The following is a 288,358-nucleotide window of genomic DNA, read 5'->3' on the forward strand; positions in this document are numbered from 1 at the left end:
TCTTGATTCTAGAAGTCCAAGATCAAGATTCTGGCTGATCTGGTTTCTGATGAAGGCTTTCTTTCTGGCTTGCAGGAAAGGCCATGTGAGGAGGTCTTAGTGAGAAGGCCTTAGTGCATGCACATGGGAAGAGACAGCAAGCTGTCCAGTGTCTCTTCTCATAAGGGCACTAATACTATCAGATCAGGGCCCCACCGTTATGGTCTCAGATAACCTTATGCTTGACCCTTGAATAACACAGGGCCTAGGGATGTCAACCCCTCACACAGTTGAAAACTCACATATAACTTTTGATTCCTCAAAAACTTAACTACTTCAAGGAATTAGGACATGGAAAAATAAAACTAACTACTAATAGGCCATTGTTTGTTGACCAGAAGCCTTAAAGGTGGCCTTACAGATAACATAAACAGTTGGTGTGTGTTATATATATTATATACTGTATTCTTACAATAAAGTAAGCTAGATAAAGAAAACCATAAAGAAGAGAAAGTATACTTACTATTCATTAAGTGGAAGCAGATCATCATAAAGGTCTTCATTCTTGTTGTCTCAGTGTTGAGTAGGCTGAGGAGGTGGAGGAGGAAGAGGAGGGGTTGGTCTTGCTGTCTCAGGGGTTGCGGAGGTGAAGGAGGTAGAAGGGGAAGCAGGAGAGGCCCAGAAGTGTTCATTTTTATTGGAAAAATTCCACATATAACGAGACCCAAGTAATTCAAACCAGTGTTGTTCAAGGGCCAACTGTAATTACAAAAGGTCCAATCTCTAAATATTAATACATCCTCACTGGGGTTTAGGGTCTTAATATACACATTTAGTCGGGGGATACATAGACATTCAGTTTATAACTGCATGTAAATAGCACAGCTTTCCAGTCTTTTGGTGTGATGTTTCTGAGGCTTCTTCTACCCATTCTCTCAGAGGGGCCCCATTGAGCTAGGGCTGTCCTAAGTGGGGACTTATTTATTAATCTACCCTTTTGTGAGTCTCCTCCCTTCCCTCTCACTGGGCTTCCTGGGATCTCCTTCCAAATAAATGACCTGTACCCAAGTCCTTGTCTAAGGGTCTTTTTTTGGGAGAATGGGACAATGTTTCAAATCACCAATGATTTGAATCTGAAGTTATTTCTACAAGAGCTGCTATGTCTGAATGTTGGTGTTGCTCCCTGCTCTCCCAGTTCCTGTGTTGAAATTGAATCACCAATGTGATGCTATTAGGAAGCAGAGCCTTTGGGAGGGGAGTAGATTATGAGAGTGGAACCTTCATGAATAGGATTAGATCTTTTATTTTTATTTTTATTTTTATTTTCAGACAGGGTCTCACACTGCCACCCAGCAGGCTGGAGCACATTGGCGTGATCTCAGCTCACCGCAACTTCCGCCTCCTGGGCTCAAGCAATCCTCCTGCTTCAGCCTCCTGAGTAGCTGGGACTACAGGTACACACATCACACCCAGCTAATTTTTGTATTTTTCGTCAAGACAGGGTTTTGCCGTGTTGCCCAGGCTGGTATGAAACTCCTGAGCTCAAGCAAATCTGCCTGCCTCAGCCTCCCAAAGTGCTGAGATTGCAGGCGTGAGCCACCGCACCCAGCCTGGATCTCTTATAAAAGAGATCTCGGAGAGTTAGCACATCTGTTCCACCAATGTGAGGACACAGCTATAAGGTGCCGTCTATGAATCAGGGAGCAGGCCCTCACCAGACACTGAATCTGCCAGCACCTTGATCTTGGACTTCACAGCCTCTGGAGCTCTGAAAAATAAATGTCTGTAGTTTATAAGCTACCCAGATTATTATATGTTGTTATAGCAGCCTAAGCAGACTAAGAAGGTATTCAGTCCTGCAGGTTGTCGCATATTCCTGGTACTGTGGTTGAAATTGTTATATATTGGTTCCTGTCAAGCACCAGCTCATACTGCAGCATGGGAGAGACTGGAATTGAAGAGACTGGAAATGGGTCTGCCCTGAACAGGGGATGAGGCAGGAAACAGGAAGTCAGACCCTGTGGCAAGTACCAAGAGCCCAGTCTAGAGGAAAGAAGACCATATCCACCAGGCACCTCAGGGCAAAAGCAGGGCTCCCGTCTCCCATCAAACCTAGAAGGTCCTCATAGATGAGTGGAACATGCATCTACTCTTGAAGAAACGAGGCAGAATTTGAAACTTTGAAACACATTCTAACAAATTGTGATTGAAAAGTTAGATTTAGAGAATTACAACCATATCTGTTCTGATTTTTTTTTTTTTTTTTTTTTTTGAGACGGAGTCTCGCTCTGTCGTCCAGGCTGGAGTGCAGTGGCGCGATCTCGGCTCACTGCAAGCTCCGCCTCCCGGGTTCATGCCATTCTCCTGGCTCAGCCTCCTGAGTAGCTGGGACTACAGGTGCCCGCCACCACGCCCGGCTAATTTTTTGTATTTTTAGTAGAGACGGGGTTTCACCGTGTTAGCTAGGATGGTCTCGATCTCCTGACCTTGTGATCCGCCCACCTAGGCCTCCCAAAGTGCTGGGATTACAAGTGTGAGCCACCACACCTGGCCTAACATTTTAGTTTTCTTATTCTTTTTTTTTTGAGACAGAGTCTTGTTCTGTTGTCCAGGCTGGAGTTCAGTGGCAAGATCTCTGGTCACTGCAAACTCTGCCTCCTGGGTTCTCGTGCCTCAGCCTCCTGAGTAGCTGGGACTACAGGCATGCACCACCATGTCCGGATAATTTTTTGTATTTTTAGTAGGAATGGGGTTTCACAATATTGCCCAGACTGGTCTCCAACCTCTGAGCTCAGGCAATCTGACCACCTTGGCCTCCCAAAATGCTAGGAGTGCGGGCGTGAGCCACCATGCCCCACCAGTGTATCATTTTGTGCCTATCTTTTTTCACTCACCATGCTAGTGAGGTTCATCTGTGTTGTGTGTATACTGACCATATGCTAAGTAGCCTACTTACAGGGAATACAAAGTTGGTAATAAAGGCAAACATTGAAAATTGTGTTTTTCATCTTCTCACATATGAAAGAAAAAAGATATAAGTAATCCAAATAGGATATATCTCGCCCTATCTCCCAGGCTGAAGTGCAGGGCACAATCTCAGCTCACTGCAGCCTCAACCTCCTGGACTCAAGCTGTCCTCCCACCTCAGCGCCCCCTCCCTAGAGAAGGTGTGACTATATGCACACACCACCATGCCCAGCTAATTTTTGTAGAGACAGGGTTTTGCCATGTTGCCCAGGCTGTTCTGAACTCCTGGGCTCAAGTGATCCCCCATCTTCGCCTCCCGAAGTGCTGGGATTACAGGCATGAGCCATCGCACCTGGCCTGTGTTTTTTGTTGTTGTTGAGACAGGGTCTTGTCCTTTTGGCCAGGCTGGGGTGCAGTGATGCAATCATAGCTCACTGTAATCTCAAACTCCTGAGCTTGAATCCTCCTGTCTCAGCCTCCCAAGTAGTTAGGACTACAGATACAAGGCAGCACACCAGGTACCTTTCTTTTTTTGTAGACATAGGGTCTTGCCAGATTACCCAGGCTTGTCTCAAACCAGAGGATCTGAGTGATCCTCTGCCTCAGCTCCCTGAATTGTTGGGATTATAAGCGTAGCCATTGTGCCTGGCCAAAATTTGCTTATTTGTATGTTACCCCTGGGTTTCAGTTTCTCAGATTCTTTTAACGCCCTGTGATCGTGGATAACTGTCTATATTTACAGCACAACCTTTGAAAAATCCTCATAGCATGTATGTGTCTGACCCTCTGCCATAACATCCTATAAGAAGCAGCTCAGGGTCGGGGGTGGTGGCTCACGCCTGTAATCCCAGCACTTTGGGAGACTGAGGCTGGCGGATCATGAGATCAGGAGTTTGAGACCAGCCTGACCAACATACTGAAACCCTGCCTCTACTAAAAAAAAAAAAAAAAAAAAAAAAATTAGCCGGGCGCCACGCACACACCTGTGATCCCAGCTACTCAGGGGGCTGAGGCAGGAGAATCACTTGAACCCGGGAGGCGGAGGTTGAAGTGAGCAAGGATCATGCCACTGCACTCCAGCCTGGGCAACAGAGGGAGACTCCGTCTGAAAAAAAAAAAAAAAAAAAAAGCAGCAGCTCAGTATTTCTTGTTGGTTGAATCTAGTACTGGCTTCCACCCTGTCAATGGGCCTTGCCATTTAGCATTTAGGTATTTCTGTCCTTCAGTCATAAAGAAGCTTCAGGAATTTCCAGATATTAGCCAAAAACCTTGATTCTCCATCATATATGTTTCCTATAGCTTGTAATCCTATATCAGTGTCAGAGTTAAGAATCATTTCATGAATAACTTTTGGGGGCTGACTTGATTATAAAGAGGCAAAGCCAAGCTTCAGCTCAAGCCAGTAAACTCCTAGTCACAGGAAAGTTATTAATATATAGTGTCCTAGTCATTAGGGCTGTACAGCAGATTACTCTGAAACTTAATGGTGTAAAAAGACCATTTATTTTTATTTACTTATTATTATTATTATTATTTTTTGAGACAGAGTCTCGCTCTGTCACCAGGCTGGAGTGCAGTGGCACGATCTTGGCTCACTGCAACCTCCCGGGTTCAAGCGATTCTCCTGCCTCAGCCTGCCAAGTAGCTGGGATTACAGGCGCCCGCCACCATGCCTGGCTAATTTTTTGTATTTTTAGTAGGAGAAGGGGTTTCACTGTGTTAGCCAGAATGGTCTTGATCTCCCAACCTCATGATCCGCCCTCCTTGGCCTCCAAAAGTGCTGGGATTACAGGCATGAGCCACTGCGCCCAGTATACTTATTTATTTTTTTAAATCACAAAGTATTGAAACAAAAATATACTCCATAGAGTGGCAGCAGGCTCGAGCAAGCGGCTCAAGAGTCAAAACAACCATTTATTAGGTTCACAGATTATTATGCCTGAGAACCCAGTCAGAAATCGTGATGGTAAATCTCTCTGTTCCACAGTGTCTGCAGCCTCAGCTGGAAGGGTCAAAGACTGAAGTTGGAATCATCTGAAGCTTCATTCACTCACATCTCTAAAGGTTCAATGTGGCTGTTGGCTGACGGATCTCAGTTTCTTCCATGTAGGCTTCTCCATGCGGTCCCTCTGCGTGGGCTGGTTTGGACTCCCTCACAACATGGCGGCTGGTTTCCCCAAAATAAGCATCCCAAAGAGGGAGAGCCAGAAAGTGGGCTTTTACGACCTCACCTTGGATGTCACATAGGCTCACTTTCACTGTATCCTATTGGTTGGAGAAGCCACAGCCCAATCAGGTTCAAAGGAAGGGAAAATGGAATCTACATTGTGTTGGAGGAGGTGCGAGTTCTAGAAAAGCAGGTGGGACTGGCATTATCATTTCAGCTATTTTTGGAAATATAATATCCTGCATGAAAATCTTTTAATATAATAACTGAAGGGGAGAAAGGGTTATACGTGATTTCAAGATTATATAAGTATTTTTGCTTTGCAGAAAAATCCTAATTTAACACACATTTTCATACATAATGTATATAATTCTCATATATTAACGGGGCTTTAGAATTCAATGAACAGCATCAGCTCCAGTCTTGGCCACTTTCTGTTTGGGCAAGTTGCTTATCCTCACCTTGCTTCCTTGTCTGTAAGATAGGAGAACCACCACTTACCTCCTAGGGTTGTTGAGATTAAAAGAGACAATTACTTTTCAAGTTCTTTGGGCAGATTGCATTTTCCAAAGATGGCTGAACAACATCTGTCCCACCTATTTCTCTGCAATATGAACTGACCAGTGCCCCATCAAGAGGTGGAGTCTAAGTGGGGGCATGAGTTTGGGTGGGCTTGCGACAGTTCCAGCCAAAAGCATACAACAGAAGTGATGATGTGTGGCCTCTGAGGTTGGCTCATAAAAGGCCATGCAGCTACTGCCTTGTTCACTGGAACACTCACTCTTGGAGCCCTGGGCTGCCATGTAAGAGGTCTGACAATGCTGAGGCTGCCGGGCTGTCAGTGCCAATCCCAGTCTTTGAGCCATCCCAGTCCAAGAGTCAGAGAGGTGAGTGAATGGAACGTCAGACCATTCCAGTTCCAGCTGTTAAGCCACCACTGGCCCTCAAGTCTTCTCAGCAAAGGCTCTAGACATCATGGAGCAGAGACAAATTACGTCTGGTCTACCCTGTCTGAAATCTTAACTCGTGGTATATGTAAGCAGAATAAAATGGTTGTTTTAAGCTGCTATATTTGGGGGTAGGTTTTTGTTTATTTGTTTTGTTTGTTTGTTATGTTTTGTTTTGTTTTGAGACAAAGTCTCGCTCTTGTCCCCCAGGCTGGAGTGCAATGGCACGGTCTCGGCTCACTGCAACATCCAGCTCCAGGGTTCAAGCAATTCTCCTGCCTCAGCCTCCCGAGTAGCTGGGATTATAGGTGCACACCACCACACCTGGCTAATTTTTGTATTTTTAGTAGAAACAGGGTTTCACCATGTTGGCCAGGCTGGTCTCAAACTCCAGACCTCAGGTGATCTGCCCGCTTCGGCTTCCCAAAGTGCTGTGATTACAGGAATGAGCCACCATGTCCAGCCATTTGGGGGTAGTTTTTAATGCAGCAATAGTAATTGGAATAGGTCAGGTGCAGTGGCTCATGCCTGTAACCCCAACACTTTGGGAGGTTGAAGTGGAAAGATCTCTTGAAACCAGGAGTTTGAGGCTACAGTGAGCTGTGATGGCACCACGGGTGATAGAGCAAAACTTCATCTCTAAACAAATAAAGAAATGAAGTAATTAGAACACGTGTTTTTTGTTTATTTTTTTGATTTGTTTTGTTTTGTTTTGTTTTGTTGAGACAGGATCTTGCCCTGTCCCCCAGACTGGAGTGCAGCGGTGCGATCATAGTTCACTGCAGCCTCAAACTTCTGAGCTCAATGATCTTCATCATCTCAGTCTCCTAAAGCACTGGGATTACAGGCATGAGCCACTGTGCCTTGCCTGGAACACTCTCAAAGCAAGATTTGACACATAGGGCCGGGCGCAGTGGCTCACGCCTATAATTCCAATACTTTGGGAGGCCGAGGCAGGCGGATCACCTGAGGTCAGGAGTTCAAGACCAGCCTGACCAACATGGCGAAACCCCATCTCTACTAAAAATACAAAAATTAGCTGGGTGTAGTGGCACGTGCGTGTAATCCCAGCTACTCAGGAGGCTGAGACAAGAGAATCACTTGAACCCGGGAGGTGGAGGTTGCAGTGAACTGAGATCATGCCGTTGCACTCCAGCCTGGGCAGCAAGAGCGAAAATCTGTCTCAAAAAAAAAAAAAAAAAAAAAAAATTGACACAAAGATATTGAATTTAGTTCTGCTTTTTGTTTTTCTTTGAATGCTCTGAACATCTTGCCAAAAGGACAGAGAAAGCATCTGATAATGTCTGGAACCTATATGAGCACACATTTGAAAGTGACTGTAATAACATTACATCAAATATATACTGCAAAGAGAGGCTAAGAGAGCAGGAGCCAGGCACATAGCCACCCTTGGCAAAGCTGCAGCAGATTTTGTGCCAGTGGGCAGGTGCCCAGAGCTCAGAGCTGGGCAGAAGGTCAGGAAAGGATGGGTCATTCAAGTCCAACATGTCACAACTCAGCAGGCAATGGATCCTGGGGTTTACTGCCTAGGTAGCATGAAGCACTTGGGAAGAGTGCTTGTTTAATCCTGGGGCTCAGACTGGTGAGATATGGTAGTGGGTGTTATGGGAGGGAAGGGATATGGACTGTATGGTCCACTTCAAAATGGACTAACACCATAGACTATCCATCGTCCAAAAGACCATGGTGCACTCAGCTTGCTCCAAGTTGCTGTTGGTATCTAAGATGAGCAAATACAATGGATGAGACAAGGCAGCAGGTATTTACAGATTGCAGGTCTTCGCAGATTTCAGGTCTTCCTTGAAGTAAAGCAGATGGCAGTCTTGTGAGTTGCAGTGTTTTTCCCAGCAGGAAACTGATGTCACATGCAAATAGGGTAATTAGGAGAATTTCATAGACTGTTTACAAAGGTGAGGGCCAGGCAAGGGAAACCAAAATGAATGGTTCAGTGAAAGGAGGCTACCAAGAGCGGGAAGCCCTTTATATCCCTAGACCTGAAGGGACAAGGGGCAGTAGTAGTTACAGTTAAAGAGACCAGCAACCTTCTGCTAGAAGTTCAGGCCATCAGCAGGAGGATAAAGACAACCTACACAGCAATCTACAGGGAGGAATCCAGGAACATCAATTCTCCAGCCTTATTTACCTCCCGTCGGTACCCTCCTTGGCCGAATCCAAAGAGAAGGCAGAGGGAAGGAGCCCACTGAAGCCATTCACAAAGGTCAGCCTTCCAGGACGCAGAACAGAACGGAGAAAGGTCGAGATTGGATCTGGAGGGGCAATTGCAAGATACCCAATACACCATATCATCTGCACATCCAATTCAGGACAACAGTCTGAGGCTGGTGCGGGAGGAGGACAATGGGGACCCCTGAAGGAGGTGGCTGGTAAAGATAAGTCATGGGCATCCAGTTCTGGCTGTCATCCCACTGTAGAACTAACAGCATCTGCTGGAAACCAGAAGCAACCAATAGATAAAGCAGCAAGGCTAGGGCAAGTTATGACTCAGTGGACAACACAGTCAATTTCACGTCGGATTCATTCATTCATTTAGTCCTTCATTCCGGGCTTCTCAAACTCAGCACTATTGACATTTTGAGCCAGGTAATTCTTTGTTTTGTCTGGCACTTGGTTTGATATCAGCTGGGGTGACAGAGTGACTTAGTCACATGCCACTCATCATCCAGCAGGCCAGCCTGGGCTTGTTCACATGATGGCAGAAGAGCTTCCAGCAACAAGAGGCTAAGTCTCAATGCACAAGTGTTTTTCAAGCCTCTGTTTGCATCTCATTTGCTAATGTCCTGTTGGACAAAGCAAGTTACTTAGCCAAGCCGAGATTCAAAACACCAAAACTCTATTTCTGGATGGAAGAAGCTGCAATGTATTGTGGCCTTCCTCCCTAACTAACACATTGTGTGGTGAGGGTGGTGGTAAAGCAATGGTGGAGATGTTCAAGAGAAGTGCCACAGACAAGCCATCTAATGTTGACAATATAAAAGAATTGAATCTACCCTATAATTATCTTAGACTTCCCACTTGGCGTTAGCAATAAACGCATAACCACCAAAGACGGTGGTATATAAAGTTATAAATAGAGATATCATGGAACGGTAGAATGCATTTAAGTGACCAGTTAAGCCCGTCCAGCTTACCAGTTTGCAGTTCATGAGAAGATTATCCACCCTTTACATATTTCTGGTATGAGCATTATCTCAGGTTTTGTCTCAGAAGCTTGGCAGCTTCTGAAAACCGACTGTTTCACTGGAAAATGTTGTACAAACTAGATCCAGCAGGGTCTGCATGCCAACAGTGAACATATCCTTTCCAAGAAGGGGCTCTCCAAAACAATATGTCTTAATGTTCTGTAGGTCAAAATTAAGTACAAAAGGCTACAAATCATTGCTTCTAACTAGCAATTAGTAGGTAGGTGAGCCTAGGACAAGGACCAAATGCACCATCAATATGGCCTGTTAGAATTTTGTTTGGAATGATATTTTTAAGAAACAGAAATATAAACTTAAAAAAAAACTTTTTAGGCTGGGCGTGGTGGCTCACACCTGTAATCCCAGCACTTTGGGAGGTTGAGGAAGGCGGATCATGAGGTCAAGAGATGGAGACCATCCTGGCCAACATGGTGAAACCCCATCTCTACTAAAAATACAAAAATTAGCTGGGCGTGGTGGCACACACCTGTAGTCCCAGCTACTTGGGAGGCTTAGGCAGGAGAATCGCTTGAACCCGGGAGGTGGAGGTTGCGAGTGAGCCATGATCATGCTGTTGTACTCTAGCCTGGTGACAGAGCGAGACTCTGTCTAAAAAAAAACAACAACAACAAAAAAACTTTTTTTGAGACAGGGTCTTGCTCTGTTGCCCAGGCTGTAGTACAGTGGCACAGTCACCACTCGCTGTAGCCTCAACCTCCTGGGCTCAGGTGATCCTCCCACCTCAGCCTCCCAGGTAGCTAGGACTAGAGGTGCCGGCTAATTAAAATAATTTTTTTTTTTTTTTTGTAGAGACAGAGTTGGGGGTTCGGCAGCAGGGGAGCTCACTATGTTGTCCAGGCTACTTTCAAACTTATAAGGTTGGCCCGACAGGGTGGCTCACGCCCGTAATCCCAGTTTTTTGGGAGGCCAAGGCGGGCAGATCACCTGAGGTCAGGAGTTCAAGACCAGCCTGGCCAACATGGTGAAACCCCATCTCTACTAAAAATACAAAAAATTAGGCATGGTAGTGCATGCATGTAATCCCAACTCCCAACTCGGGAGGCTGAGGCAGGAGAATCACTTGAATCCAGGAGGAGGAAGTTACAGTGAGCTGAGAATGCACCACTGCACTCCAGCCTGGGCAACAGAGCGAGACTGTCAAAAACAAAAACAAAAACGAAAAAACAAAAAACAACCCAAAAAACAAAAAGACAAAAACAACTCATAGGGTCAAGTGATCCTTTCTCCTTGGCTTTCCCAAGGTGCTGCAATCACATTCCCAAGATGTGAGCCACTGCGCCAGCTAATTCTCAATAGTGACATGGTGTTAATTGCTAAGAGCATGGACTCTGAAGCCAGAGTTCAGGGTTCAAATCCCAATTTTCCCACTCACTGTGACCTTGGACAAGTCACCTAATCTATCTGTGCCTGAGTTTCCTTGTCTTTAAAATCAGGATGTAATAATAGTATCTACTCCTAATGATTGTTACAAGGACTAAATGAGTTAATATTTCTAAAGTTCTGACCAGGCGCGGTGGCTCATGCCTGTAATCCCAACACTTTGGGAGGCCAAAGCAGGAGGATTGCTTGAGCTCAGGAGTTCAAGACCAGCCTGGGCAACATGGCGAAACTCTGTCTTTACCAAAAATACAAAAAAATTATCTGGGCATCTGCAGTCCCAGCTACTTTGGGAGGCTGAGGTGGGAGGATGGCTTGAGGCTGTGAGGCGGAGGTTACAGTGAGCTGAGTTGGCACTACTGCACTCCAACCTGGGTGGCAGAGTGAGACTGTCTCAAAAAACTAACTAACTACATAAATATTTCTAAAGTTCTGATCTCTACTTAGGATAGAATCAATTAGACAAAATTTGAAGCATTCTTTTTTTTTTTTTTTTTTGAGATGGAGTCTCGATCTGTCGTCCAGACGAGTGCTGTGTTGCGACCTCGGCTCACTGCAACCTCTGTCTCCTGGGTTCAAGCAATTCTCCTACCTCAGCCTCCCGAGTAGCTGGGATTACAGGCACCTGCCACCACACCCAACTAATTTTTCCATTTTTAGTAGAGACAGGGTTTCACCACGTTGGCCAGGCAGGTCTTGAACTCCTGACCTCAGGCGTTCGGCCTGCCTTGGCCTCCCAGAGTGCTGGGCTTACAGGCATGAGCCACTGCACCTGGCCTTGAAGCATTTAGTAGTATCAGTGCATCAGGAGGGTGATTATGTATGCCACTAGTCTTCAAAGGCCATCACCTTTTCTTGATTAACAGCAGCACCTCAGGCAGAGGCAGTTGCAAAACCGTATTCAGCCTGTTTGCAGCAAACCCCTGCATCCTGTAGAAGGCTAGTGGGGAGGAGGTGGGCAGTATAATACCGCAGCTTAGAGAATGTCAGAGAATTTCAATTACACATGCTTTCTCAATCTGCTATTTCCACAGGTTGGTTTTTTAAGTGAAGTCAAGTGTTAATAAAATGTGAAAATCACAGTGTGTAGCCATCAGCACACTTGTAAGCTAGTCTTGGCATTCTTGAACTACCTATCAGAAAAAGCAGTAACATTCAAAAGAATAAGTAGCTGCCATTTCAAAGAATAAGTACTTGTCAGGAGAGCAAAAGGCTTTTTGGAAAAAAATAAAGATAATAGTTTTAAATTTTAAAAAAGAGGCCAGGCGAGGTTTCACGACTGTAATCCCAGCATTTTGGGAGGCCGAGGCAGGTGGATCACGAGGTCAGGAGTTCAAGACCAGCCTGGTCAAGATGGTGAAACTCCATCTCTACTAAAAATACAAAAATTAGCTGGGCAAGATGGTGGGCGCCTGTAATCCCAGCTACTCAGGAGGCTGAGGCAGAGAATTGCTTGAACCCAGGAGGCAGAGATTGCAGTGAGCTAAGATCACGCCACTGCACTCCAGCCTGGGTGACAGAGCAAGACTCTGTCTCAAAAAAAAAAAAAAAAAGAAAAGAAAAGAAAAATTTAAAAAAAACTAAATTAAATTTTAAAAAGAAAGAATAAGGTACTTGATATACACAAATATTCAAGGGTCATTATTCACCTATTTAAGGTGAATTCAGGCAGGTACATTGGCTCATGCCAGTAATCCTAGCACTTTGGGAGGCCAAGGCAGGAGGATTGCTTGAGCCTCGGAGTTTGAGACCAGCCTGGGCAACATAGTGAGACCTTGTCTCTACTAAAACTCAAAATAATTAGCCAGATGTAGGGGTGTGCCCCTGTAGTCCCAGCTACTCGAGAGGCTGAGGCAGGAGAATCCCTTGAGCTTGGGAGGTCAAGGCTTCAGTGAGCCATGATCATACCACTGCACTCCAGCCTGGGCAAGAGAGCAAGACACTGTCTCAAAAAAAAAAAAAAAAAAAAGCTAATTCTCTATTTTGTATTCTTTAAAAGAATTTCAAAGAACACAGGGTAACATTAAATGTCTAGGCAGAAAATGAGCAAATTTCTTTTTTTTTTTTTTTTTTTTGAGACAGAGTCTTGCTCTGTCACCCAGGCTGGAGTGCTATGGTGCAATCTCAGCTCACTACAAACTCCACTTTCCGAATTCAAGCAATTCTCCTGCCTCAGCCTCCTAAGTAGCTAGGATCACAGGCATGCACCACCATGCCCAGATAATTTTTGTATTTTTAGTAAAGATGGGGTTTCACCATGTTGGTCAGGCTGGTCTCAAACTCCCGACCTCGTGATCTGCCCACCTCGGCCTCCCAAAGTGCTGGGATTACAGGCGTGGGCCGCGGCACCTGGCCAGAAATGAGCAAATTTCTTAGTGTCAGTATCAGGCCACTTAATTAAGTCACACAACACTTTGTTTAGATTGATTAAATCAATTGTCTACCACACCCAAAATTCTCATCTTATCCATCATCTCTTCTTATTGTCCCTCCTGTCCACAGAGCCAATACAAATAGTTGTTGAATGAAAGAGTGGTTTCCTTCTTGTAACGTATTTCACAAAGCACTCTATCAGGAAATAATTACTTCCTGAAGTCTGAGTCAACAGATAATTTTGAAGACTGGGCAGAGAGTTGTAGGATTTAAACTGGCAAAATAGATCAGAAAATTATCTCAGAAAATAACTCCAGTCCAACAAATGTATAATCATTAATATTCTAAGGATGGAGAAACCTCAGAAAAGTAAAGGACTATTTTTCTACCAATTGGGCATCATTTGAAACTTCATTCTCAAGCTTTGGCATCTGATTCTGTCCCATCCTACTGTCACTTCCTGTCTCCACCAAAAGGGTTTCCTTCTTGATTTGTTGCCTCACTGACCACATTTTTAAAAATTTAAGAAAAATACTAAGCTTATTATTTTAAATGGGATTTGTTTCCAGGTTCTATTTGGTTTCATTAAATCTCTAGTGCACTGAACTCTGGCCACATCAATTGCTGGGAAAAGATGAAGTAGGCTGGGCGCAGTGGCTCATGCCTGTAATCCCAGCACTTTGGGAGGCTGAGGCAGGTGGATCACCTGAGGTCAAGAGTTCGAGACTAGTCTGGCCAACATGGTGAAACCCCATTTCTACTAAAAATACAAAAATTAGCTGGGCATGGTGGTGGACACCTGTAATCTCAGCTACTCCAGAGGCTGAGGCTGGAGAATCGCTTGAACCCGGGAGGTGGAGGTTGCAGTGAGCCGAGATCGTACCACTTTACTCTAGCCTGGGTGAAAAAGTGAGATTCTGTCTCAAAAAAAAAAAAAAAAAAGATGAATTGTCTTGGAGGAAGAAGGAAAGAAGGCCAGCTCTGAATTTCTGAATTAGATTAATGGGGTTGAGACTTTTTTTTTTTTTTAATTTTAACAGACAAGCTTGAGCCGGGTGTGATGGCTCATGCCTGTAATCCCAGCATTTTGGGAGGCCAAGGCAGGAGATCGCTTAAGTCCAGGAGTTCAAGACCAGCCTAGGCAACATGGCGAAAGCCCGTCTCTACAAAAAACATAAAAATTAGCTGGGCATGGTCGTGTGTACCTGTAGTCCCAGCTACTCGGAGGCTGAAGTGAGAGGATCACTTGAGCCCAGGAGGTCAAGGCTGGAGTGAGCCAAGATCATGCCACTGCATACCACTGTCTGGGTGACAGAGTGAGACTTTGTCGCAATAAAAAAAAAATTTTTAATAAAATAAAGATAAGAAACAAGTTGGAAGCTGGGCATGGCGGTATGCACCTATCGTCCCAGCTACTTGGGAGGCTGAATGGGGAGGATCGTTTAAGACCAGGAGTTCTTAGCCAGCCTGGGCAATCTGAGATCCCGTCTCTAAAAAACATAAAGATTTTTTCCTTTTTTTTTTTTTTTTTTAGACAGAGTTTTGCTCTTGTTGCCCAGGCTGGAGTGCAATGGCAGGATCTTGGCTCGCTGCAACCTCCACCTCCTGGGTTCAAGCTATTCTCCTGCCTCAGCCTGCCGAGTAGCTGGGATTACAGGCACCCACCACCACACCTGGCTAATTTTTGTATTTTTAGTAGAGACGGGGTTTCACCATGTTGGCCAGGCTGGTCTTGAACTCCTGACCTCAGGTGAGATCCACTCACCTTGGCCTTCCAAAGTGCTGAGTTTACAGGCATGAGCCACCGTGCCCAGCTGATTTTTTCCTTTTTTTAAAGGAAAGAAAAGAAACAAGTTGGGGGAAAAATGTAGTAAGTTGCAGACATCTTGCTATGGTTATTGTGTTTGCAGATAAGAATACCCACTATCAGCTGGGTGCAATGGCTCATGCCTGTAATCCCAGCACTTTGGGAGGCCAAGGTGGGTGGATCACGAGGTCAGGAGATCGAGACCATCCTGGCCAACATGGTGAAACCCCATCTCTACTAAAAATACAAAAATTAGCTGGGCATGGTGGTGTGCGCCTGTAGTCCCAGCTACTTGGGACGCTGAGGCAGGAGCATTGCTTGAACCTGGGAGGCAGAGGTTGCAGTGAGCCGAGATCATGCCATTGCACTTCACACTCCAGCCTGGCGACAGAGCAAGATTCCATCTCCAAAAAAAAAAGAATGCCCACTATCTTTCAACATTTGTATGTACCTGAGTATTCTCATTACTATCCCTGCAGCACAAATGACTCCAAGCTTAATAATATAAAACAGCAACCATTTTATCATGACTATGTATCTTATGGGTCAGGTCAGGATTTCAGAAAGAGCAAATCCAGGACAACTTGTCTTGACTCCACAATGCCTGGGGCCTCATTGGAAAGACTCGATCAGCAGGGAGTGACTTTGCAGGTTCTGGCTAAAATCATCTGAATGGCTTGCTCACTCGCATGTATGGCAGGGCATGGCTGAGAACTCAGCTGAGCTGTTGGCTGGGACACCAACACATGGCCTCCAGAGTGCTGTTTGGGCTTCCTCACAGCAATGCGGCCGTGTTCTAACAGTGAGTATCCCATGAGAACCTGGGGGAAGCTATACTCTTATCATCTAGCCTTGGAAGTCACATGATATCATTTCCACCACAATCACAAACCCACCCAGATTCAAGGGGAGGGAACATAGGTCATACCTCAATGGGAGGAGTGTCAGTTGAATTATAAGAAGAGGGGAAAGGCAGATATTATTGTGGCCATCTCTGGAAAATACAAGGTGCCACACTGGGCATAAAAGACTTTCTAATGTTTCTCAGGTAGTAGAGAGGATAAAAATGACCCTAGGCTTTGAATCTGTTTGCATAGTTTGAAGAAAATTAATTACTATTCTTCTCTCTTTAGACGGGTAAAGGGGAAAGATAATCCTTTGTTGGTTAACATAGAGCCAAGATAGAGAAAGTGAGAAGTATTGGTAAACATACATACTTTGATAATAATGGATCCTCCTTGAAACTCAATAATATATTCATTCTAAGCAAAGCAGCCTAGAGAAGAAGCTTAAGAAAAGCAAATTTGGCAAAGCCAAGTGTCAATGAAGCAGGAAGTCTCTCTGCAGAATCAGCCCCAAATGAATAAGAGAATTATTGGGTTTAATGTAGCACTAATGCCTAACATCCTTTTTTCTCTCCCAGAATCAAATTTTCTGTTTGGAAGTCTTAGTACAACCACACTTTGTAACTAGCCCAAGCAGATATCTCTGCCCCAGTTTCTCCTCCTCTCTCTTCTCCTGCTTTCTCCAGCACCCAACTCTATCCAGACCCAAGGTCAATCTCAACTCCAAAAGGGTGAGTACCTCTGATGAATGGCTAAAACAGAGTGCTTTTCCACCCCACTGCATTTCCTAGAAATTTCTGCTATAAGAGGTTCCTACCATCACCTGAAAATGTGTAGTATGATATAGCCCTTCCTTCTCAATTAGTTTTGGGTGTTCATAAATTATGATACCAAAGGAATGCTCCTAATTACAATGTGATATTTAGAATTATGGTCTTCCAAAGATATCCACATCCTAATCCCTGGGACCTATGAATATGTTACTTTACATGGCAAAAGAGACTTTGCAGAGGTGTTAAGTGAGTGAGAGATGGGGAGATTCTCCTAGATTTGCTGAGTGGGATCAATGTAATCACAAAAGTCCTTATAAGAGGGAGATAGGAGGGCCAGGGTCTCAGAAGAAGATGTAATAAATAAAGCAGAAGTTGGGGGGTTCAGGTGCAGAGTGAGAGAGGGAGAGAGGAACTGAGACAGATGGAAAGAAGAGAAAAGAAGGAGAGAGACTTGAAAACACACTGCTGTCTTTGATACTAAAGGAAAGAACACAAGCCAAGGAGTGCAGACAGCCTCCTTTTTTAATTAATTAATTAATTAATTAACTTTTTTTTTTGGGGAAGGAGTTTCGCTCTTTTTGCCCAGGTTGGAGTGCAATGGCGTGATCTTGGCTCACCGCAACCTCTGCCTCCCAGGTTCAAGCAATTCTCCTGCCTCAGCCTCCCGAGTAGCTTGGACTACAGGCATGTGCCACCATGCCCGGCTAATTTTGTATTTATAGTAGAGACGGGGTTTCTCCATGTTGGTCAGGCAGGTCTTGAACTCCCAACCTCAGGTGACCCACCTGCCTCGGCCTCCCAAAGTGCTGGGACTATAGGCGTGAGGCACCGTGCCCAGCTTTTTTTTTTTTTTTTTTTTGGACAGAGTCTCACTTGTCGCCCAGACTGAAGTTCAGTGGTGCAATCTCAGCTCACTGCAGCCTCTATCTCCTGGACTCAAGGGATCCTTCCACCTCAGCCTCTTGAGTAGCTGGGACCTGGTGCACCCCACCACACTCAACTAATTTTTTTTATTTGTAAGGATGAGGTCTCACTATGCTGTCCAGGATGGTCTCAAACTCCTGGGCTTAAGCAATCCTCCCACCTCGGCCTCCCAAAGTGCTGGGATTACAGGAGTGAACCACGGCACCCAGCTGCAGGTAGCCTCTTGAAGCTGGAATAGGCAAGGAAACATTCTTCTCTAGAGCCTCCAGAAGGAATTCAGCCCTGCTGACCCAACAAACTGTGTTGTTTTAAGCCACTAAGTTTCTGGTAATTTTTTTATAGCAGTAATAGGAAACTAATGCAAATAACTTTTTTTGGTGGTTGTTTGTTTTAGATATTGCATGAGGCTTATTCTGAAAGCTGGGAAGAATTAATTTCTACAAGTCTTTATGAACTGAGGCTGGATCAATGTGATGGGGGTTTAAATGAAGTCCTGGGCAGTGCCTTCTGGAAGCAATACATGAAGAGATGAAGAACAAAATCCAAGATCACTGTCCTAAAATAAACTTTCCTTCTGCTTAGGGTATAATGACTCACATGGGGTATAACATAAACATCGCATCTGACACTTGAACTGCTTAAGTTTGTTATTGCAGGCCTGGATCATATTTATATAAATCTGAATATGCTTATAATTTGGCCAGGAATTTGTTAACACTTTTTTTTTCTTTTTTTTTTTTTGAGATGAGGTCTTGCTCTGCTACCCAGGCTGGAATGCAGTGGCGCCATCTTGGCTCACTGCAACCTCCGCCTCCTGGGTTCAAGTGCTCCTCTCACCACAGCCTCCCAAGTAGCTGGAACTACAGGTGTGCACCACCACACCTGGCTAATTTTTTTGTATTTTTTTGTAGAGACGGGTTTTCATCATGTTGTCCAGGCTGGTCTCAAACTCCTGAGCTCAAGCAATCCTCCTGCCTCGCCCTCCCAAAGTTCTGGGATTACAGGTGTGAGCTACGATGCCCAGCACTGCACCCCCCCTTTTTTTTTTTTTTTTTCAGACAGTGTTGCTGTGTTGCCCAGGCTGGAGTGCAGTGATGCAATCTCAGCTCACTCGCTTGAGTCAGCTCACTCGATCAATCTCATCCTCGACCTTCCAGGCTTAAGTGATCCTCCCACCCCAGCCTCCTAAGCAGCTGAGACCACAGATGGGCACCACCATTCCTAGCTAATTTTAAAACTTTTTTGTAGAGATAGGTTTCACAGAGTTGCCCAGGCTGGCCTTGAACTTCTGGACTCAAGCGATCCTCCCACCTCGGCCTCCCAAAGTGCTGGGATTACAGGCATGAACAGCTGCGCCAGGCTTGTTGACACTTCTGACCCCAGGTTGTATGAAACAGTGATACATGCCATGTCGATAGACTATTCAAAACTCAAATATGATAACTGTGAAGTGGGAAGTTAGGCATGCCTAAATGCTACATTTAGCTACAACTAAACAAATGGAATATTTTATTTTTTCAAATCTTTGTTAGGATATGTAAAAAATACAATTCTCTTAAGAAAGGCCCAACTCACTTTTTCTGTGTGCCCATTTAGACTCACTTGTGTCCTTCTCCATTGTGCTGTGTCCCTGGGCTTCACTGCCTTCTAGCTTAAGAATTTGGCAAAGGGAGAACCCTTGTAGGCAATCAAATGGAATGAAGAGGGTGAGTTTCCTCACAAATAACCTGCTACTCAAATCCTGATTCAAGGTCTTCTTCCGGGAGAACCCAGTCTAAGACAGCATGTATCCAGGAGCTGCCCCCTCTTTTTTTTTTTTGCAAGGTCCTTGCAGCCTTGCTTGTACCATCCGTAGCCGGCTGGACCCAAGTTGGGCACCTGGCCCATGCTATACCCATCAGATTCTCTCTCTCTCTTTCTCTCTCTTTTTTTTTTTTTTTTTTTTTTTTTTTGAGATAGTCTCACACTGTCACTCAGGCTGGAGTGCAGTGGTGCGATCTTGGCTCACAGCAACCTCCGCCTCCCAAGCTCAAGCTATTCTCGTGTCTCAGCCTTCCAAGTAGCTGAGATTACAGGCGCACCACCATGCCTGGCTAATTTTTGTATTTTTAGTAGAGGCAGGGTTTCTACTAAAACAGTTAGCCATGTTGGCCAGGCTGGTCTCAAACTCCTGACCTCAAGTGATCCACCTGCCTCGGCCTCTCAAAGTGCTGGGATTACAGGCGTGAGACACCGTGCATGGCCCTATCAGATTCTCTTTCCCTGAGTTTTTGGATGGAAACAGAGAGCACGTTGATTAGTGTCTGCAGAAGGCTGGAGTTTCACATGTGAACTTGGAAACTTTGCAGGGACATAGTTTACCATGTGGGTAGGGAAAGCAAAGAAAGCCTTTCTGCAGAAAGGGAGAAAGAAAGAGAGAGAGAGAGAGAGACAAACAGACAGACAGACTAGGAGAGAGACAGGAGAATGGGCAAGAGAATAAGAGATGAGAGATTGCTTTTTGTTCTAGGGTCCCTCCCTTTCTGAAACCCTCCTACATCCAGCTCCTGGTCTGTGAATGCTGCCAATACACGTACAATAAATTCCCTATTATCTCTCAAGCTAGCTCAAATAACTTCTATTACATATCACCAAAGAGTCCGTTAGTCCAGAAAAGCATCATAAAATTACACTCAGATTCTCAGTGAGCCAGAAAGTTCTGCCCTCACTATGTCCCTTGTAAGAATTTCCTTCTCACAGCCCTGAAAGGTCAATGATTGTTAATCTCCCCACAGGTGAATGAACAAGTCTTCCACTACCCTCCAGCATTCATAAAACCTGACTTGAAGACCTGGCTGGCACATAGAGTAAGGCCTTTGTGGTTCAAAACAATCTGGGGTAGAACAATGTATTTCCTAATTGCCTTAGCTAGAACTGCACAAGCTCATGAAACAGCCCCAAATTTAGAGATATGTGGCAGGAGGAGGGAAGGCAGGATATGCACAGGCAAGAACAGACTGTGATGCCAGTTCTGCAAGCTTCCTGACTCCTGCTTGCTGTCTACCAGGGTTGCCAGATCCTCAGCCTCTCTGTCTTTGTGATTGGGCTGCTCGAAGCTGTGGCTATAACAGGCAGCTCTAAATGTCATGCTGACACTGGGGAGCAGCAGCACCTTGACACAAAATCTCTTCTTTCTCCCAGCCTGCCACAGTTCATGAGATCCTCATTATTGCATTGTTCTTTTGCTTAAAGTATGATTGACAGAATGTCACTTTCAGAAGCACAGTGTATATTACAAAAGAACAGAAAGAAGACTGGAAACATAGTCACTACCTATATGTTCTGTTGCTCTGGGCCATGGAGCTGCTCAATGACCCCAGGTTTGGTCACCAGAACCCTCACTGCTACTTTATCCTCCATAGACATCCATCCACACAGATCTCTCCCACTGAAGTCCTGCCGCCTCCCAGGAGCTCTTTCAGAGGCAGGGGCTGGACCCATCTCTTCTCTTAGTGTGGGGGGTGAGTGTGTTCAGGGTGGGGAATCCATCATTGCACCCCTGATCTTATCCTAGAAAAAGAAAACTGCTTTCTCTTCCCTCTCTGAGACAATTGATATAATTCCTCTAGACAGACCAGCCCTCTTAAACAAAGGCCTGAGACTGGAGAATGTGTTCAGCCCCTATGTTCCTGGCCAAAGAAGCCCAGAAGTTTATCCTTTCATTCCAGAATAGAGTGGCAGCAGGGAGATTTCTTTCTTGCTTTTTGGTGATGAGAGAAAGGATAGAAGCAAGGGATTACAGCAGGAACAATGAAAGGGCTGTAAACTCTGCTGGGCTTAGATTCATTCATGTATTGAACAAATATCTGTTGAGTGTCTATACCAAGTACTGGGAATACAAAAACAAGGTCCTGCTCTTGTGAAACTTAGAGACTGAACAAGGAGATGGTTAGAAATCAGATAGTCACTCCAAGACAGCGGTTTTCAACCAGGGGGCAATTTTGCCCTCCAGGGGACATTTGGGAGTATCTGGAGACATTTTTGTCACAACTGCAGGGGCTGCTACTGACATCTAATAGGTAGAGGCCAAGGATGGTGCTGAACAGCCTACAATGCACAGAACAACCCCTGTACAGTAAAGAATGATCTGGTCCAAAATGCCAATAGTGACAAGGCTGAGAAACCCTGCACTAAGGCAGCGGTTATCAAAGTGTGCTCCACAGACAGGTGGCACCAGCATCGCCCGGGAACTTGTTGGAAATGCAGATTCTTTGGTCTTATTCTAAACCTACTGAATCAGAAATTCTGGAGGTGGAAGCCAGTGACCTATGTTTTAATGAGCCCCCCAGGGGATTCTGGTGCACACTAATGTTTGAGAACCACTTAATTAAGGAATGGAAGGGATCTATCATTACAAATGGAGACAAATGTTCTGAAGGAAAAGGACTGTACCAATGCTACTCACAAAGTGGATCGGCAGCATCAGCATCATCAGACAGCTCATTAGAAATACAAATTATTGGCCAGGCACGGTGGCTCACGTCTGTAATCCCAGCACTTTGGCGGATCATGAGGTCAGGAGATCAAGACCATCCTGGCTAACACGGTGAAACCCTGTCTCTACTAAAAATACAAAAAATTAGCCGGGCATGGTGGCAGGCGTCTGTAGTCCCAGCTACGCGGGAGGCTGAGGCAGGAGAATGGCGTGAACCCGGGAGGCGGAGTTCACAGTGAGCTGAGATCGTGCCACTGCACTCCAGCCTGGGTGACAGAGCGAGGCTCCGTCTCAGAAAAAAAAGAAAAAGAAAAAAACAAATACAAATTATTGTGCCCCATCCTAGACCTACTCAATCAAGGGGTGGTGGGTAGGGACCAGATCAAGAAAACCACGGAGGGGGGTGTCATTCTAAGTAATTAAGACTTTACAGGCTGGGCGCAGTGGCTCACACCTATAATCCCATCAGTTTGGGAGGCTGAGGTGGGAGGATCATCTGAGGTCAGAAGTTCGAGACCAGTCTGGCCAGCATGGTAAAACCCCATCTCTACTATAAATACAAAAATTAGTCAGGCATGGTGGTGGACACCTGTAATCCCAGCTACTCTGAAGGCTAAGGCAGAAAAATTGCTTGAACCCAGGAGGCGGAGGTTGCAGTGAGCCAAAATTGTGCCACTGTACTCCAGCCTGGTGGACAGAGCAAGACTGTCTCAAAAAACAAAAAACAAAAACAAAACCCTAGAAGACAGGTGTTGTAGGGGAGAATGATGGAGATAAGGTTGTAGATAGGAAGATGGGAGGCTGAGGTACCTCATGCCTGAAAGCATCCATTTCTCCGGGTTGGCAGAGGTCAGAGAAGGAGGAAGACAATGGCTTTAGAAGATAGTGAAGGTTTAAAGCAGGCTTCATGGGACTGGAAGAGGGAGCTGACCAGGTACCAGTGCACAGTTAACCAAGGTACCAGGGTCTGCTTGAGGGTCAGTGGTCACGTACTTGGCCACTAACTGTGCAGCTGTGTAGTACTCAGCAGTCTGGATGGGGAGACTGGAAATATGATGGGCTCAATCTATCAATTTTCTCCAGATTTCATTCCCTGCAACACAGCTCCTCTTTTAATTCTTCTGATTGTATGCTGGGGCAGAGACTGTTACTTGAACCCTATTATTCATTCTAACTTAACTGGGCACGTGGCTTCCTTGAGTAAAGATCACATTTCCAAGCCTGTCTTCCAAGTTTGATGTGGTCACATGACGAAGTTCTGACTAAAAGGATATAACTGGAATTTTTGTACATGATTTGATTACCAGTCCTTAAAGGGGCAGGCATGACCATCATTCTTTCTTCCTGTTTCCCCCTGGCTGGAATGCAGACACAATGGCTTGAACTCAAGCAACTGCTTTGGGTCATGAAGGAGAAACCACGTGTTTAAATGGCAAAGCAACAAGATAGAAGAAATCTTAGTCTGGTATGATAATGAAGCCTGTAATCAGCACTGGACCAGCTGCCCCTGGTCCAGTGCTGATTTTTTTACACGAAGAAAAAATCTTCTACATGCACAAGTTTTCTGTTATATGTAACCGAAGCTAATCCGAAATTGTCTGTTCTCCCTGCTCTCATGGACAGCCTCACCTGAATTTATATTCTGTCAATTCCTGATGCCTATATCTTCCTCAACTCCCTGTTTCAGCTTCCTCTGGGTCTTTTTGAATACCTACCTCATGGTTTGAGCTGGCATCAGCTCTGCTTGTTCAAATCTCTGACCAAAGGCATACCAAATTTGCCTCTGGGGCATCTCTGTTTATATTTTACTTCTGATTAAATTGCAGTGGAAATCCCACAAATTATTTCTCACTGATTTTTGGTACTGCATCATTTTCATAGTGCTATATCAATAACTATGCCATCATGTTTTATAGAAGAAAATGTGTGAATTCCTTTATGTCTTGTGGATGGAAAAAGGTATTTCTAACTCAAAATTGAGATTAATCAATGCGATTATTTAAAAAGAAGAGGCCAGGCGTGGTGGCTCACACCTGTAATCCTAGCACTTTGGGAGGCCAAGGCAGACAGCTCACCTGAGGTCAGGAGTTTGAGACTAGGCTGGCCAACATGGTGAAACCCCATCTCTACTAAAAATACAAAAATTAGCTAGGCATGGTGGCAAGCACCTGTAATCCTAGCTACTCGGGAGGCTGAGGCAGAAGAATTGCTTCAACCTGGGAGGCCGAGGTTGTAGTCAGCCGAGATCGTGCCACTGCACTCCAGCCTGGGCGAGAAAGCAAGACTTCGTCTTAAAAAAAAAAAAAATCACACACACACACACACACATACACACAAAAAATAAAATGAAGAAACTTTTGCATGACAAAAAGTACAATAAGCAAACTAAAAAATAACCCCACCATAAACAAAGTCAAAAGACAGGTAAATGACTTGGAGGAAATAATTTGCAACATGTATTACATGTGTTATGGATAAAGGGATTAATCCCCTTATCTGTCTATTGAACAAGTTGAGAGGGAGAAATTGGCTGGAGAACAGAAAGGAAGAGAAGGGGAGGGAAAGAAAGAAAAGAGAAGAGAAGGAAGGGGAGAGGAGGGGAGGAGAGGAGAGGAGACGGAAGGGAAGAAAATGAACAGCGTGAGTATCTTGTGAACATGCTGGGACAGAGGATAGGGCATAGGAAGACAAAAAGGGACTGTCATCAACTTTGGTGCTAAACGAAGGGAAGGAGGAGCAAGTGGCCCAGATCTGGATGGGTTTGGATGTTTAATTGCATGAAGAAGCAAGTCAACAGCTGCGAAGGAGAAGAGGGAAATTTAAAATAATCCTGGTGGAGGAGAGGGGCCTGTATTTGGCTAAAAGACCAGACTCTGTTGAGTGAGTGCAGCTGTTGAGGATGAATTTACAAAGGAGTTGTTGTCCCTATGAGTGACTTTTCCCTGGCAGTTCTTGAGAATAGAGTTATTTGACTTTTTATTGTCTTCTCACGCAAAGGAGTCCCTTCTAATTTGACTTTGTCATTATGGGAACTTTTTCCTTACAGATCCATAAGGAGGAAAGAAATGAAGGGATGGTCAGCAAAAAGCAGTTTAATTACTATTAAAAATAGCATAGGCTGGGTGCGGTAGCTCACAACTATAATCCTAGCACTTTGGGAGGCTGAGGTGGGTGGATCACTTGAGGTCAGGAGTTCGTGACCATCCTGGCCAACATGGCAAAACCCTGTCTCTACTAAAAATGTAAAAATTATCTGGGCTTAGTGGCGTGCACCTGTAATCCCAGCTATTAGAGAGGCTGAGGCAGGAGAATAGCTTGAACCTGGGAGGCAGAGGTGGCAGTAAGCCGAGATCATGCCACTGCACTTCAGCCTGGGCAACAGAGCGAGACTCCATCTTAAAAAAAAAAAAAAAAGCATAGACAAGGCATGGTGGTTTATGCCTGTAATCCCAGCACTGTGGGAGCTTGGGGTGGGAGGGCTGCTTGAGCCCAGGAGTTCAAGACCAGTCTGGACAACACAGTGAAACTCCTTCTCTAGCTAGGCATGGTGGTACATGCCTTGTAGTCCCAGCTACTTGGTGGGGAGTGGGGAGGGAGAGTAGGGTGGACTGCTAAGGCAGGAAGATCACTTGATCCTGGGAGGTCAAGGCTGCAGTGAGCCATGATCGTGCCACTGCACTCCAGCCTGGGTGACAGAGTGAAATCCTGTCTCAAAATAAATAAATAAATAAGTACAAATTTTAAAAGTATGTTCAATTTATTAAGTTTGTCAAGTAAAACAAGTAAGCAACATCAGACACAGAGAGAGATATAAAAACTGAGAAGTTTCTGAAAGGGACATTAGGGACAACTGTTAGGGGAAGGTTGGTGGTAGGTTTTTCTTATCACCTTAATTCAGAGGACACTCTCACTACTTTTTGTAACATGGTTGGGTGACTAAGCCCTTGCTCAGAGTTCAAAGTCCTAATGCTATTAATGTCTGAAATGATTCTCTGAAGAGGGTGGGACGCAGATTGTCTACGTCTGAAGTGGCTGTGGATGCAGAAGATATCTAAACATTTGCAATTTGTTTGTTCCTTCTTTGCCACAACCCCACCCCCACTCCATGCAATCTGCAGATTAAATACACATGAATCATTTCCTGTTATGAAAATCTCCTCGGCTGGGTGCAGTGGCTCACGCCTGTAATCCCAGCACTTTGGGAGGCCAAGGCAGGCAGATCATGAGGTCAGGAGTTCGAGACCAGCTTAGCCAACATGGTGAAACCCCGTCTCTACTAAAGATACAAAAAGATTAGCCGGGCATGGTGGTGCTTGCCTGTAATCCCAGCTAATCGGGAGGCTGAGGCAGGAGAATCACTTGAACGCAGGAGGAGAAGGTTGCCGTGACTGAGATCACGCCATTGCACTTCAGCCTGGGCGACAGGGCAAGACTCCATCCACCACCCCCCCCCACACACACACACACAAAAAGAAAATCTCCTCATGCCCAGGCCTCATAAGAATGGCCTTGGGACTTAGGAGATGGTAGATTACATGCTAAGAGAATGTGAACATGGCTAAGTTATTTTGTAAAGGGGAAAAGGCATTAGGACCTTGGCATCCTTAATGAGAGCAGAATGCTGACTCATGCTCCATAGAAAAGATTAGCAAATCTGTAATGACAATATTATTTAAAAAAAAAAAAAAAAAAAAAAAGCCAGTCCTCTGGGGTTCAGAGGAAGGAAAAGTCTCAGATGTCCTGCCTGGAAAGCTGTCCGCATCTAAGTACTGCCAGAGCCCCAGCTCTGTGGGTCTGCAGGGCTGTGCACCAGAAGAGCGAAAAGCTGCCATGGAGTCACTGGTCTGCTTTGATGGGTAGCTGCTGTTTGCTGGGAAACTGCTGTTTTCAGGTAGGGAAGGATGTGATGTCAGGGGGAACCCAGCCAGAGTTGAGATTTCCTTGCTGTTGGAAGGTAGATTGTCAGCCTGGGCTTGTTTTCTGTGGGTTATGTTGACCTGGAAGTCTTCCAGCCCTTAGATCCATAGGGCTGGTTCTAGGCAAGAAGGTCTGTGTCTCCCTCCTGAGAAGCCTCCGATACCCCCTGACTCTGGGAGGGACTTCTAGGCATCATTCTAATAACCCAGCTTTAAACTTCTGCCCATGCAGAGGGCTGATGTGAAAGTATTTGCATTTTGAAGGGGGACTCCACAGGACTCTAAGAAATGCATTTTCTTTGGTTTGTTTTGAGATAGTCTTGCTCTGTTATCCAGGCTGGAGTGCAGTGGCACAATCTAGGCTCACTGCAACCTCCGCCTCCCAGGTTGAAGCAATTCTCCTGCCTCAACCTCCTGAGTAGCTGGGACTACAGGCGTGTGCCACCATGCCTGGCTAATTTTTTGTATTTTTTGGTAGAGATGGGGTTTCACCATGTTGGCCAGGCTGGTCTCCAACTACCGGCCTCAAGTGATCCACCTGCCTCGGCCTCCCAAAGTGCTGGGATTGCAGGTGTGAGCCACCGCATCTGGCCGGGAATGCATTTCTAATGGTGGAACTGCAAGTACATAGAGTGAAAAAGATACTTTCGGCAGGATGTTCTACCCTGCGCTGTTCAAATTACCTGTTAAATAGGAATCAGGTAATTTGTGGGTATTAGTGGGTAGCCACCCACTTCATCCTTTTGAGAGGCTGGCTCTGCCCTTTGGAACTTTAGAAACATCTGGCTCACCGTTTTTTTGAAAAGTATGCTGACTTAAGTCAGTTGCAAGGACTTACTGATAATGAGTATTTACAACCAGACACTATTAGTAGACAGCAGGTTAAGTGCTTTTCTCTTTCAGAGAAAAGGTCTTATTACCTCCTTTTTTTTTTTTTTTTTTTTTTTTTGAGACAGGGTCTCACTCTATTACCCAGGCTAGAGTGTTGTGGCATGGTGTCGGCTCACTGCAACCTCTACCTCTCAGGTTCAAGCAATTCTCCTGCCTCAGCCTCTCGAGTAGCTGAGCTTACAGGCACCCACCATCACACCCAGCTAATTTTTGTATTTTTAGTAGAGACCAGGTTTCCATGTTGGCCAGGCTGGCCTCGAACTCCTGACCTCAGGTGATCCACCCGCCTTGGCCTCCCAAAGTGCTGGGATTACAGGCGTGAGCCACCATGCCCGGCTACCTCCTTTTTATAGAACAAGAACAACAGGAGCTCCAGGAGCTGGTGCTGCGGCCTGCAGGAGACGTGAAGTTAGCACTTTGCCTCTCTCCTGAGTCTACATGGCCATCCACAACAAAGGAGGAAGCCAATTAAAGATAATAAGCCTAAGGAAAGCGATGTCTTCAGATTTTTATTTTCTACTTCAATTGAGTTGGGGCATCTGAGTTTCTTAATTACACATTTTTCTTTCATTTATGCTTTTATTAGTGATTTTCCATGGCTTGGCCTTTAAGAAAGCCACTTCAGCAACGAGGCACTCTGACACTGGGGTTGTTATAACACACATGAGGGATGCTTCTGAAACACACAGAGGATTTGGGTCACAGCTATCCAGTACAGGGTTGTCTGCTGTATCTATTTTAATGATTTAATAATTCATGAGTTCAACAGGCTCTGGTTCAATTTTTTTCTTCAATTAATACTAACTTTCAAATTATTTTCTGAGATTGGGAATAGTAATTGTTATTCCTTTTCAGATAATAGCACTCTTTGCAGTTTTTTTTTTTTTTGAGACAGAGTCTTGCTCTGTCACCCAGACTGGAGTGCAGTGGCATTATCTCGGCTCATGGCAACCTCCACCTCCCGGGTTCAAGCGATTCTCCTGCCTCAGCCTCCTGAGTAGCTGGGACTACAGGCACGTGCCACCATGCCAGGCTAATTTTTTGTATTTTTAGTAGAGACAGGGTTTCACCGTGTTAGCCAGGATGGTCTCGATCTCCTGACCTCGTGATCCGCCTGCCTCGGCCTCCCAAAGTGCTGGGAATACAGGTGTGAGCCACCACGCCCGACTCTTTGCGGTTTTAGTATTTTAGTATCTTTTTAGCCAGCTCTGCCACATATGAGCTCTGTCACGGCTTATCTATTAATACATCCTGTGCCTCAGTTTCTTCATCTGTAAAAGGGACATAATAATAGTATCTTTTTTTTTAAGAGGTGCTGGGGAATGAACCCAGGGAATAACAACATCTTAATCACAGCATTGTAGTGAAGAGTAAATAAAGAAATTCATGTAAATCATGCTCTTATTACAGTTCTGGAACACTCTACCAAGTTTAGCTATTATTAACATTATTATAATTGTTTTGAATCACAAAATTAGTATGTGCTTGTTATTAAAAAAAAAAAAAAGAAAAGTTCAGGCCGAGTGTAGTGGCTCATGCCTATAATCCCAGCACTTTGGGATACTCAGTTGGATTGCTGAGCTCAGGAGTTTGAGACCAGCCTGGACAACATGGTGAAACCCCATCTCAATAAAAAATACAAAAATTAGCTGTGCATAGTGGTGTGTGCCTGTAGTCCCAGCTTCTCAGAAGGCTGAGGTGAGATGATCACTTGAGCCTGGGAGGCGGAGGTTGCAGTGAGCCAAGATCGTGCCACTGCACTCTGACCTGGGTGACAGAGTAAGACTCTGTCCCCCACAAAAAAAAAAAAAAAAAAAAATGCGAGGCACTGTGGCTCATGCTTGTAATCCTAGCAATTTGGGAGGCTGAGGCAAGAGGATCATTTGAGGTCAGGAGTTCAAGACCAGCCTGGCTTGGCCAACATGGTGAAACCCTGTCCTACTAAGAAGTACAAAAAAATGAGCCGGGCATGGTGGTGCGCACCTGTAATCCCAGCTACTCAAGAGGCTGAGGCAAGAAAATAGGTTGAATCCAAGAGGCAGAGGTTGCAATGAGCCAAGATCAAGCCACTGCACTCCAGCCTGGGTGACAGAATGAGACCCTGTCTCAAAAAAATAAAAAAATTCAAAACAATCCAAAACATAGAGGTTTATAAAGTAAGAAATGATAGCGTCCTCTCTTGACCCAGCCCCACCCAATCCTGCTTTCTGGAGATAACCACTGTATTTGGACCACAGTCTTTCCAGGCATATTCATGCAATGTCTTGGAACTTTGCCTGTCCCATCTAACAAATTGACCATGACATCTCTCCACAGCAGCTCTGCGGGAAGCACCTCTTTACATAATATGGGTATGATCTGACCTTGCCTGATTTGTATGTGGCTCCAGTATGTGTTTACAGCGTCTTTCACATTACTATGTAGTTAAACCCTCCTTCTTTTCCTTAGACCTACTGGGTTTTGTCTAATGCTTTTAAAGACCTTTGCAGTCAGGAGCATTGAGAAATACACTTGCCAGGATTGGAAAATGAAGAGGTCCGGTGTGGTGGCCGGTAATCCCATCATTTTGGGAGGCTGAGGCAGGAGGATTGCTTGAGCCCAGGAGTTTGAAACTAGCCTAGGCAACATAGTGAGACCTCGCCTCTACAAAAAATGAAAAAAAAAGAAAATCAGCTGGGCATGGTGACGTACTCCTGTAATCCTAGCTGCTCAGGTGTGTTAGGTGATAGATCACTTGAGCCCAGGAGGTTGAGGCTGCAGTGAGCTCTAATCATGCCACTGCATTCCAGCCTGGGCAACAGAGTGAGACCCTATCTGGAAAAAAAAAAATCCACTCAAAGGTATTTGTCAAAAAAACAAGTGGATATTCAAAAAGAGAAAAAAAACTGAGTGATTGTTATATGTTTGACAGTGAGATGTTTCTATTAATATGCTTTTTAAGTTGAAAGATAAAGTTGTATGTATTTACCATGTACAACATGATGTTTTAAAATACACATACATTATGGAATGACTAAATCTAGCTAATTAACATAGTTTTCACTTTTGTGGTAAGAACACTTCACATCTACCCTCTTAGCATTTTCCAAGAATACAGTGTATTATTGACTATCACCACCACAATGTATAACAGATCTCTTGAAGTTATTCCTCCTATTTAACTGGAATTTTGGCCATCATTTCTCCAGACTGTCCTCCTCACAACTACCTCATCTCCTGGTAACCACCATTTTACTTTCTCTCTCTCTTTTTTTTTTTATTTTTATTTTTTGAGACAGAGTGTAGCTTTGTCACTCAGGCTGGAGTGCAGTGGCACAGTCTTGGCTCACTGCAGCCTCCGCCTCCCAGGTTCAAGTGATTCTCCTGCCTCAGCCTCCCAAGTAGCTGGGATTACAGGTGCGTGCCACCATGCCCAGCTAATTTTTGTATTTTTAGTAGAGACAGGGTTTCACCATGTTGGCCAGGCTGGTCTCCAACTCCAGACTTCGGGCGATCCGCCCGCTTCAGCCTCCCAAAGTACTGGGATTACAGGCATGAGCCCCCACGCCCAGCCCACCATTTTACTCTCTACCTCCACAAGATCAACATTTTTGGTTTCTACATTTAAGTGAGATCATACAGTATTTGTCTTTCTGTGACCAGCTTATTTCACTTAACATAATGTCCTCTAGGTTCACTGCATGTTGTTGCAAATGACAGGAGTTTTCTTTTATGGCTAAATAGTATTCCATTGTTTGTATATACCACATTTTCTTTATCAGTTTATCCATTGATGAACACTTAGACTGATTTCTTTCTTCCTTTCTTTCTTTCTTTTTTTTTTTTTTTTTTGAGACAGAGTCTCACTCTGTTGCCCAGGCTGGAGTGCAGAGGCATGATCTTGGCTCACGACAACCTCCACCTCCCGGGTTCAAGTGATTCTCCTGCCTCAGCCTCTTGAGTAGCTGGGATTACAGGCATGCACCAACACACTCGGCTAATTTTTGTATTTTTAGTACAGAAGGGGTTTCACCATGTTGGCCAGGCTGGTCTCAAACTCCTTACCACAAGTGTTCCATCCACCGTGGCCTCCCAGAGTGCTGGGATTACAGGTGTGAGCCACCGTGCCCAGCCTGGTCAATTTCATGTCTTGGCTATTGTGACTAGTGATGCAAAGAACATGGGAGTGCAGATATCTTTATGAGGTAGTGATTTCTTTTCCTTTGGATATATACCTGGTAGTGGGATTGCTGGATCTTATGATAGTTCTCTTTTTAATTTTTTGAGGATTTTCTATAATGTTTTCCAAAATGACTGTACTACTTTACATTCTCACCTACAGGTACAAGGGTTCCCTTTTCCATCCTCACCAGCACTTGTTACCTCTTGTCTTTTTTTGTCTTTCTTTTTCTTTTTTTTTTGAGATGGAGTCTTGCTGTTGTTGCCTGGGCTAGAGTGCAATGGCATAATCTTGGCTCACTTCAACCTCGGCCTCCTGGGTTCAAGCAATTCTCCTGCCTCAGCCTCCCGAGTAGATGAGATTACAGGTGCCCGTCACCACTCCTGGCTAATTTTTGTATTTTTAGTAGAGATAGGGTTTCACCATGTTGGCCAGGCTGGTCTCAAACTCCAGACCTCATGTGATCCACCTGCCTATGCCTCCCAAAGTGCTGGGATTACAGGCATGAGCCACTGCACCAGCCCGGACTACAGTTTGTCTTTTTGATAACAACTATTCTAACCGGTGTGAGGTAATATCTCACTGTGGTTTTAATTTGCTTTTCCTTGATTATTAATGATGTTGAACTTTTTTCATACATCTATTGGCCATTTGTATGTCTTCTTTGGAGAAATGTCTATTCTGATCCTTTGCCCATTTTAAAATCAGGTCATTTGTTTCCTTGCCATTAAGTTGTTTGAATTCCTTATGTGTTTTGGATATTAGCTCCTTATTAGATGCATAGTTTGCAAATATTTTCTCCCATTCTGTAGGTTGTCTCTTCACTTTGTGGTTTGCTGTGCAGAAGCTTTTAGGTTGATGTAATCCCATTTGTCTATTTTTGCTTTTGTTGCCCATGCTTTTGGATTCACTTCAAAGAGTCATTGCCCAGGCCAGGCGTGGTGGCTCGTGCCTGTAATCCAAGCACTTTGAGAGGCTGAAGGAGGTGGATCACTTGAGGTCAGGAGTTTGAGACCAGCCTGGCCAACATGGTGAAACACCCTCTCTACAATATACAAAAAATACCAGGGCATGGTGGCACACACCTGTAGTTCCAGCTATTAGGGAGGCAGAGACAGGAGAAACGCTTGAAACTCAGGAGGGGGAGGTGGCAGTGAGCCAAGATTGTACACTGCACTTCAGCCTGGATGACAGAATGAGACTCTAGCTCAAAAAAAAAAAAAAAAAAAAAAAAAACACACAAAAAAAACTTGAAGATAGGCCACATGATAAGCACATAAAAATCTTTATCACTGGCCGTGCACAGTGGCTCACATCTGTAATCTTAGCACTTTGGGAGGCTGAGGCAGGTGGATCACAAGGTCAGGAGTTCGAGACTAGCCTGGCCAACATGGTGAAACCCCGTCTCTACTAAAAATACAAAAATTAGCTGGGCATGGTGGTAGACGCCTGTAATCCCAGCTACTCGGGAGGCTGAGGCACAGAATTGCTTGAACCCAGGAGGCAGAGGTTGCAGTGAGCTGAGAGTGTGCCACTGTACTCCAGCCTGGGTGACAAAGCAAGATTCCATCTCAAAAAAAAAAAAAAAATTAGCCGGGCGTGGTGGCACATGCCTGTAATCCCAGCTGCTAGGGAGGCTGAGGCAGGAGAATCACTTGAACCCGAAAGGTGGAGGTTGCAGTGAGCCGAGATTGCGCCATTGCACTCCAGCCTGGGCAACAAGAGCAAAATTTCATCTTTAAAAAAAAAAAAGTCTTTATCACCATATTGTACATACTGATTTCTAAGCATTGCAGTGGTTCCCCTAAGATGAGATAGCACATTTCAATAAATACATAAGAATCAAAAAGAATCAAATTATTCTTTTGTTTTGAGTGGAGTCTCGCTCTGTCACCCAGGCTGGAGTGCAATGGCGCTATCTTGGCTCACTGCAACCTCTGCCTCCCGGGTTCAAGCTATTCTTCTGCCTCAGCTTCCCAAGTAGCTGGGATTACAGGCACATGCCACCAAGCCCGGCTAATTTTTGTATTTTTAGTAGAGATAGGGTTTCACCATGTTGGCCAGGCTGTTCTCGAACTCCTGACCTCATGATCCACCTGCCTTGGCCTCCAAAAGTGCTGGGATTACAGGTGTGAGACACCGTGCCCAGTCCAAATTGTTATTTAGTATTCAGAAGCATCATCAGTTTCTTTGACAAAAAATTATCCTCAGATTGCATCTGTTTTCTGCTAACATACCATACTTTTCATTATTTCTAGCATGGTTCAAATAATTAATTTGGGAGCAAAATAAATTTAGAATTGCTGGCCAATAGTCTGTCACTTACTCCATCGAGCAATATTATTTTCATAGTCTTGAAAAGCATTTATTGTTCCCTTTTTACAGATGAGAAAATTAAGGCTCAGAGAGGTTAAATGGCTACGGTCATACAATTGGTTAGTAAGAAAGTCAGGATTCAAGCTCGGCCTCCTAACTCCACATTTGGGGCATTTGCTGCTTCACTCTTGAATGTCCATAGTTGAGGATGGCTCTGGGCCATGAGTCAGTCATGTCTGTCCCTAGCGTAATGAAATGTCATGCTTTCTATTAAGCCCTCACATACTTGAGGTGCCACGAAATGGATTCTTTTTCCTAGCATCACGGAATATCCACCAAGTAGTGTTTATAAAGTCTTTACGACTTGCCTAGCATTGTGTTAATACTGATTTTAGTTCTTACAGTCCACACTTACATAACTGTAATGGGTTCATTACCAGATGCACATGGCAAGTCAGTACACCAAGACGCCAGGTTGTAGCAAAGAGAAAAGTTTACAGGGTGCCGAATGAGGAGATGGAAGGGGAACTTCAACTCTGTCTCCCTGAGGAGTTTGGGGATGAGACTAATAAGGGTTTTGAAGTGGGCCAAAGTGTGGAAGTCATTGACTGGTGGAAGAGTGTAGGAAGAAGTCAGAGACAGGGAGATTTAGAAACTGTATTCTCCGCCGGGCGTGGTAGCTCATGCCTGTGATTTCAGCACTTTGGGAGGCCAAGGTGGGCAGATCACCTGAGGTCAGGAGCTCCAGAGCAGCCTGGCCAACATAGTGAAACCCCGTCTCTACCAAAACTAGAAAAATTAGTGGGGTGTGGTAGTACCCACCTGTAATCCCAGCTACTCAGGAGACTGAGGCAGGAGAATCGCCTAAACCCAGGAGGTGGAGGTTGCAGTGAGCTGAGATTGCGCCACTGCACTCCAACCTGGGCGACAGAGCGAGATACTGTCTCAAAAAAATAAAAGAAAAGAAAAAGTAAAAGAAACTGTATTCTCATGCTTATTTGGTTCCTCTGTTGGGGGATCTTAAAATTGGAAGGCATAAGTGGTTTCATTGGAATTTGGGATCTGAAAAACATCTTAAACAAAAGCCTTATGATTCTAATGTCAGAGATCCCATCCATCTTAAAGAAAAGTCTTATGCTTCTAACCTCAGAACTCCTATCCGTAGGAACAATGGGGGTTGCAGATGGTCAGTATCTAGTGATTAATGCATAATTATTGTAACTATATGTCTGCCCAGATTTTTTTTTTTTTTTTTTTTTGAGACAAGGTCTTGCTCTGTCATCCAGGCTGGATGCAGTGGTGTACTCATTGCTCACTGTAGCCTTGACCTCCTGGGCTCAAGTGATCCTCCTGCCTCAGCCTGCCGATTAGCTGGGACTACAGGCACAAACCACTGTGCCTGGCTAATTTTTTTCAGTTTTTGTAGAGATGATGTCTCTACAAAAATGCCGAGGCTGGTCTTGAACTCCTGGCTTCAAATACTTGGCCTCCCAAAGTGTTAGTGTTACAGGCATAAGCCACCAAGCCCAGCCCAGAATTCTTAACCTTGTGAGGATGGCTTCATTTATGTTCATTATAAAAGTACAAGAAGTTACTGAGCAAGACACTCTGCAAGTGCTGGACAGGGCATGATGGCTCACGCCTGTAATCCCAGCACTTTGGAAGGCCAAGGCGGGCAAATCACTTGAAGTCAGGAGTTTGAGACTAGCCTGGCCAACGTGGTGAAACCCTGTCTCTACTAAAAATATAAAAATTAGCAGAGCATGGTGGCACGCGCCTGTAATCCCAGCTACTCGGGAGGCTGAGGCAGGAGAATAGGTTGAACTCAGGAGGTGGAGGTTACAGTGAGCCAAGATTGCCCCACTGCATTCCAGCCTGGGCGACAGAGCAAGGCTCCGTCTCAAAAAAAAAATAGGAAGTTTACAGTCCATCTGATATTTTTTCTTCTTGGCTGTCAACTTACTGTTTAATTATGCCTTTAGACTATTGCATGATTGAAAAAGCACTAAGATGTCTTTTTCTTTTCTTTTTTTTTTTTTTGAGGAGTTTTGCTCTGTTGCCAGGCTGGAGTGCAGTGGTGCAATCTTAGCTCACTGCAACCTCTGCCTCCTGGATTCAAGTGATTCTCCTGCCTCAGCCTCCCAAGTAGCTAGGACTACAGGTGTGCACCAACACGCCCAGCTAATTTTTGTATTTTTAGTAGAGACGGGGTTTCACCATGTTGGCCAGGATGGTCTCGATCTCTTGACCTTGTGATCCGCCCGCCTTGGCCTCCCAAAGTGTTGAGATTACAGGCGTGAGCCACTGTGCCCAGCCTTTTTCTTTTTCTTTTCTTTTTTTTTTTTTTTTGAGACACAGTCTCGCTCTGCCACCCAGGCTGGAGTGCAGTGGCACGATCTCAGCTTACTGCAATCTCCACCTCCCAGGTTGAAGTGATTCTCCTGCCTCGGCCTCCCAAGTAGCTGGGACTACAGGTGCCCACCACCATGCCCAACCAATTTTTGTATTTTTAGTAGAGATGGTGTTTCACCATGTTGGCTAGGCTGGTCTCGAACTCCTGATCTCAAGTGATCCACCTGCCTCAGCCTCTCAAAGTGCTGGGATTATAGGCATGAGCCACCGCGCCCGGTATAACCCCATCTCTACATAAAATACAAAAGTTAGCTGAATGTGGTGGCGTGTACCTGTAGTCCTAGCTACTCGGAAGGCTGAAGTGGAAGGATGGCTTAAGCACAGGAGATGGAGGTTGCAATGAGCCAAGATTGTGCCACTGCACTCCAACATCGGCAACAGAGCCAGACCCTGTCCCAAAAAAAAAAAAAAAAAAAAAAAGATGCCTTGAGACTCATTATTATACTTAACCCTTGAACTTTTGTGACATTTCCTTATCCCTTTCTTAAAGCCAAGTCCCTAGATGAGAAAGTAATTAGATCAAGGTTCAGAATGGCAAAGAGAGATAAGATAATTGCAAATAACATCATCCTACTTTGAAAGAGCTATTTTGGTCTTTCAATTAAAATGACTTTTTTCTGTTGAAAGAGATTTGGCTGAAGTAGCTGGCTCAGCTGATGGCAGAGAATCAACAAAATATGAAGAGCTTCATAAAATTGTGGCATAACCCAATTTATGCAGTCATTATATAATCAATGGCAAAACAGATGGGAATCTAAAACAATTTATAATTTACTTTGGGAAAGCAATAAACTATTTTGTTGTCTCTGGCAAGATTTTGTTGTGATGCTTATTTCAATTAGTTTTCATTTCTTACTCATGGACTAACTAGAAGTGGCAAGACAGTATGGTCGGAGGCATGCTTATGAAACTGCCTTTGCAAAAATTACAACCGAGAAAATTATGACAGTGAAAGAGATCTGACCTAACTGACTCCATCTTGCTTCTAACCTCCAAGCTGTCCTTGTTCATTCCTGGGTGTAGGCTGCACTAACTTTGGGAGTTTATGGCTTAACTTTGAAACAAAGATGATAACAACCCTTCCCCAAAACAAATCCCTTTCCTGGGGACTAGACTGCCTTTGCAAGACTAGTAAATAAGCCTCAAGGTTAGAAATCATGGTTTAGGATTCATGCAGCTGGCTGGCGGTGGGGAGGGGGGAATCACTTGAGGTCAGGAGTTCAAGACCAGCCTAGCAAACCTGGTGAAACTCCATCTCTACTAAAAATACAAAAATTAGGTGGGTGTGGTGGCATGCACCTGTAGTCCCAGCTACTTGAGAGACTGAGGCAGGAGTATCGCTTGAACCCCTGAGGCAGAGGTTGCAGTGAGCCAAGATAGCACCAGTGCACTCCAGCCCGGGTGACAAAGCAAGACTCCATAACAACAACAACAACAACAACAAACTAAGACCAGTGCCTGAGATATTTTCCAGACCTTGCACTTGACGGATTAGCTGGCATCGCTCAGATCAATAAACAGGCTCATCTGGTCTTGTGGCCCCCACCCAGGAATTGACTGAGTGCAACAGGACAGATTCGACTCCCTATGATTTCATCTCTGACTTGATCAATCAGCACTCCCCACTTTCTGATCCCCTACCCACCAAATTATCCTTAAAAAACTCGATACCTGAGTTTCAGGGTGACTGATTTGAGTAATAATAAACTCTGGTTTCCTGTGCAGCTGGCTCTGCATTTATTATCTATTGCAATTCCCATGCCTTGATAAATCGGCTCTGTCTAGGCAACCGGCAAGAAGAACCCATTGGTGGTTACACTTATATGGCAAAAAAAGTCACTATCGACTTCAGAAATTTGCACCAGAAGCCCACAGAAAGATAAGCCTCATCATGGAAAAGCCACAACAGAATAAATAAGAGTTAATTTATACCCAGACTTTTTTTTCAACCAAAGGTAGACACTAGCAAAGGCTTTAAGGTTTGTTTCACTGATAACAAGCCATGAAGAAGTCATGTTTCTGAGATTTCTTGGAGGGTATAAGGTTGAGTGGGGTGTGAATGAGGAGTGGGGAACAGGGGAGACCTGGGAAGAGACTTATTTATTCGTGCATATAACAATGATTTCTGTGGCTGGGCGCGGTGGCTCACGTCTGTAATCCTAGCACTTTCGGAGGCCGAGGCGGGCAGATCATGAGGTCAGGAGATCGAGACCATCCTGGCTAACACCGTGAAACCCTGACTCTACTAAAAATACCAAAAATTAGCCGGGCGTGGTGGCGGGCGCCTGTAGTCCCAGCTACTAGGGAGGCTGAGGCAGGAGAATGGCGTGAACCCGGGAGGCAGAGCTTGCAGTGAGCAGAGATCGCGCCACTGCACTCCAGCCTGGGGGACAGAGCGAGACTCCGTCTCAAAATAAACAAAAACAAAACAAACAAAAAACAATGATTTCTGAGTACTTATATGTGAGTCACTGAGCTGGGCTCTGAAATACAAGCAGAAAAAAGATAAACACGGTCTTTGCCTTTGAGATACTTACAGTTTGGTGGGAAAAGCAGAAAGGACAAAGGAGTTTAGAGCAATCTAAGTAAACAGAGGAAAGTGAGCTATTCCTGCAAGGGACAACTAACTCTTTTCAGATAAATCAGAGAAGGTTCCTGGAGGAAAAATTGGCTAAAGCTGAGATCGTAAGGATGATAAACATCAAAGAAGAGAGAAGAGTGTTCGTAAGGGAAGAAATTGCATGGGGGAAAAGCTCAGAATTGAGAGAGAGCAAGCATGGAGTATTTAAGGAAAAGGAAGTCCGGGCATGGTGGCTCACACCTGTAATCCCAGCACTTTGGGAGTCTAAGGTGGTGGATCACCTGAGGTCTGGAGTTTGAGACCAGCCTGACCAACATGGTGAAAACCCATCTCAACTAAAAATAAAAAAAATTAGCTGAGCATGGTGGAACGTGCCTGTAATCCCAGCTGCTCAGGAGGCTGAGGCAGGAGAATTGCTTCAACCCGGGAGGCAGAGGTTGCAGTGAGCCAAGATCGCGCCACTGTACTCCAGCCTGGGCGACAGAGCGAGACTCCATCTCCAAAAAAAAAGGAAAAGAAAATAGTGTATAGGTAAAATATCTTAAGTCCAGGACTCCTAATTCATGGGTTATTATTCCAATATAGGCATCGATAGGAGGCTATGAGTATACACTACTCTTTCAAGAAAATGGTGAAAGGGGAAAATAGCCCTCAGTTTTGTTAAATTTTATAGGAGGCCATTGATTTGGTCTGACCTCCTCCATTAGGCCACAGCAGGCTAGGCCAAATCAGAACTGAGTTACTTGTGCTAAGTGCCACGTAATCAAACTGAACTTTGAAACAATGCCATCTTCCAGAAAACGGGAGATTCCAGTCAATCTGATTAAATAAGAAAGTCTCCTCTGTTTTAACCCTACAAGGAAAGTAACTTCGAAATGATCAATTTGCAGGGCTGGGTGTGGTGACTCACGGCTGTAATCACAGCACTTTGGGAGGCCCAGGCGGGAAAATCACTTGAGGTCAGGAGTTCAAGACTAGTCTGGCCAACATGGCAAAACACTGTCTCTACTAGAAATACAAAAATTAGTCGGGCATGGTGGTGCATGCCTGTGATCCAGGTACTAGGGAGGCTGACACACAAGAATCGCTTTAACTCGGGAGGCGGAAGTCGAGATCACACTAGGGCACTCCAGCCTGGACAACAGAGTAATACTGTCTCAAAAAAAAAAAAAAAAAAAAAGAACCATCAATTTGCTTTTTGTTCTCTCTGCATTCGTTAGCCCCTTTTCTGCCTATGAAGCCAACCTTGTCTGCTCAGCTCATTGGAACATTCAATTTTATAGAATGAGATGCTGCCTGATTCTAGAATTGTAAACAAAAGCCAATCAGATCTTTAAGCTAAATCTTAATTTTATAATTCTGTCTTTAGACAGTCTCTTTTTCGTGGTCCTGCAGTTGTGCCAGTTACGTAGTTATCTGCATGCATCAGAATATTAAAATATTTTCATCCTCATCTCTAATTTCTACTTTTCATATTTTTAAAATGCAGACATTTAAGTTTATTTATTTATTTATTAAAACCATTTTGTAGAGACAAGGTCTCCACTGTGTTGCCCAGGTGGGTCTTGAACTGCTTGCCTCAAGTAATCCTCCCATCTTGGCCTCCCAAAGCAGTGGGATTACAGGGGCATGCCTCCCCACCCTCTTCAAGGCATTGAATTTTTTTTTTTTTTTTTTTTGAGACTGAGTTTCGCTCTTGTTGCCCAGGCTGGAGTGCAATGGCACGATCTCGGCTCACCGCAACCTCTGCCTTCTGGGTTCAAGCGATTCTCCTGCCTCAGTCTCCTGAGTAGCTGAGATTACAGGCTGCACTACCATGCCCAGCTAATTTTGTATTTTTAGTAGAGACAGGGTTTCTCTATGTTGGCCAGGCTGGTCTTGAACTCCCGACCTCAGGTGATCCTCCTACCTCGGCCTACCAAAGTGCTGGGATTACAGGTGTGAGCCACCGAGCCCAGCCGAATTTTTTTTTTTTTTTTTTTTAAAGACAGGGTCTAGCTCTGTTGCCCAGGCTGGACTGCCGTGGCGAGAACATGACTAACTGTAGCCTTGACCTCTCAGGCTCAAGCAATTCTCCCACCTCAGACCCCCAACTACCTGGGGACAGGTAGTAGAGTCAGGCTCTCCCTATGTTGCCCAGGCTGGTCTCAAACTCCTGGCCTCAAGTGATCCCTCTCAGCCTCCCAAAGTTCTGGGACTACAGGCGTTAGCCACCGCGCCCGGCCAACATTTAAATTTTTGTATATTTTTTCTGTTCTCTTAGTGTTTACCAAGCACATTTATCGACAAGCCTCCTCAGGAAATTGCCCAAAATAGCCACCTGTGGCAAGCCTTATTAACAGGCCAAAAGCCTCAGTCAACATGGCCGCCACTGACTTCCATTGCCCTTCACTGCCCGCAGTAAGGATGGCTCCGGTGACTTCCTTCGAACCTCACATTTCCCATAACAAAGATGGCGCCATTGCTTCCGCGTTCCGGTTGCGGATGGTGAGTGTATTCGGGGGTTTGGCGGCTTTTCTCGTCAGTTTTCTGGAGTGCTTTGGAGAGAGGTAAGCGCGGGGTGGGGGGGCGGGGTTGGAGTGGTGGGGGCGGGGGTCACAGCAATGCATCTGATCGTTCTCTCTCAATTAGGAAGTTACGGAGGCTTTCCTTGGCATGTCAGGATTTCCTGCTAGCTCCCCGCCCCTTCCGCCCCAACACACGGTCTCTGCAGCCTCTGCTTAGGGGAATTTTGGGAATTTGTGGGTAGTGAGTATGGATAAGCTTAGGGTTTTTGTTGTTGTTGTTTTTTGTTGTTAAATTTTTTCAGCGACCTGCCACTTCAGGAGGTTCTGCTAAAAAACAAACAAACAAGCAAAAAACCAGCGTTCTTGGGAAATTTCTATTCACCTACCACGTAAAATTTGCCCATTTAAAGCGTAAAAAAAAATCAAGCCGAGCATAGTGGCATTCGCCTGTAGTCCCAGCTGCTCAGGAGACTGAAGTGAGAGAATCGCTCGTGCCCGGGTGTTACAGGCCGCAGTGAGCCGAGATCACGCCACTGCACTCCAGCCTGGGAGACAGAGCAAGACAACGTACCTAAAAATAAATAATAAAGTGTAACATTAAGGGTTTTTGTTGTTGTTGTTGACAGAATTGTGCATCTCTTACTGTGGTCTCATTTTAGAATACTTTCATCCCTTCAAAGAAAAATCCTGCCTCCAGTAGCAGTCATTCTACATTCACCACATCCACTCCGCCCCAAGTCCTAGACAATTGCTAGTATACTTTCTGTCTGTACAGCCTTGCCAATTCGCACGTTTGATAGAAATGAAATCATACAGTGTGACTGGCTTCTTTCATTAAGTATAATGTCAATGTTTTTGTGACTAGCTTCTTTCATGACTTTTTTTTTTCTTTGAAACAAAGTCTCATGAGTCTCACTCTGTTGTCCAGGCTGGAGTGCAGTGCTGAGAACATGGCTAACTGCAGCCTTGACCTCTCAGGCTCAAGCAATTCTCCCACCTCAGCCTCCCAACTACCTGGGCCTACAGGCATGTGCTACCATGCCTGGCTAATTAAAAAAATTTTTTTTAATTGAGCCTGAGGGGTCAAGGCTGCAGTTAGCCATGTTCTCGCCACTGCACTCCAGCCTGGGCAACAGAGCTAGACCTTGTCTTTAAAAAAGACACAGCACAGTCTTTGCTCACTGCAACCTTTGCCGCCCAGGTTCACGCTAGTCTCCTGCCTCAGCCTCCCGAGTAGCTGGGACTACAGGCGCCTGCCACCACGTTTGGCTAATTTTTGTATTTTTAGTAGAGATGGGGTTTCACCATCTTGGCCAGGCTGGTCTGGAACTCCTCAGCTCTTGATCAACCTGCCTCAGCCTCCCAAAGTGCTGAGATTACGGGTGTGAGCCACCACACCCGGCCGACTATCTTCTTATACTATGTATAATATTTTCAAAGCTTGTCTTTGTAGCATGTGTCAGACTGTTAGCAGATAAATAAAACTCTGTAAACTATTTTAAAGTGGTTTATTCTGAGCCAGTATGACTGACCATGGCCCAGAGAGAAAACACAAACCCAAAAAGCCTTGAGTAAGTGATCCCGAGGCAGTTGGGTTATAGTTTGGTTTTTTACATTTTAGGGAGACAGAAGTTAACAGGGAAAGATATAAATCAATACATGGAAGGTATACATTGGTTAGACCCAAAAAGGCAGATATCTCAAAGGGTGGTCTTAGAAGTCTTAGGTGGATTTTAGGGATTCTTTAGCTGACAATTGCTTGAGAGAGTTAAGCTTTGTCTAAAGACTTGAAGTCAGTAGAAAAGAATGCTTGAACTAAGATAAGGGAGTTGTGTGGTTCAAGGTCCTTGTTACGTAGATGAAGCATGAGTAGCAGCCTCAGAGAATAGATGGGCCAGGCGTCATGAATAGAGATGGGCTGGGCTCCATGGCTCACACCTGTAATCTCAACACTTTGTGAGGCCGTGGCAGGCAGATCACTTGAGGTCAGGGGTTCAGGACCAGCCTGGCCAACATGATGAAACACCATCTCTACTAAAAATAAAAAAATTAGCCAGGCACGGTGGCATGTGCCTGTAATCCCAGCTACTTGGGAGGCTGAGGCACAAGAATTGCTTGAATCCAGGAGACAAAGGTTGCAGTGAGCCGAGATCGTGCTACTGCACTCTAGCCTGGATGACAGAGTGAGACTCCATCTCAAAAAATAAAAAAAATAAAATAAAAAATAAAAAAGAGAGAATAGATGGTAAATGTCTCTTTTTGGAAATTTAGGTGTCAGAATTAATCTTTCCTGGATCTGGGAAAGGCCTAGAAAAGGAAACCTTGGCTGCGTTAATGGAGATTCTCTACAGATGCAAATTTCTGTTACAAAAGACAGCTTTGTAGCTTTGTAGAGCCATTTTAAAATATGTCAAAGAAATAATTTTGGGGTTTTTTTTTTTGTTTGAGACAGTCTTTGTTCTGTCACCCAAACTGGAGTGCAGTAGTGTGATCTCGGCTCACTGCAACCTTTGCTTCCCAGGTTCAAGCAGTTCTCCGCCTCAGCTTCTGGAGCAGCTGGGATTACAGGTGTGCACCATCATGCCTGACTAATTTTTGTATTTTGTTTGTTTGTTTGTTTTTGAGATGGAGTGTTGCCCTGTCACCTAGGCTGTAGTGCAGTGGCACAGTCTCAGCTCACTGCAACCTCCACCTCCTGGGTTCAAGAGATTCTCCTGCCTCAGCCTACGGAGTAGCTGAGATTACAGGCACGCATTGCCATGCCTGGCTAATTTTTTGTATTTTCAGTAGAGACGGGGGTTTCACCATGTTGGCCAGGCTGGTCTCAAACTCCTGACCTCAAGTGATCCACCCGCCTCTGCCTCCCAAAGTGCTGGGATTATAGGCATGAGCCACCGCACCTGGCCGACATAAAATATTTTTATTTCCTTCAGGGTTTGCTATCTGTCATGTGATGCTATACCAGTGTCAGGTTGGAAGATAAGTCACATTATACCAGGTTAATAAAAAAAGAAAATCCCATTTAACAAGATTTTATGGTCTGTAGGGTGTATCCTAACCTATGTCTTGCATGGCCTAGGTCTTGTTTATAATTTGGTATCTTTTTTAACAATATATATAAATATAAAACACAGAGACAGGGTCTTGCCATGTGGCCCAGGCTGGTGTCGAACTCCTGGTCTCAAATGATCCTCCCACCTCGGCCTTCCAAAGTGATAGAGAAGCTAAAAAGAAATTAATTAGGCAGTTATAGAGGGTTAGGGAGTCCTTGGTAAAGTTTTCCTTTTAATAAAAAGAATGATTTCTAACAAAAAGCAGCCTGAAAAATCAAGCTGCAAGCGTAGATAAAAATGCCGGCAGCTGTGCCAGTAGAAAAGGGATTTCTGGAAGCCAGGTATATTCAACATAGAGGTTTCCTCTTCCCTTTTCTTTGTCGTCACGTGTACAAGCAACATGGCACTGGCCAGGTTAAAACTCTATTAGTATAATAAAAGATTAGGGTGGGATGGCCAGCCTCTTCGCATGCTTTGTTAAAGGCACACCTGGTCCAACCAACCCTCTGTGCCCTATGTAAATCAGACACTGGCTCCTCAAGCTCATCTATAAAACCAACCTCATCTTGCCCCAAATTGGGGAGATCCGTTCGGAACCCCCCTTTCTCTGCATGGGAGAGCTTTTCTCTTTTGCCTATTAAACTTTCCTCTCTTAAACACACTCCTTGTGTGTTAGCGTCTTTGATTTCCCAGGTTCAAGCGATTCTCTTGCCTAAGCCTCCCAAGTAGCTGGGATTGCAAGTGCACGCCACCGCGCCTGGCTAATTTTTGTATTTTTAGTAGAGATAGGGTTTTACCATGTTGGCCAGGCTGGTCTCGAACTACTGACCTCAAGTCATCCGCCTCCCAGGTTCAAGCAATTCTCCTGCCTCAGCCCCCCGAGTAGCTGGGATTACAGGCGCCCACCACCACACCTGGCTAATTTTTGTATTTTTAGTACAGATGGGGTTTCACCATGTTGGCCAGGCTGGTCTTGAACTCCTGACCTCAAGTGATCCACCCACCTCAATCTCTCAAAGTGCTGGGATTACAGGCATGAGCCATTGCACCCGGCCAGTTTCCTTGTCTATAAAATGGCTTGATGATGTAAACCAAAAAGTATATGAGACAGGTCTCAATCAGTTTAGAAGTTTATTTTGCTGACTTTAAGGACATGCCCAGAAGAAATAAACACAGAATCACAGAAACTGCCTGTGGTCTGTGCCTTTTTCCAAAGATGAATTTGAGAGCTTCAATATTTAAAAGGGAAAAGTGGGCTTAGGGGAAAGAGGAAGAGTATGGTCATCCATGTGTCACAAGAGAAAAGGAGCAGGCAGGAGAATCGATCTCAGCTCACTGCAACCTCCACCTCCTGGGTTCAAGTGATTCTTCTGCCTCAGCCTACCGAGCAGCTGGGACTACAGGTGCATGTCACCACACCTGGCTAATTTTTTTTGTATTTTTAGTAGAGACGGGGTTTCACCATATTGGCCAGGGTGGTCTCAAACTTCTGACCTTGTGATCCACCCACCTCAGCCTCCCAAAGTGCTGGAATTACAGCTGTGAGCCACTACGCCAGGCCACATAATTAAATCACTCTTAAGAGAGGAAAATAGGCACTTCTAGAGAAGGAAGTTGAACCACATTATCAAAAGGTTTGGGACAAAGGATAATCATTACATTCTACTTGCCGGCCCAAGGTTGTTCACACCACAAGAAGGGTTTAATCTGCCTCCACTGCTTGTTTTTTACTTCCGTACAAATTCAGAGTCCCAAATAATGTGTTTTATATGCATGAATCCTTTTTTTTTTTTTTTTTTTTAAGTAGAGGACAGGGTTTCACTATGTTGGCCAGGTTGGTCTCAAACTCCTGACCTCACGTAATCTGCCCATCTCGGGGTCCCAAAGTGCTGGGATTACAGACATCAGCTACTGCGCCCAGCTGACATGTCTTCTTTTTGTGGTCCAGTTCCCAGTTTGTGATGTATTTGGCATTTAAGTGATTCTGAAAACACAGAAAATATAGGTATCACATCAATGTGCTATTTGTTTTCAAAAAGGATTCCATTCATTTCATATTGCTGATGACACTCTCAGTTGATGGTTGATTTCAAGGCACCTTTGCAGGCAGGCAGGATATGCCAGCATCATTCATTGACCCGTTTGTTCCCTTCCAGAAGCCTCCAGAGCAGAGTGTTAGGTAACATGAAGGGAGAAGCGGAAGGACAGAGTTGCCTGGTGCAGAGATGTTTGCTGAAGCTTCAGGCTTGGTTGGCTAATATAGAACCTGTGAAAAGACAGGATGTTCTTCCTTCTTTAGGAACCTTGATCACTCCATTCCTTTCAAGAGCAATCAGCTGATAGTTTGGCTCACTCTCAGCCTGAGCGAATGTGTACAACAGCATGTGACTGGGTGTCCTCAAACAAAAAGATCTTGCCAGGTCTCACTGTTGATTTGTTTTAATATGCCTCCTATCTTTGCCTAATCGTGTGGTAGTTTAGGCTGCAATACTGGGGCTATGCAGACACAGGATGCTGGGAGGACTTTTGGCTGCGTTCATCCTAGCTTGGCTGCTTTCAAGATGTGTTTCCCTGGGCAAGTGACTTTACTTCTCTCTGTGTCTGGGTCTGACTGTTAAAGAGGGTACTGATAGGATTACGTGCCTCATAGGGTTGTGACAGATGAAGCTCTTAGCACAATGCCTGGCCTCTAACAAGCATTCAATAAATGGGAACTACTCTTATGATTACACTGCTCATGTTATTCTGAAATTACTTCTTTTTTAAATTAATTATATTTTTTCTCTTCTTATAGTGTCGGGGTCTGGCTATGTTGACCAGATTGGTCTTGAACTCTTGGCCTCAAGCAGTCCTCCCACTTCTGCCTCCCAAAGTGCTAGGATTACGGGCTTGAGCCACCATGCCCAGCCTGAAATTACTTCTTTCATTCAAACATATGTTTTTGAGATCTTTGAAGTTCTGATTGTCATTTTAACAGCTGCATAGGATGCCATAATTTGGATATTGCCTCCTCTGAAAACTGTTTCTTTTCCTGTCACCTCTAACCCAGTTAATAAAAAAGCCCAGTCACTGAAACTGTCTCTCCTTGTTGACTCTCAGCTCCTCTTTAACACATTTCTTCATTCACTTTTTCTTTTTTCTTTTTTTTTTTGAGAGAGAGTCTCGCTCTGTCACGCAAGCTGGAGTGCAGTGGCACAATCTCGCATCACTGTATCCCCGTCCGCCTGGCTCAAGCAATCTTCCTATCTCAGCCTCCTGAGTAGCTGGGACTACAGGCATGCACCACTCTGCCTGGCTAACATGTATTTTTTAAATTTTTAGTAGATACAAGGTCTTGCTGTGTTGCCCAGGCTGGTCTCAAATTCTTGAGCAGCAGTCCTCCTGCCTCAGCCTCCCAAAGTGGTGGGATTACAGGTATCAGCCACCGCGCCTGGCCTCTTTATTCACTTATTAAGTTCTACTCTCATTTCAGTTAGTAAATGTATTCTTAATCTCTCTTAATCTATTCTTGACCCATGGGGCCCTGACCTCATTCATGTGCTCTTCCTCTCCCACCTGGACCACCACAGGTGAATAAATTCTTGTTCATGAGATTGCCTGCCACCAGGCTTAAGTGCGACAAGTCCACCTGCTACCCAGCTGTCAAATCTGCAAATCTGACCTGATAACTGCTCTGCATGTGCATGGTGGCCCATAGTACTCATGACACCTGGTGCCAGCTATCATAAGAGTTATTGATGACAGCAACTTATGAGTCAGAGACTAATGGAGGGGTAGGGAACACCTAGTGAAATGTCCAAATGCTGAATCCACTAAGCCACCTTGGAGGTTTCCAGAGCTCAACTAGAGTCTTTGTATCCAAGTTGCTGATAGCTGCCAGGCCTTCCCAGAGCTGGCTACAGGAGGAGCAGGGCTCTGTAGCCATCCAGCTGAGACCACAGAGTTTGTCTTTTCCCATTTACTCACTGAGTGACAAATTCTTTTTTTTTTTTTTTTTTTTGAGACAGAGTCTTGCTCTTTCACCCAGGCTGGAGTGCAGTGGTGTGATCTCGGCTCACTGCAACCTCTGCCTCCCGGGTTCAAGCAATTCTTGGGCCTCAGCCTCCCAAGTAGCTGGGATTACAGGTGCGTGCCACCATGCCCAGCTAATTTTATAGTTTTAGTAGAGAAGAGGTTTCACCATGTTGGCCAGACTGGTCTGAAACTGCTGACCTCAGGTGATCCACCCGCCTTGGCTTCCCAAAGTGCTGGGATTACAGCACTTGAGCCACAATGCCCAGCGAATTCTTGACACTTACTTTAAACCCCTGATACCCTGTGGCACTGTGCTTGTCGGAGCTGGTTCTTCCTGAGTTCACACTTTCCTCTGGCCTTGGCTGGCCTGCCCCACGCTTGGGGAGAACCTCTTCCAGAAAGCCTCCTGCCCCTTCTGGGCTCTTCTGTCTTGACTCACTGTGTTAACAAGATATGTGTCTGTGTTCGGGTCACTCCAGACTAGGAGGGAAGGGTCTGTGACATTCACCTTTGTGGTCCCAGTGCCTGGCACCAGGCCTGTCACATTAAATAAATGACTGACTACATGTTTGGTCCATAGAGGAAAATGCAAATCACCTGTAATCATATTACCCAGATAACTAGTGAAATTAATTCACTGGATATACCCTTCTAGACATTTTTCCTCCTAGCTTTATCTATCTGTATTTCTTACACATACATCTTACACATGGCATTTTATTTTATATAATCTGGATCAAACCCTACTTAATGTTTTAGAACCTTTTTACATTGAATATATCATGTGTGTGTATGCACGTGGGCACATTGGCTGGGAATCAAGCCCAGGTCAACTGCTTGGAAGGCGGCTATGCTCACCACATTTAACATATCATGGACAGTTCTTCTCATCTAATCGTTTTGTTTTTTTTTTTTTGGTAAGACACAGGTCTCATTCTCATTCAGGCTGGAGTGCATTGGCACAATCACAGCTTACTGCAGCCTTGACCTCCCAGGCTCAAGTGATCCTCCCAACTCTGCCTCCTGAGTAGCTGGGACTACAGGCACATGCCACCATACTTGGCTAATTTTAAGATTTTTTGTAAAAATGGGGTCTTGCTATGTTGCCCAGGCTGGTCTTCAACTCCTGGGCTCAAGAGATGCTTCTGCCTCATTCCCACAAAGTGCTGGAATTACAGGCATGAGCCACTGTGCCCAGCCTTATCAAATATTCTTGTAGGCCTTGAATTATGGTGCTGTGTAGTATTTCATTGACAGAGTGCTCTCTGATTGAACCCTTCCCTTTTCTGACATGCAGTTTATTTTCCAGCTGAAATTATTAATGTTTCTTTTCTGCTGAGAGCATTTCTTTCTCATGATGAAGAAAACAGGGTAAACAAATACTGAGTTAAAGACCATCAATAGCAGGGAAAAGTACAGCAGTCCTGCCTTACCCTTGAGGTGGACTACGGACCCCCCAGGGGATGCCTGAAATGGCAGATGGTACTGAACCCAATATGTACTACGTTTTTTCCTATGCATATATACATACCCATGATAAAGGTTAATTTATAAATTAGGCACAGTAGGAGATGAACAACAAAACTAATAATAAAATAGAACAGTTATTAAAATATACTGTAATATAAGTTATGTGAATGTGGTCACTCTGTCAAAATATCTTATTGTGCTATATTCACCCTTCTTTTTGTGGTGATGTGAGGTGATGAAATGCCTACGTGGCTGGGCACTGTGGCTCACACCTGTAATCCCAGCACTTTGGGAGGCTGAGACGGGTGGATCATCTGAGGTCAGGAGTTCAAGACCAGCCTGGCCAGCATGGCAAAACTCCATCTCTACTAAAAATACAAAAATTAGCCAGGTGTGGTGGCACATGCCTGTAATCCCAGCTACTTGGGAGGCTGAGGCAGGAGAATCGCTTGAACCTGGGAGGCGGAGGTTGCAGCGAGCCGAGATCGTGCCATTGCACTCCAGCTTGGGCAACAAGAGTGAAACTCCTTCTCAAAAAAAAAAAAAAAAAAAAAGAAATACCTATGTGATGAGATGAAGAGAGGTGACTGGCACAGGCACTGTTAGTGTTTGGCTACTATTGGCTTTCTGAGGTTACATCAGAAGGAGGATCCTCTGCTTCAGGCAATCCTGGATCATTGAGCCATGAAGATCTCAATGCTTGGGGATCCTTGATAGTGTTTTTTGCGGAAAACTTTTGGAAGAACATTGTAATCAGAGGTTGTTGCCTTTCTCTGTAAGTCATGAAAGTGTTGCTGCGAATTTGTAGGCGATTTTAATGCTGCATTCCATCTGAGGATCATATGCCACAATTTTGTGCTTTAATGTCTGTGCAATTTGAAACACTTCAGCAAATTTTAGTAATGTCCACATGGCTGGTTCTGCTTTAGTTTTTTCTTCATCTTCCTCTTCCTCTGTAGAGGACATGACAAGTTCTTCCAGTTCCTCATTTGTTAACACTTCTCAATGGCCTTCAGTATGTCCGTCTACTTCATCAAGCATATCAGCAAATCCTTCTCCATCAACTTGTCTTGTTGCATGGATGATTTTCCTAATTCCTCTATCAATTTCAGGCAAGCCTTTAAAATCATTCACAACTTCCACTCCATCAGTCCTTCCAGCAGGCATTTAGTTTGTGGTTTAATTCATCCATTGCAACTTGATGAGTGCTATTGCATCAGCAATAGTGAATGATTTCCAGCACTACATTATTTCCAGTTTAGGGTCTGCATCAATTGCTGATTGAATGTGATCAAATACCAGCAGATGTATGTGGCCTTGGGAAAATGAATGACGTCCTAGTCAAGTGGCTGAAGCAAAAGGTTGTATTTGCAGGTAAAAATACAACCTCAGCATTTTCATTTTCATGGCAAACAGATTCAGGATGGTTAGGTACGTCATCTATTATTAATAGGTCCTTAAGTTCCAACCCTTCCTCTTTCAAATATTTTTTCACTTCTGGGAACCATTGATGCATTGGTGGAACCATTCTATAAACAAGACAGCTATCACCCATACTTTCTGATTATATGGCCAGAACACAAGCATAAATAATTTTTGGTTTTGCTTGAGGGCACATGGGTTCTTTGCTCTGTACACTATGGTTAGCTTTATCATATGCCCTGCAGCGTTGCCACAGAGTACCAGAGTTAATCTGTCTTTCCATGCTTTATGCCCTGGTGCTTCCTTTGCGCTTTTATGAATGTAGGTTCTATTGGTCATCTTCTTCCAGAAGAGGCCAGTTTTATTGCAGTTGAAGACTTGCTGTGTATGGTATCTTTTCTCCTTAATCTACTTCTTCAAGTCTGCTAAAAATGTTGCAGCAGCTTCTTCACTGGCAAATGCAACCTCTTTAGTAATTTTTATGCTTTTCAGCCCAAACCTATTCTTGAATCTGTGTAACTGTCTCTTACTTGCAGTAAATGGCTTGGTGTCACTTGTTTCAGGGGATCCTTGCTGATGTCTTTGTGTAAGTTCTGTGCTTTCTGGTACAACACATTGCTGTCAGAACACCTTTCTGTTCATATCTTCCATCCACAAATGTATTGCCTTTTCCATCTTAACTAAGCACTTATGTGCTGTGGCCATAACTCCATAACTTTTTTTTTTTTTTGAAACACAGTCTTGCTCTGTAGCCCAGGCTGGAGTGCAGTGGTGCAATCTCAGCTCACTACAACGGCTGTGTGGCTATAACTTTTGCAGTTTGAGGTGTGTCAGCAAGACTAGCATGAATTTCTTTTTCCTTCTTCACAATTTCACGGATAGAAGATTCATTGTTACGGTAGATCTTAGTAACCTAGGCATATGAATTTTTTCTTTGCTTATTGAGTTGAGAACTTTTACCTTTTTTTTTTTTTGAGATGGAGTTTTGCTCTTGTTGCCCAGGCTGGAGTGCAATGGCACGGTCTCGGCTCACTGCAACCTCCGCTTCGCTGGTTCAAGAGGTTCTCTTGCCACTGACTCCCAAGTAGCTGGAATTACAGGCACCCACCACCACGCCTGGCTAAATTTTTGTATTTTTAGTAGAGACAGGGTTTCACCGTGTTGGCCAGGCTGGTCTTGAACTCCTGACCTCAGGTGATCCACCCGCCTCAGCCTCCCAAAGTGCTGGGATTAGAGATGTGAGCCAGTGTGCCTGGCCAACTTTTACCTTTTTGCCTAAAGAAAGTATTTTGTGGCCTATCTTTGGCATATCTGACTTGCTGGCATCACTAATCTTGTGTTTTGGGGCCATTAGTAAGTAAAATAAGGGTTACTTGAACACAAGCACTGTGATACCACAGCAGTCCATCTGATAACTGAAAAGGCTACTGAATGACTAAGGGGCAGGTAACACGTACAGTTCAGATACGCTGGACAGAGGGGTAATTAATGTCCCAGGTGGGATGGAGTGGGACAGCATGAGATTTCATCACAATACTCAGAATGGTGCGCAATTTGAAATTTATCAATTGTTTATTTCTGGAATTTTCCATGTAATATTTTTGAACCATGGTTGGGTGAGATTAACTGAAACTGCAGAGAGCAAAATCGCACATAAGGGGGGACTACTGTAAATCATTCTGATCTCACTGTTGTTTGACCTTTAAAATTTTTTGGGTGGGTATGGTGGCTCACACCCATAATCCCATCACTTTGGGAGGCTGAGGTGGGAGGATTGCTCGAGCCCAGGAGTTCAAGACCAGCCTGGGCAACTTAGACCTGATCTCTACAAAAATAAAAATAAAAAACAAATAAAATTCTTCAAGCTCTGTCTCCAATGAAGGATCCTGCTATGTGGTGCCTTTTGTATTGAATTGTTTTCTGTTTTCCATGGTAGGACTATGGCAGCCAGGGACGCCACTTCAGGCAGCCTGTCAGAGGAGAGCAGTGCTTTAGACCTGCCATCAGCGTGTGACATAAGAGATTACGTCCTGCAGAGACCCAGCCAAGAAGCCAACAGCGAGGCTTTCAGTTCTTTGGAATTCCATTCTTTTCCTTATTCTTCTGATGTGGATCCAGGTAATAAGCAGAGTTTAAAACAAACTAACTTAAAAACAACTAGCAGCTATACGGGTGTGTGATAGTTTGTTTCTCTCTCTTCCAATAGCATATCTCTGAGAATGCTTCATTGTCTTAGGCAGAAAAACATCTTACCTAAGCAAAGCTATCAGGAGGAACTTCAAAGGACAGCTTCCCTGGCACAGCAATGAGAAGGAGCTGTTTCCTGGATGTCTTTTCATTATTGTCGCTGTTAATCTCAGGTCTCTTTCTAATCTCCTCAAAATTAATTCAGAAGCAGGGGAATATTTGGTTCAACAAAGAGAGAGTGGAATTGTTTTTTTGTTTTGTTCTTTTAAAACTTCAGAAAATAGCAATGTGGGCCTGTTATGTGTGATGAGTAATAAAAATAGAGACTTTAGCATTCCTTGTATGAAGTATGCTCTGGATTTAAGTAACAACCTGTCTACAAGGTTTCCTGATTCCTGACTAGATTGCCGAAACATCTATTATTTAAACTAATGATAATTCCCTGATGTAGGTAGTGACTGTCTTTAGTGGTAAAGCCCTCTCTTTCATATTAATTACCTGATCTGAGTTTGGAGGCCCGCAGACCTGGATTTATTTATTTATTCATTTATTTCTTGTTAGTTTTGGTTAATCCTCTGGGTTTATCACACAGACCTGGATTTAAAGTTCATGTCTGCCACTTACTGGCTATGTGACTTGGGGCGTGTTCCTTAACCTCTCTGAGCTCCAGAGTTGTCTACAAAATGGCGATCAGAATGCTTGCTCCACCCAGTCAGGTTTAGCTTAAGGGAAACCTGTAAGGTACTTAGCATGGTTTTTCTACCATCGATGGGTGCTCAGTCAATGTTGTTGTTGTTAATATTAAGAAATCCAAATGGCCAGGTGTGGTAGCTCACACCTGTAATCTTAACACTTTGGGAGGCCAGGGCAGGTGGATCATCTAAGGTCAGGAGTTCAAGACCAGCCTGGCCAACATGGCGAAACCCTGTCTCTACTAAAAATACAAAAATTAGCCAGGTGTGGTGGCGGGAGCCTATAATACCAGCTACTCGGGAGGCTGAAGCAGGAGAATCGCTTGAACCCGGAAGGTGGAGGTTGCAGTGAGCCGAGATTGTGCCACTTGACTCCAGTCTGAGCGAAAGAGCAAAACTCTGTCTCAAAACAAAAACCAAAAAACAAACAACAACAAAAAACAAATCCAAGTATATATTTTTAGAAAGAACTCATTGTGGGTACTAAGAAAATGTAGGCTTTAATGATGATGAATTCAGTGATGACTACAGGTAGGATGTGTAACTGTCATTGCCTTCAAGAATTCTATGGAGAAATATGTTTGGGATTCTCTTCTGATTTTCAGGACATAGAGTAATCAGGATCAGTAAGTCTCCTGTTTAATTTAGTACCTGACTGTGTTAGTTCATTCTCACACTGCTATAAAGAGATACCTGAGACTGGGTAATTTATAGAGAAAAGAGGTTTAATTGGCTCACAGTTCTGCAGGCTGTACAGGAAGCATAGCAGCACCTGCTAGGCATCAATCAGGGTGGAAGGCGAAGGGGAAGCTGGCACTTCACATGGCTGAAGCAGGAGGAAGAAAGAGAGGGGGAAGGTGCTACACACTTTTAAACAACCAGATCTCATGAGAACTCAGCACCAAGGGGATGGTGCTGTAAACCAATTAGGAGGAACTGCCCCATGAACCAATCACCTCCCACCAGTCCCCACTTCCAACACTGGGGATGACAATTCCACATGACATTTGGGCAGGGACACAAACCCAAACCATATCACTGACCAAGAATTAGATAATTCTTTATCCTTTTCCTTTCTAGACTTAACATCTTAGTTCCTTTAACCTTCCCTTTTTTCCCTGCCATCCTGCTGCCTCTACATGACTTTCCATCCCTAAAACTGATTTTGTTCATCATCCCTGGGTAGCAACAGCATTTCTTAGAATGAGTGAATGGAGGCAGTTGAACAGAACTTTGTTTGTGTATGTATTTATTTATTTAGAGACAGGGTTTTGCTCTGTGCCTAGGCTGGAATACTGTGGTACCATCATAGCTCACTGCAGCCTTGAACTCCTGAGCTGAAGCTATCCTCCTGCCTCAGCCTCCCAAGTAGCTGGGATTACAGGCTCACATCACCATACATGGCTTTTTTTTTTTTTTTTTTAATTTTTTGTAGAGACAGGGTCTTGCTTTGTTGCCCAGGCAAGTCTTGAACTCTTGGCCTCAAGTGATCCTCCCACCATGGCCTCCCAAAGTGCTGGGATAATGGGAGTGAGCAACCATATCCAGTCTGAATAGAACTTTAGAAGTATTAGCATGTTGAAATACTTCAAGGGCAGTGGCTCTATTCCCTTAGGGAATTCAGTGTGGACTCAGTTTTTACTTTTTATTGCCTGTTAGTTGACTAATCTGTAGAAAAGTAACTGTTATTAATTGGAACTGGTTGACAGCTCTAAAAATAAGGAGCACGTTGAAATATTTATGTAGGGGTATTTGTTAAAAATATGGATATTCTATGCCAAAAAGATTGTTTGGGGGAACCCATGTCTAAACATGGGAAGGGGTACTCAAACGCTAAGACAACCATTTTACACGGTATTAGTGGTGGTCGTGCTGGGTTAGACAGTCTGGTTGGAATTCTGGTTCTGCTACTTCCCGTGGTTTGACTTTGGGCGAGCCACTTAGCCCCTCTGTGCCTGTCTCCTCATTTGTAAAATGGAGATGATAACAGCACCTCCTTGTTGGGGAGGTTATAAGGTTGTACAAGGTCGTGCATGAGGCATAGTGTGTGGCAGGGAGTGGACTCTCAGGAGATCCAGTTCCTCATCAGCTGGGGTGCTCAGCACACTGCAGTACTGTCTGGTCAGCTCAGGATTTTTTTTTTTTTTTTTTTTTTTTGAGATGGAGTCTCACTCTGTCACCCAGGCTAGAGCACAGTGGCGTGATCTCACCTCACTGCAACCTCCGCCTCCCAGGTTCAAGCGATTCTCCTGTCTCAGCCTCCCAAGTAGCTGGAATTACAGGTGAGCGCAACCACACCTGGCTAATTCTTGTGTTTTTAGTAGAGACGGGGTTCACCATGTTGGCCAGGCTGGTCTTGAACTCCTGACCTCAAGTGATCCACCCACCGTGGTCATCCCAGGCATGAGCCACTGCTCTGGGATTACAGGTGTGAGCCACTGCGCCCAGCCAGCTCAGGCTTTTATCACAAATACCATACACTGGGTGGCTCCTCACAGCTCCAGAGGCTGGAAAGTCTAAGGTGAAGGTGCCAGCAGATTTGGTGTCTGGTGCTGTCCCTGTTGTTGATTTGTAGACAGTCACCATCTTCCTGTGTCCTCACATGGCCTAGAGAGAGAGCCTCTTTCTCGTGTCTCTTATAAGGGCACTAATGCCATCATGAGGCTTCCACCCTCAAAACTTAATTACCTCTAGCTGGCCACAGTGGCTCACGCCTGTAATCCCAGCACTTTGGGAGGCCGAGGCGGGTGGATCACCTGAGGTCAGGAGTTCTAGACCAGCCTGGCCAACATGGTAAAACCCCATCTCTAATAAAAATACAAAAATTAGTGGGGCGTGGTGGCAGGTGCCTGTAATCCCAGCTACTCAGGGGGCTGAGGCAGGAGAATCACTTGAACCCAGGAGGTGGAGGTTGTAGTGAGCCAAGACCGCACCATTGCACTCCAGCCCGGGCAGCAGAGCAAGACTCCGACTCAAAAATAATAATAATAATAATAAATAAGTAAACATAAAAAAATAAAACATTCACATTGGTTTACTCATCTTACCCCATGGAAGGCTCTGGGTATGATAATTGCTCTCTGCATACTCCACACTGCAGTGTTTTAGAGCACATTAATAGTGATCACTCCCATTTATTGAGCATTTACTATCTGTCAGGTTTTATATTGTCAGGCTCCATGCTAAATATTTCACAAACATTATCACTTTTTTTTTTTCTTTTCGAGACAGAGTCTCACACTGTTGCCCAGGCTGAGTGCAGTGGCACAATCTCGGCTCACTGCAACCTCCACCTCCCTGGTTAAAGCAATTCTCCTGCCTCAGCCTCCTGAGTAGCTGGGATTACAGGCGTGCACCACCATGCCCAGTTAATTTTTATATTTTTAGTAGAGATGGGGTTTCACCATGTTGGCAAGGCTGGTCTTGAACTCCTGACCTAAAGTGATCCACCTGCCTCAGCCTCCCAAAGTGCTGGGATTACAGGTGTGAGCCACCACACCCGGCCCAAACATCACCACTTTTAATTCTTATCACAGACCTGAGAAGTGGAAATCATTCCCATTTAATAAGTGAGGAAACAAACTTGGAAATGTTAGGAAACTTTCCCAGTGTCACTTAGCAAATGACAGAGCTGACTGAATCCAAAGGAAATGTTTCACTTTTTTTTTTTCTTTTTCGAGATATGATCTTGCTTTGTTGCCCAGGCTGAAGTGCAGTATTGTGCTTCCCCTGGACTCAAGCAATCTTCCCTTCTCAGCCTCTGAAGTAGTTAAGACTATAGGCGTGTGTTATCCTGCCTAGCTAATTAAAAATTTTTTTTTTTTTTTTTTTGTTTAGAGATGGGATCTCACTATGTTGCCCAGGCTGGTCTTGAACTCCTGGGCCCAAGCGATCCTCCCGCCTCAACCTCTCAGTATTGGGATTACAGGCATGAGCCACCACACCCAGCTAAAATCACATTGTTATTGGAAAAAAAGAAAGCTTTTTCTAACCTAGGAGTTGACCAAGAGGATGATACCACTGAGACAAGGAACTGCTGCAAATAAATTTAGGCAAGTTTTGTTAACTTGATAGAACAAACATTTTGGAGAGGTGGAAGGAGTTTTAGGGAGGAATATTAACTTTTTGATACTATTTGATTCAAACTTAAACATTTTAAAACAATTTTTATTTTGTTGTGCACTCTGCAATTCTGTAGTACTTTTATATGTTTTGCCACAATACCCACTAGGTTTGTTTTTAAAAAGGACCAGGGCTGTGAGTGGTGGCTCATGCCTGTTATCTGGCATATCTGGCATATTATGAGGCTGAGGCAGGAGGATCCCTTTTTTTTTTTTTTTTTTTTTTGAGACGGAGTCTCGTTCTGTCGCCCAGGCTGGAGTGCAGTGGCGCGATCTCGGCTCACTGCAAGCTCCGCCTCTTGGGTTCACGCCATTCTCCTGCGTCAGCCTCCCAAGTAGCTAGGACTACAGGTGCCTGCCACCATGCCCGGCTAATTTTTTTTTTTTTGTATTTTTAGTAGAGATGGGGCTTCACTGTGTTAGCCAGGATGGTCTCGATCTCCTGACCTTGTAATCCGCCCGAGGGGATCCCTTGAGTTCGGGAGTTTTGAGACCAGCCTGGACAACATGGCAAAACCCTGTCTCTACTAAAAAAAAAATTTTTTAATTAGCCAGGTGTGGTGGTACACACCTGTGGTTCCAGCTACTCTGGAGGCTGAGGTGGGAGAATCACTTGAGCCTGGGAGGTGGAGGTTGCAGTGAGCCATGATCGTGCTACTGCACTCCAACCTGGGCGACAGAGCAAGACCTTGTCAAAAAAAAAAAAAAAAGGACCAGATCACCCAGAGCTTCCCAAAAACTGAGTGAGAATGGTATCTTTCAGCCATGACAGGAGCAGGGAATACACTAGAATCAAATGGAAGTCCAGCCATTCTGTTATTTAATAACACCATCTCTAGTAGATCACCTTAAGCAGAAATAAACGTGCTCAGGTTTATCTATCACAAAGAGAACTTCATTTTAACATCACTAGGAGACTTTTACACAGCATGGAAGGCTGTTGATTTTTCTGTAAACATTCCAGAGCTACCTTTTGTGAGAAATTATCTACAAAAGTCAATTAGGAGGCCGGATGCAGTGGCTCATGCCTGTTATCCCAGCACTTTGGGAGGGTGAAGCAGGTGTATCCGCTTGAGGCCAGAAATTCAAGACCAGCCTGGACAACATGGTGAAATCCCATCTCTACTAAAAATACAAAAATCAGCCAGGCATGGTGGTGGGTGCCTATAATCCCAGCTACTGGGAGGCTGAGGCATGAGAATCACTTGAACCTGGGAGGTGGAGGCTGCAGTGAGCCAAGATGACACTACTGCACTCTAGTCTGGGCAACAGAGTGAGACTCTGTCTAAAAAAAAAAAAGAAAAAGAAAAAAAAAGTCAGTTAGGAGAGGTTATCACTGGTAATCTGGCCGTTACCAAGCAATGAACTTGAGATGACAGCCTTAAACTCTGAAGGAGGTCACTGCCCTAACAGCCCAACCTGGTTTATTCCTACCTGATCATTTTCCACCTTAAGTTTCAGAATTGTCCAGGGGCCTGGGCTTTTCATTTATAAGTTGAGTCCATTTTCTTCTCCATGCCTCTTGTTCATAGGTAGCTGTAGTTACGGGTTCTCTCCCCATGGCCCTTCAGGAGGCTCTTGCCGACCTTTTAATCTAATTCTGATAACTCTGGATCTATTGTTTGCTCAGAGACATGACCACCTTTACACTAATCTCTACTGGGCCACCATTCTATCTCAGATTCTTAACACCTCCAGTTCCCAAGCCAGTTTGATGTTCTTGGTTTGCTTACTTGCTGTTATGTGTTGTAAGGAAGTTGATCTTCCAGGGATTGGTAAATATAGCCAAGGTTTCCAGTTGGAGGGTCATTCAGGGTGACTCACCACTGGTCTCTGCCCATCCTGGTATTCACTCAGTGAGGCACACACTGTTGGCTACCTTCATGTAGCTTGTGCTTGGCTCAAAATAGAGTTGACTATCTCAAGAACTGGCAGAGTATGGCAGGTTGCTTACAGCTGAATGGGGGTCTAAGGGTGAACTTGGGACCTGGCTCCCCCAGCTACTGGGTGAAACAGAGCCAAGCTTTGATCATTAGGATTCATTAACTGGGCATAGTTTTTACAATTTCTGGTTTTTTTGTTTTTTTTTCTTTTTTTTTTGGAGATGGAGTCTTGCTCTGTCACCCAGGCTGAGTGCAGTGGTGCAATCTCAGCTCACTGCAACCTCTGCTTCCCAGGCTCAAGCGATTCTCATGCCTCAACATCCCTAGTAGCTGGGATTACAGGTGTGCACCACCACACCCAGCTAATTTTTGTATTTTTAGTGGAGATAAAGTTTTGCCATATTGGCCAGGCTGGTCTCAAACTCCTGGCCTCAAGTGATTTGCCCACCTCAGCCTCCCAAAGTGCTGAATTACAGGTGTGAGCCAGTGCACCCAGCTTGACCGTAAGAGTTCAGTCATATCATCTGTTGTCAAATTCTTCAGTCAAAATCCAGACACAGAGTTGGCAAGGGGTTGGGGTTCACAGTGGAGGCGTGGCGTAGTCTTCTGGTGGCACAGCACAGCCCAGCAACAGGCACGCTGGAGAGAATACCCAGAAATCCAGGCAGGTGGCAGGCAGTGTGCAGGCGCCTTCTCAGTGGGTAGCAAGGTGCCAGCTTCCAGGTTGGAGTCAGCATCACAGTTCTAACCCCTGGAGGAGTAGTAGGCCAAGGAAGAGTGACCTTAGATTTAGGATGCAGCAAGGACCACTGCAAAACCCAGTTACAAGAACATGGGCCCAGGCTTAGGCTTAACTTGTGTAAAGGATTCCCCATTTCACCTTGCAGCTGCCCCTGGCCATGGGCCTATCCCTGCCCTGTTTTCCCAGCCAGCCTTTCTGAAGGGGCTGCCTGCCTTCCGCCTCACTTCTTCATCTCAGGATTGCTCCTCATTCCCAGGCACATGGTCTCTACCTCCATTCCCCTCTGGACTAAGCCTGCCCTTACTCAGATGCCAGTGATCTTCCCTAGAAGCCAAACTAGATGGACGCTTCTCTGTCCTTATGCTATGTGCCCAACTGCCGCATCACTGTTCACACCCTGGAGGAGCAAATTAGTAGCAAGGACATGAGACTTAAGAGCACTTTCCAGAAAACTACTGGGCTGATAAGAATCTGAGAGTGTTAGAAAAACCTCCAAAAGCCTTAGTCATTCCAGTCTGAGTATGTAAAGACGGGTAAAACTAGGCTATATATGTCCAATAAAGACAGAGTCCATCTGGCCTGAAGTTCCCACCCAGCCACTCCTCATGAAATGATGGTAAAATAAGCAACTTTTCACTTAAGGCAGGTGCAGGATTATAAAATCCTCCCCTCAGCCCTTCCTGGTGAGATATGGCAGAAGACCTGCTGCAGCCAAACAGGGCTTCCTGAGGGCGGGTGTAGAGTTTCATGCCTATAATCCCAGCACTTTGAGAGGCCAAGGTGGGAGGACTGCTTGAGCCCAGGAGTTCGAGGCTACAGTGAGCTATGATCGTACCACTGCACTCTAGCCTGGGGGACAGAGTGAGACCCTCTTTCTAAAGAAAGAAAAATATAGAGCATTCCTGGAACACCTTTTCCATAACATTCTTCTGTTTAGGTCCCTTTGAGATGTCATATTACACTACTTTTGTCTTTAGACTGAGTCTCGCTCTGTTGTCCAGGCTGGAGTGCAATGGCGCAATCTCGGCTCACTGCAGCCTCCACCTCCTGGGTTCAAGTGATTCTCCCGCCTCAGCCTCCTGTGTAGCTGGGATTACAGGCACCCACCACCCTGCCCAGCTATTTTTTTGTGTTTTTAGTAGAGACAGGGTTTCACCATGTTGGCCAGGCTGGTCTTGAACTCCTGACCTCAAGTCATCCATCCACGTTGGCCTCCTGAAGTGTTCGGATTACAGGTGTGAGCTACCACACCCGGCCAATCTTACACTACTTGTTTCCTTCCAGCTCCAATCAAAAAGCTCCTCTGCCTTGTTTTCGGGACTCTGTGTAATCTGCTGCCTGGAATATTTGTTCAAAATATTTAATAACCAATACAGCAGTATTGCAATATTTCAACAACCGGCACGACTGTACAGGTGCACACGAGCTGAATAGAGGCCCCTGCTGCTGTCCAACTGCACATTAACACAGGCCTGCCAGTCCTGTCAGGCTTGCTTTTAGGCTGAGCCAACTGTTAATGTCTTAGCTGCATTGTTCCCCTCTCTGGAATGTGCCCCCTCCTCCCTGGTCAACTCCAGTCCACTCCAGAGATGGCTGAATTGAATCCATTAATTAGTCCCAGGTACAGACTTGCTGCTGGACTTGAACACCCTGCCTGTTAGATACTTGTTTTCTTTCTCGTTTGCTGCTTGGCTCAAGGGAAGCATAGAGTATACAGAATGCAAGAGCTGTGTTAAGAAACAGATGATCTTGGTTAAACCTCTCAAAAGGAAGATCACAAAGGTCACCCGAAGGCCCAGTCCCATGTGTACTGCTGGAGCTTGATAAACTCTGGGTAGCTCATGTGGCGTATCTCACCTGTGCCCTCTGGAACCTTTGTCCTGGAGAGCATCCAAGGTACTTTCTAATATAGGACAAGGAGTTTCTCTGAAGTCGTTGTTAGACATTAACAATACAGATGTAGGAAATATCAGCCCTTTCCTCAAACTTGAACTTCTGCCTAAGAGCAGTGTTGGGGACATTGGTTGCGTGTAGACAGCAAATTGAATGTTAAACACAATAAGTCTTTGATGATTAAAGGCCATAGCTGGCAGGCAGTTATAAGTTTAAAGTAAATAGTGATTTAATGCACCTTTAGTCTTATTCTGGGAATCTGTCAACATCCCACTCTTCAAAGCCCATTTTGTAACTTGTGTATTTAGGCATTTCATCCAAGGAATTTAGTATTTAAGGGTAAAAAAAGGTTTGTTGTCTTCCTCTCTGTAATTCATATTTCTTTGGAATTCTATAAAATTTTATTTCCAAAAGGAATGAATTATAAGCTCTTAGATAAAAAAACTCAAAATAAAATTTATATACTAGTTGTCAAATTCTTGATGTGTTGTTGTTGTAGTTTTAAAATAGGAGTCAGGGTATATTTTAGATATATACATATAATGCTAAAGACATTTTATAGTTGCATTAAGTGATATCCAACCTAGTGGCTAATACCCAATCACTAGACTGGACCTGAGATACAGAGAGTACGGAAAGGAAAGGAAAGAAGGGAACAATGGTTATTGAACCAATTCTCTGAGAAATAACTGAGGACACAATTGGGTACATTTTATCAGATACCAAGTAGATGGGCTTTATTTGGAAGGTTTGAGTATTCTGTGTGGCAGTGCTTCTCTGCTTTTGTTGCCTCTTCCTAGATTTGGGTTTTTTGTTGTTGTTGTTGTTGTTGTTTTGAGACAGAGTCTTACTCCATCACCCAGGCTGGAGTGCAGTGGCGAGATCTCGGCTCACTGCAACCTCCGCCTCCCAGTTTCAAGAATTCTCCTGCCTCGCCTCCCAAGTAGCTGGGACTACAGGAACCCGCCACCACACCCGGCTAATTTTTGTATTTTTAGTAGAGACAAGGTTTCACCATGTTGGCCAGGCTGGTCTCAAACCCCTGACCTCAGTTGATCCACCTACCTTGGCCTCCCAAAGTGCTGGGGTTATAGGCGAGAGCCACCATGCCCAGCCTCCTAGATTGAGTTATGCAGATTCAGCTATCTAGACTGAATTTTCAGCTCCAAAATCGGATTTTGAGCTCTTTGCATGCTGCTGTTAGAAGGCAGCAGTGAATTTTAATTGTATAGCCTGAGGTGTGAAGGATAAACCATAAGTGTATATGACTAAGGCTCACAGAGTTAGAGAAGGTTACAGTCTCTGAGCTGGTGGTTCCGCACAGCTCTTTAGGAACTACAAGTTTGAGATTGAGTGGGGTCATGAGCTTGTGGGGCCCTGGATGCTCTACCTTATGCATCCAGGCAGGCATTCATCCAAAGAAACGGTGCCAGGACCAGGAGGAGTTCGAAAACCACTAAGTAGCCGGGTGCGGTGACTCACGCCTGTAATCCCAGCACTTTGGGAGGCTGAGGCTGGTGGATCACTTGAGGCCAGGAGTTCGAGACCAGCCTGGTCAACATGGCAAAACCCCGTCTCTACTAAAAATACAAAAATTAGCCAGGTTGGTGGTGTGAGCCTGTAATTCCAGCTACTCAGGAGGCTGAGGCAGGAGAATTGCTTGAACCCGGGAGGCAGAGGTTGCAGTGAGCCGAGATCGCGCCACGGGCACTCCAGCCTGGGGGACAAAGTGAGACTGTCTTAAAAAAAAAAAAAAAAAAAGAAAGAAAACCACAGAGCCCAGCTAATCCTCTCATTTTCCACATGGGGAAGTTGAATCCCAGGATAATGAAGAAAATCACCCAAGGCCATATAGTAACCTGGCAACTCCTATTTTCTGGGTGACCCTCTGTGCAGACTAACTGTAACTTCTCTATCCCTTCTTTAAAACTAAAAAAGTATAGTTCTCTATAACTTTCAATATGTACTGCTAAATTATGTGTCACATTAAATAGTCATTGGAGAGGATAATAATATAATTATTTTATTTATTTATTTATTTTTAATTTTTTTTTAAAATTTTTGAGATGGAGTCTCCTCTGCCGCCCAGGGTGGAGTACAGCGGTGCGATCTCGGCTCACTGCAAGCTCTGCCTCCCAGGTTCACGCCATTCTCCTGCCTCAGCCTCCTGAGTAGCTGGGACTACAGGCGCCTGCCAACACACCCGGCTAATTTTTTATATTTTTAGTAGAGACGGGGTTTCACCGTGTTAGCCAGGATGGTCTCGATCGCCTGACCTTGTGATCCGCCTGCCTCAGCCTCCCAAAGTGCTGGGATTACAGGCGTGAGCCACCAGGCCCGGCCCAGAATTATTTGTAAAAGCTCAAGAATGTTATTTGCCACCTGTGACATCTCTCGTTGTTCCTCACTTTTAAGTTTCAAGGGCACGTGCTATGGGGGAAGAGGCTTATTTACTTCTGTGTACTTTGCCTGCAGTCACAGTTTTAAAAAGAAATCCCAACTGAGTTGAAAAACTGGCCGTGTTACTGTCTCAAGCCACACCCCCAGGGCACTTATCTGCCGAGTCCAGGTGCACAGCAGTGTGACCTCATGTTCTGGCCTGATAGCTCCCCTCAAGGGCTTCTTCAAGTAAGCATTCATCTGACTTTTTACTCAGCTGTATCTTCTTAAAATACAAGGAAACAACTTGATTACAACAGTCAATCCCAAAGACCGTAGGCCATAAGACCCCCATTTCAAACAGACACCGTCACTAGTTTCATTCATTGTTATGTATTTATAAGATAAAGGCTATACACAAGGGAAGACCAAAAGATGGATGTTTTTTCCATTTGTTGTGCACTTACATTTCAGGCACTGTGCTATGCATTTTACACACGTTGTTCTTTTGATTCTCACAGCCACACCCAAGAAGTAAATCCTATTAAGATCTCCTTGTTACTCCTGAGGAAACAGAATTTTAGAGAGGCTCGTTTCATATTAATGTTACCCACAGACTGGTGGAAATCTGAGACTCAAACCTGGGTCAGGTTGCCTGCAAAGGAAGAACTTTAAAGAAATGCAGACATCTAGGTATGATTACATACTATGCATTAAGAATTAAGCTTTAGGCCAGGCACGATGTCTCACGCCTGTAATCCCAGCACTTTGGGAGGCCAAAGTGGGCGGATCACCTGAGGTCAGGAGTTCGAGACCAGCCTGGCCAACACAGTGAAACCCCGTCTCTACTAAAAATACAAAAATTAGCCGGGCATGGTGGCACACGCCTGTAGTCTCAGCTACTCGGGAGGCTGAGACAGGAGAATTGCTTGAACCCGGGAGACAGAGGTTGCAGTGAGCCGAGATCGTGCCACTGCACTCCAGCCTGGGTAACAGAGTGAGACTCCGTCTCCAAAAAAAAAAAAAAAAAATGAATTAAGCTTTAAATATTTGCAGTTACTTCTTTAAGTCTGAGCTAGCATCTTTCTACTAAGTCAGTATCTTCAAGCTGATATTGGTACCCTGTCAGGGTGACTGTGACTCCTGGTCCACTGGACCAGCATTGTGTCCACTGTCCACTGAGCTCTCCTTTCCATTTCTCCCATCTTCCTGTTGTGGAAGAAGCTCGAACTACTTGTGCACTAATTGGAGAGAAGGTGTTGGGGCTCAGAAAGCAGTACCCCAAAATGAAGGTCTCTGCAGCAGCCTCAGAAGCAAAAGTTTTCCTTTGACCTTTGTCTGCCCTCTTGTCTCAGTCTCATTCTCCACCCAAGGCCAGCCATAGAAGCTAGAATCCCTCTTCCCCAAGGCGGGTCATAGAAACCAGAACCCCCTTTCTCCAAACCAGCCATAGAACCTAAAAATATTACTCTAATTTTCCCTCTGCCTTTCTGGGTAAAACTTGGCCATAAAGAAATTATCTGGCTGGGTGCAGTGGCTCACTCTTGTGATCCCAGCACTTTGGGAAGCAGAGACGGGAGGTTCGCTTGAAGCCAGGAGTTCGAGACCAGCCTGGCCAACATATCAAGACCTCGCCTCTACAAATAAAATAAATTAACTGAGCATGGTAGCATGCACCTGCAGTCCCAGGTACTTAGGAGGCTGAGGTGGGAGGATTGTTTGAGCCCAGGAGGTTGGGGCTACAGTAAGCTACAGTCATGCCACTGCACTTTAACCTGAGTGACAGAATGAGACCTCATCTCTTTTAAATTAAAAAAAAAATAAAAGAAAGAAAAATTATCTGACCTACCTTGTTTGACTGTAGGTGATAAGACCCCCATTTCAGAGAATTTCCTGTCCCGTGCCCCGAAGAAAGGAGTGCTGCTCAGAGAGGCCAAGAAGAATCTAGACAGACAGGCCTTGCTGGGCTCCCCACTGAATCTATTAACATTAGATCTTACCCTTTTTGTTCAATCATATTTCTACACTTTGATTCCCCTTTGCCAGTGCCCCCCATCTGCCCCAGTGAATATGGGCAGGGAAGGGGAATCTGTGGCCCAGGAAGACAAAAAGGCTTCTCAAGCCAGATCATTTGTTGAATTGGCAGGATTCTCTCATGTGTGCCTCCTGGCCACACTGCTATTTCTGCTGTTGTAGAAATATGAAAGTCATATTTCTACAACAAAGTCCATAGTTTATTGAACCTAAGCATAAAAATGGACAATTTCCCCTGTATCTTTGGGTTTGCATTCTGAAGCCTTCGGTGTATACACATTAAATAAATTTGTATGCCTTTCTCCCATCAATCAATCTGCCTCATGTCAGTGATTTTCAACAAACCTCCAGGGGGCCAAGAGGTTGGTCCCCACAAAGGCATCGCCTTCTCCATTCAATTTCTCACACCAGGTAGGATCCAACTTCTTATGTGAAAACCCAGGGAAGAAAACAAGTCAGGAATTTTAACTCCCTTTGCTGGAATAAATGAAGCCCTTGATCACTTTTTCTACCCAGAAGAAATTTTCTCATCTGGTGCCAGAACTCTTCTTATTCTTGGCTCTTTGCCCTTGAAGTTGCTGTTTGTCTGCTGAGTGGCTGCCCTTGGCCAACCTTTTAGCTAGCTCCCTGGAGTTTTTGATAGTTGGCTTTTGGCAACATGCTTGAAGTTACAAAAACCCAGCTTATTAGAACATAACTTTTAAGGATAAAGGCTTTTATGTTAATTCCTGGGTCCCCCATGTTTGACTGACCAGGTTCATATTTTGCCCTCTGCCTGGCCTAATCACACAATGTCTGCAGCTTCTGCCTGCTATACCTAGACCCTGGTGTGAGTAAGGAATAAGGGTCGGTCAGTTCCTGGCACATGGTAGGTGCTCAGTAAAGGCTGGTGAATGAATAAATGAAAAACACATATAAGTGAAACTTGGTAAGGTTTAAAAATGGAGATCAAGTATTTATCACAGTGCCTTGCTCATCTGTTTGTAACATTATCATAAAATTTAAAGCTCTGTGTGATCTGTGTAGCATAATATAACATTTCTAAGTTAAAAGCACATATTATTACATAAGCCCTGCAGATCTGTTTAACTCTTGACTGGAAAGTCAACTAGTCTCTCTTAAAAGCCCCTGGCTTTTTTTCCTTGAAAAGAAAACAGTAGAGAAATGAACAGCTGTAAGGAGATATAATGCTACTGAGAATAGAATATTATTCCTACATTTCCCCATCATGAAGAAAGCATGTTCCTAGTGGAGTTGTTTCTTTTTTAGCAAATATTTCTGTAATAACCATGTATGCAATTATGGCTTTAAGGATACCCCTAAATTGCTTTCAAAGCTATTTTCTTAAGAAAACTGTATTCCATATTTTAAGCATGTGAGGTTTTTTCCTTTTTAAAAATAATACAATTGAGGGGCAAATTTAAATAAATTATAAAAAACAAACAAACAGAGGTGTACCCCCATTTCTTCATAATATATTCAGTAGTTGCTGTTTTGTCCAGAATTTTCTTTTACAAAGAACTCTTGGAAAATATTAGGGATTGTTAAGCACAGTATAAATGAGATGAGGAAGTGACCCACGGACTAACACCATTTTAGAAGTAGAGTTTGAGGAAAAATTGGTTAAAATAATGTTGCATGTTTTTAGCCAATAATAATAGCTGCTCTGAGCCTAGGCCTGGAGGTGGTGCCTGGCAATTTCTTGCTATCAGGCAGTGTTTGAGTCTACTGCCCTCTGGTGGCTACTTTTTACACTTTCCTGAGCCTTACTGAGAAAAAGAATTTAAACGTACCAGATGTGTGTTAAACCTTTCTCATTTATTCTTTGCAGAGTTCTGTGCCTACTCGAGGTAGAATTAAAAGTTCTCAGAGATTATTTTGCTCAGCTGAAATCCAAGAAGGTAATTTCTCTTAAGGTCACCACTGTTAAGTATATTCACTGCACATGAATTATATAATTTGAGATCTTTTTTCATTTATCCAGCTGGGTTGATTTCAGGCTAGAATACACACATGAATAGTGATGTCTAATTTTTTTGCTGGGCTCGGTGGCTCACACCTGTAATCCCAACACTTTGGGAGGCTGAGGCAGGTGGATCACTTGAGATCAGGAGATCGAGACCAGATTGGCCAACATGGTAAAAACCCTGTCTCTACTAAAAATACAAAAAATTAACTGGGCATAGTGGCATGCACCTGTAATCCCAGCTACTTGGGAGGCTGAGGCATGAGATTGACTTGAACCCAGGAGGCGAAGGTTGCAGTGAGCTGAGATTGAGCCACTGCACTCCAGCCTAGGAGACAGAGTGAGACTGTCTCAAAAAAAAAGAAAAGAAAAACAGAAAAGAAAACGTGATGTCTGATTTTTCTTTATACATTTGCCAATAAAAGTTGTGCTTTTTTTTTTTGGCAAGATAAGACAAAAGGATTTAAATTTTACTTTTTTGATGAAATTATAGTACCATTTAAGGGTAATTGGCTGGGTGCAGTGGCTCACACCTGTAATCCCAACACTTTGGGAGGCCAAGGTGGGCAGATCACCTAAGGTCAAGAGTTTGAGACCAGCCTGGCCAACATGGTGAAACCCTGTCTCTACTAAAGATACAAAAATTAGCTGGGCATGGTGGTGGGCACCTGTAATCCCAGCTACTAGGGAGGCTGAGACAGGAGAATCGCTTGAACCCAGGAGGCAGAGGTTGCAGTGAGCTGAGATTGTGCCATTGCACTCCAGCCTGGGCGACAAGAGCAAAACTTGATCTAAAAAAAAAAAAAAGGTAATCACAAAATTGAAAAAAAAAAACTTTTGGGACTTGTAATCTAATAAGATGGCATGGAACTATTTCTCCTTGTTCTTCCCTGCTAAGCAACTATGAACCCTGGAAATGCAAGAGGCAACCAAAGGAGAACTTGGAGATTTAGTAAGAAGGTGAATTGGTTTGGGGCCCCAGGACTGGAGGAACAATATGGTGTCCGAGTGTCTTCTGTCCTCCTACCCAACTGAAGGGGGTGACCCAGACCCGGTGCATCCTCACCTGCAACCTAGCAACAAGAAGGTGGCCTGGTACCTTCTCCCCAGGACTGACAGGTTATCTATCTGACATGACCAGAAAAGCCCAGCTCCCGGGAGGGGGAGATTAATAGGAGACCACTAAGTAGCTAGAGGAAGTGCTCACCTTCAGAGGGCCTGGGACTTCCTTCCCCTGCTGAGTGATAGCTCTATGGCAAGCATGCACATGTGGGAGGATTTTGCCAGTTCAACAAATGATCTGGCCTGGGAAGCCTCTTGGTTCCCCTGGACCAGAGCCTCCCTCCCCTGCCTACATTCACTGGGGAGCTGGGGGGCACTGGCAGAGGGGATCCCACTACATCAGGCAGTCCAACCCAGGGACCTTCTTCCTCCCAGGGAGCCTGAAACTTCCTTCCTCCCCAAGAGATTCCCATACCCTGAGGATGAGGCCAGGGAAAACATCTTCCATTCCTCCAGCCAGCACCAGCAGGGGCCTGTGGAAACCTCAGCAGTTCCAGATAAATGAAACAGATCAAAAAAAGCAGCAAAAACACTGAAAATTAAACTTTCATTGAAACCACAATCACAAAAGTAGGCCAGGACCTGCATGCTAAAATAAAGGATTTCTTTTTTTTTTTTTGAGAGGGAGTCTCACTCTGTCACCAAGGCTGGAGTGCAATGGCACGATCTCGGCTCGCTGCAAACTCCGTCCCCTGGGTTCAAGCTATTCTCCCGCCTCAGCCTCCCGAGAAGCTGGGATTACAGACACCTGCCTCCATGCCCAGCTATTTTTTGTATTTTTAATAGAGACGGGGTTTCACCGTGTTGGCCAGGCTGGTCTTGAACTCCTGACCTAAGATGATCCATCCACCTTGGCCTCCCAAAGTGCTAGGATTACAGATGTGAGCCGCCATGCCTGGCCAAAATAAAGGATTTCAATAGGACCAAAATTCTCTAAATGTAATAGACAAAATGTTTAGATACAACTAAAGATCACTTGTCATACCAAGAACCAAAAAAGTACAACTTGAATGAAAAAAAGACAGTCACGGCTGGGTGCAGTGGCTCACGCCTGTACTCCCAGCACTTTGGGAGGCTGAGGCAGGTGGATCACTTGAGGCCAGGAGTTTGAGACCACGTTGGACGATATAGTAAGACCCTGTCTCTACAAAAAATAAAAAAATTTGCCAGGCAGGGTGGCACGCACTTTTAGTCCTAGCTACCTGGGAGGCTGAGGCAAGAGGATCACCTGAGCCCAGGAGTTCAAAGCTGCAATGGGCTGTGATTGTGCCACTATATTCCATCTTGAGCAACAGAGAAATACCTTATTTGACAAGGATTTTAAAGAAGCCATTATAAAAATGCCTGAACAATCAATTATAAGTTCTCTTGAAACAATGAAAAAACAGAAAATCTTAGCAAATAAATAAAAGTTATAAAAAGAAGCAAGTCAGCTGGGCGCAGTGGCTCCCACCTGTAATCCTAGCACTCTGGGAGGCTGAGGCAGTAGATCGCTTGAGCCCAGGAGTTCAAGACCAGTCTGTGTAACACGGCGAAACCTCATCTCTACAAAAAATACAAAAATTAGCTGGGTGTGGTGGTGCACTCATGTAGTCCCAGCTACTTCGGGAACTGAGCTGGGAGGATCGCTATTGTTCTGGAGGTCGAGGCTGCAGTGAGCCGTAATTGCACCACTGCACTCCAGCATGGACCACAAAGCAAGACCCTGTCTCAAAAAAAAAAAAAAAAAAAAAAGCCAAAAGGAAATGATATAAATGATAGAACTGAAAAATATAATAGCCAAACATTGATAAACTGGACCTCATAAAAATTAAAAACTTTTGCTTTGTGAAAGCCCATGTGAAGAGAATGAAAAGACAGGCCACAGACTGGGAGAAAATATTTGCAAATCCCATACCTGACAAAGAACTAGTTTCTACAATATGTAAAGAACTCTCAAAACTCGACTCTCAAAAAAAAAATGCAATTCACTTTTACAGGCCAATACACAATTCAATTTCTCCACATCCTTGCCAACACTTGTTATTTTCTACTTTTTTGATAGTGACCATCCTAATGGGTGTGAGGTGATATCTCACTGTGGTTTTGACTTGCATTTTTCTGATGATTGGTGACATTCAACATATTTTCCACATGTTTATTGGCCATTTGCATACCATCTTTGAAGAAACATCTATTGAAATCCTTTGCCTATTTTTAAAATTGGGTTGATTTTTTTTGTTATTGAGTTGTAGGAGTTCTTTATGTATTCTAGATACTAACTTCTTATCAGATATGTGATTTGCAAATATTTTCTTCCTTTTTGTAGATGGCCTTTTCACTCTGTTGATTGTGTCCTTTGATGCGCAAAAGTTTTTGAGTTTGATGTTGTACTGTTTGTCCATTTTTGCTTTTGTTTCCTGTACTTCCGGTGTCATATCTAAGAAATCATTGCCAAGTCTAATGTCATGAAGCTTTTCCTCTGTGCTTTCTTCTAGGAGTTTTATAGTTTTAGGGCTTATGTTTAGGTCTTTAGTCCATTTTTGAATTAATCTTTGTATATTGTGTAAGATAAGGTTTTGAGTTTGTTCTTTTTATCTGTTTGTTTTTGTTTTTTTGAGACAGAGTCTCACTCCATTCCTCAGGCTGAAGTACAGTGGCATGATCTCGGCTAACTGCAACCTCTGCTTCCTGGGTTCAAGTGATTCTTGTGCCTCAGTCCCTTGAATAGCTGGGATTACAGGTGTGTGCCACCACGCCTGGCTAATTTTTGAATTTTTAGTAAAGACAGAGTTTCACCATGTTGGCCAGGCTGGTCTCAAACTCCTGACCTCAGGTGATCTGCCCTTTTTTTAAAAAAAAAAAAAAAAAAGAGTCTTGGTCTGTTGCCCAGGCTGGAGTGCAGTGGCATGATTCCGGCTCACTGTAGCCTCTGGCTCCCCGGTTCAAGAGATTCATGTGCCTCAGCCTCCCGAGTAGCTGGGATTACATGCGTGCGCCAATATGCCTGGCTGATTTTTTGTATTTTTAGTAGAGATGGGGTTTCACCATGTTGGCCAGGCTGGTCTCAAACTCCCGATGTCAAGTGATTTGCCCGCCTCAGCCTCCCAAAGTGCTGAGATTACAGGCATGAGCCACCATGCCTGGCCTTGACTTTGTTCTTTTGCGTGTGGATATGCAGTTTTCTCCTCACCATTTGTTGGAGAGACCTTCTTTTCCCTATTGAGTAGTCTTGGCACCCTTGTCAAAGATCATTTGAGCATATACGTGAGGGTTTATTTCTGGGTCTTTGTCTTGTTCCATTGGTCCATGTGTCTGTCTTTATGACAGTGCCACACTGTTTTGATTACTGTAGCTATGTTTTGAAATCAGGAAGTGTGGGTCCTCCAACTTTTTTTTCTCAGAATTGTTTTTGCTATTTGGAGGTCTGTATGTATTCTTTTTTGATGTACCCATAAATATATTTTAGTGTGGATAAATATGTGCATGTAAATTTATGTATTTTAGTACATTTGTTTATGCATAGATTTTAACAACAAAAAACCTGTAACAAAAACATGCTGTTCTGCAACTTGCCTTATAAAATTCCACATTAGGCCAGGCACAGTGGCTCACCTTGTGGGTTTTTTTGATGTATAGAGATTTTAGATTCCTATATAGTCAAGTTTATCAATCAATGCTTCTGCTTTAGCATAAAATTAGGAAAACCATTCTTGCTTTCCAAGATTATATAAATAGGCACCTCCATTTCTTAGTATTTTTAAAAGTTTAATTTTCAACTTTGAAGACTTTATTTTAGGGTAAAGTATGAAACAAGATGATAGCTTTATTGTTTTCCAAATGGAAGCCAGTTGTCTCAATGTTATTTATTTAATCATTGTATTCCTTTCTCTCTGGTATTTTTTTTCTTTCGCTTTTGTTGCCCAGGCTGGAGTGCAGTGACACGATCTCGGCTCACTTCAACCTTCGTCCCTGGTTCAAGTGATTCTCCTGCCTCATCCTCCTGAGTGGATGGGATTATAGGCACACGCCACTATGCCTGGCTAATTTTTTTGTATTTTCAGTAGAGACAGGGTTTCACCATGTTCGCCAGGCTGGTCTTGAACTCCTGACTTCAGGTGATCTGCCCACATTGGCCTCCCAAAGTGCTGGGATTACAGGCGTGAGCCACCACGCCAGGCCCCTTTCTCTCTGGTTTTAGATGTTCCCCTCACTTTTTAAAAAAAATCACATTCTACATTTTTGTTTGTTTTGGAGCCGGACTGGTCTGAGTTTTGACCTTGATTCTATAGCTAGCTAAACTTGCTAGCTTTCTGACCTTGAGCAAGTGACTGCACTTCACTTTTGCTTAGTTTCCTCATCTATAAGATGAGCACAATAACACTATCTGCTTCATAGGTTGTCATGAGGATTGAGTGAGACATCTGGAGCTGAGTATACTTAGCAAAGGCTAGCTAACTGTCATTACAACCGCTGCTGTTACAACTAGTGCTGCTATTGGGGTTGGTTTCTGGATTTACTTCTTTCTTGAGTTCCTTTCAGGAGTCTAAAACTTCCACTTCTTTATGTTGCTCAGTACGAGGCAAAAAAGTGACTTTTCCTGGGACAGGCCCCTTACAGAGAAGTTATTTGGATTAACACTGACCAAAAGTATCTATAGAATTACTTCTTAGCATTTTCTATGAAAATATATATTTTCTGCTAACTTTGGATATAATTTTAGGCAAATTATCGAATCCTGTTCTTATATAATCTCTTCATTGTGAGTGTCACGTATATTTGTCAACAGATATCTTCTTATTTGCAAAGTGCTTTGATTTGTATTTGAAAGGTGTTCCTATGTTGTATTCTACAAATAATCTTATGATGAAGGATCCCTGTTAATCTGGGGTGTCTTTAAGCAAAGCCATGTTTGTGAGACTGTATTAGATACTATGTTTATTAGACGTCTAATCAGTGAAATGTACGAGACCGTTTTTAAAATTGTTTTCTCCGTACCGTGCTACAGATTGAGGGTGATATAAATCAGTGAGAACACAGGATTTCTGTGCTCATGGAGTTGCTGGTCTAGTTGGGAAAATAAGACATGTAAACTTAAAATACAAAGTGATGGCCGAGCTTGGTGGCTCACACCTGTAATCTCAGCACTTTGGGAGGCCAAGGCGGGCAGATCACCTGAGGTCAGGAGTTCGGGACCAGCCTGGCCAACATGGTGAAACTCTGTCTCTACTAAAAATTCAAAAATTAGCCAGGCATGGTGGCACCCACCTGTAATCCCAGCTACTCGGGAGGCTGAGGCACAAGAATCACTTGAACCCAGGAAGCAGAGGTTTCAGTTAGCCGAGATCATGCCACTGTACTTCAGCCTGAGGGATGGAGTGAGACTCTGTCTCAAAAAAACAAAAACAAAACAAAACAAATCAAAACACACACACACACACAAAACCAAAGTGATAAAATCAGTCTATATAGGCTGGGTACGGTGGCTAATCCCTGTAATCCCAGCATTTTGGGAAGCCAAGGTGGGCAGATCACTTGAAGTCAGGAGTTCAAGACTAGCCTGGCCAATATGGCGAAACCCCCCTCTCTACTAAAAATACAAAAAATTAGCTGGATGTGGTGGCACGTGCCTGTAATCCCAGCTACTTGGGAGGCTGAGGCAGGAGAATCGCTTGAACCCGGGAGGCAGAGGTTGCAGTGAGCTGAGATCATGCCACTGCACTCCAGCCTGGGTGACAGAGCAAGACTCTGGTCTCCCAAAAAAAAAAAAAAAAAAAAAAATCAGGCTTATAAGTTTCATAACTACGCAGAACAAATGGAAATGAACAAACTCATTACAAAAAATGTCATCTATTGGCCGGGTGCCGTGGCTCATGCCTGTAATCCCAGCACTTTGGGAGGCCGAGGAGGACAGATCACAAGTTCGGGAGATCGAGACCATCCTGGCTAACACGGTGAAACCCCGTCTCTACTAAAAATACAAAAAAAAAAAAATTAGCCAGGTTTGGTGGCGGGCACCTGTAGTCCCAGCTACTTGGGAGGCTGAGGCAGGAGAATGGCATGAACCCAGAACCCGGGAGGCAGAGCTTGCAGTGAGCCGAGATCGCACCACTGCACTCCAGCCCAGGCAACAGAGGCAAGACTCTGTCTCAAAAAAAAAAAAAAAAAAAAAATAGAAAAAAGAAAATATCATCTATTCCGGGAAGAGCAGATATCTACTTATTTCTCTACATCAGAATTCTCTATGTAAAGATTAGCTGTTGAAGCTATTACATTCTGGGTGGTGCTAGAAATCATTACTTAAGGAATAGAAATTAGAATGTTGTTACACATTTACCAAAGCAAAAGAGCAGTAATCCAAATTTTAATCAGATCTTAGAGGAAACATTTTTATAGCTGTTTATTACAAGACCTCAGAGTTTTCTTACTGTGAGCACTCTCAAAATTATCTAAAGTTAAAGTATTTTTTTAATTGAACTATTGGTCATAGTTATTAATGTTATTAATATATTATTATAAAAAGGCATAGAGAAATCATAATAAGAAACAGATAATTGCTAAACTATGATTTGAGTTGCCCCTCTAGAGTTTTTTCTTTTGTGGTCTATATGAAAGGCACCCTATGGTTTTCCATTGCTTTATCTCTGCTTTAAAACCCATAGCTAATTCCCTAAATTTGAATTTGAAACATTTTCAGGGTGAGTTAGAAAGGGGGAGATGAGGCCGGTAGCAGTGGCTCATGCCTGTAATTCCAGCTCTTTGGGAGGCTAAGGCGGGTGGATCACTTGAGTCTAGGAGTTTGAGACCAGCCTGGGCAACATGGAGAAACCCCACCTCTACAAAAAAATATGAAAAATTAGCCAGGCAGAGTGGCATGTGCATATAGTGCCAGCTACTCTAGAGGCTGAGGTGGAAGGATTGCTTGAGCCCAAGAGGCAGAGGTTGCAGTGAGCCATAATTGCACCACTGCACTCCAGCCTGGACAACAGGACAAGACCCTGTCTCAGAAAAAAAAAAAAAAAAAAGGTGGAGAGGTGAGTTAAAGGATAATTGGCTGCAGTTTTACAGTCTACAGTTTTAAGACTGTAAATCGGCATATCACTTTTCAAATATTAACTCAATCTTCAACAGGCATGAGAAGCTGAAGTTGTTTGTAACTAGCCAGGAAAATGAGAAGTATTATTGAATATCTCTCAGCATATTAGGAAGAATTGGAAGAAAAACAGACCCAGAGCTCTGGATTCTATCTTTTGCTGCAAAGTAATGATAGGAAGCTTTATTCATCTAACAATGGATGCTGTGATTTTAAAAATTTAAAACTACTCTTCTTGATAAAATAAGGAAAAACAAAAGGGGGAAGGAAAGGAGCTAGGAAAGGAAAGAGGGAGAGGGGAGCAAGGGAGTGATTAGTATGCTTACATTTCATACTCTTGTGAGGATTAAGAATAATGTATGTGGGCTGGGCACAGTGGCTGATGCCTGTAATCCCAACACTTTGGGAGCCTGAGATAGGAGGATGGCTTGAGCTCTGGAGTTCAAGATCAGCCTGGGCAACATAGTGGGACCCCATCTCTACAGAATATAAACAAAATTAGCTGGGCATGGTGATGTGTGCCTGTAGTCCCAGCTACTCAGGAGGCTGAGGTGGGAGGATTGCTTGAGTCCTGGAGGTCAAGGCTGCAAGTGATCTGTGAACACACCACTGCACTCCAGTCTGAGTGACAGAGCTAGACTCCATCTCAAAAAAGAAGAAGAATATGTGTGAAGTCCCATATAGTCCCAGTCCCAGCACACTGTCCCTTACTTACTTACTAGACACAGTATTATAGTATCTGTGACAGTGATGGGCATGTAAAATTGTATGTTTTATGGAATCATATTTGACTGGAGACATGTCTAACTTGTTTAGTAAGTCACATTTATAACGCCTTTGCTACTCATGAACATCCAGTCACTTGATTTCACTGATATCTGCAGTCCTAGGCTTGCCAGTGTCCCAGGCCTCTTTGTTCACTATTTCCTGGGCTACTGGTTAGGCTCTATGCCTATTACACATGTAGATATGACCCTCTGTTCTCTATCATCAACAGCAGTTGAATCAGAGGTGTTGTTTTGGTTATCTCTTGCTGCCTAACTACCCCAAAATTTAGTGGTGTGGAACAACAACCATTATGTTCTGTCTCACAATTTTGTGGGTTGATGTGCTTCAGCTGAGTGGTTCTTATGGTCCATGTGATGTTGGCTGGGGCTGCAGTCACTTGGGGGCTTGAATGGTCTGGAATGTTCAAGGCTGCTCATTCACGTGGCTGATAGTTGATGCTAGTCATCAGCTGGGAGCCCAGCTGGGCTGTCAGCTGAAGTGGCCTATGGTCTCTCCATGCCCGTGTGTCTCAGGCTTCTGACAACATGGTGGCTGAGTTCTGAGAGGGAAAGTCGCAAGAGTGAGCCTTCCAAGAGAAGAAAAGTAGAAACTCTTAGTTCTCTTTTTTTTTTTTTTTTTTTTGAGACGGACTCTTGCTCCGTCACCCAGGCTAGAATGCAGTGGTGCGATCTCGGCTCACTGCCAGCTCTGCCTCCTGGGTTCACACCATTCTCCTGCCTCAGCCTCCTGAGTAGCTGGGATTACAGGCGCCCGCCACCGCGTCTGGCTAATTTTTTGTATGTTTAGTAGAGATAGGGTTTCACCATGTTAGCCAGGATGGTCTCAATCTCCTGACCTTGTGATCTGCCTGCCTCGGCCTCCCAAAGTGCTGGGATTACAAGCATGAGCCACCGCGCCCGACCTAACATTTTAGTTTTCTTATTCTTTTTTTTTTTTTTTTTTTTTTTGAGATGGAGTCTCACTCTGTCGGCCAGGCTGGAGTGCAGTGGCGCGATCTCGGCTCACTGCAAGGTCCGCCTCCCAGGTTCACGCCATTCTCCTGGCTCAACCTCCGGAGTAGCTGGCACTATAGGCGCCCACCACTACGCCTGGCTAATTTTTTGTGTTTTTAGTAGAGACAGGGTTTCACCGTGTTAGCCAGGATGGTCTCGATCTCCTGACCTCGTGATCTGCCCGCCTCGGCCTCCCTCAGTTCTCTTAAAAGCTAGCCTCAGCCAGTTGTGGGGGCTCATGCCTGTAATCCCCACACTTTGGAAGGCCATGGTGGGTGGATCGCTTCAGCCCAGGAGTTTGAGACCAGCCTGGGCAACATGGCAAAACCCCGTCTCTACCAAAAAATACAAATACAAATATTAGCCAGGCATGGTGGCGTGCACCTGTAGTCCTAGCTACTCAGGAGGCTGAGGTGGGAGGATCACCTGAGCCTGGGAGGCGGAGGTTGCAGTGAGTCGTGATCGCACCACTGCACTCCAGCCTGGATGACTGAGCGAGACTCTGTCTCAGAGAAAAAAAAAAAAAAAATTAAAGGCTAGCCTCACTTCTGTTGCATTCCCTCCCCTCCCCTCCCCTCCTCTTTCTTTCTCTCTGTCTCTCTCTTTCTTTTTGAGCCAGGGTCTCACTTTGTCCCTGAGGCTGTAGTGCATTGGCACCATCTTGGCTCACTACAGCCTCAACCTCCTGGGTTCAAGCAATCCTCCTATCTTGGCCCCCCAAGTAGCTGAGACTACAGACATGCACCACCATGCCTGGCTAATTTTTTTTTTTTTTTTTGGTAGAAACAGGGTTTTGCCATGTTGCCCAGGCTGGTCTCAAAACTCCTGAACTCAAGCAATCTGCTCACCTTAGCCTCCCAAAGTGCTGGGATTACAGGTGTGAGCCACCGCACCCAGCCTTCTGTTATCACAGGCCAGCTCAAATTTAAAGAGTGAAGGAATTGACTCAGCTCTTGATGAGAGATTGGCATGTGCATATAGGGAATGGCCTTCTTACTATAGGATCAGTACCATATTCCTTTCAAATTGCCTTCATGAAGTGTAAGTTTTTTAAAAGGATACTTACAAACTCAAGATTCATGCCCTAGAAGTAATTCTGGAAAAGGTGGTAAGATATCATTGACCTAAACATGAGAACCTGGACTGATTTGTCTTGGACCCAGTTGTATGGCATTGGAACCATACTTGTGTCAGTACATAAACATGAAAGAGCTAATCTCTTATGAATGAAAAATGTGACCCAATTCTGTAAGAAACAGTTTAAGGCCATACGTGATTATTGCTAGAGCAGTGGTTCTCAAATGAAAGTGATTTTGTCCTTCAGGGGGTATTTGGCAGTGTCTAGAGACATTTTTGGTTGTTGCAACTGGGTAGGGGGCAGTGCTACTGGCATGTAGTGCATAAGGGCCAGAGATGAAGCTAAGCATGATACAATGCACAGTGCAGCCCTCTCCCACAACAAAGAATTGCAGCCCAAACATGTCAATAGTTTCAAGGCTGAGAAACCCTGAGCTACAGCAAAGATTCCCCCCACATCGTCTTGGAAGTTCATACAAAGCATATTGCTTTTTATACTCCAAGACATCATTTGTGCCCTTTTTCCTATAAAATACTTTTCTATCTGCATATTTCCAAATTCAAATTGTGAGATTTCTCTAAAGGCACTTTACAACTTCTATTTATTTTTTGTATTTAAATAATTTATAGGGCCGGGCGCGGTGGCTCACGCCTGTAATCCCAGCACTTTGGGAGGCTGAAGTGGGTGGATCACTTGAGGTAAGGAGCTCGAGACCAGCCTGGCCAACATGGTGAAACCCTCTACTAAAAATACAAAAATTAGCTGGGCACAGTGGCAGATGCCTGTAATCCCAACTATTCAGGAGGCTGAGACAGGAGAATTGCTTGAACCTGGGGCGGAGGTTGCAGTGAGCCGAGATTGCGCCACTGCACTCCAGCCTGGGCAACAGACCGAGACTGTCTCAAAAAAAAAAAAAAAGAATTTATATATAGAGATTGGATCAAGGTGACTTGTAGGGCACACCAGTTCCATCCCTTTTCTCCTACCTCAAAGAGATGACAAGAAAAAAATTACGTCTGTGTATAAATCCGTCTTTATCTGTATCTATACCTGTATGTGTGTGTGTGTGCATGCATGCACGTGTGTGTGTATGTCTGTATCTCCTGAAAAAGAAGAAGATCACTATGGATTAGAAGTTTTGAGCATTGTTGAAAGACTGTGCATCAGGAAAGGCTAAATTATGCTGTGGTAACAAACAACTTCCAAATTGAAGTCGTTTAAAAAACTATAGACTATTTCTCATTCATGCTCATTTGGGCTGTCAGAGGGCTAGTTGTTTAGGGACCTAACAGCCACCATCTTTTTTTTTTTTTTTTTTTGAGACAGAGTTTCACTCTTGTCACCCAGGCTGGAGTGCAATGGTGCGATCTTGGCTCACTGCAACCTCCACCTCCCAGGTTCAAGCCATTCTCCTGCCTCAGCCTCCCAAGTAGCTGGGATTACAGGCGTGTGCCACCAGGCCAGCTAATTTTGTATTTTTAGTAGAGATGGGGTTTCGCCATGTTGGTCAGACTAGTCTCAAACTCCTTACCTCAAGTGATCCACCCACCTTGGTCTCCCAAAGTGCTGCAATTATAGGCATGAGCCACCGTGCCTGGCCCAGCCACCATCTTGAATGTTGCTATTGCCTTACAGAGGCAAAGAGAGAACTCCGAAGGGCTTCTCATTGGCAGTTGAATGCTCTGCCCTGGAAGTGAACCAGCATCAAGCATCCTACTCACAATTCATTGCCCAAGACTACTTACATGGCCCCAGGACGTGCAGTCCTGTCAGTGGCCTGGAGAGGGGAGAATGGAAAATGTTTGACATGTGGCTTGATTAACTCCTTCAAAGGCCAGGACAGATGGGCTCTACTGGAAGGAAGAAGTCGCGGCTCAAGTGTGCACAGGGCAGGGCTCCTCTGGAAGGTGGGAGTGGCTCCTGAAGACATAGCAGGGAGAAGAGGACCCTGTACAAAAGACAGAATAATTTATTAGAGTACTCTCACAGGAATAACCTGGGAGATTGATTCCCCCTCCCTCAACTGCCCCCTCCCCGTATCCCACAGATGGGAAAATTAGGAGGAGTGCTCTATTTTAACATTTGGAAATGTCTTAACATTTGATCTTTAATGTGCTACGGAAGTTACATAAGTCTCCACTATAAAGTTCCGTGTTCAGAAGCATTGTGCCTAGTACTGTGTGTGCTACATCGGATGTTCTCAATGGGTACTTATTGAATTGAATGATGGTTCTAAACTTACCATAGGAAAAACGCAAACACTGTTTTTAAAAATTATCATTGTTACTATTATACCACATTCTATCTTACAGATAAGGTTGGATTTGTAAACAAGTTAGAGTCCTGTGAGGGCCATTTAAGGAATTTCTCCTGCCCAGCAAGCTGCCAAGATCCAAAGAAAAAGCATGTCCAGATCTCAACTTCCCTTGTATTGCTGCTTATTTTTCCTTGCAACTTCCCTGACCCACCCACCATGCTTGCTCTTCGCACCTTCTCAGCTTTGTGAAAGGATGTCCTTGGTCCTCCAGGCCCTGCTTTCCTGTTGGTGGCCTCTATCTGGATTGGGTCTCTTGAGACACTGTTAGGAGTCAGACTTCATGGGGCCAGATCTGCTACCCACTAGCTTTGTGACTTTGGGCAAGCTACTTAATCCTTCTGAGCCACACTTTCCTCATTTGTAAACTTTGAATAATACTAGTACCTACATCATAAGGTACTAGGGTTAGTATGAAATGCAATGATACTTACAAAGTGCTTAGAGTAGTACCTGGTGCTTTGTAAGTATCTGATCCATGTTAGCAATCAATGTCATCACCACCTCCCCTCCAAGCTATATCCATGTCTTGTCTTTTCTTCTTTCCTTCCTTTCTTCCTATTTTTCTTTTTCTTTTCCTTTTTTTGACAGGGTCTCACTCTGTTGCCCAGGCTGGAGTACAGTGACGTGATCATGGCTCACTGCAGCCTAGACCTCCTGGGCTCAGGTGATCTTCCCACCTCAGCCTCTTGGGTAGCTGGGACTACAGGTGTGCACCACTATGCCCGGCCAATTTTTGTATTTTTTGTAGAGATGGGGTTTTGCCACATTGCCCAGTGTCTCAAGCAATTCATCCACCTTGGTCTCCTAAAGTGCTGAGATTACTGGCATAAGCCACTGTGCCCGGCCTCTTGAGCTTTCTTTTAATGATTATGCCAAGAATTCTCCATCACTCACTGCAGGGCCAGGACCAAGACAAAGTGTTAAATGGGTTCCATTTTGCTCTGGCTTCCATCTGGCTTGATTACCAGTCCCGGCCTTCCCTTCTCGCTGTTCTGAGCTTATTCTTGCCTTTAATATACAGTCAATAAGCAACTCAAGAGGGGCCGTATTTCAATCCAGCATTCCTGAAGACCAGGGGGCCTTGTGAACACATTTGTTCTTCACCTTATTTGATTGCAGATCTTTTTTTTTTCTTTTTCTTTTTCTTTGAGACAAAGTTTTGCTCTGTTACCCAGGTTAGAGTATAGTGGTGTGATCATAACTCACTGCAGCTTTGAACTCCTGGGCTCTAGCAGACCTACCTCAGCCTCCCAAGTAGCTGGGACTTCAGATGAGTACCACCATGCCTGGCTAATTTTTTTAAAAAATTCTTTTGTAGAGACAAGGTCTCACTATGTTGCCCAGGCTGGTCTTGAACTCCTGGCCTCAAGTGATCCTTCCGTCTCAGCCTCCCAAAGCATTGGGATTATAGGCATGAGCCACCAAGCCCAGTCTGTAGATCCTTTTGAAAATCTGATAGAAAGAATGAAAGCTTTCCCAAATGTGGGAGCCTGTGGATTCAGAGGAGTCTCCAGAATTCTAGGCATTAGATTTAACATTAAAAAAAAAAACAAGGGCCAGTCACGGTGGCTCACACCTGTAATCCCAGCACTTCGGGAGGCCAAAGCAGGCAGATCACAAGGTCAAGAGATCGAGACCATCCTGGCCAACATGGTGAAAGCCTGTCTCTACTAAAAGTTAAAAAAAAAATTAACTGGGCGTGGTGGTGCACACCTGTAGTCCCAGTTACTCAGGAGGCTGAGGCAGGAGAATCGCTTGAAGCTGGGAGGTGGAGGTTGCAGTGAGCCGAGATCGTGCCACTGCACTCCAGCCTGGTGACAGAGTGAGACTCTGTCTCAAAAAAATAAAAAAGATTAAAAAAAAAACACACAAGAATGATGAAAGAGCAGGTGGTGTGGGCTTGCTATTTGGAGGTTGAGGGCCTGTCTTCTGCCCCTTCGATCATTAAGGAAGCTATCCAGTCTTATGGCGAGATTAATATCATTACTGTATGTCCGGGTGCAGTGGCTCACACCTGTAATCTTAACACTTTGAGATGCCGAGGCGGGCAGATCACTTGAGGCCAGGAGTTTGAGACCAGCCTGGCCAACATAACAAAACCTCATCTCTACTAAAAATACAAAAAAATTTAGCTGGGCATGGTGGCATATGCCTGTAATCCTAGCTACTTAAGAGGCTGAGGTATGAGAATCATTTGAACCCAGGAGGCAGAGGTTGCAATGAGCTGCACTTACTGTATATATATAGTAACTTACTATAAGTCTTTATATATATAGTTACTGTAAGACATTTGTATATTGCAAAAAACTATATATATACAGTTACTATAAGACATTAGTATAGTGTAAAAAAAAATCTAGAAAAAAAAAACAAAAAAGAAAATCTAGCTCCTGTGTGTTTTTTACATGACCTTGTGGCACCCGCAGGCTAATTTTGTTTGTTTAGGGTTTGCCACATCCTGCCATCTTTCGTTATCTTTGACTTGATATGTGACCGTATAAGAACATTTCAGTTATGGCCTAACATAATATGTACTCCAGAAATTCCATTGCAGAAATCGTACTTGACGAAGATGGCCGTCATTCATTTTTGTCACCTAATCATGAATGCCAGTGCCACTTTCCATTTCAGGACTGGCATGGAAAGTTACGCCTGTGCATCAAACAGAAGTTTGCATGAAGAAGGAGCCTCTTGTTCAATTTTGCATGAGATGTTTCCTATTGACTTCGAAAACTTGAAGTGTTTGAAGGCAAGGGGGAAAGCAAATCAACCCAAGAGATTCTACATATTCAAAGACTCCAGCACTTTGTTTACCTAACACAGAACTGTGTGCTGGTGGCAAAATAAAGCCTTTGCCCTGAACAGGAAATCTTGGTGGAGTCCAGGCAGCAGGAGGCCTGGCAGCATTCCACAGTGACCAGCTGAAGGAAAAACAAGAGTTTACAATACTAACCCCAAATGCCCTTTTTGTCTCCCAGGAGAATAATACTATCTTGGCCTAGGAGGGTTGTACCTTCATGCTCAACTCTTGGTCTAATAGTCATGAAGCTGCAGAAACATTCTGTTTTCCCCTCCTTAATCTTCTTTATCAATCAAAGTCTTAATCCTGTGTTGTTGTTGTTGTTGTTGTTGTTGTTGTTGTTTTTGAGATGGAGTTTTGCTCTTGTTGCCCAGGCTGGAGTGCAGTGGCACGATCTCGGCTCACCACAACCTCTGCCTTCTGGGTTCAAGTGATTCTCCTGCCTCAGCCTCCCTAGTAGCTGGGATTATAGGCATGTGCCACCATGCCTGGCTAATTTTGTATTTTTAATAGAGACAGGGTTTCTCCATATTGGTCAGGCTGGTCTTGAACTCCTGACCTCAGGTGATCCACCCACCCCAGCCTCCCAAAGTGCTGGGATTACAGGCGTGAGCTGCTGCACCCAACCCCTAATCCTTTTTGTTTGTTTGTTTAAATTATGAAATTAGGCCATTCTATAAGTGGTACTTTTTCAATTTCTTAAAAAAGAGAAAGGTAAATTATTTGGGGCAGGCAACAAAATAGGAATGTAAATGCTTGAACTGTTGACTAAATTTGTGTGTTGTGTTGTTTTGTTTTGCTTTTTGAGCCGGTTTCGCTGTGTTTCCCAGGCTGGAGTGCAGTGGTGCAATCTCGGCTCACTACAACCTCTGCCCCCTGGGTTCAAGTGATTCTCATGCCTCAGCCTCCGGAGTAGCTGGGATTACAGGTGTGCACCACCACACCCAGCTAGTTTTTGTATTTTTGGTAGAGACAGGGTTTCACCATTTTGGCCAGGCTGGTCTCAAACTCCCAACCTCAGGTGATCCGCCCTCCTTGGCCTCCCAAAGTACTGGAATCATAGGCGTGAGCCACTGCGCCTGGCCTAAATTTGTGTTTAATATGGCAGGACTGACAGCTGGGTCTGGTGACCTCCATTTCTCTATTGAATGGGGAGAAAGCACAGCCTTTGGGGTTTGAAGGGCATTACTGCTTTAAAAATATTTTTTGATTTAAATTTTTAAATATTTTTTAGAGATGCGGCCTTGCTGTGTTGCCCAGGCTAGTTTTGAACTCTTGGGTTAAAGTGATTCTCCTGCGTCAGCCTCCCAAAATATTGGGATAATAGGTGTGAGCTACCACATCTGGCTGCTTTATAATTTTTTACTTGGTGTTTCTTTATCTGTTTTATGGGGACAATAATATCTACCTGATGGGTGGACACATAGTATCTGACATAAGTGAGAATCTCCACCCACAAACTTTAAAACTGTTGCTTAAGCATCATGCTAATCATCCACAGTATATGGATTTGTGGATTGTGTCTTCTTCCTTCCATTTGAAAACTAGAACATTTGCTTATCTCCCTTCCCTCTATCACTTACCCCATCCTTTGTAATGGTTTTGAAGCACTGATCATTTTCCTATATTACTGTGGGGAAGTGGATTATCTGCAATAAATGCCTTGTGTTCATTTCCTCTCCTACCAGTCAGGCATGCAGTTTTGATAAACTACCTCCGAAGTTCTGAAGGAATTAGGCTTAACCTAAAATAAACCAAACAATAGAATTTTGTTAGAAGTGGAGCAGAGGCCTGCAGTGTTGTCCCAGGCCTCTGTTGAGGAGCTGTTGAGGGCAGTGGCGCCTGCTTCTGGCCATGGACAGAGAGATTCAGCATCACCATGTCATTGCAGAATGAAGGGAGAGTTGACTTTGTTAACCACCGTGGCTGCCCGTGATGTGCTGATCAGTTAAGATACCAACATTTCTTATTTACATCCTGTGTTGTTGTTTCTGTGCACCCAAGGGATGTGAACAAAGTGGTGGCAGTGATGGTTGCCAGCCCTCTGTCACCACCCTCTCCACTAGAATGCCATGTATTATGTATTTCCACTAAAGGACTTGATCTTAGCACCGAAGAGTGAGTGAGTGGTCGTGTAACCTGTACCTGCAATCTTGGCCTTGAATTCTCTTTTTATTCCTCAATGCACTGGCTTAGAAATCAGCTGGCTGGTAGCTGTGAGCCAGGCCCATGCCCACTGCTTTCAGCTGGAGCCCTGCAGGGCTTTGCCCTCCTGGGTGGCCTTTGCCTGGTACGCCTCTCTTGTGCTGGGCTGAGGGCAACTCTTGGTTATGTATGATTATGCTCAAATTGTGATTCAAAATTGGCACAATTATATCATCCTAATTAAAAAAATAAACCTGAAAATGTAGTATAAGTTCCTAACTTCTGAAAATTTCTCATAATACCCATCCCAGTTTTCAAAGCAGTTTCATAAGTTACAGAACCCTATTTATTTTTTCCTTCTTTTCTTCTCATTCCTTTCTTCTTCCTTCCTTCCTTTCCTTCCTTCTTTCCTTCTTTTCTTTCTCTCTTTTTCTTCCTCTTTCTCTTTTTTCCTTTTTTTTGAATTGGGGATCTTGCTCTCTTTTGGTAATGGGATCATATCTCACTGCAGCCTTGAACTCCTGGGCTCAAGCCATCCTCCTGCCTCAGTCTCCTGTGTAGCTGGGACTACAGGTGTGTTCCACCATGATTGGCTAAGTTTTTACATTTTTTTGTAGAGTTGAGGTCTCATCATGTTGCCCGGGGTGGTTGCAAACTTCCGGGCTAAAGTGATCTCCCACCCCAGCCTCCTGAGTCACTGGGACATATTTCTGTGGAATCTCCCAATTTGGCAAAACATTAACCCTAGAATTACTTTAACATTGTTGGAAAAGAGGTACCTCTTCGACTTCCTTTTGGAGAATATAGCCTAAGAATTTATGCTCCCTAGAAACCAGAAGTGATTTCAAACAATGAGCTAGAAAGAGGAAACCTCTCTTCTTTTTGTAGACTTACTGCTACTAGTCTTTGGATGAAGGTCCCCAGGTGGGTATATGTATCATTGTTGTGACACTTGTGATAAGGTTAGCCTATTTTTAATGATAAAGCACTAATCATCCTTTTCTTTTAAAAAATCATTATAAAAATAAATAGTACAAAAGAGTATAAAATGAAACGTAAGGCCGGGCGCGGTGGCTCATGCCTGTAATCCCAGCGCTTTGGGAGGCCAGCGTGGGCAGATCGCAAGGCCAGGAGTTCGAGACCAGCTTGGCCAACATTGTGAGACCCTGTCTTTACTAAAAATATAAAAATTAGCTGGGCATGGTGGCACACACCTGTAATTCCAGCCACTCGAGAGGCTGAGGCAGGAGAATCCCTTGAACCTGGGACACAGAGGTTGCAGTGAGTCAAGATCACGCCACTGCACTCCAGCCTGGGTGACAGAGCAAGACTCCATCTCAAAAAAAAAAAAGAAACATAAAAGTCCTAGGTCTTCATGCTTCTTCCCAGAGGTAATTATTGTAGATAACTTTTGTGTATCCTTCCATATACACACCTACAGATCTATATACATAAATATAGATAGACACACATACGTATATACATGTGTATACTGTACACACACAAACAGCATGTATATCTTTTTTTCTAAATACCAATGGAATTTTACCATAATATTATCTTGCATCTTGCCCTTTTTTCACTTATTGCTATAATAAGGCAGCTTGCCATGTTGGTACATGTAGCTCTCTCATATTTTTAATGTCTGCATAGTATCCCATTGTATGATTGGATCATAGTTTATTTAACGAGATGTCTATTGATGGATGTTTAGATTGACCCATGTTTTTACTCATAAACAGTCTTGCAGGGAATCTCCTCTTACACAGCTTACCTAATGCATTTGGTGAATGAATATTCTCATTCATGGAGTCAAACTTGGTAACTATATTGTTGTATTTTGAATATTAGTGATTTAGTAGATTTTAGCAGAAAATATTTTAATGAAATTTAACGGCTAAGTAACAAAAGATCGCCTTTATTTGCACAAGAAACATACTTACAGATGGTGAAAGTGTTATAGAAGCCAGTTTAGTTGGGTTAATATTATCAGTTAGGAGTTAATTCACAGTAAAATGTTTGTTTTAGAACATCAAATTAATATGCCATGAAGGAATTTAAGGGGGTGGCATTTTTTATGAGTTGCCATAGTGGCAGATACAGAGTTGTGGCACATACATCATGAGAATGTACTTCCAGAGGTAGAACTAAAAAAGAATAATTTCTCATAAGAGGAGGTGAGAAATGTTGGGGGTGGATTTTTCTTTCTAAAACCATGCTCATAAGTGATGAAAAGGACAGCTTTTAAAAATCACCAAAAAACTAAATGTATGACTAAATAGTGGAAAGGATCTTAACGTACATGTTTGCACAAAAATAAGAAACTCATTTTAATTCCATGAAACAAATACTAACTATGGTTTAGAGTGAATCTTGACAGCATTCATAGATATGGCTCTCCTTAAATAGACTCTTAGAATTAGATGTATTTGCTCTGAGCTCACAGTTAAATCCTCATTTCCCCTTATGTCACACCCTACTGCCAAGTGTCTGATTAGCAGCATCCTGAAAGGAAAAGCCGGCTGCCTCCCATGAAGTGGGTCCCCAGTTCTGTAGTCCAGCTTGCCCCAGAGGTTATTGTCACTCTGCCACTGAAAACAACCAATACAGTCAAAGCTCAGCAGCTCCAGCTCTAGCTGTATGAATTATCTTCTAACCACTGTTACCCCACATTGTACAACTGCATCCATCCTTCCTCAGTTGTATAGACAACTTAAACATTTCCTCCACACCATTGGTTCTCAACCAGTGGCAATTGCCCCCTGCTGCCACCACCAGGGGACATTTGGTGGAGTTTGGAGACATTTTTGGTTGTTAAAGCCATAGGATGCTACTGGCATCTAGTCGGGAGAGGCCAGGGATGCTTCTAAATATCCTGCAATGCACACAATAGTTCCCCCACGCAACAAATAATTATCTAGCCCGACAGTGCTGAGGGTATGAAACCCTGCTGTACACAGTGATGTCACATACTGAGGTCTCATTGTTATTTCAGTTTTCTGGCATATCTAGTTTATCACATACTACACCTTTGTCAAAAATTGGATTGTCCATCCAGGCGCAGTGGCTCACGCCTGTAATCCCAGCACTTTGGGAGGCCGAGGCAGGCAGATCATGAAGTCAGGAGTTCGAGACAAGCCTGGCCAACATGGTGAAACCCCATCTCTACTAAAAATACAAAAATTAGCCAGGCGTGGTGGTGCGTGCCTGTAATCGCAGCTACTTGGGAGGCTGAGGGAGGAGGATTGCTTGAACCCAGGTGGTGGAGGTTGCAGTGAGCCAAGATCGTGCCACTGCACTCCAGCCTGGTGACAAAGCAAGACTCTGTCTTGGAAAAAAAAAAAAATTGTATTGTTCAGTAATGGACCACCTTAGACATCGAGTAACTAAGGGGACTGATACTGTGGTAGAGTGATGTTAGCATTAGGCTAGGTGGCAATTAGGAGATAGGTGTTCTAATCTCATTATTGCCTCTAATTAGCTATGGGACCTTCCGAGCCATTTAATTATCTTTTGTGAAATGAGAGCATTTGCCTAAGTTGCCTAGAGTCTTTCTAAGTCTTAAAATATTCCATTACTCTGCCATTGCACGTATATTTTTTAAGTGGGATAAGGATGAACAGTAGGTACATACAGGTGTTCCATTGATTCTTTCTATTTCCCCTACCAATAGACGTATTTCTGTAGGCCTGGCATGATGGCTCACGCCTATAATCCCAGCACTTTGGGAGGCTGAGGTAAGCAGATCACTTGAGATCAAGAGTTTTGAGACCAGACTGGCCAACGTGGTGAAACCATGTCTCCACAAAAAATAAAAAGATTAGCCAGGCATGGTGGTGCATGCCTGTAACTACATCCCAGCTACTTGGGTGGCTGAGGCAGGAGAATCGCTTGAACCCAGGAGGTGGAGGTCACAGTGAGCAGATGTCATGCCACTGCACTCCAGAGCGAGACTCTGTGTCAAAAAAAAAAAAAAAAGGCATAATTCTGTTGTATAATCTTTTGTTAACTCTGCAGATATCCTGGCTTTAAGATCATCCTGTATGATCATCCAATGCTGAGAAGTGCTGATGACCTAATAATAATACATCACATGTGACACTTCATTTTCCACCAACAGTAATATACAGCATTAGTTCATTCATTCATCTACTTTTGATCAGACATTTACTGAGGGCTGATTGCTGCCAAGTATTTGATCCATATAGTAATCCTGAAGCCAGGCAGGAAAAGGCTTATTCTCTCCAAATTACATACCAGAAACCACAGCTCAGAGAGATGTCCCAGGTCATATGACTCCATAAGTGACAGTTCCAAGACAGATGTTTCCAGAACTCCCTTAATTCTTGGAGAAAGCACCTTCCTTCTGTGATCTTGCCAAGTCATAGGACAGGAGAGCCACAGCCAGCAACTGAGAGTGGAAACTTTACTTATCAGATTAGAAAACATATGCCCCCAGAAAGGTGAAATCTCACAAAATAGACACAAACCTCAGGAGTTTTAATTAAAAAGGACAGCTTTTTAATTCCCTTCTCTTCCAGTTCTCTAAATAATGTATCTCTAACATTAAGTGTATTAGGACCAGACTGGTCTCTTCTGGCAGTAGAATGGTAGACAAAAGAACATGTGTTTTGAAGCTGGAGACCTGAGGCTGGGCATGGTGGCTCATGCCTGTAAAACCAGCACTTTGGGAGACCAAGGAGGGAGGATTGCTTGAGCCCAGGAGTTCAAGACCAGCCTGGGGAACATAGTGAGACTGTGTCTCTACAAAAAAATTTAAAAATTAGCCAGGTGTGGTGGTGTACACCCTTGGTCCCAACTATTTGGGAGACTGAGGTGGGAGGAGCACTTGAGCCCAGGAGGTCGAGGCTGCAGTCAGCCATGACCGTGCCACTGCACTCCAGCCTGCGCAACAATGTGAAACTGTGTCTCTGAAAAAAAAAAAAAAAAAAAATGAAGTTGAACACCTGCACTAAATCCCATCTCCACTACTGCGTGCTGTATGACCCAAGGCAAGTTACTTTCTCTTAAGCCTTAATTTTCTCATCTGTAAAATGGGGATTACTAATACTTAGTTCATAGGATTGCTATGAAGGGCAAGTGAGATAATATGTATCTGTGAGTCCTAGTCTAGGAACTTCTTTTTCTTCTGCTTCTTCTTTTTTTTTTTTTTTTTTTGAGGACCCAACCTTTTATTTTGCCAAGCAAAAATCTTAAAAACAACCTACACCACAATCTCCACAAATCTATTAGCATTTCATAAAAGAAAGGATATTTTAACATTCAAAATGAGAGAAGGACCTAATCCCAAAATAAAGATCAGTTTTCTATAGTCCCTAGTGTGTTTTTCTCATGTATCCATGGACTATAGGGTTTCCTCCCACTGCTTGGAAAACTTTTATGTATCTAGTATACGATTACTGTGCTCAGTGCTTAACAGGCAACTGGAAGATGATAAGAACTGTTATTAATAAGACACTTAGAGGTTTTGATATATGAAACTTTAGAGTCCTCCTTTCCATTTCTAAAAATTCCGACAATTTTTGAACAAGTGAACGAGTGGCCTCTTGTAAGACAACAGAGCCACAAGTCCTCAGGAGCTCAGTACAATTGTTCTTTGCTTTATAAAATAAATCATCATGAATGAGAAGTAGCTTTGCCATGTGTATTACTTTCACCAGGTATCATGCCTCACCAAATGCAGAGTTCTTTTCTGTTTTCTCCATATTACATTAGATTGTTTACCTGAACCCCTGAGGACTAGCTTCTTTGCAAGGTTGTGAATATTGTCCATTCAGTCATTAGCGAAATGCTTATTGTGTATCTACTATGCTACAGGCCCTGTTCCTAGGGTTGGGGATACACAGTGAACAAAATAGACAAAGGCTCTGCCTTTCTTTAAGGGGCTTTTTATTTTTATTTTTTTATTGAGACGGGGTCTCACTCTGTCACCCAGGCTGGAATGCAGTGATATAATCATGGCTTACCACGGCCTCAACCTCCCAGGCTCAGGTGACACTCCTACCTCAGCCTCCTGAGTAGCTGAGACCACAGGTGTGTGCCACCATGCCTGGCTATTTTTTTTCTATTTTTAGTAGAGATGGGGTTTCACCATGTTGACCCGGCTGCTCACGAACTTCTGGGCTCAAGTGATCCATTCCCCTTGGCCTCCCAAAGTGCTGGGATTACAGGCGTGAGTCACCATGCCTGGTCTTTAAATGGCTTTTTAAATTCTAGTTCTTTGGCTGGGTGCTGTGGCTCACGTCTGTAATCCCAGCATTTTGGGAGGCCAAGGCAGGCGGATCACCTGAGCTAAGGAGTTCAAAACCAGCCTGACCAACATGGTGAAACCCTGTCTCTACTAAAAATACAAAAAAATTAGCCAGGCATAGTGGCATGTGCCTGTAGTCCCAGCTACTTGGGAGGCTGAGGCAGGAGAATTGTTTGAACCCGGGAGGTTGCAGTGAGCCGAGATTGTGCCACTGCACTCCAGCTTGGGTGACAGAGCGAGACTATGTCTCTAAATAAATAAATAAATAATTCTAGTTCTTAGGATCATGGTTGGAAGGGGCAGAAGGGGTATATAGACACTAAAAGAAATCTGTATCAGCTGGTGCTGTGAAGAAAGGAAAGCAGTGTTAGAGATGAAGGGTGTGATTAAAATATGGTGGCCTGAATAGGCTTCTCTGATAAGGCGATGTGTGTGTAGAGTCTGGAAGAATTTTGATATTAAAGGAGTAAATTAATACATTTTTCTTTTGCTTGTAAAGTTAATTCTCTGATGAAGTGCCTCTTCTATTACCTTTCTGTGGAAGAGGAGAAAATGCAAATATTGGAAAAGAGCAAGAGAAATAGTAACATACTTATGGCACTATTTCCTCCATTTATAGAGCAAAAATGAAACAAACAAAAAACTGAATTAAGTGGCTTTTAAACTAAGACACAAGCCTGCTTTTCTCAAACACCTTTTTCTTTTTCTTTCTTTCTTTCTTTTTTTTTTTTTTTTTTTTTTGAGACAGGGTCTCACTCTGTCTCCCATGCTGGAGTGCAGTGGCACAGTCTCAGCTCACTGCAAACGCCGCCTCCCTGGTTCAAGCGATTCTCCTACCTCAGCCTCCAGAGTAGCTGGGACTACAGGTGTGTGCCACTATGCCCGGCTAATTTTTGTATTTTTTTGTAGAGATGGGGTTTCTCCATGTTGCCAAGGCTGGTCTTGAACTCCTGAGCTCAAGCGATCCACCCACCTTGGCCTCCCAAAGTGCCGGAATTATAGGCATGAGCCACCGCGCCCGACCCCTCAAAACACCTATTATTACTGTTTTTCCTTTATGGCTGCCTGGGTATCAATCCAGGAAGCGTCTTTGAAAGTGTTAAATATTTACTCACACTGGCAAAAGTAAGCTTCATCTGTGAAATTGTCTTATAGGACCCAAGAATCTTAAAGAAAAATATTGACCACTCAGTGGTGGCTTATTTAGGAATATCTGTATATTTTTTGTTAAATGTTCTAGAATTTAAAATTCATCTGAGCATAGTACCTATAGAATTGAATTAATACTTTTACATAATTCCAAAGTTGAAAAAGATGAATGACTTGTCTACTTTCAGCTAGATTTTAACTTTTGAGGTAAAATTGCTAACATCCTTTCAAGTAAGTTCTTTATTCCCAAAATTACTTTTTCTTTTTCTTTTTCTTCTTCTTCTTTTTTTTTTTTTTTTTGTTTTTTGAGATAGGGTCTCACTCTGTCACCCAGGCTGCAGTGCAGTGGTGCAATTTCCTCAGCTCACTGCAACCTCTGCCTCACAGGCTCAAGTGATCCTCTCATCTCAGCCTCCTGAGTAGCTGGTACCACAGGCGCATGCCACCACACCCACTAATTTTTTGTATTTTTTGTAGAGATGGGTTTCATCATGTTGCCCAGGCTGGTCTCGAACTCCTGGGCTCAAGAGATTTTCCCACCTTGGCCTCCCAAATTGCTGGGATTACAGTCATGAACCACTGCGCCCGGCCCCAAAATTACTTTTTCTAATGACACACAACACCAGAGGATTGGAAGGAAACATCCAGAATTTGATCCAGTGCTGTTTTTCATCACTTATGTTCCTTGGGGGTTTCTGTGGTTCCAGAAGCCATTCATGCCTGAGAGACAGCGGCCCTGGGGGAGAATTGAGCTGCTTTCTCTCCTTAGCAGATGAGCTTGTTGGATTGCATTAAATGAGCCCCTTGAACCACTGTGCTCAACCTTGGCTGCACATCGGCATCACCTGCGAGCTTTAATGATCTTGATGCCCAGGACTCATCTCCAGAAGCTCTGATTTAATTGGTATAGAGGGAAGCCTGGGAATCAGGATTTTGTAAAAGCTCAAGTGCTTCTAATATGCAGCCACGCTGAATATTGCACTGCCTTAGAGCAGTGCTTCTCAAAATGTAATGTGACTATTAACCACCCAGGGATCCTATTAAAATACAGATTCTAATTCAGTGAAGTGTGAGGTGGAGGCCAATGATGTGTAAATAAGACCATAGAGCAGGAGTCAGCAGCCTCTGGCTTGTGGACCAATTCTGACCCTATGCCTGTTTTTGTACAGCCTGCCAGCTAATAATGATTTTCACGTTTTAAAATGATTATTTTTAAAAAGAAGAAGATGTAACTGGGCATTGAAGGTCTGCAAAGCCTAAAATATTTACTATCTGGCCCTATACAGAAAAAGTTTGCTAACCCATGATCTATCTTCATAAGGTTCCCCATAACTACTGAAAGTCTCTTCTCAGCATTATCCCACTTTATTGGATCCTATAGCCTCTTGTCTTAGGAATTCCCATACTTAGGAATTTGTTTTTATATAAAAGAAATGAGGTCTGGGTATAATGGCTCATGCCTGTAATCCCAGCACTTTGGGAGGCCATGATGGGTGATTGCTTTAGGCCAGGAGTTTGAGAGCAGTCTGGCCAACATGGCAAAATCCTGTCTCTACAGAAAATACAAAAATTATCCAGGTGTGGTGGTGTGTGCCTGTAATTCCAGCTGCTCTGGAGGCAATTGTAGGCACATCTTGTGTCCCTTTTCTCAGTGATCAAAGTCCTATACTAACTGTGACTAGGATCTGAAAGCAGTTGTTTTTTTGTCCAGTTGTCTTTTTCTCCTTTTTTTCTTTTTCTTTTTCTTTTCTTTTTTTTTTTTTTTTTTTTTTTTTTGAGACACAGCCTCGCTCTGTTGGAGTGCAGTAGCACTATCTCGGCTCACTGCAACCTCTGCCTCCCAGGTTCAAGTGATTCTCCTGCCTCAGCCTCCCAAGTAGCTGAGATTACAGGCAACTGCCACCACGCCTGGCTAAGTTTTGTATTTTAGTAGAGATGGGGTTTCACCATGTTGGCCAGGCTGCTCTAGAACACCTGACCTCAAGTGATCCGCCCGCCACAGCCTCCCAAAATGCTGGGATTACAGGCGTGAGCCACTGCACCTGGCCATTTTGTCCAGTTTTCTAGCTATTTATAGCAGAAGGGCAAATTTGGTATAGTTAACTCTGCCATTGCCAGAGGCTGTTTACCTAGATTTGTCTTCTAACATTTTTCTGTAGTAAGTAAAGGCAGGGATCCTGTCCCCATTTTATAGGTTAGGTAATGCAGAGTTGCCAAGAAATAAGAGACTCGGAATCACATACTGGGTTGGTTGGTAGGTAGGTCATATGATCCAGGAACTCTTGGTCCTTGCAAGGAGATAGGAGGAAATGCTCAAATTTGTCTCCCCAAATGGGGGCCTGGGTTGAGGTTTGTAAGCATATGGTAATGAGGCGTGAATGAGGTGACTGGATTGATCTTGGAATGAGGTGATTGATTGGCTCTTACAATAAGGTGATGATGTTGGAGGTCATGATCTGACTGGAGTCCACCATGGGGTGACTCTAGGGCTCAATCTGATTGGATCCTGGATCCAGCCATGCAGTGTCCACTTCTGTTTTGTTTTGTTTTGTTGAGATGGAGTCTTGCTCCATCATCCAGGCTGGAGTGCAGTGGCATGATCTCAGCTCACTGCAACCTCTGCCTCCTGGGTTCAAGCGATTCTGGGGCCTCAGCCTCCCAAGTAGCTGGGATTACAGGTGTGTGCCATCATGCCCAGCTGATTTTTGTGTTTTTAGTAGAAACAGGTTTCTCCATGTTGGCCAGGCTGGTCTTGAACCCCTGACCTCAAGTGATCTGCCCGCCTTAGCCTCCCAAAGTGCTGGGATTACAGGTGTGAGCCACCGTGCCCTGCCAGTGTCCACTTCTTAATTCAGTCCCACTCCTCAGTCTGAGCACTTAGGTTCCCCCTAGTGGAACTAAGCATGGTTGCATGCTTGGTTCATCTGGGCATGCTCAGGTTATGAGACCTGAGGGTCCGTGGCAACTGAAAAACAACTCACAACTTTGTTACGTAAAAGTTGAACCAGACTGATCTGGTGTGACCACACTCTTACCCTTGTCTGTTATTTCTCATTCCAAACTTTGCTTATTAACTGTAATGTTTGCCTTTGTAATTGCTTCACTTTCATCACATATAGGAAGTACTCAATGAATGCTTACTGATTTCATGCACTGTAGGAACAACATCGACTATTGTCATGTTGGCTGTTGTCATATTAAAACATCATGTAGGCCAGTCATGGTGGTTCCCATCTGTAATCCCAACAGTTTGGGAGGCTGAGACAGGAGGATCCTTTGAGGCCAGGAGTTCGAGACCAGCCTGGGCAATACAGCAAGACCCTGTTTCTACAAAAAATAAAAAAATTAGCCAGGCATGGTGGAGTACACCTTTAGTCCTAGCTACTTGGGAGGTTGAGGCAGGAGGATCGCTTGAGCCCAGGAAGCCAAGGCTGCAGTGAGCCATGATGGTGCAACTGCACTCCAGCCTGAGTGACGGAGTGAGACCCCGTCTCTTAAAAACAACAACAATAAAATCATCATGTAACTTGCTAAGACAGCCACACCTTTGTGTTGTGCCTAAAAAATTACTGAGTTCTGGTGGATACATAATGAGGACTTGACAGTGGGTTTTTTTGTTTGTTTTTTGTTTTGTTTTTAGAAGAAGTCTTGCTCTGTCGCCCAGACAGGCTGGCGTGCAGTGGTGCGATCTCAGCTCACTGCAACCTCCACCTCCTGGGTTCAAGCGATTCTCCCGCCTCAGCCTCCCCAGTAGCTGGGATTACAGGCGTGCACCACCATGCCTGGCTGATTTTTCTATTTTTTGTAGAGACAAGGTTTCACCATGTTGGTTGTCCAGGCTTGTCTCCTGACCTCAGGTGATCCACCCACCTCGGCCTCCCAAAGTGCTGGGATTACAGGCATGAGCCACCATGCCCAGCCAGTCTTTTTAAGTGCTTCAAATATATGTCACATTCAGCTTCATGTCCCTGATGGTTCCCTGCACCATGCTACACCAATAAACACTCAACAGATACTCTTTGATTCATTGGTAGATCTTCAGAGACGGAAAGCAAATTCAGTGCATTTATTCAGCAAAAATTCAATGAGCAGCTGCTATGTGCTGGACACTGTGCTAGCCCCTGGGGATGAAGTGTGAATTAAAGGCAGTGTCTGCCCTCTTGAAGTTCACCACCCAGTGATAGAACACCCAAGAAACCAGCCTCCAAGATGTTCAGATTAAAAGAAATTCTTCCACAGTGACATTTTCACCAGGCAAACTCAGAGTTGTTTGACATGAGAAGCTTTAAAAAAGGATAGTTGTGAAAGACCAGGCAAAGTTCACAAAGTGAAGAAGGGAAAATATTATTTCAGACTGATATTAAATGATGGCTTAGCCTGCTGCCATACTGTCTCACAGGGAAAAGTTTTATTTATGTCTCCTTTGATCTTTTCTCCTTTTCGTCTCTAGGTTTGATGTACAAGCTTTAGCTTGGGCCTTTGATTTACAGTGTTCTGGAGAAAGAGACCAGGGATGACAAAGCCAACCAGGCTGTTACCTAAAAACCTGATATATTGTCCTAGATCTGGGCTGTCTTAGAGCTACACAAAGAATTTCCAGCAGACTGCTCAGGAAGAGCCTGCTGGGAAGGCAGTTCCCCTAAAGTTCCATAAAATAAAGAGCTTCCCAGTCCTTTGATATCCACGGTTTGCTTAAGTATTGGATGTTAGGGCAGCAACTTCTAGTCTCATGGAAAATCTTTTAATATCTGTACTTAATCAACTGACAAAATAAAAATTTACAGATCCATCAATGACAAATATATTAAACATGGGGCTTTAAAAATTGCCTGGAAGTCTGTGACCAACATTTTTTTAGCCTGTGAAATATAGTTTGTTTAAACTTATTAAGGCTGGGCGTGGTGGTGGCTCACGCCTATAATCCCAGCACTTTGGGAGGCTGAGGTGGGCGGATCACCTGAGGTCAGGAGTTCGAGACCAGACTGGCCAACATGGTGAAACCCCGTTTCTACTAAAACAAAAATCAGCCAGGCGTGGTGGTGTGCACCTATAATCCCAGCTACTCAGGAGGTTGAGGCAGGAGAATCACTTGAACCAGGAGGCAGAGGTTGCAGTGAGCCAAGATCGCACCACTGCACTCCAGCCTGAGTGACAGAGCATGACTCTGTCTCAAAACAAAACAAAACAAAAAAACTTTATTATAGTATATTGGATATTGAGGGATAAGGAGTTTAGTTATCAGTTGGGAATAATAACAAATTTCTGGAAAACTCAATGGCTTGAAACAACAAACATCGATCATATCAGAGTTTCTGAGGATCAGAAATCCAGGAGGGGCTTAATAGGGTAGTTCTGGCTCAGGGTCTGTCATGAGGTGGCCGCCAAGTAAAACCTTCCCCAGAGCTGGAAGAGCTACTTCGGAGAAGGCTGCCACTGGACGCTTGGCTGGAGTCTTCAGTGTTTCTCCACATGAGCCTCTCCCAGGGCTGCCAAGTGTCCTTGAACTGTGGCAGTCAGCTTCCCCACAGTGAATCATGAGAGAGGCAGACAGCCAAACAGAAGCCCTGGGGTCTTTCATGATCTGATCTCAGACATGATGGGCCATCACCTCTGCTGCACTCGACAGTCACACAGACCAACCCTGGGACCACATGCAAGGGACCACCTGAGGGTGTGAGTGCCAGGAGGTGAGGAGCCATCCTGGATGCTGGCTACCTCATAGGCGACTGGCCAGGCAAAGTTCGTTAACTAAATTTCTTTGTGTTGACTCAGGTGAACTAACATTTACTGATTCAGTTGTTCATTTTCTTGAGAGATTTAAAGTAAGTGCTGAAGGCCAGGCACGGTGGCTCATGCCTGTAATCCCAGCACTTTGGGAGCCCAAGGCGGGCAGATCACCTGAGGTCAGGAGTTTGACACCAGTCCGGCCAACATGGTGAAACCCCATCCCTACTAAAAATACAAAAAATTAGCCGGTGTGGTGGCGGGTGCCTGTAGTGCCAGCTACTCGGGAGGCTGAGGCAGGAGAATCACTTGAACCTGGGAGGCAGAGGTTGCAGTGAACCAAGATCGCACCACTGCACTCCAGCCTGGGCGACAGAGTGAGACTCCATCTCAAAAAAAATTAATTAAAAATAAATAAATGAATAAAGTGAGTGCTCAGAGCTGTGTTGCTTTGTGTGTGTGTGTGTGTGTGTGTGAGTGTGTATGCATGTGTCCCTAAGTCCCAGCAGTGAAACAAATCGTGTGGTTCCTTATAGTACCGGAGAAGCAGGGAGCAGCCACCAAGAAGACTGTTACAGTGGGTGAATTGTTTATGCCCTGCTTAAGGCCAGCCCCTCCACTTTATCTTCATCTCCTCTCTCCTAGTCATGGACATCACACCCACCGTTAACCCCTCAATCCTGCATTATCGATCTTTCTTGACTGGCTCATTCTTGGCCACATACAAAGATGATGTAATATTTCCCATCTAAACAAAAAAATCCATGACCCCAGATTCCTCTTTAGATCCTGCCCTGTTTCTCTGTTCCTTTTTATAGCAGAAGGCTGTGAAAGATGTGTCTTATTTGTCTATACTCACTCTCTCCACCCCTTCCCTTCCCGATTTCTCTCCAACCCACTCCAGTCACACTTTTGCCTTCCTGCCCCCACCCCACCCCCCACCCCCGTATATACTCCACCACTGCTATTGTTATGGAACTGTGGTGTCTTTTGTCCTTCCAAATCCAGTGCTCAGTTCCCAGTCCTCTGTATTTGACCAAGCAGCAGCATTTTACACCATTGATCCCTCCCTTCCTGGACACCTGTTCTTCCCTTGGCTCCTGGGACCCCTCCCTCAGCTTCTCCTCCTGTCCTCACTGGCTGCTCTTTCTCATCCTCCTCTGCTGGCTCTTCAAGGCACTTCTTACTGACCTCAGGCCTCAGGCCCCTTCCCTCCACCCCTCTGCCTTCGGTCCCTTTTGTATTTTTTTTTTTTTTTTTTTTTTTTGAGAGGAGTCTCACTCTGTCGCCCAGGCTGGAGTGCAGTGGCGCAATCTCGACTCAGTGCAAGCTCTGCCTCCTGGGTTCATGCCATTCTCCTGCCTCAGCCTCCCGAGTAGCTGGGACTACAGACGCCCGCCACCACGTCCGGCTAATTTTTTTTTTTTGTATTTTTAGTAGAGACGGGGTTTCACCGTGTTAGCCAGGATGGTCTCGATCTCCTGACCCTGTGATCCGCCCGCCTCGGCCTCCCAAAGTGCTGGGACTACAGGCGTGAGCCACCGCGCCCGGCCCCTTTTGTATTTTTTGTAGAGACAGGATTTTGGCATGTTGGCCAGGTTGGTCTCAAACTCCTGACCTCAAGTGATGCACCTGACTCGGCTTCCCAAAGGTATGAGTCATAGTGCCTGGTCTAGCATAGACTTTTTTTTTTTTTTTTTTTTTTGAGATGGAGTTTTGCTGTTGTCACCAGGCTGGAGTGTAATGACGTGATCTCGGCTCACTGTAACCTCTGCCTCCCGGGTTCAAGCGATTCTCCTGCCTCAGCCTTCCTAGTAGCTGAGATTACAGGCGCCCGCCACCACACCCAGTTAATTTTTGTATTTTTAGTAGAGACAGGGTTTTGCCATGTTGGCCAGGCTGGTCTCGAACTCCTGTCCTCAAGTGATCTACCCACTTCAGCCTCCCAAACTGTTGGGATTACAGGCGTGAGCTACTGCACCCAGCCAAAAATCTCATGTGTTCTAAGAAAGTTTACACATCTGTGTTGGGCTGCATTCAAAGCCGTCCTGGGCTGCATGGGCAAGCTTCCTCCACCGCCTGCATCTGTCCCCATAGGCCACCTCCAGAATGTGTTCCAAATAGAGTAATGTCTCACCATCTCCTCCACTCTACCCAAACCCCAGCCACCATCTTCCACAACTCCTGCAGTAGCCTCATACCTGGGCTCCAGTCCCATGCTTGCCCTCCTTGGTCTCCTTTCCAGCAGCAGCACCAGAATGTCACTTCCACCTGCTTAAAACCTTTCAGTGCACTTAGGACACAATCAAAGCTGCTCCATCAGCTCTCTGGGCCCCACAGGATCCAGCTCCTCCCTGCCTGGCTATGACTGCTCCTCCCACCTCTTCCCAGCCGCACTGGCCTTCTTTCTGGCTCTCACACATAAGCTCACTCCCACCTCCGGGATTTTGCACTTGCTGTTCCCTTAGTCTGGAATGTTCTTCCACTACAGCATGACCTGTTCCCTCACTTTCTTCAGATCTCTGCTCAGATGTGACTTCCAAGAAGCCTTCTTGCCCTCCCCATCCAACCTGGGCCTCCATTCACCTCACTCTCTATCCCCTTCCTCTATTTTATCTTTCATTATGGCATTTATCACTGCCTGTGGTTAAATTCCTTATTTATTTGTTTATTGTCTGTTTCACCACTGGAATACAAGCTCCACAGAGCAAGTAGCTTGTCTCTCTTGTTCACTCCTGTATCTCCAGCACCTAGAATAAGCCTGGCACACAGTAGCTGCTCAGGAAATTTGTGCAAAATGATGAACAATTAATTATTATTTCTCTTCTATGATCATTGAAGAGCTATGTTTTTGTTGTTTGTTTGTTTTTTGGGACAAAGCTGGCTCCCAACCTCAACTTTAGGAGATGAAGGTTGCATTTTTAAGGGAAAAAAATGTACCCAAAGAACAATTTTATGACAAAATCTTCAATTTTCTGTAATGTGGATTGAAGTTTGTGTCTTCCCAGTTTTATTCGAAGATCCTAAAATTCATACTGCTTTTTCCAAATCCTAACATTTAGATTGTTTTTCAAATCTAAAGTTGTGGATGAATTCTTGTGACTTCTGTACGTACTTTGACTGCTACGGTCACTCGAAGCTTCCTTTTCAAAACCACAGGATAGCTTAGCTAAACCATGTCCTTTCCAAACTACTTTACTGAGTCCCTCCTGTTATACCCCAAAGAGAAGATGTACTCCTTTATTAGCAGTTGGAACCTGAAAGAATAAATAATTCAAAATAGATTCAGCCTTTGTTGGTTTCTATGACTATGAAGGTATGGAACATCATTGATTAACAAGTGTCATCGGCTGACTGCCTTCTCTTGCACGTAAAAAATGAGCATACATATAATCGCGGCAACCTGCCTTTGCCGCAGAGTGAACAGCTTCAGAAATGGACCATTCTGTCTCATCCTGTCTTTATATATGTGGGACCCAGCATGAGGCTATTCAGAAACAGCAGAATCAGGTCGAGGCCAGTCAATACAGTCGGTAGCTGCTATTGAACGCCCACCGGGTGGCTGCAGGCTCCTAGCTGACCACGTTTCTAAGAGCTGGTTAATGCAGTCCTCATTACAGTCTTGGTTAAGCTAGCACATTTAACAGCCCACAGTGCAAATGAAAAATACATAGGTCTGACTAGGGAGCATTTTCCCTTTCCGTCTTTTTCTGTAAAGAGAGGAAAGTGATTGCTGTGGAAGTTTCTGACATTAATAGCCATGTTGGCGTGTGGCTGTAAGACAACCTGAGTTAAGATGGTGATATGCCACTTAAAATAACAAGGCCAGCACAGTGGTTCATGCCTGTAATCCCAATGCTTTGGGAGGCCAAGGCGGGAGGCTGGGCTTAAGCCCAGGAGATCAAGGCTGTAGTGATCTATGATTGTGCCATTGCGCTCCTGCCTGGGTGACACAGCAGAACCCTGTCTCTAAAAGAAAAAAAGTAAAAGGTGTGCTGTGCTATTGTTACATTTATAAACCACTCCTTATTTTCCAGAGCATGGTTGTTTTTATGATCTTATCTGCTGCAAAAGACCTTAAATGATATTGATCAATATTTTCCTGACAGTGTAAGTTTTCATTCTCAGAACTGAGTATTATGCAACTGACTACATGGGGAGTGGGGCTTGAATTTTCTGGACCACTCAGGGTTGGGATGTGAGTGCCATTGGAGAGCCCCTTGGCCCACAGGAAGGAAGGGCTGCACATGGGTATAGGGCCACACGGAGGTACTGTATGAGTGGTGGGAGGCCAGCTGGCATCAAGCACTGTTCTCTACCATCAGTGGGTGTTAATATGACTGCAGGTTATTTTTCTGTGCTGTTCAGGTTTTGCTTTTATTTCTCTTTTGTTGGTCTGATCAAGCCGTTTATTATTTGCAGATGGTAACAAAATATAATTAAGTTGTTTGTTGCTGAAGCTCCTGTAGGAAAAAATTATCTAGTTTTATCAACTCTGTAACCACAGCCCTCCTTTTCCCATATTGAAATAGCTATTTATATGATTTTTTTATAATGTGAGGTTCTTAGGAACATAGTTATTATAGCAGAGCTAATTGTAATGTATTTGAATACAAGGATCCAAATCGTTGAGGATTACTGCCATTCTGATACCTGTACAAAATTATGCACTGTCGAAAAAAAAAGAAAAAGATTATGCATTGTCATTGAGCCAGTTTGTATAGGATAGCAAGATCTCCAAGTGGCTTTCCTTTGACAGTCCTCACAGATGGCTTTCCTGTGAGTTGCCATCACAGTCCCTTGCCTCCCCCAACATCTCCAGCTCTGAAGTCCTCCTCCTTGACCTCAATCAGAGTAGTCAGTTCAGTGCAGTAGTTGAGAATATGACTCTGGTACCAGACTCTCCTGGGTTTGAATCTGAGCTTCACCACTTACTAGTTTGGGATGTTGACCAAGTCACTTGGCCTCTCTGTGCCTCAGTTTCCTCATCTGTTGAATAGGATGCCTCATACAGAATCTGCACGAGTTAAATGAATTCTGTGAAAGCCTGGGGAAGAGTGCCTGGCACACGTAGGGTTCATGTAAGTGCTGTGGTCTGTGGCTAGTCTGTCATCGCCCCTCCCTCATATCCCCCCCTTCACCACATCACCACCTACTATCCCCCAGTCCCCTCTTTCTCCCAGACCCTCCCTCTCTGCATTTGCCCCTAATGCCTTCAGTAGCCCCCACTCCCACCCCATTTCCTTGCTGCTTGACTGTATCAGCTCAAGTCCTGGTGGAGAAGAGATAAAACAGTACAACCAGGTAAAGTGAGGAGAGCTTAATGAAGAGCTTATGCACAAAGGCATGAGTGGGTGTGGGCACCCACAGGGAAAGCACAGAGCCTGGGGCCCACCACCATGAGAGCTCGTGCTCGCAGCAGCTGTGTGGAGGGGCTGCCTGATGGGAACTGTGGGCCTGCTGGAGGGATGCCACCAGCCCAGGAAGGGATCCAAGGACATAAATAGTCCAACCTTGCCTCCTCCCTCCTTCCACCTCCTGCCAGGCCTCCTCTTGGCTCCCAACCCGAAGCCAGAGGGCAAGGCAGCCATCAGCCATAGTCCATGTAGTCCACCTCCCAAGGTCAGAGCAGAGTGGAGACGGGGAGAGCAGATATAGACTGGAGGTCAAGTGGAAGAGCTCTGCAGAGTGCCCTATGGCACCCCTGGTCTGCAGCCCCCACTCAGCCTGGAGTCATGGGCCGCCGCAGTCTGGCCCACTTGCCTTCACCCACAGGCCCCCCATCTCTGTCCCCATACCCTCCTCCCCTGCCATTCTGCCAGTCTGCAGCCTGCTCACCAAATACACAATGACCTTTGCACTTCTTTTCAACTTTTCACGCCTCTTCCCTTTCCTAGGAGTGCCCTTCCCTCCTAGGCCTGGAGAAATGCTACATAGTCCTAGGATCCAGCCCAAATCCCCTTGCTCTCTGCAGATTTCCCTTGCCTCCAGTTAGCTTCCCTCACGGCTGATTCGACACGTACTTCATTACAGTGCGTACTTCACTAGGGTGCACTTCATGCCGTGGTCTTGCCAGTTATTTGTGGACCGCTTCCTCTATAGACCAGATCATTCACTCTTTGTGGGTAGAAACTACACCATGGTCATCTCTGCATTCCTTTGTGATACCTCCAAGTAGTTGAAATAAAAACAAGTGCTCAAAAAATTAGTTGCATTGAAATGACTGATGCAAAGATACGATGAATATCATTTACTTGGTTAAAGGTGGTGTTAGTTATAAAGAGTAGAGTCAGCGTATTTAACACTGATTAACTATATTGCATGTTGTATGTAACCAAGTCACTCCCTGACTTGCCTCCCCACAACATACATCTAGATTTAGTCACTGTCGTCTCCTCTGGGGACACCCTTTGTGTCACATATTAGAATTTATCTGTATAATTATTTATCCTGGGCTCTACCTCCTCTTCTAGATCTTTAACTCCATAAGGGCAAGGGCCATATCTGTGCTAGTCATCACAGAGTCTCTAGACCTTAGAACAGTGTGTAGTACGTAATAGGTCTTTCATAGCTGTTTGTTGAATGAATAATTATGTTGGTCATAATACATTATAACGTATCGTAACCTTAGAGGCCTGCAGAATGGGGACTCTAGGTGCCATGGAAGGGCCTATGAAGTTCCTTTCTATGCCCCTCAAACCATTTCCTACTGCTGGAAGGAGTCATTTCTTGATGACTCCATTCCCCCATCATTAGAGCAGCCACCCTTTCCACTTGCATGGAAGTAGGTCTTGTACCAAGAAGAACAAATTTCCTTTTCCTTCTGTCACCATAAGGAATAGTAATATTGGGGGAATTATTCTTTTTCTGCAATTCTTTTGCTTCTCATTTCACTGTCCTTATTGTGCTGATTTGCAGTTTCTTAAATTGATGGTGCCAAGTAAAATATATTTGATTGTAGTTTGTACCATTTCAAATCGATTTAGTAATTTTGAAAATGTGTAATAGGCATTATCAGGTCTTAAAATTGAAAATTGGCATGATTTTATGTCATTTTATATCATTTCACTCATGTGATAGTCTAGCCAGATTGTATTATTATTGTTATTATTATTATTTTGAGATAGAGTCTCTCTTTGTTACCCAGGCTGGAGTACAGCGGTACAATGTTGGCTCACTGCAGCCTCAACATCCCCAGGCTCAGGTGATTCTCCCACCTCAGCCTCCTGAGTAGCCGAGACTACAGGCATGCACCACCATGCCTGGCTCATTTTTTGAATTATTTTTGTAGAGACAGGGTTTCACTATGTTTCCCAGACTGGTCTCTACTCCTGGGCTCAATGTATCTGCCCGCCTTGGCCTCCCAAAGTGCTGGGATTACAGGTGTGAGCCATCATGCCCAGCCAGATTTTATCATTAATTAATGAGTTCAGGGAGTTCTTTTTAAAGGTCACAAATGATGTTTAATAACATGAAAAAAGATTATCTTTTGGAAACAGAAAGTAGCAACATAGCCTACAAGCCTTAATTTATTTAAGCCCTACTATTACTCACTAATCTTTTTATTTGAGGTTTAACATTCTGACAAATATGTTCTGGAAAGGAAATTAAACTCAACATTTGAGATAACAGAGCTCTTATGAAGCTTATATACTGGAGATATTGGAAAAAGATACTAATCTCCCTCTCCCCTCAAAAAGCAAGAAAGCAATTAGTTTGGAGGGACTGTCTAAATAGGATTGTCTAAAGGAAAACCTTCAAAAAAATTGGGCAGATGGTCTTTATAAACTTAGAGAAGATTAACTCTGCAGCCATGTTGTAACAGGTTTTTACAGATGCATTTGTTGCAAATTAATTGCCTCTTTTCGGCCTTAATAACCTAAATTTAAGTTTGGGGGTTTGCATAGAAGCAATTCAAAGCTCAATACTGTCATGTTTTTCATTAATTTACCAGTGAGTGGTTGGGTTTGTATGAATAATTTGATTTATTTTGAAGTTAAATGTAATTATAAGTTGTGTTTTGCTAGGCAGCTTGTCCTTTATAATAGAATTTGCCTTGAACTACAATATGATTTATTCTACCCTTCTTGGTTAACAGCCTCTTCTTTAGGAAAAAAAAACATGGGCAATATCTGTGAAGATAATATTTTTAAGGTAGATGCAATAGAATGGTTTGGGAGTCTTTCAGTCTTGGGTGATAGAAGATCAGATTTGGTACAGATCTGGTATAGAACCCCATCATTAGGACTAAAAGCAGGCAAAAGCAGAACTGGGCCCTCAGTTCTCAGATAACCTGTTATACCTATTTGCAGTATCTTCAAAAGTGAGCATACATATACAGTTCTACTCCCAGGTAAGTACCTAAGAGAAATGCATCAGTATGTTCATGGAGAGACATGCACTGAAATAGTCACAGCAACACTCATTATAACGGCCCTAACTAGAAACTCTATACATGCCCTTCATCAGATAAATAAATGGTGGTGTGTTCACATCACGGAATACTATTCATCATTGAAAATGAACGAACTGCCACTGTATGCATATAAGGTTGAGTGAAAGAAGCCAGATAGCAAAGAGTACATACTGCATGATTCCATTTATATAAAGTATTAAAGATAAAGCAATGTGGCCAGGTGCGGTCGCTCACGCCTGTACTCCCAGCACTTTGGGAGGCTGAGGTGGGCAGATCACCTAAGGTCGGGAGTTCTAGACCAGCCTGACCAACATGGACCAAGATGACCAACCCCATCTCTACTAAAAATACAAAATTAGCCAGGCGTAGTGGCACATGCCTGTAATCTCATCTACTCGGGGGCTGAGGCAGGAGAATTGCTTGAACCCAGGAGGCAGAGGTTGCAGTGAGCCGAGATTGCACCATTGCACTCCAGCCTGGGCAACAAGAGTGACACTCCATCTTAAAAAAAAAAAAAAAAAAAAAAAATGTAGGTGTTAGAATGGTGGTAAGTCTTAGAAGGTAATAGTCGAAAGGAAGCAAAAGGAGGTCTTCTGGGGTTCTGGTGCTGTTCTGTTTCTTGATCTCAGTGCTGATTATACTGGGTATATTCAGTTTGTGGAAGTTAATAGAGCTTATAATTTAGTATACCATGAATATTATATACCATGATTTGTAACTCTGCTCCTCTTATTACCGCTTAAATTTTATTTATTTATTTAATTTTTTAGGGACTACATTATGCATTAGGCACTTTGATATATGCACGTTATAATTTAATAAAAAGTTAAAAAAAATCAGTTTGAAAATAAGGCATTGCAATAATTTAAGGAAGAGTTGGTCACCATCCTTCTGTGCTTCGCCTCTAGGCGGGTGCTTCATGCTGACTTATGAGAAAAAGAACACCACAGCAGTGCAGACCATTGAAAATGACAGTGATCCAAAGTTAAAGGTCACACAAGTATTTAATTGTCTTTAAGCAGAACTTTATTACCTGCCAAAAGAAACTGTTGAGATACTTCAGCCTAGCCATGGTCTTTTTGTGAAGAACCATAAGCATTTATCCAACTCCCCACCTCCTTTGGGGGTCAACTCAGGTTTCTTGGCTCAGTGAAGTCTTTATAGCACCTCTAGCTTCTGTTCTCTGTAAGCTCTAATTTACAGCCATCATCAAAAGAGCATACTTTAGGTATTTTATTTCTTTTGAATATTCCTTGACCACAAGTTTGCTGAAGCCAACAGCCCACCTTTCATATCTCCATTCAGGAGATATGAAAGGCTGTGCTGTTGCTTACATTTCTGGAACCATGGGGTGACTGGCCAGATTTGGCAAACATTTAATAAATACTGTACAAGTGATGGACTGTGGCCTTGAAGAAATAGGAAGATGAACAGAAGCCCTACCTGAGGCAGCAGCAAAGATTTGCTTTTAAGTGACAGTAGTTGTGTTGCTTCCCTGGAGTTGTCTCCATTTGACTTTCCGAATCCCTTTGATCTCTCTCTCTCTCTCTCAGTTTTCTTGTTTACATGTTCATTGTAGAAGATTAGGAAATGTGGAAAAAGCACAAAGAAGAAAAAGGTAAACACTCATAATCCTTCTACAGAAGGAAGCTCTTACTATTTTGTTGTAATTTTTTTTTTCTTCTTTGGCTTTTCCTATAATACATGTGCTTTCTTGCTCTCTGCCCCGTGTTCCCCACCCTTTCTTTTCATTTCTTTCTTTGAAACGGAGCCTTGCTCTTTTGCCCAGGCTGGAATGCAGTGGAGCTATCTTGGCAACCTCCGCCTACCTGGTTCAAGTGATCCTCCCACCTCAGCCTCGCAAGTAGCCGGGATTACAAGCGTGCACCACTGCGCCCGGCAAATTTTTGTATTTTCAATAGAGAGGGGTTTCACCATGTTGGCCAGGCTGGTCTCAAACTCCTGGCCTCAAGTGATCTGCCCACCTTGGCTTCCCAAAGTGCTGGGATTACAAGCATGAGCCTCTGCGCTGGGCCTCTCTTCATTTCTTGAGAATAATGGAAGTGAATCCAGGAGACAGACTTCTCCACATTGTTAAAAGCTCCTCGGGCAGAGTGGAACTGCACGTGTTGCCACTTTGGTTTTCTTTACTCCAAATACAAAGGTGTAACTTGGATTAAGATCAGGGCTTTCATGTCTTGCTGGAAAATAGTAAGCCATAATTTGTAACTCAGCTCCTCTCTTCACCACTTAAATTTTATTTATTTAATTGTCTTTTTTAGAGACAGGATCTTGCTATGTTGCCTGGGTTGGTCTCAAACTCCTGGGCTCAAGTGATCCACTTGCCTCAGTCTCCTGAATAGCTGGGACTATAAGCATGTGTCATCACACCCAGCTACTGCTTAAATTTTTAAGATTAGTTTGGCTGGTTTATACATTATGCTCCAAATCACACAAAAAAAGTATTCTTCCGAGGTAAAACCATGCAGTCTACTAATATAATCATCCTCGGTCTCATCCTGAAAGCAGGGATCGTACAAACCTGCTCACCCTGCATGTGTACCCCTGAACTTAAAAGCTGGAAATCAAAATAATAAATAAATAAATAAATAAATGGGAAAAAAGCAGGTATCCAATATATTTTAGACCTTAAAATCCCATTAATCCTGGTCCTCTCCTGAGAATTATAACAGAAGATTTGCTTTTCCAGGTAGAGGGTATCTGAGCAGTTGTGCAAGGTTGTGCTGTTGCTTGCATTTCTGGAACCATGCGGTGACTGGCCAGTGTTGCATGGCTGACGTGTCCTCCTTCTCCTGACCTGGAGCTCCCGGGCTGCTGTGCTCCTGGTGCATATACCATACAGTGCTAGTACTCTTGCTCTTTCCTCCTAAAAATAGACTCCTAAAACAGTCCTAAAATAGACTCCTCGGCTTCTCTCCTTTTTGACTTTTTTTCCACCAGACTCCTCTGAGCTTTTCCCCAGTTTTGCTTTAGACTCCTGAAATATTTTTTCGTTTTTTAATATCTTAACTTTTATTTTAGGTTGGGGGGTACACGTGCAGGTTTATTATATAGGTAAACTCCTGACTCAGGGGTTTGGTGTACAGATTATTTCAGACTTCCGAAATATTGAAATAATACTCATTTAAATGAGGTTGTTCATTGGTAAGAAGAAAAATCACTCCTGCAACCCTGACAGACTGTTTCTCCTGACCTTTAAAAGACCTTAATGGGTACATTGTTTTGTTTGTTCCGCTCTGCCCTGGTTGAGGGCAATGTGACATTTGCATTATCTCTCTAGGCCTCTGCTTAATTATGTTGCTATAAATTACTGTCTGTCCTGAACAGAGTCCATCTAACTGAGTGTCCTGCTGCCTGTAGCAAGAGGGAGATAGAGAGAGACAGAGACAGGGAAAAACAGAGAGAGAGAGACAGAGACAGGGAGAGACAGAGAGAGAGAGACAGAGACAGGGAGAAACAGAGAGAGAGAGAAAATAGTTTTCTGGAAAAGAGAAAAGCAACATAACTTGGATTCATGTCTAGACAGAGATAGGGAGAAAAAGAGAGAGAAAGAGAGAGGGGGCAGGCGAGGGGCAGAATAGTTGTCCAGAAAAGAGAAAAGAAACATAATTTAGATTCACATCTTTGTCATTTCCATTTGGTCTAACGCTTAGCCTACATTCAGTTACCTAAAGTGGTCCTATAACCCTCTCTCCTGGAACCCCATTCATCTCAGATAATACTTCTGTCATTGGCATTGAGGAGACGAAACTTCAAGTGGTATTTACATTTGATTCCCTTCAGCTTTGTGACCCTTAGGATCCAGATATCTGCCTGCTTTGTAGATGTGATATTTATGTTCTGCTGATTGTCAGTGAACAGTGCTCAATTTTGGGGAAAGCAGATCGGGAGCTACTATTCCTGTCTGAGCCTTCTCCTGGAGGCCAGGAGGGTGTCAGGACACAGCAGGGAACAGAGCTCCCTGCCTCCAGGAGAAAGGTTTACAGAAGAGTCTTCCTGCCTCCAGGAGTGGGTTCTCCTATCCTGTGAGTCCTTCTCTTCAAATATAACTTTTCCAAGTTAATTTTTTTCAATAGAGAAATTAGCATGTGTGACTTTTATGCAGAAGAACTTAGGAAAGAGATTATTTGTATAATAATATAGGCAAAAAATGTTACAAACTCATCCAGCTGGGTTGCATTCTAATGTGACTAATGAGCTGAGTCAAGTAGCATTCTTTTTTTGCTTTTTTTAATTAAAAGTACTTGTCCTCAATGTGAAAAAACAATCTACAGAAGTACAGATGTTTGAGAAGAGTAATGGTAATGAAAACAGTAGTTAGTATTAATCAAGCTTAGTAGCACTTTGCCTGAATTGCCTCATCCCATCCTCTTACAGTTCTGTGGGCTAGATACTGTTGTGCAAAGGTCTTTGGTAAAGATCTGTTTAATGTTTTTCACCCTGTGTCTTAGTCTATTTGGGCTTCTATAACAAAATACTGTAGATTATGTGGCTTATAAGCAATAGAATATTATTTCTTACAGTTCTAGAGGCTGGGAAGTCCAAGATCAAGGTGTTGACAGATTCAGCATCTGGTGAAGACCACTTCCTGATTCACAGAGGGCACCTTCTAGTTGTGCCTTTACGTGGTGGAAGAGGCAGGGGGGCTTTCTGGGGTCTCCTTTGTGAGTTCCATTCATGAGGACTCCTCCTTCATGACCTAATCACCTCCCAATGGCCCTACCTCTTAATACTATCACCTTGGAGGTTAGGATTTCAACATATGAATGGGGGAACACACTCAGATGATAGCAGGCCACCCTTCTCAAACTTATTAGAAAATGGAGTCCTTTTTTTTCATGGAACCCCCACAACCATCCCTGAGAACGTAGGTGGTATTCTGCAGATACAGTTTGGGAAATAAGAGAAGTCTAGCTCTACACTGCTGGCTAGGGGTTGAGCTGGGAACAGACACATTTGCCTCCCCTTTGTACTATCTAGCTTTCCAGATTCTTCCCACTAGTTGTGTTGATGGTGATTTGGGATTGTTCTTTCACATTCAAAGCTAGGGCTGTACACTAATTCATTCATTCTCATTCACTAAAAAATATCTACCATCACACTGTGCCAGGAGACCATAGCTAGAACAGGGTCCCTGCCTCTGGGAAGTCCCCGTGCCATAAGAAAACAGACAAACACAGATATTCAATGGGAGGTAAGACCTGCCAAGTACCATCTACTGAGCACTGCAGAAGCTGGGGTGGGGGCTGGCTAGCTCTACCTGGGGAACTGGGGAAGGCTTCCTGAGGGGGGGATGGGCACAGCAGTGGAGTCCTCCAGGTGAAGAAAACTGGGAAGCGGAGAGTTGAGAATGTGTTTGGCAGCATGTGAGTGCCAGGGCTTTCAGCAGCGGGGGCTGGTGGAGGAGCACAGATGGCCTTTAAAGTCAACTCTGAGTCACTCTCTGAAATTACAGAAATTCAAAGAGAAGGATCTGGAAATCCTCCAACAAGTTGTTTGACCTTCTGGTCTCTCAATAACTATTTGGTATCTAGCTGATAAATGGAAATTCTCTGCAAAATTGTGTTATACAGGAAAAGTTGCAGAAAAATTGTTAGAGAAAGAAAATCATTCTCCTGTCTTCACCTGTAAGCCATAGAGCTCACATTTTTCCTAAGTGGCTTTATGCTAGCAAGTTGCCCCTGGATTCTCCATTCATGCCTCAATCTACTAAAATGACTGATCAGAGGTTAAATAAAACTTCCAAAGCAGGGCCAGGAGTTATTCAGCTTCACTATGTAACAGTGGTTGAGATAGAAACTATTTTCTGTCTATTTTTTTTTTTCTCGTTGCCTTGACAACTGTTTTTTGTTTTTTTTTTTAAGCTTTTGATTTTTCTCAACAACATGAGCTTCTTCCTTTGGTTGAGCTGAGACATGTACAGATTTATATCTTATTCAGAGAGTCTGTAGTGTAAATGTTTATGAGATACCAATTTTTTATTTTTCAGAATCTTCAGTGTTGAACAGAGTAGATAATTGCACAAAACTGTCAGCCTGCCTGATTAACCAAACAAAGGCAAATCAGTAGTGATTTTCCATGTCTGATGTCAAATACTGTAAAAAATGATTCCGATTCATTTTTACACAATATCATGGAATATTTTAATATTTGGCTTTTTAATGTCCCTGACAAGGTCTGTGTGAAAGTTGTTTCCATATACCGGAAGTGCACGTCCTCCTTCCTGCACTCCCCCTTGTCCCCATGACGCCAGCCACAGTGGCCTCTCATCCTTGCAAAGCTGTTCCCATCTCATGGCCTTTGCTACTTCCTCTGCCTGGAACCTGCCTGCCCCAGATATTCGCATTGCCCGCTCCCTCCTTGCATTTATGTCTCTGATTCAATGCCACCTTCTCCTCCTGGACCTTCCTGTCTAAAACACCATCCTTACTCGTCACTGGCCAGTCAGGACATGGGAGGATCCCTCTCTGGAAAAACAGTTCAGTCATCCTATATGAAACTCCCCAGACCATAAGCCCTACCCATAGCAAGAGCTTCCAATGAGCATTTTAATGCCTCACCCTTAGATTTGAACTCACAGCCAAAAATCACCAGCTATTTGAGGACATCCTCTATTACAAAATATAGAGACCAAGACTAATAAATAAAGAACTTGAAAGAAACAGAGACAAGGATGGAGCAGGAGAAATCTGCAACAAAACAAAACAAACAAAAAAACGGAAAATGGGGCAATGGGGCAGAGGAAAGCATCCTAGAAATCATACAAGAAATATAGGAGTGGAACTGAGTGAGGCCCAGGTCAGCAGCTATGGAGCAGGCCTGGAGGGCAGTCAGGCCAACTGGAGCGATAGGACAGAAGATTCTCCAGGAGGGCTGGGGTCCTGAGGAGCTATCCCAACAGGCTGACATGTGGAAATTTGTATTGAGAGGCTATTGGAGGGTATGGGTAAAATTAGGATACAGTTGACTCTTGAACAACACAGGGGTTAGGAGTATTGGCCTCCCCTCCACCCACCACCTGCAATAATTTTTGACTCTCCAAAACCTTTTTTTTTTTCTTTTGCTTTTATTGTAAGCTCAGGGTTACATGTGCAGGATGTGCAAGTTTGTTACATAGGTAAACGTGTGCCATGGTGGTTTGCTGCACACATCATCCCATCACCTAGGTATTAAGCCCAGCATCCATTAGCTATTCTTCCCGATGTTCTCCCTCCCCCCACCCACCCCCCACCTCCAACAGGCCCCGCTGTGTGTTGTTCCCCTCCATGTGCCCATGTGTTTTCATCATTCAGCTCCCACTTATAAGTGAGAACATGCAGTGTTTGGTTTTCTGTTCCTGCGTTAGTTTGCTGAGGATAATGGCTTCCAATTCTATCCATGTCCCTGCAAAGGACATGATCTCATTCCTTTTTATGGCTGCATTGACTCCCCAAAACTTTAACTACTAATAGCCTACTGTTGACCAGAAGCCTTACAGATCATATGAACAGAGGATTAACAACATAAATAGATTAGTATCTACATATATTTTACACATTCATGACACACCTAATTTTTCTTAATTTTTTTTAATATTTTTAGGCTATGAAATTTGTCTGCAAGTTTTTTCAAATTGTTGCAAATCTCCAAAACATTTTCCAATATATTTATTGAAAAGAATTCTCATATAAGTGGACCTGCACAGTTCAAACCCACCTTGTTCAAGGATCAGCTGTAGTTACAAAACAAAGCAGGCAAAGATGGAAAAAAAATACCTATTTACCACAGAAACAATAACATTGTACAGTAAATGAAACATAGTACATTTAGTAGTGATCAATCTTTGTATAGTTGTAATAGTATAAACACTGAATATTGCTCTAATAAAAACTGGATATGAGCATATTTAGAGAATGGGGCAAGGGAAGCACCTGCGTATCTGTGCATATATGAGTTTGTGTGCATGTGTGTGCCTGAGACTTATATTCTTACCTGCTGTAAATAGGATGTCAGCACACAATGTCTAAAGCTGATACATTATCATATATGAGCATATTAATTAGACATATAAAGATTTTAAAAGCCAAAAGGAATAGTAAGTTGGAGTGGTAGATTCTGGGGAATGGAAAGGAGAATGGAAGGAATAGAAAACTGTTCTTTTTCATTGTAAGACTTTTAGTCTCATCTGACTTTTAAAAGCTATGAGTATGTATTATGTAGATAAAAATAAAAATTAGTTATGAATTAAAAGATAAATTTTGGCAGAGTACAGTGGCTCATGCCTGTAATCCCAACACTTTGGGAGGCTGAGGCAGGCAGATCACCTGAGGTCAGGAGTTCAAGACCAGCCTGACCAACATGGCAAAACCCCATCTCTATTAAAACTACAAAAATTAGCCAGGCATCGTGGCGGGCGCCTGTAATCCCAGCTACTCGGGAGGCTGAGGCAGGAGAATTGCTTGCGTCTGTGAGGTGGTAGTTGCAGTGAGGCAGAGGTTGCAGTGAGCTGAGATGGCGCCACCGCACTCCAGCCTGGGCGACAGAGTGAGACTCCGTCTCAAAAATAAATAAATACATAAAAATAAAAGATAAATTTTAAGCAGCCCTGCTTCTGTGTACATGTCACTGATAGTTTGATGTACATTTGATTAATATTAAATTTTGTCCAACATGTGGCTGACATCCTTGTCAGGCTCATTTGTTTAACTAAATCCATTTTAACTTGCTCCTGGAGTAATTAACTCAGACTCACCTTGCTGGAAGTCATGCTGAAGATATCTATCATTTCCTCCTACACCATGGAGATAGATTGGACTGTGGCTCATGCTAGTTGAGGTTGTATGCTTATTAAAAATGGAGTAGATGCATGTGATACTAAATTGAGCTCTTTAATTTCTTTGGATTTAATGACATACCTTTGTCATGTACTTAATCTTCAGCAAATATTTACCCTTCTGAAACTGGCAGATTTGCATTTTATAACTTGTCATGTCAAATGAAACATTTTCTCGTTTCTTTGCCCCTAGAAGGATTTCTGCTCAAAATTATAATCTTTTAAAAAATAGCAGACACATTCTCCTTTGTGGGGAATATTCAACATTTCTATCCTGTGATTTGAAACTGACCCTTCTCACTCCTCTCCAGCTTTGGCCTATACATATTGATATATTTATTTTGGATACAGTTTAATGTTTTTATTCTTATATCTGGGTCATAGAGAGATGAATGGGTAAATGAAGAGATGGATGAATGGATAAATTAGATAGATAGATAGACAGACAGACAGACAGGCAGGCAGGCAGAAAAGCAGACCAAAGTATACCACAGATGTGTGGAAGTACATGTTCAGATAACAGAGAATACACTACAAGCTTTAGTCTCAAGCTCCCTAGACCATAAAAGCTTATAGAATGGTCAGCTTTCCAAAGCAGAGGCTAAATAACTGTCATTCTATTGCATCCAACATAGCTTCCCAAACTTTGTTGATGTAGGATTAGTAAGATGTTCCATTAGAAACTCCTAAAATAACTTCAGGATACTTTTAAGTATTCTTTTCATTTGTGCCATGGAACTAGCATGAGGAGCTGGCAGTTGGAGGTGGTTATCGAAGCCTGTGAATGGATGTCTCCAGTCACTGTTTGGTGGAAGAACCTTTTTCAGGTTGTCCCTGCACCCCCACAATACTTGAGAACACTTTCTAGACCAGAATAAAATGCTCAAGTAAGTTAATGACATCTGTTTGCATTTTGAAGATGAGAAACTGTGAGACTTTTAATTCCTAGAGGTAATAGCAGGATAATTGAGTACAGTAAATTAGAAGTTGCTATTTATGAGCAAAAGTATGTATGACTAGAGACTTCATCCCCATGAGCTTCCCTGTTCACCATATTGTTATTTTCTTACATGCTTTATTAGTCTTTGGAGCCATACTTCTTGAGTTTGAATCCTGGCTCTGCCACTTACCTAGCTAGCTGCATGCCTTTGAACAAGTTTCTTAATCTCTGTGCCTCAGTTTCATAATTTGTGAACTATTGATTAGTCCGCTCAATACCTATTCCAATCCCCTTTTATCTTGATTTTTTTTTTCATCTGACAGAGAATGAAAACTTTCCATTTCCAGAATCCCTCGAAGCTAGTGTTCGGGGTTTGTTAACTAAATGCATTTCCATAAACCTTTGAATTCAGACCTAGATTGTGTGGGATGAGAGATGGGACACAGTACCTTCATTTTTTGCTGGTATGGATAGTGGCAGAGGCAGCATCGTTCTGGAACTAGTCGCTATAGTGATAGCGTCCTGATTTAACAGTCAGCTTTTTTATTGGGAAGCTTCCAGTTGTTAGTTTGAAGCAACATCTGAACCATCAGCTTCCTAATTCTTTAGGTTCTTAATAGTGATCAAGGCAACAGCCCCTTTGGCTGTTCAGTTCCGCTGAATGGTTTAAGAAGTAATTCCTAAAAGCTAGGCCTAAAGTCCGTTTCTGCAGCTCTCCTAACAATGATGTCAACTATGTGTTCCTTAATATGTCTTTTTGCTTGAAGCAGCCAAAGTGATTTATGTTGGTTGTAACTAAAACCCAGAAGAATCAACTTACCTAATAGGGCTTTTGTGAGATGTAATAAGGTAAGGCATTTAAAGTGCTTAGAACATTATCTGGATTGCTATTTTTTTTTTTTTTAATATTCTTAGGGCTTGTTCTGGCCTTAGTCAATGGAACACCTACAACCATAAATAAAAGATATTTATTAGTTTCTTCGTTCATTCATTCATTCATTCATTCATTCATTTATTCATTCACTGAAACAAATATTTAGTGAATGTCCATTCAAGGCATGTTTCAGTGGCCTTAGGATAGTGGTTACCAATTAGAACCATCTAGGAATCTTTTTGCAAAAACTTAATTTCTATGCCACATCCATAACTTACTGAAAACAGCGAGTGTGTGTGTGTGTGTGTGCGCGCGCACGTGCATATGTATACATAAATATATTTTTAATTGGAATACAATTTACATATAGTAAAGTACATAAATCTTATGTGTTACAGTTTGTTGAATTTTTATATATGTGGGTGTATACCCACATAACCACTACCTAGATGAAAACATAGAAAAACAGAAATTTGCATGAAAGATTTATTGTGTGCATGGGTGTTTTGGGGGCCCCATTAGGAGCTAAAGTTTCAAATGCATTTGAGGTTTTGCCACTTAGAGGTCAAAAAAATTCAGTCATCCAGAATGACCAGTATAATTAGGTATTTTTCTGTTTCTTTTTCTTCTTCACAGCATCCTTCAAATTTGTATTCCTTTTTAGGTTTATGCGTTTATATGTGAAATGAAATTTAAGGAGAACCTTAGATAACAGAAAATTCGAAAATGTTAATAAGGCAGTAAATATTATCAGTAATAACTCCATGACTCATAATTTCTGCCTCTGTTTATCTTATGATTGGCATAATTTATTGACTAAAAGAACATTTAACTGCTTTCTTGAAGCTTAAACAGCTTCTTTCTCATGATCTCTTCAAAGAGTGAATATCATGAAAGAGTAGAAATAATTATTTTCCCTTTTTTCCAAAAGAGTGTTTGGAATAGATATCTTTGTCTGTGGGCCAATGGCTGCACACTCAGTATTGCAATGCAGAGGCTATTAGAGCAGCAAGCATGAGCTGAGTTAGGAAGACAAAGTTACTTAAAAAGCAAATGGAAATAGTTGACTATGGAGAAAGAGAACATTGTCTACAAAACATTAATAGCCTTTACAATTTTTATAAAACCAACCTAGAACAACTTTGAAGTTGAATGATTTTGCATAACTGGCTTATTATGGAATGAAACTTTCAGAAACAAAATATAGAGTGGAGATGAACTGTATACATTTAAGATGATCACGTGTGATTTGAGATCGAAGTCTAGCATTGGAATACTGTTTCAAGGATAGCTGGACTACCTTGGTGAATTAAACAGATGTATCACTAAAGGAATAGAAAACCTTGAAATTTTATGTAGCTCCTTCCTCTACCTTCAGATAAAATTTCTGTACCTCAGCCTAAGTGATATGAATGTTGTCTATTTCAAGCACTTTTAGAAAATGAGCTTTGGATATAAGGGCAATCTGGGTATGACATTTATTATTTTGGTTGATCTGGCCAGTTAAGAGACTGATGTCTTAACTCCTTCACCATTGCCTGCACGTCCCTAAGTTGGTAATTATTTTCTTGGAACTTTGAAGGTCTTGTTTCATTGCCTTCTTGCTTACAGAACATTGTGATTAATAAATTTGAGGATTTGTGCTTCATCAGTTCTAAGAAATTCCCACCCATTAGCTCTTTGTCTCATTGTGCATTGCCTTTCCTTCATTCCCTCTGTTAGCTCTTTCTGAAATTCCAGTTACATGCATGTTGGACCATCTCACTTTGACTTCCATATCTCTTATTTTTTTTCTCTATCTCTCTCTCTATGCTAAATTATAAGTAATATCGTCAGCTCTGATTTCTATTTTCTAATTATCTTTCCACTGGACTCTAGTCTTGTTTTACCTATTTGCTGAGGTATAAATACCTACTACTATATTATTTCTTTTTCTGTAATTTAACATTTTCTCATTGTGCTTTTTGTTCATTTTTCTCATTTACCTGTTCATTTTTTGTAGTCTCTTGTTCCTTACTCAAACTTTCAACTTCATATTTTATTTCTTTAGCATATTAAGCATATTTGCCTTATATCCTGATTGTGTTAATGCCAATATCTGAAGCTGCTATGGGTCTTGTTTGCTGGCTCATTTTGCTTACTCCCACTCAGTAAAGGTAGATTTTTTTTTCCCTGTGCATTTTGAGCTCATGGTCAATGGAACTCTGTGTGGAGGGTTTCTTTTGAAGTTTGGTTGAAAGTACATCCCTCTAAGGTTTACACTTGCTTTCACTAGACATATGAGGGCATGTCAGTCTGGAACCATATTAAAATAAATACCTGGCTTGGAGGTGTTTAGACCACAAAAATAGTTTCAATTTGAGCACAAACACATGTGAGTTCTGGCTCATGATCAATTGTTTTTTTCTTTCCCCCCCCCCCCCCTTTTATTTTCTTTTATCAAATTAAATCTTGGGGCAGATATTCTTTTTTTTCTCTCTCTCTCTACCCAGAGCCAAGGCCAAGACAAGTTTTTGTTTGTTTTGTTTTACTATAACTTTTACAAGGCGTATTTTTTTCTCTAGTTCACTTTTACTCTGGTGGTGTAACTTCAGGGCTCTCAGCTTTATGTGGTGATTTCTTGTTAAGCACCCCCACCTTGCCATGGCCCTAGGCTTTGTGTCCTGAACCCTGTGTGGACATTGAAGCTGACGTGCTAGGTCTAGACACCAGCTCAGGGTTTGCAGACCTCTCAGAACTTCTGTTCTCACTTTGCTTTTGGTCTCTACAGGCTTTCCTTGCTTTGTTACCAGCTCAGTCAAACATTTTAAAAGATTTTTCAAGAATATTTTATCCAACATTTTTATTTGTTTGGTAACAGGAAGGATTTTCAGAATATCTTGTCTACTATACTCTTTTGTCAAAAATAAGTAACTATTTCTGTGACCACACTAGAGGTATCCTCACGAAGGTGGAAATTCAATTCCATGTATTCCTCACTTCTAGCCCTTAATAACTCATGTTAGAAAATTTCCCAACACAAATGCATCCCAAACCCATCTTTCTCTGTCACTTAGCCTCAGTTTTCACTTGTCTTCTGTCTATATTCCTTTTCTGCATAAGTTGTATTATGCAAATTTTAAATTTTGTGGCTTTTTTCCAGCTTCTTTGAGTTTTCTGTGTTCTCCAATGTTATGTGCTTCAGGAGAGAAGGCTCAAAGCTTTGCTCTCCTTAAATTCAAGTGTAAATGGGAGGCATGGGTGTTGAGAATGATCTCCTATAACTGATCTCATGGTGTTTCCTTCTCGTCTTGCCTGTTTAATTCAGCGCTGCGATTCTGACTCAGCCAGCAGTCATTCTGTGAACTCTAGATCTTCTCTGCCTATTTTCACAATTTTTTGTTTTATATTTAATGCTGCCTGTTTATCTTCTTCAGTGTATTTACTAACTCAACTTTTCCTGAAGCTCTTTGCTTGATTTATAGCTGTCATCAACTTACAAAAACCACTGCCACCGTCAGGCTCTCTGGAGGTTGAGTCATTTCAGTCCCACCCACATCCTGGTGCTGGTCTCCCTTAGAGGGATGTGTTTGGGGATGGCTGGAGGGCTCTACCAGCCTGGGTTTCTGTGTTTGACACTCCCACACACTGAGGCACCTGCTGTTTCTGCCCACACTAGGATCATGTTTACTTTGCAGAGGGTGCACCAGGGACCTCTTTATAATCATAGTCCTCCTGCTGTGAGATGGGTAATGTTCACTATGATTCATCCCTTCAACTCTAATGCCAGGATGGGGCAGTAGCTATTAGTAAGGTTGATGTTCCTTCCAGTTACAGTTACAAATAAATGCTTGCTTGTCTGGAGTTTCCTTTTGATATAATATTTATCACTGTGTAGTAGACATATATATATATTTTGAGACACAGTCTCACTCTGTCGCCTAGGCTGGAGTGTCTTAGTGCGCTCTCGGTTCACTGCAACCTTGGCCTCCTGGGTTCAAATGATTCTTGTGCCTCAGCCTCCCAAGTAACTGGGACTACAGGTGCACGCCACCATGCCTGGCTAATATTTTTTTGTATTTTTAGTAGAGATGGGGTTTCACCATGTTGGCCAGGCTGGTCTCGAACTCCTGACCTCAGGTGATCCGCCTGCCTCGGCCTCCCAAAATGGTGAGCTTACAGGCATGAGCCACCGTGCCCAGCCAGACATATATTAATAGAAGCATTCACTATTCACTTTGAAAATCCCAGATGTTAAAGAACAAGTACCTTAATACTCTAACAACTCTGCTGTGGGTACTATTCTTGTTACTAAGGTAATAATTATAAAGTGTCTTTTATGTATTGAGCACTTACTATGTGCTGGGCTTCCTGCTAATAAATCATTTAATCCTTACAAGAGTCCTATGAGGTAGGAGCTGTTATTATCCCCGTCTTATAGATGAGGACATGGAGATTCAGAGATGTGAAGTAACTTGCCCAGGACCTCATAGCCAGTAAAGGGCTTGCTAGGACTCAAACTCAAGGCTTCTTCCCAAGTCCATGCTAACAGACATCTCTTCTCTTAGGACAAAACCAGATTTCTGATCTATGGCAATGAACTTTTGCAAAGGCCAGAACTTAAATCTACCTTACAAGGTAACATATTTGAAAGTAAAACTGTGTTGCCTGCGTTGCACAGAACTGATGTTAGAATATCTTTGCAAAAACTGCTTTGAGAACCAGCATGTGTAACATGAGAAAATCAATTTTCTTTTGTAGACAAACCTTGCTTTTCACCCCAGGCCATGTTATCCTGCTTGATCACCTACATTATTTACCGATTTCACTCCTCATGCCTCTTGACAGTTTCTAAAAAGGAAATTCTGTCCCCTGAGGATGGAGATTTGTCACCAATGAGGACATTCATAAGAAGCTTCCAGAGGGAGTGAAGATGACTCCTAAGGGGCTCCAACAGGTTCTGAGCGATGTCATTTTACAAATAAGAGCTCGGCCCTTGGGGTGATTACTTTAAAGGGGAAGTGCTCGGCTGTGTCAGTACATTCTAGTGTGTTTGTTTACAATCCATTCTCTGACTTCATAGATATACTTAATGTTGACTTGATATGGAATGAAAGCTGTTTACAAAAATCCACATCTAACAAAAATTCTATGGCGTATAGAAAAACGCCAGACTTTCCTCATCTGTTACAGATGTTACCTTCTCTGGGAAAGGCTTATTGCAAATGTCAACACTGAAACTGGCTGTGTTTTGATAGGAATCTTGTTTTGTTTCTCTTTAAATCTTAGAACTACCAAATATTGACTTGTTGATTTGGACAGATTGTGGGAGGCCCACAGTCCCCTCTTGAAGGAAAAAGGATCATGTTTCTGCTTCCCCAGGAAACGGGGAATTATCTCTCTGCTGAATATGTATCAAGCAACCCTCTGGTGTCATTTTTAAAGTGCTTATATTTTTCTTACGGGTAAGGTTGACGTTTGAAGCATCATCTTAATTAGCTGCTCACATTTAATGTAACTCAGCCGCAGCAAACAGTCGTAATCAAAATAGCAATGTTGCCATAGCGACCAAGATCCAACTCAATTGCTTTTCCTTTCTACTCACAAGTGCTGCTTACCATCTAGGCAAGGATATGAAACAAATCTGGTGAAACCTCCTGTGTGAAATGAAAGTTTAAAAACCACTGGGGAAAAACATCCTTGAATGATTGTTTTCAGTGTTTCTGTGAAGCTCCTGGCTCCAAATGGCTCCTGAAGGAAATTGTCTCCCCGGTTCTCTTGTCTGACAGCTTTGCCTCCTGAGAGCTGTTCCCCACACGTGGACGGGATCGGGGGAACCATAGCTTTATTCCAGCTGAAGCTGCAAGGTCCAGGAAGTGGGGGAATTGATCCAGATAATCCCCCGTGGCTTTTCTAGCTATAAAGTGTTAGGTTCCGATCCTTTAACTTGGTTATTCCTTTATTGCAAAATGCAAAACCACGCTGTTTTAAAACAAGCCTTGGGATAAGCCTCAGTTTCATGGAAAAGAAGACAGAGGATTGTTAATCATTTTTATGCTGTAAGCCAGTAGTTCCTAAATTTTTATTATCTGAATCCTTTAGGGAAGCCCTCGAACTCCCCTGCTCGGCCCATCATCACCAGCACTGGTTCTAATGATGTCAAATGATAGCCATATGAAGATCATATTAGGGTTTTTTCTTTCTTTGTTGTAATTATTGCATATCTTGGTATGAAGATCATATTAATGAAGAAAATTAATGAGCAGATAGACCTTTTCTGTGTTCTAATTGCCAACCCCTTCTTCCAGTGATTCTGGAGACTTGGTCTTGGTCTCAATTTTCTTATCTGGAAAATAAGACATAGTAGAGCTGGATATTTTCCCTGCTCTTGGATCCAGCTTGTTACGTGACTTCTTTATTAAATAGAATAGAAAACCAGTATCATCTTTTTTTTTTTTTTTCCATGCAACTGTATTTATTTTTGATGACAAGACTCCCATCTAAAGTTTTTCTCCTGCCTGATCATTTCATTGGTGGCTGAAGGATTCTAGAGAACCTTTTGTTCTTGCAAGGAAAACAAGAATCCAAAACCAGTGACTGTTCTGTGAGTCAGTGATTGGTGTCTGTGCCGTTTGTTACCAAGCCCAGGGTCCAGGAAGGGTCTTTTCAGTCAAGGTCAGTGGAGGCCCAACAGCCACAGCCACAGATGGATCCATCACTGCAGTGAAGGAGGAGCAGGGCCTAGATGGTGGAGGAGGGGGGCAAGCTGGTGGGCACTCCTGGCCTTGCCTCACTGTCCAGCTCAAGACACTATCTCCTTAGCGTCGGCCTCAGCTGCTGTTGTCTTCACAGCCGGCCGTACCACCTTCCCGCAGGCTGGTAGGGTCCACTGTCCAGCCCCAGGGCTAGTTGCTGGTCCACCAGGAGAGAAGGCCCAGGCCTGGCTCACTGATGGATCCCACAAGCGTGTACGGAGCCTCCTTCTTTGGCAGCTCCTCACTGGAAGCAGTGGCATCTGCTGAGCTGGGCCCTGTGGGGGACGTGTCAACAAAGCTCTCGTCCACCACGCGGAAGCGGATCTCCTCTCCGGTGTCCATGTAGAGGTCGTGCGCTCCTTCCTCCGTCTCGTACTCCCACACCCACACCTGCTCCGCTTCGTCGAACTTGGCTGGCTGCTGCAGTGACTCTGGGGGGATGAGAATGTCATGGAAGAAGCCTAGAGAGACGTGCACTCCTTCCGGGCTGCAGCCTTTGATCTTCCCAATCAGAATCTCGTCTAGGAATGGATGAAACACCACGTAGCGAAAATGGACTTTGGTGTGTGATGCGCCATCCCCAGGGAATACGTAGGCATCCTCCAGTTTGGTGATATCAAACAAACAAATGCAGAGTCCCACGTTGTACACGACCTTGTTGGCCAACTTCTTGTTCAGCTCCTCGGCAATGGAGTCGTTGAGCTTCCTCTGAAACTGCCAAGGGGGGATCCGCACGGTGTCCACCATCTCCACCAGGACGAACATCCCGGCCTGCGCTGGGGGCTCACGCACCACGCACCATGCACCGCACACCCAGTATCATCTTTTGGTAGTGATAAGCCAACGCCGTGAGGGTTGTTTTGCTTGAGAAAACAAAAACCCTGTGGCTTCTCCGGAGGTCCTTGTTTCACCCTCACCTTCTTTTTATCACCTTCCATGTAAGAGACGGGAATAATCTAATTGTGAGATTAATCAGAGAAATCAGACAAAAATGTTTTCTGTGTAATTCATTTTGTATGCCATTAAAAAGAAATAAGATAAAAAGAGAGAGTGAAAAAAAGTAGGAAAATGGTCAAGAATATGAATAAGCAGTTCACAGAAAAGGAAACGCAAGTGGCCCCTAACTGTATGAAAAGCAGCTCCACCACACCAGTTGTCAGGGAAATGGAAACCCCAATTGGAGATACAACTTTAATGTCTGACAATATCAGAATTTGGCAAAGATGTGGAGAAACAGGAAAACCCAAACACTGCTGGTGGGGGTGTAATTGTTATTCTACAACCACTTTGGAGAGCAATTTGGCAGGATCTAGTCAAGTTGAAAATGCACACTTCCTTCGATTCCATAATTCTACTTTTGGACGTATTTCCGGAGAAAGTCTCCTCCTGATACACGTGCACAAGGTGGTATTTATCAGGAGGCTCACTGAGGCCTTATTTGTGATAGTGAAAATTAAATACAGCCTACCTGTCTATCAGGAAGAGAATGGATGAAAAATAATATAGCATGTTCCTATATTAGAATACTATAAAGCAGTTTTACATAATCAACAATGCCTAAAAGTAAAAAATCTTAAAGTAGCATGCAAAACTTTGTATTTTGAAAACAAAATGCAAAACTTTGCATATTGAAAGTTAAAATGACTACCACACACAAAGCAACACTCTTGCATATGGATACATATATATGTGTGTGTATGTGTGTATATATTTATATGATAAAAAATGGTCTGGGGGCTGGGCAAGGTGGCTCATGCCTGTAATCTCAGCACTTCGGGAGGCCGAGGCGGGCAGATCACTTGAGGCCAGGAGTTTGAGAACAGCCTGGCCAACATGGCAAAACCCCCTCTCTACTAAAAATACAAAAATTAGCTGGGTGTCAACTACTTGGGTGGCTGAGGCATAAGAATCACTTGAACCCAGGAGGCGGAGATTGCAATGAGCCAAGATTAATTTTTAAAATGGGGATGAGGGGCTAGAAAGCAATCAAATTATTAGGTTGGCACAAAAGTAATTGCGGTTTTGGTCAATGTCAAAACCACAATTACTTTTGCACCAACCTATAATATCTGTGTAGAAACGGTCAACTTTAATTTAAGTGTTTAATAAGAAGAAAGTTTTGAAGCAAATAGGACAACGTGTCCATTGCCAATTTGGGGTGGTGTGAGCTTGGATGTTACAGTTCTCTGTTAATTTTTCAAGAAAAATATAAAACGCCAAAGTAGAAGATTGCTTACAAATCAGATCGTTGGTCTTATTAAATTGCCCTGGCACCTACTTTTAGGACTATTTACTAAACACATCTGTCTTTGTTTTTTTTCCGGCATTCATTTTATTCCCCATGGTGGCCTCTTAGAGGACCCCGTCCTCTGCTCATGGCATCTGTTTGTCATTAGGATGAAGGGTGATAGCATATGCCACTTGCCCTCTGAGTGATTCATCCAGTTTGAACTTTCAGATATAAACAAGTACAGAGAATGTGGTTTCAAAAGCACCTGACCAAACCATCCATCCCTTTGAAATGTTAATTTGGATTAAATATCTTGATATCCACACACTCTCACTTTGTGAGGATGTGGTTTTGTCCTTTAAAGGAACAGTTGCAAATTCTAAAATATAAGAATCGTGGATGGCAGGGTTGCTATTAGGAAAAAGGAAGCTTAAGCTTATTGTTTTTCTGTCACTAATTTTATGTAATTAATAAGACAGCATGTAAGGTGCCCTAGAACTCCAACCCTGGTGTTACGACGCAGCAGGGAAAAGCCAGACTAAACCAGAAAGAGAACTCAAGCGAGGTGCCGATGGGTCGGAGTGAATCAGGGCCAATTCACTTGCTGGACAGTAACCAAAAGGTTTGTACAGCTAGGAAGTGGGAGAAATGCCAGTAGTGAAAACAGGGAAAAGGAAAGGAGGATTGGCTTGGAGTGTCATAGGATAAATCCATGGAGGTTTAGCCAAAAACAAAAGTCTGTAGACACCTTATTGTTTATAACAAGGACTGGGATGATTTCCAGCATCAAATCTCAGCCCTCTGGGACGTAACTGTGTGGTAGGAACTTTCCACTGTTAACCCAGGTATATCAGCCCCACTCCTCCAGCACCAGGTTGCATAATGTGTCATAATACATGTATACATGTAATGAATTGTGTGATCAAGGGCCCTCTAGAAAATGAAAAGTGGTGCCATTAATAATTCATTGAGGCTGGGGTGATGGCTTATGCCTGTAATCCCAGCATTTTGGAAGGCTGGAGCAGGAGGATCACTTGAGCCCAGGAATTCTTTTTTTTTTTTTTTTTAAATTAAGTATTTATTGATCATTCTTGGGTGTTTCTCGGAGAGGGGGATATGGCAGGGTCATAGGATAATAGTGGAGAGAAGGTCAGCAGATAAACACATGAACAAAGGTCTCTGGTTTTCCTAGGCAGAGGTGCCTGTGGCCTTCCGCAGTGTTTGTGTCCCTGGGTACTTGAGATTAGGGAGTGGTGATGACTCTTAAAGAGCATGCTGCCTTCAAGCATCTGTTTAACAAAGCACATCTTACACCGCCCTTAATCCATTTAACGCTGAGTTGACACAGCACATGTTTCAGAGACCACGGGGCTGGGGGCAAGGCCATAGATCAACAGCATCCCAAGGCGGAAGAATTTCTCCTAGTAGAGAACAAAATGGAGTCTCCTATGCCTACTTCTTTCTACACAGACACAGTAATAATCTGATCTCTCTCTTTTCCCCACATTTCCCCCTTTTCTTTTCAACAAAACCGCCATCGTCCTCATGGCCCGTTCTCGATGGTTGCTGTCTCTTCGGAGCTGTTGGGTACACCTCCCAGACAGGGCGGCCGGGCAGAGGCGCTCCTCACCTCCCAGATAGGGTGGCCGGGCAGAGGTGCTCCTCATCTTCCAGACAGGGCGGCCGGGCAGAGGCGCTCCTCACTTCCTCCCAGACGGGGTGGCGGCCGGGCAGAGGCGCTCCTCACCTCCCAGACGGGGCGGCCGGGCAGAGGCGCTCCTCACCTCCCAGACGGGGTGGCCGGGCAGAGGCGCTCCTCACTTCCTCCCAGACAGGGTGGCAGCCAGGCAGAGGTGCTCCTCACTTCCCAGATGGGGCAGCCAGGCAGAGGCGCTCCTCACTTCCTCCCAGACGGTGTGGCGGCCGGGCAGAGGCGCTCCTTACCTCCCAGACAGGGCGGACAGGCAGAGGTGCTCCTCACCTCCCAGATGGGGCGGCCGGGCAGAGGCGCTCCTCACTTCCCAGACGGGGCGGCCGGGCAGAGGCGCTCCTCACTTCCCAGACGATGGGCGGCTGTGAGCCCAGGAATTCAAGACCAGCCTGGACAACACAGCGAGACCCCATCTCAATAATAATAATAATAATAATAATAATTACTATTATTATTATTATTATTAACTGAGACAACAGGCCTAAACCAGGACTGTCCTCGGCAAACTTTCTGGTCACTCTAGTGAGTACCAGTCCCTCTAGTAAGAGCACACTTTTATAGAAACGAATGCCTGAAGTTGAAAGGTTAGCAGAAGTGTTTACCTGGCTTCTTAGCCTAGCCCCCACGCCCTCCAGAGCTTAACCCCATGTCTTCCTCTCTTGTAAGGATTCTCGGCACCTTCGAGACCACCTCTCACTAGGCTCTTGGGCATTCTCATGTCTGCACCTAGCACTGGGTTTCACCTCCCTGAAGTAGCTTTCTTCCTCGACCTGGTCTGTCTGAGGATGACTTGCCTTCCCACTTCCAGCCTTTTTTAATTTTAATTTTTTTTTGTTTTTTTGAGATGGAGTCTTGCTCTGTTGCCCAAGTGGGAGTGCAGTGGTGCGATCTCGGCTCACTGCAACCTCCACCTCCCGGGTTCAAGAGAGTCTCCTGCCTCAGCCTCCCGAGTAGCTGGGATTATAGGCATGTGCCACCACACCCAGCTAATTTTTGTATTTTTAGTAGAGACGGAGCTTTCACCATGTTGGCCAGACTGGTCTTGAACTCCTGACCTCGTGATCTGCTTGCCTGGGCCTTCCAAAGTGCTGGGATTACAGGCATGAGCCACCATGCCCAGCGCCCAGTCCCAGCTTTACCTCTCATCTGGCTTCACTCTGCATTGCCTCCTGGAACTTGGCCATCCTTCACTGAGCTGAACCTGTATCTTGGCTGGTGGATGCTCCATAATTATTGAGTATGAAAGGCAGGGACAACTAGGCCACTTTGGAAGGCTGGTCCTTGCTTCTTTGCAGGAGTGGTCTCCAAGGGCAGCTGGCCAAGGAGGACAATACAGCACACAGACCAACCAGTATGGACATCTCATGCTTCCCTAACAGTGGGGGACATTGTAGCACAGCATAAATCAACATGGCTGCCATCCGAATGCCACCTGATCTCTGGGAGCTTCAACACAAACCTTCAGGAAAGATTACTGGAACCAAAGCTTTCTTAAACCACAACTATAAAGAATGTCGAACCTCCCTGCCTCGGGCTCCTGTGACTCTCCTGCCTCGGCCTGCCGAGTGCCTGGGATTGCAGGCGCGCACCGCCACGCCTGAATGGTTTTTGTATTTTGGTGGAGACGGGGTTTCACCGTGTTGACCGGGCTGGTCTCCAGCTCCTGGCCTCGAGTGATCTGCCTGCCTCGGCCTCCCGAGGTGCTGGGATTGCAGACGGAGTCTCGCTAACTCAATGCTCAATGGTGCTCAGGCTGGAGTGCAGTGGTGTGATCTCGGCTCGCTGCAACCTCCACCTACCAGCCTCCTGCCTTGGCCTCTTAAAGTGCTAAGATTACAGCCTCTGCCCCGCCGCCACCCCGTCTAGGAAGTGAGGAGCATCTCTGCCTGGCCGCCCATCGTCTGGGAAGTGAGGAGCGCCTCTGCCCGGTTGCCCCATCTGGGAAGTGAGGAGCATCTCTGCCTGGCCGCCCATCGTCTGGGATGTGAGGAGCCCCTCTGCCCGGCCGCCCTATCTGGGAAGTGAGGAGCGCCTCTGCCCGGCCGCCCATCGTCTGGGATGTGAGGAGCGCCTCTGCCCGGCTGCCACCCCGTCTGGGAGGAAGTGAGGAGCGCCTCTGCCCGGCTGCCCCATCTGGGAGATGAGGAGCACCTCTGCCCGGCCGCCCCGTCTGGAAGGTGAGGAGCGCCTCTGCCTGGCCGCCACCCCGTCTGGGAGGAAGTGAGGAGCGCCTCTGCCCGGTTGCCCCATCTGGGAAGTGAGGAGCGCCTCTGCCTGGCCGCCGCCCCGTCTGGGAAGTGAGGAGCGCCTCTGCCCAGCCGCCCCTTCTGGGAGGTGAGGAGTGCCTCTGCCCGGCCGCCACCCTATGGGAAGTGAGGAGCGCCTCTGCCCGGCCACTCCGTCTGGGAGGTGAGGAGCGCCTCTGCCCGGCTGCCCCGTCTGGGAGATGAGGAGCACCTCTGCCCGGCCGCCCCCTCTGGGAAGTGAGGAGCGCCTCTGCCCGGTCACCCTGTCTGGGAAGTGAGGAGTGCCTCTGCCTGGCCGCCACCCGTCTGGGAGGAAGTGAGGAGCACCTCTGCCCGGCCGCCCGGTCTGGGAAGTGAGGAGCACCTCTGCCCGGCCACCCCCTCTGGGAAGTGAGGAGCGCCTCTGCCCGGCCGCCGCCCCGTCTGGGAAGTGAGGAGCGCCTCTGCTCGGCCGCCCCGTCTGGGAAGTGAGGAGCGCCTCTGCCCGGCCGCCACCCCGTCTGGGAGGAAGTGAGGAGCACCTCTGCCCGGCCGCCCCGTCTGGGAAGTGAGGAGCACCTCTGCCCGGCCGCCCCGTCTGGGAAGTGAGGAGCGCCTCTGCCCGGCCGCCCCGTCTGGGAGGTGAGGAGCGCCTCTGCCTGGCCGCCACCCCGTATGAGAAGTGAGGAGCGCCTCTGCCCGGCCGCCCCGTCTGGGAGGTGAGGAGCGCCTCTGCCCGGCCGCCCCGTCTGGGAGGTGAGGAGCGCCTCTGCCCGGCCGCCCCGTCTGGGAGGTGAGGAGCGCCTCTGCCCGGCCGCCCCGTCTGGGAGGTGAGGAGCGCCTCTGCTCGGCCGCCCCGTCTGGGAGGTGAGGAGCGCCTCTGCCCGGCCGCCCCGTCTGGGAGGTGAGGAGCGCCTCTGCCCGGCCGCCCCGTCTGGGAGGTGAGGAGCGCCTCTGCCCGGCCGCCCCGTCTGGGAGGTGAGGAGCGCCTCTGCCCGGCTGCCACCCGGTCTGGGAGGAAGCGAGGAGCGCCTCTGCCTGGGCGGCCCCGTCTGGGAAGTGAGGAGCGCCTCTGCCCGGGCCGCCCTGTCTGGGAAGTGAGGAGCGCCTCTGCCCGGCCGCCCCGTCTGGGAAGTGAGGAGCGCCTCTGCCCGGCCGCCCCGTCTGGGAGGTGAGGAGCGCCTCTGCCCGGCTGCCACCCGGTCTGGGAGGAAGCGAGGAGCGCCTCTGCCTGGGCGGCCCCGTCTGGGAAGTGAGGAGCGCCTCTGCCCGGGCCGCCCCGTCTGGGAAGCGAGGAGCGCCTCTGCCCGGCTGCCCTGTCTGGGAGGTGAGGAGCGCCTCTGCCCGGCTGCCCTGTCTGGGAGGTGTACCCAACAGCTCCGAAGAGACAGCGACCATCGGGAGCGGGCCATGAGGACGATGGCGGTTTTGTTGAAAGGAAGGGTGGGGGGGAAGTGTGGGGAAAGGAAGGAGAGATCAGATTGTTGCTGTGTCTGTGTAGAAAGGGGTGGGCATAGGAGACTCCATTTTGTTCTGACTAGGAGAAATTCTTCTGCCTTGGGATGCTGTTGCTCTATGGCCTTTCCTCCAGCCCCATGCTCTCTGAAACATATGCTGTGTCAACTCAGGGTTAAATGGATTAAGGGCGGTGCAAGATGTGCTTTGTTAAACAGATGCTTGAAGGCAGCATGCTCTTTAAGAGTCATCACCACTCCCTAATCTCAAGTACCCAGGGGCACAAGTACCCAGAGGGTCCTCTGCCTAGGAAAACGAGAGACCTTTGTTCATGTGTTTATCTCCTGACCTTCTCTCCACTATTATCCTATGACCCTCCCATATCCCCCTCTCCGAGAAACACCCAAGAATGATCAATAAATACTTCATAAATTAAAAAAAATAATAATAATAAATAAAGAGAAACTATTAAAATAAAATAAAATAAAATAAAATAAAGAATGTCTAGCCAGGCATGGTGGCTCATATTTGTAATCTCAGCTACTTGGGAGCCTGAGGCCAGAGGATCACTTAAGCCCAGGAGTTTGAGGCCAGCCTGACCAACATAGTGAGACCCCATCTCTACAAAAAATTTGTAAATATTAGCCGGGCATCATGGTGGTGCATGCCTGCAGTTCTAGCTACTCAGGAGGCTGAGGTGGGAGGATCCCTTGAACCTAGGACTTCGAGGCTACAGTGAGCTATGATCATGCCACTGCACTCTAGCTTAGGTAATAGACTGAGATCCCTGTCTCCTTAAAAAAAAAAAGAAAAGAGAAGTCTACACCAGCCGTTGTCCAATAAAAATATTATGTGAGTTACATAGGTCATTTTAAATGTTCTAATAGCTACAGTTTAAAACATAAAACAAAAAAGAAGAAAAAATAAAAATCTAAACTATTAATTTTAATAATATGTTTTATCTAACTCAATATATCCAACATATTTTCATTTTAACATGTAATTGATATTTTTAAATTACTGAGATACATATTTGATATCATTTGGATGTCTGTCCCCTTTAAATTTGATGTTGAAATGTAATCCCCAGTGTTGGAAGGTGGGGCCTGGTGGGGGGAGCGTTTTTAAATTTTTAATTAAATTTTAATTTAATTAAAATTAAATTAATTAACATCTTTAGGAAATATCCCTGAGTAGTATTGTGTTTGGGCCATGAAGGTGGATCCCTCATGGCTTGGTGCTGTCCTCGAAATAGTGAGTGAGTTCTCACGAGATCTGGCTGTTTAAGTGTGTAGCATCTCACACCCCACTCTCTCTCTTGCTCCTACTTTGGCTGTGTGACATGCCGGCTCCAGCTTCACCTTCCACTGTTAATAAAAGCTCCCTGAGGCCTCCTTAGAAGCCTAGCAGATGCCGGCACCATGCTTGTACAGCCTGCAGAACTGTGAGCCAATTAAACCTCTTTTCTTTATAAATTACTCAATCTCAGGGATTTATTTATAGCAACACAAGAACGGACTAATACAATATTGTTTTTTCATCTTAAGTTTTTGAAATCTGGTGTCATTTTCTGCTTATGGATCCATTCAGACTGGCTACATTTCAAGTACCCAATGCTACATATGGCTAGTGGCTGACTGCTGTATTGGACAGTACAGATCTAGATGCACTAGATACATTATGTTGCTCAAATCACCTTTCTTTTCTTTCTTCTTTCTTTCTTTCTTTTTTCTTTTCTTTCTTGGACAGTACAGATCTAGATGCATTATGTTGCTCAAATCACCTTCCTTTCCTTCCTTCCTTTCCCTCCCTCCCTCCCTCCCTCCCTTCCTTCCTTCCTTCCTTCCTTGCTTCCTTCTCTCTCTCTCTCTTTCTTTCTTTCGAGACAGAGTATTGCCCTGTCACCCAGGCTGAAGTGCAGTGGTGTGATCTGCAACCTCCACCTCCTGGGTTCAAGAGAATCTCCTGCCTCAGCCTCCTGAGTAGCTGGGATTACAGGCATATGCCACCACTCCTGGCTAACTTTTGTATTTTTAGTAGAGACGGGGTTTTGCCATGTTGGCCAGGCCGGTCTCTAACTCCTGACCTCAAGTGATCCGCCCACCTCAGCCTCCCAAAGTGCTGGGATTATAGGCGTGAGCCACTGCATCTGGCCTCAAATCACTTTCATTAGAGTGTGTAGACTTCCTTACTTTTGTTGCTATTACAAAGTTTTTTTAAAAATCCTTGAACTATGTCAGTCTTTAGGAAATATCCCCAAGTAGTATGTGTGTTGGGACTAGAGAGGAGCTTGGCGACTCATACTTTTAACTTTTGTTGCTTGTGTTTCTCATTCAGAAGTGGTTAACCTTTGTTTCATTCATTTGTTTATTCATTCCACAAATGTACCAAGTTCCTGGGCTCTGGAATTATTAAACATACAGGAAAGAGGTCTATTGTATATTAAAGGTTTATTATGCCTATGAAAATAAAACTCATCAAATAAAAACATCCAGATTTTTAAATATACTGGGTATCTACCATGTGCCAGAGACTGTGTTAGGCCCTGGGGAAACAGCAGATAACAAGAGAGACAAAAATCCTTGAGTGGAAGAAGATAGAAAATAAACAAATGGTCGGGCATGGTGGCTCACTTGAGGTCAGGAGTTCAAGACCAGCCTGGCCAACATGGCGAAACCCCATCTCTACTAAAAATACAAAAATTAGCTGGGTGTGATGGTGCACGCCTGCAGTCCCAGCTATTCGGGAGGCTGAGGCAGGAGAATCACTTGAACCTGGGAGGCAGAGTTTGCAGTGAGCCAAGATCGCGCCACTGCACTCCAGCCTGAGCGACAGGGCGAGACTCCATCTCAAAAATAAATAAATAAATAATAAACAAATTGTGTGTGTGTGTGTGTGTGTGTATTTAGGTGATATTAGGTTTGTTGTTTTTCATTCAAGACCTTTTATGAGAATAGTTACAAGGCCACGGTTATCTGTTTTTTCCTTAATCTAAAGCTTTGACTGATTGGGTTGCTTAGGTGACAGAGTGATCCAAACTTTTATTACTGATATAAGTATACCATCAGTAGTGTGGCCAGGGTTGAGCTGCTGTCATCTACTAACCTGCCCCTTAGTGTCAGAAGGTTTGCCTGGGAATTCCCTAGACTATGTCCCCTGCCTCTGTTGCTCAGGGTGATCTTTGATAAACATCCTAGCCAGCACTGCAACCACCTTTTATTTGCCTGTTCATAATAGCAGAGTCTCCACTTCTACTTTTTTTTCTAGAGATAGGGTCTGGCTCTGTCGCCTAGGCTGGAGTGCATGATGTAATCACTGTTCACTGCAGCTTCCACCTCCTAGGCTCAAGCAATCTTCCTGCCTCAGCCTCCCGAGTAGCTGGGACTATAGGCATTCATTGCCATGCTCAGCTAATTTTTTTTTTTTTTTTTTTTTTTTTTAGACGGATCTTTGCTCTGTTGCCCAGGCTGGAGTGCAATGGCGTGATCTCAGCTCACTACAACCTCCACCTCCCGGGTTCAAGCGATTCTTCTGCCTCAGCCTCCCAAGAAGCTGAGATTATAGGCGTGTTCTACCATGCCCAGCTAATTTTTGTATTTTTAGTAGAGATGGGGTTTCACCATGTTGGTCAGGCTTGTGTCAAATTCCTGACTTCCAGTGATCCGCCCACCTCGGCCTCCCAAAGTGCTAGGATTACAGGCGTGAGCCACCGCACCCGGCCTTATGTTTTTTGGTATTTTTTTGGTAGAGACAGGGTTTCGCCATGTTGCCCAAGCTGGTCTCAAACTCCTGAGCTCACGTGATTTGTCCGCGTTGGCCTCCCAAAGTTCTGGGATTACAGGTGTGAGCCACAGCACCCAGCCTCCACTTCTGCTATGATAAAATTGCGTTCCTTGGTAGAAGCATTCCTCCTTAAGTTACTAAGGCTTCTAAACTAGCAGAACACAGAAACCCAAGAAAGGCAATCAAGCTATGAGTGGGACTTTAGATATTAGCTTTGTAAGAAATATAAGGCAGGGAAGGGAGATAGCGATAGCTAAGACTCAGGGGAGTGGGAGAAATGTAATTTTTAAAATTATGATAAAATGCACATAACATGAAGTCTTAATCATTTTGAAGCATATAGTTCTGTAGTATTAAGTTCATTTGTATTGTTGTCAACCAGTCTCCAGAACTCATCATGTAAAACTGAAACTCTGTACCCATTAAACACTAAATCTGCATTTTCACCTTTTCCCCTCTCCCTAGCTTCTGGTAACCACCATTCTGCTTTCTGTCTCTATGAATCTTTTTTTTTTTTTTTTTTTAAGAGACAGGTTTTGTGCAGTCACCCAGGCTGGAGTCCAGTGGCAGTGGCGTGATCACAGTCCATTGCTGCCTTGATCTCCTGGACTCAAGTGATCCTCCCACCTCAGCCTCCCAAGTAGCTGGGACTACAGGCATGAACCACCATGGCCGGCTAAATTTTTTATTTTTTTTTGTAGAGGCAGGATCTTGCTATGTTGCCTAGGTTGGTCTCAAACTCCTGGCTTCAAGTGATCCTCCTGCCTTGGCCTCCTAAAGTGCTGGGATTACAGGTGTGAGCCATAGCACCCAACCCTGTCTATAAATCTGACCACTTTAGGTACCTCATCTAAGTGGAATCATACAGTATTTTTCCTATTGTGGCTGGCTTATTTCACTTAGCATAATGTCCTCAGGGTTCATTCATATTGTAGCATGTGTCAGAGTGTCCTTTCTTTTTAAGACTGAATAATATTTCATTGTGTGCACATACCAACACATTTTGTTTTATTTTGTTTTATTTTTGAGACAGAGTCTCGCTCTGTCACCTAGGCTGGAGTACAGTGGGATGATCTTGGCTCACAGCAACCTCCACCTCCCGCGTTCAAGAGATTCTTGTGCCTCAGCCACCCGAGTAGCTGGGACTACAGGTGCACGTCACCACGCCTGGCTAATTTTTGTATTTTTAGTAGATACAGGGTTTCATCATGTTGCCCAGGCTGGTCTTGAACTCCTGGGCTCAAGAGATCCACTTTCCTTGGCCCCCCAAAGTGCTGGGATTATAGACATGAACCGCCGCACCTGGCCTGCCAACCACATTTTATTTATCCATTTATGTGTTGATAGCTGGGTTGCTTCTAACTCTTGGCTAATGTGAATATGAGAAATGCAATTTGAAATAGTGTGCCCAGGAAATGTATGGTAAACTGAATTATTGTTCACCAATATTCTCTGCCTCTCCCTACAGGATAATCTTTCATCCTCATCCTTTTGAAATCAGGCTTGGCCATATGACTTCACGTTAGCCAGTGAAATATGAACAGAAGTAATAGAGCTTTCCCAGTCACTGCTGACTTTCCCATACTCTTTTTCCTCTGCTACAGTCACTAGGCAATGTTGAGATAGTAGCTGCTCTGTTGGTCTGGGTTCTGCAGTGAGGGTGAGGATGAACAGATCTACTTGTATATGTGTATACTTGTAGTATGACACAGATCTCTGGGTAATGAGAAGTAACCCTTTGCTGTTTCATGCCCTGGATATTTGGGGCTTGCTTGTTAGGCAGCATAACCTGGCCCATTCTGACTGAGAAGGCCTCACTGAGTAACATCTGAGCAGAGACCTAGAGGACGTGATATGTGGAGCAAGCACGCTCGATGGCAGAGCAACAGCAAGTGCAGAGGTTCTAAAGAGAAGTTTGTTCAAGGCTCAGGAAAGAAGCCAGATTTATGAAGGAGGCAGTGAAACAGACAGAGTGGTAGGTGCTAGTCAGACTCTCATGCAGCCCATAGGACAGGGCTGGAGGTGGGACTGAATCTTGTTCACCCAATGATTCTGTTCCCTCTTCCTTTCCTCCATGGAGCATGGAATGGGTGGCAGTAGTGAGGGGGTAGAAGAAGGAATGAAGGAGAAAAAAGTGAGGCGTGGAGCAGGAAGATGCAGCCTAGCCCAGATCCATGACCCATGGCCCCTCATATACTAAAAATGGTAGTATCACACATGGAGGCACCTTATCCAGGTCACGGTGAGGCTTCTGAAGTCTGACTTCTGTCATAAGATGAATAGTGCATCAAGAGTTGCTGATAAGTGATCACTGATGACTGGAACATCCCCCGCTACTCCCTGGTTCACCTTGTCCTTTTCATGCCTATGACTTTAAAAAATTTTTCTTTAAACTTTATTTTTTAATTGGAAGAAGCATTTTATATTTACAGTTCAACTGATAATGTCAACACTTGTTACTGTACGGCGTATTACAGGATTTGTGGTTGCAAAAAGTTACATAATTTAAGTTTACTGGTATTGCTACTCACGTAAGTCTAAACTAAATCTTATGTTCCCATTTGCAATTTAATTTGTAAATTAAAGGTTTTGTTTGTTTTTGTTTCTGTTTTTTGTTTGTTTGTTTGTTTTTTAAGATGGAGTCTCACTCTCACCCAGGCTGGAGTGCAGTGGTGCAATCTCGACTCACTGCAACCTCTGCCTCCCAGGTTCAAGTGATTCTCCTGCCTCCCGAGTAGCTGGGACTACAGGCGCCCACCACCATGCCCAGCTAATTTTTGTGTTTTTAGTAGAGACGGGGTTTCACCATGTTGGCCAGGCTGGTCTCTAACTCCTGACCTCAGGTGATCCACCTGCCTTGGCCTCCCAAAGTGCTGAGCCACCACACCCGGCCAAATTAAAATGTTTTAAACATATAAGTCCATTATGAACATTAGTTTAAAAGGGGACCCATGACTATTTTTAGAGCCACACAAGCCCAGGGAGCCTCCAACAGACCAACCAAGGAAGCGGGGCCTGGGAACTTAGGAGTGTGCCATCCAGGGCCTAGAAAAAGGGACAGCTTCCCATCCAAGCAGCATAGAAGGAAATCTAATAAGCCACATACTCCTTCTTTCCTTAAATCCTGATACTTTCTCATTTTTAAAAACTTAAGTCTTGTCCAGGTGCTTTGTCTCACACCTATAATCCCAGCACTTTGGGAGGCTGAGGCGGGCAGATTACTTGAGCTAAGGAGTTTGAGATCAGCCTGGGCAACGTGGTGAAGGGCAACGTGGTGAAACCCCATCTCTACAAAAAATGGAAAAAAGTTATGCACCTGTAGACCCAGCTACTCAGGACTGAGGTGGGAGGATCGCCTGAGCCCAGAAGGTGGGCTCAGGCAGTGAGCTGTGTTGCGCCATGGCACTCCAACCTGGGGGCAACACAGCAAAACCCTGTCTAAAAAGCCGGGTGCCCTGGCTCACACCTGTAATTCTAACACTTTGGGAGGCCAAGGCAGGTGGATCACGAGGTCAGGAGATCGAGACCATCCTGGCTAACACGGTGAAACCCTGTCTCTACTAAAAATACAAAAAATTAGCCGGGCGTGGTGGTGGGTGCCTATAGTGCCAGCTAGCCAGGAGGCTAAGGCAGGAGAATCACTTGAACCCCGGAGGCAGAGGTTGCAGTGAGCCAAGATCACACCACTGCACTCCAGCCTGGGTGACAGAGTGAGACTCCGTCTCAAAATAAAAAAAAAAAAGTCTTAGATTTATTTCAGCTCTGTAACATCCTTGAAACCATACATAGGTCCTCTTAATCAGCAATTGCTAGTAAAAGAAACTCTGGACAATCAAGCAGGGTGGGTGGGTGGCTATTGATTCAGATGCATGCAGAAGGCAGAATTCTAAATATCAAATCTATTTAGTAGAAACTTGTTACAGTTGAAGGCGAAAATGTTTCATGGAGATGAAACCCTGCTGTGCATTTATGAACCACAGAAATAGCTGTGGAAAGTACTCTGGAAGAATCCCTCATTAGATATCTGGGTTTCTAAAGGCTAATGGCATTTCTCGCAGAACACAACCATTAATCTGAAGTGCTCCATGCCAGTTGACTGTCTTCTGAATTCAAATAAGCACCTACAACTCCTAAAGATATAAAAATATTTTTAGGCGTATAACAATCTCAAGTATCAGGCTGAGCGTGGTGGCTCATGGCTATAATCCTAGCACTTTGGAAGGCCAAGGTGGGCAAATCACTTGAGGCCAGGAGTTCGAGACCAGCCTGGACAACATGGCAAAACCCCATCACTACCAAAAATAAAAAAAATTAGCCAGGCATGGTGGCATGCACCTGTGGTCCCAGCTACTCAGGAGGCTGAGGTGAGAGGATCGTTTGAGCCCAGGAGGTGGAGGCTGCAGTGAGTTGAGATCATGCCACTGCACTCCAGCTTGGGTGACAGAGTAAGACTTTACCTCAAAAGGAATATGAAGTATCTATATGTTATCTCTTTTCGTGTTGGCAAAGAGAAAATTTAACAATTGGTTGCATGCAAAAGCATTGTGATATCAAGCCCTGCCTTCCTCCTTTTCTTCTTGTAAATCTCTAAAGAAATCCTATTCATGATGGAAAATATATTGAAATAAAAACGGAAGTCCCATTCAATTTAAATAATACCGGAATCACTGGGACCAGGGCCAATGGTTTTTCCCATCAACCGTTGTTGTGGAGTAAAAAAGCCATCTCAAGGTCTGAGAAGGGAAAATGCGTAACTCGAATAGGTACCAGCAAGAAGGGTGCTGTGCAGGGAATGGGGACCAACAGCAAAAGTCTCTTAGGGAGCTCAAGGCAAATCAACATATTACAGTGCAGCAGGATTCAACATTGAGTTCCCACTCCTTTCAAGATCCATCCTTTGACCCAGGGGAGGGGTGAGGGGCGGGGGGATGTTATTGGTATTTGGGAGATGGACCATTCTTTGTTTGTCCTGTGCACCGTGGAATGTTTACATCCTCGACCCCACTCACTAAATGCAAGTAGCACTTTGCAATCCCTGACACAAAAACATCCCTAGACTCTCCCTGAAGACATTGCTATCCCCCTTTGACAGCTCTACAAGGTTGGAATACACGAACAGAGAGAATAAGGTGGAGTTTGAATGTAGCTGTGAGGATGCATCACTGAGCAGGAACTGACTAGTACCATCATTCTTTCCACACATGGGCACATCAGGAAAGGAAAAGCAATTAGCTCCATTTGCTGGCAAAGAAACGGTGACATCCAAAAAGCTACAACAGCCTCATGATTAGAGAGGAGGCTTTATAGTTGGTAGTAAAGCAAATTTTAAAAGGAAATCAAAAACTGAAATGGACTGCAGGCAGCATTCAAAATAACTGACATAGTAAATGACTCAACCCGTATGTCATTGGTCTTCTGAAGTGGATGGGTTGTTTCTCTGAAGACGACTGGTAGACTGCCTGACATGTGCATGAAAAATATAGGAGACAGCTAGCTTTTAGCCCCTTTTGTGCACACTGGATTTCAAAATTTTTAAATTAAATGAAACACAGATGAAAATTTAAAATCCTGCATATCAAAGCACATTGACAATTTACTTACCAAATATGTGCCATGTTGCTTGGCGTTTTCTATTATAAGTGGACAGTTTTGAGGGTTCAACTTTCCCAGTGTTGCTGGTGGGGATCCCCTGCTCTCTCCCACCCACCCCATTGGCCCTTCCCAGCTTCTGTCTTCCAGCCACCACCCCCAAACCCCTAACCCAGGACAAGGTCATCTGCAGGGAAGAAGGTAGGAAGGGACCCTTCATCCTGCCATCACGGGACACCATTCCCTCTCCTTCTCCCTTCAGCTTTCTAACAGCAACATCATTTGTTAGGCAATTACCCAAGCTAAGGCTTCTTATCTGGTTGCTTGATATTAAAGTAGGCCAGCAAAGGAAGTTTTTACATCTATCCCCCCAGAGGTTTGTTTTAATTTTTTTACAACAATTTTTTAAAACAAAGAGCCCTTTTTCATGAATTATTTGAGATTTGCTCACTTGAAGGCCACCAATCCTGATTTTTCTACAAACAAGGACATTCTCTTCTAAAACAGTAAAATCATCAAAATCAAGAAATTAAGTGATGCATTACTACCATCTAATCCTCAGACCCCACTCACAGCTGTCCAGTTGCCCCAGTAAAGTGCTTTACAATGAAAAGATGAAGTTTAAAAAAAGTTTTTTTGCATTTGGCTGTCATGGCTGTTTTAGCCTCCTTCATTCTGGGACAGTAGCTCAGTCCTTCCTTGGTTTTCACAAACCTGGCACTTCTGAAGAGTACAGGCCAAGAACTCCTCTCCTGCTGCTTCTATGCCATCAGAACAAGAAAGAGACCAGCATCTGCTTCCCTCCCCTTCCACCCATCCTGGAGGCTTCAGTCCAGTGATAGTGTTCTTGGGAAGAACTTGGGTAAAAGCTCTGGGCATAGCAAGGTCAAGGGAAGTTTCTTTACTATTCCATTAAAAAAAAAAAAAAAAAAAAAAAAAAGATGGCCTGGGACATAGCTTTAAGCTTTCTGGAAGCTAGTGTAGTGGAAATACCATCCCTGCTATCGAATTCTTTACAAAGCGTGTTCTCTGTTTTGGGTGCCCCCTGGCCACTCTGAGTTCTCTCTCTCCTTGAGCCTCCAGGCTGGGTCTCAGGCTGCTGAAGAAAGGCCAGTTGGCAGAGGAGGAGAACTGGAACCAGCCAAGGAGACATTTAGTTTCTATTTCTTCTTGCCACTTGCCTTTTGTTCATCAACCTGCTTCTCCATTGCCATGGTCCTTTCAGAATAAGATTGCAGGTCACCTCCTCTGAAGAGGGAGCATGCACTCATTCTGCTACCCTTGCACTGCATGTCTCCACTGAGTCCACAGTGTCCCAGTTAATGTCACTACATCATTTCATATCTGTGTACATCCTGTGACTATATTTCAGTTGTTTAATGTCTGTAATGATGTCTCTTCTTCCTACTTAGGTTCCAAGTACCTTAGATGAGGAACATGATCTTCAGCATCCATCTGTGTATCTTCAACAACTTGTAATGAGTTGCCTTAATATCAGCTTTCTATAAATATGTGTTGAATGGATGAATGCTTGTCCATGTGTAGGCCTGCATGTGACTCAAAGAACACATGTCCATATTCTTTTAGAATGTGCTGATACTTTCGGATAATCTATTTCTCTGATCTTTACATTACCATGGACATTCTAGAGACAGATTGTTTAGTAAAACCCTCATTTTAAAGTTGAGAAAGTTGAAGCCCAAAAAGGTTGTATGATTTGTCCAAGATGTCATTTCCAGCTAGTAGCAAAACTAGGGCCCAAACCAAAATCCTACCTCCTTTCCTAAAGCTCCACCCACTGCACCATGCACCTTACTTCAGCATTGGCAAGTACAGATATGTTTATTATAGCTACTGATTGAGTTTGTAGGGGCAGGGAAATGTCAAAGCTAGTGATTTATAAAAGCTTATATCAGGGTCAGGCGTGGAGGTCCAAGAGCAGGGTGCCTGCCTGGTCAGCTTCTGGTGAGGGCTCCTTTCCTGGCTTGTAGACAGCCGCCTTCTCACTGTGTGCTCACATGGCTTTTCCTTAGTGCTTGCAAATAGAAAAAAGAGATCTCCTTTTCTCTTCCTCCTCTTATAAGGTTATCAATCCTATCAGATTAGGATCCTACCTATAGACCTCATTTGACTTTAATTACCTCCTAAAAAGCCTTCACTCCAAATATAGTCATGTTAGGGGTTACAGCTTCAACACGTGAATTTTGTGCAGACACAATTCAATCCATAGCATGGTGATAGCGTAAAAATTTAAAACGCCTTCAACATACTATAATATGATATGAAAATAGTTGTTGTAGTGTGTAGTGGGTCCCTCACCATGTGACTTAAGAGTATATGTCTGCTGCTTGAACCCTGAAGGCTGGGCAGTGAGCCAAGGCCATGGTGCCCAGCTGAGGAGTAGGTGTCCTTGAGAACCCAGACATCCCGGAGAGAATCTGAGAACCTACCAAGGAAAACAGTCCCATCGTGCACATGCACGGATCTCTAGAGCTATCCTGCTGCCATCCAGGAGTGCCCTGTTATAAGTCCTAATAAACTCGACTACTCATCAAGCTGGACTTGTCCAAGTTATTCTTTGGTCTTTCAGCACCTTCCCAGTTTGGGGGTGGGTACTACAGTCCCAAGTTTTTCCTGTAACGGCTGAGATCTATTAGTGACAAAGTTACAGGTACTGCTACTAATACTGTGGTTTGCTGCCTACATTCATCATGGGAGGAAATGCTTAATTTCAGGTTGTGGTTAGTGAAAAGAAACAAATATGTATGTATATTTTTTCCATCCAAGATCACAGGCACCCTGAATTTCTATACAGGGACATTGGGCTAAGAATCCTTGGTCCACACAAGTAATATGTTCTTGTGAGCAAGCAAGTGGCATAACCTCAGGATGGTGAGAACAGATTTTGAAATCAGCTGATATTTCCCATTGCCAGTTACTCAGGAACAGTAAGCATGTTGAACTGAAAATAGACATCATCTGCTCTTGGCTTGCTTTCTGATATTTTTGATTGTGTGTTTGAGTATTGGAATATGTTTTGTCTTGCAGACACCAGTAACTTAAATATAGAACAAAATAACTCCTGGACCTCTGAGAACTTCTGGCTTGACCCTGCTGTGAAAGGCCAGTCAGAGAAGGAAGAGGACGATGGCCTTCGGAAATCCCTGGATAGATTCTATGAAATGTTTGGCCATCCACAGCCAGGCTCTGCAAACCCACTCTCTGCATCTGTCTGCAAGAGCCTGTCTCAGAAAATCACTCAACTAAGAGGCCAGGAGAGCCAAAAGTATGCCCTCCGCAGTTTTCAAATGGCCCGGGTCATCTTCAACCGGGACGGCTGCTCAGTCTTACAGAGGCATTCCAGGAACACCCACTTCTACCCACTGGAGGAAGGAAGTATATCTTTGGATGATGAAAAGCCAAACGCAGGACTGTCAAAAGATATTATTCATTTCCTCTTGCAGGAGAATGTAATGAAAGACCCGTAACTGGTGCCGGGCAGTGTGCAGGGTAGTAATGGAGGTGCTGCGCCATGGCCAGCACTGTTGGTGGCCACCCAGATCCCCTAGGGTCTCTGGCCAGCTCTGTGTGCCCAATCCCAATTAAGTGCTTTGAGGTTAAAGGCTGGCACCTGTGACCTGGTATTGGAGCCAGTCAGCCCATATGGAGAGCCAGCAGGGTCTGGGAGTTCTCCGTCCTCTTGGCCAAGGCCACTGACTGACTGGGCTACGAGTCAAAAGCCCAGCTCCCTTGCCTCAAGGAAGGACATTCTCTGAGGAGTAATTTATGCTCTAGCGCTCCCTTTCCTTGAGATCAGCCTGAGGCTGGGACATTACATGAAATCACACCCTTGCTGGGCTTAATCCCTTTCCCTATCCTCCTCCCATTTATTTACTGGTATCTCTGGGAGCCTTTCCTTAATAAACCTCTTATATCTGAATCCTTGACTCAGAGTCTACTTCTGGGAGAATTCAGCCTGAGAGAACATGCTTCTGTGAGATGAGGTTTTAGAAGGATACAAAGCTCTACACCGAATCAGGTATAAGGAATTATATCAAGTTGTAAAACTGAGACCATGTAATTGAGAATACATGTCCTAAAATAATATAAAGATTGAAATACAGTCTATAAAAGTATATCATATCTTGATCACACCCTTGCCTCCTCTCCAAAGCTAGAAATCCATGTTTTATCATACTAACTAGGTGTGGAAGGAACATTTGGACAATCTAAAATAACAGCTAAAATTCACAATTCTTTTTAAAATCTCTTTGTCTCTTATCAGATTGCAAATGTGAAAGGTGAGAAGATAACAAATGTACACCACCCACCACAGTATATGTAAGCACAATTATGATACACTAGGCTGATGCCATGGGGCCTTGTCAAGTTGTGTTTGAAGAGAATAAATAATCCTTTGCCCAGGTGGGGCCCTACTTTCTCTTGTATTCTGCCTGCCTGCACCCTCTGTCACCTTGTGAACGGTTGGCCCCTCACCCCTGCCCTCTCCTTGCCACCAATACCCTGAGCTCCATTTGCAAAGGCTTGCCCAGAGCAGGACTTCTTGGCCACCTTGTCCCTGTCCTCCAGGCCTGAGCCCTTCCTCACCAGGGAGCTCTTTAAATAGCCAGTGCAGGTTTGCACTGGCAGATGCTCCACTCTGCGGGTCGTGTCCTGAACCCCCATTTGAGACTCAGTTGGTAGAATTACATCACCTGGCACCGGGATCTCTGAAGCTGCAATTGGAAGCCTCATGCTAATCCCTATCTCAGCAGTGCTTTCAATAAATTGCATTGGCAGAAAGGGTTATATTGCTTTTGGGTTGGGGGGAACAACAAAAGAAGCTGGCAGCCCTGAGCAACTAGATTTTGAGACACTTGAGGTGAAATTTAATTGGCCTAAGATTCCAAAAGCTTTCCAGAAAGCGGATTATGCAAATGGGTCGGCCTTTAAGTATACATTGAGAGTGAGTGTGCCATCTCAGGAAGGTCTCCCAGGGACTCTTGGATGGAGAGAGAAGCCTTTTAAAGGTTAGGAATGACACACTCACACTCACACTCAGGCTTCCAGTGCTGGGGAGATTAGGTGTAAGAAACAGTGTTCCAGATTGAAGTGTAGGGGCACCCCCTGGAAGGAGACCCAAATGGTAGAAATAGGAAATGAACAGGTCTTTGAGAGACACTGGAGAAAGCAAGACTTCAGGTTTTCCTCTGACAAGCAATCATCTGCTTCTTTCTCCATGGGCGTTTCCTATTCAACTGGCCCCCAAATAATCGTGAAGCCAGGAGGACTTATAATTGAAAACCTGACAATTAAATTTTAAGGTAGCTAGCTTTATTGTTTTTTTAATGAGAAGCATATTAATAGATGTCCTTGAAGAATGCTATCATTTTTAGTATGACTCAGTCACTGCAAAGTTTGCAGTTAGTCTCCATGGCTACCTACAGAAGGAAACTGGATTATTTTATGTTGTTTTTAAAAGGACAAAAAATACGAGTTATTTGAATCTTCATGTTGGGAAGCAGCAGCTTCTATTTGGCAATGAGATTTTAGTGTCAAACATTTCATAACCTTTATTAATATGTGTGCCAAGAGTGCCCAGTGAGAAGTTAATCCAAAAGTAGAGAATTTAGAAGTCTCAAAGCCAGAATCACCTTAGGTTTAAAAAGAGTGTGGTATGTGTTTACTTGCATCTGAATAAGTGTTTGTGACAGGTCAATACAAGATATTTGATTCCCTGCAAACTCACTGCTTAATTTGATCTCTGTGAGGTTAGGATGGCATTTTCCATTTATTTCTGTGAATCCTTAATAAGGGCTAACAGATAAGGATATTGAGGCTTTGGCCTTTGGCATTATTGTCTAATTCTGCCCTACAGATAAATTCACCAACATTATACCATCTCATGAATGTTATGACTGGCCTGTGATATCATCTGTGGCTCTTTTCAGGTCTTTGTAAGACATCAGAACTAAGAGCGCAGAAACATCAGAACCCTTAAGAAGAGAACTCCTACTGATGTCTTAAATTTGTGTGCTATTACTCATTTCATTAGTCTATTTCTTTGCATAACCTATGTAAAGGCCCATGTAACAGATCATATTACCAGTAATTAGCACAAAACAATAGAGCTATGCTTTTTTATTTTAAAATAGTTTATTTGAAAAAATAGAGATGGGATCTTGCTGTGTTGGCCAGGTTGATCTTGAACTCTTGACCTCAAGCAATCCTCCCGCATCGGCCTCCCAAAGTGCTAGGATTACATGTGTGAGCCACTGTGCCCGGCCAGCTTTTTAAACTTTTTAAAGCTTTTAAAACTTTTTATTGGATAATAATAGTTACCCAGAAACATGCGTATATCATACAAGTGAACACCTCGATGATTTTCACAAACAACCTGCCTGTGTAGCCAGCATCCTGATCAAGCAACAGATATTACCCACCCGCCCAGGCCCCCTTTTAAGTAGAGAACTGATGAGAACAGTTTGCTGTGACCAGTGTTTCTTAAACTGCTGGTAGCACAAATAATTTTAGATACTACATGGAAAAACAATGTTTATTTTAATTGGTAATCTATTCAGTTTAATATGTTAGAAAAATAGAACTACTACATCTAGTCCATGCTTTCAGATGTATTGCATAGGACAAGCCTAATATAAGTATTTGAAATTTAAAAGTGGACTGAATTAATTTAAAAATTAATAATAGTGCAGGTAACATATATGTCCAAATGTATAAAAGTGGTATACCTGAAAATGACTAAGGTTTGGAATTCAGTGGTGTATTAATCTGTTCTCATGCTGCTTATAAAGACATACCCGAGACTGGGTAATTTATAAAGGAAAGATGTTTAATTGACTCACAGTTCCACATGGCTGAGGAGGCCTCACAATCATGGCTGAAAACAAATGAGAAGCAAAGTCACGTCTTACATGGCAGCAGGCAAGAGAGCTTGTATAGGAACTCCCCTTTATAAAACCAACAGATCTTGCAAGACTTATTTAACACTATCATGAGAACAGCATGAGAAAGACCCACCCCCATGATTCAATTACCTCCCACCTGGTTCCTCCCATGACACATGGGAATTATGGGAGCTACAATTCAAGATGAGATTTGAGTGGATACGCAGCCAAACCACATCAAGTAGGATAGGTGATCCATCATACCCCATTAGTCTCCCACCATTGCTCTTCTGGAATCCTGCAAGAAACTTCCATCTGGTCAATCCATATCTACCTTTGCCTCTCTTTACCCTGCAGCTACAATGCAAATTCTTTTGAAAAGCAAAACATGCATGAATAGCCAAAAAATTTAAAAGAAGGAGCTAGCCTTCTCAAATGTGAAAACATTTTTAATTCTATAGTAATTAAAGCAGCAAAAAAAGCATAGACAGAAGAAAAGATTACAGTCCATAAATAGATATAAATGCCTATGGCAATTGAGTATATGGCAAAGGTGGCATTGCAAACCCATAAGGAAAAGGTGGAGGTTTTAGCAACTGCTCTTAGTCACTGGCTCCCACATTGGGGGAGGGAGAGTGAAAAAGGCTGGATTCCCCACCTTATTTCTCATATCAAAATGAATATTAGATGGATTAAAGACTCAAAATAAAAAAATAAAATCACAAAAATGCTAGAATAAAACACAGGTGATATGGATACATAAATAGAGATATCTATATATAGATATATTGGAACAGGGAAGATTTTTCTAAGACTGACACAAAACCTAAAAATCATAAAGGAGAAATTTGATAAAAATGACTGCCTAGCCATACGCAAGATCAAAACTAGGAAAAATACTTACAACACGTCTAACAGAGAGAACTTTTTCAAGAAAGAAGTTGTACAAATCATTAGAAAAACAACTGAATGGAAACACTGACAAAAGACATGAATAGGTGGTTAAGAATATATATATATTCTTTATATATATATATTCTTTATATATATATATATATACATAAAATGATCATGAAATCATGTGCCACTACACTCAAACATAAGGAACTACAACTTTGAACACCAATGAGATATTCTTTGTTTTGCCTTTTGTTTCTTGATTCTTACATTTTGTAGGGCTGTAAAAAGTTAAAAGGAATCTAGTTCTGGCCATGATGCAGAGAGACAAATGCTCTGATTGACTCTCAGTGGGAAGGTAAATTGCTATAGCTTTTCTCAGTAGAATATGGCAACCTCTATCAAAATTATAAAAGGAATTTTTTTTTTTTTTTTTTTGAGCTGGAGTTTCGCTCTGTCGCCCAGGCTGGAGTGCAGTGGCGCAATCTTGGCTTACTGCAACCTCCACCTCCTGGGTTCAAGTGATTCTCCTGCCTCAGCCTCCTGAGTAGCTGAGATTAGAGGTGCCCACCACCATGCACAGCTGATTTTTTGTATTTTTAGTAGAGATGGGGGTTTCCCCATATTGGCCAGGCTGGTCTTGAACTCCCGACCTCAGGTGATCCACCCGCCTCCGCCTCCCAAAGTGCTAGGATTACAGGCATGAGCCACTGCACCTGGCATAAAAGGATATCTTTGACTCAGTAATTCATCCCACTGAATTCCAAGCTTTAGTCATTTTTGGGTACACCACTTTTATACTTTTTTACTTACCTGTATGTCACATGCACTATTATAAATTTAATTTTGTTCATTTAGTCCACTTTTAAATTGTAAATATTTATATAGGCTTGTGCTATGTAATCTACGTGAAAGCACAGATTAGATGTAGTCATCCCAGGACTGCGACCAAATCTCTGCTACAGCTAGGGCTGCAGCAGTGAACCAGACCTGGAAGATCTCCTGCTAGTGAGGGGTGACGGACAAAAGCAAGTCCATTTCAAATAGTGAGAAGCACCCTGGGATAATAAAGAATGACGCGGTAGTGCCTGGGGTGGCCACTCTGGACAGACTGGTGTGAGGAAGACTCTGAAGAAGTGGCATTTGAGCTTTCAGCTGCAGGAGTTACAGGGCCAGGCAGATAATGGCTGGAGTACCCAGTCAGAGGCGACAATATGTGCAAAGTTAGTGCTAACTCAGCCTGGGATGAGCTGAAGTGTCTGGATAGAGGGAGTCCCATGTGGCTGGAGGACAACCCTCAGAGGCAGAGGGGTAGATGAATTTCAGAAGCAGGCTATGGTTTTTTAGGCCAAGGGAAGGAATTTGAATTTTATTCTAAGAACAATGTGAAGTGATTTAAGGATTTTAAGCAAGAGAATAAGATAGGTGTTCAAATTTATGGAAATTTATGGCTAACATTTTTAAATGCTGGTAAAGGATGAATTACCTAAATATCCAATAAATGGTGAGATCCCTACCTCACATTATACACAGAGAAAAAACTTCAGATGGCTTAAGGATCTAAATGTAAAAAATAACACTATAAAAGTTACAGATGACAATATACCTAAGTGTTTTTATAGTCCTGCATGAGAAAGGCCTTCCTAAAACCGATAGCAATGCAAAATAATAAAAGATTGACAGTTTTTTGTTTTTTGAGACAGAGTTTCGCTCTTGCTGCCCAGGCTGGAGTGCAGTGGCAAGATCTCAGCTCACTGTAGCTTCAGCCTCCCGGGTTCAATTGAGTCTCCTGTCTCAGCCTCCTGAGTAGCCGGGATTACAGGCACATACCACCACATCTGGCTAATTTTTGCATTTTTTTTTTTTTTTTTTTTTAGTATAGACAAGGTTTCATCATATTGGTCAGGCTGGTTTCGAACTCCTGACCTCAGGTGATCTACCTGCCTTGGCATCTCAATGTGCTGGGGTTACACAAGCGTGAGCCACCGTGCCTGACTAACAGTTTTAACTACACAAAAATTTTAAACTTATTTTTTTAAATAGATCAGGGTCTCATGGTGTTGCTCAGGCTGGTCTTGAACTCCTGGGCTCAACTGATTCTCCTGCCTCAGCCTCCCAAGTGTTGGGATTATAGGTCTGAGCCACTGCACTTGGCCAAATTTAAAATTTAGAGTGAAAGATATCATAAATATGTGATAATAGCATTGTGGTTTTGTGAGACGATATCCTTATTTCTTAGAAATGTATATTGAAATATTTAGAGTAAAATATCTTAACATCTATAAATTACTTTAAAATATTTCAACAGAAACAAGATAAAGCAGATATGACAAAATGTTAACAAGTTATCACATCCAGATGATGAGTATATGAAGGTTCACTATTCTTTCCACTTTCCTACGTATGAAATTTTCGAACTATTTATTTAGAGACAAGGTCTCACTCTGTTGCCCAGACTGGAGTGCAATGGCGTGATCACGGCTCACTACAGCCTTGATCTCAGGTCCAAGCAATCCTCCTGCCTCAGCCTCCCAAGTAGCTGGGACCACAAGTGCATGCGACCATACCCTGCTAATTTTTCAATTTTTTTTTTTTTTTTTTTTAGAGACAGGGTCTTGCTTTGTTACCTGGGCTGGTCTTGAACTCCTGGCGTCAAGTGATCTTCCTGCTTTGGTCTCCCACAGTGCTGGGATTATAGGCATATGCATTTTGTCTCAAAATACTTGTTTATTCCTTTTCCCCTCTCCATTCTCATTCTCTCAGGTCACTTCACAGTACGTGGCTCTCTCTCACTTTGCTTTCTTTCTCTAGTGGAAAATCGCCCTCCCTGTGTATCTGAGAACTCGGTCCTCATGAGCAAGGTCACAGTCAGAGAAAGAACATATTAAGGCCATCTGAATGATGGCCCCTTTGGGACAGATGATTCTCTCGGCAAATATGCTTGTGGACCAGACCAGGCCTGTTTGCTTGTTTAACACCCAAAGGCCTTATTCTCTCATTGCCTTTTTCTTAGCTCCCCGAAAGCTGTGCATCAGAGATAGCAGTTTTACCAGCAACCAAACCAAGAGTTCTCCAAATCCTCCCAAGTGAATCCTTTCCATCTGCTGTCTCAGTAGGCAGTGCATTGACGAAGGCACACGGTTTAGCATTCCTGCCCTCTCTGTTATTTTCTCCTCTTCTTCCTTCAGCATTTGCAGCTGAATGTCAGATGCCTTAAGCACACATTATTATTTCATGAGAAGGTAATTCATGTGTATTCAAACTGTGGGACTTCTCTGGTTGTCTTTACAAGCTGCTCCTGGGATCCTGATTATTGTCACATTGTTTCTCTAGAAGGCATGAGGACCATTAGAATGTCAGGTGCGCAATTGTCAGTTGCTCTGGTTAGAATCCCTGGATGCAAAAATGTCTAACCCTGCCCTGATTTTCTTTCTTTTTTTTTTTTTCATAGCAGCATTATTTTTAATAGCCAAAAGGTGAAACAATGCAAATGTCCAACTGATGAATGAGTAAAGTATGCTATACCCATTTAACAGAATATTGTTTGGTAGGAAAAAAAAACATATATTATGACATGGACAAACCTCAAAAACAATATGCTATATGAAATAATCCAATCACAAAACACATATTTTATGGTTCTATTTACATGAAAATGTCCACAATATGTAAATGTATAAAGACAGAAAGAAGTAGTTGCCTAGGGCTGATCAGGATAGTTGGCAGGTAATGGGGAGTGACTCTTTTTTTTTCTTTTTTTTTTTTTATGAAGTATTTATTGATCATTCTTGGGTGTTTCTCGGAGAGGGGGATATGGCAGGGTCATAGGATAATAGTGGAGAGAAGGTCAGCAGATAAACACATGTACAAAGGTCTCTGGTTTTCCTAGGCAGAGGTCCCTGCGGCCTTCTGCAGTGTTTGTGCCCCTGGGTACTTGAGATTAGGGAGTGGTGATGACTCTTAAAGAGCATGCTGCCTTCAAGCATCTGTTTAACAAAGCACATCTTGCACCGCCCTTAATCCATTTAACCCTGAGTTGACACAGCACATGTTTCAGAGAGCACAGGGCTGGGGGAAAGGCCATAGATCAACCGCATCCCAAGGCAGAATTTCTCCTAGTCAGAACAAAATGGAGTTTCCTATGCCCACCTCTTTCTACACAGACACAGCAACAATCTGATCTCTCCTTCCTTTCCCCACACTTCCCCCCCTTCTTTTCAACAAAACCGCCATCATCCTCATGGCCCGCTCCCGATGGTCGCTGTCTCTTCGGAGCTGTTGGGTACACCTCCCAGACAGGCTGCCCTGATTTTCACATTATTTTCGCACTATCTCATATCCTTAAGCCCTCTCCTTTTTCCTCTCTCTTTTTCACCGTATATTTAAAGGTCTTCATTATTTTAAGAAAATTGTACACACACACATATCCATGCACTTTTAAAAACTTGATTTAATCATGGTTTACTTCTGTTCAGCTTCTCCTCTCCCCTTTGGTACCATCTTCTAGACCCACAGCCGAGACACAAGAAGCTGCTGGAATTTGGAAGACCTAGATTGGGAACCCCTGGCTTAAACCAACAAGCATTTGGTAAAAATCCTGAGGCAACTTCCAGTTTCAGGAGAAGATGTTATAGACTCACTTTTTCTGGCTGCTTCTTGTTAAACACAACCAAGTACCATGGAAGGAATTCAGCAATCATAAAAGGACTCTGGCAGAAAGAAGATGGATGGACTAGGGACTCAGGACTCGAAGAATAACAGAACAGTTTGTTTTCTGATTTTCTTTATCTTCCATATAGCCTGGGCACCAGCCAGCCTGAAACCACAGACAGGCTTAGGAGAGAGAAAGAGAGGGAAGGGAGGAAGGAAAGGAAAGAAGGGAAGGGGAAGGAAAGGAAAGGAAAAAAAAGGGGGAAGAGGGAAGGGAGAAGGGAGAAAGAAGGAAGGAAGGGAAGAAGGCAGGCAGGCAAGAGAGAGAGACAGACACACACACACACACACACACACACACACAGAGAGAGAGGTCTTCTCCCTCTGGCTAGGGGACCAGGAAAGGAGAACTCAGTAAGGAGATCCATACCCAGTGGCAGTGGTGGACCCAATCTGCTCACAGCACTAGCACCAGCTGAAATGAGTTTCCAACCACTCCCCTACTCCACAGCCACAGACAGCAGCAGACCAGTATCCCTGCAGCAGTGGCAACAGAAGAATCCAAACGGGCCAACCCACTTAACATCCCATCCCCACCAGCAGCAGGGGGCTCAATCTGCCCGTATCAGTGGTAACAGTGAAACCCATGCAGGTCAGGTCATCTACTGCTCCACACCAGGTGACAGCAGGTAGGCTCCTTCACTTGCACAAGCAGTGCCAGCAGGCCTGGTATCTTTCAGCCATTCACGCAGAGGCAGAAGGTAACCTAGGGCATCCCTCACACTCACATAATGACACCAGTCAACCTAGAGAAGTGCCTTCTGCCTCTGTAGGCACCATATGTAGCAACCCAGTAGGAGCTTAAGCAGAGCCCCAAGAGCAAAGCCGACCAGAATAGCACTGCGAAGGCTCAGAAAACACAACTGTCGTTAAAACTATAGCCCACAAAAGTAGGCAAAACTGACACAATAAACCTAAACGGGGCGGCTGCCTGCTAAAATAGAAGATTTATACAGAATCAAGAATCTTGTAACATAATGTGCAAAATGTCCAGGATACAATTGAAAATGACTTGTCATACCAAGAACCAGGAAAATCACAACTGGAGCGAGAAAAGGCAATCAGCTGACATTGATAGTGAGATGAATCAGATGGTGGAACTCTCTGGCAAAGATTTTAAAGCAACTACCATAACGTAGTTTTGGTAAGCAATTATAAAATCCTTTGAAACGTGAAAAAAATAGAAAACCTCAGCAAAGAAATAGAAGTTACAAAAAGAACCAAATGGAAATCACAGAATTGAAACATGCAGCAACAAAATTTAAAAACTCACTGGGTGGGCTTAATGGTAGCGTGGAAATGACAAAAGATAAAGTCACTGACCTTGAGGACAATTCCATTGAATTTATTCAATTTGATCAACAGAGAGAAGACAGATGAGGTAGAGGGTGGGAGGGAAGGAAGGAACTATGAGACAATAACAGAAGACCTAACATTCAGAGCCCTCAGAAAGACTCCAGAAAGATTTGAGGGCTAAACAAGTATTCAAAACATAAGGGCTGAAAACTTCCCAAATTTGGTGAAAGACAGAAACCTACAGATTCACAAAGCTGAGTGAATCCGAAATAGGACCGATCAAAAGAAATCCTCATCAAAACACATTATAATTAAACTTCTGAAGATGAAAGAAAAAAATCTTAAGAGCAACCAAGGAGAAATGTATTATCTATAGGCAAACACCAATTTGAATGACAACAGATTTTTCATCTGAAACCAGGGAGGCCAGAATGAAGTGGCTCAACATTTTTCAAGTGCTGAAAGAGAAGAACTGTCAACCATGAATTCTACATACAGTGAAACTGTATTTTAAGAATGAAGGAGAAATAAGACAATGTGTGGCCAGCAGTCCTACCCTTAAAGAATGCCTAAAGGAAGCTCTCCAAACAGAAAAGAAATGCTAAAAGAAGACTGGAAGTTCAGAAAAGAAAGAACAACAGAAGGGATAAAAAGAAAAGAAAATATAATAGACTATTCTTCTCCTTATGAGTTTCTTAACTCATATTTGATAGTTGAGGAAAAATATAACATCTATTGTGGTGCTTAACAGGTGCGGAGGAAATACTTGAGGTAATTATACTTAAAAAGAGAGGCAGGTTATGATATTGTGATGTAATAAAAGATACATATTTTGTCTCTGGCTCTAGTTTCTTGCACAGAGCTGCTAAAACCACTGTAAAGTCCTGAGCAAAAGAGATGCTAAGTGCATCTTTTGTTCTAATATTTGGTCTTTTTTTTTTTTTTTTTTTTTTTAGACAGAGTCTCACTCTGTCGCCCAGGCAGGAGTGCAGTGTAATATTTGGTCTTTAAGCCCAGGTCCTGACACAGAGCTCCTAATACCTTGGAGTTTCCTGGGAGATGGGAGGGTCTTTTGTTCTATTGAGGCAACTCTTGGTGGATTCCTAGATGGAGGCTGGTGACCAGAAAGACCGAGCCATAAGTAGAAGCTTGAAACTTTCAGCCCCACCTCCCACTCTCTGGGAAAGGGAGGGGAGCTGGAGACTGGGTTAATAATAGATCATGTAGACATGATGAAGCTTCCATAAAAATCCCTGAACTACAGGGTTCAGAGAGTTTCTGGGCTGCTGAACCATGGTGGGGCAAGGAAAACGATGTACCCAGAGCGGGCAGGGAAGCTCTGCAGCCCTTGCCACAGACTTCGCCCTATGATTCTCTTATCTGGCTGTTGATCTGTATTCTTTATCATATACTTTAATTTAATTTAATTTTATTTTATTTTATTTTATTTTATTTTATTTTATTTTATTTTATTTTTTGAGATGGAGTATCGCTCTGTCACCCAGGCTGGAGTGCAGTGGCATGATCCCAGCTCACTGCAGCCTCCGCCTCCTGGGCTCAAGCGATTGTCCTGCCTCAGCCTCTCAAGTACCTGGGATTACAGGCGTGCACCACCACGCCTGGCTAATTTTTTGTATTTTTTTTACCTTGTTGGCCAGGCTAGTCTCAAACTCCTGACCTCAACTGATCACCCATCTCAGCCTCCCAAAGTGCTGGGATTTACAGGCGTGAGCTACCACACCTGGTCTATCATATACTTTATAATAAACCAGTAGATGTAAGTGTTTCCTTGAGTTCTGTGAGCCATGCTGCCAAATTATCAAACCTAGAGAGGGGGTTTTGGAAATCCCAATTCATAGCTAGAAGTATAGGTGACAACGTGGGGCATGAGATTGGTGTCTGAAGTGGGGGTCAGTGTTGTATGACTGGGCCCTTAACCTGTGGGATCTGATGCTATCTCTAGGTAAATAGTGTCAGAATTGAGTTAAATTGTAGCACACTCGGTGTCTGCTGGAGAATTGCTTGGTATAAGGAAAAACATTCTCGTATCTGATCACAGAAGTGTGTAGTGTGTTGAGTATGAGAGTAGAGTAGGAGAAAGCAGTCAGTTTATTTTTTCCTCCCATACACACAGGTAAAGGGACCTAAATGGAAGTAGTGTTTCAGTGTTTCAGTATGTCACTGAGTGATAAAATGTCAATCTAGGACGCTGCAATAAAATATGTGTATATATTTTAACACCTAGAGCAACAACTTTAAAAAAAACTATACAAAATGATTTATTCAAACACATATAAATAAAACACCAAGGTGACACCCTCAAAAATGTTCAAGTAACTCCTAGAAAGGCAAATAAAAAAACAGATTAAAGAAATACTAAAATGGCAAACTTAAGCCCTGACATATCATTAATCACTTTAAATGTATACAGTCCAAATACACAAATTACGGTATAGATATTGTCAGAATACTCCCCTCCCGCAAAAAACAAAAAACCATGGCCCTACTATATACTGTCTAAAAGAAACTAACTTCAAATATAACAACAGGTAGGTTTAAATTCAGGGAATGGAAAAATATATATTACACTAACATTAATTAATTGTAAAAAAAAATGGGAGTAGTGGCTCACTGTAAAAAAGTGGGAGTGGTGCCTGTAATCCAAGTGCTTTGGGGGGCCAAAATAAGAGAATTGCTTGAGGCCAGGAGTTTGAGACTAGCCTGGGCAACATAGCCAGACCCCATCTCTTAAAAAATATATTTTTTCAATTAGCTGGGCATAGCGGCATAAGCCTGTTAGTCCTAGCTACTAGGGAGGCTGAGGTGGAAGGTTGTTTGGGCCCAGGAGTTCAAGGCTACAGTGAGCTATGATTGCACCACCGCAATCCAGCCTGGGTGACAGAGTGAGACCCTATTTCTAAATAAATAAATAAGTAAATAAACAAAAAACAGGGGTGACTATATTGATATCATATAAAATGAACTTCAAAGCAAAGAAAACATATTACACAATTATGAAACAATCAATCTGACAAAGCAATCTTAAATGTATATGCACCAAACAACAGAACTCCACAATTATAGTTTGGGAACTTCAGCACCCTGCTCTCAGCAATTAATATAACTACTTGACATAAAATTAGCAAATATATAGAAGAAATGAACAACACCATCAATCAACAAGATTTAACTGATATTTATAGAATATTCTATCCAAAAATAGCAGGATATACATTCTGTACAAGCCTCCAAAAAGCATTCGGCAAGATAGACAATAACCTGAATGATAAAAAACAAACCTCAGTAAATTTAAAATAATTGAAATCACACAGAGATTTTCTTCAATCATAATGGAATCAAAATAGAAATAACAGAATATAACAGGAATGTCTTCAAACACTTTGAAATTAAGTAACACACTTCTAAATAAATGAACAAACTTCTAAACCCATGAGTCAAAGGTGAAGTCGGAAAGGGTTGCAGGGGAGACACACAGAAATGAATTTAAATGAAAAAATACATCATTTTAAAGAAGGGTGCAGCTTAAGTAGTGCTGAGTGGGAAATTTATAACACTAAATGCTTGCATTAGAAATTAGGAAAACAAATTCAAATTTAAGTTCTTAGTTCAAGAAATTAGAAAAAGAAGAACAAAATAGATCCAAAGTAAGCAGAAAGTAGGAAATAATAAAAATAAGAGCAGAAATCAACAAATGTGAGAAAAAGAAAACAATACAGGAAATCAGACAGGGCAAAATGGCTCACACCTGTAATCTCAGCACTTTAAGAGGTGGAGGAGGGAGAACTGCTTGACCTCAGGAGGTCAAGGCTACAGTGAGCCACATGTGCACCACTATACTCCAGCCTGGGTGACAGTGTGAGACTCTGTCTCAAAAAAAAAGAAGAAGAAGAATAAAAAAGAAAATAAAAGAAAATCAATGAAACCAAAAGCTGGTTCTTCAAAAATAGAAAAACTGTAAAAATCACTGATGTCACTATTCTGTATGATAGTGGATACATAAACTTACACGTGACAAAATTGCATAGAACTAAATATGCACAAGTGAGTACAAGTCAAAATGGAGAAATTGGCATAAGAGCTATCAGTATCAACGGCAATATCCTGGTTGTAGATATTATACTACAGTTTTGCATAATGATATCATCAAAGGAAACTGGGTAAAGGATAAACACGATCCTGTCAGTTTTTACAACTGCACATTTGTCTACATTTATCTCAAAATAAAAAATTTAATTTTAAAATGTTGAGGGTCAACAAGTTGGGCCAGTTTCATCTGAGCAGTTGGGGTCACTCATGCAGCTTCAGTCATCTGCTATATCACCTGGTGCTGAATGCTCCAAGACGGCCTTGTTTGCATTTCTGGTAGTTAGGGCTGGTGTTGACTGGGGCATTACATGGAGGTAGAGTTCCTAGAGGGCATATCCCACCACACAAGCACTTTTCAAGCCTCTGCTTACATCACATGCCCCATTGGCCAAAGCAAGTCACATGGCCATACTCAGAGTCATTATGGGAAAGCACTACACACGGGCATGTAACCCAAGGAGGCATGATTCATTAGCAGCCATTTCTAAAATGATCTCCCACAAAGGGTGAGAACACTTTTCTTTCTTTTTCTTTTTTTTTTTTTTTTGAGGCAGAGTTTTGGTCTTGTTGCCCGGGCTGGAGTGCAATGGCGTGATCTCAGCTCACCACAACCTCTGCCTCCCAGGTTCAAGCGATTCTCCTACCTCAGCCCCCCAAGTAGCTGGGATTACAGCCATGCACTACCACTCCCAGCTAATTTTGTATTTTTAGTAGAGATGGGTTTTCTCCATGTTGATCAGGCTGGTCTCGAACTTCTGACCTCAGGTGATCTGCCCACCTCAGCCTCCCAAAGTGCTGGGATTACAGGTGTGAGCCACTGTGCCTTGCTGAGAATATTTTTCAATCATATTTCTTTATGAACATCTATCACTTGGATCTGCTACATATTTTTCTTTTTCTTTTCTTTTTTTTTTTTTTTTTTTTGAGATGGAGTCTTGCTCTGTCACCCAGGCTGGAGTGCAGTGGCACAATCTCAGCTCACTGCAACCTCCACCTCCCAGGTTCAAGCAATTCTCCCTACCTTAGCCTCCTGAGTAGCTGGGAATACAGGTGCCCACCACCACGCCCAGCTAATTTTTGTATTTTTTAGTAGAGATGGGGTTTCGCCATGTTGGCCAGGCTGGTCTTGAACTCCCGACCTCAGGTGATCTGCCTGCCTTGGCCTCCCAAAGTGCTGGGATTACAGGCATGAGCCACCTTGCCCAGCCTGCTCACATATTTTTGAACACCTTTCCACATTTAGGTATTTCCCAGACTTGGGAATACAGCTTTCCCAGCTTCCCTTGTCAACGTGCTGCACACACACGACTTGGCTCTGCCAACCAGACACAAGTGTGAGGCTCAGAGATGACCTGTGAAGAAACAGGCAGGGCATCTGGGCATCCATTTTGTTGAAGCTGAGGCAATTGGAAATAGCATATTTCTGGAGGGGTGGCAACAGCAGCTTCTTGACTGTGGCAGAGGTGGTGTGACTCAGGGCTTGGTGAGGGTGAGGGTGGTTTCCTGACCAGGGTGAAGGAAGCCTTGTACAGAAGTCAGAGGCAGCCACATCTCCCTTGCCATTCTAGTTCTGTGGTGTGAGCTGGAAAGTTGTTGCTATAATCCCAGCCTATAGCTTATTCCTGTAGCCCTTTCAACATTTTGATGCATTTCTAGCAAATCCCTCTTCCTTAAATTAGCTAGAGTGGTGTGGGAAACCAAAATATGCCACCCCAAAATATACTTCTTTGGCATATTTCAAGTTGGTTATTCAGAAAAGCTGCAGATGGGAATAGCTCTGAAAAAGCTACCCTCTTGTAAAAGAAATTTACATCTATCTACATTAGTAAAGCAAACGGGAGATGCAGGCACAGGCTTTCTCTGAGGTTCTCTTATCCATATCTAGGAAAGAGTAACTCACAGGAAAATGAGACTGGTGGTCTGACACTTTTATTTTTGTTTATTTATTTATTTTAGTTAGGGTCTCACTTTCTCACCCAGGCTAGAGTGCAGGGGCATGATCATGGCTCCCTGCAACCTTGAACTCCTAGGCTCAAGTGATCCTTCCACCTCAGCCTCCTGAGTAGCTTGGATTATAGGCACATGGCACCAAACCCAGCTAATTTTCTTTTCATTGTTTTAGAGATGGAGTCTTGCTATGTTGCCCAGGCTGGTCTTGAACCTCTGGCCTCAAGCAATCCTCCCGCCTCAGCCTCCCAAAGCAGTGGGATTACAGGCGTGAGCCACCATGCCCAGCCTGATACTTTTAAAGGTCTGACAGAGAAACCTTTACCACAGGCTGCCATCTATTTTGTTCTCAGGACTGCTACCTGAGAGATTTCATCTGCATAGTAAGAAAGGCTTTGCTTGACTTGCCTTTCTTCCCCTCACCCTCCCATAACCTGTTACCGCCTACTCCCAGGAGCCCCAAGCTCCTATTTCTTTCCATATAGTATAAGAACTTCAGTCATCTGGCGCTTCTTTGAGTCTCATATTTTGTATGGCTTCTGTGCATTTGCATGTAAATAAATTTATATGCTTTTTCTCCTATTAATCAGTCTATTGTCCATTTGTTTTACAGACCCAAATTATTGAACCTTCAGAAGCAGGGGGAAGAAAAATTCCCTTCACCCCTACAGTGGATTCTGTTGTCTGCAGGTGGTAATGCTGGTGGATAAAAATCTCTTTTTGAATTATCAGCTATATGTCGGTCTTGCCTATTCAAAAAGAAACAAAAATGTAATTTAAAAATGAATAATGTAAAAGGGTGTGATCTAAATCTTCCCCAATCCCTGTTTAATGTCTGTCTCCCAAGCAGTCCCTCTCCCTCCTGACCTCAACCTCTGATTTTTCCCTGAAGCACAATCTTGAGCCCTGCTTGATCCGTATGAAACCACTATTTTTGTTGGTCAAAATAGCCAAGAACTAGCAATTCCATAGTCTTCAACTTCACACTTGCCATTTGTATTAGTCTGTTCTCAAGCTGCTAATAAAGACATACTTGAGTGGTGGTTAAGAGCTGAGTCTTTACCAAGTTTCTATCCTATATAACTCTAATTTCCCATGGAACATTCTATTCATATGTGTCCTTGTCACTTTAAAGAAAATGTATAGAAAATCAAATGTATCCTCTTTCCCACAAGTTAATATTCTCGTCTGATGCCTCTAATCTATCCATGGCACTAACATTTTCTAAGTCACTCAGGCTTGACAAGTGTGGATTCATTATGACTTTTACTTCTAAATGTGTCACTGTATACAGCAAGAAGTGGTGGTTAAGAGCTGAGACACAGGAGGCCGCCTGCCTGGGTGTGAATTTTGACTTGGCCATTTATTAGTGTATGTCCTTGGGCATGTTATCTAACCTGACTGTGCCTCAGTTTCCTCAACTGTAAAACAGGAATAACAGTAGTGCTTAGTTCAGGAGGCACAAATGAGTTCAGATTTTTACAGACAGTTCCTGACTTATGGCTCAACTTAAGGTTTTTTTATCTTTACAATGGCATGAAATCATTCAGTACACTCCTCAACTTTTGATGGGATTACAACTTCATAAACCTATCATAAATTGATAACATTCTAAATCAAGCAACTTAAGATATTTTCTATTTATGATGAATTTATCGGGATATAACCTCATCTTAAATCAAGGAACATGTATATAGTATTCAGAACAGCACCTAGTATATACTGTTTTTTTTTTATTTGTTTGTTTGTTTGTTTGTGACAAAGTTTTGCTCTTATTGCCCAGGCTGGAGTGCAATGGCGTGATCTCAGCTCACAGCAACCTCCGCCTCCCGGTTTCAAGCAATTCTCCTGCCTCAGCCTCCCGAGTAGCTGGGATTACAGGTGTGTGCCACCATGGCCGGCTAATTTTGTATTTTAAGTAGTAACGGGGTTTCTCCATGTTGATTAGGCTGGTCTCAAACTCCTGACCTCAGATGATCTGCCCGCCTCAGCCTCCCAAAGTGTTGGGATTACAGGCGTGAGCCACCGCACCCAGCCAGAGAGCACTTTGGGAGGCCAAGGTGTGCAGATCACTTGAGCGCAGGATCTTGAGACCAGCTTGGGCAACATGGCAAAACCCTGACTCTACAAAAAATACAAAAAATTAGCTGGGCTTGGAGGCATGTGCCTGTAGTCCAAGCTACTTGGGAGGCTGAGGTAGGAGAATCACCTGAACCTGGGAGATAGAGGCTGCAGTGAGCCATGATTGTGCCATTGCACTCCAGCCTGGGGGGCAGAGTGTCTCAAACACACACATACACACACACACACACACACACAACCTCTTACACCTGCCTTGTCTTTTTCTTCCCAACACCATCACCTGCATCATTTTCATCTCCTTAAGGACCTCCTCAAGGTTCTCCCCGCTGCCAGTTCTCCCCTTTGCAGCCTCTTCCATGCACTGTTGCTACCACGTTGATTTTCCCAAATCACTGAGGGGATCCTATCTTATCCCCCACAGAAAGCTCCTTAATGCCAACAAAAGGAAACCCCACCACAGGTCCACACTGATTGAACCCAGATGTTCTGCCCTCTCCACATTTCTGAGACTGGACCCGCCAAAACATTCCTTTCCTTCTCTAGCTCCCAGGGCTCTACCCAGCTACTCATTTGCACTTTAACTGTTACATAGCAGCGCTGTCCTTTAACTGTTAACATGTTGGACATCTGCCTTCCTTGAATAGGCAGAAAGCTCTTGAAGGCTGGAGAACTTATACCACCCATACCAGGTACAGACTAGTGCGGGGTGAACACCAACCAAAACATAATTTTTTTCTGTATTCACACTTCCTTTTCAGCTTCCTGGTGGAGCCAGCTTGACAACATCTTTCTCTTTCCTACAACTGAAACTATAATTTTAAAACCAAGAGCAAGGGGCCAGTGTGGGAGATGGGTTTGTACCTTCTGAAAGACATCATGGCGGAAGGAAGAGTCCATTTGCAGGCGTGAGAGGCTAAAGCACCTCCATTAACAAGCAGGGAGTCCAGTGAGGCTCATCTACCTCCTCTGAACTTCATTTCCGTGTCTGCAAATGAGGACATTAACAAAGCTCCCAGTCCCCCTCAGGCTTAAACATTCTGTGGCAAATCTCTAAGAGGGTGGATTCGGGAAACTAATTTTCAAATTAATTGAGCAGTGTGGAGTTATTGCATGGAGAATTAAACTGCTGTCCATAACAGTTCATTTCCTGAGTTTGTTTATCAACCAATGTTTAATAGGCACTATTTATTCTGCAGTATCATGGGTGGAGTGCTATGGAGACACAGAAGTTGTATCTCACCAGATCCATAGCTTCAAAAAGTTTATTATGTAATTAGTGTTTGTTATATAATAAAAGCTCACCAAGCTCATGATCTGGCAAATGACATTGTTTGTTTACCTCAGCCTTCTTTTGTAAAATAAGAAAGTTTTACTTGAATCATTACGTGTAATACCCCTGCGAGCTGTGTGTCCTGTGTGTCATTTCTATGTTATTTTATTTGAAATACACACACACAGTATGTTTCAATGCAAATATATGCATTTAAAATGTATATATTTAAAATATCTCCATCAACAGGCTGATTTTTAAAACTTTTCAATATACCAAATAATGTAGATTTTCAAATATACACAAAAATAGAGAGAATTGTATTATGAACTCCATGTACTGATCACCTACCTTCAACAGCCATCAGCTTTCTGCCATTCTTTTTCAGCAGATCCCACCACCACCTCCCTCTGTGTGTGTGTGTGTGTGTGTGTGTGTGTGTGCGCGCGTGCGCACGCCAAAACACTGCTCCTCAAGCTAAGGACTCTTTTGTTAGATTTCCAATCTGCCATGGACCAATACCAGCACACAGCTCACACCCAAGCCACACATAACACACTATGCAGGTTCGACAACACCCAAACTGAGTTCTATTCTCATTAGAGTCCACCAATCACTACTTGGATGCCATGGCAATGTCAAAGTACTATAGCCATTTCTAAATATTTGTTGTCAATTTCTGCACTTATTACAGACCAAGAGCACACAATTTGCAAACTGGCCCCAATCCTCAGACTTTGAGTAGTACTGCACTAGAGTATTTTAAAATCAAATCTAAGGCATTATTTTATTGCAACTGCAAATTCAGCATGTATCTCCAATGGATAAGTATGTTTTTGTTGTTGTTGCTCTGTCACCCAGGCTGGAGTGCAGTGGTGTGATCTTGGCTCACTGTAGCCTCTGCCTCCCAGGCTCAAGTGATCCTCCCACCTCAGCCTCCCGACTAGCTGAGACTGTAGGTATGCACCACCACACCAGGCTAATTTTTTGTATTTTTGGTAGAGAAAGCATTTCACCATGTTGCTCAGGCTGGTCTGGAACTCAGGAGCTCAAGCGATCTGCCCGCCTCGGCCTCGCAAAGTGCTGGGATTGTAGACGTCAGCCATGGTGCCCAGCCTTGTACTTTTTAAAAACAACCAGAATATAATACTCCCAAGAAAATAATCAATAATTCCTGAACATCATCTAATATTTAGTCCATGTTCAATTTTCCCCAATTGTCTCAAAAATGCCTTCTTACAGTTGGTTTGTTTGAATCAGGATTCAAACAAGGATTTTGCATTTGGTTAACATACCTTTTAAGCCAAACTATAGTAGTCTCTCTCTCCTTTAAAAGCTGTTTTTAAGCCACTCTCCAAATAGATTGGTTTACCATTAACTATAAATGTTTCCTGACCCATATTTCTTCAAGCGGTTTTTCCATGCATTTGCTTTATGCCATAGTGTGACTGTGGCTTAAAAACAAATTACTTCTTCCCCCTAAAAATACCCATTATCTATGCCTGTTAGAGGCACATTTACATTCCCCAGACTTTTTGCCAGGGCGCCAGAACTATTTAGATTATCATGTATTAAAAAAGTGCCAGTCACTCTCACTGTCTTATCATCTCTGGTTCTCTTTGTCTCCAATGGGCCCATTCATTGAGCAGATATCTGTGAATGTTATTAAATGAACCATGGATGTTCTTGCCCTTGATGTGCCAAAGCAGTGTTTACCAGGTACATTCATTTCTTCGGGGACCTATGCAGACATAGAGTGGGCATAGTGGGACAGTGAGGAACTGAATATGACTTGAGATACTCAAGTGATTTGATTTGGACCAGACCCATCTGTGACTGTCACACAATGACATCTTTTTCCATACCCCTCACCACTAAGGCTACAGAAGCTCAGGTAGCTTTGGGTCTTCACTGGCCAACATTTTAGGAAGAATCATAGAAAAATCAAAGAATAGAAAAATAATCTCAGCAACTATGCAGTCAAGCCCCTGAGGGGATGGAGACAAAGGCCCCCACAGCTATCTAGATGCCTCCTGGACAAGGGCCCAGGTCTCTGACCTCTAGAGGAAGCTGTGTATATGGGATATCAATTTCTATGCCACTCAGGGTTCTCAGTTGCACATAACAGAAGAGGATTCTGGCTAACTTTAATAGAAGGATAGTAGGTGGCTAACAGAATTGACAGGATGGGTAACCAGGTTTTGAAATCAGGCAGGCTCTGAGGGAGGCCGGGCAGCAAGGACACAGCCTAGGCCATGCTTCAGGGGCAGTCTGGGTAGGATGTCCCTAACTGTGGCTCTGCTGCCACTCTGGCTGCTGGACATCAACACAACTGAACACAGGAGCCAGATGCCACTGCTGCTTGAAATTCTAAACTATCCCTGAGTCTAAATTAAAAGTCCTGGTGTAGGCAAAAGAAAGAGAGATCAGACTGCTACTGTGTCTATGTAGAAAGGGAAGACATAAGAAACTCCATTTTGACCTGTACCCTGAACAATTGCTTTGCCCTGAGATGCTGTTCATCTGTAACTTTGCCCCAAACTTGAGCTCGCAAAAACATGTGTTGTATGGAATCAAGGTTTAAGGGATCTAGGGCTGTGCAAGATGTGCCTTGTTAACAAAATGTTTACAGGCAGTATGCTTGGTAAAAGTCATCGCCATTCTCCATTCTCGATAAACCAGGGGCACAATGCACTGCGGAAAGCCACAGGGACCTCTGCCCTGGAAAGCCGGGTATTGTCCAAGGTTTCTCCCCATGTGATAGTCTGAAATATGGCCTCGTGGGATGGGAAAGACCTGACTGTCCCCCAGCCCGACACCCATGAAGGGTCTGTGCTGAGGAGGATTAGTAAAAGAGGAAAGCCTGTTGCAGTTGAGAAAGAGGAAGGCCACTGTCTCCTGCCTGCCCCTGGGAAATGAATGTCTCGGTATAAAATCCAACTGTACATTTATTCTATTCTGAGATAGGAGAAAAACCGCCCTGTGGCGGGAGGCGAGACATGTTGGCAGCAATGCTGCTCTGTTATTCTTTACTCCACTGAGATGTTTGGGTGGAGAAAAGCATAAATCTGGCTTACATGCACATCCAGGCGTAGTACCTCCACTTGAACTTATTTGTGACACAGATTCCTTTGCTCACATGTTTTCTTGCTGACCTTCTCACTATTATCACCCTGCTCTCCTACCGCATTCCCCTTGCTGAGATAGTGAAAATAGTAATCAATAAAAGCTGAGGGAACTCAGAGACTGGTGCTGGTGCTGGTCCTCTATATGCTGAGCGCCAGTCCCCTGGGCCCACTGTTCTTTCTCTATACTTTGTCTCTGTGTCTTATTTCTTTTCTCAGTCTCTCGTCCCACTTGACAAGATATACCCACAGGTGTGGAAGGGCAGGCCACCCCTTCATCCTGGGTGGGAGCATTTGATTTGCTAAGACTAGATAATATGACTGTCCTCTAGTGGCCAGGGACCAGCTTTAAAGGGCATCTGGCTCGGCTCCTTTCTATAGTGGGAAGTAGATCCTGCCTGCCTTCATGACCACATCACAGAGGGAAGGGCATTAGGATGCTAAGTAACCCCAACAACCGCAAATGACTATTTCACCTCCCCCTTTGGACTTCTGTGAGCATATAGACATCATTAACAGTTTTGTTTTTGTTTTGCTTTTCTTGAGACAGGGTCTCACTCTGTCACCCAGGCTGGAGTGCAGTGGCATTATCATGGCTCACTGCAGCCTCTGACCTCCTGGGAACAAGCAATCCTCCAGCCTCAGCCTCCTGAGTACCTGGGACTGCACGCATGAACCATTATGCTTGGCTAGTTTTTTATTTTTTAATTTCTTGTAGAGACGAGCTCTTGCAATGTTGCCCAGCCTGGTCTTGAACTCCTGGGCTCAAGCAATTCTCCTGTCTTGGCCTCCCAAAATTCTAGGATTAGAGGCATGAGCCACTGTGCCTGGCAGTTACTTTATTTCTACAAAACATGGAGGCATTTCCTATCACTCCTCAAATGAGTTACACTTCCCACAAAAAGCACTGTTCTAAGTGCTGAGTTTGCAAAGGCTTTAACCTCACTGAAGGGGAAAGAATTTCTTCTTCTGTCTCGCTAGTTCACTGATTGCCTCCTTCTGGCCCAATGTCTGGGGGAAAACCAAAGATCAATCTGCCCACTTGACTTTTGCTCAGATGCTTAGTGTGCAGCACATTAGCTTCCAGGGGCATGGAAACTTCTTCTCCAAGGGTTCCATTAGTGATTAGACGTGCACTTTAAAGTATGTCATGCTGCCACGCATCAGACTGGGACAGAGATGAACTGGAACATGAGAGATGTGTTGAGGTGACAGCCAGGATTCTGCCATTGTTCTTTCAGTGTATTTCTGATGCCTCTCAAATTCCATAAGGGGAGGTGTTGATGTCTGTGGTTAAGTAACATGAGGCCAGAGCTGACACTGTGGCAGCTGCTCCCAAAGGCACAGAGTTTCTTCGTTGCCAGGAAAAGATGCCCTTGAATTTTCTGGGCTGAGGTAAGAAACTTTGGCAGATCCTGCCTTCTCTGCTTTCTGTTTGCCTTAATGGATTACAAGATAGAAAATAAGGAGCCAGAAGGACCTTCAGAGAATCTACGCACGGCCCGTGTGTCTTAGGTTCCCCCCACAAATAGACTCTCAGGCACAAATTCAAGTGCAAGTAGTTTATTTGAGTGGGAAAGCAAGGAACTGAGACAGGAGAGGGAAAGAAGCAGTAAAAGGTATATTATCAAGGAAGTTACCACTGTGGGCACCTGGAACTTAATCCTACTGGTGCCAGTGCAGATTGTAAGATTCAAGGGTATCCTGCAAAAGGAGTAAGGCAGCTAGGGTATTTAAACACCAGTCCCCATCCATCTTTGGTTGAAGGCTGAAACTGGGAGGGCACTAATTTCCCAGTGCTTCCAGCTTGCTGTGTGAATGGGCAAAGCAAGCTCTGGCCACCAGACAAAGCCCTCGGGCAAAGAGGCTGATGCTGGCAGTTGAAAGTCAGGTGCTGTGGCACAAAATGCTAAGGCCCGAGGGGGCATGGGCAGGGCACCCAAAACATCTGCTGTACTGTGTCCACTCTCATCCTCCAGACTTGTGGACAAACTTCCTGTTCATCACTCATTCAAAGCCCAGCATAAATCTTCCCAGAATCATCCGGGCATGGTAGCTCACGCCTGTAATCCCAGCACTTTGGGAGGCCAAGGCAGACAGATCACCTGAGGTCGGGAGTTCAAGACCAGCCTGACCAACATGGAGAAACCCTGTCTCTACTAAAAACACAAAATTAGCCTGGCTTGGTGGTGCATGCCTGTAATCCCAACTACTCAGGAGGCTGAGGCAGGAGAATCGCTTGAACCCAGGAGGCGGAGGTTGCGGTGAGCCAATATTACACCATCGCACTCCAGCCTGGGCAACAAACTCCATCTCAAAAAAAGAAAAATTCTTCCCAGAATCAATCAGGAGGTGCACATCACCAGATTCCTAATTGGTACAGGTGGCTTATTTCACTATTTACTGCTCAATAACTCTCCACCCGTGTTACAGAGTCACTCGGGTTTAATCTTCTTTCAACCCTGCCAGAATACTTATCAGCAGCCCACGGACCCTGACCACAGCCCTGGCATAACTGAATAAATGCTGACTAACTGACTAACTCTCATTTCCTTCTATTCAGCAAATGTCCTGGATATTTGGAAATGCCACGGTTCACAGCCAATGCACTTTCAGCAGGTCCTGAAAAATGATTTGGAGAGGTTTACAATTTGCTAAATGTGTTGAGTCTGGGATTGGTAGAGAACCATGACCTTGGGAGAATAGAATGTTTCTCTTCTCCGGGACATAGGTCGGGTTCCTTCAGGACTATGGATAGAATTTGCTTAAACTGTGGGTCAGCTAGCTGTGAGTTGGCAACTTGGGGATGTCTGTGAGAGGCTGGGATTGTGGGGAAAGCAGAAACGCTTAGTTTTGTCTGGTGTATGAACATCCTACTAAGATTTACTGAAGGAATTGAAAGACCATCTGAGGTTTGCCATGTGATCTTATATTAATGAAGGGATATCTTTGAGTCTCATGTCTTGCTGGTTTTCATCATTCATTTTTTTTTTCTTTTTAACCCTGAGTATCAGCCTTTAATAGAAATTGTGATATCTCAGGATCAGGTGGTTTCATCAAAAAGAACCTTAATAGGTCACCTGGGCAGTCTCTCAGTCTCCAGGTTATACCATGCTTAAACTATTCCTAACAGGACGCTGCTTATCCACGGTCTGGAAATTTTTCCTAAAATGGGGTCAGGCTGGGTGCAGTGGCTCACGCCAGACCGACCAGCCTGGCCAACATGATGAAACCCCATCTCTACTAAAAATACAAAAATTAGCCAGGCTGGTCTGGCTACTCAGGAGGCTGAGGCAGAAGAATCGCTTGAACCCTGGAGGCAGAGGTTGCAGTGAGCCGAGATCGCGCCATTGCACTCCAGCCTGGGTGTAGAGTGAGACTCCATCTCAAAACAAAACAAAACAAGACAAAACAAAAGAGGGGTCAAAGAAATGCCATCTGCATTATCAGCACCTATATTTTTCTGCCCAGATCATAAAGTTTATAACATCTACCTTATTTATATCAAATATGTCATCTATGTCTATGTTTACAGCTGTATCATTTATCTATAGGCTGTATCTTATAACATCATTTGCCTCTATATTTACACATACTCCGCCTACATCTGTCTTCACAGCTTTATCATCTACAGCTACATTTTCATCTTTACTATCTGCATCACCTATACCTATGCTTATATTACATCAATATCTACATCAACATTTTTATCTACACCATCTGTACCAGTGGTTCTCAACTGGAGCAACTTTGCCCAGGGACATTTGGCAACTTCCAGAAAGACTTCTTATTGTTACAACTCAGGGTTGGGGGAAGAAATGCCCTCAGCATCTAGGCCAGAGATGCTGCTAAATCCCAGGGATACTGCTAAATCCTGCAAAGCACAGGATAGTCCTTAACAACAAAGATATATCCGGCCTAAAATATCAATAGTGCTGAGGTTGAGAAACCCTAATCTACGTCACCTACCTCATCTGCATCCATATTTACAGCTATGCCATGCACATCTGCATCTATATTTGCATCTACTCTATCTACATCTGTGTATATATCTATACCATCCACTCTACATTGGCATCTATGTAATCGACAGCTACCTCTACAGTATCTACAATATCTATGTCAACTACATCGACATCACCCCTCCATCTACATCATCCACATCTATGGGATCTAAACTTTGCATGCACAACTATATCTAATTATATACATGATATAACAATCAACACATGCTTGTTATATCAAAATGAGTGGTCCTTTTAGACTAGAAAGAAAATTTAATTTTAATTTTTCCCTCCACTGGCCACACACATAAAACGTGAGTGGAACAGATCCTTACCTGGCAGGGGAGATACCATGATCACGATGGTGGTTTTCCCAGGGTGAGATTCCATTGCACTCCAGAGGTGCTGACCCTGTGATTTCCCCAAATGTGGGAAACGCAACTGCATAATTTGTGGCAGTGGGAACTATGTTCTCACTATCCCCTGTTTTTTTGTTGTTGTTGTTGTTTGTTTTTTGTTTTTTTTGAGACGGAGTCTCACTCTATCCCCCAGGCTGGAGTTCAGTGGTGCAACCTCGGCTCACTGCAAGCTCCGCCTCCCGGGTTCACACCATTCTCCTGCCTCAGCCTCCCGAGTTGCTGGGACTACAGGCGCCCGCCACCATGCCCGGCTAATTTTTTTTGTATTTTTTTTTTTTAGTAGAGAAGGGGTTTCACCGTGTTAGCTAGGATGGTCTCGATCTCCTGACCTCGTAATCCACCCACCTCGGCCTCCCAAAGTGCTGGGATTGCAGGCGTGAGCCACCGCGCCCAGCTCTCCCATTTTTTTAAAAAAGGGAGTAGAACAGAGGCCAATCATTGTCTATTATACTCCCTAAAGTATAAGAGGCATGAGCTCTTTTCCGACTTTGTCCTTGCTAGCAAACACCTCAATATTGTTGGTTTATATGCTTTAGTAAGCAACGAAGGAGGCTTCCATTTTGATTTGGGTCGAAGTGAGAAGTTAAACATGTGCCTGATACATTTCATTCCTGCTCTGTCTTTGCTTGCCAGCATCCCGGAATGAGAGGGCATCAGATGCAGAGACACTTGTCTCACAATTCATCACAATGGTAATAAAGAATAGTTTCTTCTCAAAAGAGCAATCACTGCACTTAGAGAACCTGATATGGTTGATCACATCTTGTTCCACCGGAACTGGTCTGGGCTGGAAAACATGCAGTTGACACATGGGAAGCCGCAGGTCCTGCTATTTCACCCTGGGCTCTTTGGGCCTCAGAATAGTAAAAGACATCTGATTCCATGACCAAAACAGCAGCTCAGGTTGCCACGTTCAGTTAAGCTTCCTTAGGTACATGAGCTGATTTGTCAGCCAAGATAAAAGTCAAGTGATGTTCCTAGATGAAATTGAGAACACGGGAGATAGACAAACAAGGGCAAATCCCTGTGGCTTCTTTAGCCTGTGACATTTACTCAATAACTTTGCTTCCTGGTAGAAACCCATGCCTCCTGGAGACCATTATTTTTCCTCCAGGAACAAGATTGGCCTGAGGCAAAGTTTCAAAACAGGCTCTTACTCACCTTTTTATATTCTCATTTTTTGTAGTGTTTTCAAATTCTCAATAAATATTAATACTTAGAACTTGGAAATGAGAAATCAGAAGTTATTTACTCATTATTCTGGATTTAACATTTTTTTGTTTGTTTGTTTTGAGACTGAGTCTGGCTCTCCAGCCCAGGCTGGAGTACAGTGGCACAATCTCGGCTCACTGCAACCTCTGCCTCCTGGGTTCAAGCAAGTCTCGTGCCTCAGCCTCCCGAGTAGCTAGGATTACAGGTGCCCCCTACCACGCTTGGCTAATTTTTGTATTTTTAGTAGAGACAGGGTTTCACCAGGTTAACCAGGCTGGTCTGAAACTCCTGGCCTCCAGTGATCCACCTGCCTCGCCCTCCCAAAGTGCTGAGATTACAGGCATGAGCCACCGTGCCTGCCTAGATTTAACATCTTTTAATAAATAAGAAATATTCTGTCTAGTAGTATTTACAAAGAACTATAACCTATAGCAAATATCCAAACCTTGTCAAAGGCTAGCAAACATTACTAAGTAGTTTTTGAATAATCTAACATTCAAATCTAGCCCAGGAAAGTTAACAGCATTACATAGAAATCACGATTCAAAATCGTCAATTTATGGATTTTTTTGCTTCCAAAAGTTGTTATTTCTTGGAACATCACTCTTAGGGTCTGTGTAAAGTATGCTATAAAAAGTGCAAAGTTCTTTTTTCAATTTTATTTTTAAAACTTTCTCTTTTTTTGTTTTTTTGAGATGGAGTCTCTTTCTGTCGCCCAGGCTGGAGTGCAGTGGCACAATCTTGGCTCACTGCAACCTCTGCCTCCCGTGTTCAAGTGATTCTCCTGCCTCAGCCTCCTGAGTAGCTGGGACTATAGGCACCTGCCATCACGCCTCGCTAATTTTTATACTTTCAGTAGAGACAGGGTTTCACCATGTTGGCCAGGCTGGTCTCAAATTCCTGGCCTCAGGTGATCCACCTGCCTCAGCCTGCCAGAGTGCTTGGAATACAGGTGTGAGCCACCGCACCTGACCTAAAAAGTGTGAAGTTCTTAATATTTATTTTATTTGCAAGAATGCCTCCCAGTTAGCAGCAGACAGGGCCAGGAACACATGCTTGTAACATGGTATCGGTTATAAGCAAGGCAGACTGATCAGCCCATGGCACCTTCTCTACATGTGCTCCCCGCCTTGCTCTCAGAAATGTTGACCTCAACCTTCAACTGCTGTGTCAGTTGATCTTGCCTTCAGTGGATCCCTCAATGAATCTCTCAAACCACTGGGGCCTCTGCTGATTGTTAAGCTTTAATTCTCGCAGAATTGCAATACTTTTTTTTCCGTTTTCTCAACCGATTTGTCTCAGAATTTGGGATGTAGAAGAGTATATAAATTGTCCAGAAATGCTGGGAAGGAATTTTCTCATGGCCACACTACTCATCAGGTCATCAGTGGGGAGTCCCTCTTTCCTGGCCTGGTGCTCTGACCGCCCAAAGTTCCCTTCTACCTGGTCCCTCTCGGCTTACCCTTTTCCCTTAATCATTTAAGCTTCAAGGATACACACTCCCTACCAGAAAAACTCCAGGATTCTCCAGGCTGGACTTTAGACTTGAAAAGAACAGCAATCTGACTGAACTATTTCACTCTGAAGTATGAATAACTAATATGCCTTCTGTAGGCATATTCTAATTAGAATATATTCTAATTCTGTAGGAATTAGAAGCATAATCAAAATAACAGAAATATTTCTGCAAGTGTGGGAAAAATAGTCCAACAAAACATTCCCTTCAACGATAGCAGAAGCAAAGGTTTTCAAGGGCCACCTAGATGATAAACTATGGGCACTGGGCTGGATGTGAGACCATAAAGAGTGGTGGAGACAGAGTGTGGTCATACTTCAACTAAAGGCATTTGAAGTCAAATGTTTAAGACAACCAACCAGTAACAGCCAAACATAACTCACTTTAGTGACAGCCCAAGCTTGGCCCTCAGGCTACTAGTTTTTGATCTCTCTGTTGAATACTCCAGTGAAATATGGGCGTAATGGAAGCCAATTCTTGTTGCTAAGCCAACTTCAGACCCCAGAGAGTTAGAATCACAGATTAAAACATTCTAACCACCATAATTTAAAAAAAAAAAAACAAATAGGTAAAATGTCATCATTTTTAATGTTAGACTTTTAATAAATTTAGTAATTAGATGAGAAAAATCATATCCCATATGTAGGCTACGTTATTTGTAAACAAGGTAAGGTGAGGAATTCAGAAAATTATAATTACATGCTCCTCCCATTTAACTAGTGCACCTATGTTAGAAATGTTCCCTTATATTACATAATTGGTTGATCACCCTTATCCATATACAAATTCAAATGAAATCCTAACGGCAAAATGAGATCGTAGCTCACTGCACTACAGCCTTGAACTCCTGGGCTAAGCCATCATTCTGCCTTAGCCTCCTGAGTAGCTGGGACTATACGTAGGCATGCGCCACTGTGCCTGGCTAGTCATTGGCTTTTTATCCATTAACTATATCCTGAATGCAGTGCAATACTCACCACAGTCACTTGATGTGATTCTTCCCTTTTAACTCTGTTGGAAACATTTTCACAGTCGAAATTTGTCTTATGTGTACAAATGTGCACAATGTTGTCTCCCTGTGGCCTGCTGTTCTAGTAGCCAGATTTTTGTTCCCTTAACTGTGACGTTTGACTGCAATGCCGCATAAAAGTCACCATTTAGGGGGAGAAAAGATTTTAATCAACATATACATCAGCTGCTCTATCTCTTCTTAACATGATGGTGGGTTTCCTCCAATACAAAGGGTCTCAGTTCCCCTATAGAATTTTTCTTAGCATGTCTGTGATTACTTGAAGTGTTATTCTTTAATGACTTCCGAATCTTTCTACCAGGTTGTGGTGATCTGTGCAATGCAAAAGATATTGAACTCTACTTGGGCCCTAAAATCTCATTGTCCTTCTTCCTTGATGTAGACATTGAAGATTTTAATATCTCATTTCCATCTCCATCACTTGAGATTGTTGAGATGGTTCTTGCCCACCTGGGAGAGAATATCAGCCAGGCAGAGTGTCACAGAGGAAGGAATGTGAGCATTAAAAACCAACAAGCCTGTTTCAAATCAGAGTTCTGTCATAAATAGCTGTGTCACCTTGAGCAAATTGCTTTTTTTTTTTTTTTTTTTTTTTTTTTGAGATGGAGTTTCACTCTTGTTGCCTAGACTGAAGTGCAATGGCACAATCTCGGCTCACTGCAACCTCTGCCTCCCAGGTTCAAGTGATTCTCCTGCCTCAGCCTCCCAAGTAGCTGGGATTACAGATGCCTGCCACCACACCCAGCTATTTTTTTTTGTTTTTGTATTTTTAGTAGAGACAGGGTTTCACCATGTTGATCAGGTTTGTCTCGAACTCCTGACCTCAGGTTATCCACCTGCCTCGACTCACAAAGTGCTGGGATTACAGGCGTGAGCCACCATGCCCAACCTGCTTAACATCTCTTAACTATGCTGTTTTTATCTTCAAGACGAGCATAATGAACTCTGCCTCATAGGAGTATTTTAAGGATCACAGAAATGATGTTAAAGATGCAGGAAGGACATCATAGGATCAGAGGAGGCTTATAGAAGCCCTCAATACATGGGAATGGTTCTTATCCTTCCCCATCCATTGGGCATCCATTCTACATCCCCACCTCTTTTTCCTTATTCATCCAATTCTGTGTCAGTTTCCTTGGGCTGCAGTAACAAACTACCAAACTTGGTGGCTTAAAACTTATTCTCTCACGGTTCTGAAGCTAGAAGTCTGAAATCAAGAATCGAGGTTTCAGCAGGACTGTGTTCCCTCTGAATCCTACAGGGAAGCATCCTTCCTTGCTTCTTCCCAGTTTCGGATGATTGACAGCAATCCTCTGCATATCTTGGCTTGTATTAGGTTGGTGCAAAACCAATTGCGGTTGTTGCCATTAAAAGTAATGGCAATTGGTTTTGCACCAACCTAATTGCTACATATCTCCATGTGTCCCTCTTCACATGACATTCCTTCCTGGGTTTCCTCTGCGTCTCTGTATCCAAATCTCCCTCTTCATATAAAAACACCAGTTGTTGAATTTAAGGTCCTGATTCAATATAACCTCACCTTAACTAGTCACCTCTGCAAGGACTCTATTTCTAACATAAGATCACATTCTAAGGGTCCAGATTAACATGAATCTTGGGGGGATTCTATTCCACCTAGTATCTTCACTTTGGGATGTTCAAGTCTTGCCCACCAGGAAGGCCCAGCTCAGATTCCATCGCCTAGGTGTATTGTCCCTAACTGACAGCTGCTATTACCATCCCATGGTATAAACCATGGGAACACATCTGTCCTGTGCCCAGGGGTGGGTATGCTGGTAAATGTTTAGCAAACAGCTCCACTGAGTAGGTGCTGACAGGGAAACCCTGATATATATGCAGCTGGTTTATGTGCTGTATTCTCCCACCATGGACAAATTCAAGCTACCAACATGATGTTAATCAACTCTTGAAATTTCTGAAAATTTAGCATTCAGCTCTCTCAAGCTGGTATGAGGCAACTCAAAGATGAGTGGCACACTTCCTTGTAACTACTGTTTTGTCTTTAATGTTACTTATCATCCTATGAAATAATAAGCTTCTCTGACATATATTTACTTACGAGCCAGCTCAAAATCATCTCCAGTGGAAGCCTTGAGGGCCCCTGCCAACCTTTGAAATATCTAGTGGCCCAATTTTGTATTTTGTATTTTGTGTTTTCCTCCAAAGAAGCACTCATAATCCTGTATTATAATAATGTATTTGCTTCTATGAATTCTTGACAGGCTCATTGAGGGCAGTTACTGTGTGTCCTAGTTGTCCCTGAATCCCAACAACTTGCATAATGTCAGACTCTCTGCAGGGGCTCACTTGTCAAATTGAATTGAGCGAAAGGATCAGGGTCCGGTCAATGTCTTGTTTTGTCTTCCACAGTGTCATGCACATAGTAGGCACTCAGTACACCTTTCTCCAAATCACACAATATCATAATTTTGGCCCCAAGAGTAGACCACCCACCCTCATGCTGTTTGAATGCCCTCCCTAATAGTGGTTCCCATACCTGGTCGTGCTTCATTCATTCATGCACATGCAATACGCATATTGTTGAATGAATGAACGAAGCACAGCCAGATATGGGAACCATCATAGCAGCCACTATGAGCCAGGTACTGTTCTAGGTGCTTGGAATAGAGTACACAGTGAAACAGGCGAAAACTCCTGCCCTCATGGAGCTTAGACTCTAGTGGGAGAGATAGGAAACAAATGATTAAAACATACATGGTGTTTCACTGGTGGTGGTAAGTGCTTTGGAGAACAATGGAACAGAAGAAAGGATAGAGCATGCTGGCAAAGGGAGAGGGAGAAAATATCAGAAGGCCACACTGAAAGGTGGCATTGAAGGAAATCCCTGAAGGAGGGAGGGAAGGAGCATGAGAATCTCTGGCCCTGTATGAGGGCACAGTAAGTGCAAAGGACCTGAGGCAGAAGAATACTTGGCATGTCTAAGGAACAGCACAGAGGCAAGTGTTCCTGGAGAAGAGTACATGAGGGATAAAGCAGGAGACATGAGAGACATACTGAGAGCCGAATTGTAAAGGGCTGGTAGGCACTGTAAGGACTCTGTCTCATGAGTGACACGAGAGCTTTTGAGGGCATTTTCAGTAGAGGAATGACATGACTTGACTAAAGACATTAGTGTACTCTGTTTAGATATTATATGGAGGATGGATTGTAAAGAGACAAGGACAGAAGTAGGAAGACCACTGAGGAGGCCATTCATTGTGTAGGTGAGGGTTGATTGTGACCTGTGGCAGTGGTGGTAGTCAATGGAGGTGGAAATCAGTGGCCAGATTCTGGACATATTTTAAAGGTTGAGTCTACAGGATTCTTAAAAAAGATTAGCTATTGGATATGAGAGGACAGAGGAGTTAAGAATGACTCCAAGGTTTGTGGCTGAGCACCTGAAATTATGGAGACACTATTTACTGGGATGAGGAAGTCTAAGGGAACAGCACATTCACATGGGAATATCAAGAGTTTAGTGCTGGACAGGTGAGGTCTGAAATGGATATGCAACATCTAAGTACAGATGTCAGGTAGGCAATTGCATATTTGAGCCAGAATTCAGAAGAGCAATTGGAATTGGAGTTATAAATCTTGAAGATGTCACCTAATTAATGATGATACTTAAAATCAAGAGATTGGATGAGAGCACCAAGGAGGAAGAATGGATAGAGAAGAGAAGAAGTCCAGTGCTGAGGTTTGGGACACTCTGATGTTTAGAGGTTTGGGGAATGAGGAGCCAACAAAAGAACCTGAGATGAAGAGCTCAGAGAAACAGGTGCAGTGTCTCAGGAACTAAGTAAAAAAAGGATTTCAAGGTGGAGAGAATGATCAGCTGTGTCATAGGCTACTGATAGGTCAAGCAAGATGACTACAGGGCAATATTATGAGCAAATGTATGCCAACAAATAAGAAAACAGATGAAATGGACAAATTCAAAGAAAAACAAAAACTACTTAACTGGACTCAAGAAGAAATAGAAAACCTAGGCCACATATGGTGGCTCATGCCTGTAATATCAGCACTTTGGGAGGCTGAGGCGGGCAGATCATTTGGGCTGAAAAGTTCGAGACCAGCCTGGACAAGAAGCAAAACACTGTCTCTACAAAAAAAAAAAAAGCAAAAATTAGCCGGGCATGGTGGTGCATGCTTGTGGTCCCAGCTCCTTGGGATGTTGAGGTGAGAGAATCACTTGAGGCCAGGAGGTTGAGACTGCAGTGAGCACTGATCATACCACTGTACTCCAACCTGGGTGACAGGGTGAGACTCTGTCTCAAAACAAAAAAAAAAAAAAAAAAAGGAAGAAGAAGAAATAGAAAATCCAAACAGATCTATACCAAGTAAAGAATAGTCAATTAGTAATTTTAAAACTTTCCCCAAAGAAAAGCCTAGTTTCAGACAGCTTCATGGGTGAATTCTATCAAACATTTAAAGTAAAATTAAGATGAATCATTTACAAACTCTTTCAAAAAAAAAAAAAAAAGAAGAAGAAGAAGCAGTGAAGAGGAAGAGGAACACTTCCCAACCCTGTCAGGCCAGTGATAACCTAATACCAAAACCAGACAATGCCAATGTACCTTATGATACACATGCAAAAATCTTAAGCAAAGTACTAGCAAACTGAAGCCAACAATATATAAAAGGTATTAGATGTCATTAACAAGTGGGATTTATTCCAGATACGTAGGGCTTATTCATTATTTAAAAATCTATCAGCATAATATACCTTATTAAGAGAATAAAAGGAAAAAAACTACCACATGGTCATCTCATAGATACTGAAAAAGCATTTGACAAAATCTAACAGTCTTTTGTGATTAAAAAAAAAAAGTCAACAAACTAGAAATCTAAGGAAATTTTCTTGACCTGACAAAGGACAACTATAAAAAGCCCATGGCTAACATCATACTTAATAGTAAAAGACTGAAAGCTTTCCCCCGAGATCAGGAACAAAACAAAAATAAGAGAAAAATATCCACTCTTGCCATTTTTATTAAGCATTTTACTGGCAGCACTATGTAGGCTAATTAGACCAGAAAAATAAATGAAAGGCATCCAGGTTGGAAAGAAAGAAGTAAAAATATACCTATTTGCATATGACACAATTGTGTATATAGAAAATCCTAAGAAATGCAAACACACACACACAGACACACACACACACAACTATCAGAACTGATAAGTTCTAGTTCAGAAAGGTTGCAAGAAACAAGAAGAATACACAAAAGTCAATTGCATTTCTATATACTAGCAATGAAAGGAAATTAAGAAAACAACTTCATTTACAATAACATAAAAAAAACACTTAAAAATAAATTTCACAAAAGAAATGCAAGACTTCTACACTGGAAACTACAAAACGTTGTTAAATTAGATGATACCTAAATAAATGGAAAGACATATGTTAATGGATCATATGACTTAATATTGTTTAGATGGCAGTATTCCCCAAACTGATCTACAGTTCCAATGCAATCACTATTAAAATCCTTTTTTTTTTCCAGTAATAGGCAAACTGATCCTAAAATTTGTGTGGAGATTCAAGGGGTCCAGAATAGCCAAAATAGTCTTGGGAAAAAAAAAAAGAACAAAGTTGAACAACTCACCCTTACTACAAAGTTACTGTAATTAAGATTGTGTGGTACTGGCATAAGAATAGACATATAGGTCAATAGAATAGAATTGGAATACAAAAATAAAAACATACATTTATGTAAAATTGGCACAAGGGTGCCAAGACAATTCAAGGGGGAAAGAATATTCTTTTCAACAATAATGCTGACTCATCTGGATATCCATATGCAAAAGAATGAAGTTGTATCCCTACCTTACATCACATACAAAATGAACTCAAAGTGGATCACAGGCATAAACATAAGACCTCAAAGTATAAAACTCTTAGAAGAAAACATAGAAGAAAATCTTGAGCCTTAGACTAAGCAATGATTTCTTAGATATAGTACCTAAAGCAAAAGCAACCAAGGAAAAAGTAGATAAATTGGATGGCATCAAAATTTAAAACTTTTGTGCTTCAAAGTACACCAAGAAAAAATTGAAAAGACAACCAGAAAGTGGGAGAAAATATTCGCAAATCGTATATCAGATTAGAGACATATACAAAAGATATAAAACAATTCACAACTTAGCAATAAAAAGATAAATAACTCAATTTAAAAATGAGAAAAGGATTTGAATATATATTTTTTCAGAGAAGATACACTAATGGCCAATAAGCATGTGAAAAGATGCAAACATTTTTAGTTATTAGGGAATTACAAGTCAGCATGAGATATAATTTCATATCCATTAGAATGGCTATAATCAAAAAGTCAGACAAGAATAATTAGTGAGGATATAATGAAATTGGACCCCTCATATGTTGTTGATGGGACTGTAAAAAGGTGCAGCCACTGTAATAAACACTTTGGCAGTTCCTTAAAAAGTTAAACATAAAGGTTAGCATATGACCTGGCAATTCCACTCCCAAGTATACACTCAAGAGAAATGAAAACATATGTTGCCCCGAAAGTTGTACGCAAACATTTATAACAGCATCATTCAAAATAGCCCAAAAGTAGAAACAACCCAAATGTCCATCAACAGATGAATGGGTAAACAAAATGTGGTATAGCCACATAACGAAACAGTACTCAGCTATGAAAAGAAATGAAGTACTGATACATGCTGCAACTGGCATGAACATTGAAAATACTATTTTAAGTGAAAGAAGCCAGACACAAACAGCCACATATTACATAATTATATAAAATGTCCAGAATAGGCAAATCAATAGAGACAGAAATTCATCAGCGGTTGCCAGGAGCTGAGGGAGAGGGAATAGGGAGTAACTACTTATAAATACGGAGTTTCTTGTTGGGATGATGAAAAACTTTTTGAAATTAGACAGTGACTATGATTGTATAACTCTACATAGATACTAAAGTACTGAATTTTACACTTTAAAGGGAAGCATTTCATTGTGTATAAATTACATCTCAATGAAGCTGCTATTTTTTGAAATCGCAATAGCAGCTACCATGTCTTGAATGCCACCGTGTGCCAGGCACAGTAGTAGGGGGTTACAAAAACTAGCTCATTTCCTGCACAGGCCAGGCCTCTGAGGTTGGCATTGTTATCCTTCTTTCATAGATGAGGAAGGCAAGTTTCATAGTTAAGTCACTTGTTCCACAGTCACACAGTTGGTAAGTGGCCTAAATGGGATTTGACCTGAGGTCTCAAACTCTTCACCATACATTATATAATCTTGGACTGCAGTGGAGGTGGCTGGGGACAGGTCAGAAATGAATCAGAAATAAGACTAGTTACAAGAACTCAGACTCCAGATTGGGCCAGACCACCTACAAATGTGACCTGATACTGAACTCTGGGGGGCTGAACTCTGTGTATCTCCCTTGACAGAGCCTAAGGGAGGTTCTGAGACTTAGGCAAGGCTGAGCCCATAGGAATGGGGCAAAACATATTAGTTTTGGACAGATGAGAACTGTAGAAGCAGTCAAGTGATGCCACAAGATCCTTAACCAGCTGAAATGCAGACATCCTGATCCAGGGAATCATCACGGAAATTGGGCAAGATGCTGTCAGGGCCCAGAGATAAACAAGACCCTCCTCCCAGGAGCTCTGGATGGCCTTCCAACCCACCACCCACTTTGCAGTCCTCACCGAAATGTCCACTTCGATGTTATCATGAGAGGTATTGTTTCCAGATGGAGCCAGAGCAGAACTGGCCCACTAGGGGCCACAACCCACAGTTTATAAACTGAGTGATCTTGAGAAGGTTCTTAATTAAAGAGTGTCCCTGGGGGAACCTCTGCACTGGGTCTGAAATTCTAATCATGGACTCTGTCCCCTTGGATGTCTTCAGGAACAAGTTGTTATGAAATGGTTCCAGGAATAATATTGGTTTGGAGCCTCCTAGCATCAATAGCACTTTGTAATAGCACATTTTGTGCAAACTACCTCTTCACTTTTGTATCTGGTATGGTAAGATGTTAATTAGGTACTCATGGGGCAGGCGGATTATGTAATCTGGGTCATTCGGATGCTTACAACAGGATGACAAGGAGACAGAGCATGGTCTCTGAGTTACTTCTTCCTTATCTCCCAAAGTTTTCTTGGTGTCTTCCTTACATCTAGAGGGATCAGGAGAAGTATAAAAGAGGTTACGGAAAGGAAAGCTTTTCGGGCCACTGTCTGACTTGGCATTTCAATGCCTGCTTTGAGCTTTGCATGATCATCTATGTATCCTTTTTCCTCAAAGCAAGAAACAGCAGCATCCATGAATACCACTGCGTGGGTTTACCCGCAGCACAGGGCAGGAGCTTGCGTGTTACACTCTGCCTCTTACGTACTCTCCCTGTTTCTTTCTCCGCCCACAACCCCACTGCCAAAACCGTGTTTAAGCATTTCAATAAAAACACTACATTATTATGTAAACAAGCCACCACTCTAGCTTTGAAGAATGCTATCAATTTCATGAAGTCCTTGGGTAAATTCAAGAATCGAAGGGTTCAGCTTCCTTTTTCAATGGCTAAGCTGTTTCCCTGGAGGCAGCTCCCATCCTTCATGATGCCCTAACTATTCTTTTTTTTTTTTCCTAAGACAGAGTCTCACTCTGTCACCTAGGCTGGAGTGCAGTGGCGTGATCTCGGCTCACTGCAACCTTCGCCTCCCAGGTTCAAGCGATTCTCCTGCCTCAGCTTCCCTAGTAGCTGGTATTACAGACGTGCACCACCATGCCCGACTAATTTTTGTATCTTTAATAGAGATGGGGTTCCTCCATGTTGGCCAGGCTAGTCTTGAACTCTTGGTCTCATGTGATCTGCCCACCTCCCAAAGTGCTGAGATTACAGGCGTGAGCCACCATGCCCAGCCAACCTGACCATTCTTCACTCTCTTGTTGGGCTGTAATTGGGTAGATCTTCTGGATGCCTCTTTAGTTCCTCTTTTACCTCTAGGCTGGAAACTGGTCCATGTTCCAGTAGACTGGGGCCTAATAGTACCTGAGGTTTCTACTTTAGTCTGTAGGACCTGTAATACCACGTTGCCCCTTGGGTCATATTTCTGCAAAGGTTCTTTGTCTTTTCCAAAATTAACTGTGTATTCTGCCTCCATTGTACTTTGAGGAGTGAGACCAAATCCAGTAAGTTTTCTAATATTTATTTTCGTAACTGGTAGGACAAAATGCTCTCTAACAGACAAAAAGATTAAGGTGAGACTGGCTCATCCATTAGTAATTTACACTTTCAGACAGTACCATGTTTATATGGCAATATAAAATTATTTGGTGCTCTTTCTGAGTTGACTGAGTGAATATAAATGGAAGGAAAGTCAGCCGGAGGAGAGGGAGAAAGAGAGGGAGAGCAGGGCCGGGCACAGTGGCTCACACCTGTAATCCCAGCAGTTTGAGAGGCTGAGGTCAGAGGATTGCTTGAGGCTAGGAGTTTGAGATCAGCCTGAGCAACAGAGTGAGACTACATCTCTACAAAAAATTTTAACAATTAGCTGGGCATGGGGGCACACACTTGTAGTCCCAGCTACTCAAGAGGCTGAGGTGGGAGGATCACTTGAGCCCAGGAGGTCAGTGTTATAGTGAGCCATGATCACACCACTGCACTCTGGCCTGGGCAATGGAGTAAGACCCTGTCTCTAAAAAAATTTAATTAAACTAGAAAGAAAAAGAGAGGGAGAGCAACCCTTTAACAGAACTTAGGAGAAGTGGTTCACTATAGAACTATATCTTTGTTACCCAGACCAAAAATATGGGCAAGTACATCTTGGGAGGTTTTAGACTACGCATATTTACATAAAAATAATGGCTCCTCAAGGGCCATTATGAATTACTGAAAAATAAAATATTCATTATTGTAAAATTGAAATTAACCTACATAAAGTTTTCCTGGAGTCTACATCTATAGAATACATTTTTGTTGAAGAGAGGTCTGCCTGGGAGTTGGTACACTCTAATATTCACTATAAATAATTAAAAATTCAGCATCTGCAGAAGAATGCCTCCTCTCAGAGCAAAGTCAGCCAAATCTCTCAGAATCGCAGAAGCAGAACCAACTTACATTTTATGACTCCTGAGGATGGGTACAGAGAGAAGGGCCACGGAGATGCAGCAGGAAGAGAAGGGGAGGGAGAGCTCAAAACACAGCACAGGACTGCTTCTGGGTTCTCAATATCAGCCTTTCTGGCCTGAAGGTGGTGTGATTTCAGGGTCATGGCCACCACGTCTGGCTTGGTGCTGGAAATTCTACATATTTATGTACATATTTTGTAATAAGACCGAACTTCAAAAGTCCCTAGAAGGAGTGCCGTATGAAGAAGGCTTTTTCAGGGGAAGAGGAGAAAAAAGTTGTGAGTATCAAGGCACCAGAGGTGGAAAGAAGTTGCTACTAAGAGGTGGAAAGAATCCCAACAGAAAAGGATGCAGGCCTGACATCTCAGTGACCCACTGCTTCGCACAAGTGCTGGAGGAGGGAAGGGCCACACTGCCTGCACTCCCACCAGGTACCCCATCAGATTCCTCCATGGTTACCCCCAGGTTCCCTTCTGCTTTCAGGATCAGAGGAACCCCAAAGCTCCTCCAATCTTTTTCATTAGTCCTATCCAAGTGGTATGGATGAGGGAAATGGGCAAGGAACCAGCAGTATCTGCTGCAGGGTGTGCGTGTGTGTGTGTGTGTGCGCGCACAGGCGTGTACGTGTATATGCATGAGAACATGTGTGTGAAATATCTCTGTAGTCTCTTCTGGAGCCTGAAATCAAAGGAGACTGGAGCATGCTCTCATCCTGCCACACTGACATAGTCTTTCTGCTATCAATTTAATAAATAGGTATTAAATAAAGGATTAAGAAAATGAGTAAAATGAAGAAAGTGTTCTCTCAGTGGATTTCAGGCTCTTTCTCTCTGCCTTACCTGTGCATTACCACTGAGTAAGTAAGAATAACCTTTGGCCCCAGGTCCAAGGCTTGAGCATATGTGTGAAGTAAGTGAAGCAATGGTTTGGTCTTTTTCTAGCAGCTGTCTACCCAAAGCATCCCAGAATTGAGATACCCATTCTTCCTCCAACTCTGGGGTGGGGGTTGCACTAGGGGGAAGTGTTATGTCACAAGAGCATCAACACCCAAACAATCCAAATTCAAATCCCAGTCCCCGGTACGACCATTTCAGAAACCTGGTAGTATGTGCTGGGAATGGTGGCTCACACGTGTAATCTCAGCACTTTGGGAGGTGAAGGTGAGAGGATTGCTTGAGGCCAGGAGACTAGCCTGAGCAACAAAGTGAGACTCCCATCTCTACAGAAAAAAAAAAATTAGCTGGGCATGGTGGCATGTGCCTGTGATGCCAGCTACACGGGAAGCTGAGGTGGGAGGATTGCTTGATTCCAGGAGGTCGAGGCTGCAGTGAGCTGTATTCATTCCACAGCACTTCAGCCTGGGCAACAGAGTGAGATTCTGTCACAAAAGAACAAACAAAGAAACAAACAAACAAAAACACAGTATCTACTAGAGCTGACCCAACAATTTCACATACACATCTAACACATATCTAATGAGTGTATTAGAAACAAGTGCTTATGTCTGCCAAGACACCAGTACACAAGTGTTCATAGCATATTTATTCATATTTCCAAACTGAAAACAATTTAAATATCCACTAATGATAGAATATAAATATATTGTTTCACCATTCATACTATGGAATACTACATAGCAACGAAAAGGAATGAATTATTGCTATACACAATAGATGTAATATTGAGTGAAAGTAGTCAGATAAAAAGGAGCATATACTATTAATACATGATTCCACGTATACAAAGTTTTAAAACAGGCCAAAATAATCTATGGTGGTAGATTTCAGAGGAGTGGTTTTCTCTGGAGGGAGCGTTGACTGAAGGCACAAGGGAGCTTCCTGGAGTGCTGGGAATGTTCTGGATCAGGGTGTTGACTACATGGGTATATACATGGGCAAAACTCTAATGATCTATATACTTCAGGTGTGTGCACTTCATCACTTGACTCTATGTTAACACATTCCATTTTTGAGACAATAATTGTCTTAAAATTAATTTTAAGAAGTAAACCAAAAACAAATCTCAGCCTGCTTCTTTCCACCAATGTTTTGATCATAAACAAAATACTTCACATTTTTAATTTTAACCTCATATCCTTCACTTGTAAAGAGGGTGTTAAGAGGCCTGAGCAGTCAGTTTCATAACATTTTTTTGTAAAAATCCAATGTGCAGCATCTGTGAAAGTGCTTTGGAAACTTTAAATTGTTTTATGAACTGAGTGTGACTTTCGGGGCGGGACATAAAAAAGACCTGCAAGCACCCTTCATTCTAGATCCTTTCCAAATGATATGTGGCAACTACAGATTTGTCAAGAGATTTGGGTCTTATCAATTCATCAGACCCAAAGCATAGTTATCCTACTTCTCAATATTAGTTGCTTGATTTTTCTCCAATTATAAGAAGTGAGACTGTTCATCTGACCATCGCATTATATGTAAACTCCAGATTTTTAGAGGAACATCCCCTGCTTTGTCACACCTGAATGGTTGTGGCTCTACCTCTTGCCTTCCCTTGAGAAATGTTAATTTTTACTAATACGTATCTGCATGCAAGTTGTATGGAGTTATCTTACCCATAATTTGGTAGATTTTAAAAAATGATTTCCATCCTCTCTTTGGATGAAAGTTTGGTTTCTGATTTCTTAATTATGTTCAAATGCATCAGGAATCTGACCTAAGAAACCAGGTCCTAAATGTGTTCTAGGACCAAACTACCCAACGAAAACTACTTGTTGACATAGTGCCCTTTATTAGGAAAACACTTAAATTCACAAGAGATCAATATTTACCCTGTTGGCCACAAACCCGTGGACTTCTGTAAATGTCCATTTGCAGGTCAGCAGTTTCCAGAGTGGTGCCAGTTTCATTGGATGTGTTGCTCTCTTGCCCTCCATTTCTGGAACAGGAGTCTAACCTACACCTCTCTCAGCTTTACTCCCTGACTGGCTGGTGAACTCCGCTAGAGTACGTAGAGCACCATTAATGTTGTGATTGATTGTGTAGCTTGTTACGACCAAAGAAATATGTATTTACCACTGTGCTTGACACCTAATCAGCATTCACATATGCAAACGAAATGAATTTGTGAATTTTAAGAGGAAATCTAAATTCTATACCTCTACTCCTGGATGGTTTTGATCTACATGGCATTTATTTGTTGGTTTGCTTTTCAATTCCCTCCCCTGCTGTTTTCTGTATCACTGAGGGGACTGGCTCTTGCAAACTATATTTCCCAGGCTTCTCTGTCAATTGTTCCCAGGTAGGTTCAGCCACTAAAAGGCACTAGCACTAAAAAGAAGAAGCCAAGGTATTTCTGCCCTTTTCTCTTCTTGGGAGGAAGGGGATGCATCTCTAGCAGTGGCTGCTTCTCTTCTGTACTTCCGGCTCCCATCATACAGCCCCTCCTCCCCAAGGCCCCAAATCCCACCTACCTAGCTGGCAGAGGTTCCCACTCCTACTAAGTGGCTAATGTTTCTGGGCTCCAGGTAGGCACATCCTTTCTTTATCCTTCCATCCCTATGGGCGTAGCAGTGCCTGCAGTTGCTAATCTTTGGGTTTTCTCAGTTTCTTCTTTTCTTCCCTTTTTCAACTTTGCTGTGTATTGTTTCCTGTATCAAATTCCCTCTGTTGGCTTCATTTTCCCAGTTGGACTCTGATGGAAAATCTATTTCAAGAGCCATGTACAAAACCATGGTTTATTCTAAACCCTAGTTCCTAAAGGAGGTATGTTTGTTTTCCTCCTTAATTATTTGAGAGCATTTCTGAAAGATACTCTTTCCTATGTCTTATTTTCCTGGTATTTTGTAGTATTTGAAATAAGATTATATTCAGAACATTAACAGCAATCAAAAAGCTAAGTCTGGGCCAGGCACAGTGGCTCACAGCTGTAATCCCAACACGATGGGAAGTGAGGCAGGAGGATCATTTAATCCATGTCAAAAAAAAAAAAAAACCTAAGTATGCCCAATATTGGAAAGATGCCAACTGTTCCTAAATTGATCTATCAATGTGATGTAATTCCTGTCAAAATCCTAACTGGTTTTTTTTTTTTTTTTCATGAAAATAGACAGTTGATTACAAGATTCATATGAAAATGCAAAGGGCCAAAAATGGCCCATACCATCCTAAGGAAAAACAAGGTGGGAAGACCTTTTTCAGTAGACATCAAGACTTAATGGCCAGACACAGTGGCTCACACCTGTAATTCCAGCACTTTAGGAGGCCGAGGCAGGCTGACTGAGCACAGGAGTTCAAGACCAGCCTGGGCAACATGATGAAACCCTGTCTTTGCAAAAAATACAAAAAATTAGCCAGGCACAGTGACACATGCTGGTAGTTCCAGCTATGCTGGAGGCTGAGGTGAGAGGATCACTTGAGCCTGGGAGGCAGAGGTTGCAGTGAGCTAAGATTGGGCCACTGCACTCCAGCCTGGGTAACAGATTGAGATCCTGTCTCAAAAAAAAAACAAAAAACAAAAAAAACAAAAAAAGAAGACTTATTAAAAATTAAGAAGATATGATGATAGAGAAAGTGTGGTGCTGCTTCCAGGAACAAATAGTTCAGTGATATGGAATGGACCAATGTTCTGGAAGAGTCTGGCAACATACCTATGGACTGTAGATATTTTTTTCAAAGTGACATTGCAGAGCAGATGGGAAAGGATGGTCACTTCAATAAAAATTTCCAGGACAATTGGGTGATAATATGCTAAAAAATGTGGCTGGGGACAGTTGTTCATGCCTGTAATCCTAGCACTTTAGGAGGCCGAGGCGAGGGGATCGCTTGAAGTCAGGAGTTTAAGACCAGCCTGGGCAACATAGTGAGACCCCTGTCTCTACAAAAAAAATAGAAATTGGCAAAGTGTGGTGGCATACACCTGTAATCCTACTCAGGAGGTTGAGGTGGAAGGATTGCTTGAGCCCAGAAGCTGGAGGCTGCTGTGAGCCATGATCATGCCACTTTACTCCAGCCTGGTGACAGAGAAAGACCTTGTCTCAAAAAAAAAAAAAAAAGACTATACCCCTAGCTCATGCCATGTTTAGTCTAAGGCCTAGTCCCTAAGAAAAATTTTGGTTTTGCTCCTTCATCCTGCTTTGAGAGAATTCTTTAAAAATGCTTCTCCTTGGCTGGGCCTGGTGGCTCACGCCTGTAACCCCAGCACTTTGGGAGGCCGAGGCGGGCAGATCACGAGGTCAGGAGATCGAGACCATCCTGGCTAACATGGTGAAACCCCGTCTCTACTAAAAATACAAAAATTAGCTAGGCGTGGTGGCGGGTGCCTGTAGTCCCAGCTACTCGGGAGGCTGAGACAGAAGAACAGCATGAACCTAGGAGGCAGAGCTTGCAGTGAGCCCAGATGGCACCACTGCACTCCAGCCTGGGCAACCGAGTGAGACTCTGTCTCAAAAAAAAAAAAAGCTTCTCCTTATGGCTGTTTTTTCCCCTTGTACATAGAGATCTAAATGTGAAAGGCAAAAATCATAAAACGTTTGTACAATGATGAAAAATTTAAAAAGAAAGCTAAGTCTGAATGTGGGAACTGGCTGTAGGCCAGGGTTGCCTTTTTTTTCTTCATTCCAATTGACAATAATAAGATCTTTCCTACATCAGGACTTGATGAGTAATGAACTCAGACCAAGCCCCCAGCCTGAGAAGCCACAAGATGACGTTAACATTGTTTAACTCCATGCTTTTCATGGGAGCAAGAAGAGAAGGAAATCACTGGAAAATCGAGATGCAGATGCTCCTGGAAGGTGGTAACTTTAAAGAACTGTTGGCAATCAGCGCATCTTAAAGAGTATTAGAACCCTTATATAATTTCTACTCCAGAGGAAAAACTGCTTGCAGATCTGCAGCCAAGGAACAGCCCTCACTCAACAGCTTCTTTTTCTGTACCTACTGCTCTACAGAGGTTTTAAACAGACTCTTTCGTGCCCCAAATATTCTTTTTTCAATTTTAAATGTATTTCAGATTTCAGAAAAATGCAAAAATAGTAAAAAAATTCCCTTATACCTTTCTCAATTCCCTGAATGTTAACATTTTGCCATACTTACCTTAGCATTCTCTTTTTCTCTATCTTTATATTTTTTTCTAAAAATGTGAAAGGAAGTTGTACATATGACACCCTTTTACATCTAGTTACTTCAAGATGTGTTTCCTGAAAACAGGGACATTTTCTTACATAATCACAGTACAATTTTCTTTCTCTCTCTCTTTTTTTTTTTTTTTTTTTTTTTTTTTTTTTGTATTTTTGGTAGAGACATGGTTTTACCATGTTTCCCAGGCTGGTCTTGAACTCCTGAGCTCAGGCGATCCACTCGCCTCAGTCTCCCAAAGTGTTGGGATTACAGGCGTGAGCTTCCACACCCGGCACAGAGTACAATTTTCAAAATCAAGAAATCAACACTAATACAATACAATACAATACAATACAATACAATACAGTAACCTACAGATCTTATTCAACATTTATCCATTGTTCCACTAATATCCTTTTTAAGACCATTCTTTTAACTATTCTGTGGCTGTGGTCTTAGTGAAATACTTTCCAGCTTTTTCAGGAAGATGTAGCCATTCACTCAGCACATACAAAAAGAATTTGAACCTCATTAATTTTCAAGAAAAGTAAACTGAAACCTCGCTTGAGCTGTGCATGCAGACATCCTCATTCCCCGAATGAAGAGAGCCCAGTGAAGTCTCACTCGGTTCCACAAAGCCTGTGTTACTCCTCTTCTGTGCAGGTCACCTGCCTGCTGCTGCTTCCTGATTCCTCATTAGGCTGAGGGAACCCACATCAAACATATTCTGGAAGATGCTTTCACCTTTTTCTCACACATCATAACAAAAATACTTTACTGTCTCAATTTGAAAGCAAGAGAGGATGCACAGGGTTATTTCTTACCAGCAGGTTATTACACGACCCACCCCTGAGACTAAGGCTGTGTTGTAAAGGAGTAAAGACCAAAGGGTAACAACCTGAATAAATGCTCATTAGAAAAGGAACTGGTTAAATACATTCTATTGTATCCATTCAATGTAATACATCATTCAAAAGAAGATGCAGCTGTATATGTTCCAAAATAAGTCAGACCTAAATTATAGGAGTAGTAAAGTTGTGTTGACTGAAAGAGGAATTGAGGAACTTGAGAAATGGAAATAAAGGGGGAAGGGAGACTTTTATAGTAAATCCTTTTGTACCGTCTGATTTTTTTTTAACCATGTGTATATGTTATGTATTCAGAGAGGGAGGAGGAAGAGAGACAGAGAATCATGAATAGGAGATATAATCATGGATAGGTAGATGGATATACAGACAAAAAGAAAAGTTTGAGAGAACAGCAGGTCCCATATTCTCCGGCTGCACTTTTAAAGCTATCACTGTCTTTTCCATTTTCCCTGACCAACCATTTAGTTCTCTCTCGGTAGAAGGAGTCTTTTCCTCAGCTAGGTCGAGGAGACACAAACAGACCTCGTCATGCACACATCTCAGCACAACCACACACATGCATATAGTCTCAAACACACGGTTTTAGATTTGATGGTGTGTGGGGGGAGATGGGGAGCAGGCTGAGGCACTCCAAGCGGGACCTCCCACCTCCCCCACCATCTCAGATCTGCACTACTCCCCTCGCCCGTCCATTCTTTGGCCCGCCTTTCCCCCACCCCCGCTCCAGACCCTGCACACCAGGCGACTGGACTGGCGTAGATTTCCGCCCATTTGCGTCGCTGCCTGGGGGTGCTGCTTCGTGACGTCAGGGCTGAGCTAGGGGGCGCCCGCTCCTGGCTGCCCGCCCCTCCCGGCCCTGCGGCCCCCGCCTGCCCTTTAAAAGAGCGGGGCCTGCGCCAGCCGCGCCACACCGCGGGGACCAGGAGGCACGCTGGTTTCCCGGGGCCGCTCCATCGCGCCTTCCTCCTGCGCCTCGCTTCTCCGGTCCAGCCGCCATCTTCCTCTCCGCACAGGGGCCGGCGAGCGGGGCCATGCAGCCAACGCTGCTTCTCAGCCTCCTGGGAGCCGTGGGGCTGGCGGGTGAGTGGGCGCGGCGGGCCGGTCAGCACCGCGGACAGCGCCAGCCTCGCTCTTCCCCGCCGCTCCCGCAGCCAGGCTGGCGGATCCCGGGAGAGAGGGAGGGTTGAGGGGAAGGTTTATCTCTTGCTTCGTTTTTTCTCCTCCCTGGGTGTTTTCCTTCAGCTCCTCCCACCCGTTTGACTTGGAAAAAGCTAAAGGGCTTCCTAGCCCAACCAGGGGAGCCTCAGTCTTTCTGTATCTGAGTTTTCCTCTAGATAGGAAGGAAGAAAACGTGCCATACCTCCAAGGAAACCCCACATTTTGTATTCGCTTCCAAGATGTCACACTCTCTCTGCCCGTCTAGAGAGATTCTGTTGTCTGATTCTGTATCTGTTTGGCTTTTTAAAGCCAGGCGACTACAGAGAGGCAGGAATACATGTATGATGCTATTTAGTGCCTGCATAATTTCCCTTATTATTGTTATTGTCCTATAAGTATGATGAGATAAAAGTGAGTCCTATATATATATAAGATATATCCCTTTTCTTAACATGTCCATATATAATGTGTGTGTATGTGTGCTCATGTATGTACAAGTTTAATATAATATGTTCCTCTATTTTGTATTTCCATCTCTAGGGACAGGTAATTTCTAATTTCACACTCAAAGGAATTATTTTTTTTTTAACCTGTGAAAGCCTCAGCAGTTCTGAGAACATGTGCCCCTCATTTTTTAGTTATGAATGGAAACCGCAGTATTTTGACTTCTGTACTCCAGGAAAATTATTAGAGTACAAAATAACCACAAAAGTACCTTTGGAGTAGTAAAAAAAATGTTTTAGCCAATTTAGGAGGATTGAATTTTAAGTAGTAGATATTTGACTGTTTCCCTTTTTGTAGGGAAGATTGTAGGATTAATCTTTCAAACTACCCTGAATCTCAAACAAATGATCTCTGAAGATCTGAAGTGTGTGTGTGTGTGTGTGTGTGTGTGTGTGTGTGTGTGTGTTGAAGTCGAGTCAACTATGGGTATTGAGATATTGAGACTATTGAGAAGTAAGTATACTAGCACCAAATTAAACTATAGGTTTTCTTCAGCTGTTTTAATGATTTAGAAAATTGTTCATATCTGAGATTGAGACTCCTGCCTAGAATTGAGATACTGCCATCCATGAATATGAAGCTTTTATTGGCAGCAATTACTAGATCCAAAAGGCAGAAACAAAATGAAAGCCAGTCATAATTAATTTTATTGTAAGCTATACACATTCAGAATTTGCTAAAATTCTTGTCATTCTCACAAATTGCCAATAAATGTTCTCAATTTCATTAAAGAAAATCAAATGAATATTTATAATTATTTCTGGTCAAAATACTTTCAGAGAAGAATTGCTTTGCTTAGGAGGCTGTAGACCACAAAAACAGTGACATTTGTGGGAATGATTTAACTATTGTGGTACAATACTTACAGATCTTTTATGTAACAGAATATTTTAAATAAAAGTTTATATTTTAATAGCAGCTAAAATGAAGACATAATCTTTTTAAAAATTGAGCTATAATTTGTATATTATATAATCCACCCTTTTAAAGTATATAATTCAGTGGTTTTTGGTATATTTGCAGATTGTGCAACTATTACCACTATCAAATTTCAGAACATTTTCATCACCCCAGAAAGATACCACAAACCCATTAGCAAGCACCTCTCCATTCCCACCTCCCCACAGCCTCTGGCAATGAGACATGTTAGCCGTCAAGTAGAGCTGGTAATTTGCAAAATTACAGGGCTTGGGGAAGCCTCAAGAAAACATCTAGCTCATTCACTTATCCTTAAGAACTTCTGAAAGATATGCACAACCTTCTATGGAAGCTATTGTGCACTCTAGAAATTAATATAAGGGAAGTAGTAAAATGATATCCATATTATTCTAGGTAAAATGGTTTCTTTATCTTTCTTTTTCTTTTCTTTCTTTTTTTTTTTTTTTTTTTTTTTTTTTTTTTTTTTTTTTGAGACAGTCTTGCTCTGTTGGCCAGGCTGGAGTGTGGTGGTGCAATCTCAGCTCACTGCAACCTCCATCTCCCGGGCTCAAGCAATTCTCCTGCCTCAGCCTCCCGAGTAACTGGGATTACAGGTGTGTGTCACCAGGCCCAGCTAATTTTTTTGTGTATTTAGTAGAGATGGGGCTTCACTATGTTGGCCAGGCTGGTCTTGAACTCCTGACCTCAGGTAATCCGCCAGACTCGGACTCCCAAAGTGTTGAGATTACAGGCATGAGCCACTGCACCCGGCCGGGAAAATGGTTTCTAAATTCAGAAGAGCTTGTTTAACTTATTTTACAGCTATATTTTCAATCCAGTATCAAATCTTAACAGTATTAGATATTAATACATCAGAAGTTACTCTCAGATTTACCACATTATTTGATAATTTTTCTACCATTTGATTGCTTTACTTTTAACACAAGCAGTAGGTTTTCTTTTTTTTTCTTATATCCCTACAGACAGAGAGCATTAGGTTTTCTGTTGTGCCACCTGAATCTTACCGTATGCAAAAGTAACTTGAACTACTTTAAGGATGTCAACATGCCTTTGGCTATTACCTTGTTGTCAAAATTTTACCGGAAAAATACAGAAGCACCTAGATGTCCCACCAAGATGTATAATGTATGTTCAAAAGCAGACCCTAGTTTTTTTTTACATCAAAAAGAGATCTGAAGAGCCTCAGTCAGAGAAACAACGGTTTCATAAATACAAACCTAAGCTACAAGTTGTCTAGAGTAGTAAAAGAAAAATCTTTCTCTGCCCCCAAATCTGGTAACTATTAATACTTCGGCAATACCAGTAGTTAATAAAAACATCTATTTTACATTTGTAAAAAAAAGGGAAAGTATTAGCAAGAAACTGCATTATCAAGAAGGCTTAGTAAAGCTGGATTTTTTTAAAGTCATCTGATTTATTAGGGGAGTTATTCTCTCACAGTCATTTATTTGCAGAGGGTATTACAGATTTCCGGTGGAAAGAGAAAGTGCTGAAATGGGTGTGTTCTCAAATAGCCATTTGGAGGACGAAAGAACAGTTGAGTATACTGGACCTTGGGTACCAAAAGTGGGCCAACTGGATCTTGCCTGATAAGCATTTCAGGAAGAACTTGGGGTCTTCATAGCATAACTTTGGGCTTCTTGAAACAATTGAAGTGATCCTAGATCATGCTTTGAAAAGAAAAATTTAGCAAAGTAAGTAAATGAATAGGTGTTTTACTTCCAGGTTGAGTCCCATGATATGTAATTGATAGGGGGTGGGGAATGTTTAAAGAGGCTTAGAGCAAAGCATTTTGCAAGGAAAGGTTGGGTTGCTGCATTTGAATAGCTTTCATGTCTGATGTCTGAGAACTTGCCTCAGCTAGCTCTACTCTCTTCTCAGGGACTTAGAATAATTTCCTGCACTAGCTTCTCCTGCTCAGTTGCCTGCTACAGGGAATGCCAGGAGAACTGTAGAGATGGACTTATATGTAAATGCTTTGGGCTGTTCCAATGGAAAGGGCTTAGAACAAAGTCAAAGTGAAAAAAGAATCAAAGCAGCTTTGAGAGAGAAAAAAATGGCACTGAAAAATTAAAATTACCCGAAGCATTTTCGAAGAAGACAAAGCAACTTCAAACACTGTTTTAAGATAGGCAGAATCCCATGAAATTTTATTGAAATAAATTAAAATTTTTCTTTTAAAATATTCTTATAAACCAATGGTTAAACACCAATTTGCATATAATATTATGGACTTGATGCTGTACTAGGAGGGTTAGATACCTGCCGTGTTCTTTACATGGTTGCAAACAGTGTGGAGAAAGAGAAACACAATGTTGATACGGATGCATAAAAGAGCTTGTTCAGGCAAAGGCCTTGTGGGTAAAAAATGAGGTAATTAATTATGGAAGACATCCATAACCATGTTTTTGTCAAGGAAGTAAGTTTTGGGAGGATATATTTTTGGAAACAGAGATACGGAGAGAGAGCCACAGATCTTTACCTATTTGGGGTAGGCAGAGAAGGATCAAGGAGGGCATTCTTGTTTTATTAGACTTAGTTTGGATTAAACTTTTTTTTTGTTTGAGACGGAGTCTGGCCCTGTCACCCAGGCTGGAGTACAGTGGCACGATCTTGGCACAGTGCAACCTCCGCCTCCTGGGTTCAAGCAATTCTCCTGCCTCAGCCTCCCAAGTAGCTAGTGCATGCCACCACGCCTGGCTAATTTTTTGTAGTTTTAGTAGAGACGGGGTTTCGCCGTGTTAGCCAGGACGGTCTGGATCTCCTGACCTCGTGATCCACTGGCCTTGGCCTCCCGAAGTGCTGGGATTACAGGCGTGAGCCACCGCACCCAGCCCTAGCTTAAACTTTTAATTGAAATAAAATATATAGAAAATTGAACAGATCATGAGTACACAGCTTAATAAGCACACCTATGTAACCAGCACTGAGATTAAAAAACGGGACATTTCTGGTTCCCCAGAAGTCCCCTCCTTGTCTGTGGTCTAGATTTGATTTATACCGAATCTAAAATAGCATTTGTTTCCAAACATATTTAAGACATTGCCAGGGGAAAAACAACAATTAATGTGGGGTGATTTTGTCAGTTTGGGGTCACACAGCTCTCAAACCAACTCAAGTCATTTTCCATTCTTTTTCTCCTTCAAAGCTGTCAATTCCATGCCAGTGGATAACAGGAACCACAATGAAGAAATGGTAAGTTGCAATGTCAGTCTTAGAATCTAGACTTGTATCTAGACTCTAGATTCTCCCAGTCCCTATTATACCAAATCAAACACACGCACGACATAATCTTACAAAGCCAGGTTTTCATTGCTGACAGAATGTGAGCAAGGGATGCCCCTCCTGCACTGAGCTCCTATCTCCTGTCAGGATGGCTTAGCACCCCTGAGGATAGCTGTGCCATTGGTTCAGAAACGGGTGTTTATTCCCCTCTCCAGATAATCCCAACTCAGTGCCTTTTTGCATTGTTCTGTGTAGAAGTTTGGAAGATTTCATTCTGTTCCTGTAAATCTGTATCTCCGCCCTAAGAATACTGCATCAGCGCAGGTCACGTAGTCAAGTCTTCCTTGACAGCAGCTCTGGGTTGAGTAGTCTGTCATCCAATGACACCAGCTTCTCCAACCTGCTTTCGGGTTTCCCCCCAGGTGACTCACTGCATCATTGAGGTCCTCTCAAATGCCTTGTCGAAGTCCAGCGCTCCACCCATCACCCCTGAGTGCCGCCAAGTCCTGAAGACGAGTAAGTGTCCCACACTGCAGGCAGATCTTGGTCGCTGCAGTGATCCTTTTTCCTACTCCCTCCACATCACCTTCTACTTTATCTACAAATGACCTGGGGGCATAATGCACTAGGAAGAGTATTGATTGACTAGGCCAGTATCTGGGAGACAGAAGATATGACTCCTAGTTCCTGCTTTACCACTTCGCAGCTGTGTGACTATAGGAAAGACCCTTTGCCTCTCTTTTCCTCAAAGTAAAATGAAGGAGTTGAACTCAGTGATAGTCTTTCAGATGTCTATCCGTTCTTAAATTCCTTAGTTCCATACTTTGGATTTTTAGAACAGGACTTCATCTGGGTGGAGGGGGTTTGGGAAATGCTGGTTTGTGATTAGATGAGGAGGGGGGTTATGGAAGTGTTGGAAGATGACAGAGGGAGATTTAAAAATCATTCTTCTCTTTGCCTTTTGCTCTTCTGACAGTGAGAATCAGGAAGCTGAGAAGCAAGAAACTTAGAAAGGTGACTTAAAATTCTGGCCTATTTACACAACAAATTAGCTAAGATATTTTAATGCACAGCTTACTAGAATAGAAGGTATCACCAAATGGTACCAGGAGTTCCAGGCCTGAGAACTGGAAGGGTTTCAGGTAGAGGCAGTGCATTCCAGTGAGGCAGACTAACGGCTTTCTGAGTCCAACTTGTGAAGTGTTCTCAATATGAAATCATTTCTGCTGAAAATAAAATTTGAACAGTAATATAAGCAGTATCCGTTGGAAATTGACATCATGAGGTCAATTTTACAAGACTATGCAGTCTCTGTTATGCATGAAGCCAAACTGATTCAAACAAATCCAGAAAACACTGCCCTCTTCAACACTGTCCTCTGCTTTTAAACTTGTAGTCAGGCTGGGAACAGTAGATTTTATCTTATTTTTTCACCTTTAAAAATCTTTCAGGTGGGCATGGTGGCTCACGCCTGTAATCCCAGCACTTTGGAGGCCGAGGCAGGTGGATCACCTGAGGTCAGGAGTTTGAGACCAGCCTGGCCAACATAGCAAAACCCTGTCTCTACCAAAAATACAAAAAAAAAAGAAAAAAAAAAGAGAAAAAATCAGCCAGGCATGGTGGCAGGCGCCTGTAATCCCACTACTTGGGAGGCCGAGACAGGAGAATCACTTGAACTTGGGAGGCAGAGATTGCAGTGAGCCAAGATCGCACCATTGCACTCCAGCCTGGGCAACAAGAGTAAGACTCCATCAAAAAAAAAAAAAAAAAAAAAATCTCTCATTGCCACCAGCCTGGCCAACATGGTGAAACCCCATCTCTACTAAAAATACAACAACTAGCCAGGTGTGGTGGTGGGCGCCTGTAATCCCAGCTACTCGGGAGGCTGAGGCAGGAGAATTGCTAGAACCTGGGAAGCAGAGGTTGCAGTGAACTGAGATTGCGGCATTGCACTCCAGCCTGGGTGCAGCCTGGGTGGCAGAGTGAGACTCCGTCAAAAAAAAAAACACCTCTCGCTGCCAGGCAAGATTCTCTTGCTATAGCTATACATGAGCCCTCATGCATGAAATGGTAAAAAGCAAATAGTGATTGGCCAAAAGAGTAACCTGAGGCCAGGTGCAGTGGCTCATACCTGTAATCCCAGCACTTTGGGAGTCTGAGGCAGGCAGATCACAAGGTCAGGAGATCAAGACCATCCTGTCTAACACAGTGAAACCCCAACTCTACTAAAAATACAAAAAATTAGCCGGGCGTGGTGACACACGCCTGTAGTCCCAGCTACTCGGGAGGCTGAGGCAGGAGAATCGCTTGAGCCCAGGAGGTGGAGGTTGCAGTAAGCCGAGATCACCCCACGGCATTCCAGCCTCAGTGACAGAGTGAGTCTCTGTCTAAAAAAAAAAAAAAGTAACCTGAATTAATTCAATCTGCCTTTGGGGGCTTCAGGTAACAATGGTAGCTGTGGGGGCCTGAGCCTGTAGGGACCCTAGAAACAGTGGATGGAAGCTTTCCTACCACTTCTAGCCCACATACCTCTTTCTGAATTTCTTTCCTTCTTTTTTCCAGCAGTTACAGGAAGTGAGTAAGAGCAGAGTGGGTCACTAGGCAGAGAGTAAAGGCTGCTCCTTTTGGCAAACCCATCTTGGTATCTCCCTTTCCCTTCCTTTGTTTACTAGACCAATGCAAAAGTGAGGGGTCTGTCCCATCAGCTAACCAAAGAACCACAATTGCTTAGGAAAAGTTGCCTATGCCTGCTTGCTAAGATCTTAGCCCTTAGATTATGGCACAGTAACTCTAGCCTCTGCTCCAGCCCTGATTATGCCCTGAGGTCTTTTGATGTCTGTTGAGAGAGACATAGGGAAACTGGGAAAAATCAAATGTATCTAAGGATCCTGGAGATGTTATACCCAGACAGTGACAGAATGCTGAGATGGTGAAGGTTTAAGAGCTCTTCTGTGGTTGAGCCTTAAACACCAGCCAGAGCTAGACAGACAAATAACACAAAAGAGTAAGGCAGGACAGGAAGTGACTCACAGATTGGAGGGCACATGCCTTTTCTGAGAGGGAGCAGGTAATTCTCAGCTCTAATCCCGTTATGGAGAAATACAGACTATGTTGTCAAATCTTGGGATTTTTCAAAAGAAGTTAAAATTTTGATTTTTAAAAGACATCTCCTGGTATTTTCATATCACCTCTGAATTCAAATGTACTAAAACTGCTGTTTAGGTCAAACAGAATTTACCTCTGATGCACCAGTTTGCAACTTTTATCCTATTCTAGTTCTCTCTCTCTTGTTGGCATGTCGTAAACTGGTCAGAAGACTGGTGGAGCTTTTGCCCAACTGGTTGGAAGAATGCCTTTATACAGCCTCTGTTCCACCCCACGCCCATCTCCACTCCCACTCCTACTTGCATGTCTCAGAGTCAGCATATACTCACTGAGCAAATGAGTATTTGGAGAGTAGGACAGAATCATTATTTTATGGATTTAAGAGACCTCAGGAAAGACGTAGTCTAATTTCTTAACAGGTACAAGAATCTCTTTGACTAGGGTTGATCTGGTCATCCTTACAGCATGACAGATGCATTTCCCTGTTTTCGCTTGAAAGTAAGCGTGAGCTTCACACCTTGATTTTACAGATTGACAGTGCGTGTGTGCTGCTAATCACAGCCCTCTTCCAGGCCCACCTGCGGGGGCTTAAAGCTAAATTTAGTAGGAAGAGCTAAGCCTCAGGCACATGCTGCTCAGGCAGTACATATTTAATTGGGAAAAAATAAAAATACTTCTGTTCCTGACACTTAAGACTCACAAATCAGTAGGCAGTAGGAAAGGGACCACAGTGACTCGGCCCCTGGAGGCTGAGATCTTGTCTGATCAGCTCTATTTCAACCAACTCTCAGAATGACATCAGTATCTGTCTGTCTTAGTCAGCTTGGGCTGCTATATCAAATACCATAGATTGGATGGCTTAAACAACTAACATTTATTTTTCACAGTTACAGCAGTTGGAAGTCCAATATCAGAGTGTCTTATGAGGGCCCACTTCCTGGCTTGTAGATGGCTGCCTTCTGTCACTGTATCCTCATCTGGTGGAGACAGAAATCATCTCTTTCTCATATCTCCTTTCTTAGGGCACTAATCCCATTGTAAGGGCTCTATCTTGATGACCTAATTACCTCTCAGAGGCCCCCACCTCCACATGCTATCACATTGAGGATTAGGGCTTCAACATTTTGGAATCACACAAACATTTAGTCAATAGCACTGCCCAGAGCCACCATGCTTCCCCGTGCCCATCTGGCTAGCCATGCCCCAATGCCATACACACCACCACTGGCTTTTAAGAGGCAAAGAGACTGGTGACAGATGGGCCTTCCCTCAGATGTCTGGAAAAGGCCAGGGACATTTTCATTGCCTCATAAACATGAGAATATTATTATCATGCCAGACTGGACTTTAAACAGAGAGGTACAGAGAGTCCACTATTTCTTGGACATTTTTACAAAATAAATAATTTTTTTCCATTTTGCAAATATCATTTCAAAATAACTTATCAGTGCCACCCAATAGAAATATAATGTGAGCCACAAATATAATTTCAAATTTTATAGTAACCACATTTAAAAAGCAAAAAGAGACAGGTAGAAATTAATTTCAATAATATATTTTATTTTTATCCAATTTTTTTCTGATATATAATTTTATAAATCTGATCTATTTGAAATATATATTATCCAATACATCCAAAATATTATTTCAACATATAATGATATAAAAATTGTTGAGATTATTTCACATTATTCTTTATTCTCAGAAGTCTGATGTGTATCTTACGTATATAGCATGTCTCAGATCAGACCAGCCACATTTCAAGTGCTCAACAGCACTTGGGCTTATGGTGTCAGCAGTGTAGACCCAGAGCTGTCAGGGGCCTGGGCTTCAGGCATTTTATCTGAACTCTGTGACATAGGTTGAAATCCAAGCCCTCCCAGCTAACAACTGAGACAGTGCTAACTGCCTATCTCCTTTCATGGGGTGCCCTTGAGTTAAGGAGGATTTAGTAAAGGAGCTATTGATATTTGGAAAAGATGGACGAGAATAGCATTCAATTAAAATATCAGTTATACCATGTACTCTGACTCAAGAAACACAAAGATAACTCATTGTGCTGAAGTTTGTCCCCAACATATGAGAACATGTTGGGTGGATGGAACCTGAGTGAAAAAAGAAATGGCCCTTTCCACGGATGTGCAGTTTTCTCAGGCAAGAAATGTACACCCTTATCACCAGCTACTAAGTTATATATCACATACTGCTAGGTTGAGTCTACAGTTGATTGGATAATAGAAGTCTGATATAAACTAATAATTTCAAATGTTTAAATACTCCTTTGAATCTTGATATTTCTTGTTTTGGCTAGTTAACTATCTAGCTGGATTATTGTTAGAGCTATTCACATAATGCTAACTTTTTAACTCCTACTTGAAGAAAATATGGAAAGAATGGTCTTGGATTATACCATGCTGAGTCTCAATGTCTGCAAAAAGAAGAGGTTGGACTGGATTAGATGAATTCTAAGATGTTTTCTGCTTCTAAATTCTAGTATTTCATAAATCTATATCTCGATTTCAGTTTGATCATTGGTAGTACCAATGAGAGAAGCTGGCTGGGTATTATGAAGACATAAAAATATAGGCAGTTTATTACTAGATTTAAACACAGTCAAGGAGCTTTCATAGCATTGACTTTCAAAATGAATCTGAGTATATTCTTCATTAACTTAAATAATTATCCAAGCAATTTTCAGTGTCATCAGGATTTGTAGTGATTACTGAGGCTGGTGCTTGTCGAACCACAAGCAATTCTGAAGTTATACCTACTCTTCATTTTCATTATAGGTAGAAAAGACGTCAAAGACAAAGAGACAACTGAAAATGAAAACACAAAGTTTGAAGTAAGATTGTTAAGAGACCCAGCTGATGCCTCGGAAGCCCACGGGTCCTCCAGCAGGGAGGAGGCAGGAGCCCCAGGGGAGGAGGACGTCCAAGGCCCAACAAAGGCAGACACAGAGAAATGGGCAGAGGGAGGCGGGCACAGCCGAGAGCGAGCGGATGAGCCCCAGCGGCGCCTCTATCCCTCCGACAGCCAAGTCTCCGAAGAAGCGAAGACACGCCATTCTGAGAAGAGCGAGAGAGAGGATGAGGAGGAGGAGGAAGAGGTAGATAACTATCAAAAAGGGGAGCGAGGGGAAGATAGCAGTGAAGAGAAACACCTTGAAGAGCCAGGAGAGACACAAAACGCTTTTCTCAATGAAAGAAATCAGGCTTCAGCTATAAAAAAAGAGGAGTTAGTGGCCAGATCTGAAACACATGCTGCCGGGCACTCTCAGGAAAAGACGCATAGCCGGGAGAAGAGTAGCCAGGAGAGTGGAGAGGAGGCAGGGAGCCGGGAGAATCACCCCCAGGAGTCTAAAGGCCAACCCCGAAGCCAGGAAGAATCTGAGGAAGGTGAGGAAGATGCCACCTCTGAGGTGGACAAACGACGTACGAGGCCCAGACACCACCATGGGAGGAGCAGGCCTGACAGGTCCTCTCAAGGAGGGAGTCTTCCCTCTGAGGAAAAGGGGCACCCCCAGGAGGAATCTGAGGAGTCAAACGTCGGCATGGCCAATTTAGGGGAAAAGAGGGACCACCATTCAACCCACTACAGGGCTTCAGAGGAAGAACCCGAATATGGAGAGGAAATAAAGGGTTATCCAGGTGTCCAGGCCCCTGAGGACCTGGAGTGGGAGCGCTATAGGGGCAGAGGAAGTGAGGAATACAGGGCTCCAAGACCTCAGAGTGAGGAGAGTTGGGATGAGGAGGACAAAAGAAACTACCCCAGCTTAGAGCTTGATAAAATGGCACATGGATATGGTGAAGAAAGTGAGGAAGAGAGGGGCCTTGAGCCGGGAAAGGGACACCATCACAGAGGCAGGGGAGGGGAGCCACGTGCCTATTTCATGTCTGACACCAGAGAAGAGAAAAGGTTCTTGGGTGAAGGACACCACCGTGTCCAAGAAAACCAGATGGACAAGGCAAGGAGGCATCCACAAGGTGCATGGAAAGAGCTGGACAGAAATTATCTCAACTATGGTGAGGAAGGAGCCCAAGGGAAATGGCAGCAGCAGGGAGACCTGCAGGACACTAAAGAAAACAGGGAGGAAGCTAGGTTTCAAGATAAACAATATGGCTCCCATCACGCAGCTGAAAAGAGGAAGAGATTAGGGGAACTGTTCAACCCATACTACGACCCTCTCCAGTGGAAGAGCAGCCATTTTGAAAGAAGAGACAACATGGATGACAATTTTCTCGAGGGTGAAGAGGAAAATGAGCTGACCTTGAATGAGAAGAATTTCATCCCAGAATACAACTATGACTGGTGGGAGAAAAAGCCCTTCTCTGAGGATGCGAACTGGGGGTATGAGAAGAGAAACCTTGCCAGGGTCCCCAAGCTGGACCTGAAAAGGCAGTATGACAGGGTGGCCCAACTGGACCAGCTCCTTCACTACAGGAAGAAGTCAGCCGAGTTTCCAGACTTCTATGATTCTGAGGAGCCGGTGAGCACCCGCCAGGAGGCAGAAAATGAAAAGGACAGGGCTGACCAGACAGTCCTGACAGAGGACGAGGTATGGTTTGGGGCTTCTGTTTAAAAGTACTTACTCTGGTCAATGTTAGCACATTATGTTCAAGACTATCCAATATTAACGGGGAGAAATTGGTGGGAATTAATCACTATGAAAATCATGCCCTAGTAATGGAGTGGAGGCCGCCTTGGGGGTCGGTTTCCACCTACATCTAGCCATCGTCCACATCCTTGTCCACCTCACTCAGTTGCATTGCTTCTCAACGTTGTCTGCACACTGGGATCACCTGGAGAGCGTGAAAAATTACTGTGTTAGAGATTCTGTCTGCTTAGTGCCTAGGGTGCTGCCTGATCATCAGAATATTTTAAAGCTTCCAGATGATTGCAGCGTTCAGCCAAGGTTGACAACTACTGTTCTGGTATCTTCCCCTCGGTCATCTGTTTGTTCATCACTCTCTCCCTGAGGTAGGGAGAATAGGTGATAGAGAAGTTTACTTGCTTGACTATTTAGTTTGCTATCTTTATTATTTCATGCCCTACTGCTGTCAGAAATTTATATCTGGGGGAGGTAACACTATTGGAACTGAACCTACCCAAACAATGTTTTTTTCCTAATATTTATTATGTAGGTTGGTGCTTCTCAAAGTTGAATGTACATCAGGATCATGAGGGATTCCTATCCCCCAGAGTTCCTCATTTAGTAGGTCCCAAGTAAGACCCCAATATCTGCATTTCTGACAAGTTCCCGGCTGATGCCACTGGTCAGGGGGCCACACTTTGAGAGTTACTGATGTAGATTGACTAATGCAGCTTCTAACATGCCTAAAATTCCCCTTTCCACTCATACTCCAACAAACTACAGCAAAAGAAATTGGTTTGGGACCTCATGCCTCCACTTTTCCGTATTTTCCAGAAAAAAGAACTCGAAAACTTGGCTGCAATGGATTTGGAACTACAGAAGATAGCTGAGAAATTCAGCCAAAGGGGCTGACTGTCATTGGAGCGGTGGGCACTGTTAAGAAGCAGCCATCACATGATCTGTTTTTCACCACTTCACTGAAAGACACCATTTATCTACCCAAGGGCAGAAAGTAGAACTTACTATTCATTAAATGTTTGACACAATTGGAAATGTCTTTAATTTCTGTCAGAATGCTATTGAAAATGTGAATTGCATGACGTAGCATATTCTTTTCTGCAAAATAGACATATTAACATGCTTGTGACAATGACTGTGCTACTGTCTTTGGAAAAATGTTTGTCTCAGTTGGAAATAATAAAAGATTCACCTGAGACCAAAAGTTTCATTGTTCTCAGCTTCTTTTGGGCAAAGAGAGAGGCGTGTGACTTTTCAAATCTATTATTTGAAGTAAATCGCAAAAGATGGCCCTAGGATTTGTTGGGTTTTGGATGCATAATAGAATAAGAAAGCAAACCTTTTGAAGTAATGTGCAGGATATAAAGAGAAATAGATTAGAAAAAGACATCTACTCCCCCATGCCAAGAGAGATTACAGGGGCTTGAAGAACCTGTTTCAAAAACAATCATAAGATATTACTTTAAAAATTCCTTTATCTAAAGAGCTCTAGAAGTAGCCAGCCAAAGTTCATTTTTCAGGGCTGAGAAGAAAGCTTGGATAATGGGAAGAATTCCGGGGTGGGAGTGAAAACATCGGCCTGTCCAGACAGATCCCTGGCCCCTCAGATCTTGTCGGATTTCTACTCCTTAAGAAGATAGAGGCAGCCGGGCGTGGTGGCTTACACTTGTAATCCTAGCAATTTGGGAGGCCGAGGCAGGCAGATCACGAGGTCAGGAGTTTGAGACCAGCCTGGCAAACTTGGTGAAACCCCATCTCTAATAAAGATACAAAAAAAAAAAAGCTGGGCATTGTGGCAGGCACCTGTAATCCCAGCTACTTGGGTTGCAGCGAACCCAGATCAGGCATTGCACTCCAGCCTGGGTGACAGGGCGAGACTCTCTCTCAGAAAAAAAAAAAAGATAGAGGCTAGGCATGGTGGCTCACACTTGTAATCCCACACTTTGGGAGGCCAAGGCAGGTGGTTTGCTTGAGCTCAGGAGTTCGAGACCAGCCTGGGCAATATGGCGAAACCCCATCTCTACAAAAAATTTAAAAATTAGCCAGGCATGGTGTTGTGCGCCTATAGTCCCTCCCTACTCAGGAGGCTGAGGCGGGAGGATCACTTGAGCCCTGGAAGTTGAGGCTGCAGCGAGCTGAGATCGTGCCACTGCACTCCAGCCTAGGTGACAGAGTAAGGTCCTGTCTCAAAAAAAAAAAAAACAAAAAAAAGATAGAGGTCTTACTCTGCTGACTCTGTTACTAAGTAGCTCTGACTTTGGGCAAGTTACTTTTCCTCTCTGAACCTCAAGATCATCAATAAAATAAGATATTTGTCTCACTGAGTTGTTACAAGGATGCTAGAGTTGATGCAAAACAGAGCAGTGCCTGGTATATATCAATGGCATAGGAAATGTTAGCTGCTGCCGTAATCATTCCTGCAGCTTCTTAGGACAATACAGTTGGACAATTCCCCTTCTCCCTTTTTTTACCTGTCATTTAATTCCTAACCCTTGGTGGCTTCTACTTGGTTGACTTCTAGTGTTTTGACAGTTTTGGTAAAGAGTTACTCTCTGGAAGGTGGTGCAGAGGAGAGTAAGACCTTCTCTTTACTCTCTGAAGGTTGGATAATTAAGTCTATGAAATAAACTGACAGTAGGCAGATGAACAGGAGAAAAAAACATTTTAATTACATGCATAGACCCAGGAGTCCCACAAAATATAAGACTCAGAGGGGCCAGATGATTGAAGTTTTTATAGCATCCTGAGCTACAGAAGAGAATAGGGGGGGCTTGGGGTTCCTGAGGGACACAGTTATGGGAAGGTAGCAGGAGGAATTGTATGATAAATAAAGGTTGTGTTGTTATGCAGATAAAATCTCTCAGGTAATCAAAGTGATTGAGCAGCCTTCTTTTTTTTTTTTTTTTTTAGAGCTTAATGAAATTTTATTTTGAAAATATGGCAAAAGTCTAAGGCACTTCAAACATTTAAATACATGTAGGACCAAAGTAAATGTGACACAGTATAAAGGAATCCATAAATACAGAGAACTACACTATATTTCTCTAGAGGCAAATACATAGCCAATTCCTCTAACACAATTCAACCTTTATCGTTAGATACAGAATTGTGCAATTATTAACAAAAATATGATAATGTTACATGTAGCTCTTCATGTCTTTAATTAGTATGAAATATAAAAGTTGAAAATACTGTGCCAATTTCATATGCTCTTTTTTTAAAAAGTCATATTTACATCTACGTAGATAAAACCAAATGAAAATATTTTCTTTTGTAAGTTTCATACTTTTTGAGAGTTCTATCTAGCCCAGACTGAAGCTACTGATGATCAACCTTCTTACTTTAAAATAATAAAAGAAAGATCAACAAAACTGCGCTGGGATGGAATTTTGGAAGAGCTTTCTAATGGTGCCACGTTTGGTAAATATAAATATTTGTGGAAAAATTTTAAAACGTGATGCCAATGAGAGCCTGACACTTCTCTGTGGTGGTGGTCTGGGAGTGGAGAAACGGAATAGAAGGTGCCCATTCAGGTCAGGTCAGGTCACAATTCCCTATGGCTGTACATAACAAAGCAGAGACTCAATAGCAACACAGAGTAGGTTAAAGTGCACCCTACACAGACAGAAGATGGCTAGAAAGGAGGCATGTGTGCCCAGACTGGCAGTCTCTGCACTGTGAAAGCTTCAGTCTTTAGCCCTGGGCTTTACGCTTCTGTTTGCTGGTGAGCTCAGGCACAATACTTATACATTCAGTGTCCGTCACTCCAACAGGCACAGTTGGCAGCTTAATGGTGGCATGAAAATGGAGGGCTATTTGCATACAATCAATCAAATGAACCTCTGTGGCTTCATTCCAAGCCTAGGGGTGCCCGGAGACTGGGCTTTTGCAAAGCTGATGTGGGCATACAGAAGAACAGCGATGCCCTTGTGCCCCACTTCCAGGGCGATCGAGAGCATGGTGCTGCCATCGTTGTCCTCCAGGTGGACGTTGCAGCCCAGCCGGGCCAGCAGCAGCTTGATGATCTCCATGTGCCCGTGGTTGCTGGCACAATGAGGACCATGGAGTCCTTGTCGTACTGGAGGTTGACCTCAGCCCCACAGGCCGGCAGACCATACACCATGCCGATCTGCCCAGTAACTGACTGCCAGCATGAGGGCCATCTGCCCCAGCTGACTGGCTTTGAGGCTCACCTTTCAGCCAGAGTTCTCCCCCCAACCTGCATGTTCTCTGCTTTCACAGCTGCGAGGACCGCCAGCATGATGAAGTTATAGCCCTTTGTTCTGGTGATCCATGTTACACACGTGGGTGTCCAACAGCAGCTTCACAATCTCAAAGTTGGAGTGGGACACGCTGTAAAGGAGGGCTGTGTTGCTGTTGCCATTTGCCAAGTTGATGACCTAGTAGAGGGCATCCAGGGAGGTAGCCTCAAAAGCAGCTCTGTAGTATCCCAGGGTGGCTGCAATGGCTGACTTCTGACTGGACACGCAGAACCACTTGTGCTGGAGGTGTTCAGACAGAACCTCATATCTTTGCTGGTCACAGCTTTGGGGTCATTTTTATTATTTTTCAGTAAGTTGCAAGCAGACAACATTTTTTCACTTAATTTATACCTCCCTCTGATTTTCACCTTCTCAGGTTCACATTCTTGAAACTGCATTTCATCTTCCACCCTGGCCAACTCGAAACCTTCAATGTTAATGGCATGGTGCCCTTTGGCCATTCCCCAAGTGTCTTCATCCTCGTCTTCTTCAAGAGGATACTACTCAATGACATCACACTCGTCATCTGACTCAGAAGAGCTTTCATCTGTGCTGAAATCATCACTTGAAGTTGTTGCATACCCTTCATTAATGCCAACAAACTGAAGATTCTTTTTCATGCCATTTGAATCTTTGTTACCATCTTTCTTCTTCATAATGGGCTCCAGTGTACTTTCATTGTTTGTGCATATGGAGGCCAGCGGCCATCTGGTCATCCGTCAAGTTCACTAGAGACCATGTCCTTTCCTGAGCAGGGAAGGCATCCTGGCTGCTGACCAGCTTTCCTTCTGAGATCCCCACCTCTAAGCAGCCTTCTTCCTGATACGGATATTTTACTAATGTAGATTTCCTTTCTAGATGTAAATTTACTTGTAAAAAGGACAGCTTTTTAGAGCCATTCCTGTGTCTGCAGTTTCTCTGAATAATCAGCTCAAAATATGCCAAAGAGATATATTTTTGGGTGGCACATTGTGGTCTCCTCCAGTCATATTTTGGGATGGTGTGTGCTGAGCCCCAGCAGAGGCAAAAATAAGACTTAAAATCACGTAGGACTTTTATGCATCAAGGAAGGCCTGGTTCTTCTCCTCTTGGCTAAGTCAAGAATTGCCTGTGCTACTTAACCAGATTCTTTTTAGATGAACTCTCTGTGACATACTTTTCCAGGAGCATTGCTGCTTCATCATTTGGGGAGCCCATCAGTGCTATAAATCTGATGGCAAATTTTTCTAAACCTGGACACACACTTCTAGGAGGTTTCTTGCTATCTCTCTGCCTGCAGTTTTTTTTTTTTTTCTGGCCATCGGATCGTGACTGCCTGTTTGTAAAGGGCAGTGATGGGGGTGTGAGGAGGGGAAGGCTGCTGGAGGAGGTAGCTCTTACAGTAGACAAGGGGGATTGGTAAATACATAGCATACTAGTTTTCTGAGGCTGCCATAACAAATCACCACAAACCGGATGGCTTAAACAAGAGAAATTTATTCTCTTACAGTTTTGGAGGCCAGAAGTCCAAAATCAAGGTGTTAGCAAGGCCATGCTCCCTTCAAAGCCTGTAGAGGAGGATCATTCCTTGCTTCTACCTGGTTTCTTGCTTCATCCTTGCTTCTTCCTTCCTTGCTTCTTCCAGGCCTTCATTGGCTTGTGGCAGCAGAGCTCCCACTGCCACCTCTGTCTGCACACGGGTGCTCTCTCCCTGTGAGTCTGTCTCTTAACATGGTGTTCTTCATCAGGACACCAGTCATATTGAATTAAGGACCCATCCTACTCCAGTAGGACCTCATCTTAACTAATCACATCTGCAACCACCCTATTTTCAGATCAGGTCACATTTACATGTATTAGGGACTTACATGTATGTTGGGACTTACATGTATTAGGGACTTACATGTATGTTGGGACTTCAACATATTTTTTTCTGGGGACACAATTCAACCGATAATAAAGCAGGCCAGCACCCACCCACCTCAGGTGGAGAGACGCTGAGGCACATATTCTGCACTGCCTCCCAGACTTCCTCTGTGGATCATGCCCCAGGTGCCACAGCAGTGAGCTGCCTGATAATGCAGCCTTTATTGGCTGCCTTTACCTTTTCCACTGCCCACTGGTGACCCTGCTGGTGTTTCCTGGGATCACCTCTCATATAAACTGCTTGTTCTCAAATACTTGTCTCAGGGTTTGCTCCTGGGGGACCCTGACCTAAGAAACTATCCAAAGTCAAGGCTTATATTATGCCAAATAGTATACCTGCAGTTGCAACCCCTTGTCTTAATATATCCTGATACAAGATACTGGGAAATGTTCAACATGTACTCACATGCACAGAGTACAATATCTCTGCCTTTTTTCCGATCATAGTCCAGCAGAAAACAAAATCCTTTCCTAAAGAGAGATTGAGGGGCCCAAGGTAAAAAATGATTTACTCTCTGTAGGAGAGAAAACAAAACTCAGCAATACACCAAATGCCAGCCTGGCAAATCACACACACACACACACATACACACACACACACACACACACACTGGGCACTGCTCACGAGGAAAGCTGCTGGAAGCTAGAGTGCAATGCATATGGCACCCCCCAGCTTCCCCCTGGCATCTGCCTTGTTGAGGCTCTGCACATTACTACATCTTTTCATTTTAGTTTGCAAACACCCCAGGGGAGGGAAACGTGAAGGTGTAGATGGTCTATCAAAGATGAAGGAGACATCCAAGAGAATCCCACCCAATACGTACTGCTCAGACGGTACAATTAGGATCTTGGGGATGCCACCATTTCTTCAGGAAGAAGTGAAGAACAATCTAGGCCACTGTTTTTCCCACTTTTAATCAAAATAATTTATGTCCATTGTAAAAACATTAAGTAGTCCTGAAAGGCTTATAAATGAGGATTATGGGTTGAATTTTGTCCCCAAAATGAAGAAGTCTTATCCACTGGCACCCATGAATGTGACCTTATTTGGAAATCGGGTCTCCGCAGTTAAGATGGGGTCATTAGAGTTTCTAGCATTATTGGTGTCCTTAAAAGAAGACAAATTCAGAGACAAACACACACACAGAGGAGAATACCATGTGGAGACAGAGGCAAAGACTGGAGCTATGCCTCTTCAAGGCAAGAAATGCCTGGGTTACCAGATGCTGGAATGGTCAAGGAAGGATTCTGCCCTAGAACTGTCAGAGGGAACACTGCCTCTGCCAAAAATTCAATTTCAGACTTCTGGCCTCCAGATATGCAATACAATACTTTTCTATTGTTTTAAGCCACTCAGCTTGTGGCACATTGTTATGGCAGCCCTAGGTATCTAATACAATGAGAAACAATGGCCTCAGTGCCCCACCCTCCAAATCTGTGTGCAGATGCAGCCACCTGTAATTTAAATTTTAGATTTATTTTCTTATTTGAACATATTGTCATGATTTATAATATCATGACAAGTTCATCGAGAAGGAGTTATAACACAGAGATGGGACAGGAGGAGAGAAAGGGTCCTATTATTACAAAATGAAAATACACACTATGCCACTGTAAAACATAGTATAATCAGGAGGCCGGATGGGTGGTTCACCCCTGTAATCCCAGCACTTTGGGAGGTCGAGGCAGGCAGATCACCTGAGGTCAGGAGTTGGAGATCAGCCTGGTCAACATGGTGAAACTCTACTCCACTAAAAATACAAAAAATAGCTGGGCATGGTGGCAGTTGCCTGTAATCCCAGCTACTTGGGAGGCTGACGCAGGAGAATCACTTGAACCCAGGAGATGGAGGTTGCAGTGAGCCGAGATTGTGCCACTGCACTCCAGCCTGGGCAACAAGAGTGAAACTCCATCTCAAAACAAACAAATGAATAAACAAACAAACACGTAATATAATCAGGAGATTTCAGGTGCTGAAATAATTAATTAATTGCAGTAATTACAATTCTGCAGTCCCGGATCCTGACATTCACATACATGACAGGCCTCACTGAGAAAGTATCTGTTGATGAAAGACCTAAAGAAAGGGCGTGAGCCATGTGGACACCTGGGAGAAGGACATTTCAGGTAGAGGGAATAGCAGGTGCAAAGGCCATGTGGACACCTGGGAGAAGGCCATTTCAGGTAGAGGGAATAGCAGGTGCAAAGGCCATGTGGACACCTGGGAGAAGGACATTTCAGGTAGAGGGAATAGCAGGTGCAAAGGCCCTGGGTCAGGAATGTGTTTGGCATGTTTGAAGAAGAACAAGAGGCCAGAGTGGGAGACTGTCGTAGGAGGTGAGCTTAGAGAGGCAGCGGGGCCAGGTCATGCAGGGCTCTCTGTAGGTCCTGGTAAGGACTTTTGTTTTGCAATTGGAGAGTTCTCGACGGATGACTGATAGGATTTGCTTTATGTTTATAACGACACTGGCTGCTAGGTTGAGAGATGGCTGCAGGGGAAGTGAAGGCAGAAACACAGAAACCAATAAGGAGGGCACTGGAATGACCCTGGTGGGTCATTGTGATGGCAGGGTCCAAGGTGGTGGCACTGGGAATGGGGCGAAGTGGTAGAATTCTAGATCTATTCTGGAGACAGAGCTGACAGGTAGCGCTGCTGGTTTTGCTGTGGCATGAGGGAACGAGAGGAGAATACCAAGGCTTTAGGCCTGAGCACCTGGGAAAACAGATGGGGAGACTGCAGGAGGGACTGGTTTGGGAGGGGAGAGATGGGGAGCTCAGATTTGAACTTGTTAAGTTTGAGACGTGAATAGATACGCAGCAGAGGTGTTGAGCTGGGTATATGAGCCAGTGCTGGAGGAAAAGGCCTGTGTTGAAGACTGCACGTGGGCGTCATCATCATACAGATGGTATTTAAAGCCTTAAAACTGGGTGAGATCACCTAGAGTTATGTAAATGAGTCAAAGACGGCCTCTGTGTATTGGCTCATAGATTGTTTATTTCTTCATTGCAGGCTGACACTGATTACTGCAGAAGCCAAACTCAAATTTTTACACATCCAATTATTTTAAACAAAATTTAAGCCAATTTTTAGCCATTCAGGGCCTTCCTGGCACATACCCAGTGAAACTACACCCAGCATCTGTTGGCCATTGATAACATAGAGCCAGCCTTGTGGTTATAAGACCTTAAGTGAGGTGTTAATCCCAGCACTTTGGGAGGCCGAGGCAGGCAGATCGCTTGAGCTCAGGAGTTCGAGACCAGCCTGGGCAACACAACGAAACCCTGTCTCTACTAAAAATACAAAAATTAGCTATGTGTGGTGGCATGCGCCTGTAGTCCCAGCGACTTGGGAGGCTAAGGTGGGAGGATCACTTGAGCCTGGGAGGTGGAGGTTGCAGTGAACTGAGATCATGCCACTGCTCTCCAGCCTGGGTGACAGAGTGAGACCCTGTCTCAGAAAAATAAAGCCAAAAACAAAAACACAAACCTCAAGCCGTCCCTGTCCTTCGGAGCTCTCTGACCCAGAGACGCCCCTCTGTGCTGCTGTGCAACACCACCTAGACACATAAGACTCGCTTTTGACTCTCCCCTCCCTCAGGGGTATCCTTGCCCTTCCTCCTCTCCTTCTGAGTAGCAACATCTGTAGTGTGTGCTCTTTGGACAGACTCTTGCTGTAAGGGACATCCCCCTACCCCTATGCAAACCTGTCAGAGTGTCACCATCACCAATAAAATATGCGTGTGCTGCTGCCATCTCATGGTCACGTCTTTCTCTTTGATCAGTACCCAAATCCCCCGAACACCCTAGGGAGTGAGTGTAGACAAGAAAAGGAAGTGCAAGTGCTGAGCCCTGAGGCATGCCAATGTTTAGAAGTTTCAGAGATGAGGAAGAACCAGTAAGAGAGATACAGAAAGAAAGGCCAGAGAGGTAGGAGGGAAACAAGGAGAGCGTGGTATTCTAGAGGCCAAGGGAGGAAAAGCCTGGCAAAGAGACGGACAGACGGTGTCAGACACTGCTGATAGGTCCAGTGGACCGAGGAGCTCTGGATGTCACACTACTGTCCATCGTTGCTTGCTGCTCACACCAAACCTGCTTCCCACTGTGGCTGCTCCAAAGGGCTGCTCTCCTGTTTCCACGTGTGCCACAATCCGTCTCATCACGCCACTGAAATCAGTGATCAGCAAAGTTTTTCACAAAGGCCCAGAGAGCATGTATTTTAGGCTTTGAGACCATATGGGCTCTATCACAATTATTCAACTTTGCCAGTGTGAAAGCAGCCATTGACAATATATAAACAAATTAAGAGTGGATGCATTCCAATAAAACTTCAGTTTGAATTTCATGTAATTTTCCCATGTCACAAATTTATTTTTTATTTTTTTTACTTTTCCGCTTCAAACACTTAAAAATGTAAAAATCTTTTGTTACAGGCCATACAAAAAACTTGTAGGGGGCCAGATTTGCTGCCCCCTGATTTAAATTAATCATATTCTTTCTTATTTTTATCTCCTTTCTTCAATCTGTCACCATATGACTTTTATTTATGAATGACAGAGTCTCACTCTAATGCCCAGGCTGGAGTGCAGTGGCGCGATCTCGGCCCACTGCAACCCCCTGGGTTCAAGTGATTCTCCTGCCTCAGCCTCCCAAGTAGCTGGGATTACAGGTGCCCACCACCACGCCCGGCTAATTTTTGTATTTTTAGTAGAGAAGGGGATTCACCATGTTGGCCAGGCTGGTCTCAAACTCCTGACCTCAAGTGATCCACCCTCCTTGGTCTCCCAAAGGGCTGGGATTACAGGTGGAGCCACCAAGTCTGGTCTATATAATTTAATAATTTAATTTAATTTAATCTAGTTTATAGCTCCTATTTTGTGTCACTCACAGGTGACAGGAGAGCACTGAGAGGTCACTAGCCGCCTGAGCATTTGATTGAGGAAAAGTATTCCCAAAAGGCAAAAGAACGCCTGCTATCATTTCCTCTGGATTAATTTCTCCACTTTTTAAAGTTTGTTGGCTTAGAATTATAACACTATGTAGACCAAACATCCAACAGATTGACATACCCCTCTTTCAAAACAAAATATCCATAGCACCTTGTTACCTGTCAAAGCAAAAATGAAATGTCAAAATCTTTCCAGTCTTGTTTTAATGATATCTCAGCTAAGAGTAAAAACAAAAACAAAAACAAAAAAACCCCAGGTTATTAATAGAACTGTAAAAAAGGCCTTCCAAAAGGAGTGGGTAGAGTATTATATTCATTTCCTATGCTTCAAAGATTTTGCCCTTTCTCATAAAAACTCAAATAGCTGTGGGTGCCTAGTAAAGGTTAACACGGTAGTTAAAAGGTTACTAGTTGCTTTTTAAGTAGCTATTCAGGGACTTACTTCACTCACCATCTGACCTGTGCTACATAGTTAAGTTCAAGGAAAATCTATAATCCTTTTCACAAAAATTAATACTAGCCTAGAGGCAACATTATATTTCAAGTTATTAGATACACTCTGTTCCTTTCTAGCACTGCACCTAAATGCATTACAAAATCAGGATAAAGTGAATCTTAATCGCGGATTTTCAGGACATGCCTTTTAGTATTTAGTATTGTTCTTGCAATATTTACAACCAACACTTTAAAACAACATGCAAACACTCCATTTTTTTTCCAAATCTTCACTATGTATTGAGAAAAGACTGTATTTTTGGCTTTTCAATATACAACCAGTGCATGAATGATTGCTCAGTATTTGCTTCATACAATTTTAGTGTACCTTTAAGCTAAAAAATGCTCCGTAATGGGTGGTATGCTATATTACCAAGTACCCTAGTCCAATGGAGGAACAGGATGGATGTTACAGAATGATTTTTGTCTTTGACTTTTTGATTGCCATTCATTAAAGTGCTATTCTACATAACTCCTCTGGTGGCTGGATGTCCAAAAATCATAAAATTATCCATTCATCTGCTCCAAAGGTGAACGTCCATTTTAAACACAAGACAAAAACATCCTGTATTTAGCTGTACCCATGATGTGCATGCACACAGTAGTGGTTCCCAATGGGCCGTTCCTGGACCAACAGCACCAGTATCACCTGGAAACTACTTGAAATGCAAATGCTCTGTCCCACTCCACAAGTACTGAAATCTTATTCTGTGGGGTGGAGGGTCCAATGGCCTCTGCTTACCAAGCCCTCCAGGGGATTCTAAGTTTTCCAATGCTAAGTTTGCAAACCACAGAATTCAATCATCTGTACTCAGATTAAGTAAACTATATGAATGAGAGAAAAAATACAGATTAACTCATGCTGTTGGCATTGGTAAGATGAGTTCACAAGGTAACATGAGAATGCGGGGCCTTGGTAGCTCAGACCCCAGACCCCTTGCTCAAGGAACTCCAGAGAAAAGATTTAGGGAATGGAATGCAACTTGCAAACCAGGAGACCAGCCACTACTGATTCTAATCTATGCACATAGTTTTCTGTTCTCCTTGTCCAAACGTGATTAGCTATATGTGTGTGACAACAGCTTGCAACACGTTCCGTGAGATGCCAATCCAGGGATGTCCTCTACAATAGACAGACCGTATGTCACAATTGGCCGAAAGCCAACATGGCATCACTGACTGCATCACTGTTAGATGGATCACAGTAGGAAACATTTTTATTTTTATTTACTTTTTGAGACAGTTTCACTCTTGTCGCCCAGGCTGGAGTGCAATGGCGTGATCTCGGCTCACTGCAACCTCTGCCTCCCGGGTTCAAGCAGTTCTCCTGCCTCAGCCTCCCGAGTAGCTGGCATTACAGGCGTTAGCCACCATGCACAGCTAATTTTTGAATTTTTAGTAGAGATGGGGTTTCAACATGTTTGTCAGGCTGGTCTTGAACTCCTGACCTCAGGTGATCCGCCTGCCTGGGCCTCCCAAAGTGTTGGGATTACAGGCATGAGCCACTGTGCCCGGCCAACATTTTTATTCTTTAATAGCAATTAGGATAAAGGACTCAAAATTGTACTTAGTAATCACATTGGCATAGCACATGCTATTTGGAAAAAAAAATTTTTTTCTGAGATGTTCCTTGCTGTATGATACATACCTATTCTACGATGACAGGAGCAACGCAAACGATGACCATGTTCCAGTGAGCAAGACTCAATCTCTCAAATGAACAAGAGCCTTGGCTGATTCTAAACACTTTCTTTGCTGCAGCACATGATCAAATGATTAGAGTTTTTCAGAGCTTAGAAAGCGTAACCATCTAATCATGACAGAGTTCTTCAGCATTAATAATCAAGAAAGGCACTTTAGGGACATTTGACAAGGAATGACACTAATACAATGAGAACTGGTCTAAGTCCTGCACAAGACTTTGATATAGTTCAAATAGATTGCATACTCTTTCTGTCCCCATGTGTACGTACATATTTATACAGATGGTACAATCTATGTCTCCACATGTATGTGTATGTATACATCTATGTATATATAAATATATGTGTGTATATATACCAACATCTATATACATATGTGTGTGTGTGTCTTATGTATCCATAAGACCACAGAGGGGGAAAAGACATTTGTTTCCTTTAATTGAATAGTACACAAAAATTCTAGTCACTTTATTTAGAACAAAGAATAAGAGTATTGGCAAATTAATGCAAAAAAGTACCCTACTAAACCTTTCTATGCACAAAAAAGAGCAGTAAAATAAATACTCAGAACTTTCCCAGGTTGTCAACTATTAAAATAAAACCTCAGCATTTCAAAAAAGCTTATTCCACTGCAGGAAAGAGGGTGGACGTTTTTGGTACCATAATAAATCACACACTCACACATCCATATTGCTTAGGTTGAAGAGAATGGAATGAACAGAGGAAATTTCTTCCATGAATTACCCTCCTTTCGGTACCCGCCATGTTTTAGTTACGTTGTATTATTCCACTTAGCTTAACATATAAAGTCTTGTAGAAACACATTTTAGGATGTTGAAGTTCTCAAGATATTTGCACAGAATATTTAGAAGTACTTAGAGGAGTTTTGTTAAATGCAGTTGGTCATACTACATACCCCATGGTTGCAGTTTTGACAGACCAAGCGCATCTGTGTCAGAAACAGACAAAAGCCATGTACTCCTCCTTCCTAGAAACAGGTACATAGACATGTTCTTATTCTTGGGATATGAAAAAACAAGTAGTAATGGCATTTAAAATTTAATTACTAACTGTGTAATGCCTGAGAACAAAATTCAGAGCAATTCTCAAAGGGTTAAGAGTCAGACTCTGGGCATTTCCGTTTTTTAGCTGCAGGCTCCTCAGTCTCGTGTGATTCTAAAGTGCTTGCATTAGATTTGAGGCTGCTGTCTGCTTTAAGGTTGTCCACGGCAACGGTGAAGCCGGAGAGAAGGTAACCCCCACCTCCACTCATCAGCAGTTTAGGATGACTTCGATCTGGCAAAACCTAATCAAGACAGAAAAGACATTCATGCTTTCCCAAGACAATAAAGCCATGCTAACAACACATATATCAAAAATCAGAATTTAAACAACACAGGTTCTCTTGATGATTTAAATGGACCAGTTTCTTTCCTTCTTTCTTTTGTTTCCTTCCTTCCTTTCCTTCTTTCCCTCCCTCCCTCCCTTCCTTCCTTCCTCTCTCTCGCTCTTTCTTTCTTTTTAAGAGGCAGGATCTCATTCTGTTCCTCAGGCTGGAGTGCAGTAGTGAGATTTTGGCTCACTGTAACCTCGAACTCCTGGCCTCAAGTGAACCTCCCGCCTTGGCTTTCCAAAGTGCTGGGATTACACACATGAGCCACGGCACCAGGCTTTAAACGGACCAACTTCTAAGGACTCATTTCTTCACATTACAATGCAAAGAAAAGTGTAGAAATTGGTTTAATTGATTTTCTTTTGAAAAATAAAACTGGCCGGGCATGGCGGCTCACGCCTGTAATCCCAGCACTTTGGGATGCTGAGGCAGGCGGATCACAAGGTCAGGAGTTTGAGATTAGTCTGGCTAACATGGTGAAACCCCATCTCTACTAAAAATACAAAAATTAGCCAGGCGTGGTGGCACACGCCTGTAATGCCAGCTACTTGGGAGGCTGAGGCAAGAGAATTGCTTGAACCCGGGAGGCAGAGGTTGCAGTGAGCCAACATCGCGCCACTGCACTCCAACCTGGGCGACAGAGCGAGACTGTCTCAAAAACAAAAACAAAAACAAAAAAAAAAAAGAAAAGAAAAAGAAAAAGAAAACTGAAGCAGTTTTCAGTTCAGCCCAGGTTTCTCTAGAAACTGAAGCATGTTTCTGGTGAAGAATGGGTAATGGTCTGGGCAGTACTCTAGAACTGTACATATAGCTTTCTTTCTCTTGGCTTCAGGAAGTTTCATGGCCAATAATGGAGCCTGGGTCTAGGGAGAAGTTGCTACTGAATGTACTACACTCCAAACCTCCCTTCCCCGCTACCCTGTTAACTCTGCCAAGGCAACTTCTCTCCTCTTTCTCATGTAACCTTAGCTAAGTAAGACAACCTCCACAAAGGGCAGGGTTACCCAAGGCTCAACAGCATCCCCACTACAGTATGGTAAGACACCAAGCAATGAGACGGGGCCTACAGCAGCATTGAGGTGCTCCCCTCAGGTCTCCCTTCATGAGGGAACAGCTGCGAGGCATTCAGGCAGTAGAACACCTCCAGTTGCCGCTCCTTTGGGATCCACTGCAGCATTCATACTGAGCGAGGCCATGGGTTGCTTCCAGTCAGTAGCTGAGCATGGGTACCAGAGCTGCAGCATTTCTGCTTAACACAGGGCTCCTTGAATGGCGATCTTTCCACTTGGGCTTGCCATCAGCCTCATGGAGACTTTCTCCAGAGCAGCACTGCAGGCTCTTCCTACCATCCTCCTTTCTCTACCCACTCCTTGCCCAGGCATCAACCTGCACCACCAATCTTGCTCCCTCTCCCCTTATCTTTCTAAGGCATTTCCCTCAATAAATCTCTTACACTTCAACTGCCGTCTTAGCATATGTCTTCCAGAAGACCTGAACTGACACAGAACCCACCAGTAAATCCTGAAAACTTGCCGCAAAAACATCCTGGCAGAAAGGAAAGGGCCAGTTTCTCATCCACCTGCGAATTTTGCTATTGTCAATTACATCATCCACAGTGATATTGAAGCCTTAGGGGAAATAAGAACCATAGTGGTTTGCATTTTAAATGCCTTTAGGGCAGAGTTACAGAGTAATATATTCTGACATAACAAGAGAAAAAAAGGGTCACAAAAAGTCAGGGGCACATTCTCTGAGTAACAGCCATGAGACAGCTCCACCCCTGTAGAAAGAAACAGAGACATCTCTATTTTTATTTTGTTTTGTTTTTGAGACAGGGGCTTACTCTGTCACCCAGGCTGGAGTAGAGTGGTGGGATCTCGGCTCACTGCAGCCTCGACCTCCCGGGTTCAAGCAATCTTTCCACCTCAGCTCCTGAGTAGCTGGGACCACAGGCACCTGCCACCCTGCTCGACTAATTTTTGTATTTTTTGTAGATACAGGGTCATGCCCAGCCAATTTATGTATTTTTTTTTGTAGAGACAGGGTTTCACCATGTTGCCCAAGCTGGTCTTGAACTCCTGGGCTCAAGCGATCTGCCTGCCTTGGCCTCCCAAAGTGCTGGGATTACAGGCACAAGCCACTGTGCCTGGCTGAGATAACTCTATTTAATGACTTCTAGTACTATTGCAAGGACAGTCAAGTCTCGGGAGGGCAGCTCTTGGGACTGGCCGTAAGAACACCTACCTGATAATTTCTGAGCCAGGTTTCAGACAGCCTGAGGTTGATGACCCCTCCCCTCTCCCGCAGTTTTGTGTAGCATTCCAACAGAGGCTGCAGGCAAAAACAGAATTCTGTTAAGAACTACTTCCTGGGATGCAGTTGAAGAATCAACATTCAGATGTAAGAATTCCTGCCCATTCCATTCCAGTATTACCTCTTTGTACTGACAGTAGACCACAAACGGCCTTGAAGGGGCCACAAAATCCAGCAAAGACAGCAGCAGGGGAGTGGGGTGGAAACGACTAGCTACAATTAAACTGTAAGGAAAATGCCAGACAAATTATTTCTCTACTCCCCCAAAGTGGAGCACAGGTTTTAAAATGCATTTAAAATGATCATGTATTTAATTTGCGTGACTCACACAGAGAAGAGATTTAAATATAACATTCTAGAAATCCAAAACAGAATACAATCATGAGCTATTTCTAGGAAACGCGAACTAGGTTAGAAGCTCTTGTGGTACTTGGCAACTCTAAGTGGCATCTAATGACATTCTTGATTTTTTTAAAAAAATCACCCGGAAACAAATCCAATACTGCACAAGCTGCTTTGTGGATATCTGTTATAGCCTGTATCGCAGCAGTTGAGTGCCCCATCCCCTGCATCCAGTGGGACCACAAGGCCCATCTTGATGCAGTGATGGAGAAGATTCAATTTCTTCTGAAATCCTGAAACCAGCATCATCAATTCCCCACCCCTGCCAGCCTCAGCCTCCTTTCTTTAAAAAACCCGCAAGACAAAATCCTCATCTCGGGTCCCACTAGAATCAAAGTAGACAAGGAGAAAGAGAATGCCAATCTGTCTGAAGCAGAGCCCACATGCACCGAGGAGTCTCCTGCCTTCTTCCATCAACGCACCCATCTGCATTTCTTTCACTCAGCAGAGCAGCAGCCTCTAAATGTCTTTTCCTCTGCTCTTCTTGTTTCCTCTGTTTTTCCTGAATCTTCAAAAAGAAAAATAAGAAATCAATGTACTGGGGTCTTTCAGTCAAATTTATGGAAATGCTCTGGTCTGTCAAAACATTTCAACAATATTTATCAACTTGGACTAAACCAATAGAAGCAGGTTGTTTATAAGGAAGTTGCAAATACATAAGAAAGCCTATATACTATAAAAACCATTATTAAGCTATCTATGCAATGCTTCTGTGTCCTAAAGCTCCATCCCAAAGACCGAATCACATGTTTGTATACATGTACACACACTCGTTCTGTTTTGATAGTTATCATCTTGGGAGCTAATACACCAAAGCCAAACCAAATCTCATGACTTAACTGAAGTTAACTGAGGGCCTGAGATTATGGGGGTGGTGGGGACTCTTGGTATCCTTACATAATCTTTTTTGCTTCCTCTCTCTTTAGGCCCCTTATGTTCTGGATCTTGAGAAATTGTTTCCATTGTTTCCTGGTCTTCTGGGTGGTTGCTCTCTGGGGCCTCTGCCATGCTGTCTTCATTCTCTTGTTCAGAAGCCTGTTTTTCCTCCAGTGTGCCATTACTTTCTTCAACCAAAGCACTGTCTTTTGGCTCTGAAGATAACATCTCGGCAGAAAATGTTCCACGTAGAAGACTGTCCACTTTGTTGAGGGGGAATTCATAAAGACCACTGAGAAAAGATTTGGGAAATCCAAAACATGCTGTTGCTGCCCGAACAGGTCCACCTCCAGGGTATAGCTGAATAATGGATCCAAAACCTGAACAGATAAAAGAAACAAACATCTGCCCGTGGAGTGACTCTAGACTACGTAAACCCTCAGTGAGTCCTCCACAGTAATGAGACTGAAGGTCTTTCTATTAATACTTTATTCAGAGGCTGAAGGATGGTGCAGCTCCTCAGGGAGTCTGTTTGGAGTCTATGAGTATTACCAATGGAGGTAATATAATTCTAAAGCAGATAGCAGGAAGTCTCAAAGAAGCTTATCCCCACTTGATACTATTGTAAAACCCTGTGTCTGCAAATTTGGATGTCACATGATTGGTGACTGACTCTGCTTCCCCTCACTCCGATCCTCAAATGGAGCAGTTACAAGTTCTTACCTTCTATGGGGTCAGAAAAAAACCAGACAAATCAGGCTGTGTTGCATTCTTCCAGAGAGAATACATGCTTAGTAATCTTCCCACTCAATCCCTTCAACTTAGGCCCAATGAAATGAGCACCAGCTACCCAGGAGTTTACTAAAATCACTGTCCTGAAAGCTATAGTCAGCCACAGGCTCCAGCATCATGCCCACTGACAGTGAAGCTAGAAAGGACAATTGCCATGGGTTTGGGGGTACCCATGGGTGGGGGGCTGGGTGATGGAGACTGTAAGAAGGTCCCCATGCTAGGAGCTGTGCGGGTTCACTCAAGTCACTTTGTTAACCCTGAAGTAATTCAATTTGGCTTTCCATGAGTTTACATTTTTGGACCACCTTTACTCACATCAGGGTGGGGTTTTGTTGAAAATGAAAATATTAAATCTTACCTCCCATTCGTTCCATCATTGCACCCAGCACCAAGCCTGCACACGTTTCCATCACAATCATTTTGTTGCCAGCACGGATATTTCCCAATGTCAACATCTGGGCTAGCGTATCGTATCTCATGTGGCTAAAGTAAAAACAATAATTTGTTCATTTTTAGCTAAGTAAAGCCTATTATTTTAATCATCATTTTTCAAGTTTTGTTTGCTTTATTAAAATTGTGTTGGTAAGATTATTGATTGCTTTGGAGGTGACAGCAAAAGGACTTACAATTTATGAGGTAGGAGGATACTTTATGCAGGTGAGCAAGTTTTTTCATTTTACTTAAAATCATGACTTTCTTAAAGACATATTTCCCCCAATTATACTTTTGAAAGGAAACAAAGCGTACTTAATTTTTCCAGGTTCTCTTGCATAATACATAATTGAAAGAATACGGGTGGATGGCTTCACAACAGTAATGATGGCTTCATATCTGGGGGAAGAAAAAACAGAACACTGATTTGAAAAAAATGACAAAATATTTTATTTGTAATAAAATGTATATTTTATAAACATAAAAAAGTTTAATATTGTCGGCCTTTTAAAATAAAAACTACTTACTTTTTTTTCTTCTTTTTAATATATTTATCTTGGGCAAATTCTGTCTTGTCTCGGAATGTTGTACTATTTTCAATTAACTGCTGAACTATTTCCTATAAGAAAAGGAGCAAATAGATTTTCTGAAACTTTACTTTCACAAAACAAGTAATTTCCAAAGGCTTCTTACCCAAGAATGGATCCAATGGTCTGATTCTCCAATCCCTTTTCCACAGAAGTCCAAATAGATGAACTTTGTATTTCTATACTCTATTTGGAATTTATAATAAAATACAAGTACTTTATAACTCCACTTAAACCAAGGTAAAAGAACAGAGATATCCAATAAAAGGAGAAGAGAGGTAAAGGAAACTAATTTCTGTAGACACTGGCTGAAAACATTACTGAAAATGAACAAAGTTAAATCCTGATATGCACCGTTATTACATTCTCTACCACTGACATTAGTAATGTCATTCACTTATATTCCTGTATATATGACATAAAATCTTTGAAATGTTGAGTAACATGTACATTTCAACCTATTTCTATCAAAGCTATAACGTTATTTTTTTGTTTTACCTTGGGTACAGTCTGCTTTAAACACCAAACAGTTTCCTAAATGCCAAACAGACAAAAACAAAACTAAAAATCCTTTGAATATTACCTCTCCTTTAATGCCCTTGTCCTTCAAAGCTTTTATGTCATCTTGAGTAAGTTTCTGAGATTTCCCATCATCAACTATATTTCGATTATCAGTGCCCGCTTCTTTAGTCTCTAAGGAAAGAAATTGCTCTATTGACATTTATGGTCTGAAATTATTTGACACTTTCTTTTTCTGAGTTCATATCCACATCCAGTCCATCAGCCACTCAAGTCTGGCCTCCCTGCTGTACTGCCCCCATCACACTATCCTTTCCTGCCAAAACTACTCCAAGCCCCTAAGTCATCTTCCTGCTCCCAGTCTTGCCCCGCCACTATCCACATGGATGCCAGAGTGCTCTTTGTTTAAATGCAATTTGATTCATCTACCCCATGCTTAAAACCATACAGTGGCTTCCCATAGCAATAAGAATACATTCCAAAGATGACCTGCAAGGTCATAAATGATCTGGCCCCTGCCTATCGTTCCTGGCTTGATCTCTTGACACTTTAGCTTCAGCCACAATGGCCTTCTTTCTGTTCCTTGAACACACCCAGCAAGGTCCCACAGCAGGCTTTTGGCACCTGCTGCTTCCTCTGCCTGGAAGGTTCTATGACAGATGTCTGAGTGGCTGTATCCTTTCTATCACTTGAGGCTGAGCTCATTCTCTTGCTTTACCAAATTAGTACACGCCCCCGTTTTATTATCTTCATAGCATGTGTCACTTCACCATCAGAAATCATGCTGTTTGCTTGTCTACTTGATTATTTTTGGTGTTCCAATTGGTAAGCACATTTTATACGACAGTCTATCTTATGAACTGCTATAACTGCAGTGCCAAATTATACCTGGCATATATTTGGTGCTTAGTAAAAATATGGATATTAATTTAAATGTATCTAAATAACTGGTTTGACTCAAAACTTTAATAGTATTTAACTTCAAATAATTACTTGTGTTTTAATTAACAAGATATTCTCAATGTTCATTTTAATAAATATAATTTTAATTAATAATAACAGCTTTTGGACAAGAGGTTAAGAAATAACAGTAATAGCTAAAATTATGGGCCCTTACTAAAAGCAAGACACTATTCAGAACTTCCTATGAGTCATATCATTGAACACTCAATACAGCCTGGGCATTAAATGTGTTTATGACCCTATTTTACATACATAAGGATATAAGACTCACAGAAATCAAGTAAGTTGCCCAACGGTACAAGGCAAGTGATGAAGGTAGAAATTGAACTAAGCTGGATCCAAAACCAGACCTCTTAACCTCTACACCATATGCTAACCACCTTATAGCTGTTACATAACTTCTGGGCACTGAAAGAACTTTATATTATGTTCTTGCAATGATGCAGCAACGACTCATAGGATTAAATGCCTGGCCAACAAAGAACTCTACATATGTTCTTGCAATGACGCAGCAACGACTCATAAAGCCTGGCCCAAGAACAGAGAACCATTTAATGGTGGGCTGGAGCCAGAATCCAGGTTATCTCATGGCCAAAGGCAGTACTTGCTTCACTCCACTAAGTTGCAGTTCTTACATTATGAGTTAAGATTTCTTTCGGGATAGCATGGCCTAGCACTTGGGAATTAGGTGGAGGTTGAGATGTTTCTGACTAGTCAGTTGGAGAGCATCTATTTCATGCATCCAAAATGTGCACCTGCAGTAGGCTCTTCTCTCTTCTTCTTGGGCTGTAGACTTCCTCCACTGGTCACTTCAAATGTGGTTCCATAACTATGGCCAATGACGTTATCCAGATAGAACCACTGTTTTTCGAAAGTTACTTTTCTAGGGAAAAAAAGCAATCAATTAACTGAATATCTTTTGTATCCAGTACAGAAAAGACATGTTCACTACAGTTTACTTCAAAAGTGGTCTCCACAATGGATGATCAACAGCATTATCTCTGAACATAAAGCAACAAAGGAACTAGAGAGAACCTGGTTGGGATAGAGACATAAAATTAATGAATAAGCCACAAGAACACTGAATTTTGGAAAGGGGAAGCAAAGACTCATTGAAGTAACAAGGATTTAACAAATTTCTTGGGCTTGGTCTGATTGGCCATTTTATTTGAAAATTATCTAATAAAAACAAATTATACTTGCAAATAAACACTGACAATCTACACACTTGGAAATGGAGCCTAACACTGACAACGCTCTACTGAGGACCAGGCAACTTGAGGTTTCCTATGACATAGATTTTTTATCTTATTGCAATTTAAAAGAGAAATCCCACAGGAACACAATCCTTTCTTCTGAAAAGAAAAAAACTAACATCTGCTGAGTGCCAACCAGGGGCTAAGCAGTGTGTGCTAGGTGTGATTCACACTTTTTGATTTAATTCTCACGGTAATCCTGGGACATAGCTCTTTCCAGAAGAGCAATCCGAAGCCCAGGGAGAAGTATCTTGTCCAAGATTCACAGTTGCAAGGTGTTGTTGGAGCTGGGATTCAAATTCAAATCTGTGTCTGACCCCAAGCCTCATTCTTTCCACTACCACATGGTCTACCCCAGCAAAGACCTAAGGACCTTAGAAAGCCCACCTAGCTTCAGGACATGGCCCATGTGCACAGAACACTGAATTCTGGGAATCATGTAGTGGTTAATTCTGTTTGTGCCCCATCCCACTCCTTCTCTTCCCTTCTCTGTGCCGCCAGGAAGCTGACTACGACAGAATATACTGCCACATCACCCACGCTCCCGTGTCAGAGGCTTACCACCATTGCTGGTCTCTGGGTGTGTCACCTTTATTGGTTCCCTAAATCCGCCACACTTTTGCGTCGCATCTTCATTAAAGCTTACTCAAACCATCTGAGGGAAATCCTGTATGATCGTAAGTGATTCGGATATGGCCAATTCATGTTATTTGCTGGGTCCCTAGATACTTACATACAACAGAATGTAACAGACACTCAAAATATTTGCTAATGTAAATCTCAGATGTTGCAATTCAGCTCAGCCCAGATGTGCACCCCCTACCCTCATCCTTTAATCACCTTGGTGCTACTGAAACACTGGATCTGGCCAGGTGTGGTGGGTCACACTTGTAATCTCAGAACTGTGGGAGGCCAGGTGGGTCACTTGAGTCCAGGAGTTTGAGACCAGCCTGGCTGACGGGGAAAAACTCCGTCTCTACAAAAAATACAAAAATTAGCCGGGGGTAGTGGCACACACCTGTAGTCCCATCTACTTGGGAGGCTGAAGCATGAGGGTCACTTGAGTTAAGGAGTTTCTCTACAAAAAGTACACAAATTAGTTACTGAGGAGGCTGAGGCGGCAGATTGCTTGAGCCCAAGAGGCAGTGGTTGCAGTGAGCCAAGTTCACGCCACTACCCTCTAGCCTGGGGGACCGAGTGAGATCCTGTCTCACAAAACAAACAAACAAACCAACCAACCAAACAAAAAACACTGGATCTGAGATGGGTGGGTTTACCTCTCTGCAAGCCTATGTGATACGCAGAGGGGATGATGCGTGTCACTTAAAACTGGCTGGTTTGACAGGTCACTGCCCCAGTCGGGAATGTGGGGCCCAGTTAGAGGGATGAGGAGGCCACATCTTTACTGGGAAGGAGTAGGATTTGCAGAGTCTACTTCTCAGAGAGCTTGGACTGTTTTTTGCCCAACCAGATGAGTGTAGCCCCAAGGGTGATGAGGGAGTCTGACCCGGGATGCAGCTGAGCTTAGAGTCATTTCCTAAATAAAATGGAAACTGCCACTATGACTTCTGCGAAGAAGTGGGCCTGTTGAAAAGTATTTCCAAATAAATGTTTAGTGCAGTGGTATCCAACCCTTTTAGCACCACAAAAGGGGAAGGTCAGGCACAGTGGTTCATGCCTGTAATCCTAGCACTCTGGGAGGCTGAGGTGGCAGGAATTACTTGAGCCCAGGAATTGGAGACTAGCCTAGACAACATAGTGAAACTCTGTCTCTACAAAAAAAATTAATTAGTTAGTTTAAAAAAGAAAAAAAAGAAGAAGAATTTAAAAATGGTTAAAGGTTGGTGCAGGTATTACGTTTCCGGACTAAAAGAAACATACCCTTCATAAAAGAAACTTTTTTTCTTTACTAAATTAGTGGCTTGTGCAAAAAGCTTGGTTATCACCAGCTTAGTGCTCTGGAGACTTGTTTCTTGACTATTTTATGATGCTTGCTTCACCTTAAATACCAGTCAACAGTTTGCTTAAACCCGGAGTAAAAGAATTCATCTGAAGTAAGTACTTATCAGAAATTCCAAATCTCATACTTCTCAGTCTGCAGAAAGCTGTTCTCCTGACATTGCATTCAACTTATCTCTGTCAAAAGTAATACAATAACCTAGCTCAAAAGAAACTGTGGCCAGGCGCAGTGGCTCACACCCGTAATCCCAGCACTTTGGGAGGCCGAGGCTGGTGGATCACCTGAGGTCAGGAGTTCGAGATCAGCCTTGCCGACATGGTGAAACCCCGTCTCTACTAAAAATACAAAAAAAAAAAAAAAAAAAATTAGCCGGGTGTGATGGTGCCAGAGTCCCAGCCACTAGGGAGGCTGAGGCAGGAGAATCGCTTGAACCCGGGAGGCAGAGGTTGCAATGAGCCGAGATTGCACTACTGCACTAAAGCCTGGGTGACAAAGCGAGACTCCGTCTCAAAAACAAAAAAATTGTGGTTGTATTTCTCAGATAAATTAATCCAAATATCCCAATAAATTTTCACCATTAATAAGCTCTTAGGACTTAACAACCTCACCAGCCCTTCCAGAAAGTTAACAAAATCCCACTTCTCTATTATTATAAAACAGAGCGATACTAGTCAGCAGGTGCACAAACCAAACCTAATTTCGAGTTCAGAGGCCTTGAGCAAATTGCTTTTTAGCAACTTTCCCAGCGTTGAATCCTTTGGTGAGTAAAACGAGGGAAACTCAAAGTGATTCCACACTCTTTGGTGAATTGTCTCCTTCATCTATTCTGTGTATCCTGCTTGAGTAGAGAAGAGGATGGAAAGCCAGACTAGGTAGGAGAGGTTTCATTTTTTGTGGGATAGATCCTGACTGGGGGATTAGGGAAGAAGGAGGATCTATGGTGGAAAAAAAGGGGGAACCTGAAGGAGACTCTGGAGACAAGGATGAGATTCTAAAGTGAAGAAAGGAGGGGGTGTCTGTGGAAAGACAGTGAAGATCCCAAGGTCCTAGGGAAAGAACTTCAGGACAGGTGATTAGGGGTGTGGAGAGGGAGGCATTGGCACCCTAGGGCCAAGAATGGAATTCTGGGGAAGGAACTCTGTGGAATGACTGAAAGGGATTGCTGAAGGTGGACGGCCAGATATGAAATCATGGAGGGGGCTCTGGATAAAACAGGAGGGTTAAGGGAGATTATGAGGTTCGAGGACGGGATCCTGGTGGAAAAGCCTTCTGTGACAGAAAGACCCGAGGAGACGAGGGCGGGGAATGGGGACCGAGAGAGCCAAGAATGGCACCCTGGCGGGAGAAGTCTGTGGAGAAACCTGGAGGGAGGGGTTATCTACAAGATCGGGGCGGGAGACCCCTAAAGTCAGCGATCTGACTTACTTTCTCCGCTGGACTTGTACTGCTTTAAACACATCTTCACGTTTCAGCACCACGAAGTCGCCATCGCGGATGCGGTGGTCTCCGGGATGCTGTGGTTGTGGGCCCGGCTGCTCCCCTGAGCCCTCCATGACGCTCAGCCGGTCGCCGTGCTCCACGGCGTCTCGCTCCTCCTCCTCGGTTGTCGCCACCGCCAGCCACACTTCCCACAACCCGGCGCACTAGGAGCCCTCCGACCGGCACCGCCCCCACGTGTTGCACGCCGCTTCCGCTTTCCAGTCCAGACCTCAAGACCACTTCCGGGAGCCTCTCGGCTTCCGTCTGGCCAAACTCCTTGATTGGCTGCACTCCGCCCCGCCCCTCCCGTCTCGCCGCTTCTTTGAGCGGAAGTTGGATCACTGAAGCGCCAAAAAAGAATTTAGGGGAAGACCTGATTTTCGCTTGAGGCATTTTTGCGGCGCTGTGCGCTACAGACACCTTCTGGAAGCTGCGGTGGGGAAACTGAGTTTCCTGAGCCATTGAGACAGATGGGATTCAGCACCGCGCGGGGACGACAGGAAAGCTGCGGCTGAAGAGAACTGCGGACTTGGCAGGAGTCACCTGAGGAGCTAAGATCCCAGAGAGTCTTAGCCCCGTGGTGCTTCTCTACGGGAGGGAGGGAGGGAGAATCCGGTCGGACAGATCTGCGCGTATCCTGGAGCCGGCCCAATTGTGAACTAGGAGAGCTTTGGGACCTCTGTCCCAAGCAAGTAAGAACTTTAGCCTTAGGAGATGTAAATAAAGTAGTATTTAAAGAAGCACAGGTACCCAACTGTTACTTTTTACTCTTTCTCCAGGCCTACCTCTTAACGTTTTTTTGAATTTGTTACTATTCTCAGCATATTGTCTCGTTTGAGAAGGGTATGGCACGCAGCGTTGTTGAAGGAGCGCCTCAGCTTGGGAGCCTGAAAGTTTTATCTCTGTACTGTCAACAAACAACTTTGATCTTGATCAGTTTGTTTAATTTCTTTGAGCATCAGTTTCATAATGTGTAATGCCTAATTATTGGAGCCCTGTCATGCCGTTAAATCGTGAACTTTCTAGTTACTATCCTGTTTTATTAACTAAACCCCTTTTAAGTAAGGATTTGGATAGATTATTTGATAAGGAATTGCACTGCAGTGTACAGGTATATCTTTATTTACTTGTATACTTAGGATATGAATCATTTTTAAGTAGACTTGTATTTTAAAAGAACAGTTTTGGATTTACAGAAAAATTGCACAAAAAGTGGATGTGACACTGCAGGATTGACTGTATGTAAGAAGCTATGATGATGTATCCCTAGTGTCTCACAGGCCAGAATTATGTTCATCCTGTCCTGCCCTATAATAATAAGTCTCAAATACTGCAAATAAGTTTTCATAGAGTTAATTACCTGTCCTATTTTCATTTCTGTAATGGGGACTTGTAAACAGGTACAGTACCGGTCCTTATTTTTAACCTATGAGCGTCTAGTATACGTAAACCATATTTAACAGTTATTAAACTATTGTGGTATACCTTAAAAAGCGATAGAGATTAGAAACTTAACTGCAGAATATTTGGGTCTTGTATCATAGCTGTACAACTTTGCAAGCCTGTTTGCTAGTCTTGAACCTAGAATACATTAATTTTTCCCTTTTTATTAATACATTTTTAGGAGCACTATTTTCCTTACAGTTTTGGTGAAGACCTTTTTAATATCTATCTTTTAGGAGAGATGAATGGGGAGTATAGAGGCAGAGGATTTGGACGAGGAAGATTTCAAAGCTGGAAAAGGGGAAGAGGTGGTGGGAACTTATCGGGAAAATGGAGAGAAAGAGAACACAGACCTGATCTGAGTAAAACCACAGGAAAACGTGCTGCTGGTAGGTGAGGTCAATGATTGTTCAATTTTTTTCACTTAATGAAGGAAGCAATTCACGTCTATCATACAAGGCGGTTTGTCTTATACTTCGGTTTGTCTTTTATTTCATGCTACTCCTTAATATTTGAACATTGATGTCCCAGATTCTTACTAAAACCTCTAATTTGGATACTCTATTAATGAGAGTCTCATTTGGAAAGAGAAGCATATTGGAAAAATGTTCACTCTGTTTCTACTAACCTAGTATTTTATTTTTTTCAGAACAAACCCCACAGTTTTTGCTTTCAACAAAGACCCCACAGTCAATGCAGTCAACATTGGATCGATTCATACCATATAAAGGCTGGAAGCTTTATTTCTCTGAAGGTAGGGTTTAAAAAGTACAAAAAAGCACCATAAATCATATTTTCTTAACTTGTGTTTGGATGCTACATCTTGTATTACTGTAATTCACTTACTGACATATACCTGCTTTAATCTTAGTTCACCCAAACAATTAAATGATGTTTATGTTTCAAAAGCATTTTAGACTTTATATCAGTCAGGAAAGCAGAAACCATACTAGGTATTTCAAAAAGGGGATTTAATACAAGAAATTGGATATGAAAATGGAAGACTGAAAGAGCAGAAAGGAAATATTGAGGTAACCCCCCAGAAAGTAGTAATTCAGGAAGCAGCAGCCATCCTTATGGCTAAGAGAGTAAAAGAAGTTCTGAGGTTACCAGACTGTGGGGATTCAAAGGTTGGAGAGGTCACAGCATAGCTGTTATTTTGACTTTTGAGGGGCACCCTACAAAGCTATGCTTGGACTTCTGAAGGCTACCTTACAGAGCTGTGCTTAGACCACTAAGGCAAATGAAGCTGGTTGCCACTGGTAACTGAGGGGGCATGACTCAGTGGTGCTTGGAACTGGAGGCTAGCACTATCTTTATCTTCTGCAGCTGCAGAGATGCTGAAAAGAATTGGAAACAAGAATAAATTCCTTTCTCTCTTTCTGCCACCTTCCAGTCTCTAAAGTGCCTTCAATTGGCAGAATTTAAAGAGAATCTGAGACATGTAGGGTACAGATCTGAATTATAGCATTGCAGAGCAGGAAGTAGAACAGTGGGCTTGAAATCAAGGGACAGTAACAAATACAGCTTTGTGTAGAAACACAGGTAAGGAATCTCCCTTTGATAATTAGGAATACCAGTTAACCTACATCAGTCTGTATAGGTGCAGGGAACTTGTGCTGTTAAAATACCCATTTGTTTCTTATGTCTCATGAGGGGTGTGCGTGTGCGTACTTTTGTTTTGTTTTGTTTTGTTTTGTTTTTTTGAGACGGAGTCTTGCTCTGTCGCCCAGGCTGGAGTGCAGTGGCGCGATCTCGGCTCACTGCAAGCTCTGCCTCCCAGGTTCACGCCATTCTCCTGCCTCAGCCTCCCGCGTAGCTGGGACTACAGGCGCCCGCCACCATGCCCAGCTAATTTTTTCTGTTTTTAGTAGAGACGGGGTTTCACTGTGTTAGCCAGGATGGTCTCGATTTCCTGACCTCGTGATCCGCCCACCTCGGCCTCCCAAAGTGCCGGGATTACAGGCGTGAGCCACCGCGCCCAGCCGCGTACTTTTTTTTAAAAAAACTAGACTATTGAGGTCCAGGACCCTCCCTGCCCCATACCAGGCACGCAGTAGTCATTTTGTGAATGAATGGAGTACTTTACAAATGTTTTCTTTATTGGAAATCAGTTCGTTTTTTTCCATCAATAGAATCTGTTTCATGAATGATCTTTTGTTCCTTTAGGATGTATTAGCCACGAGCACTCACATTGCTGCCCTAGCAGATAGCTCAGAACACTATAAGTGATCTTTGGACAGTCCTAAAGATGGAGTTCAAGAGGTGCCTTAGCCTTCACCATCTGTACTTCCAAACTACTTTATTGTACTGTTCTTCTGTGAGAGACATATTTGAAAATGTAGAACTTTAGAGTGTTTTTAAAAAAAAAAAAAAAAAAAAGCTTTTCAGTTTTGCCACCAGGGTCAAGTGTTGGTCTGTCTGCTGATCTCCGGAAAGACTGTGATTGTCTTCAGCTCTGTCAGAGTAAGAGCTTAGTTTATGTGTCTGGCTTTGGCTTTATTATAATTTTTAGTTTAGGCTTATTGTCTAAATTATCTGAACTAACATGTCCTATTAGGTGTCAAAGATGCAAAACAAAGCTTCCCAGATAGTGGGGCTCTTAGAGAGAGAGAGTTTCTGTCCGCATTTCACATTATGCAAACCTAAATTTGTTTTAGAATCTGAAGTTTACATTCTATACCAGTTCTTATATGAATGTAATCAAAATACAAAGCAATTAGAAAAAAATCATCTACCATGTATATAGTGCTGCTTTTGTCTCATGAAAAATATGCATGTACATGTGTGATTATTTGTGCTAATGCCATATTTGTTGGATTAGTTTACAGCGATAGCTCTCCTTTGATTGAGAAGATTCAAGCATTTGAAAAATTTTTCACAAGGCATATTGATTTGTATGACAAGGTAAGATTCCTCTACAGCAAAGCTACTGGTCATGTGCCATCTTACCAATGTATTTGAGGTACTTGTGATTATGATCATAGGCACTGGAGTCAGACTTCCTTGGTTCAGACCTCAGTTCTGCCACTTACCTGCGGTATGGACTTTGATTAATTACTTCTCTGTGCCTCAGTTTTCTTTCATTTGGAGATAGAGGTATAAATACCTACCTCAAAGGATTGTTAAGAGACAGCAATAAGTTAATATATTTAAAATACCAGAACCATGCTTGGCACAAAGCTTATACTTATGTCGTACTTACCATTATCACATATAAACATTGTATGCTTTCTCAAAGTGTATAATAGAATGCTCAGTTAATGGTAATTGACTACAGAAAAGCAATTATTGTTTTCATATTTTTGTATTTTATAGGATGAAATAGAAAGAAAGGGAAGTATTTTGGTGGATTTTAAAGAACTGACAGAAGGTGAAGTAACTAACTTGATACCAGATATAGCAAATGAACTAAGAGATGCACCTGAGAAAACCTTGGCTTGCATGGGTTTGGCAATACATCAGGTGACTATTTGTCTTATGCATACTTTTGTCTAAACTTTTTTAATGTTTGCACACACATGTATACCTTGTCTAAGTTTAAAGGAAGATTTTACAGTGATTGTACTTTCTATAAGAGATACTTAGCTTTTACGAAAAGATGTTGGCTAGAACTGAGAGGTTGCAGTTCCGTTCTGAAAGATACCATTCATTCTATATACAACAGCTTATCTAAATGAAATATTTACTTCCAACTTACTTGGATTTGCTTAATCTTGCTAAAGATTGTGCAGAAATTAAACCTTGCTTTCAAGAAGTTATACAATCTCATAGGGAAGATAAAACAAGGAATCATGGTGTTATCAGTTATGAACTTAGAGCAAAAAAGAGCAACCTTAGATTTAGGTTCTGTGGCATGAGGCAAACCACTGAGTGTCCCTGTATATCAAATGTAAATAACAATTTGTACTGTGCTTGCCTGAGTTTTTTTTCGGGGTCAGGTAATACAACAGATATGAAAACATTTTTAACTTTTTAAATTTTTAAAATTTATTTTTTATTTATTTTTTTGAGATGGAGTTTCACTTTGTTGCCAGGCTGTAGTGCAGTGGCATGATCTCCGCTCACTGCAACCTCTGCCTCCCGGGTTCAAGTGATTCTCTTGTCTCAGCCTCCCGAGTGGCTGGGACTACAGGTGTGCACCACCATGCTCAGCTAAGTTTTGGATTTTTAGTAGAGACAGGGTTTCACCACGTTGGCCAGGATGGTCTCGATCTCTTGATCTTGTGATCCGCCTGCCTCGGCTTCATAAAGTGCTAGGATTACAGGCATGAGCCACCTTGCCCGGCCAAAAACATTTTTTAGGCTAGCAAACAGATACATGCTTCAAGGTAATGAGTAGCAAATCTCAGGACAGGCATACACAAAGTGCTGGGGCATTCAGAGGGGCATTCTCCTCCCTCTTGCATGTGCTGTCCATTCAACATAGAATCCCCTTCCCTTCACATGGACAGATTATTTGGGCCTAGCTCAGTTGTCTCTCTGTAAAACCTTTCTCATGACCACTTTTCAAAACTTGCATGGTATTTTGTCTGTACATCTTTATGGTCCTTATGACAATTACAGCTGTATATATAAATCTTATTTTGCCTCTTAGGTTGCCAGCAAACTGCTGTGTACAAGTGGTATTAAATGTTTGTTTGTTGTTTATTTATTTATTTATTTATTTTGAAATGGAGTTTTGCTCTTGTTGCCCAGGCTGGAGTGCAATGGTGTGATCTTGGCTCACTGCAACCTCTGCCTCCTGGGTTTAAGTGATTCTTCTGCCTCCCGGGTTTAGGTGATTCTCCTGCCTGAGCCTCCCAAGTAGCTGGGATTATAGGCATGCACCGCCATGCTTGGCTAATTTTTGTATTTTAGTAGAGATGGGGTTTCACCATGTTGGTCGGGCTGGTCTCAAACTCCTGACCTCAGGTGATCCACCCACTTCGGCTTCCCAAAGTGCTGGGATAACAGGTGTGAGCCACCACGCCCAGTCTGTTTATATTATTTAATGTTAAATGCCAAGGGAGTGAGTATTAGGTACTTTAAAGGTCATTTTTATTTTCTGTGTCTTTATTGATCAGTGAATGTAGAGAAATAGGAATGCATTTTTTTTTTTTTAATTAGTATCAAGAGGTGATGGTTTTGGGGACTAATATAAGGGCCTTTAATGTTAGGTTTAGTTGGGACAGAAAGTAGCAGACTGGGATGCTGGAGTTTTTCAGCACAGGGACAGCAAAATCCAAAGTAAAACATCCACTATAAAGTAAGTAGTCATAATTAAATATTAGATTTTTAAAGGGCTGTTAAATTTTTGTTTTTATTGTGTTTCTGTCCATAAACTTTATATTCTCTATAAAAATAGAGTTCTGTATAAAGAGGATATTTTGTTTTCCAACTTCACAGTAAATGTCTGTCCTGTTTAGGTGTTAACTAAGGACCTTGAAAGGCATGCAGCTGAGTTACAAGCCCAGGAAGGGTTGTCTAGTGATGGAGAAACAATGGTAAATGTGCCACATATTCATGCAAGGTGAGGAATTTGATGTATTAAAGTATTACTTAGAATGGGACATTGACGGCCATTTAAGAATGAAAATGCTCATTTTATAAAAATGAGGAAATCAGTAAAAAGGACATCAGTTCCTTGCCATCTCATTGATCGTCACAATGAAATAAACTCATTGAAAATTATTCAAAGACATCATGACAGATACTTCCTAAATAAGGAAGAAAATGTTGATTTCCTAACCTGCAGATTTTTGTAAACATTGGTTTTGGATGTGAACTTATCAAGACCTGCTGTGTAAGTTTAATAATCCATGTATGGGTTGAGTATCCCTAATCTGAAAATCTGAACTCTAAAATGCTCCAGAATTCAAAACTTTGAGCCCTGACACGACACTGAAAGGAAATGTTCATTGGAGCACTTCAGATTTTTGGATTAGAGATACTCAATTAGTAATATTGCAAATATTTGGAAGTCCAAAAATTCCAAAATACTTCTGGTTCCAGGCATTTTGGATAAGGGATATACTCAGTCTGTAATACACTAAGTGTTTTTTGTTAAATTATTAGGTTTCTGTTAGATACAAGGGAATAATGAAATTATTTTGTTTTTCTTGAATTCATCTTTAAGATTTTAAATTCATTAGAAGAATTCATTATAAGGTAATCATCAGAGTTTTGTTTTTCTTTTCCAGAACTTATAGAAGACAATTTCCTAGCAGTTCTTTAAAAAGAACTTAGAAACCCAAAGGTTTTTGAATCTGTAGATTTTCCTTTTGGCATTATTTTTTTCCTTAAATTTTTTTTTCTTTTTTCCTTGAGAACAGCCTATGAGACAAGAAGAAAAAGGAAGATTTAGTGTTGTTTCTTTTTAAGAATGGTTTGGCCGGGCACGGTGGCTCACGCCTGTAATCCCAGCACTGGGAGTCCGAGGCGGGCGGATCACGAGGTCAAGAGATCGAGACCATCCTGGCCAACATGGTGAAACCCCGTCTCTACTAAAAATACAAAAATTAGCTGGGTGTGGTGGCACGCACCTGTAGTCCCAGCTACTCGGGAGACTGAGGCAGGAGAATCACTTGAACCTGGGAGGCAGAGGTTGCAGTGAGCCGAGATGGCACCGTTGCACTCCAGCCTGGCGACAGAGCGAGACTCCGTCTCAAGAAAGCAAAACAAAACAAGAATGGTTTAATTCTTGTGATATTTCTGATATATCGAAAGGATGATTTGGTTTGAGAATTCCATAGTTGCTCCTAAAAGGAACTTGTGAAAATATAAAAAACATCAACTTTCTGTTCATTACTTCCTGTTTTGTCTTTAGGGTGTACAACTATGAGCCTTTGACACAGCTCAAGAATGTCCGAGCAAATTACTATGGAAAATACGTTGCTCTAAGAGGGACAGTGGTTCGTGTCAGTAATATAAAGCCTCTTTGCACCAAGATGGCTTTTCTTTGTGCTGCATGTGGAGAAGTTCAGAGTTTTCCTCTTCCAGATGGAAAATACAGTCTTCCCACAAAGGTAATACGTTCTTTAACTGCTTCTTTATTTATCTTGGTAAAGAAGGCAAATCAGAATACAGAAAACATTTCCCAGTGTTTCTGAACACAGAGCTTATTTTTATTTTTTATTTTCAATTTTCTGCTTTTATATGAAATACTTCAGGGTAAGAAAAGTATAGAAATAAATAAAACATTCCACTACTCATCACCCTGAATTTACATTTTTCAGCTCCGGACACGTTTTTTAATGATATAAAGCATTACTGGCACAATTAGTGTCTGTTTTTTACCCTTTACCTATACCATTCCCAGGGATGATCATTATCCTGAAGTTATTATAATATGCATCCCTTCCATTCATATTTCTGTTGACTTCTAGGTATACGCACCAAGTTTTTTTTTTCCCTTTATTTCTTCTACTATTTAGAAGTGATGGGTTTTTAAAAATCTTTATTAGCCTTTATTAAACTGGATTTTAAAACTATAGAAAAGTGCAGAGAATAATGTAATTAACATTTATCTACTCTATGATTTGGCAAATATTAATATTTTGTTATTTTAGCTTAATTTGTAACAAAAATATGGTTATATAAAGTTGAAGTCTCTGTTCTCAGTTTTATTCCCTTTATTTGCTCCCCAGATGCAACCACTATGCTGAAATTGGCATGTATTCTTTAAGTTTACATTTTTATTCTTGACTACATATGTAGAGTTAGTTTTTTGTATTGTGTTTACGTAAATGGTATCCTGAATGTAACATGCAGCTGTTTTTTTACTTGGTGATTTTGAAGTTCTACCTATTTTAATACATACCGAATTCTTTCATTTTTACTATTGTGAAGTGTTGCTTTAAATAAATAGCCACTATTTATCCATTTTCCTGGAGGTAGACAATTGTGCTCTTTCCAGTTTTTTATAATAACAAATGGTACTACAGAGAACATTCTTGTACATGTCTCCTTAGCAGAGGAATACTAAGTTGTAGGCTGTACTTTTTTTTTTTTCTTTTAAGAGACGGAGTCTCGCTCTGTTGCCCGGGCTGGAGTGCAGTGGCGCGATCTTGGCTCACCACAACCTCCGCCTCTTGGGTTCAAGCAGTTCTCCTGCCTCAGCCTCTTGAGTAGCTGGGACTACAGGCACGTGCCACCATGTCTGGCTAATTTTTGTATTTTTGGTAGAGACAGGGTTTCACTATGTTGGCCAGGCTGGTCTCAAACTCCTGACCTCGTGATCCGCCTGCCTCAGCCTCCCAAAGTGCTGGGATTGGCCGGCTGTACTTATTTTTAACTGTGTTAGATGTTACCAGATTACTTTCCAGAGTATTGTTCCCAACTTAAATCTTTGCTGGTAGTGTTAAGCAGTTACCATTTCTCTGTATTTTCATTAACACTTGGTATTGTTAGACTTGTACATTTTTGACAGTTTGGTAGGTGTAAATAATACTGCATTTATAACGTGAATTTTTCTGATTTCTGTTGTGGTTGAGCATCTTTTCATATCTTTACTGGCCATTCAGTTTCTTTCTTTATTGAATTTTCTATTTATATCTAATGTTCATTTTCCTGTTTATTGGTTTATTCTTTAATTTTGTTTTTTAGAGATGGGGTCTCATTCTGTTGCCCAGGCTGGAGTGTAGTGACATGATCATAGCTCATTACAACCTTGAACTCCTGGGCTCAAGTGATCTTCCCATCTCAGCTTCCCATGTAGCTGGGACTACAGGTGCCAGCCACTGTGCCTGGTTCTATTAGTTTATTGATAGGAGTTCTTTATACATTCTAGATACTAATTATTGTTGATTATATACATTAGATACTTTCTCCCAGTCTTTGGTTTGTCTTTTAACTTTGTGGGTTTTTTTGTTGTGCAGTTTTACATTTTGACATGATCAAATTGTTGTCTTTGCCTCCATAATTTATATATTTTATGCTCTGCTTAAGAAGCCGTTCTTCGGCTGGGCTTGGTGGCTCATGCCTGTAATCTCAGCACTTTGGGAGGCCAAGGCGGTCAGATCACCTGAGGTCAGGAGTTCAAGACCAGCCTGACCAACAGGGAGAAACCCCATCTCTACTAAAAATACAAAATTAGCCAGGCATGGTGGCACATGCCTGTAATCCCAGCTACTCGGGAGGCTGAGGCTGGAGAATCGCTTGAACCCAAGAGGCAGAGGTTGCAGTGAGCCGAGATCACGCCATTGCACTCCAGCTTGGGCAATAAGAGTGAAACTCCGCCTCAAAAAATACATAAATAAATAAGAAGCCCTTTTCACTCAAGCATTATAAACATATTTCCTACATTGCTTCTAAGAATCCTAAGTTTTGTTTTTTATCTTTAGATCTTTTGTCCGTCTGGAATTTAAGCCATTGGTGAATGGCATAAAACTAGGGATTTAAGCTGGGCATGGTGGCATACGCCTGTAGTCTCAACTACTCAGTAGTCTGAGGCAGGAGGATCGCTTGAGCCCTGGAGTTTGAGACTAGCCTGGGCAGCATAGTGAGACCCCCATCTCTTAAAAAAACAAACTAGTGATCTGATTTTTAGGTGAAAAGCTATTTATCCTGACACCATTTATTAATTAAGCCCTGTTACCATGGATATATAATGTTTCCTCGGTGGTACCTAGAGTCATCTTTATCACCATTGGGCTTTAATAAATTTAACGTTTGCTAAATTTTTGCTCATGTGAAGGGTTGAATTCTTAGTGAGGTAAATAATCCCTTGAAGAATTAAAAAGGGAAACATAAGATGTTTACGTTTGAAATTCCTAAGGCTTCTTTCTCTTACTGGAAGAAGAGGGTATGTGAGATTCAGCTATTGGTTCTGAATAATCAGTGGTGTTGATAGGTGGGTTTCATCTGGTGTTTGTCTTGGCTTAAGGTTCAAGGTATAACCTTTAGCTCGGAGGCCAGAATTTAAATCCTGATTTAAACCAGATATTTTCTTCCTTTTATTTTGAAGACGGGGTCTCACTCTGTCACCCAGGCTGGAGTGCAGTGGCATGAATACAGCTCACTGCAGCCTCAACCTCCTTAAATCAGATATTTTCTAGACAGTATTTGTTCAGGATATTTTCATGCCCTCTAATAAATTAGGTAGTAGCATTGACTCATGAGTGATGTCGTGAAGAGGTCCTCCATTTGTCTGAACTGTGGGGCTTTGAAGTGACAGAAAGATGGCTGTTTCAGTTGATCTCTATTCTAGCCACTATTGCTGCATAACACATCACTCCAAAACTCAGTGGCCGAAAATAAAGCCAATCATTTTATTAGTTCTCATGATTTCTGTGGATCAGGAGTTTGGAAGAACTACTCAACTGGCTAGTTCTCGCTCCAGGCCTCTCATGGAGTTGTAGTCAGATGGTGGCTGGAGTACAGCAAGGTGGCTGGGGGCTGGCCAGGCATCTTCTTCTCCATGTGGCTGTGTGGGCTAGTTTGGGCTTCTTGCACACAGTATAGCAGCTCAGGGCACTCAGTCTGCTTATATGGCTGCTGACAGCTTCAAGTCAAGAAGTGCAGTTGGTAGGCAGAAATGGCCTTTCCTTTTGTGAGCTAGTCTCAGAAGTTGTGCAACATCACTGTGTCACATTCTGTTGGTTACAAAGTGAGTCACAAGCCTTTTCAAATTCCAGGAGAAGGAATTAGCCTTCATTTATTAATGGAGGAGTAGCAAGGTTCTAAAAAGGCTTGAAGATAAATATTGTTGCGATCATATTTGGCAAATACAGTCTGCCACAGTCTGAATTTATAAATGCTTCTTGAGATCCAAACACCAAACAAGTGCCTGTGTGGTATAATAAATATTACACTCTACAGAAAGTGCAAAAGGAGCCTAGATGAGAAAGCTGGGGATTAAAGAAAACTCTGGAAAGCCTTTTGAAAAGGAGAGGATTGGCATTGGGCATGTGGGACAGAATGAGAGGGTTGTTGAAGGAGCGAGAGGTGGCATGGGCACAGAGGAAACAATAAGTGCTTTGTGTGGGAGGCAAGCAAAGCACCTTGCATACCCATAGCAGGATAAGAACAGTAAGTAAGAAGGATCAATTGGAAAGTGCCTCAAAAGCTCTCGATATTAAATTGTTGCAGGAGGAAATAGAAAGTCATTAATCTCTCAGTGGATTTTACTTTACTAGCATCCTGAGACCAACTTTTAAAACAATATTAAATGAAATGTTTTAACTGAATTTTCCTGAGGTGTGATTATAGTTTATCAAAATCTGAATGTGAATTACTTTTGTTTCATTCAGTGTCCTGTGCCTGTGTGTCGAGGCAGGTCATTTACTGCTCTCCGCGGCTCTCCTCTCACAGTTACAATGGACTGGCAGTCAATCAAGTAAGCAATCAGACTGTTACATAAAAGGCAGGCTTTAGATGTCACACTGTTGAGAAAATCCATAATTTTACTGTATTACATTGTACGTTTTATCTAAATGACAAAGTGTATAATAGTGTATAATAGATGGTTTATTTGATGAAGAGTTTGTATGTTAAAATAATTTTCTTTTTTTTTGAGACGGAGTCTTGCTCTGTCGCCCAGGCTGCAGTGCAGTGGCATGATCTTGGCTCACTGCAAGCTCCCCCTCTGGGTTCATGCCACTCTCCTGCCTCAGCCTCCTGAGTAGCTGGGACTACAGGTGCCCGCCACCATGCCTGGCTAATTTTTTTGTATTTTTAGTAGAGGTTTAGTTTAGAGGTTTCACCGTGTTAGCCAGGATGGTCTTGATTTCCTGACCTCGTGATCCGCCCGCCTCAGCCTCCCAAAGTGCTGGGATTACAGGCGTGAGCCACCACTCCTGGCCTAAATAATTGTCTTTATTTGAAATTTATTCTCTGTCAGATTCCAGAAAGGATTCATTATGCAAATATTGTGTCCTACTGAGAAATAGTTGATTTTATATCTCAATTATGTGATTAATTGAACTGAATATAGGCCATAAGCAAAGCTGTATGATTCATTCCATATTGAGCTGTGATAGAAATAATGTTGTTTTGAAGTTTTCAGATAAAGACTTCCTTTGAAATGGCATGTTTTATTTTATGTTCTCAATGTTGCAATGGGGCATTTTACTATAGGGTTTTTTAATAGCTTTTTTTTTTTTTTTGTGAGTCAGAGTTTTTTTTGTGTGTGTATCTTTTATCCCATAATTGATTACATTTTTCTAGCTGTAAATCTATAGCTCATCCCGAAATATAAAATAATGAATGGTTTTGAAGTTAGTGCTCTCTAGGAAACCTGGCTGAAATGAGATGGTCCTAAGAACTAAGAACCTAGGGAAAAGATAAGATAATCTGCTGCTAACTGCTTCACCCTCTTCTTCCCTGAAAAATTAAGACCAACATATATAATAATTAATTGTACTATAGTGAGATCTTTACAAACACCCCATTTTATAAAAGAGGAAATGGTTAAGACTCTTGAGTATGATTGTGTGGCCTATGAGTATAGTAGAGCCTGATTTCCAACCCAGTCTGTGGGACTTTTACCACTTATGAGGGACAAAGGGTTAGTCTGGAGGTATTAAGTTATTTCAGTTGATTATTCAGTCACTTACAGATCAAACTTCTTGTTCTACTCTTTCCTCCCTTCTCACTACTGCACTTGACTCATCTTAAAAAAGTGGGTGTGGGGGGGTGAATTGATTGTGAAGTGGTGAGTGATCTTGGAGCAAGGTTTGAAGTCGTGCAGGTTAGGTGGTTGCCAGTGCCTGGCCCATGACCTGAAAAACATTGAGAGGTAGTCTAGATGTATGATGAATGTATTCCAAAGTTATTATTTTAATGTTCAACGATTGTAGGTAAATTAATTATTAAGTAAAAAAAGCTTTAATGTAATAACATGTGCATGTTTTTAAAAAATCAGTGTGGAAAGGCACAGTCCCCACAACTTGCTGTTACATTATACATAACTTTAGATACCATTCTTGTGTGTCTTTCTTCCTTCGCTTTACTGCAGTCATTCTATGTGAGCTGAGGACATTAGAAACATACTTGTTCTTTTATCTTCTAGACTTTCTCAGTTCCGACATTACTTTAAATTGTCAAGGTTTACCTTTTGTCTTCTAATTATAATTGTCTTCCAGAGTTTATTTATAGGTCATGTCTAACAAAAACAATAAACAGGCATTTACATTTTTATGTTAATAAAAATGCCTGATATGGCATTCCCCGGGATAAATAATATGAGCTTCTGACTTCTCCCTCTGTCTTTTCTACTCCTACTTGCGTCCTCAGTAGTCGAAGCCGGTGCTGGAACTGGCTGGACAGTTTATCCCCCGTTAGCAAAAAACCTAGCACATGCAGGAGCCTCTGTGGATCTGACCATCTTCGTGTTCCACTGTCTCTTCCATTTTAGGGGCCATTAACTTTATTACCACAATAATTAACATAAAACCTCCAGCTTTGTCCCAATATCAAACACCCCTTTTCGTCTGGTAAGTCTTTATTACGGTGGTCCTTCTACTCCTTTCCCTTCCCATTTTATTGACATAAAAATGTAAATATAGCGCAACAAAGAACCAAGTGAATGATCAAATGCCAAGCAAAGGAGATGTAATTTATGTCACTGGGTTTTGTTTTGTTGGTTTTTACCCCTTAAATGAAAATGACTCAAGCATCAAATTATCTTGTCTTATACTCTGCTAGTTATTTGGAATTATCCCACATTTTAGCATGCATCATATTTGGACTGTAACTTTGTCATTTAGTACTTTATTTTTCCTAAGGTTTCTAAGTGCTGGTTTTACTTCTTAGAGTATGCCTGTACCATTTCACCATAATTTTCCATTCTCTCTTCAATATACTATGGAATACGTGGAATCCACCTTTTATTCTTAAAAAACAAAAACAAAAAAACATACCTTCCTTCTGCTTGAGTCTGGATCAGTAGTTCTCCAGACCTGCATTACTGCTTCATCCTAGGATCTTGCTTCATTGCATTTTTTCTAAGGAATATTCCCAAGTAAATTTTCAGGAAGTATACAGGACAGGTAAAAAGTTCTAAGCACTTGCATGTCTGAAAATGTCTTTATTTGGATCTTAGTCTGGCTAAGAGTTTGCCAGCTATTGAAGTCTATTTGGTTTTAATTTTCTCTGCTGTTTATGAGAGGTCTGGTGCTCATCTGATTCTCATTCCTTTGAGGACTGGACTTTTCCTCCTCTTTGTAACCATTTTGTCTATCATGCTATGAAACAGTGAAAGTGTATCTAGTTGTCTCTATCCTGCTTGATTGGCAGGATCTTTTGTCTTCAACTTTAGAATATCTGACTGTTTTCTCAGCTTCTTATCAGATGCATTCCTTGGATTATTTGTTTTAACTTTTTCCTCACTCTTTCATTTTCTTTGTTCTGTTTTCTAGATTTCTTTGGCTTTTTCTTACATCTTCTCTACAAATGCTTGATTTTTATATACATGCTTTAAATTTTCTTGATTTTGTACTTGTTTCCCCATAGTTCCCTTTTTATAGTGGCTTATTCCTGTTTTATCATGGCAATATTTTCTCAAAACTCTTAGGCAGTTTTTTGTTTTTAATGCTCCCTGAATTATTGCCATTTAGATTTCAAATGTCTGATGAGGAATGAGAAAGTATTTGAAGTAGGTAGGATAGGTTTCCTTTGCAATTTTTTAGGTAGTAGTTTTTTCTCACAAGACTTTACCTCTGAATACAAAGATAGGGGTTTGGGCTATCAGATTTTGCTTTATGAATGTGTTTTTCAATTGGAATTGGGTTTCTCAAATGGTAGAATGAAGAGTCTTTATTCTGAAGCTCTGATATTCTCACTGCACAGTTTAGCTCCCTTCACAGAGGGGATGGGTTTGTTTCCTTAGAACAGTGCTCTGGTTTTTGCCAGATGATAAAGTACGCATTCTTCCCCTACCCACCTGTCCACTCACCTTCTCCAAAAATTCTCAACAGCTATTCCATGACTTGTCTTTCTACTGATTACCGTTTTCTTCCAGCCATCTACTCCTGCTCTCCATTCCTGCCACATCCAACTTGGAAGCTTCTCTGGGGCTCTGCTAAGAACATTGGGTCCCACTTTTCTTGTATGCCTATAGCTTTTGCCCATGTGTATTCTGGACTTCATTTTGTTTTATCCATCAATACTTTACCATTTGCTGTTTTCAAAAATTTCATTAGTATCTCATTTGCTGATGATACCTCTACATACCCCCAAATTTTTAGTGACTGATTTTGGTGGACATTTTGGAGGGAGGCTAGGCAAATACATATGTTCATTTGGCTATCTTGAATTGGAAACTGCTGAAGTAATTTTAGATATACCATTAAACTGTTAATAAGCAAATCTGCTTTTATGTTCCTCAGCATCATGTGAACCCTGAATAGTTAATATCTTGCAGAAACCATCAGTATTCTAACTGAAAACTATTTAAACTTTTTAGAATCCAGGAGTTGATGTCTGATGATCAGAGAGAAGCAGGTCGGATTCCACGAACAATAGAATGTGAGCTTGTTCATGATCTTGTGGATAGCTGTGTCCCGGGAGACACAGTGACTATTACTGGAATTGTCAAAGTCTCAAATGCTGAAGAAGGTATGGTACAACTCTTTTCATTATTTGTCTCTCAATAATGATTCGTCAACATTCATCTTTTCTAAGATGCTCCTGAACCTCAAATAATTTGAGGAATTTCTTGTTGCTTACATAAGATGAAACATTCCCTTTAAAAAAAAAACATATATTTGTAGCTCCCTATGACTTTGTTTTACATTCTAGTTGAGTCATTGTAGGGAAAATGAAAATGCCAACTATTGTATTTAATACTTTTAATTTATAGGTTCTCGAAATAAGAATGACAAGTGTATGTTCCTTTTGTATATTGAAGCAAATTCTATTAGTAATAGCAAAGGACAGAAAACAAAGACTTCTGAGGATGGGTGTAAACATGGAATGTTGATGGAGTTCTCACTTAAAGACCTTTATGCCATCCAAGAGATTCAAGCTGAAGAAAACCTGTTTAAACTCATTGTCAAGTATGTATGCTGTCATTTGAAATTTTATTACATAGATGCACGTTGGGGGTTCTCTTGGCTACAGGTAACAAAAAACTAGTCAAAATGGTCAGCAAACTACAGTCCATGTACCAAATCCAGCACTCCATCCACTTGAGTATGGCCTATGAATTAAGAATGATTTTTATATTTTTTAATGGTTGAAATAAATTAAAAGAATATTTCACAACACATGAACTTATAGGAAATTCAGATTTCAACTGGATGTGGTGGCTCACGCCACCACATCCCAGCACTTTGGGAGGCCGAGGCAGACAGATCACTTGAGGTCGGGAGTTCGAGACCAGCCTGGCCAACATGGTGAAACCCTGTGTCTACTAAAAATACAAAAATTGGCCGGGCGTGGTGGCAGGCACCTGTAATCCTAGCTACTCGGGAGGCTGAAGCAGGAGAATCACTTGAACCCGGGAGATGGAGATTGCAGTGAGCCAAGATCGTGCCATTGCACTCCAGCCTGGGCAACAAGAGTGAAACTCTGTCTTAAAAAAAAAAAGAAATTCAGATTTCAGTGTCCATAAATAAAGTTCTATTGAACATAGCCACACTCATTCATTTACATAGTGTGCTGCTTTTGTGCTACAGTGGCAGAGTTGAATAGTTGTGACAGAGAAGATATATATGGCTCGTATATTTTTGCTTTATCCTTTTATAGAAAAAATTTGCTGATCTCTGGTTTAAACAATACAGAATATTTACTATCTTATACAAGAAGTTTGTCGCTCAACAGAAGAGTGAGGGAACAGTGAATTCCAAAGCCATTTCAATTAGTTCTATGTAGGGTGTTGCTCATAGAGATTCAAATAGAATTAACATATATTCAAAAAAGTATTTGATAATTTTATTTCCATGCTATTGCCATGCCGTGGAGAAGCAGCAAAGTATAGGCATTTTTTGCTTTAGTGGTTAAGAGCTTTTCTTTGGAGACAACCCTAAGTTAGACTCCTGCTTTGGGCATTTACTTCCAGTGTGATCTGTGACATATTACTTAATTTCCCCTATTTGTATCACCTTAAAATGGAAATAATAAGACTCACCTCAGAAGGTTGTTCTAAAGATTAAGTGGGATTTTATAATGTACTTAACATAACTACTGCAACATACTGTTACTTTTGATAATTTTTTGACAACTGTGGGGTAATTTTGAAGAAATAGGAGAAAATGAGAGAGACCGAATAATAGATATATCTAAGAGAGGTAAAGAACTGAGAACGTTTTGAAATGCATTGTATTATAAAAAGTGATCTTGGCCAGGCACAGTGGCTCAAGCCTGTAATCCCAGCACTTTGGGAGGCCGAGGCGGGTGGATCACCTTAGGTCAGGAGTTCGAGACCAACTGGACCAATATGGTGAAACCCTGTCTCTACTAAAAATAGAAAAATTAGCCAGGCATGATTGCAGGTGCCTGTAATCCTAGCTTCCTGGGTGGCTGAGACAGGAGAATCTCTTGAACCTGGGAGGCGGAGGTTGCAGTGATCTGAGATCGCGCCACTGCACTCCAGCCTGAGCAACAGAGCAAGACTCTGTCTCACCTAAAAAAAAAAAAAAAAAAAGTGATTTTGTCATGCTTTGCTGTTCAGTAGGCTCAGGTCTGTAAGAGGATTTGATGCTTTTTCTTTCTGGCTTTAATATTTTAATTAGCTGACTGAGTAAAGAATAGTGCTCCACAGGGGTTTTTTGTCCTTAAACCCTACTTCCCTCTGAATAAAAGCCATTCAGACCCCATCCTGGAAGAGAGGCTGCTCTAACTTAGGGTTCCTGGGGTGGTCTGGGAGTGAGTCCTTTGAGCAGGTGGCCAAGGAAGCAACCTGGTCGAGAATCCAAACATCTTTGGTTCCTCTTAATGATTGTAAATTAAAACTGAACATTTTTAGTGGTCCCTCTTCTCCCATACTTATAGAAGAGTAAGTATGGAAAACTTTTGTTTTCTTCCCACAGTTTGCTTTTTCCCCTCCATGTTTGTGATTTCAGCATCAAAACTAGAATTTTTCATGGTCCTCTATTATCAGTCTAGCAGAGATTGGCAAACTAGGCAGGCTGCCTGTTTTTGTAAGTCAAATTTTATTAAAACACATCCCCACCCGGTTTACTTACATTACTGTTCATAGTTGCTTGCACGCTACAAGTTGAGTAGTTGTGACTGAGACAGTATAGCCTGTGAAGCTGAAAATACTTACTTTCTGGCCCTTTAAGAAAAAATTTGTCAACCCAGCCTAGGTGACAGTAGAAGTTTATGTTTTAGTTTAGATTCCTTCAGAAGCAATGATTTGGGTCAACATAGTTTACTTGGGAGGTGATTCTGGAGTTACTGGTAGGGAAATGGGGAAGTGATGGCAGCCAGTGTAGGTGCCTTAACGAACAGGTGACCCACTAGTGTCTGGGACATAATCCTCCTGGGCCAGTGGAAAACTCCACTGTGGAAAGCCAGCTTCAGTATTTTTCCATTTAAGGGCCTACATTTGGGACTGCCCCCAGGAGTATTAAACACCTCAGCACTTCTGGCCTGCCCATCCTGCCTGCCGATGATGCTTGTGTGGCCATAGAAAGGTCTTTGGCAGACAGGTGCAGATGCCAGTAGGAAGCCAGAACATACTGAACAGTGAGTGCCAAGGGGATATGAGCATACCACCACCTCCTTCTGTGTTTACATATATTAAAAGGGAATAAAGACTCACGTTTTACTCCTGATTTTCTCTCCCACCCTATTTTTGTTTGTTCCTTGTTTATAAAATTGACAAATGTAAATGTACTGTTTTATACTCTTTTTCTTAATTTTTTTTAGAGACAGGGTCTTGCTGTGTTGCCCAGGCTGGATTGCCATGGCACAATCAGAGCTCACTGTAGCTTCCAACTCCTGGCCTTAAGTTATTCTCCCACCTCAGCCTCACAAGTAGCTGGGACTAAAGGTGTGTGCTACCACGCCTGGCAAATTTTTAAATTTTTTTTTGTAGATATCGGGGTCTCACTTTGTTGCACAGGCTAGTTTTGAACTTTTGGGCTGAAGCAGTTCTTCCACCTTGGCCTCCCAGAGTGCTTGCTGGGATTACAGGCATGAACCTGTAAACCAAAAATAAAATTCTAAGGCCCCCCACCCATTTAAACAGACTTCCTCCTCAGCCAGGGCTCTTAAGATTTAACCTGAAAGACTGATTCAGGCCACAAAGGGAAGTGGGGGTCAGACATGCCTTATTATACCTCTCTGGCATTAACATCAACACAGATTTTAAGTCTGATAAGAAACGTTTTACAGCCTGTTCTCTCTGAAACCTGCTAGCTAAAAGCTTCATGTGCATGATAAAACTTTGGTCTCTACAACCTCTTGCATCCCAAACATTCCTTTCTATTGATCCCAGGTCTTTAGACAAACTCAACCAATTATCAACCAGAAAATGTTTAGATTTACCTGTAGGCTGGAAGCCCATGCTTTGAGTTATCCCACCTTTCTGGAGTTTCTGGTTCTACAAATCACTGCACCCGGCCTCATTTTCTTACTTAATTTGACCTTTTGATTTGAACTGAAAAAAATGAAATTTTATCCCCTCTTAGAGTATTATATACTGAGTTCACTTCTTAGTCTCTTTTCAGTGACTTGGCTGCACAGTCTCAAGATGTCTATTCACATAAAATACAATATAATCCCGTATCCTAAAATGGAAGACCATGATTGTGACGCATTTTAAGGCTAGTTGTGTAAGAAGAGCAACATTATATTTAGTTACTTTAAGATGCTTTGCAAGTATCCTCTTTTCCTTATGCAGGCAGAGTTTTTAAAACATTCTAACCCTTATAGATTAACCAAGAATTTTGAGAAATGTACTGTAAGAATAAAATTTCAGTTGAGGGGATGTAAATTTTTTACATTTGTCTTTGTTGATATTAAGCAAGTTAAACAAATTGTAAAGGAGATCTCCTAATGGATCATTGAAATATAAATTAGAATTTATAAGTTGTGTTCTGTTTTTCAGCTCGCTTTGCCCTGTCATTTTTGGTCATGAAGTAAGTATTTTACTTCATCTTTACTCAAAAAGTATATAAGCTAAGCAAAAATAACATATAAAAACTTTATAGAAAGTAGCAAATTTCTATTGGCCAGTTATTTATATCTTAATATGAATCTTTATTTGTAAATTAATGGTATGGGAGGCAAGCAAACTATAGCTCCTTTTTTTTTTTTAATTTTTTTTATTCTTTGAGACAGGGTTTCGCCCTGTCACCCAGGCTAGAGTGTGATGGCGCAGTCATGGCTCACTGCAGCCTCGAGCTTTGGGGCTCAGGTCATCCTCCTGACCTCAGTCTCCTGAGTAGCTGGGACTACAGGCGTGCACCACCATGTGCAGCTAATTTTTTTGTATTTTTTGTAGAGATGGGGTTTTGCCATGTTGCCCACGCTGGTCTGTAAGTCCTGGCCTCAAGTGATCCACCCAATTTAGCCTCCAAAGTGCTGGGATTATAGGTGTCAGCTGTATAGCTCCTTTTAAGAAAAAACTTTTACCAACTAGAGTAAATATAAATGCACTTTTATTTTATTTATTTATCTTTTTGAGATGGAGTCTTGCTCTGTCACCCAGACGGAGTACAGTGATGCGATCTCAGCTCACTGCAACCTCCACCTCCCAAGTTCAAACAGTTCTCCCACCTCAGCCTGCCGAGTAGCTGGGACTACAGGCACACGCCACCAGACCCAGCTACTTTTGGTAAGAAATGGGCTTTTAAAGTGACTAGACACTGCCGTATTAAAGCAGAAACAAATATTTCTCGTTTTTGTGGAATGGATTTATGCCTTGCAAGGTAGGTCTTAGTAATTTCTAAGATAGCTCTCTGATTTTATATGCTTTCAAGTTTGTACTTTTTAATCATTTACATGATAGAAGTTTGTTTTTAGACTTCCTTTTTTAAGGAAAAAATTAACAATCATGCTTTTAAAACAATCCCCAAACAAATTAATGTTATAGAAGGAGGAATACCCCCTTTACTAGTCACCTTTATGTTTTCCTTAATTCTGTTTTTTGTTCTTTTTTCACACTTGAGCTTGTTAAAGCAGGTTTGGCATTAGCACTCTTTGGAGGAAGCCAGAAATATGCAGATGACAAAAACAGAATTCCAATTCGGGGAGACCCACACATCCTTGTTGTTGGAGATCCAGGCCTAGGAAAAAGTCAGATGCTACAGGTAGAAAATCAGTCGTTTAGTGTTTGTTCTTTTGCTTGTAAAATGCGTTAATAATTCACAAGTGAATTTTCTCAAAGCATGTAGTGTGTGTGTTCCAGAGGACATGGTTAGGTGGCGTAAATGAATTGGAATTTGTGTGAGTAATATGTAACTTATATCTGACCATATTTTTAAATTGAGCCAGTCTCCTGTTACATAGGCTGTACAGACATCCTGGTCTGTTGAGACATCAAGATTAGGAAATATTAACCATTTCTCTAACCATTGTTTTGCTAGTTTTTGTCGTTGTTACTTGTTAATGTGACCTCACCTATTAACAGAATAGTTCAGGGGAGTTAAAGCAGGGTCACCTATTCTCCCTCATACAAGTACATAAACACTGTATTGGGCTTTAAGAACAGTCTGCTAAAGGTATGGGATCTGTCTGTATACATCTCCACTGCTTCTGAGTCCAAATCAAGGCAACCTTTTTTTTTTTTTCGAGACAGAGTCACACTCTGTTGCCCAGGCTGGAGTACAGTGGCATGATCTGGGCTCACTGCAACCTCCGCCTCCCACTTTTAAGCAATCCCTGTGCCTCAGCCTCCTGAGTAGCGGGGATTATAGGTGCGCACCACCACGCCCAGCTAATTTTTGCATTTTTAGTAGAGACAGGGTTTTGCTGTATTGGCCAGGCTGGTCTTGAACTCCTGGCCTCAAGTGATCCACCCACCTTAACCTCCCAAAGTGCTGGGATTACAGGTGTGAGCCACCACGCTCGGCCCAAAGCAAGGCAACTGCTGTGACCGGTCATTTGTAGATCCCCAAGAAAATTCTGCCTCTGCCAGTCAGAGCCTAGTGGTTTTCCTTTCCTGGGTTTTATGATGGCTCTAGAAGGTGCTGCATATTGGTATGCTTATAGTTTCCTTAAAGTGACACCCGGTAAGCCAGCTGTAATGTGCTTTCTACTTTATTTTTTTGAGACAAGGTCTCCCTCTTTTGCCCAGACTGAAGTACAGTGGCGCAACTTTGGCTTACTGCAGCCTCCACCTTGGGCTCAGGCAATCCTTCCAACTCAGCCTCTCAAGTAGCTGGGACTATAGACATGTGCCACCATGCCTTGCTAATGCTTTTTTTGTAGAGATGGGGTTTTGCCATGTTGTCCAGGCTGGTCTCGAACTCCTGGGCTCAAGCAGATCCGCCTGCCTCAGCCTTCCAAAGTGCTGGGATTACAGGTGTGAGCCACTGTGCTCGGCCACTGTGCTTTCTAAAAATGCCTGTGACCCCCTTCTTCACTCGATGTGGAAAATTGACCAGGGCTTCTCTGGCCCTTTAGTAAGTTGTAGTAGTATGGCTCCTAAATCTTTTTCCAAGGATTGGGACCCTGGCTGCACATCTTAATTACTTTTGGAGCTCTGTGAAAATACCATAGCCCACTGCAAGCCAATTGAGTTAAGAGTTTCCAAGTTAGTGTCCTAGTGTCTATATGTGTACAACAGTCCACAGATGATTCTAATATGCAGCCAGGCTTGAGAACTGCTTTGATCTTGTCATTACATTATAAACCCACTGTCCTTCATATCTGAGTCATCCTTTATTGCCTGTGGTTGAGTGTTAAACCAGTCATTTTAATTCCTAGATATTATTATAATTCCATAGATATTTCATCTGTGTTTGGTTCCTTTTGGCCAGCTGGGGCTACTTTTTAAAAAATAAATTCTGCTCTGAGACCTCGCTACAATGTAGCCTAACAACAGAGGCTCAAGGTACCCCTTATAGGTGAAACAAAGCTCATCATGAACAGGAATCTGGGTGCAGTAGCTTACGCCTGTAATCCTAACACTTTGGGAGGCCAAGTCGGAAGGATTACTTGAGGCCTGGAGTTCAAGACCAGCCTGTGCAACAAAGTGAGACCCTATCTCTACAAAAAATAAAACAATTAGCTGGGCATGGTGGCGCACACCTGTAGTCCCTGCTACTCCGGAGGCTGCAGCAGGATGATTGCTTGAGCCTAGAAGTTGGAGAATGCAGGGAGCCGTCGTTATGCAACTGTACCCCAGCCTGGGCAATAGAGCAAGACCCTGTCTTTAAAAAAAAAAAAAAAAAAAGAAAGAAAACATTATGTTTAGAATATGTAGGAAAAGATGCAAGTGGGGATCTGAATTGTTACAGCTTTCTTTTCTGTCTTTTGTGTGGTATTATACATGTTCGTGTGTGTAACGTTGGAATTAGTGAATTATAGGTGGGAGCCTGTTTTAACCCCTAGAGTGTCTTATCTGTACAAATCTCATAATTTATACATACTGCTTGCAGTATATAAAACTTCCTTTTTTTGCTCTCTCTCTTTTTTTTTTTGAGGCGGAGTCTCGCTCTGCCGCCCAGGCTGGAGTGCAGTGGCGTGATCTTGGCTCATTGCAAGCTCCGCCTCCCGGGTTCATGCCATTCTCCTGCCTCAGCGTCCCGAGTAGCTGGGACTACAGGCGCCTACCACCACGCCCGGCTAATTTTTTGTATTTTTAGTAGAGACGGGGTTTCACCGTGTTAGCGAGGAGGGTCTCCATCTTCTGATCTTATGATCCGCCCGCCTCGGCCTCCCAAAGTGCTGGGATTACAGGCATGAGCCACCGCGCCTGGCCTCTTTTTTTTTTTAATAAATGTTTCTTGGCAGATAGTTGTTCTAAAGTGTATCTAGTGGTATTGAAAGTGTTAATACCAAGAAGTTACATTGGCAGTTTTTCTTGTTTTTCAGACCTGGAATAATGCCTTTGGCTCAATTTAAAAATAGAATCTGTAATGTTAGTGGAAATTAAACATCCTGAATAGTATAGAGTATGGCATGTAAGCCACACTAAGCCAGGGTTTTTAAAAACGAGACTAATAGGCTGGGTGCAGTGGCTCACGCCTGTAATCCCAACACTTTGGGAGGCCAAGGCAGGAGGACCAAGCTGGACAATATAGTGAGATCCCGTCTCTAAAAACAATTTAAAAAAAAATTAGGTGTGGTGGCATGTGCCTATGGTCCCAGCTACTCAGGAGGCTGAAGTGGGAGAATCACTTGAGCCTAGAAGTTTTAGACCAGCCTGGGCAACATAGTGAGACCTTGTTTCTTACAGAAAATTAATTAGTCAGTCACGATGGCATGCTTCTATAGTCCCAGCTACTAGGGAAGCTGAGGTTGTTGTAACCATGCGAGTTATAGAGAAACGCCACACTTTGAGACAAATTAAATAGTCCTCTATTAGCCGGCGACCGAGAGGCAGCTCACGCCCAAAATTCTCTCAGCCCCGAGGAAGGGGCTAGTTTTGTTTTTATACCATGGTCTAAATAGGGGAGGGGGGATTTTAGCTGAAGCAATTTTTACGGAAGCAGAACTGGCAAAAAGTTAAAAAAATCAATTGGTTCCAAATGCAGTTACAAAAAAATAAACAGTTCCAGGTACAGGGGCTTACCTGTACCCTGCAGGTACAGAGATAAATGCAGGGGTTTTGGATGCCATCCACTGCGCACGCCACCCGGGAGCTGCTGGTGCAACTCGCCTCAGCATCTTATCAACAGGTGCATTTCTGGACGTGCTTTGAGTCAGTTTTACAGTAGCTATGCTTGGAGGGAGGTGAAATGGAGTCTGTCTGGCTCTCTCTCTGCTAGGAGAGAGTCACTCAGGTTAAAACAAGGTAGGATATCACAAGGTGGGATGATCACTTGAGGCCAGGAGTTCAAGGTTGCTGTGAGCTAGGATTGTGCCACTGCACTCCAGCCTGGACGACAGAGTGAGACCCTGCCTCAAAAATAATAAATATAACAAAACAAATTAAAAATTAGGCTAACACCAACCGTTATGAACCATTTACTTTATATTTTTGTGTTTTCTTCTTACCACCTAGTAAACCATCATACTCTGTGTGTTATAAGATTTCTCAGAAAGACTATATAAGTAACAAAAATAATGATAATTACTATTTATTGAGCCAGCAGCATAGGATAACAGTGGGTGTTTGAGATGTGAATACTGTCCCCTGGAATTGGGCAGTGCACTGCCATACACAGCGGTTTTACATTGGGCACTTATGTGCCAGGTACCAAATTAAATGCCTTTCATACATGATTTCATTTATTGTTCAGGGCAATGCTGTGATAAAACATAAGGAAGCTGAGGCTCAGAGAGGTCTGAGAGCCACACAGCTGGTGCATGGTGGAGCCACGATTTAAACAGGTCTGTCTGACTCCAGAGAGCTATGCTTTTAACTCTTGTGCTGTTTACTTTTCTGGCCTGTTATAGCATGTTTGCTCAGAAGGTGAGCATGTATTAAGTCATTTTATTACCTGATGTTTAAAGAAGCATTGGAACCTTCAAAATTAAAATTGGTACTCATGTTTTTGCTTTTCGAACTTGAAAATGAAGCATAAATTGGAATTGTGTTGAGTATTTATATGACCACAGACTTCAGAATCTGACTGCCTGGTTTTGATTGAATCCTGACTTTCCACCTTCATAGCTGTGTAGTTCCTCATTCACTCTTTGTTGGCCTTGGTTTTGACATCAGTAAATCAGGATATAATAATACCTTTCTCTGCTGGTGATGGTGCACCTTGTACACTAAAGCTCTTAAAAGAATACCTAGTATATACCTAATGTTTGTGAGCAACTGCTGTTAGCTATTACTTCCTTTTTACATTGGATGATTCTCTTAAACTTTTTGTTTCCTTAGGCAGCGTGTAATGTTGCCCCACGTGGCGTGTATGTTTGTGGTAACACCACGACCACGTCTGGTCTGACGGTAACTCTTTCAAAAGATAGTTCCTCTGGAGATTTTGCTTTGGAAGCTGGTGCCCTGGTACTTGGTGATCAAGGTGAGAGGCCAAAGGGAATAATTAGTGATTCTGGGACTTTTTGAAAAGCCTTTTCCTTTTCAGTTAATTTCTTTACATTCTGTTTAAGAGAAACATTTAGTTAGCAAAGTCCTAACCAGTAAGTTGACACTGTCAGAAATAATCATTGGAAATGCAGTATCATCATTTTTATACTACAGAATTGAAACTGTATTTAATGTCATTCATTTTCAGAATCTTATAGCAGATACAAGTATATGTAAAAATCAAATAAATATGTGTAGCTCCCTGAACTTCCCATTTCATACCACCTATCACATTTGTGATCATTTTTTTAAAAAGCCTGTTTTGAAGCTTTATAGTAAGCTCCCTGTATGGTGGGATTTGGATGTCTTGTGGACTGCCATGTTCCCATTGCCTAGTACATAGGGGCACAGTAAATACTTGTTGAATGCATTACTATGATTTAGCTCTAAATAGTTGAGAAACCTTGGCACTGACAAAAAGGTGGATGTCATCCTTTGCTCACAGAGGACTTGCAATAGGAGATTACAGGTGTTACTTTTGATGTTTTTTTCTTTTTGTGAGACAGAGTCTTGCTCTGTCACCCAGGCTGGAGGGCAGTGGTGCAGTCTCAGCTTTCTGCAACCTCTGCCTTCCAGGTTCAAGCCATTCTCGTGCCTCCTGAGTAGCTGGGATTACAGGTGTGTGTGACCACATCCAGCTAATTTTTAGTAGAGACAGGGTTTTACCATGTTGGCCAGGCTGGTCTTGAACTCCTGGCCTCAAGTGATCCACCCACCTCACCTCCCAAAGTGCTGAGATTACAGGCTACAGGCGTGAGCCACCATACCTGGCCTACTTCAGAATGAATAGTTTTGCTGTATTGTAACCGAACTCATTGGTTTTTTTTCAGGATTTGAGTGACAGGTGATAAGAAATCCAGGCATAGGGCCCAGCAAGAAGAAACCTCTACATGGGGCATTGTCACCTAAGTTTCTCTTTGTGATGCCTTCACCTTATTGGAAAAACATGTTTCCATGCATGTGTCAGGCAGTGTCCAGATTCCAGTCCAGTTAAGGTCGTTCATTCCTTCTGGTTTGCCAGTGACTTCCACATTTCTGAACCCAGGACCTGGTAGCCACATTTGACACAGTTAATCACTCCTTCCTCCTTGAGACCCTTGAAATTCTCGTTGGTTTCCAGGCCACTTTACTTCATTCTTTACTTCTTTCTCAGTCGTTTACTGGTTCTTCATCTCTACAGCCTCTTACCTGTTGTTAACTAAGGTGCTTAGTTCTTGGACCTTTTGTCTTCTAGGTCAGTATTTACCTTCTTGGTGATCTTGTATAGTTTCATTGGCTTTACCTACCTATCCATGAAAAATTCTAAATTTATAATCTCATTTCCCTTAAATATCAGGTACATACTTCTTATTGTCTCTACAGTATCTCCACAAATTTCTCAAACTTAACATGTCTAAAATTGAAATCCTGATTTTGCCTTTCAAATCTATTTTCACAGTCTTCCTCATCTCAGTAAATGACAACTCTCATTATAATTGCTCAAATCAGAAAACATGGAGCCATCCTTGACTTTTTCTCATACCCCACATTAATCTGTCAGCAAATCTTGTTGGCTCTACCGTGAAAATATATCTGCTCTCTAACCACTTCTTCATTACCCTGGTCCGTGGCACCATCATGTCTCACATGGATTATTACTGTAATCTCCTAATTGGCATGCCTATAACCACCCTTGCCCCTTCCTGTTGTTTTTCATACGGTAATCTCATTAAAAATTAGATAGTGTTACTCTTTTGCTCACAACCCTCCAGTTACTGCCCGTCTCGCTCAGAGTGAAAGCCAAAGTCTTGAGAGTGGCCCAGGGCCATTCATGTTCTGGCCTTTCACCTCTTTTGCCTCCTTATCTGCTGCTTCCCATGTCTCCTCTTCTCTAGCTCCATTGGTGGCTCTGCCTTGGACACCACCAGCACACCAGGCAGGTCACATTTCCTCATAAGGGCCTTTGTACTTTCTGTTCCGTTTGCCTGGAATGTTCTTACCCCAGATAGAGCTGCAAAGGCTTGTTTTCTTTCTCCCTTAATGTTTTGCTCAACCGTCCTGATCCCAGTGAGGTCTTCCCTAAGTACCATATTTTAACTTATAACCTCCCCTGCCCCTGCTGCACCTTAGCAGACCTTATTTTCCTTACCCTAATATACTTTTTTCTTCCATAGCACTTTTCACCTTCTATATTGTTTACTTTTTTATTGCCTAGCTCCCCTATTGGCTGAGTAGAACATAAGCTTCCAAGAGCAGGGAATTTTGTCTTTTCAGTGCCATACTTGGCATTCCTAGAACATAGTACTGGTATATAGAAGGCATTCAGTTTATTGAATTTATAAATTTATTGCATTTATATCTAGTAAATATTTGCTGAATAAATAAATACCAAAAACATGTATCTCGTTATTATATAGCTCATCAGAAGTGAGAATATCTTTGCTAAGTTACCAGGTAAAATATAGTAATAAAAAGATGATACTCATGAAACCCTGAAACTTTTCATTAACTAGAAGTAGAAAGTGATTTGGAGGTTTTTAAAAAAAATTTTAATGCCAGCACTTTGGGAGGCCGAGGCAGGCAGAACACTTGAGACCAGGAGTTTGAGACCAGCCTGGCCAACATGGCAAAACCCTGTCTCTACTAAAAATACAAAAATTAGCTGGGTGAGGTGGCGCATGCCTGTAATCCCTGCTGCTCAGGTGGCTGAAGCACAAGAATCGCTTGAACCAAGGAGATGGAGGTTGCAGTGAGACATGATGGTGCCACTGTACTCCAGCCTGGGTAACAGAACGAAACTCTGTCTCTCAAAAAAAAAAAAAAAAAAAAAAAGTTCAAAGTGTATGTTTTATGCTTTAAAACAAGGGGTCATTAAACTTTGGTCCATAGGTCAAACCAGCCAACAGTGTGTTTTAGTACAGTCCACAAGTTAAAACTGGCTTATATATTTTTAAAAGATTGTAAAGTACAAACAAACAGAAAAGCCAAAGAATATGTAAGGTTGTACATGGCCTGTGAAACTTAAAATATATACTTCTGCACCTTTGCAGAAAAGGCTTACCAGCTCTTGCTTTATACTTTGAAAAGTGACAGCCAAAGTAGGAAGTAGCTTGACTTTGTTCCTACCCCATCTCTGAGGAACTGTATTAGCAATCTTGATAATTTCCAGTAATACCATGAATCCAGAGAGGTATAGGCAGACAGAGCAGTAGGCAGCCCAGGGAAAGGTGGAGATAAAGCCTATGAGTGTACCACTGCTAGGATCTTAGCACAGGCAGGGAAGGCTCACTATGTCCCGGAGCTCCACATTGAACAGCAGGAACAGGCTAATGCGCTGGGATCCCCTGCCATGAATATGGGACACATTCCCAACAGAGGCGGGTGAACTCTCAGAAGAGAGATCAGCAAGAATGGTGGTACAAAGTTCAACAAAGCCCCCCTTGCTTCCCTCTCCTAAATCATGACGTTACCAAAAAGTGCAAACTGTAGCTGGAAAGGAAAAAATGGGTCAAAATTACATTGGGAAAAGCGTATTGACAAGAATTCATGTATACTGTGTCGGAAAAAATAGGTTTGGACAGAGCAGCCATTATTATACATGAGCAAGATAAAGAGACAGCATAGCAGCTGTGAAGAAATAACGTAGGAAGAAAGAAAGACATTTAATATGCCCAGTAAAAGACCTCACTGTAGACAAAATTATAATCTAAGGAACAAATGAAAATTTCCCATGAGTGTTTCATGTTTGATAAGAACATTAATGAAATAGCTCAAAACAAAAAGATAAGGGTATGAGAGACAAATTGATGACTAACAATGTTATTAAACTAATATATAAAATTGACACTGCTGAATGAGAAATTATAAAGAGGAAAGGCTTGAGATAATCACAGTGAATGCAAAAGAACAAAGCTTAATACAATTAGAGAGGAAATAACAGAGATAGAGAACAAAGGAAATTCAACATAATTGGTTCCATGAAGTAGAAAACCCAAACATGAAACCAGAAATGGATTCAAGGATAGAAGAAAATCTGTTGAAATAAACTAAAGGCACTGTATGTGCCAGGAATGTCATGTCTATTGCACAAGTTATTGGGGACTCTCTAACATTACCTTATAATATTTGTCTTCCCTGCTCCCCATACCAATTAGGTTAGCAGCTGGGGGTCAAAAAGACTAATCAGCAGTTATTTTCCATATACTCCTCTGTGCTAGCAAGGCTTACTTAGGTATAGAGTAGATATGGAGGGGTTTAACCACATCAAAGCCCTTCAGATGTGACCCCCAGATACTAACCTAACTGGTATGGGGAGAAAGGAAGACAAATATTACAAGGTAATGTTAGAGAATCTCCAATAACTTATGCAATAGACATGACATTCCTGGTACATACAATGCCTTTAGTTAGTGGTGGTGCATTGTATTATGTTTAAAGAGATTAAGTGATTTCCCTATAAGTGCATACAAGTGTATAGTCAATACCTGGTATAGGTTTTGAAATATACTTATTAAACATAATAAACTTATTATATGTGTATTGAGGTATACTTATTAAATTGTGCGTGTGTGTGTGTATGTAACATCTCACCCATTTGAATTTAAGTCCTTAAGCATTTTGAGGATTACTCTTCATTTTTGTAATCCTCACAACATAGTGCCTTGCGTATGAAAAATGCTAAAGGAATAACTATTACACAAGACTTAGTTAAATAAGACAAATGTATTAACTTGCTGCGAAACAAACAGTAATTCTCCATTGTATGACATTTTATAATTTTAACTGCTGAAACAAATGGAAATAATTATTGTGAAACAATTTCCATCCTATAAAATTTGGAACTCGACCGAAGAAAAAATGTTTTTTCTGCTTTATTCTATTTTGATTGTAGGTATTTGTGGAATCGATGAATTTGATAAGATGGGGAATCAACATCAAGCCTTGTTGGAAGCCATGGAGCAGCAAAGTATTAGTCTTGCTAAGGCTGGTGTGGTTTGTAGCCTTCCTGCAAGAACTTCTATTATTGCTGCTGCAAATCCAGTTGGAGGACATTACAATAAAGCCAAAACAGTTTCTGAGAATTTAAAGTAAGTCTCTTCAAATGTTTATACCTTTAATATATTGAATTACTCTAATTCAATAAGAAAAAGAAATAGTTCACAGAACTACATGGGAAAAACATGGATATTTCACAGAAGTTACAAATGTCCAATAAATGCACAAAAATGTGCTTAAACACTGCAGAGTAAAACAATGAAGTACCATTGAGATCCACCAGACTGGCAAACATTTTAAATATTAATCATTTTTGGCAAAGTAGTGTGAAAATGGTTTCTCACTGGCTGGGCGGGTGGCTTATGCCTGTAATCGCAGCACTTTGGGAGGCTGAGGCGGGTGGATCACCTGAAGTCAGGAGTTTGAGACCAGCCTGGCCAACATGGCAAAACCCCGTCTTTAGTAAAAATACAAAAATTAGCCAGGCATGATGGCAGCCACCTGTAATCTCAGCTACTTGGGAGGCTGGGGCAGGAGAATTGCTTGAACCTGGGAGGTGGAGGTTGCAGTGAGCCGAGATTGTGCCACCACACTCCATCCTGGGTGACAGAGTGAGACTCCATGTCAAAAAAAAAAAGAAAAAAAATTGTTTCTCACATACACAATTTATTATTTTGTAGGACCCCTTGGTGTGTTGATCACAATTCTAAATGCACATTCTGTTTGTTATAGCCACTCTACTTTTAGGACTACTGTTCACAGAAATAGTCATACAAGTGCACAACGATAGGTTTATAGCATGGGTATTGCAGCATTATTGCTGCCAAACATTGGAAACACCTTAAAACTATAATAAGACTGTAGTGATTATGAGAACAAAAGTGGCTTTGTATGTACTAATGGGGGAACATGTCTGTGCTGTACTATTAAGTGAGAAGAGCACATTAACAAACTTAAATTTAAGTGGTATGATCCTGCTTTTTTCAAAAACAATGTTTATGTATGTATGCTTTCTCTTCTAATTCATTCTGTACAGCTTGGACAAAATGTGTGGAAAAGGAAAAATATATTTAAGTGATACAAAAGTGAGAAAAAGACAAAAGAGTGCCTCCTGAAAAATTAGAGCCTTAAGCCTAGTGGGGGTGGAGTTAATTTCCTATTGTTTAATAATGTATCATTATAGAAACAGTCTTTGATACATAGTGAAATACACAATGTGTACTTGGAGATTTAGGGTATTTACCACCACCACCAAAAAAATCAACCTACTAGTAGTTTTTCTTTAGTAAAATGACAAAGTGCTATATTAGAAAAATCAGAAAGATCTATTGAACAAAAATCCAGCAGACTTGGATTCTGTTTTTTAATGGTATCATGAACAAAATACTGAACTAGCTAACCTCTGATATGTCATGTAGCAGTATTGCCAATTAGTGATAATAGGACATGAAGAATTCAGTGGGTTTGGGGGTGTGAGAAAGAGCCATGTCCTCAACCTACCCGGGGTAGATACGTGTAATTCTTGTGCCTATGTTGCAGTGGTTGGATATATCGAATCCAAGAAGCTATTTGCTTATTTCTTTAACCTAAATCTTGGTTTTTCAAGTTCTGCATGAAACTTTAATAGTAAACAAGTGAGTAAACAGTTTTCTGGTTTTTCCTTTTGATTCCAATCATTGTTTCTTCTTTCTTTCATGCTTCGTAGAATGGGGAGTGCACTACTATCCAGATTTGATTTGGTCTTTATCCTGTTAGATACTCCAAATGAGCATCATGATCACTTACTCTCTGAACATGTGATTGCAATAAGAGCTGGAAAGCAGAGAACCATTAGCAGTGCCACAGTAGCTCGTATGAATAGTCAAGATTCAAATACTTCAGTACTTGAAGTAGTTTCTGAGAAACCATTATCAGAAAGACTAAAGGTATAAATGTTTCTTCTCCTTATTCAGTTTGGTTCTGTTTGAATGTCAAAGTTCAGTGTGTGGCTTATTGTAGAGCAGTAGGATATAAACTTTTTTTTACCAGAACTTTTTAATATTTCAGTACTAGAGTTTATGTAAACTTGATTTGAAATAATCCAAGTCAGCCTGGCGCAGTGGCTCATACCGGTAATCCCAGCACTTTGGGAGGCCGAGGCAGGTGGATCACGAGGTCAAGAGATCGAGACCATCCTGGCCAACATGATGAAACCCCATCTCTACTAAAAATACAAAAATTAGCTGGGCATGGTGGCGCGTGTCTGTAATCTCAGCTACTTGGGAGGCTGAGGCAGGAGAATTGCTTGAACCTGGGAGGCGGAAGGTTGCAGTGAGCTGAGATCGCACCACTGCACTCCAGCCTGAGTGACAGAGTGAGACTGTCTCAAAAAAAAGGAATCTAAGTCAGCTAAGATGAGAGCTACAGATAAAGTGTTTGGTTGATTTGGAGAGTCTTTTAGAATTGTATATTTATCTAAACAAGTTATTTATTTATTCTGAGACATAGTCTCACTCTATTGCTCAGGCTGGAGTGCAGTGGTGTGATCTTGGCTCACTGCAACCTCCGTCTCCCGGGTTCAAGCGATTCTCCTGCCTCAGTCTCCCAAGTAGCTGGGACTCCAGGCACATGCTACCACGCCTGGCTAATTTTTGTATTTTTAGTAGAGATGGGGTTTTGCTGTGTTGGCCAGGCTGGTCTTGAACTCCTGACCTCAGGTGATGTGTCCTCCTTGGCCTCCCAAAGTGCAGGGATTACAGGCGTGAGCCACTGCATCTGGCCTAAACAAGTTATTTTAGCAGAAATATTTTATTTGCTACTTATCTTTGTTATCTTGGGCCTTTTAATCATGCTTCAGGTGGTTCCTGGAGAAACAATAGATCCCATTCCCCACCAGCTATTGAGAAAGTACATTGGCTATGCTCGGCAGTACGTGTACCCAAGGCTATCCACAGAAGCTGCTCAAGTTCTTCAAGATTTTTATCTTGAGCTCCGGAAACAGAGCCAGAGGTTAAATAGCTCACCCATCACTACCAGGCAGCTGGAATCTTTGATTCGTCTGACAGAGGTTTGTTTCTTTTTATGGTCATTCTTTTTTTGGCTTAAAGGGGAAGGGTGTGCCTTGACTTCTCTTTTGAAGTATTTTCTGCATAATTGACTCCATTTTTCTTTCTATAGAGAGATGTTAGAAATGGATGGATGAAAGTTTTTTAAAAGATTTTGTCATGTCTATAACATATCAAAGTATAGCTACTTTTTTCTAGTCACAGAATCAATTACTTAGCTTGCAACTTTTCTTTTGTTTTTCTTTGACTGACTCTTAGGAGACTCCTGGAATATCTGAAAAGTGGTTAGGTTAACTAGGAGTATGAGACCCAAGTTGAGTATATGGGAACGTGGAATGTGTCAGGTATCTTGAGTATTTTATTTTTTTACATGACAGGTCCACAAGGATAGTTCCTGTGTTTTTAACAGCAGTAATATCTATTCACAGTTTGAAATACTAAGAGAACTCTGGCAGTAAAAATTAGCTAGCTCAGAGTTTGGGCTTTTTGCTCCTAAGATCTGATTAATTCTTCTTTGTTGTTTTACCGTATTGGTTAGGTATGATTTCCTAAAAGTAAAAGGCAAGGGAAAACCAAGTGTATTTCATCATCAAATCTCCTGAAATGAACACTCAGAAATATACGTTAATAAGTAAAAATGAGGTTTATCCTTATTTTAAGTGAGTTGTAATTTTCATAGTTAAGGTTTCAGAGATTTTTGTTGTTGTTGTTTGCCCTGAGTCAGGGTCTCCATCTGTCACCTAGGCTGGAGTTCAGTGGCATGATCAAGCCTCATTGCAGCCTCTCCTCCCAGGCTCAAGGGATCCTCCCACCTCAGCTTCCCAAGTAGCTGGGACTACAGGCATACACCACCGCACCCAGCTAATTTTAAAATTTTTTTGTAGAGACAGGTCCTCACTTTGTTGCCCAGGCTGGTCTCGAGCTCCTGGGCTCAAGTGATCCTCCCACCTCAGCCTCCCAAAGTGCTGGGATTATAGGCGTGAGCCACCACCCCCAGCCCAGAGAATTACTTTCATATTTTGACTTTTGATGTTATAACCTTCCTTGCCTAAAGGTCAGTTTTTGTGTAAAACGAGTAAATGAAGTAAAGCTTAGACATACTATGGTAAATATATTCATCTTTTGTCATCTGAAAATGGTGTTTTCTTTTAAAGGCACGAACAAGGTTGGAATTAAGAGAGGAAGCAACCAAAGAAGATGCTGAGGATATAGTGGAAATTATGAAATATAGGTAAGATAAAAATTTCAAATTGTTTTAAATGAAATACCAGTTATCTTCCCACCTCAAATTAGGTAATAGGCCAAGGCTACTTTTATTTAGCCCATTGGGTCACTTATTTTCCTCCTGAACAGAGTATCGTTTCTTAGTTTAAAATATTTCTCACTGTGTAAATAATCTTTACATTAAAAATTTTTTTGAATGAGTAATACATTTACATAGTGCTAAAATCAGTTCCAAAACCTATTGGAGAAGAGCTAGCTCCCATGCTATTTACCACCTACTCGCCCTTCACCCAGACACCCATTGCTTTTCCATAGTCTACTGTTTACACTCTTCTGTACTGGTTTTGAATTTTAACAATATATCCAGAGATCTTTTTTTATTAGAGACTCTTTTTTTATAGCTAGAGTATTCTATTGTGTAGATATACTATATAGTATATTTGATCAGTCCCCTATTGACATGTAAATATTTTCCATTCTTGTGCTTTTAAATAATGCTACAATGAGTAATGTTCTACGTAAGATACTTCGTATGTGGGTAAGTTGTGCACCTACATGATAAATTCTCAGAAGTGATATTTCTGGGTTCAACAGTAAATACTATAGGTTTTTGATAACTATTGCTAAATTGTATCCTTTGCATTTTACATCATTTAGTAGATAATGATTCCTAGAAGGTAGAAAAGAAAAATTAATTGAGCATATATGTTTACCTTAGACATAGATTTTTAAAAATCAGTAATATTATTTTAGGTAGGTTTTTTTATTCCAGATAAAAAAATTTTTTTAATAGGTCCGTACTTTCATAAGCTTCAAAATTCCAAAGTTCAAAAAGTATAGGCTGGGCATGGTGGCTCACACCTGTAATCCCAGTACTTTGGGAGGCCAAGGCAAGTGGATCACCTGAGGTCAGGAGTTCGAGACCAGCCTGGGCAACATGGTGAAACCCTGTCTCTACTAAAAATATAAAAAATTAGCCGGGCGTGGTGGCTAGCGCCTGTAATCCCAGTTACTTGGGAGGCTGAGGCAGGAGATTTGCTTGAACCTGGGAGGTGGAGGTTGCAGTGAGCTGAGATTGTGCCACTGTACTCTAGCCTGGGTGACAGAGCAAGACTCTGTCTGTCTCAAAAAAAAAAAAAGTATATAGTGGAAAAAGTTTCCTCCTACTCAGCTTAATAGTTACCCCGTTCTTCCTGCTAGCCAGTGGCAATTATTAGCAGTTTTTTGTGTGACTACGTATCTATATATTCTTTTTTCCCCTTTGTAGACAAATGGTAACTATAACAACATACCATATACATACTATACCTTACTTTTTTCATTTAAAATGCATTTTTAATATCATCTCATAGCAATGAAAATACATTATCTGTTAGGAATCTACTTTTCCAAGACCAAAAAATATATTGAAGATGAAATTATCTTATTTTGTTAAGTAATTTCTAATTCTTCTAAGGTAGATGAATTCTTTTGTCCTAGTAGCTGCTGATTCTGAGGTTTGTGTGGTGTCAAGAACCAGGTGGTTTTGCCCAGCTATTCCCCTTTGGCTGTGAATAAAAGTGCAGCATAGCTGGAAGAGCAAGGGCTTTGGAGTTCAACCTGGAGCTGCCATGGCAAGTTACACACTGCTTCTCAGTTTCCTCTGGTGTAAAACACGTCACAAAGGATTGTGCTCTGAGGTGTCATGCAGTGATGCTCAATAAAGTGACAGATACGGTTCTGATACATTAGAGAACACAGAACACTCAATAAACACTGTTTACTATCAATAGCACGAGTCTTTTTTTTTTTTTTTTTTTTGAGACAGAGTCTGGTTCTGTCACCCAGGCTGGAGTGCAGTGGTGTGATGTTGGCTCACTGCAGCCGGCGCCCCCTGGGTTCAAGCAATTCTCCTGCCTGAGCCTCCCAAGTAGCCTCCCAATTAGTAGGTGTGGTGTGCATGCCACCACACCTGCTAATTTTTGTATTTTTAGTAGAGATGGGGTTTCACCATGTTGGCCAGGATGGTCTCAAACACCTGGCCTTAAGTGATCTGCCTGCCTTGTCCTCCCAAAGTGCTGGGATTACAGGCATGAGCCACCATGCCTGGCCTGATAGTGCAAGTTTTGTTGATACTCAGATGAGGCTGAGCAGATCCCCTTTTCTCTGAGTTAGACCATAAACCGAAGGCCTCAAAAACTGGCAGATCTCACCCTAGATAAGAAGTTTCCAAAATTACCCTTTTCAAAGAATTTTTATGGTCTAGTCCTCAGTGCTCTCCATCTAAATTGTGCAGTATGTCTTAGCTGCAGATCCTTTTCTTCTTGTCTTTTCCTCATAGGGAGACACCTTACCTAGTTGTCTCTTTGTCCCCAGCCTGGTACTGGCCCATCCCTGGAGGCTGCTGTCTTCTCTCTGCTGCCTCTAGAAGTATGCAGATGGGTAGAAGGGCACCCATGTCACCTCCTGAAGGTACAATAATCTGCAGCTTGTTTCCTGCCCTTAGAGGGAGTCCATGGAAGAAGAGGAACCTTTCTCCTTAATTCAGTCTCAGAGTTTGTAAGCAACCGTGAGGTTCTACTGGCTGTCTTTGAAAGCTTTAAAGATTCTAGAATTGACAGCTCTTAATTTTTTATTGGTGGCACCAAAGTAACTGCCTCATAATAAGAAAAATTAATAATTATTGACTCCCAACCCTTTCAGCTAATTTCTAACAACTTACCTTCTGTGTCTAAGTATCCTATTGGTATGGCATCACACAGTGCTTTTTTTTTTTCTCTCTTTTTTTTAGACAGAGTCTTGCTCTATCATCCAGGCTGGAGAGTAAAGTGGCGTGATCTCAGTTCACTGCAACCTCTGCCTCCTGGGTTCAAGCGATTCTCCTGCCTCAGCCTCCTGAGTAGCTGGGATTACAGGCACCTGCCACCACGCCCAGCTAATTTTTTTGTATTTTTAGTAGAGACGGGGTTTCGCCAAGTTGGCCAGGCTAGTCTTGAACTCCTGACCTCAGGTGATCTGCCCACCTTGGCCTCCTAAAGTGCTGGGATTACAGGCAGGAGCCACCGCGCCTGACATCACACAGTGCTTGACCCGTCAATTTTCTCTCTTTATGTGATTCAGTACTAGGGTTTGAGGGATCTTGTAGCTGAAAATTTTACCAACCTGGCTTTAGTCCCTCTCCAGTTGATCTCATTATGTTGGAGACTCTCTAGTTGCCATTTATAAGCAACCAGATAGTCTAGGAATTTACTAGACTTTCTCATACAACTTGCTGCTAGGGGCATGGTGTGCTAGCATATGAAGTAAAAGAATGGCCACAAAATCTAGTTGTCTGCCTGACTTCTTGTGGGTATGGCTTTCTGAGAGACCAGACTAGAGACTGACCTAGCAGAGATATTTTTTCCCATTAGGAAAGTAAGTCACAACCCAACCAAAATTTCAGAATTTTTTTTAATTTTAACTTTTTTTCCTATTAAAAAAAACAAAGACCAAAAATAGGCACTTCTTATTTAATGATGAGAAGTTGCCTGTTGACTTACAGTCTAGAATGTGTGCATCTTGCTTTCTTTGCATCCTGCATTTGAACCCTCCACCTTTGGGAGTGTGGGCTGAGATTCCCACTCCTGATTTCTTTTTCCTTTTAATGATCTCTGGCCCTCTGGGTCTTCTGGTGCCTGGCTCTCCTGAATGTCACGTTTCTACTTTGTAGACTGTTCGTCTGTTGAGCAAATTAAGGGGTACACTACCCTGCTCCTTTTCTCTCTTAACCTGTAACATTCTCCTCTTGAGGCTTTACCATTGCTCAATTTCTGCAGGCCTTAGACCACAGACGTCACCTCAACTGTCTGGTGTTTCTCCATAGTAAATTCACTGGTCTGTGGACACGGTAGATTAGTTCTCCTATCTGAGCATCATGCTTAAGCAGAGTAAATTAGGCTATAATTACCTTTTCAATAAAAATGCTATATTGCCCATTTATAATTGGCTTATACTTGGTATAAGATTTCTCTGCATGTCTGAATACTCATGTTGGACAGTGTTTGCATGTGCTTTCCTGTCCAAGAGGAACTCTTAAGTGTTGTCTCATGGAACTCTGTATTTGTACTGCTTCCCAGAGTTGCTTTGGTGGTAAATTTGAACAAGTTTCAGATCAGTTTACATCTGGGCCCCTGAAAAAAAGAGGTCTTATTATTAAGTGTAAACAGTACCCACATGACATTACCAGATTGTTTCCCTGAATTGTCTCAGTATGTTTACTGGCATTCATAAAAATTTTCAGGAAAAAGAAAATAGTTTGATTGGAATTACCTGATACTATGTTCATGGTAGAGATCAAGATCCAGTGAAACACAATGAAATTAGATTATGAATTAACTGTTTGTTATGCTCAACATGCATTCTGTCCTTAGTTTATGAGAGCAGGGACCTTATCTGACTCATTTACCAGTATATTCCCAGGGCCTAGAATCATGCCTGTGATAAAGTAGGCCTTCAGTAAATGTCCTGCACTGATGGTAAAGTTGACCTTAGTAATGATTCATTCATTCATGAAATCTTCCATTTCAGAGTTTTCATCTCTTCAGCTTCGTTCAATCTTTGCCCTTCATGTGGTTTTAAACCTTTTAAGATTACATTTTAACTGGGAAGCTGACAGTTGAATAAGAAAATTCTTAAACTGTGACATAGCTTGTCTGAGTTATCAGAGCACTTAGCTGTATTTTAAAAAACTAAATGCTTATATTTAGTAGACAGTTCACATAAGCTTTCTCCTAAAATTGAAAATATACTAGGTAGCAGAAGAGAACAGAGCCACCTTCAAAGGTGAGAGATCATTGTTTTTTTCTATTTCAGGAAACTAGCTCAAATATTTTACATAGCTTTTTAAAATCTGAAGCAGTGTAGTAGATTCAAATCTGAGATATGTCACTTACTAGTTGTGTAACTTCTGGCACGTCACTTTAATCTTAGCATAGGTTGGTGCAAAAGTAGTTGCAGTTTTTGCCATAAGAAAAGCAATTTCAAAAACCTCTATTACTCTTGCACCAACCTAATAAGAATGTTTTTTCATCCGTAAAATGGGAATAAGAATAGTTCCTAAATCACAGGATTGCTGGGAGGATTAAGTGGGATAGCCTATGTTAAACAAATATAGTTAAGATAAATGTTACCTATTATTATTAACTGAAAGCATTTTTAACAACTTTCTCATGAGAAACAAGCATATGGGAGGTTCATCATAAAAGAGATTATACTGTATTTCAGAGGAAAACACTTACCATCTTACTGTTTTATCATTTTTAATAGTTTTATTTGAATGACTCATTCCTATTTGCATAATGTAGGCTTTTAACTATTCAAGGAACAAAAGGAAGCTTTATTGTTTATAACCCATTAAAATCGTTCCTGCAGCTTATTAAGGGAAGGGATTATACCTGTTTTGTTCACCACTATAAGCCTGTTGCCCAGCAGGTGACCAGTATGTATTTGACTAATTAATTAATTCCTGATTAAATAACAGTTTTGCCAATTAGTCTGGCTGTGAAATATAGCTATCCCATTGTTCAAGCAGGGAATCAGCAATAGAGTTGCATTAAACAGGATGGTTAATTATGTTTCTAACTAGTGTTTTCAGACTTTAGCTAAAATTCACTATCAAGTATGTACTTCTTTCCTTGGTGATATTGTGAAAATAAGAGAAAGCAGAAGAAATCTGGCAGTAATAGGTGCATCCTTTAATATCTAATCATTATCACTGCAACTCACCATAACCTTTCTAGTTCATTCCTAGAGTATTTTAAATACCTTTTATTTAAAATACTGGTGCGGCTAGATGCTGCTCCAGGAGATAGGACACATTTTTATTCAGTAAAGTCTAAATTTATTATGTTTAGAATTTCTTTTCTTCATGAATCAAAAAGAATGTCCCAGGTATTTATATTGTAGTTTATCAATTTTGTGTTTTTATGCATTTCTCTCTTCAAATTTAGAAGTTTCTTAAAAGCGGTAACTGTGTCCAAAATATTTTTATTCCTTATCAATCCATATCATAGTGAATTTCAGAGTGGCTCCTCAATAAACACATGTTGAAATGTTTGCTAAGTGAGCCTTGTGGCTACTTCCAAATTTTTCTTCTGTAACATGAAAGCCCAGGACAACAATTTCTATGGCAGTGCCACATTGGGTAATTTTTTCTTCCTTTCTTTTTAAGCATGCTAGGAACTTACTCTGATGAATTTGGGAACCTAGATTTTGAGCGATCCCAGCATGGTTCTGGAATGAGCAACAGGTCAATAGCGAAAAGATTTATTTCTGCTCTCAACAACGTTGCTGAAAGAACTTATAATAATATATTTCAATTTCATCAACTTCGGCAGATTGCCAAAGAACTAAACATTCAGGTATGTTAAACTAGTTAATCTCTTTTGTAATAATTTCAGGAGGTCCTTGTTAATATATAGTAGAACAGAACAGTTTTTACTTATTTAAAATTCATACCTGCTTCTTCTCAAAGGCTTTTCAGCATCTTGATAGTCAGAGGGAAACATTGTAGTAAGACACAGTCTCTGTTTTTCTGACTGTCTCTTGTGGATATGTCATTTTAACATTTAACGTCGGATCCCTCATCTGTTAAATGGACGTGATTATACCTATTCCTACTTCAAAGTTCTCGTGAAAATCAATGTAATAGCACTTCAAACATGTGCTGTTACACATTATGGAAAATTAACTTCTTAATTTCAAAAGTTAGCTTGATTTTTGTTTTTCAGCTAACCTAAAACAAATGTAAAATATTCTCTGCATGTTGGAATTTTTATTTTTTATTTATTTAGGCATTATAGAATCCAGAGCTCAAATATAGGCAGTTTGCTCTGTAAGAAATAAAAATAATTTTATTTGGCCAAGAAACTTTACAGTTACATATTATTATTTGAGAGATTTATTTTAAAAGTAATATTTTGACATGTTACTTAATGGGCTAAACCTTTTGATGTTTTCTTCCAGGTTGCTGATTTTGAAAATTTTATTGGATCACTAAATGACCAGGGTTACCTCTTGAAAAAAGGCCCAAAAGTTTACCAGCTTCAAACTATGTAAAAGGACTTCACCAAGTTAGGGCCTCCTGGGTTTATTGCAGATTAAAGCCATCTCAGTGAAGATAGGCGCACACGCACAGACAGACACACACACACACACACACACACACACACACACACACAGTCAAATACTGTTCTCTGAAAAATGATGTCCCAAAAGTATTATAATAGGAAAAAAGCATTAAATATAATAAACTAATTTAAGAAGTGATAAAGTCTCCAGATGCAGTAGCTCACACTGTAATCACAGTGACTCAGGAGGCTGAGGTGAGAGGATTCCTTGAGGCCAGGGTTCGAGACCAACCTTGGGCAACATAGCAAGACCCCATTTCTTTAAAAAAAAAAAAAAAAAAAGTTAAACTTAGCTGGGTGTGGTGGCACATGCCTGTAATCTCAGCTACTTGTGAGGCTGAGGCAGGAGGATTCTTTGAGCCCAGGAGTTTGAGGTTACAGTGAGCCACGATCACACCAATCACTGCACTCCAGCCTGGGCAATAAAGTAACTCTTGACTCAAAAAAATAAAAAAACTTGTAGTGGTAGCCATGTGTTAATTGTTAAATAAATTCTCCAAAAGGCTAAAAGTAAATTACTTATAAATTTTTTATAGTTATATTTTTGACCTGCCTTTTATATGTATGAATATTTCATAGTTTTGCATATCAAATGTAGGCATACAGACAAATACATAAACCAGTGAACATATTACATATTCTGTGTTCCAATAAAACTTTATTTATGGACACTAAAATTTGAATTTCATAAAATTTTCCCACGTCAAGAATACAAAATACTTGAGTTTTGTTTTTAGCTATTTAATAATAGGCCTCATTTATTCCACAGGCTGTAGTTTGTAGTCTTGCTTGAAACAATAGAAACAGACTGATTAAGCAGGAGAAGTTTTTTGAAAGAATTTTGTTTAGCTCACAGAATTATTAGAAGGCAGGTGAACCAGGAGGGTAAGCTTCCAGCAGCAATTTGTAAAACCATGCCTTAGAATTGGACTAAGGAAGAAGCTGCTGACACTCTACTGCCACACAGGGCACTGGAAGAAAGTGCTACTGCCTCCATGCCCTACCTTTGCCACTTGTGCAGCAGGAATAGGTAGAAGAATGCCCCCACCCGCACCGGAACAGCAACAAAAGGATTCTCCATGAGATGCCTCCCTAAATTGCTGAATTCAAAAAAGAAGTCGCATACAAAGACATCTGATTGAAAAGGAGTATGTTATATGCCCCTTTCATAGGCTGCTAGGGAGTTTTCCTGGTTCTACTTTCGGCTGGTGGGATCAATAAGACCAGAATTTCTCATATGTTGTGAGAGGATTCAAATGTTACAGGGTTGCCAGCCAAACTATCAATCATGTATAAATCCAACAAACACTTTGTAACATACAAGAATTCAGGAAATGTGAACCATTGTTGGAGAATCTACTAAAATACGGCTTCCAGCAAACCAGAAAATGAATGGAAAATGTAAATAAAAAGAACTGGCAGTGTATATCAGATGTTTAACTGTAGGACCAGAACTAAGATGTGGAGACTATTGCCATAGACCACAATGTAAATTTTTAAGTGAGGAAGGAAAAACCAGGAATCAAAAGGGGCCAGGCGCAGTGGCTCACATCTGTAATCCCAGAGCTTTGGGAGTTCGAGGCAGGAGGATCACTTGAAGCCAGTTTTGAGAGCAGCCTGTGCAACACATTGAGACCCTATCTCTACAAAAAATAGATTAGCTGGGCACGGTGGTGCATGGCTATTGTCCTAGCTACTGTGGAGGCTGAAGTAGGAAATCACTTGAGCCCGAGAGTTTGAGGTTACAGTGAGCTATGATTATACCACTGCACTCCAGCCTGGGCAAGAGAGCAAGACCTTGTCTCTTAAAGAAAAAAAAAAAAAAAAAAAGGAGAAAGTAGATAGTAGTATAAATATAGTGAAGTCTTTAAAAGCTAGGGGTTAAAAGATATTTAAAGCAAATAACTCAGGCATGGTGGTGCGTGCCTGTAGTCCCAGCTACTAAGGAGGCTGAGGCAGGAGAATCACTTGAACCCGGGAGGCAGAGGTTGCAGTGAGCCAAGATCGTACCACTGCATTCAAACCTGGGCAACAGAGTGAGACTCTTTCTCCAAACTAAATAAATAAGAGATATTTAAAGCTTAAAAAAAATCTATTAATAGAATTTAAAACATTTCACAAAAGTCAACACATAAATAATATCAACCAAAATAAAGTGGTAGACAGAAAATATACTAATTTATTGTTCAAAGAGGAAAATAAGTCTCAAAGGTTAAGGCTATTATATAAATTTATTTTTAAAAAGACATAAACCTACATTTTCAGAAGAAATTGTTCCATGTTTCCTTAGATTATGTATTTAGCATCCATCAATCACAGGGCCAAACTAACAACAAAAGTTGTTTAGCTTTCCCTTACAATCCAGCTTTTATGGGTGTGCAAACATCACATTATAGTCCCTCCAACCACAAACCCCAATATATAGTATTTCACTTCCTGCCCAATAGTGGGTGTCCCCACACCTTTCAACCACTGTAGCAACAAAGCTCTGGCCTAGGCTTTTCACTTGCTTCTTTACTTCCTGACTGACTTTGGTGTTTCCTCTTGTGGCCTGGTGTGGCGTGGCATGCCCTCTTGGGAGATGAAAGTAATCTTCCATAGGCAATTGTTTCTGTGTCACCACTGCTGATTAAAACAAATCCTGAGTACAAATGTCAGAACAGAAACATGCAAAGCAAGAAAACATTACATCATGAAAGTTTCATTTTCTTTTTTTCTTTTTTTTTGAGACAGAGTTTTGCTGTTTTTGCTCAGGCTGGAGTACAGTGGCACGATCTTGGTTCACCGCAACCTCCGCCTCCTGGGTTCAGGCATTTCTCCTGCCTCAGCCTCCCAAGTAGCTGGGATTATAGGCATGTGCCACCATGGCTAATTTTGTATTTTTAGTAGAGATGGGGTTTCTCCATGTTTGTCAGGCTGGTTTCTAACTCCCAAACTCAGGTGAACTGCCTGCCTTGGCCTCCCAAAAAGTGCCGGGATTACAGGCATGAGCCATTGTGCCCGGCCAAAAGTTTATTTTTTAAGAGATGGTGGTCTTGCCATGTTGTCCAGGATGGACTTAAACTACTCAGCTCAAGCAGTCCTCCCACTTCAGCCTCCTGAATAGCTGAGACTACAGGCATGCACCACTACACCTGGCTGCGAGATGAAATTTTAAGAGATGGGGGTCTTGTTCTGTCACCCAGGCTGGAGTGCAGTGACATGATCAAGCCTTGATCTCCTGGGCTCAAAAAATCCTCCTACCTCAGCCTCCTGAGTAGCTGGAACTACAGGAATGCAACACCATGCTCAGCTAATTTTGATTTTTGGTAGAGATGAGGTCTTCCTTTGTTGCCCAAGCTGGTCTCAAACTCCAGGGCTTCCTGAGTAGCTGAGACTACAGGTGTGAGCCACCATGCCCAGCCTCCTCTCTTTTCCAATATTGTGTTAAGTAAATTGTATTGGTGGTAATTAACTTGATCATTTCATTTTTAGGATAGAGATATCAAGGTGAGGGTATAACTGAACCAGAAGAGGAATAAACACCACCCTGTGATTGATGGATCTCTCTATAGCTCTCCTTTGATAAAGAAGGGAAATATCGTACTTACATTAGCATGTTATAGTTGCTGTTGTTATACAGAAGACTTAAACAATATTCATATATTGTTTATTAATGCATTGAATTCATAAACAATGGTATGGATATTGACTAGCCAAAGAGGTGGATAAATGTAGATAAAATGATACGGTGATTTGGTATTCAGTGTCCATTCTGTTCTCCTAGTGTGCCTTCCTATAATGCAGGGGCTGGAAGGTGAGAAAATAATCACATTTCCCAGACTCCCTTTGCAGGTAGATTTCCAGATGTGAATTGGGTTCCACTGATCAGACACCCATGTGTGAGATTTGGAAGGCAGAACTGAGGAGAGAGCCATCTTCCTCTTGCTTGTGTTCTGGTGGCATGTGTGGTTGAGGAGACATTTAATTTCCCTGTAGCAGAATTCTTGCAGTCAGTTGTTGAGGCAAGTGGCGTAGTGGATGCAACCATGATTCTTCACCTTTCTCATTATTGTGGGGTAGCAGCACCTCTGGCAAGCCAGACAGACCTGCAGTGTTTTTCTGGGAGTTAATTCTGGAGACCCAGTATGGAACCCACTCCTAGCCCTTGTGACAATATTGCAAGCATCCAGTTCCTGGTTTTACAGTCCTTTTAAATGTGGCTAGCTACAGTGGTTTGTGTTTCCTGCAACTAATCACTCATACATCTGTATCTAAAGCACTCCACCCAGGTCATGTACTATACTTAAAATTATAAGGCAATACTAATTCACAAAACTACATACTCGTTTTATTTAACCCTCAGAAGAACTGAAAACAAAAGCTATACCACGCTTGCTCTAGAGCGTGGGCTTGGGAATGGAAAGGCAGAGTGCACCTATTTCCATCATCAGTTTTTCTATACCATGGAGTTACTTACCATGTGTATACATAACACTGATAAAAATTTTAAAAAAGGTTAAAACAAAAACTGAGCCAGATTCTGACATTTAAATCAGAATTATTCTTAGTACATAGACTTGCAAAGTCACTGAATAATTCCTTGGGACTACAGACTCTTAGTCTTTGCTTCTAGAAATGTATAGTAATTTCAACATGTCATATATATATAGAGAGAATATATATATATATACACACACACACACACTATAGAGTATATATATATACACTCCATATACAGTATATACACACTCTATAGAGTGTATATATATAGAGTATACACTATATAGAGTATACATTCTATATAGAGTATACATATTATATATACTATATACTCTATATATACTTTATATATTTATAGTATATACTATATACTCTATATATTTACTATATACTCTACAGTATATATATACACTATATACTATATAGATATGTATAGAGTATATATACTGTATATATACACTATATATAGTCTATATACTCTAGAGAGTAGACTATATATATGTAGTGTATATATACTCTATGGAGTATATATACTCTTTCTCTCTCTCTCTCTCTCTATATATATATATATATGGAGAGAGAGTAATCAGCTTCCTCAGGTTGAAACATTTAGATATATTGAAAACACTGGATAGTCTGCAAACGCCTCTTCCTTAGAGAATGTATATTATCTTTAGTATTAAAATGACTCTTCTAAGTCCTGAGAGGCACCTCAGAACACTGCATTCACATGTTTGCTAGGCAGAATAGTACCCACCCTGCAAGACATCACATCCTAATGCCCAGAACCTGTGAATGTGTTAGGTTACATAGCAAGGGGAAATTAAGATTGCTAATCAGGTGACCTTAAAATAGGGAGATTATCTTGGATTATCTGCATGGGTCCAATATAATTAGAAAGAACCTTTAAAGTGGAAGAGGGTGGCAGAAGAGAGCCAGAGGAAGATGTGACTACAGAAGAAGGCACAGATGCAGCATTGCTGGCTTTGCAGATGAGGGAAGGAGGCCTTCAGCCAAGGACTGGCTGAAGAGTGGGTGGCTCTAGAATCTTTTTTTTACATCTCAGTATGTATGCCACAGTTAAGGTTTTTGTTTTTTTATTTTTGAGATGGAGTTTTGCTCTGTCATCCACGCTGGAGTGCAATGGTGAGATCTCGACTCACTGCAACTTCCGCTGCCTGGGTTCAAGCAATTCTCCTGTCTCAGCCTGAGTAGCTGAGAATACAGGTGCGTGCCACCATGCCCGGCTAATTTTTGTATTTTTAGTAGAGACGAGGTTTCACCATATTGATCAGGCTGGTCTTGAACTCCTGACCTCAGGTGGTCCGCCCACCTCGGCCTCCCAAAGTGCTAGGATTACAGGTGTGAGCCACTGTGCCCGGCCTCACAGTTAAGGTTATTAAACAATCTGATTTAACTGAATAAAAAATGCTTGCTCGTGTGGCAACATGGTTTTTAAAAATGTAAACAGAGCTGGGCATGGTGGCTCACATCTGTAATCTCAGTACTTTGGGAGGCCGAGGCAAGAGAACTGTTAAAGGTCAGGAGTTGGAGACCAACCAGCCCAAGGAATATATAGGGAGACCCTATCTCTTAAAAAAAAAATTACCTGGGCATGGTGGCATGTGCCTGTGGTTCCAGTTACTCAGGAGGCTGAGGCATAGGATTGCTTGAGCCCAGGAGTTTGAGGCTGCACTGAGCTATGATCACACCACTGCATTGCAGACTAGGTACAGAGCGAGTCTATGTGGAGTGCAGTGTCTCTAAAAAAAAAAAAAATACCCAAAATATAAACAGTAAAGACTATGAAGTATGTACAGGAAATTAATAGCTGAAGAATATTTTACCATGTTCAAAAACAAAATTCTTCATGTGGCTAAGAAAGAAAAAAAACGGTATGTTTGTGTTCCATTTGCAGGTATTACATAAACCCATTTTAAATGAACTAAAATGCCTAGGATTTGGAGGGGAAAAAAATTATCTCATGCTCACATTTGAAGTTTCTTCTCAGAAATAAACCATTTAAAGAGACCACAGTACTGGTTTAATTTTTTTTCCCCAGGACCAGAGGGAAACAGGTGGTTTACCATTTTTGGAAATTCTGTCACATGATCTGAATAGAAAGGATAGTTGGATGTAATGTTAAAACAAGGCTTTCTGAACCAGCAATCCCCAACCTTTTTGGCAACAGGGACTGGTTTCAAGGAAGACAGTTTTCCACGGACCTAGATGGGGGAATGTTTTGGGATGAAACTTCCACCTCAAGTCATCATTAGTTAGATTCTCATAAGGAACGCACAACCTAGATTCCTCCCATGTGCAGTTCACAATAGGGTTCACACTCCTATGAGAATCTAATGCGCTGCTGACCTGGCAGGAAGCAGAGCTCAGGTGGTGTTGCTCGCTTGCCTGCCGCTCGCCTCCTGCTGTGTGGCCTGGTTCCTAACAGGCCATGGATTGGTACTGGTCCACAGCCCCGGGGTTGGGGACCCCTGTAATAAAAGGAAAACAAGATTCTTAAATCTTTACAGGAAGGAGGAATGGAATGGAAAATAAAGCTAGTTGTACACTAAATGATGTTAACAATCCCTTTATCACCTTTAAAATATGAGCAGAGAGGAAAAAATATTAAAACCAACCCTTTTTACTTTCTTATTTGTAGATAATGCCTGCCTTACGAGAATGTTATTTCTTTTAAAGGTTCCAAAACAACCATATAAAAACTTAGTAATGACTTAATTGTTCACATATTCTAGTGACATCACTACATTTTCAGGAAGAAATGTGGAAAGGTTGGCACTAGAAGTTGACATAAAAATTAGTTTAGCCAGGTGCAGTGGCACATGCCTGTAGTCCCAGCTACACAGGAGGCTGAGGCAGGAGGATTGCTTGAAGCCAGGAATTCTGGGCTATTATAGTGTGCTATGCTGACTGGGTGTCATCATACTAAGTTTGGCATCAACATGTGGATCTCCTGGGAGTGGTGGACCACCAGGTTTCCTAAGGAGGGGTGAACCTGCCCAGGCCAGAAATGGAGCAGGTCAAAATTCCCGTCCCGGTCAGTAGTGGGATCGCCCCGTGAAGAGCCACGGCACTCTAGCCTGGGCAACATAGTAAGACCCCATCTCTTACATAAAAAATAAAATAACAAAAATGAAAAAGAGAATTTAGATCTCTTGATAATTTAAACAGTAATCTAAATTATAGAGTTTAGGTGGAGTTAATCTCTGGAAGTCCTGAGGAGCTATGCCCAAAGTGCTTGGCCCTACCAGGAATGCACTCTTTTGCTTACATGTGTTTCAAATCTGAAATCCCATCATTTAGTTTTTTCCTATTTAGGCTGTGGGACGGTGTGTTTATTACAATGATTGAAACTTATGCCTTATTTGGATTACTGGTTATTCAAAACACATCTTTCGGTTTAGTGCCTGGTAATTATAGCTTACTCCTGTAAGATTTAACTCTCATTGATTCCTAGAGAATTTTTTTTGAGACAAGGTCTCGGTGGGTCACCCAGGCTGGATGGAGTGCAGGGGCACAATCTCGGCTCACTGCAACTTCTGCCTCCCTGGCCTCAAGCGATCCTCCCACCTCAGCCTCCTGAGTAGCTGGTACCACAGGCACCCACCATCATGCCCAGGTTTATTTTTGTATTTTTGGTAGAGATGGCTGGCGGGCAGGAGGGCGGGGGGAGCGGGGGGTACGGTGCGCGGGGGGCGGTGTGGGGGGGGGTCCTCACAGTGCGCAGGCTGGTTTCGAACTCCTGAGTTCAAGCAGTCCACCCACCTCGGCCTCCCAAAGTGCTGGGATTACAGGTATCAGCCACCATATCCAGCTGTTTTAACTTGATTTAACTTCCAATCAATATTTATATAAGACTCATTTGCAAAACTACCTTCTTTACATTATCTTCTTTTGGTTTTAGGAAACAAAAAGCCCAAGTTTATTGTGTCCTAGACTAAATAACACAAGTAACACTACACTACACTGCATATCTGATATAAGAATGCAGTACACATCTTTCTAGACTTTGTTCATTTATCTCTAGGCAGAAAATATTCATAATAGATTTGGAATAAAATTTTCTTCTCAAAAAGCTTAAACTTCAAATAGAAGTGATAAGTGAGAAAGAATGATTGGGTTGCAGAATTTTCAAAAGCCTAAAATCAGCCCAGGCATGGTGGCTCACACCTGTAATCCCAGCACTTTGGGAGGCCGAGGTGGGCAGATTACTTGAGGTTGGGAGTTCGAGACCAGCCTGACCAACATGGTGAAATCCTGTCTCTACTAAAAACATAGTAGTTAGCCGGGCGTGGTGGCATGCGCCTGTAATCCCAGCTGCTTGGGAGGCTAAGGCAGGAGAATAGCTTGAACCTGGGAGGTGGAAGTTGCAATGAGCTGAGATAGCGCCATTGCACTCCAGCCTGGGCGAGAACAGGGTGAGGCTTCTCTCAAAAAAACAAAACAAAACAAAAAAACAAAAACAGAAAGCCTAAAAACAGGTTCCAAGAAGTTGTAGCAAAGAGGTAATTTGTTCCAATATACAGCACAGTCATACAAAGCACTTTGCAACTTACCAAGGAAAACACTAAAAGTGGCAAGACAATACTACCCTCTAGGGGCAGAATTTTTATGTTCACAACTCAGCAAAGGATCAATGAAAGGATGAACTAAACAGTTAATAACAGGCCAATTATTCAAGATTGAACAATCCTTTCTCTTTTCACGTTCTCTTGGGGTAAGCACTTACATGACTGACTACAGAAGTTGGGATAAGACACCTGACCAGTACGTTTTGGTTACTTATGAAAATAATTCTGATACAAGGGTGGAGAGAGAAAAATTTGAAATGAACTTCA

The 288,358-nt window shown here is 42.7% G+C and overlaps 5 protein-coding genes, 1 non-coding gene and 1 pseudogene across 17 annotated transcripts; 4 read left to right on the forward strand and 3 right to left on the reverse strand.

Annotated features, from left to right (window-relative positions):
- The first annotated feature begins 26,590 nt into the window (after positions 1 to 26,590).
- Positions 26,591 to 148,126, forward strand: SHLD1 (shieldin complex subunit 1). Of its 7 annotated transcripts, none has more exons than XM_054541557.2 (4): positions 26,591 to 26,766; positions 41,414 to 41,637; positions 53,553 to 53,734; positions 146,751 to 148,126. In XM_054541557.2, exons 2-4 carry the CDS (start codon positions 41,603 to 41,605, stop codon positions 147,188 to 147,190), a joined length of 657 nt encoding a protein of 218 aa, XP_054397532.1. In that variant the 5' UTR covers positions 26,591 to 26,766; positions 41,414 to 41,602; the 3' UTR covers positions 147,191 to 148,126. The 7 variants fall into 7 exon arrangements, with proteins under 7 accessions (XP_054397532.1, XP_063576735.1, XP_054397536.2 ...); XM_063720665.1 differs by having other exon boundaries at positions 26,683 to 26,766; positions 41,414 to 41,699; XM_054541561.2 differs by lacking the exon at positions 146,751 to 148,126 and adding an exon at positions 69,379 to 69,915 and having other exon boundaries at positions 26,684 to 26,766; positions 41,414 to 41,699.
- On the reverse strand, positions 126,417 to 127,516 carry LOC100457679 (DNA-directed RNA polymerase III subunit RPC8). Its single transcript, XM_002829940.6, has one exon. The coding sequence runs from the start codon at positions 127,472 to 127,474 to the stop codon at positions 126,860 to 126,862; it is 615 nt and encodes a 204-aa protein (XP_002829986.4). The 5' UTR covers positions 127,475 to 127,516; the 3' UTR covers positions 126,417 to 126,859.
- Positions 148,127 to 174,372: 26,246 nt separating the features above from the next.
- LOC112130424 (U1 spliceosomal RNA) lies at positions 174,373 to 174,531 on the forward strand. The gene has a single exon (XR_002912694.3). It is a non-coding gene; the product is annotated as a U1 spliceosomal RNA (small nuclear RNA).
- Positions 174,532 to 196,008: 21,477 nt separating this feature from the next.
- Positions 196,009 to 210,035, forward strand: CHGB (chromogranin B). Its single transcript, NM_001132333.1, is given in 5 exon segments — positions 196,009 to 196,368; positions 201,038 to 201,084; positions 201,537 to 201,630; positions 207,009 to 208,777; positions 209,648 to 210,035. Coding segments are annotated over 5 exon segments (2,037 nt in total). The 5' UTR covers positions 196,009 to 196,319; the 3' UTR covers positions 209,726 to 210,035.
- A 2,626-nt stretch (positions 210,036 to 212,661) lies between these two features.
- On the reverse strand, positions 212,662 to 219,155 carry LOC100432598 (KN motif and ankyrin repeat domain-containing protein 1-like; annotated as a pseudogene).
- A 3,425-nt stretch (positions 219,156 to 222,580) lies between these two features.
- TRMT6 (tRNA methyltransferase 6 non-catalytic subunit) lies at positions 222,581 to 235,372 on the reverse strand. Its single transcript, XM_002829943.5, has 11 exons — positions 235,060 to 235,372; positions 231,174 to 231,301; positions 229,520 to 229,629; positions 228,877 to 228,968; positions 228,665 to 228,748; positions 228,276 to 228,400; positions 227,147 to 227,505; positions 226,672 to 226,757; positions 225,969 to 226,071; positions 225,779 to 225,865; positions 222,581 to 223,447 (listed from the first exon to the last, which is right to left on the reverse strand). The coding sequence occupies exons 1-11, from the start codon at positions 235,185 to 235,187 to the stop codon at positions 223,256 to 223,258; spliced, it is 1,494 nt and encodes a 497-aa protein (XP_002829989.1). The 5' UTR covers positions 235,188 to 235,372; the 3' UTR covers positions 222,581 to 223,255.
- Positions 235,344 to 280,854, forward strand: MCM8 (minichromosome maintenance 8 homologous recombination repair factor). 6 transcript variants are annotated; one of them, XM_024238744.3, is made up of 19 exons: positions 235,344 to 235,805; positions 236,793 to 236,945; positions 237,206 to 237,310; positions 239,381 to 239,463; positions 239,875 to 240,021; positions 241,965 to 242,068; positions 243,365 to 243,563; positions 247,788 to 247,873; positions 251,942 to 252,093; positions 252,338 to 252,533; positions 256,535 to 256,565; positions 257,598 to 257,738; positions 262,424 to 262,565; positions 267,501 to 267,696; positions 269,310 to 269,529; positions 270,441 to 270,650; positions 271,803 to 271,879; positions 278,060 to 278,249; positions 278,854 to 280,854. In XM_024238744.3, the coding sequence occupies exons 2-19, from the start codon at positions 236,798 to 236,800 to the stop codon at positions 278,944 to 278,946; spliced, it is 2,520 nt and encodes an 839-aa protein (XP_024094512.2). In that variant the 5' UTR covers positions 235,344 to 235,805; positions 236,793 to 236,797; the 3' UTR covers positions 278,947 to 280,854. The 6 variants fall into 6 exon arrangements, with proteins under 6 accessions (XP_024094512.2, XP_024094514.2, XP_063576737.1 ...); XM_024238746.3 differs by having other exon boundaries at positions 252,386 to 252,533; XM_024238745.3 differs by having other exon boundaries at positions 235,422 to 235,859.
- The last annotated feature ends 7,504 nt before the right edge of the window (positions 280,855 to 288,358 follow it).

Source organism: Pongo abelii, chromosome 21 (genome assembly GCF_028885655.2).
Source record: "Pongo abelii isolate AG06213 chromosome 21, NHGRI_mPonAbe1-v2.0_pri, whole genome shotgun sequence".
Taxonomy (NCBI): domain Eukaryota; kingdom Metazoa; phylum Chordata; class Mammalia; order Primates; family Hominidae; genus Pongo; species Pongo abelii.

Coding starts and splice junctions, on each gene's coding strand:
- TRMT6 (XM_002829943.5), bottom strand. CDS start 235,187: ATGGAGGGCTCAGGGGAGCAGCCGGGCCCACAACCACAGCATCCCGGA. Junction 229,630..231,173: donor GAGAGAAGAGCCTACTGCAG/GTGCACATTTTG, acceptor TTCTTTCCTTAG/AGACTAAAGAAGCGGGCACT. Junction 226,758..227,146: donor GAGGAAGCAAAAAAGATTAT/GTAAGGATACCA, acceptor TTCTTTTTGAAG/ATTCAGGAAAAACAGAGGAA.
- LOC100457679 (XM_002829940.6), bottom strand. CDS start 127,474: ATGTTCGTCCTGGTGGAGATGGTGGACACCGTGCGGATCCCCCCTTGG.
- MCM8 (XM_024238744.3), top strand. CDS start 236,798: ATGAATGGGGAGTATAGAGGCAGAGGATTTGGACGAGGAAGATTTCAA. Junction 242,069..243,364: donor GTGCCACATATTCATGCAAG/GTGAGGAATTTG, acceptor TTTTGTCTTTAG/GGTGTACAACTATGAGCCTT. Junction 278,250..278,853: donor CCAAAGAACTAAACATTCAG/GTATGTTAAACT, acceptor GTTTTCTTCCAG/GTTGCTGATTTTGAAAATTT.
- SHLD1 (XM_063720665.1), top strand. CDS start 41,512: ATGGCCGCCACTGACTTCCATTGCCCTTCACTGCCCGCAGTAAGGATG. Junction 41,700..53,552: donor CTGGAGTGCTTTGGAGAGAG/GTAAGCGCGGGG, acceptor TTTCCATGGTAG/GACTATGGCAGCCAGGGACG. Junction 53,735..146,750: donor TTCTTCTGATGTGGATCCAG/GTAATAAGCAGA, acceptor TTTGTCTTGCAG/ACACCAGTAACTTAAATATA.